At 42.9% G+C, this 288,358-nt stretch overlaps 1 long non-coding RNA gene across 2 annotated transcripts; it reads left to right on the top strand.

Moving 5' to 3' along the window:
* Window positions 1-112,943: 112,943 nt before the first annotated feature.
* On the top strand, window positions 112,944-262,010 carry LOC308608563. 2 transcript variants are annotated; one of them, XR_014014196.1, is made up of 5 exons: window positions 112,944-113,060; window positions 155,225-155,349; window positions 257,576-257,714; window positions 260,851-260,948; window positions 261,291-262,010. It is a non-coding gene; the product is annotated as an uncharacterized lncRNA (long non-coding RNA). The 2 variants fall into 2 exon arrangements; XR_014014197.1 differs by having other exon boundaries at window positions 260,851-262,010.
* Window positions 262,011-288,358: the final 26,348 nt, after the last annotated feature.

Here is a 288,358-nt window from a genome sequence, read left to right as displayed (position 1 = left end):
ACATCTCCTAACCTTTCCTGAGTGGGCTTTAGGGAGGTAAATAATCCCTTCACTGGGTGACATCTTACAGGGCATGGAAACTTATCAACGACTGTACAAGTTAAATGTCTCTGCTTTAACAGTAACAACAAAGCCTACGTTGAATGCCATGTGAAATATGTTGAAAATGTTTCCTCTTGTTTAATTGTATGTTTAAAATTTTTGACACTATATTTAAAGTAAAAAAGCATATATAGTAGGAACAGTGACATATTTTAAATGCCAGTAAACCATCTTCCGACCTTTCATCCTTTGAATTGTTTGCCCTTTTTATTTTCACCCCAATAATGTTTAGTGAATTCTGGTGCCAAGAAAAAAAAATTATATAGTGTTCTTGTTTTCCCATGACAGTGTTTTAAAGGGTGACTTGTGTTAGGGAAATATTTAAAGCCATATTGTGTAATTTCCATCACAGCAAGGCAGTGTTAAAGATTTTCCAGGGCTATAAATGGTTCTGCTCATGTATAGTTGTTTAAATTCAACAGTGATGACAATTAGAAGAGAACGACCAAGCAGAAATGAGACAGTGACTTATGCCTTATAGTGGGAGCAGGGGCTGGAGGCGAGAGGAAGATTAGTGTTCAATATAGAAGCAAGCCTCTATCATCCCCACTTCTGTTTATGGTGCATTTCTCTTAAAAGATGAAAAAGTAGAGGTCGGAGGACTGACGTTGCCGTGGGTCGCAGTGTGGCAATTATCCCATAATAGTCCATCTTCAGTGATTCTAGATAACGCCTGAGAAAGCGCTTGATGAATGCTTCCGTCCAAACAACTGTTTAGCTCCGGGGCAGACAGAAGAGCCAGAATTACAGACCTTCACCTCTCACTGTCTTGTATGTCTAAAACGTGCAGGAATCCAATGTCAGCTCATCACTTACCATGCTTTAAAAATACATATTTCTCTGCACAAGATGGCCTCTTTGATTCTCTGCTCCAAGGAAGTTTTCTAGAAGTACAAGAAATCCCTTATGAAGATGTGGAGATTTATTCTAGGAAATGACAATGCTCTTGAATTATCTTTCGAGGAGATCTGGCCACGAGCAGGGGCCCTAACAGCTAGATGGCATGCTGCCCTTTCTAGAAATTAATGGCCGTGACAAAACGGATTCTGCAGCAGCCCCGGCAAATATGTTAACGCGTACTCAGTGACTGGCCTACATACTGAGCATCGCCCATCCAATTTGAAACATTGAGCAATGGCTTAGAGCAAGCCCTGTCCTCCTCTCTCCTTCTGGTGTTCGTCTAGACTAACCACTTTGGCTGGGCTTCTCCTTTCTCCTCTTTGGTACATAACCACAGAAATTTGCATGCTCTGGACGGAAAAGAATTTGACCGAGTGAATGAATGGGACTCTAAATCACTAATTTTGAGGATTGAATGTCAACATAATTCAATTTCTGTAATGTAAGTGACGCCAGTGCCTGAGAAGGGAGGATGGTGACAAAGGCAGCTGAATTGTAAGGCACCATTATGATTAAACACGATTATTTAATAGAACACATTTAATTCTCCTAGCAAGAGAGGGTTACCCAATTAGAAAGTGTTTTCGTCAGTACCATATTAAGACCCATTCTGGTGTATCTTTCCTACTATTTTCATTGTAGTGTGTAAGGACAAATGCAAACTACAATAGTACCCTAAAGCATTTCCTAGTTGGTCGATAAATATTCCTGAACCATAAAATATGGATTTGCCAATGTAGGGAGTTCATCACATTGCCCTAGAGTTTCTTCCATCTTGGCAGATAAGTACAGAGTCCTTTCCAGCATGGAACTCAGCTCTCTGATTACTGTGTAGTCCATTGTAGTTGCCAATTACTTAGGTGTTAGAAAAGCAAGACTTTTCATCATGGACGTGGACACAGAGCAGACTATGCCTTTTGATTTTTTACATTAAATGTGATATTAGTAAAGATCATTTATTTATAATTCGCATGGGGTTGCATTGTGGTTGTGCTGACAGGAAGATGCTTCAACTCTGCCCTCAGAAGCCTCAGCCCTTGGAAATGAAAGCTTGGAATGCAGTAATGTAATATGTTTCCTGAGAGAGGCACAGATGAAACTTTACATTTTAAAATTCATTCTCATCAGTGTTATTCCAAATGGAAAGACAGGATAGAAAGACTGCATGACCCTTGCTAACCATAATTTGTTTAAAGCACTATATTGTGGAAAACGGCAAATACACACAAAAGTAGAAAGACTGCAGTATTGAACCCTCTGTGACCTCATTCCCATAATTCAAATACCATCACCATCGTGCTCATCTTCAAACACAATTGCAGTCACAATATTCCCTGGTGGTCCAGTGGCTAAGACTCCACACTCCCAATGCAGGGGGCCCAGGTTCGATCCCTGGTCAGGGGACTAGGTCCCACCTGTCGCAACTAGGACTTCGCATGCCGCAACTAAAGATCCCACGTGCCGCAACTAAGACCCGCGCACAGCCAAATAGATAAATATTTTAAACATAAATAAATAAATAAACGTAAAAGTTTGCCTAGTCATTCCTGATCCGAACGTAACCATTTTAATGTTGCAAGATAGACTACGTAAATGGCTACGTTTTTCTCCAGAGTGTCTGTATTTTCATAGGAGTAAAGAGTAAAGATGATGAACAGACAGATGGTATCAGGGTCCTCTGTGTGTCACACCATCTCAAAACTTAGTGGCTTCATACAGTACCCACTTCCTTAGCTCCTGATTTTGTAGGTTGACATTTAGGTGGGGCTCAGTGGGGTGGCTCTTTCCTGTCTAGGATTATCTCCGTGGATCTTGGCTGCAGCATCTGTAACTGGTGGATGAACAGCTGGGGTGACTGGTTTATTGTGGCTTCATCCGTGAAGGTGGGCAACATCCAGGGCCCCTCTCCATGTGGCTCCCTCATTCTCCAGCAGGCTGGTCCAGGCTTGTCCTCAAGGCTGGCATTCCGGTGGTTTCAACATCAGAAGACAAGGGCAAGCCCAGGTGCAGAGAGTTTGCAAGCATCTGCTGTTGTGTGTTTGCCACTTTCCACTGCAAACAGGTTCCGTGGCCAAACCCAGATGCAAAACGTTGATAAGTAGACCTCCGCACTTACAGGGCATAATTGCAAATTCACATTGCAACAGGACGTGCACACAAGGGAGGGGAAATCTGTGGCTAGCGTTATAATCTACTTCATAAAGTTTTATCAATGAAAGCAAAAGGAAATGACATGGACAGCAGTGAAAACAGCAGAGTAAGGACCTCCAAAATTTCCCTGCTCCATAAAATCAGTGAGACAGCTAGAAAAAGTGGTCAGAGTTAACTTTTACAGGAATCTGGAAATTAACCAAAGGCTTGCAGCAATCCGGGCAGCAATTATTCAAGGAAAATGGTTGAATCAGAGTAAAAAAACAGTAAGCTTGGTGGTATTTTAACTTGCCGAGTGCGATGCATCATTCTCCAGCCTTGAAAAACAACATCCCCCGGCTTCCCTAGCAGGCAGCAGAGGGAAGGAACAGCCTGGACTCTAGCAAATCCTCATTCCTAAGGGATGGTTTATTTGTCTGTTTTTGCCCTGACTTGGAGCTTGCCTAGTGCAAAGAGCCTTTACCTGGAGAGAATAAATTGCTGAAACATGCAACATTGAGGATGAACATTGAAAACATGGTGGTAAGAGAAAAAAATCACAGACAAGAAACCATGTATTCTATGATTCTGTTAAGACATTTCAAGAATATGCAAATCCATAGTGACAGAAAGTAGATTAGAGGTTGCCAGGTTCAACAGACTGAATATTTATGACTCCCCAAACTTCTTTTGTTGAAATTCTAACCCCCAGTTGGATGGCATTGGGAGATGGGGCTTTTGGGAGGTGATTAGGTCCTATAAGGGTGGAGCCCTTATGAACGGAAGTAGTGCCCTTCTACAAGAGACCCTGAAGGCTTCTGTCTCCCTCCTGCTACTATGTGAGGACACAGCAAGAAGACACTGTCTGGAGACCAGGAAGAGGGCCCTCACCAGACACCGGATTCTGCCGGCACCTTGATCTTGGACTTCCCAGTCTCCAAAATGGTGAAAAATAAATTTTTATTGAAGCTACTCAGTCTACGGTATTTTTCTTATAACAGCTCAAAAGGATTAAGACAGAGGCTGAGAGTGGCTGGGAAGTGGCCTCTAATGGATGCAGGATTTCTCTGGGTCCTGATGAAAATGTTCTGAAATTAGATAGCAGTGATGGTCACAAAACTTTGTGACTATCCTAAAAGCCACCAAATTGTCAATGTTAAAATGCTAACTGGGACTTCCCTGGCAGCCCATTGGTTAAGACTCTATGCTTCCAGTACAGGGAGCACAGGTTTGATCCCTGCTTGGGGAACTAAGATCCCACAGGCCGCATGGTGTGGCAAAAAAAAAAGTTAAAAAAAATAAAATAAAATGCTAACTATTATGAGATGCAAATTGTATTGTAATAAAAAAAATGAAGTCCATTATTTCAATAACTTAAGAAACAAGAAAGTAAAGTAGCTCTCTTTTAGCCTTCAGTGATTCAAAGTTGACTCTCTACATGTACTTTATTGCAAAATTGTTGAACTTTTACACCGTCTTTAGGATGGAGTCCTGGGCTTTTGATGGCACTTTCTGTTTGTTTGTTTGTTTTTTGTTTGCCTTGATGAACAAACCCCAGCTATGTTCCAGCTACTCTTCATGCCTTGAATGCCCCCTTCTCCACCCACTGACTCACCTCCCCAAATTGAGGAGCCACGATTTATCTTAGAATTCTCAGTTTGGTTATCTCCTCTCTAGGAGACATACTGTTTCCCCATGTTAACACATAACCACTGGTATTGTGTCTTCTGTAAGATGTGGATTCAACGAGATGGGTTTTAGACTTCTAGCCCCTTGAGGGAGGAAACGATTTTTATTCATCTTTACATCTCACGTGAACAGAACGATGCCTGAAACCTTCACAGGGATTTTTCATCTTCTCTGGACACTGGGAAGGTTATACCTGCCACCATCTCTGGAGCATCGAACCCGAGGCCAGTCCACCCTGTCCATTCTCCCACCTCTCTGCACACGTTGCCCAACCAGCTTAAAAACAGAGTGGTCCCAAAGGAGTGGGAAACTTCCATCCACACAAAAGCCTGAACAGAGATGCTTACAGCAGCTGTATTCATAATTGCCAAAACATGGACGCAAGCAAGGTGTCCTTCAGTAGGTGAATAGAGAAATAAACTGTGGTCCATCCAAACAATGTGATATCATTCAGTGCTGAAAAGAAATGAGCTATCAAGGCATGGAAAGACATGGAGGGACCTTAAATGCTTATTATTAACTGAAAGGAGCCAATCTGAGAACACTACATACGGTATGATTACAACGCTGTGACATTCTGGAAAACATAAAACCATGGAGAGAGTAAAAAGATCAGTGGGTGCCAGGGGATGGAAGGGAGGGGTTAATAAGTAGAGCACAGAGGATTTTTTAGGGTGGTGAAACTGTACTCATACAGAATAGATACTATAATGGAAACTGTACTCATACAGAATAGATACTATAATGGAAACTGTACTCATACAGAATAGATACTATAATGGAAACTGTACCCATATGGATTAGATACTATAATGGAAACTGTACCCTTACAGAATAGATACTATAATGGAAACTGTACCCATATGGAATAGATACTATAATGGAAACTGTACCCATATGGAATAGATACTATAATGGAAACTGTACCCATATGGATTAGATACTATAATGGAAACTGTACCCTTTATAGAATAGATACTATAATGGAAACTGTACCCATATGGATTAGATACTATAATGGAAACTGTACTCATACAGAATAGATACTATAATGGAAACTGTACCCTTACAGAATAGATACTATAATGGAAACTGTACCCATACGGATTAGATACTATAATGGAAACTGTACTCATACAGAATAGATGCTATAATGGAAACTGTACCCTTACAGAATAGATACTATAATGGAAACTGTACTCATACAGAATAGATGCTATAATGAAAACTGTACCCATACGGAATAGATACTATAATGGAAACTGTACCCATACGGAATAGATACTATAATGGAAACTGTACCCATACAGAATAGATACTATAATGGAAACTGTACCCTTACAGAATAGATACTATAATGGAAATTGTACCCATACGGATTAGATACTATAATGGAAACTGTACCCTTACAGAATAGATACTATAATGGAAACTGTACCCATACGGAATAGATACTATAATGGAAACTGTACTCATACGGAATAGACACTATAATGGAAACTAGTCATACAGAATAGATACTGTAATGGAAACTGTACCCATATGGATTAGATACTATAATGGAAACTGTACTCATACAGAATAGATGCTATAATGGAAACTGTACCCTTACAGAATAGTGTATAATATACACTATTAGTGTATAATATTATAATAGTGTATAATACTGTAATCATACAGAATAGATACATTTGTCCAAACCCATAGAAGGTACAAGACCAGGAGTGAACCCTAATGTAAACTATGGACTTGGGGTGATGGTGATGTGTCCACATAGGTTTATCAGTTGTAACAAATGTACCATCTGGTGGGGGGGGGCATGTAGATAATAGAGGAGGCTGTGCAGGCGTAAAGGCAGGGGGTGTGTAGGAAATCTCTATACCTTCTGTTCCATTTTGCTTTGAACCTAAAACTTCTCTAAAAAATAAAGTCTTCTGGCTTCCCTGGTGGCGCAGTGGTTGAGAATCTGCCTGCTGATGCAGGGGATGTGGGTTCATGCCCCGGTCCGGGAGGATCCCACATGCTGTGGAGCGGCTGGGCCCGTGAGCCATGGCCGCTGGGCCTACGCGTCCGGAGGCTGTGCTCCGCAGCGGGAGAGGCCACAACAGTGAGAGGCCCGCGTACCACACAAAAAAAATAAAAATAAAAAAAAATAAAGTATTCAACGTACACATGCACACAGAGTGGTGATCATCAGGCTGCAACGTGACCCTTTCAGCTTCTCCTGGATCCCAAGGGACGAAGTGAAGTCTCCTGTCCAGAGTGTGTTTTCTGTTCCTGTCTTGAATCAAGAACCCAGGGAAAGTTCAGAATCTGCTGTTATAGGATATTCAACCCCGAGGAAGAGCCATTCCTACTCCAGGGAGTGTATCTCACTTTGCCTCTGTGAAAAAGACTCCCCTTTGGAGCCCAGCAGAGAGTCCAGTGTGTGCAATGCCCCCAGGAGGTGTGCACTATGGCCATACTCAGCTCCAACCCACTCCTCCAGATCTCTGGGCATCTTTGTCCTACTGTCCAGCTTCTCAGGGGCTCCACCTGACAGCTTCAGGTGCACAGCTTCTGGCCACTCTTCTTGATCTGGCTCTGAATATTTAACCCGGCTCTCAACTTTCACCCTCAGCTTTCCTTCAGTCCTCCAGTTTGGCTCAGTGGACTCACCTCTACTGTGGGATTTTCCCCACTGCACATAGCGATGTTTGTTCCCTTTGAATGAAAATGTGTGGCCCCTCCCCAAGTCATGCTCACTAGCTGCTCTGATTCTCTCTTTGCCACCCCCCCATCCCTACATGAGTCTTTATCAGAACCTCCTTTGTACGACCCAATGATTTCTGCAATCTGAAAAAATTCTTAATAAGTCAAGGTGAAAATATGATCTTTCAAAGAAGGACACATTTTTGGACACTCTCCTCTTGAGAGACCTCTAGCAGCTTAGCTACCATTCAGAGTGGTACAAACTACCCATGTAAAAATGGCTCTCTGAGAAAGAATTGTTCCGTAAGAAGAATCATGCTGATCTAAAGTTATGTATGCAGAGTATGTATTTAATTTATCATTCACCTAAAAATCTCAATGAAATAACTGTGTTGTGTACATTTGTATCCACTTCTTCCTTTAGTGGACAGTTATCTAATTTTTCTTTGTGCTACTTTGAAATAAATCTCGTTGAATATCCAATAATAGCAGATACTGAACTTTCCCTGGGTTCTAGATCCCAAATGATATATTGGTGTCTTTGGAAAGCTAGATTTTTAGCAATAAAAAACCAAAATGCAAACTTAGCTAGCTCTGGAAATAAAAATAGTGGAGCAACAAAGCAAAAAGTGCTTTTTTTTGCAGACAACACAGGCTTAAAATAGCTAAACTCATGTTGGGTTGGAAGATAATAATAGGAACAAGGCCTTGGCCTAATTAAAATCATTCCGAAAGCTACATAACATATATTCAACTTTCAGTTATCTCAGAGATCACAGAATTGGGGGTTTGTGAATGATAATTAAACATTAGCCGTAGAATTAAAGCCTTAAAAACTGGCAAAAAAATTTTATGCGTTTGTTCTATGCCTTCAATCAAATTGATTGTTTACTTCTTCTTGTATTGTGTGAGCTGTTTTTGCATTTAAGGGATAAAAGATGCTGTTTTTGCATTTAAGGGATAAAAGACATGAAACAATGTTTCTAAGGCTTGTTGTTCTGAAGCAGGTGTAGGTTTTCTAAGTAGAACTGGTCTGAGCTAATGTCCTTACTCTGGTGTCCGGAATTGAACGCCTGGCTTTTAATCACTTACTGAACTGCTAGAAATATCACAGAAGGACTCAATTTTATATAGATTGCTAATTCATGAGCTTCAGAAATTTGGTGACTTAGAAAAGTAACATTTCTTAGGCATTTATAATACCGACATACCTTGAGCATGTGGCATTCAGTGGTTCTGGCTCAGGACAGACTTTACTTGAATGGCTTTATTTTCATACTCTTGTCCGTTTCTTGGTTTTGAGGCCATTTGTTGGCAGTCTTTGGTCTTCTGCTGTTTGATGCAAGGGCCTTGTTCTGTTTAATTCCATGTGTCAGAAAACCACAGGATTAGACCTTCAGATAAATACATCAATGCTGGCCCAAGACCTGCAGACTTTGGCTTGGCAATGGCGATGTGTTAGTCAGTTATTTCCATAATATTGCTGCATAACAACCAGCTCTACTCAGTGGCATAAAAACACACATTTGTTCTCCTGCTCATTGGTTTGTGGGTCATCCAGTGTGGTTCTGCTCCATGTGTTGCACACTCAGGATCCAGGCTCAAGGGGCAGAGAACAGAAGCACCCAGAGGGGCAAGAAGAAACACATGCTGCTCTTCAGATCTGTCCCTGTAGCAGTCATTTCTGTTCACATTTTGTTGGCTGAAGCAGGTAGCAAGAAAGTCTACTTCTCCCATAGGTAATTTTCCGTGGCTATGCAGTGAATCACCACCAGCTTAGCAGCCAAAACCAATACCCATGCACCGATTCACAGTTCTGCAACCTAAAGTCCAGCACAGTTCAGCTGGGTTTTCTGCCATACATCTCACAGCGTGGCATCAGTGTATCATCTGGGACTGACTATAGTTCTCACCTGCGGCTTGAGATCGTCTTCCAAGCTTGGTGGTTATTTGCAGAATTAATTTCCTTCTCATATGTCCCACATGGGTTCCTCCAGTTTAAAAAAATAAATTATTAATTTATTTATTTTTGGCTGCATTGGGTCTTTGTTGCTGCACACGGGCTTTTCTCTAGTTTTGGCGAGCGGGGGCTACTCTTCATTGCGGTGCGCGGGCTTCTCATTGCGGTGGCTTCTCGTTGTGAAACGTGGCCTCTAGGCGAGCAGGCTTCAGTAGTTGTGGCTCGCGGGCTTAGTTGCTCCGTGGCATGTGGTATCTTTCCAGACAAGGGATTGAACCCATGTCCGCTGCATTGGCAGGTGGATTCTTAACCACTGCGCCACCAGGGAAGTCCCAGTTCCTCCATTTTTAAACCAGCAATTGCAGGTCAAGTCCTCCTCTGCTTTTTGTTCTATTCAGTCCCTCAGCTGATTGGATGAAGCCCACCCACAGTGGGAGAGCGATCTGCTTCACTCAGAGTACTGATTCAAACGTGAATCTCATCCAGAAACACCTCACAGACACACCCTGAAAATAACGTGTAGCTAATTAGCCCAGCCAAGTTGATATGTAAAATTAACCATCACAGAGCATGTCAAGTTCATGAGCATAGTTGAAACAAGTAGGGGGAAGTGGGGCTGGAGATGGAGGATAGGCAAGGACCACAGTGTGGGGAGTCTCACTGAAGGGCTTGTCCTGTAGTCTAAAGCCATTGGGAAGCCATCAGAGGATTATAATAAGGGCAGAAGTCTGATCCCATTTGAAAGACCATTCTTTTTTTTTTTTTTTTTTTTTTGCGGTACGCAGGCCTCCCACTGTTGTGGCCTCTCCCGCTGTGGAGCACAGGCTCCGGACGCGCAGGCTCAGCGGCCATGGCTCACGGGCCCAGCTGCTCCGCGGCATGTGGGATCTTCCCGGACCGGGGCACGAGCCCGTGTCCCCTGCATCGGCAGGCGGACTCTCAACCACTGCGCCACCAGGGAAGCCCTGAAAGACCATTCTTAGTGCAGTGCAGAGGAGAACAGAGTCTTCGGTGTAGCACTGGAGAATGTGAAAAGTAGACAGATTGAAAACTTCTTTAGGAGATGAAGTGGATAGGACTTGGTGGTTGACCAGATGTAGAAGATGAGGGAAAAGCAAGGATGCTTCATACTGTGGGACCCAGGACAGTTGTAAAGATTTTGCATATACCCTGGGGCACTGCTTCTCAGTTGTTATCTACAGGCTGTCAGGGTGTCTGTGAGTTCTCTATAGAATTTTTTATATTTTGCATTCTCATTTTTTTAATAAGGTTGCTAACAGCTCTATGCTTTTATTTATTTATTTAAAAAATTTTTCTTTGGCTATGCCACACACCTTGCAGGATGTTAGTTCCCTGACCAGGGATCGAACCTGCACTGTCGGCAGTGAAAGCGTGGAGTCCTAACTACTGGACTGGCAAGGAATTCCCACATTCTCATTTTATTGATAGAACAGGGGAAATATTTTTTTAGAAGTGACCTGAACATTCTGGGTGATCTGGCCAATGACCCCATGACTGAATTCTTTCATCTTATTTCAGAGACTCCATTTGAATTTGCATGAACAATTACATTAGTGTCCTCTGGGGACCATGTTACGTCCCAGTGAGCCGTTGGAAGAAAGGTTTGATAGTACATAATTCAATAGAAAACGTTTTGAGAGAAAGGAGTCACCACCAGCTCCGCAGTGATCGCAAATTCAGAAAATCTGTATCTCAGAAATCGGTGTCAGGATCAAGGATTCTTAGGTTGCAATAATACGTACAGAGTCTATATTAAAAGACATTATTTCCCGAAACGTCTCAGAAGGCCACACAATATGGCTTAGAGGCTACATAGCAAGGGTCAGTGCAGCCAGGAAGGATCCGTGTAGCAGATACACCGAATTCTTCTAGAAAAAATGTTGCTGCCCACTGATTGATCTCCACTTCTTGATGTCTACAAGACTAGGGACTGAGCCCTGGAACCAAATCCATCTACTCTTCCCAGCATACACACACTCCTTGTAAGCTGAGGTGCATAAGCGCTTCCAGAGCCCCCTCCGAGTGTGTATGGTTGGTGGAAGCAGGTCATGGTGCACTCTCTTCAGGTTTCTATTCCAGTGTCACCTGCCCTGACTCCACTGATTTTCCTCCTCACCCTGAGTTATTCTTCTTCATAGCACTTAGCACCACCCAGTTGATGGTGGTGTTTCATGGTCCCTCCTGCACCCAGCTGGAATGTAAGTTCTGTGCAAGTCAAGACATCACAGCTGTGTCTCCAGTGCCAAGTGCAGAGACTGGCACCTAGAAAGCAGTCAATGAGGCTGTGGAAGAAATATATTCCTAGTTAACATAAAATCAATCCATGAATTAATAAAACAGAAGAATGAGACCTGGAGTAGGAATGTGCAGGGTGTGTGGCTGGGACCACCACGACCCTCTCCAGGGTCTAAAGGACAGATTCCGTGAGAGAGAGGGGTGTGGGGGGATTGCCTCAGACTAGAACTGAGGTCACAGACACGGACACCAACTCTGCTTCTCCATCCCACCCAGGGATCAGAACCGTCCCTGATGGGGCCTCTCTTCTTTTCTCAGAGATTAGCCCAGAGGAGGTGGCTAACAATGCAGAGAGTGATTGCAGGGGTGCAGATAGAACTCCAGGGAAGGTGACGGTTGAGGACTTCCTGGGTGGAGAGGGAGATGAGGAAGAGAGGTCAAGAAACACCCCAGGGAAAAGGACAAGCTCTCTCTTAGGTTGGCTGATCTTTTGAAGGGCTCAAGCCCTCCGATCCAAATGAAATGTGACTTAACACAATACTGAATGTGGCTGGTTTAGGACTGGCTTTCTGTTAAGACTTTCTCAGGGGTTCAGACTCCTCCCATCCTGTTTTTTGTCATCCTTCAGATGCCGTTTTCCAAGACGATTCACGAGCATGTTTTGGAATTTGGACCGTGTTTCACTTTCATTTCTTTTTTTTTTTAAGATTTTTTGGATGTGGACCATTTTTAAAGTCTTTATTGAATTTGTTACAATATTGCTTCTGTTTTACGTTTTGGTTTTTTGGTCGTGAGGCATATAGAATCTTAGTTCAAACCTGCACCCCCCGGGCTTCCCTGGTGGCGCAGTGGTTGAGAGTCTGCCTGCCGATGCAGGCGACACGGGTTCGTGCCCCAGTCCGGGAAGATCCCACATGCCGTGGAGCGGCTGGGCCCGTGAGCCATGGCCGCTGCGCCTGCGCGTCCGGAGCCTGTGTGCTCCACAACGGGAGAGGCCACAACAGTGAGAGGCCTGCGTACCACAAAAAAAAAAAAAACAAAAACACCTGCACCCCGCTATATGGGGAGGCAAAGTCTTAACCACTGGACCACCAAGGAGGTCCCTTCACTTTCATTTCTCACTGGCTAGAATGTAGTCACATGACCAAACTAAGCCACAAAGTAGTCTGGGAAATGTAGTCTTTATCAGGGTAGCTCTGTGCTCAGATAATAATTCTATAATTATGAAAGGGGTGCAGAATAGATATTGGCGCCCCTGGCAACCTCTGCTACCCTCCCTAATGACCTAGATTCCAGCCTGTCATCAGCCTCATTTCCATTGTCATTTTAGTTTCATACATGAGGGAGTAATTATTGTCTCTATTTACAGGTGAGAAAAAAAGTACTTCACTTGAGGGAGGTAGTTTTCAGCAGGTGGATAAAGCAGTGATGGAATTGTGGGCAGGAGGTTGGAGAGAAGCGTAGCAACTGCAAGCCCTTTAATGTTCTCATGCCTACATGCTGATGTATGTGCGTACCCCTGTGTGTGTGTGTCTGAATTCATGCACGTGTGTGTGTGTGTGTCTGTATGTGTTTAAGGATGCTTTTGTGTGTGTGTTGCTTATGAAGGCTGAAAATTGGAGTCTAAGGAGGCAAACCTTGAAAGGTTTTAAGAAAGGGGCTAAAATGCTTCTCAGAAATTAAACTATAGCCACAACAAACTCTGTTGCACCCCCTTGGTGCTTTCAGAGCGTACGTGGTTCAGTTGAGTGAAACGATGACGGGCAGAAAAGTACAAGGTTTTGTCCTTAAAGTAAGTCCGTCAGTCTGTCACTGTATACACAAATGATGCTCAAACCTATTTTCTTGGAAGGGATAAAAATACCCCCCTCTATACACTGTTCTGTAAGATGCAGAAATGCTTCTCATGTTTCAGAGACTTATACTTTTTTGTGCTTCAGAGAAGAAAAGTAAAGCATGTACTCGGAATCTCCCTTCCAGGATTGAAAGCATCGTTTGTACAAAAGGCTCATTTTCCTCCTGGGAAGCAGGAGGAAATGACCCTTCTCCAAAGGTGGCCGGCTCCCGTGTCTTCCCTGCCCCCCCACCACTGCCCTCTGCGCTCAGCATCTTTGCAAGAGGCTGGAGTATCATGTCACAAGGCAAATTTCAATCACATTAGGATTGTAAATGAATTCAAGCCATAGCAGTTGCAACAAATGGGTTTCTGTCTTGAGATATGACATCTGTGCCAGCCATATATCTTGGAGGAAAGACGGCTGTTCCTTCCTTCTCCTTATTGATGCTGAGGCACCATATATAATGCTCCACGATCAAATAAAGGATGGCACGATGGGGCGTGGAAGTGATTATAAATCCCATGTGTGACAGCGTGTACTAGCTGGATTTCAAGGGAACCGCTCTACCTAGAACTATTTCCTAGAGCGACCCCTGCCCAGAGCCCCTATTCAGAGGCCACACCCATGGCTGCATTGGTAACCACCTTCTTAATTCAGCTTGATGCCCCCTAACTACACATACAAGCAGCTAGGAATAGGAATAGATGAAGGATGTATCTACAGGCTGATGAGAAATGGACCGTCTGTCGGGCTGGGTATGAAGGCAGCAGGGGAGCCAGTCCAGTTTCTCGCCAGGAATTTGAACCTCACAGAACCCGAGATTCTGAGGCATGTGGCTGGAAGAGTTCCAGCTGGGACATCGTGGAGAGTCCTGTCTCGGGCTGACATTGGCAGCCACCCGATGCTGAAGTTAGCAGAGAGAGAGAAGCCGGGTAGATAGAGGGAGGCAGTGAGGAGAGAGGATGGAGGGGAAGTGGAGAAGCAGAAAAGCTGAACAGGAGGCGGAGAGAATGAGAGAGAGGGAAAGATATCTCTTCTGCAAATATACGGCTCCATTTCTAGAACCCCCGGGGGTTGGCTTTCCTTGGTTTCCTTTCTTTGCATTGCATGAAATTTCCATGAACTCTCACAATAACGTGACCTGACTACCCAACCGGAGTTGTCTCAAGAAGATATCTGATAGTTACCAAAAAACACGAGCCCCACTTTCAATCAGAATTAGCTAATGCTTATTGCCTGTTTACTGGGTACCAGGCAACATTCTAAAAGCGTTACGTATATTGACTCCGTTATTTCTCAAAAAGCATTACCAGGCATTTCATCCCATTTCCCAGATGTGGAAATTGAGGGTTGGAAAGGACAGTCCCTTGCCTCTAGCCTCCACGTACATAAGGGTTAGAGCTGCAATCTCCACGTGGCAGTGTCACTCAGATGTCACACCCTTAGCCTCTGTATTAGCTGCCGATCACAGAGACCCATTAGGGTGTATGTCAAGGTGAAGGAAATAAGAGTTTGATACATGGTGTCTTTTTTGTGTTAATTGGTCCATTTATGACATAAGGTTCTCAACAGCCCCAGAATAGCTGTTGGACTTACATTAAGACGTGCACTGATACCAAGCCAGGGGTTTGCGTCGATTCAGTTGCTGACCACCTTTGGATATTGCTGGAGAGAGGGCAGCTCTACAGGAAAAGGAAAGGAAGCTGTACCTATGGGGGAACAGCTACAGCAAAATCAGGAGCAGGAATACGTGTCCAACCAAGGAAAGTTGTTCTCTGGACTGTCCGTTGGCCAAGGCGTGGTTTGGACTGCGTTGGGTGAAGCCAGCAGTCCCCTCTGGACAAAATCCTCACTCATTTTCTCACCCCATACTTCTGCGGTCGTCATCCTTCCCTGGGCAATCTCTCTCTCTCTCTCTTCTCCTTTCTCCCTCGTTGCCTCACACTGTGGCAGAAACAAGGGCTTGCTGGGTACCACACCTGCTTTTAAAGGTCCATGGCTACTAGTTGTGTGCCCCTGTCCCCGGTTGCTCTCCTGCAAGGTGGACGTACATACGGCTGCCACCTTGGAGGGTTGCACACTGATGTGATGAAGACACACACACACACACACACACACACGGGTGTAGCAAAGCGACTGCAGCATCTGGAACGTAAGCCCCACGCTCTTTGGCGTCCACAAATACGCCGCCTCCTTGGCCCGCCCCCTGGGAGACCCTGCATCCCTACTGCAGGGTCTACCCCATCCGCCACGGCAGCTGTTTACACCGCGGCCCCAGTTTTCACGTCTCCAGGCCGTGGTCCCTTTCCCCTCTCTAACTCTTACCGAACTGAGAGCACGGAGCTCTGTTGGATGACTCTCCTTCAGCGTTTGCACGCTTCCCCTCGAGTCTTCTCTGCGCCCTTGCGTCTTCCTTCCGTCTCGGCAGACGCCTTCGAGACGCTCCGCTGTTCTGCTGGGCTCTTCCGCGTTGGAATGCACTCGCTGCCCTCTCTCTAGGATCTCGACCCCCCCGGATGTTTCCTTCGGAAGTCCAGCCCCCTCCTTCGCACACATTTCCCTGTCCTCAAACTTCCCTCCAGTGCTCCTTCCCTGGCCCACGAACGCTCCATCCCATTCCTGGTTGCCTGGTGAAACCTCGCTACGTCATCGTGCAGAAGTGCGCCTGCGTCGGTTTCACTCTCCGTGGACCAGCCTCCGGCGTCGAAACACAGCACCTTCCGCACTCTGCGCTTGGAGCGCCCCTTTCAAAGGGCCCTGACACACTCTGGGTTGCCAACAGGAGTAGCCTCCTCGCGTGTTCTTCCTCGGGGAGTTCTCTAGGCCACGTGCCGCTGCCAAGCAGCTCTTCCTTTTTTTTTTTTTTTTTTTTTTTTGCGGTACGCGGGCCTCTCACTGTTGTGGCCTCTCCCGTTGCGGAGCACAGGCTCCGGACGCGCAGGCTCAGCGGCCATGGCTCACGGGCCCGGCCGCTCTGCGGCATGTGGGATCCTCCCGGACCGGGGCACGAACCCGTGTCCCCTGCGTCGGCAGGCGGACTCTCAACCACTGTGCCACCAGAGGAGCCCCTACTATGTTCTTTTGGTTAGAAGCACATTACCAAGACAGCCTACATGGAAGGGAAGGCTATGATGCAACGGAATGGATGACCAGGAGGCGGGGTCATTGAGGGTGTCTGAGGGTCTGCCTGCCCCATCCATCCTTACAGAGACAGGGGTCCTTAACCACGTGAAGTCATTCAGGTGATTGTAGAGTTCAGTGGGACAGTTTTGAATAAGTTAGATGGAGGGGCTGATATTTTGAGGAAAGTGATTTGGTCAGTGAAGAGAAGATGGATGGGGTCCTTTATTTGTAAAGGCTTTTAATAAGATTATGTAATTGTAACTTATAAAAAGTGTAAATTATATGACTATAAATGAATGTATTTATAAGTCCTTTATTTATAAAGTTAATAGTCTTCACATCAACGATCAAGATATATCATAGCAGTTAACTACCTTCCCTGCCCACTGCTAGGCCTAGGACCCCATAGAGATTTTATACACGTGAATTATATATATTTATATTTACCACATTGGAAGTCATAGTGGAGACACCTAAAAATATTTATACATTCGTATAAAAGTAACCGTAATAGTAAACCTATTTCACAGGAACATAAAAACATGTTTATAAAAAATAGCTATAGTTTCCAAAATAAAATTGTTAAATGCAGCATTACTTTTCGTTAAACATTTTTGCAAATTTTTTTAAGCTCTGTTTTTAATAATAGCTGGATACTCATAGCTGCTGATGCATTCAATCTGTAACGATACATTGTTTTGGTTGGTAGGTATGAAGAAAATCTGGTCTCCCACAGGCATGCTGTTGGAAAAGATAGGATAATTAAATAATGAAATATATTTAAATAATTAAATAGTTGTGGATATATTTTCTTTAGTACTATACCAAAACTCATCATGGATAGATTCTTACAGGTTAATTAAAAATGTGGTCTGGGGCTTCCCTGGTGGTGCAGTGGTTGAGAGTTCGCCTGCCAATGCAGGGGACACGGGTTCGTGCCCCGGTTTGGGAGGATCCCACATGCCACGGAGCGGCTGGGCCCGTGAGCCATGGCCGCTGAGCCTGCGCGTCCGGAGCCTGTGCTTCGCAACGGGAGAGGCCAAAACAGTGAGAGGCCCGCGTACAGCACAAAAAAAAAAAATGTGATCTGAACCTATATCAAGAAACTTTTTTTCCTTTGTGACATCAAAATTCATTTTTAAAAATTGAAGTATAGCTGCTTTACAATGTTGTGTTAGGTCCAGGTGTACAGCAAAGTGATATATATATTTTTTTCCCTGTGCTATACAGTAGGTCCTCATTGGTTGTCTATTTTATAGATAGTAGTAGGCATCTGTTAATCCCAACCTCCTAATTTATCCCTCCCTCCCCCTTCCCCTTTGGTAACCCTAAGTTTGTTTTCTATGTCTGTGGGTCTCTTTCTGTTTTATGTATAAGTTCATTTGTATCATTTCTTTTAGATTCCACATGTAAGAGATATCATATGATATTTGTCTTTCTTTTTCTGGTTACTTCACTTAGTATGATCATCTCTAGGTCCATCCATGTTGCTGCAAATGGCATTATTTCACTCTTTTTATGGCTGAGTAATATTCCATTGTAAATATATACCGCATGTCCTTTATCCATCCATCTGTCGATGGTCATTTAGGTTGTTTCCATGTCTTGACTGTTGTAAATAGTGTGGCTGTGAACACTGGGATGCACGTATCTTTTCAAATTATGGTTTTCTCAGGGTACATGCCCAGGAGTGGGATTGCAGGATCATGTGATAGCTCTATTTTTAGTTTTACAAGGAACCTCCATACTGTTCTCCATAGTGACTGTACCAGTGAAATCCATTTTCTTCATCTAGTACTTTGCATGCATCTTTTACCCACACATGACTTGTAACATTATGCATTAGTCATTTAAAACATATCCGTTCACTAAGTTATGCAGGACTTTCAAATACTCACACATTTCATTATATAAGATCAAAAACTCACATTTATTAACATCCTCACTGATTTTATTGGGAACAAATTTAAGTTTTGGGAGCCCATCCAGTTCATGGTGGCAGATGCAAGATTTCTAAAATTCTAATTTTTTCTTGAAATCTTGAATTTGTCACTGGCAACAAATACTGTCAGTTGTTTTCCATGAAGTGACATGCTCACTTTTGTTCATTTTTGAGAAAATGTCTGCCAAGCACCCAAGTCTGAATGGCCACAGATTGTCTGTCAGTCATTCTATCAAGTAAAAATGGGAGCTCCTATTTTATCACACTTCTCAAACAACAGCACGCTTTTTGTTTTTCTCCTGGAGACAAGCACCAAACTTCATTGTGCAGGAGAAGAGCTTTGTGTACACCTCCCATTTCGTCATGCAGAATGTTAAAAAGACACGTACTCAAGATATTTAAGAAAGTCAGCAGTGTTTACAGCTTCATCAACAACATTCTGAAATGAAACTGGCATTCTTTTATTCCAGAGCTTGGTAGTGATGAATATTAGTACAGTTTGGGACCAGTGCCTTGGTCAGTGCTAAGGTGCCAACAGTTCTCCCTACTTTTGCACCATCAGTACAATTGTGAACAAGGTGAACAAGGTGAAAATGGTAAATGACATTTCCATATGATTATGAAGGTGGACGTGTGCTCAGGGACCCTGTGAAACATCTCCCAGACTACTGGGGTCCAAGGTTCACACTTTGAAAGCCACTGTCCTGGAATATAGCAAGCAGCATCCCTGAGTGATCACAAAAGTTAACATGTACTTGACTTAGAACTCCTGTGCTCTCTCCCATCAACACTGAAGCTAAAACTCAACTCATCATTGCCTTTCTCACCAATCACTTCTATGGACACCAAAACAAAGCAAAACTTCTCAACTTACTGGCTGCTTCCATCTTAGCCAAACCCAGGTGTTCAGAGCCTTCTGAGTTTTGGGTGCTGTTGTTATTGCCATTGTTTTTAATTTACTTGTAGTTTATTCATTTGCTTATAGCTTTTATTCATTTACTTATAATAATATTTATGTGTCAGCAGTGTATGCATTTACTTGTTTTGCAAATATCTGTCTGTTCAACTAGATTCAATACCTCTTTGAGGAGACTGTGCTTTTCCTAGTATATTAAACTAAACTTTGAAATACCAAACACTGTGAAGGTCTTTTTTTTTTTTTAACATCTTTATTGGAGTATAATTGCTTTACAATGGTGTGTTAGTTTCTTCTGTATAACAAAGTGAATCAGCTGTACATATACATACATCCCCATATCTCCTGTCTCTTGCGTCTCCCTCCCACCCTCCCTGTCCCACCCCTCTAGGTGGACACAAAGCACCAAGCTGATCTCCCTGTGCTATGCAGCTGCTTCCCACTAGCTACCTGTTTTACATTTGGTAGTGTATATAAGTCCATGCCACACTCTCACTTCGTCCCAGCTTACCCTTCCCCCTCCCCGTGTCCTCAAGGCCATTCTCTACATCTGCATCTTTATTCCTGTCCTGCCCCAAGGTTCTTCAGAACCTTTTTAATTTTATTTATTTATTTATTTATTTAGATTCCATATATATATGTGTTAGCATACGGTATTTGTTAAATAAAGATCAGGAAATGTGTACCATCTAATGAAACTGTAAAGAAAGTAAAGATACAGTGAAGCATATAAACCCCATGGAGGATGCAGCTGTCCTTGTGTTTGTAATAACAAAAGAGTGAATTGGACAGAGAAACAAATGGAAACAATCTTTTAATTCTGTTCTCCTAAAACACACCTTGAAAAGCTCATAAGGATACATATACCACAGGCAACACTGGCAATGATAAATAAAAGCAGTACTAGAGAGAGAGAAATAGATCTTAAAATGAAAATTGACTGAATAACAACGTACGTCTAAAAGCAAGTGCTTTATAATTGCCCTTTTATCAATCCAGTTTGCATCAGGGAGCGCTCTTAAAACATAGTTGTGTTTCTAAATGTTCAGGGCCCAGCTGTATTCCCATTTTATTTTATTTTTATTTTTAAAAAATAAAGTTATTTATTTATTTATTTTTGGCTGTGTTGGATCTATGTTGCTGTGTGCAGGCTTCCTCTACTTACGGTGAGGGGGGGCTACTCTTTGTTGCGGTGCACGGGCTTCTCATTGCGATGGCTTCTTTTGTTGCAGAGCATGGGCTCTAGGCATGTGGTCTTCAGTAGTTGTGGCACACGGGCTCAGTAGTTGTGGCACACAGGCTCAGTTGCTCCGCGGCATGTGGAATCTTCCCGGACCAGGGCTTGAACCTGGATTCTTAACCATTGTGCCATCAGGGAAGCCCTGCATTCTCATTTTAAAGCTTGTTTTGCATAATGGGGTTTGGAGATTTGTATAAATTCCTGATTATGGACTGTTTTCTATCCTGGGTGTTATCACTCCACGTCTGCCCAAGATCTAATTTGCTGTGTGGTCCCTGGGGTGCTTTTCTGTGATGAAGCACCGACCTGACACCCTGGCAGTGATGGGAGACCTGTGGAGTTCTAGTAACCAGGGTGTGGTGGTGATAATGGGGGTGATAACCCCTGACATCTCTCAGAGCCTCAGTTCCCTCTTCTGCGAAATGGGAATAAAAACATTTACTGCTGGATGATATGGTAGTTCTATTTTTAGTTTTTTAAGGAACCTGCATTATGTTCTCCATAGTGGCTGCACCAATTTACATTCCCACCAACAGCATAGGAGGGTTCCCTTTTCTCCACACCCTCTCCAGCGTTTATCGTTTGCAGATTTTTTGATGATGGCCATTCTGACTCGTGTGAGGCAATACCTCATTGTAGTTTTGATTTGCATTTATCTGATAATTAGTGATGTTGAGCATCTTTTCATGTGCTTTTTGGCCATCTGTATGTCTTCTTTGGAGAAATGTCTATTTAGGTCTTCTGCCCATTTTTTGATTGGGTTGTTTGTTTTTTTGGACCTATAGCTGCATGAGGTGTTGTGTAATCTGATTTTTTAAATGATGTAAATGAACTTATTTACAAAACAGAACCAGACTCACAGAATTCAAAAACAAACTTATGGTTACCAAAGGGGAAACTTGGTGGGGAGGGATAAATTAGAAGTTTGGGATTAACATACACTCTACATAAAATAGATAACCAACAAGGACCTGCTCGTATAGCACAGGGAATTCTACTCAGTATTCCCTGTATGGGAAAAGAATCTGAAAAAGAATGAATATATGTAAAAAAAAATTACTGTTCAGGAGTGTTGTAAATGTTAGAAAAAATTTATGTATGACATTTTACACATACTGAGTTCTCAGTAAGTGTACCTGTTTGTGTGTATGAGGCCCATGTTATATTCTCACATAATGGTTTTCTCCTTTCACTGCTCTCTGATAAATACTTTTTCTTAAAAATTCAATTTGCCCCATAACTTACCTCCTTCCTGCAACATGACATTCTCAAAGAAACTGCATCAATCACTAGCAGCCCTCAATGAGTTCTCATCTCTCCCACCACACAACTTGACCCTGACCTCATCTTGACCTCAACTTGATCCTGACCTCATCTTGACCTCAACTTGACCCTGACCTCATCTGCTCATCCTGGCCTGTGCTTCCATCCACACCTGGGAAGGTCGTGATGGCCATTTCTTCTTAATAAACTCTTCCTGGCAGAAGACCCTACAGGTCCGGTTTCCTTTTGGATAACTCTCCACGGCATGCAGGTCTGGAACCCTCAGAAGAAGGGTTGTAATTCCTTCATTTGCACCACTCACAGGAGATCTCAAGTTCCAAGATAAATGGATAAACAATCGGGCGATTCTGCTGGGAGCCTGCTGTGAATATTCAGGACTAAGGTCTGCTGCAAAAGTCTAGGCCCCTCCCTGCCCTTGCTTTGTGCAGCATTCCAAAAGGAGATGAAAGTGATGTAAAGAAGACTGCTTTAGTTGGTTTCTGTAATTTTTATGCATTATTAATTTTCTTAACCAAAAAAAGAAAAAAAAAAAAAACCCATGTGCACATCAAGATGGATTAGAATCCTTAATGGAGATTTAATTTAAGGGTTGTTGCACCGTAACTTCTACCCAATAGCACTGACTATTGGAAGGAATAATTCACTGTCTACTAGTTACACTAACAGTTACACATGAATATCGTGTCTAATGGTCTCAGACAAGCTGCCTGGTAACCGTGCTTTTACACATCCACTTACACTTGCTTTTCCTAATTGAAATGAATTGGAATAAATATGTCAGATAGTTAGATTCAGTAACCTAATTTTAATGGAATGATGGAGCTCTATTTCATATGCACAAGCCTGGCTGTTTTTTCCTTCTTATACGTTGGTCCTTTGGCCGTGCCTTTTAAAGATAATGTGTTTTTTCACATTCCCGGGTTCTCAGATCCCTCAGAAGTAGGGTAAGGTTCAGGATCTGTCTGCCAATGGGAAAAGAGCATGTCCATTTGATCATGTTGCAAAAGTAGCAGAGGCAAAGAGGAATCAAATCCTTCACGTGAACGGGCAGCTGCTCCATGCTGTAATTATTCCATAGATGCTGAATAAATATGTCTGAAATAAATAAAAGTGGTAGATGAGACTTTTTTAACCTTGGCATTCTGCGCTCCTGTGAACACAGCCATAGAAAACTGACAGGTAGGCTCTGGATGTTCTGAGAACTTACGGCTTATAAAAGACTTATGCATAGGCATGTATTACTGTTATCAGAACAAAACCCAGAACCGGCAATGACCTTGAAAAGAGTGCACATGATTCCTGTATACAAGGTGCTTAGTGCAGTGGCCTGCATCTTCAAAGTACGACATGTTACTCTTATCGTGTGGGATACCCTCCGTGGTCATCCAGACATTGTCCCTGCGGAATTTGGGGTGCGTTTCGTGTGACAGGAGCAGATTCCTGTTCTGTACTATTGTATTCTCACATAAGCCAAACCACTCTATTTTGCCCAAGGTTCCAGCTGTTGATGGCCAAGGATATTGAGGGAAAAGCTATGGACTGAGAAAACCGTCCTGAAAGCAACAGTCTTGCACATCAAGCACTCATGTTGACTGAGTCCAGACATGTCATGTACGTGTCGATAATCATATCTGAATACCATGTATTCTTGTTATCTATGTGCTTATTAACATGTTTCTTGTGTCCTATTGTTGGATGCATGGTTGATACACAGGAAGGGCATTGCTTTTGCAGACCCTCCCGGTGACTGTGGACACACGATGTCGCTAACTGCCAGCTCTGAAAACACAGCCCGATCTCTTGGGAAAGCCGGACTCTAACTGGATACTTCAAGTTTCTTTGTGCCTGGATGTCAGCGGCATATCCATCTTTTTGCAGCTTATGAAGTCATCAAACATATATCTGACTAGACTTGAGGAATTTAGGGCTATGCATTTGTGTACGGTTGGCAGGTGAATCTGCATCAAAATTGGCTTGTGGGAAATTCAGATAAACAATCCAAGCAAAGGAGAGAATCTAGCCCGCCTTGTCCGTTACCTGGGTTGTCTGTCTCTGTTTGGCTTGGGATTCAGCCTGTTGGATGAATCACAGGACAACCCCCAAAAGTTAAAGGAAAGCTTCTTGAAATCGCTGCAGACTCCTGGGCCAAAAACAAAACTTATGTCAAAATATTTCACACTACCTTTCAGGTGTGTGCGGGGGAAAAAAGTACCTTTCGTTATTTTCTGTGTGGCCTCGTCTAATTGTCAAATCTCCCATGTCTAGTGGTGCTGGGGGACGGGGAAGAATCTCAGACTTCAGCTTGCCTTTCAGATCACAGACACTTCTGGTTTTATACTTTGGGTAAATATCCCGTCAACTCAGGATTGAAACACCCCCGCTGCGTTGGAATCCTCCTTCACCCCGACCGAAAGGCTGTTTCCCATCCTCAAAACGGTGTTGGGGTTTGGGGGCAGCCTCTGTAGCTTCTTGGGGGTGGGAAAGAGATGCTTCCGGCCGTGCCCATGTACTTGCAGTTGGCGTAGCCTGGGGTGAGTTCTCTGGATGAGAGCGATGCTTCGTGGTCCCCCCCAGACCCGCCATGGAGCTGCTCATGGAAGCTCCACCTTGGCCAGCTCTCTTGTTCCCTAGATTCTGCCTGTTTCCATTTGTCCCTTGTTTTGGGCGTTCCCTTCTGCGGGCCTCCAGTGTGGAGTAATTTTCTCTCCCCATCCAAAAGACAGGCTGATCAGCCACCATTCAGCTGTCTTCCAGGGAGGAATGATTGAATCTCACCAGAGCAAAGGGTGAGCGCCGAGAGGTTTGGGAGGTTCCTCTGGACCTATTTCTCAGGAGATGTTTCTTTGTGTGGACAAACCAGGCCACCCCCGCCCTCCACTGTGATTTCCTCTGCCTTGGACATCTATCCCACCTTTCAGGAGGCTCTCCCCTTCTCCTCAAGGTCTTAGAGGGCTCAGCACGCCCACGTCTCAGCTCTCTGTCTCTCTCCTTTCCTGCTTGGTTCCTCCTCCTGACACCGACAAGCCTATATTTCACATTCGTGTCTGGTGGTCTGGTTCGGACTTTCCTTACCTTTTAACTTCTGGGTCTCCTCTTTGAGATTGTTTATAGCAAAATGATGGGCCGAGACTTCCAAGTTTTGCTCTTGGTTTCTCAAGCAAACGTTTTGAAGTTAGGAAACCTTCTTCTTTCTTGTCGATGCCTGGTATCCAAAGCTAGAGTATCCCTGAAGATTGAAACACATCCACTTTGCAACCCACATCGAGCTCTGAATTCTTTGTCCTGGGGCCGTGTGTCTTCTGAAGTAGTCAGATCCACTGGATTCCTGGATGCAGCGGGCAGGTCCTCATGAACTACAGGGAAGAGAAAAATAGTTTGCTTTAATATTTCCAATAGACTCTTAGCTTTATATACAAATATATGTGTATCTCCTATCCGATCACTGAATCCCCATCTACAGCTAGTTATTAAAATAAGCCAGTTTGGGGCTTCCCTGGTGGCGCAGTGGTTGAGAGTCTGCCTGCCGATGCAGGGGACATGGGTTCATGCCCCGGTCCGGGAAGATCCCACATGCCGCAGAGCGGCTGGGCCCGTGAGCCATGGCCACTGAGCCTGCGCATCCAGAGCCTGTGCTCCGCAACGGGAGAGGCCACAACAGTGAGAGGCCCGTGTACCGCAAAAAAAATAAAATAATAAAATAAGCCAGTTTTACATATTGGTAGTTAGGATAAGTGGCAACTTCCAAGTCTAATCTTCCAGCAAAGAGAATGATTTGAGAGGGTGAGGAAAACATAAAGACCTGAAGTTGTCGGTCTCTTCCTTGGAGACAGTGGGCACAGTGTCTTTATTTATTTATTTTATTTTTTTGCAGTGTACAACTTATAGAGTTCCTGATATGGCAAAGTCATATCCAAAGAAGTTATGGAAATAACCAGGGCAGTAATGTGTTCATGAGATAACACGGTGAGGGTATTTCAAGACATTATGGTCAATTAGGAGATGTTGTCCTCTAAAATGACTGTACGAAAATACTTAGTATACTGGCAGAGTGTCTTGATAGCTTGTCGTGGACTCAGTCCTCGCCCCAGATTCAGAGCTTTGCTCCATGCGCTTCCAGTTCTTTGCTCTTGGGGTCAGGTTATCTGGCCATCCAGGTTTGTCAGCCTTGAAGGGGTATGAGGCCCACCTCCAACCCGATTCCTCGTGCAGGGAGGGGCAGCCTGGGCCCTCAGGCTCGGGGGACCCTAACCTTCCCTTCTGCTCTGGCCCTGGTGTTTCTGAGATCCCCACTTTTCATCTTCATCCCCGCCTTTCTGCTTGGCTAGAATATCGCTACGTTGCCTCTCTGCCTTCCTGAGAGGATAGGAACTACGGAGCAGGTGATGTGGAGTTTTCGCGGGGGGGGGGCGAGGAGGGGAGGGGCAAAGGTAGGCAGTGTCACACCACGGGGCCTTCCCTCTCTCACTCCCAGCCCCCCCGTCCCCAGCACGGCCATGGGATCTAAGACACGTGTGCATAGCGTCCCTTACACCCGCCCCCCAAATGTTGCATGGATGAGACTGAGCTTCATTCTCAGCCTTTGGTTCATATCCCTGGTTGGTCTTATACCAGCTGTGTGACGCTGGGCGCGTTGCTGCATCTCTTCACATCTTCCCTTCCTCCTCTGCCAAGCCGGAGTCATTTCTACCTGCCAACATCAGGATTTCCACCTGCGTGACACAGCGCCTGGGGCATGGGGCATCCTCAGTCAATGCGCATTACCTTGTCCCTCCGGAGACCCACGACAGTCTCTCCTCAGCTGTCTAGTCCCTCATTTCCAAGTTGACCCTCCGTATCAACACCACGTCTAAGATCTCAGTATCTTTGTGCAGTATATAGGGTCTTAGAGCCAGAAGTTGGCACGCAACATTCTTCCACATGGGAACATGGAGCATTTCACGGTGAGGATTAACCTTCAGAGTCGTGCCTTCCAAGGTCAGTGGAAAATCGTGTTGATTCATATGAGGTGGTTGATTAGAAGGACAGTTTTTTCACTTCATCGCTGGTATCCGCTTAGGGGCGGGAGAAGTCACAAAGGGGAATTGGTGCGAGCAGGCCAAAGGAATGGTGATGAGAGGCATGTGTTGGAAAGTTCTACCTGTGTGGAAAAATCCATCCACAACCCGTCTTTAAGTGCTATGGCAGGTCTGCTTATAACTGTGAACAAGATGCAGTTTCTGTTAGTAGAACTGGTTTTTGGGCTCAGGAAAAAAAATATATGTGTCTGTGTGTCTGTGTCTGTGTGTGTGTCTATGTGTGTGTGTCTGTGTGTACGTGTCTGTGTGTTCCAGTCAAACCCAGGAGTCAGAGTTCAAAGGGTATAATCCCATGGGTGGGTAAAGAGAACAAGTCAGAGAGAATGCTGAGGGGCTGGGGGGAGTAGGAGAGAGAGAAAAACATCGGCAGGAAACAAACGGAGTCAAGTCACGTATGCCCAGCCCTAAGCTTTCCCCTCAGCCCAAGACGCTGACACAAAACCACTGGTTTACCTTGAAAACCATTTTCTAATTTTAATTCTTCATTATTTTGCACACCTGGAAGTTTGCTAATTTCAGCCAGGAGCCATAGAAAGGCTACAGTCACAGCCAGACACTCTGCAGCAAAGTCATTCCTTTGCTACCTTCAGGACATTCAGATCCTTCTGACCCGCCCAGCCTCTCACAGATGTGGGGAGACGTCTCATTTCTCAGCATGCTCTGTTGAAATGTTGCACACGGTGCATGAAAAGTATTCCGTTTGATAGACTTCATCAATCCACCTCCTACAGCAGCCGCGGCGGTACAGGTCAGACGTGGAGTGTGAGGGCATTTGCTAACACCCTCCGTTTTTCTTCACTTGAATCGTCACTCGTCTTAGCCAGGCAGATTTCTGCCAAAGCACAGACACTGTAGTTGAGGATGCTGCACGTCCCTTCCTCTTAGACACGTGCCAGTCCAAACGTGCCTGGGATCTTTTGGATGCTTCACATACCCCCAACCTTTGAGGTCCTCACCAGTTGAGCCAGGATGTGGCTTCAGCAGAAAACTGGGCTGCAGTCTTGGGAATCCACACAAAATCCCATGGATGCCCCGAACCGGGCTGTATGACCTCCCTCAGATGGTATTTCATTCTTCAGGCTGAGCCAGGTCACTGTGAAAATGCAGAGGGCCCTGAAGCCACTCAGAGACCAACGACTAACACTGTGAAACCATTTCTTCGCATGAGCCTCGCTGGTTCTTTAACTCGCAGTGCATCCTTCCGCTTTGTGAGGCTAAGGCTGGGCCTCGGGAAATATATTTGATGGGGCCCAAGTGAAACTGATGATCCTATGGGTCAGAAACAGTGGAATATGGGCAAGTTCACAGGGTCCGAGATAGCACACGGTCTCCTTGACCTCCTGGCTTCCAGTAGGGGGGCTGCCGGAGAGAGATGGCCAGGCAGGAAGAGAGGGCAGAGATGCCTGCCTGCTACTCCAGCCACAGCTCTTGGTTGAACTTGGCTGTTGGCTACCGTCCCATCTTTTTGGACCTCCCACACCAGCATCCCTGTGCCCTCAGACGTTCTGGCACCGGCCAGGCAGAGTCCTCCCTTGGAGGTCTGAGGCCAATTCCTGAGGTCCCCTCTTCCCGTGCTTCTGGGTGTCCTTAACACCGTGTCTCTGTGCCAAGCCTAAGGAAGAAAGCTGTTCCAGCAGCCTTCACCTCTGGTCCTCCTCTCTCATCCCTTTTTGCTTTTTAAGTCCTCCACCACCTTGGCGACTGACTTGCAATATTAAATTCTCTGCGTTGGACCGACGAAAGCAGCTTGTCCTCTCCTGGCCAGATCTGACACACGCGTTGGCAGCTCCGGTTGGAGAAAGCTCCTTCCGAGCCCTGCTGCGTGACAGAGAACAGATTTACAGTGTTCGAAGCCCCCGTATTCCCCCCGCCCTATGCCCACATCCTCTCCCGTGTCACCTTAGAGTGGACCCGTCTGTGTGTCCACGGGACGTGATGCGGGCAGAGGCTTAAGGAAGCCTTTGTGTTCCTCGTCCATTCCCTCTTTCTCCCTGCCAGTACCATGGCGCGGCTGAGCCCACGCCCTGAGGGGTCCCAGGAAGAGGAGGGAGCAGAATTAAGGTGCCGAGTCACCCCAGTTAAGGTCACGTGGCTCCTCCAACTTCCAGCCAAAGCCCACACGGGACAGCAAGCCTGCACCCCAGATGCGTGCACAGCGCCTGCTTACTTTTGAATGGATGGGGGGTTACACAGCCTTCTTGTGCAGAGCAGAGTAGCCCGCAGCCTGGCTCATTCAGCTGCACGAGGGCCTGGAACAGGTGCCCCTGAGTCAGCCCTCCGGACCCTCTGCAGACCTGTCCTGTCCTCAACTTAATACGCACGTGCTTTATGCTGAAGGGAAGCCCACAGCTCCTTCCTAGATTTCCGCACGGCCTTCTTGGCTTGTGTCAAGAGCCTCTTGTGTCAAGCCTTTTGTGTTTTCATGTCCTCTTGTGCACCCTCAGAGAGTTATCTGAACGTCTCTTCACCCGTAGGGGAGGTGAGTGTCCTCCAGAGGTCTCCTCTGCAAGCTCCCTACCTTTCTTCACATTTCCGTAGGACACTCACGGCCGCTCGCCTACCTGGCTCAGAGCCGTTGGCCAGTAAGCTAGGAAAGCTGCCTCTCCTGACACGCAGGCCTCTGATATATTGCCTTGAATGCACCAAGTGTGACATTAAACTTGTATTAATGCTTGTCCCCTAAGGGGAAGGGTATTCGCCACTCACTTCCAGACTTGCACACTGAGCCTCAATCAAGCCTACAGAGTTAATTCTGCTGAGGCCTAGATGTGATCATACCTTCATTCATTCAACAAACACTTTTCAGACATTTATATCTATGTGCCAACAGGTGGCTATTTAGGCACCATCTGTGCTGAAGTGTAGCGTGGCAGGAAAGGTAGGGACCGTAGATGCATGCAGATGGAGATGGGTGTGTCAGAGTTGCTTGATAGAAAGTGGGTGGCTTCTGCCAGGCAAGGGGCACAGAAGTCATCAGGGGAGTCTTTCTTGCAACGTGAGTATGCCTTGAAGGAGGCATATGCATCAGCCAGATCAAGATGTGGAGAGGGTAGTCCAGGCAGGGGCCTGAGCAAGGGACAAAGGCACGAGGTGTCTCCGGGCCTCAGTAGACAAAATGAGGTTGGAGACCCACCACGAGGACAGGGACATTCCAAGGAGTTGTTGCTCCTTGTGAATGAGATGTGTAGTAGGAAGTTCATATTTGGATTTCAAAGAAATCACATCGGTAGCCTTGATAGAATGTATCATCTTCAGAATCTCTAAGAGTGGTTCTTATCAGGGTTATTCTTCCGCCTAAGGGATATTTCCAACATGTGAAGACACAGGGCCGTGTGTGAACCAAGAAGAGGGCCCTCACCAGACACACCAGACCCGCCGGTGACTTGGTCTGGGACTTCCAGCCTGCAGAACAGTGACAAATCAATTTCTGCTGTTAATAAGCTGCTCGGTATGTGGTATTTGTTACAGCAGCAGAAGAGACTAAGTCACATTCACCGAGCCACTGTTTTCTTGGATTCAAGTCTCTCATGAGGATGCTTGGGGAGAGAGAGCCTAGGTTGACCGGCCATCCAGTCGTGCCGGGCTGCATGGGACTTATAGTTCTCATTTCCGATATACATGTTGATGTTCTGTTGTACACGCTGCTCCTTTACACGAGGATTCCCCCCTGAGCTACTCCCTGGCTTGGAGGGAGGTCACCAGTGTGCTGGGGGACAGTGACTCTAGCCTGAGTACCCACAAGAAGCTGGCCTGCTATCATTGCTTTGCTCTAACTACAGAAGCCCCTCTGACCCCTGCAGCCCCCTGTCCCAAGACTAAGTTTCTTCTAAAGGAACGTGATACCCTGCTTACTGTTTCATACCAAGGGGTAATATTCAGGTAATATCAGACCCTTCCAACACAGTGTCTGATGTCCAGTTCATCTGGGACATTCTGGTTCCTATAAATAGGTTTCTTTACTGTGGGACTTCCTAGACCTTTTTATTTTTGAAAATGCGTTGGGAAGATCCCAGCAGGAGATGTATTACGAATTGTTTCTCAATGTACTTCAATAAAGAACATGGTTTTCACGTTCTCTATTAATTGTGTGCTCCTGTGTCTTTTTCCTGCCATCCCCTCTTACTTGTGCCTGGTTTCTTTCTATTCTTGAACAACGCCAACTTGGGTGATCATTTCAGTGTCTTCTCTGACCCCTACTTAAGAAAAATTAATCACACCTGTCCTTGTAAAATCTCTGTTCCAGACCCAAGCATGTTGTATCAATGTCATTTGTCCGTATCTCTGTCTCTTTGACTAGAGATATTTTCTCTTTCACTTTTTGTGTCAGGGAGGACCTTGTTCTCATTCAGCTTTTCATCTTACCTCCCCTCACCTAATTGGGTGCCTGTATCTGGCTCACAGAGTGTTTGGTTTTCTATTGAAGTATAGTTGATTTACAGTATTATATTGTTTCAGGTGTGCAACATAGTGAATCACAATTTTTGAAGGGTATATTCCATTTAGTTACTCTAAAATGTTGGCTGTATTTCCTGTGCTGTATAATATATCCTTGTGGCTTATTTATTTTAGACATAGTAATTTGTACCTCTTAATCTCTTACCCCTGTCTTGCCCCTCCCCCCTTCCCTCACCCCACTGGTAACCACTAGTTTGTTCTCTATATTTGTGAGTCTGTTTCTGTTTTGTTATATGTATTCATTTGTTGTATTTTTTACATTCCACATATGTGATGACATAGAGTATTTGTCTTTCTCTGTGTGACTTATTTCACTTAACATAATGCCCTCTAAGTCCATCCACGTTGTTGCAAATGGCAACATTTCATTCTTTTTCACGGCTGCATAATATTCCATGGTATATATGTACCACATCTTCTTTATCTGTTCGTCTGTTGATGGGCACTTGGGTTATTTCTATGTCTTGGCTGCTGTAAATAGTGCTGCTATGAAAATTGGGGTGCATGTATCTTTTCAAATAAGTGCTTTTATTTTCTTCAGATATATACCCAGGAGTGGAATGACAGTGAGTATTTTTAAAATCAGACTCAGAATAAAATAGCCTTGATTCCTCAGACATTATGAGTCAGGGCTGCTATGAGAATGAGAAGGAGGTGGAAGTGTAGCACCACTTCCCATCCCATCTTTCTGACTTGTCATTCCTGGGCAGTCAAGCCATAGTCAAGCCCAGTTACTTGGGATTTATCCAACGTGTACGTCCTTGTCAAAGTTCAGCTTTCACTCTACTTTCCGAGCAAGGGTGAGTTCACATAGCTTCCAGTGACCCTCTGTCTTCTTTCTCTAAGGCCGTTCCGTCAGACTCCAGCCCTCTCCTGGTACAGCTCCTGGCCCACTGAACTCTTAGACTCGGGTTCCCAGGAAGGAAGGAAATAAATGAAAAGCATCTGGCCAATTTTAGGGTCACTTTAACTTAACTGCAGGGTTTTGCTATCTGCTCTGCATTGTTTTTATTGTTCGTTTGTTTTTGTTTGTTTGTTTCTGCTCTGCATTGTTGTTAGCAGTTTTTTAGCCGATTTAATCCCTGTTCTCATGCTGAAAACTGTGGAGCATTATTTGTATCGTTCGATGTAACCTGGCAGGGATTCGGACACTGGCCTAAGAGCCATCGTTGATTTTAAACATAAAACAAGGTCGAAGAAAAAAGCAGTCTTATGCTGAGCTAGACTTTTCTTGAATGTGACTCCTCAGTGTGACATAGGAAGCTACTTGGGGTCTTTGAGCATCTTCTCCTCTCAGTGGATAGTAATTCAGAGATGGAGGAGGATAGTTCTATGGTGCAGCAAAGAACTCCATCTTTCAGGGGCCTTCATCCCCCTTTTCCTGCTCTTCTTCAGATTCTGTCCAATTTTGGGTAATCCTAAACCTGACCATTGATTTTTAAAGAAAGACATTCATTAAAAAGAAGAAATGTTGACTTCTTTTCACTCCCTTTTTAAGTCATGCAAATAGGAATCTACATTTTCTAGCATCTTCTGAGAGACTGAATTGTTAGAGGAGTGGAACGAAAAAGTGCATTTTGGGGGTGTTAGTCAATTTCAAGCATTTGCCCCTTTGTGTTGGGCATCCAGCAGCCTTTCTGAAATGAAATAAGAAGCATTATACTGAGAAAATTCCTTCAGCATCAGTGAGAGACTGTTGGCTACGTCTAGGAAGAGAGAAATTACTTGTTATGAAGAGGGGTTCTGTCTTTCATTAAGAAGAAATCAAGAGGTAAGAAGAAAAGAAAGAAGAGGGAAAGGAAAGGAATGAAATGGTAGTTGGAAGAATAGATCAAGGAATTCATTATTGTATACTTTATGTATTTCTCATGTAAGATTTATTTGCATTTAATGCTTCTATTATCTGGGGCATGCACAGAGTCAGTGAAATCTATTAGAGATACATATTAAAGGTCTGTGCTGTAATCGATGCAAAATTCATTTTCTCAGTTTAAAATAGAGAGGCAATTTTTTTCCAGGCCCTCTTGTAAGACCCTGGAACAAATCAACACCCTTTACAAATATAATAAGTGTGCTGCAAGCCAGCCGGGGATTTGTTTGCTCACATCTTCCCAAAGGTTTTGGACAGGCAATGCACAGATCAGTACAGTTCTCAATGGAACTTCAATTGACTAAAAGCTTGACAAATGAAATAAATCCAAATGCTAATAAAAGAAAGAAATGTTTCTTATAACAGAGAAGATATATAGATACAGACATAGACACACACATTTCGTCCACGATTTTTGTTAAGGAGGTATGTTAGCATTGCTTTGCCATTTTTCCAAAGTATTACAGAAAGAAATGGATTCTCTCCACATCACATGCTACCAGGTAGCTTACACCTTGCTGGTGAGACAAACAGGCATTGCTCTTGCAAATCTCGTCCTCTGACACAACTCTTATGAAAGTAATAATAAGTGATATCTAATGTCTCTGGAATATTTGTTATGAGCTATGTACAAAGCAATTTAATAGACTATGTAATCTCTTCCTAATGGTAGAAAATATTGCTTTCCTTATTTTTCACATTATGCTATCCATAGAACTAATTTCTTTCAAATAATAAATGCTTCTAGTGAGAGGATTCCGAATTAAGCCAAGAACATTTTATGCTGGCAATCAATTTATATTAGTGTATAAAAAAATCAATTTATGGGCTTCCCTGGTGGCGCAGTGGTTAAGAGTCCGCCTGCCGATGCAGGGGACACAGGTTCGTGCCCCGGTCTGGGAAGATCCCACATGCCGCAGAGCGGCTGGGCCCGTGATCCATGGCCGCTGAGCCTGCACGTCCAGAGCCTGTGCTCCGCAATGGGAGAGGCCACAACAGTGAGAGGCCCGCGTACCGCAAAAAACAAAACAAAACAAAAAACAAAAAAATCAATTTATATTAGCATATAAAGCAATTAATGCATTTATTCACTTGTTGACTCATCAACTTTTTGGAGTGCCTAGAATTGTGCCTGGTAGGCAGTATGTGCTCAATAAATATTTGTTGAGTGAATAAATGTGTGAATGAGTGAGTTAGTCACAGGGCTCGGGGGGAAAAAATTGACCCCAATAGGGATGTTGTCCTCAAGTCTGATATTGGGAATCTACCTTGCACCTAAACGGCAGCAATAGTAGATAGAAATGGCGTATAAAAGGGGAGTTCTTTGAGAAAAATATAGCTTGCAGGTGGGTGACCAGAAAGGACTAGTGGAAGAGAGCATATTTTCATATGACCAGAATGGAGGTCAGGAAGCCAAGATTTGTAAAAGAAAAAGAGAATGCATTTCCACGTGGATTACACATGGCTGGAAATTCACCAAGGGAAGACCTTGTGAAGATCAGGCCACGGTAAGAATTCATTCTATTAGCCATGTAAGGAAGCACCCGCTCAAAATCCATTTGAGGAAATCTTTGAACATTCCCGTTGGAATGAGTATATGATAGGCAGAAAAATGACTTCTCCCTGCACCCCAGCTATGTCCACGTCCTAATCCTCAGAACTGGTGAATGTGTTACCTTGTATGGTGAACAGGACTTTGCAGGTGTGATTGCGTTAAGGAACTTGCGCTGTAGAGGTTATCCTGGATTACACCCACAAGCGTCCTTGTAAGACAGAGGCAGGAGGGTCAGAGGAAGAGAAGATGTGAGGAGAGAAGCAGAGATCAAAATGATGTGACCAGGAATCAAGGAACATGGGTGGCCTCTAGAAGCGGGAAAAGGCAATGAAATGGATTTCAGACCACGGCCTCCAGGGGAGCAAGATATTGCATGTGTGTTAAGTTAAGCCACAAAACGTGTGGCCATTTTGCTACAGCAGCCATGGGGGTCGAGTACAATGAGCTAAGCTTTTAGACAGGCATGCTTTTTCTCTTCTCATGTCCTTTTTTCCCCGCCATGTCCCCTGCTCAGCACGATAAAGCAAACTTGGTAGCTCCGGAGTGTTAAATGCAGTGTCCTCATTCATATGGACATCCAGGAAGAGCTGTGTTTAAGCTTGAGCTGTTTTAAGTTATGGCACGGCAGCCCAACCCTCTGAATTGAATCCTCTTTTGATCATTGGCCTGCGGTTGCTATGGCGCCCAGATAAAATGCTTCAGATCCTTTTTTTTTTTTTCCTGAGGGCAAAACACCATCAGCTCACATATTCCAAGAAAGATGTACCACTTGTCATCTTTATTCCAGGAATACAGATGTGCACATTATTATTATTATTATTATTATTATATATTTTTTACAGAAGTGTGTATGTCAGAAAATCATTTCGATGAGCCTTCAAAATATTTGGAAGGAAACGCAGTCGAAAATGCGCAGCTCTTTACATTGATTCTGTTAACCTTTGGCTTGCTAACCTTTACTTTCCTATTTTCCCGTGGAAACTCATCAATTGTTTCTACAAAAATATAAAAGATATTAGCAAATTGGACAGCACCTATGTTCTTATCTTTCTTCCATGTCCAGGATGAAAAATGACTCTTTTAGATCATCATCAATAACGATGACATTTTCTGAGTTGGACAGAAACCCACCATCAAACTCATAACCTTCAAGGATTCACCAGAAGACATGGATTATGTGCTGCAGTTTTGTTTTTTTTAATGACATATACACGGTTAGGGTCTTTGGCTGAGTGTGGAAAACATCACAGATTCTTTAGACTTCTATGAAACTAGAGAGATCCAGCTGTGTCCCCAATTTAATGAAAAGTTGTCAGGATTTTTTTCAACCCTGTGTGAAGCAGCACAGACACAAAGATGTATTGGAGTTGGTTCTTGATTTGGAACTAGGACTTGTGATAGAACAGACACACAATCACTGCAACACAACCTTCTTGATCCTGAGGCATAAATCAAACCCCCAAATCCAGACAGTCTTATCTTTAACTCACTTTAAAGCTCAACAGAGTTGAGTGAGCTTTGATCTAATGAAATTCCAGGACCACAGAGAAATTTTGTGCATGTGCTTGTGTGACTATGAATAAAGGTGATCATGTCTGGGATCCTGCTTTTCGTAATTGTCCACAAAGACAGTTGAGGGTGGGAAACAGTGCCTAGTTAAAAAACATCACGGGGTTTCCATACGATGAACCTGGTTCACCTGGGTTTCATTTGTTCAGATGTTCTAAGGTGTAGATTTGAAGATTTAAAGACCCCAAACCTGAACTACTGTAGGAACTTTCCAAAATACTGGTCCTAAAAATGTCCTGTATTCTTTGATTATATAATGTCTTAGTTTGTTCAGGCTGCTATAACAGAATATCATAGACTGGGGACTTAAATAACAGACATCTCTTTCTCGTGATTTTGGAGGCTGGAAGTCCGAGGTCAAGGTCCTGGCTGATTTGGTTCCTGGTGACGTCTGTCTTCCTGGTTCATAGATGGTCACCTTCTCAATGTGTCCTCACATGGTGGAAGGGGTGAGGGGGCTCTCTGGGATCTCTTTCATAAGGGCACTAATCCCATTCATGGGGGCTCCACCCTCATGACCTCATCACCTCCCAAAGGGCCCACCTCCTGATACCATTCCTTTGGGGGTTAGGGCTTCAACATTTGGATCTCAGAGGGACATGGACATTCTGCCTATAGCAAATAATGACAAGAGAAGGACAAAGTAGAAGAGTATCAAGTGCACGTCAGACATCCAACCTGAAAGGAAAGGTGTTAGGAAGGCACGCTCCTTCACGGCGTGTTCAAAACCTTCCTAGGTGGTTGATAGGTGTCGTGCACATTGCAATGGTGCAGTCAGGATGGGGTAAGGTTGTCTGTGCTGGATAAGATCTTAGTGTGGGTGCCAAGAACTTCTGGGCAAGATAATGCCCATAAAGTCCACATGATAAGATATCCATTTCTGGGAAAACCCAAGGAAAAATTAAGTCTGAGGGTGACACATTCCACAATAACAGTGTGAAAATGGAACTCGTCTGTCGATAAGAGAAAAGTAAGGAGAACCTAAAGCTATTTTGGGTAAAGCAGCCCAGAGGGCAGGATTCAGTATCTTTCTGCTAATCACAGTGATGTTTTGTGAAGAGAGAGGCAAACAGTGGGATATGGTTTTTTACCCGGTATCCACCCATTTGTGAATAGATGATGTGATTCATCCTGATTTTCATTTTCAATACCCGGTCTTTCTGTAAATGTTGTAGTTTGGGAATTTAAGCAGGGAGTGTCTCCATGGGGGACAAGACACATCAGTATCTATGTGCTCACATCCAGAGGGTTCTGGGTTGGCAACACAGAACCAGGGGACCTGGGCAGGAAAACCAGGGTGAAAGTGGAGAATCAACGCATATGCGGGGCTGGAGGAAGCAGCGTGTCCCCTCGGGCAGGGTCTCCGGGACATTGGAGAGGGTGCCCCACCTATGCCCCAGGCTGCATCTTGGCTGGAGAGGTGTGTCTCCTGCCAGAGAGAAAACGGGAACCCCCTGTACTTTCTCCACTTCTCTCATCGGAAAACAGGGAGGCCCAGCTGGGAGCCAAGTACTGTGTGGCCTCTTACCCTCACCAGCCCACCCTCAAAGTCCAGCAACGGCTGCGATCATGAGCTAGAAAAGAGCGTAGGTGCATCTTCTTCGTGTGGCGGTCTATCTGGGGTTCTCCTGCTGGTCTGGCACTGAAACCGGCTGGCACCTGGGACCCTTTGCTGCAGTGCTGTGATACTTGCACCTGGACACACCTCTCCTCCAGCAACAAAATACAAAGAAACTATGTGGGACTAAAAATCACTCCGTGCATGCACAGGTAGGGCAAATTCCAGACAAAAGATACAAAGAGACCAAAACAGCCAACTGCCACTTTTGAAGAGCCCGGAGCAAAAGCAGGGTACTATGCATGCCCCCTGCACTCAACACCACCAAAGGGGTGGGCAGACCACCTAAGCCTCCCCCGCCGGCCCCACCCCTGGACACACCCCTACCCTCACCCCATAGAAGGAACCAGCTTGCACCCCCTTGGGGAGCGAGCAAGCAAGGGAACCTGTTGTTTGTTCTTGTGCCCCTACTCCCTTCCCCCCTCCCCCGCCCTGCTGCAGCAGGGGCCCGGATAAAGCCTCGCCTGAATTTCTTGTCTGGCCTCTGATCAATTTCTGTTGACTAAGGAAGGCCACGAACCACGGTTGGGAACAGCACTGTGCATCCCAGAAAACTTCCGACTCCCTGTGATGCTGATGCCCGCCTGCTCTGGGGAGTGGCCTATGGTCTCTGGGTTCACACTGCCCACACTTGCATCCCAGTTCTTCTCTTATCACCCCTGCGGTCGGGAAAGGTTTGTGGACTCTTTCCTCAGGTTCACGGCTCTCCACAAAACGTGGCCGGTGAAACAGTACCTCTCGGATGGCATTGCTGGGAGGATGAAAAGGGGGAGGTTCACAGCTGGTGCGCAGGGCCTGCTGTTAGCAGTAGGTGCTCAGCCAGCGCTCCCCATGACGCTAATGCTTACGGTACAGCTGACACTGCTGAATCTCAGGCTCCATGGATGCTGAGGAACAATCTCGTAGCGTAGGCTATCACGTGACTGCTGTCCAGTGTGGACGGGGACGGGGGGGCGTCTCCTCACTCTGCTGGATCGTCCATTTCACTTCCCCTAGATCTTCTCCGTTTTCTTCTTGCTCTGTGCCCTGGGAGGCTGACCGCTGTGGACAGTACCTGTGGATGCTGTGTTTCTGCCTCTAGGATGGTCTGACCCAATCGGTGGGAGGGAGGGAGGAAAATGAGAACGAGGGCGCCTCTCACTCTGGCTTCCTCTCTCTCTCTGTGAGGACATCTGGGGCTGGAAATGGCCCTCAGCAGAAGCTGGCTGTCTTCTCCAGTGGCTGCTGCAGACGCATCTATGTCTCCCCAGAGGTCGGGAACTCAGCCCTCGCCAGGCTGCGGAGATAGCTCCACTGCTGTGCGTTCTGAGCTCCTTGCACGGTTTGCGGTTTCGCTGCACACATTTCTAATGAGACCATTAATGAAAACAACGAGAAGAGGAACACCGTCCTTCCACGGATGATCCCAATTTGAAGACGCTCTCGGTTTGTCTTCAGAGGCTTCTCATTCTCTAACGCTGTCTAGTCAGACACACTTTGGAGGTGATGGATTACTCACAGAACGTGGGTTTGCAGATGCCAGCCTTGCAGGATCAAATGTACTCGTCTGAAAGGCTGTGGCATATGAAACCACTGGTAAACATGAAGGTCTGGCCATAAAATCATTTCCCGGAGCTGTGTGTTGCAAGGTGATGCACTGAAGCACGGTCTGTGGGTATGGGTTTTTGGATTCAAGCATTGTCAGCAACCACTTGGATTAAATGAACCTGCACTAGACGCCTGGTCACAGGCATAATGCCACATGGGTATACATGAGTATTTTGAACATACAGCTTTTTTATTTTCCTAGATTGCTCACACTGAAACTTTACCCTTCATTGTAACGTGTGATGGTCATTTGTAAGTCCAGCCACGTAGATAGAGCAAATACACTACTTTTGTTGTTTAGATGTGTTATTTAGGTTCAGAAACGTCTGGAAATTGTACTTTGAAAATTTTACACGAATGAAATAAGGGAAGAGATTCTTGGATTTCTCCCAGCAACTGTAGGGAATCCTGGTACATTCTTTCCCTGGTTTTCTTTTTCTTTTTTTTTTTTTGAACTTTTGAATTTTATTTATTTGTTTATAGAGCAGGTTCTTACTAGTTATCCATTTTATACATATTAATGTATATATGTCAATCCCAATGTCCCAATTGGGACACCACCCTGGTTTTCAAAGCCCCTTTCTTTTTTTTCTTTTTTTTTTTTTTTTTTGCGGTACGCGGGCCTCTCACCTCTGTGGCCTCTCCCGCTGCAGAGCACAGGCTCCGGACGCACAGGCCCAGCGGCCACGGCTTACGGGCCCAGCCGCTCCGCGGCACGTGGGATCCTGCCGGACCGGGTCACGAACCCGCGCTCCCTGCATCGGCAGGCGGACTCTCAACCACTGCGCCACCAGGGAAGCCCCCTCAAAGCCCCTTTCAACCGCTGTATTTCTGTCCATCTTATAGGACTCTCACTGTTTCTAGCCCTTCTGGTTAAGACAGAAATCCTAAAATTTTCTTCTTATCATTTCCTAATAGCCCACGATGCTGGATTTCCGGTTGAGTGCTGGAATGATTGGCCAGTTATTTTAGGGTGGGGGAAGGGATACTAGAGGGACTGCTTTCTGTATCCGAATTGAAAAGCAATCCAGGGATCGCCTCTGAAATGCCTCAGAATTGCCCTCTTGGCCCAGAAAGAACCTGATAAAACCAGACTTTTAAGGGAACTCAGACATTTCGCTCTAGCTCTTTGACACGGGACTGTGTCTGAGGCAGTGTGTTTCCCAGGGCATGTGTACAGGACAATAGTTTATTCCGAATTTACCCCTACCTAAACCCTTTACCAATTTCTGGCAATAAATGTGTTTCCTTAACATCAGGTGCATTCAGAACCCAGTGGGAGCACTGGGGAAAATGTATCTGACTTCAGAAAATGAATTGACAGGTAGAAACAGGAATCAATAAAACTGCCCCTACACCCCAAGCTTGATGCATCTGGAAGCAGGATATGTAATTTTTTGAGCTGTCAATATTTTTTGAGGTTACACAGGGGGTGAAAAATGCTTTCAAGAAAGCAGTTCTGATATTCTTCCATTGTATTTACAGATAGCGTGTATATTAAGATAAAGGATAGATTCCATATTACAGATTCACCTTAACTTTTATAAGAGATTTATCCGAAAATGTTATATGCAGAAGGCATTGGAGGCATGGAGTCTGTATGCATAATGCACTGCTTGGTTACCTCTTCATGCTGTGTGTGAATAAATCCCACCTAAATTCAGGTTATGGGTGGCTCTTTTCCTATTTCACCCACAGATAATCCGAGCAAAGGCTCGATAATCAAGGTCCTCAGAACTGCAAACTCTCCTTGGTTCTTGGTTGAGGGCCATAGTAAATGCTCTCTAAAATATTTAGATGGGGTGGGATGCGCACATTTTCTATCATCATTAACATAGCATAGAAGTTTTCACGCTTTATGAAGCCATTTTTTTTTTTTTTTTTTTTTTTTTTTTTTTTTTTGTGGTATGCGGGCCCCTCACTGTTGTGGCCTCTCCCGTTGTGGAGCACAGGCTCCGGACGCGCAGGCTCAGCGGCCATGGCTCACGGGCCCAGCCACTCCATGGCATGTGGGATCTTCCCGTACCGGGGCACGAACCCGTGTCCCCTGCATCGGCAGGTGGACTCTCAACCACTGCGCCACCAGGGAAGCCCTATGAAGCCATTTTTCATCCCGGTGCAAATCTTAGCCTTTAGGCTTGGCTATAGGTCAGTGCCTCTTACTAAGACTAATTCAGCTAGGGTTGAGTTTGGGGAGTCTGATTCCTGAGGAAAGAGTCTTTGTGAAGGAGTGGGAATGGACAGTGAATTCGTTATCTACTGCTGCATGACAGATAACCACAAACCTAGCCATTTAAGTGAACACCCATCTGTCATCTCAGAATTTCCGTGGGTCAGGAATCTGGGAACAACTTAAGAGTCTTCCGCTTGGGGTCTCTCAAGGTTGTAATCAAGGTATTGTCCGAGCTGTGTTTTCATCTGGAGGCTCAACTCAGGGAGAATCGGATTCCAAGTCCCCTTAGCAGAAATCATTTCATTGTGATGGTACCCTTGGCAACGTGTCTTGTGAAGCCAGCCACTGGGAAAGGGGGTGGATGGTTTTGCTGCTTGGATATTCTGGGTAGTCCTGGGCTCGCTTTTAAGGATCTCACCAGATTAGGTCAGGCCCACCCAAGCTAATGAACCTTCTGATTAATTCAAGGTCAACTGATGAGATAAGAGTTCAATTATATCTACACACTCACTTTATTTTTGCCACAAAACCTAGCATGGGAGTGATACTGCATCCCCTTTGCCGTGGTTAGAAGATCTAAGGCTCTGCTCATATTTCTGAAGAGAAAATTATGTGAGGGCGTGGAAACCTTGGACAACATCCGAAGGTGTATCCACCAAAGCTAGATACCCAAGCTGCCACTCCTCTCCGCCTTGAGCTGATCATGGGGCACCCTAACAAAGGCCCACTGAACCAGAGCTTGGTGGTCTTTTTTTTTTTTTATTGGAGCATAGTTGATTTACAATGTTCTGTTAGTTTCAGGTGTACAGCAAAGTGAATCAGTTATACATATACATATAGCCACTCTGTTTTAGATTCTTTTCCCATATAAGTCATTATAGAGTAGTGAGTAGTGTTCCCGGTTCTATACAGTAGGTCCTTATTAGTTATCTTTTTTTTTTTTTTTTTTGCAGTATGCGGGCCTCTCACTGTTGTGGCCTCTCCCGTTGCGGAGCACAGGCTCCGGATGCGCAGGCCCAGCGGCCATGGCTCACGGGCCTAGCCGCTCCACAGCATGTGGGATCTTCTGGACCGGGGCACGAACCCGTGCCCCCTGCATCGGCAGGTGGACTCTCAACCACTGCGCCACCAGGGAAGCCCTGTTATTTTATATATAGTAGTGTGTATATGTCAATCCCAGTCTCCCAATCTACCCCTCCTCCCCCTTACCCCCGGTAACCATAAGTTTGTTTTCTGCATCTGTGACTGTATTTCTCTTTTGTAGATAAGTTCATTTGTACCCTTTTTCTTTAGATTCCACATATGAGCAATATCCCATGATATTTGTCTTTCTCTGTCTTACTTCACTTAGTATGATAATCTCTACGTCCATCCATGTTGCTGCAAATGGCATTATTTTGTTCTTTTTTATGGCTGAATAATACTCCATTGTATATATGTGCCACATTTTCTTTATCCATTCCTCTGTTGATGAACACTTAGGTTGCTTCCATGTCCTGGCCATTGTAAGTAGTGCTGCTGTGGACATTGGGGTGCAAGTATGTTTCTGAATTATGGTTTTTCCAGATATATGCCCAGGAAGTGGGTTTGCTGGATCATATACTACTGAGCTCCGAGGTCTTCAAGCGAGGTGTATGGACTGGCTTCATAAAATCCAGGAGGCTCTGGAGGGGTGTACAACATTCTGTACATGTGCCTATTTCTGGGATTTTCCTGGTGAGGTGTAGGTCCATGGTTTATATTTGTTTTTCCCATGAATACTGTCCTAAGACCTCTCCCCAGATACACACAGAGGGAGAATTCTCCCAAAAGCTCTCCTGTCTGGGAAGGAGATGGAGGAAATGGTGGTAGCCTCTTCCATTAATGTTGTGTTAAGTGTGTCCTGACTAAAGAAGAATCCTGTCTAGATACTGGTTCTTGCAATGAGCTTCTCACCATCTTTCTTCCCTCCCAAGGTCAACAAAATAAGAGGTGCTGTTCTAGACAATTCTGGTGTCTTTCGACTGTATGTTAGCCTTTGCCACATTCACCGCCCATGCTATGCCCAGGTTATAGCCACTTCACTTTTCTAGGAGTTCATGACATAGTGACCACCAGACTTCAGATGGAATAATAAGCAAGGAAACAAAAAAAGATCTGGTTTCCAACCAATGAGTTAGTGACTTTCTATCAGAAGGTACTCAGTCATTGCCCCTTCCTCTGCTTCAGCCCATAATCTATAATTACTGCATGGATACTTGCTTTTCCTCTCTCTGTATTCTGAGGTATGGGCCTGGCTGGTCCTGAATCAGCAGGCATGCTCAAGTGTCCTGCAGCCGTCAACTGAGCACTGAGATTCTTATGTTTATGGAGCAGCTTTCATGGACAGTAGGTTATCTCAGCGTCACAGTGATCCTCAGAATTCATCCATTCGTATTCTCATTTGACCGATTCCTCAAAGTCATGTAGTTGATCAAGACAGCTGATGTGGTGTTTTAAACCCAGAGAGGCTTGACCTAAACATTCATGATCTCTCATGAACCAGAGCTATCAAACTGGGGTTTGGGACTCCTGGAAGCCTTTTCATTAAGTCAGAAAAATACTCCATGTGATAACAAATTCTTCCCTCTGAATTTTTTCTTTTTTTAGAAATTTATTTATTTTTGGCTTTGTTGTGGTGTGTGGGCTTCTCGTTGCAGTGGCTTTTCCTGTTGCAGAGCACGGGCTCTAGGTGCGCGGGCTTCAGTAGTTGTGGCATGTGGGCTCAGTAGTTGTGTCTTGTGGTCTTTAGAGCGCAGGCTCAGTAGTTGTGGTGCACGGGCTTAGTTGCTCCATGGCGTGTGGGTCTTCCCGTACCAAGGATAGAACCCATGTCCACTGCATTGGCAGGCGGTTCTTAACCACTGTGCCACCAGGGAAGTCCGTCCCTCTGATTTTATACTCCATCAGTGGTTCTCAGCCAGTGGTGATTTTCCCACCTCCCTTCCCCCGTGCATCCCAGGTGGTGGCAATGTCTGGAGACATTTTTGGTTGTCACACTTCAGGGGCAGGGCTGCTACTGTTCTGGAGTGGGTAGAGACCAGAAACTATGTGAAACATCCCCCAGTGCACAGGACAGCCCCCTACAGCCCAGAATTATCTGGCCTCAAACGTCAGAGAAACCCTGCACTACATTTTGACTTAATGAACTCTGTTTCTCAGACAGTGCTTTTAGAAAAAAACTGCTCCTTTGCTATTTTGCAGTTGTCCCCAGGGCATTAATATTCACCACTGCCAGCCATAGCATTCAGTCTACTTCATTTCTGAGATTCTTGCTTCTTAGTTCTTTCCAACTCTTTGTTTATGATTTTTCCTGCGGGTCAATGTTTTGCTGTTACAAATTTTTGTTGTTCATTATTACTCTGTGTTTTGCTGTTTAACCCACAACTCTGGGATCCTTCTAAGGAGTGCTATGTAAAATAACAATAATGACAATGTTTGCAGTTCTTATCCTCAGCAATTTCAGGAGCATCATGAAAGAAGACACGGGGAAGCAAGTGACAAGGGAGTTTGTTTGCATCTTTCTGTCCTGTCTATAAATAAGCATAGGCCAGCTTTCCTCCGTAGTGAAGTGTTCATAGATTATTTTTTCCACATAAGTATGTGTTTAGTGCTTGAATGTATTTCACCCTTGGATGAATTCAATTTGTCTTTATTTTACAGTTTATTCTGTTAATTAGAAAAGGTTATAAGATTAATAACTAGTCATTGCTAATGCATTTGGTGGACTGCACTATCAGCTTGACGAGGGGTTACCCCCCCACACAAAAGGGACAAAATGATCGGTTCGTATGCATCATATCAAGTGTTTGATGAAGTGCACTGCAGAGAAAGTGCTCAAGACTACAGTGGTCTTTTAATGATTTTCAAAATCATCCAAACATCAAAAATGCAATTATATTCCATGTGCATAACAAATGGACTATCTTGGGAGGGGAAAGCTGTTATTAATTGAGATGATGCAAATCATGAGAATGGATTCTAGTGATGGATTCTAATAATAACAGCAATAGTATTAATACCCATACCAGCAAAACTTTATACTTGTATAAGGTTTTACCATTGCCAAGGGATTTTCACATGGATACACACACACACACACAGACTTTCATAGCTAGGTTATGCGCTTTGTTTTTTCCATAGCAGTTGAAAAACTGATTTAAGGTCATGTATTAGGTAGAGGAATTTTCCTGATGGTCCAGTGGGTAAGATTCCACGCTCCCAATGCAGGGGGGCTGGGTTTGATCCCTGGTCAGGGAACTAGATCCCACATGCATGCCGCAGCTAAGAGTTCGCATGCTGCAACTAAGAAGCCTGCACGCTACAGCTAAATAAATCAAATAAATAAAATAAATAAAAAGACCATGCCGACTTCCCTGGTGTTGCCACAGTGGTTAAGAATCTGCCTGCCAGTGCAGGGGACACGGGTTCGAGCCCTGGTCTGGGAAGATCCCACATGCCGTGGAGCAGCTAAGCCCATGTGCCACAACTACTGAGCCTGTTCTCTAGAGCCTGTGAGCCACAACTACTGTGCCCACATGCCACAACACTGACACCCGTGCGCCTAGAACCTGTACTCCGCAACAAAGACAAGCCACCGCAATGAGAAGCCTGCACACTGCAACAAAGAGTAGCCCCCGCTCGTAGCGACTAGAGAAAGCCCACGCGCAGCAATGAAGACCCAACGCAGCCGAAAAAGAAAAAGAAAAGGAAAAAGAAGCCTTGGGTACCCTGCTTTAAAAAAATGACCATGTATTAGGTGGAAAACTGGAGTTAAACCCTTTCCTACTGACTTTGAGTGCATTCCTCTTTATATTATAAACCACACCAGTTTCTGGGGGCAGAAAACAATATTTGCAAAATTATAGAGTTTGGATGTAGCATATTAAATCAATGAGTAAAGAAAAAATTAATAGTGTATTCAGAGATTTGACGAAAAGAGCTCTGATGAAATAATGACACCCTTCCCCATTCAGCTGAGTTCTGGCACTGCCTGCAAATGCTTGAGAGGAAATGAAACACAGAGGAAGTGAGTCATCATTAATTGATGTCTGGCAGCTTTGCCATAACTAAAAAGAGGTCGGGGAGCCTCTCCCTGACTTGTGATGGCCTTCTCGCTGTATCTTTGCGTTGTGGAGAGAGAGAGAAACTGGGAGAGAGCAAGCTGTCTATTGTCTCTTCTTATAAGGACACTAATCTGATCATGGGGCCCCACCCTCATGACCTCATGTAACCCTAATTACCTCCCAAAGTCCTCCATCTCTTACCAGCACATTGGGGCTTTCAGCTTTACCGTATGAATTTTGGAGGGATACAGTTCAGTCTATGGCAATGTCTCTGCTTATCTATTTGGAGGCAACCACTATATAGTAGGTAATTTCAGAAAATAGATCTGATCAAGGATTATTTCATGTTATATTTAGAGGGGTCTGATTTGCCTTTCAGGGTATCTGCATTCATGGAATCCCCAACCATATTATATTATATATCTCATCCCATAATCATCTCATACCTACTGAGTAAAACATTTTTAAGCACCACACGTTTCAGTTGAAAAGACATAATATTTTGAAAGGTGGAGAAGTGGCTGCCATTAATTTTCTGCTCATTAGTATAATAAAAGAATCATTTTTACAGAGGAAACTGCACAAGGATGTTGGAAATAGTATTTAACATTCTGACATTTTAAAAAATGTTTAAAAGTTTCCACTTAGGGCTTCCCTGGTGGCGCAGTGGTTGAGAGTCTGCCTGCCAATGCAGGGGATGCGGGTTCGTGCCCCGGTCCGGGAGGATCCCACATGCCGCGGAGCGGCTGGGCCCATGAGTCATGGCTGCTGAGCCTGTGCATCCGGAGCCTGTGCTCTGCAACAGGAGAGGCCACAACAGTGAGAAGCCCACATACCGCAAAAAAAAAAAAAAAAAAAAAAAGTTTCCACTTAATAGCTAATAGTACTACCTTAATTGAATGTTACTTTTTTTCTGACAATTTCAGACGTTATATATCAAGGCAAGATTTAGAAAACAGGAATTGCCATATCTTTTCTGTCTCGTAATTGATAAACAGTTGGTTTAGCAAAACCGAAGGAAAAACAATAATAGTTTCCCATGGTCTATATATTGTGGAAAGGAATTCAGCTAGACTTAGTGGTGAGGTCTCCTTGGATGATCAGAAAATACTGCTTAGCTGTTGGCGCTAACATTGGGGAAGACAGATTTTAGTTGAAAAAAATGGCAGAATAATATAAAGCATAGGACTCTGTCATGAAAACATGCCATGCAGAGGAGTTATAAGTAATATTTCTGGATTTGAGTTGAGAATGTTTGAATAAAGACCTCCATTTCTGACCACTCCCCCCAGTCACGTGACTTTGGGGAAATTCTCATAACTTTCATCATTGTTTACATGTTAGTGATGATACACACCAACTACCATAAAGTGTTGATAGAGTATCAAATGAAAAAACAAAAACAAAACACGCCTTTGAGTAGAAAAAACAATGCAAATGAACAAAAATAAGCAGCGAACAGTTATAAAGTAACCCTCAAGCAAATTTCAGTTTTATAATGCATTTTCTCATCTGGAAGGAAAGATGACTGCAAATTACTTTGTTAGGTTTTCACTGAATATTTGGTAATGACTTGGCGTGTTATGATATTAACCTTGTGAATTATCACCGTCGGATGTTATATGAAGGGCTCACACATTTGCAAATCTTGCAGCCTGAAGACAATTTCATTATTTGCTATAAAGGAAGAAGAAAATTAATTTTTCCCCATCCTTAAGGCATATCTGTAAGTTTTGAAGTAGAACAACTTCATCAAAATCATGTTGCAGTTCCGATCTGTGTATTACCCATACTAAATCCTGAACTAAATCCATCTGTTAACCAGGATGTTGGTGCGATAGGTAATGTGATCTTTTTAATTTTTTTAAAAATTTTATTTATTTATTTATTTATTTTTAACATCTTTATTGGAATATAATTGCTTTACAATGGTGTGTTAGTCTCTGCCGTATAACAAAGTGAATCAGCTCTACATATACCTATATCCCCATATCTTCTCCCTATTGCGTCTCCCTCCCACCCTCCCTATCCCACCCCTCTAGGTGGTCACAAAGCACCGAGCTGATCTCCCTGTGCTATGCGGCTGCTTCCCACTAGCTATCTATTTTACAGGGTAATGTGATCTTGACTTTGATCTATAGGTCCTTTTCTGAGACCATGATCTTATTTCTGCTTTCATTTCCAGGAGTTTAAAGATCTGTTGGGATTACAGAGGAAGAAGACCTTGTAGGTTGCTATAAATACACTGGGTTTGGCAGAGTCTAGATTTCCAAGATTGAAAGCCTTAGTGGCTTAAAACGGCACACATTTTTAAAAAATTGGAGTATAGGTGATTTACAGTGTTGTGTTAATTTCTGCTGTACGAAACAGCACACATTTGTCATCTGACCATGTCTGTGAGTCAGGAGTCCCAGTGTGGCTTTGCTGGGCCCTGAAGCTCAGCATGTCTTGCAAAGCTGCAAGCAAGGTGTTGGTTAGGGCTGTGTTCTCAACTCAGGATTTTAATTTTTTTTAATTTATTTTTTTGTGTGTGGTACGCGGGCCTCTCACTGTTGTGGCCTCTCCCGTTGCGGAGCACAGGCTCCGGACGCGCAGGCTCAGCGGCCATGGCTCACGGGCCCAGCCGCTCTGCGGCATGTGGGATCTTCCCGGACCGGGGCACGAACCCGTGTCCCCTGCATCGGCAGGCAGACTCCCAACCACTGCGCCACCAGGGAAGCCCTCAACTCAGGATTTGATTGGGGAGGGATCTGCTGTCAAGCTCTGCAGTGGGTATTGGTGAGATTCCGTTTCTCAGGAGCTGTTGGGCAGCGGGTTTGCTCACTGTTAGCCGGAGGCCACCCACAGCTCCTTGCTGTGCAACAGCCAGCATGGAGTTGAGGGTCTCCAACATGGCACTTGGTGCCAGCAAAGCCAGAAAGAGAGTCTTCTGGCAAGATGGAAGCCACAGTCTTCTGTAACCTAAGCACGGAAGCAACACCCATTGCCTTCGCAATATTCTGTTTGATGGAAGTGAGTCTCTAGGTCCCAGTCCAGACCCCAGGAAAGGGGGTCACGCAGGGACTTGAATAGCAGGAGGCGGGCATCACTGGGGAGCCTTCTCAGAAGTCTGCCTTCCACAGATGTCCGCTCTCACTCATGATTTCCCAAAGTGAAGATAGTGAAGACCAGCGACTTGAGTGAATGGGCCAAGTTTCACCGCAGGTTAGCAAGATGGCATGGACTGAAACGTTTCTCCTTAGTGACGTGTCCAAGATGTACCTACATTCTCCTGCCTTTGGGTCTCCGTGTGTCCCACCAACATAATGATGCTAACTGCTGAGCAGAAATTCAGACTTGGACTCGCCTCCTCCTGGCTTCCAACGTAATGGTGACAACACGTAGAAGAAATCAAGCAGGCTGCCCATCCGTCCGTCCCAGGATTCCATCTCATTTGCTGTGGGTGGGTAGACCCCACCTGCATTCATGACCTTCAAAGCACTGTGGCAGCCAAGAGATGAGAATTTCTTTCAAAACTGTGCTTCTGTGTCAGTTCTACAAACAGACTGTCACTGCCTGGAGTGATAACCTTGAAATTGGAACCACAGATCTGCAAACCTATTCAGCTGCATGGTTTCTGGGGAGTCTGAAATTACAGTGCTTTTAGCTTGTTTCTTTTTTTCCTCCTAACACTAGAAAACTCTTTTATGATTGCTTTCAAGTCAAATAGTTACACTGCCCTGTGTTCTGAGGATGTGCCTCGCTCGTTTTCTTTTAGAGGAACGTCATCCCCCTGCTTTGAAGTTGATTGTTTTCGGGAAAATGACAAGGCCCCAGATGCCGCAGAGACTAAACTTGGAGGTGGCCATGTCCACCGTCCTGCCTGAGGGTCGATTGAAAATTTCTATTTTCTTAGGTAAGAATTTCTGAACAAGGAGAATTTAGCTCCGCTTGGTGGGAAACTAGCCAGTGAAGCTTTGTGTCAACTGTTTATGGGTGCTTTAGTTTCTGAACACAATGGTGGGAAATGCCAAGTAGAAGGACAGCTTTGGTTCGTTTGGGAATTATCCCTAGTTTTACTTTCTACCATATTTGTCTTGAAGGGCGAGATACAAAATGATGGCTGTATGGAATTTCTTTTTTTTTTTTTTTTTTTTTGCGTTATGCGGGCCTCTCACTGCTGTGGCCTATCCCGTGTGGAGCACAGGCTACAGACGCACAGGCTCAGCGGCCATGGCCCTTGGGCCCAGCCAGTCCGCGGCATGTGGGATCTTCCCGGACCGGGGCATGAACTCGTGTCCCCTGCATCGGCAGGCAGACTCTCAACCACTGAGCCACCAGGGAAGCCTGCCATATCACCTCTTCTTCCTTCTTAAGTCTTCCATCGGTCAGTCTTGGTGTGAATACGCCTTAAGAGGTGACCTCCAACTTCTCTGTCCACCCGGGCTTCACCTTCTTTATGGATGTTCCATCTGTCAGTTGCCCCTTAAATATCTGTTTTCTAGGTAGTTATCCCTGAGATTCTCTGTCCCTCAATGGCTCCTATCATATTCAGGATAAAATTCAATCTCCTTAGCTTAGCATACAGGACCTGGCACGACCTGGCCCTCTCCTACTCTTTTTTTTTTTTTAATAAATTTATTTATTTATGGCTGCATTGGGTCTTCGTTGCTGTGCGCGGGCTTTCTCTAGTTGTGGCGAGCGGGGGCTACTCTTTGTTGCGGTGTGCGGGCTTCTCATTGCAGTGGCTTCTTGTTGCGGAGCACAGGCTCTAGGCGTGTGGGCTTCAGTGATTGCAGCATGCGGGCTCAGTAGTTGTGGCGCACAGGCTTCATTGCTCCACGGCATGTGGGATCCTCCCAGACCAGGGCTCGAACCTGTGTCCCCTGCATTGGCAGGCGGATTCTTAGCCACTGCACCACCAGGGAAGTCCCCTCTCCTACTCTTTAATGAATCATGCATTGTTTTTGCCAATCATATAAAAATAACATTAATTCTTGAAACATTTCATAGCAGTTCACAACACTGTCTGCTTTGCCATGAAGAAATGTACACATTTCTTTGCCTAGTCAACTGCGAGTTACCCCGCATAGCAACAAGCTCATAATTCCTATGACTTCTCACTTTGTAGTTTGTCAGTTTCCGTATCAGACTAGCTCAAAGTTCTAAGCTCTTTGAGGGAAAAGGCAGGTCTAATTTGGCTTAGTGTCCCCAGACTTTGGCCCAGACATGGTACTTAGTATACATCAATCATACACACAATGATGTGTCTATTCACCAGAATGTGCTAAGGGGGGCAGGGAAGAAGTGGAGAGTGAAGCTGGGAAGAAAAACAGCAAATACTGTTATAACTGAGTTAAGAAATTCCATACAGGGCTTCCCTGGTGGCGCAGTGGTTGAGAGTCCGCCTGCCGATGCAGGGGACACGGGTTCGTGCCCTGGTCCAGGAGGATCCCACATGCCGCGGAGCGGCTGGGCCCGTGAGCCATGGCCGCTGAGCCTGCGCATCCGGAGCCTGTGCTCCGCAACAGGAGAGGCCACAGCAGTGAGAGACCCCCGTATTGGGGAAAAAAAAAAAAAAGAAAAGAAAACTGAAGAAGAGTGCCCATTGTTTTGGTGCTGTGCAGAGAGAGATTGAACTACCTTTCACATTTCCCCCAAATCTGTGTGATGCACTATTGGTCAACTCAATACAGGTAATCCCAGTACACAACTAATAATATAAGAACACCCCATCAGGAATGTTATCAGAGAAAGACATGGACCTTAACAGTGTTGCTTATTGGAAAATGTAACATGGAACCTATACATCTGCATGTTTTTCTTTTAGAATTCTTGTTTAAGGATAGTGTGAGTATGAGGCAACAATTAACCAGACTTCATTCACCCGTGACCTACTTTCAGCCTTATTTTCCAAGCAGTCACATCCTTCCTAACAAACTGTATCTTTTATTTCATATATTTTTGATTCAAGGAGTCCAATAAAGATATTAATTTCATGTTGAAATGCAAATAAACAGAATACAAACTGAGTCAGTAAGGGAAGGTTTTCAGAATGACACTAGTAAGTTAAACCAGCACTTTGAATCCTGGGATAAAACCACTTGGTTATGATGAGATATCATTTTTTTTTTTTTTTTTAATAAATTTATTATTTATTTATTTATTTATTTATGGCTGTGTTGGGTCTTCGTTTCTGTGCGAGGGCTTTCTCTAGTTGCGGCGAGCGGGGGCCACTCTTCATCGCGGTGCGCAGGCCTCTCACTGTCGCGGCCTCTCCTGTTGCGGAGCGCAGGCTCCAGATGCGCAGGCTCAGTAGTTGTGGCGCACGGGCTTAGTTGCTCCGCGGCATGTGGGATCTTCCCAGACCAGGGCTCGAACCCGTGTCCCCTGCATTGGCAGGCAGATTCTTAACCACCGCGCCACCAGGGAAGCCCGAGATATCATTTTTTAATACACCGGTAGATGTATTTTTCTAAAAGTTTCTTTAAGTTTTTATTTTGTTTGTTTTGTTTTGTTTTTGATCCATTGAGGGAGATTGACCCATAAGTTTTCTTTCCCATGCTGCCTTGTCAGGTATTGGCATGAGATTATGTTAGCCTCATAAAATGATTTATTGAGCATCCCCTTCTCTGTTCTCCATAAGAGTTTGAATAAAATTTCAATTCTTTGTTCCTTGCATGCCTTATAACACTCACTGAGGAACCCATTTGGGACTGGCATTTTCTTTCTGGAAATATTTGACTGGGAATTCAGTTTTCTTAATGCATGTATAACTCTGAGTATTCTTTTTAGTCTCTCAGTTTTTAAGTTACCTCTTTCTAGAGGTTTATGATCTTAACGTTTTTCCTGTTATCTCATTAATGCTGCAAGACCTTACGATATTCCCTTTTTCATTTCTAATATTGGTTATTTCTACCTGCCCTCTCTCCCTGACTATTGATCAGACTTGCTAATCTGCTTACTTATTGGACCTTTTGAAGAACCAACTTCTGGTTCTGTCAGTTGAACCTGTTATATATTTGTTTTCTCCTTAAGTGAATCATGGTCTTATCTCTATATGTCTTTCCTTTTGCCTCCTTCCTGATTACTTACTAATTTTTAACTTTTTAAGATGGCGATGAGTTTATGAGTTTTCAGTCCGTCTTCTTTACTAATACACACTGTTTCCCTCAGCCCTGCTCTAGTTGCATGTAAAATATTTGCTATGTATTCTTCAGATCATACATTTAATAATGTCATCTAGGGAATTCCCTGAGGGCACAGTGGTTGAGGGTCCACCTGCCAGTGCAGGAGATGTGGGTTTCAGCCCTGGTCCAGGAAGATCCCACATGCTGCAGAGCAGCTAAGCCCGTACGCCACAACTACTGAGCCTGCACTCTAGGGCTCACGAGCCACAACTACTGAGCCCATGCGCCACAACTACTGAGCCCTCACACCTAGAGCCCGTGCTCTGCAACAAGAGAAGCCACTGCGATGAGAAGCACATGCACCGTAATGAAGAACAGCCCCCGCTCGCCGCAACTAGAGAAAGCCCGCGTGCAGCAACAAAGACCCAACACAGACAAAATAAATAAATAAATAAATGAACTTTAAAAAAAAGTTTTTAAATTTCCATTATACTTTCCCCATTTAGTTATGGATAATGCAGACTTTTAAAACATTTCCAAATATATGGAGTTTTCAAAGTTAATTTCATAGTGGTCAGAGATCTGTACTGTGTGTTTTCAGTCTTTTGAAATATATTGACTTGGGTTTGGTGTATCCGTTTATTTACTTATTTATTTTATTTATTTTATTTTATTATTTTTTTTTGCGGTATACGGGCCTCTCACTGTTGTGGCCTCTCTCGTTGTGGAGCACAGGCTCCGGACACGCAGGCTCAGCGGCCATGGCTCACGGGCCCAGCCGCTCCGTGTCATGTGGGATCTTCCTGGACCGGGGCACGAACCCGTGTCCCCTGCAGCAGCAGGCGGACTCTCAACCACTGTACCACCAGGGAAGCCCTGGTGCATCAATTTATATGAAAGTTTTCTGTATGATTGCGGAGAGTGTGTAATTTTAATTTTTAGGGCGATAATCTATATATGTCTGTTAAGTCAAATTCACTCATTGAGTCATTCTGGTCTCCTCTATTCTTACTAAAATTTTTATCTGCTGGCTCTTATCAATTACTGGAAAATATATATTAAATTTCTCCATGATAAGTACACGTTTATCTATAACTCCTTTTAGTTCTTTCAATTTTTACTTTGTGTATTTTAAGCCTTTGCTCTGTTTTTCTCACCATATAATTTGTTTATCTAGCAACGAGTCATATGAGATGCATATCTTTTAGTGACTTGGGTTCTTTATTTTCTGTACGGTAACATAGGTTGAAGGTGTTGGAAATAAAAACATTTCTCTTGTATAACCAGAATACACAGATCAATATGAACTAATCCCTCTGGAGAACAGTTTGGCCATTTCTTATAAAGTCAAGTGTACAACTAGCCATCCTAATCCTGAATATTTATCCAAGAGAAATAAAAGCACAGTATATATCCACACAGACTTGTACCTTAAGGTTCATAACAACTTGATTTGTTTTGGAAAATGCAGAGTATCATATATCCACCATTGCAGAATACAAATGTCTGTGTGTATTTTTTTTTTTTTTTTTTGCGGTACACGGGCCTCTCACTGTTGTGGCCTCTCCCACCGCGGAGCACAGGCTCCGGACGCACAGGCTCAGTGGCCATGGCTCACGGGCCCAGCCGCTCCGCGGCATGTGGGATCTTCCCGGACCGGGGCACAAACCCGTGTCCCGTGCATCGGCAGGTGGACTCTCAACCACTGCGCCACCAGGGAAGCCCTGTGTGTATTTTTTTTTGAATTTTATTTAATTTATTTTTTTATACAACAGGTTCTTATTAGTCATCCATTTTATACACATCAGTGTATCCATGTCAGTCCCAATCGCCCAATTCATCACACCATCACCACCACCACCCCGCCGCTTTCACCCTTTGTGTCCATACGTTTGTTCTCTACATCTGTGTCTCTATTTCTGCCCTGCAAACCGGTTCATTTGTACCATTTTTCTAGGTTCCACATATATGCGTTAATATATGATATTTGTTTTTCTCTTTCTGACTTACTTCACTCTGTATGACAGTCTCTAGATCCATCCACGTCTCTACAAATGACCCAATTTCATTCCTTTTTGTGGCTGAGTAATATTCCATTGTGTATATGTACCACATCTTCTTTATCCATTCGTCTGTCAATGGACATTTAGGTTGCTTCCATGACCTGGCTATTATAAATAGTGCTGCAATGAACACTGGGATGCATGTGTCTTTTTGAATTATGGTTTTCTCTGGGTATATGCCCAGTAGTGGGATTGCTGGGTCATATGGTAATTCTATTTTTAGTTGTTTAAGGAACCTCCATACTGTTCTCCATAATGGCTGTATCAGTTTACATTCCCACCATCAGTGCAAGAGGGTTCCCTTTTCTCCCCACCCGCTCCAGCATTTGTTGTTCGTAGATTTTCTGATGAAGCCCATTCTAACTCGTGTGAGGTGGTACCTCATTGCAGTTTTGATTTGCATTTCTCTAATAATTAGTGATGTTGAGCAGCTTTTCATGTGCTTCTTGGCCATCCATATGTCTTCTTTGGAGAAATGTCTATTTAGGTCTTCTGCCCATTTTTGGATTGGGTTGTTTGTTTTTTTAATATTGAGCTGCACGAGCTGTTTATATATTTTGGAGATTAATCCTTTGTCTGTTGATTTGTTTGCAAATATTTTCTCCCATTCTGAGGGTTGTCTTTTCGTCTTATTTATGGTTTCCTTTGCTATGCAAAAGCTTTGAAGTTTCATTAGGTCCCATTTGTTTAATTTTGTTTTTATTTCCATTACTCTAGGAGGTGGATCAAAAAAGATCTTGCTGTGATTTATGTCAAAGAGTGTACTTCCTATGTTTTCCTATAGGAGTGTTATAGTGTCCGGTCTTACATTTAGGTCTCTAATCCATTTTGAGTTTATTTTTGTGTACAGTGTTAGGGAGTGTTCTAATTTCACACTTTTACATGTAGCTGTCCAGTTTTCCCAGCACCACTTATTGAAGAGACTGTCTTTTCTCCATTGTATATCCTTGCCTGCTTTGTCTTAGATTAGTTGACCATAGGTATGTGGGTTTATCTCAGGGCTTTCTATCCTGTTCCATTGATCACAGTATATATCCACACAGACTTGTACATTAATGTTCATAACAACTTGATTTGTTTTGGAAAATGCAGAGTATCATATATCCACCATTGCAGAATATAAATATCTGTTAACAAGGAGACTTGAGAGAAGCGGACTCTAAATTAAGGCAAGTCTGGGAATTAGACTGTAAAGGAAAAACACCTGGATAGAAAATCCCATTATCACAAAATCCCAGTTTTGTTTTCAGTGATTAAGTCAGATTCAAAGAGAAAGATGTCCTTTTTGCAAAACACAACAACATTTTAGATAGAAAATATGTTTCTCTTTAAGAAAGATACAGGAGGTAGAGGAATTTATGATCTAGGGCCAGGGCTGACAATGTTTGTGAAACTGATTTCATGGTAGACTAGGATTAGATTTCTCATGCCTTTAATTTTAGGGGAGTGAGCTCCATTAACTTTGAAGGTTATCCTGTTCCAGTTCTCAACCGATGGCTTGATCGTTGAGAACTGGAAGAAATGTGAAGACTTTTTATTTCTGCAGTGGACAAGAAGCAAGAGTGCTTTGTGTTTAATCTGCATCTTCTGTTTCACATTATTTTAGGAGAGTATATTACCAATTATTTCACCACTTGTTCTATATGTTGTCTCCTAATACTCATATATCTTCTAACATTTAATATTATCTGAAAAATGTAATATGGTCTGAAGTTTTACATTTTAATATATTACGGTGTTACACAATTCAAATTTTCCTTTATGTCTGAAAATTATTTTCTTGATTCCTGAATGATTTTTTCCCCTTTTATGAGTGACATATATGTGTGTGTGTACTTATATTCATATTCATATTTATAACAATGGTTCTCAGTCTCTGTCCCCCATCAGAGGAACATCTGGCAATTTCTGGAGGCATGTTTCATTGTCATGACTGGGAGGGGATTGTTACTGGGAGGGGGTCGTTACTGATGTTTACTGGGTAGAGACTGGGGTGCTTCTCAGCATGCCATAATGCCAGGACAGCCCCACAACAAAGAATCGTGTACCTCCCATAGGTCAGTTGACCCATAGGTCAATTGTGCTGTTGTTGAGAAACCCTGCGTTAGAAATGGCTCTTTCTAACTCTTCCATTGGTCCATTTGACTGGTTGGGAAGTCAGCAGATACTTGAGAGGTCAGGAAGTCTACAGCAACAGCTCTCTCACCTACAGTTCTGAGAAGATTGATTAAGGTATGAAAGAGAGAATAGGATTTAGTCCTTAAGAACCAAATGATACACCAAGACAACATGGAACAACATAAAAGAAGGAGAAGCCGGTGTGGGCAGCATGAAATTTAGCAAAACATTTCACTGGGTAAAGAATGTGTGTTCTGGGACTTCCCTGGTGGCACAGTGGTTAAGAATCCGTCTGCCAATACAGGAGACAGGGGTTCGAGCCCTGGTCCGGGAACATCCCACATGCCGCAGAGCAACTAATCCCGTGCGCCACAACTACTGAAGCCCGCACGCCTAAAGCCTGCACACAGCAACAAAGACCCAACACAGCCAAAAAAAAAAAGAACCTACCGCCCACCAAATAATGCAAGAAAATCATCTACTCGACTTCTAAAATACCAATCAAGATTCCCCCTACTCTCAAAGGACCTTTACAAAATACTATTCTTTACCCATTAATATATTAATAATAATATCTTCCCCAGACTGAAGAGAATCTAAAGCTGTTACATTCCTAATAAGTAATATGTTTTCATTATTTACATACAAATCCTTGAGTTTCGAATTAACAACACTTGAAAGGGACCTTTTCACACAAATGAAATTTGAATTGTAGATCAAGTGACACTTTGGAAGGGCTAGGTCACGTTGTAGCTTTTCAACACCACCGAGATTTAATTTATGTAGTGTCATCGCAAAGAGAGAACTCTAATGGCTTTTTGATTATTCTCAACTGCCAAGAATAAATGAGAGGGAGACCAGTTCCCAGACAAAGAAAGAAAACGTTGGAAGCTGAGTAGGGATAATTATGCAGCAATGCCCTAGGGAAAGGATCTTAGGACATGGGAACGTGCAGTACTTTTCTGCCCATCAAACCTAGACAGGAGAACACAGGCATCGTCCTTCCCTTCCCAGCCGTCATGCCTCATCCTCAGAGTTTGGTGATCACAGGAAGTCATGGAGAATTTGGAAAGCTATTGTTACATTTTTAGGGAAGCTTGTTGGGCTGTGGATGACAAAGAAATAGTAGAAGCAATTTGTCATGTCTGTTTACAGAGGTCAGAGATAGAGTACCTTGGACCCAATGGCTTCAGAAAAATCCTGGAGGGGTGGGATGGGGAGGGTGGGAGGGAGGGAGATGCATGAGGGAAGGGATGTGGGAACAGATGTATATGTATGACTGATTCACTTTGTTATAAAGCAGAAACTAATTAAAAAATTAAAAAAAAAAAAAAAAAGAAAAATCCATGAAAAAAAAACATGGTCCAGAATAAAATGTTGTAAACATTGTGTGATAATAGAACGACCTTTTTTAAATGTATTTTTTATTGAAGTATAGTGGATTTACAATGTTGTGTTAATTTCTGCTGTACAGCAAAGTGACTCAGTTGTACATATATAGACATTCTTTTTTATATTCTTTTCCATTATGGTTTATCCCAGGATATTGAATAGAGTTCCCTGTGCTCTACAGTAGGACCTTGTTGTTTATGCATTCTCTATGTACAATAGTCTGCATCTGCTAACCCCAGACTCACAATCCTTCCCTCCTCAGCCCTCTTCCGCCTTGGTAACCACACGTCTGTTCTCTATGTCTGTGAGTCTGTTTCTGGTTCAGAGATAAGTTCACCATCTGATATGTTAGAGTCCACATATAAGTGATATCAAACCGTATTTGTCTTTCTCTGTCTGACTTCCTTCACTTAGTATGATCATCTCTAGGTCCATCCATGTTGCAGCAAATGGCATTGTTTCATTCTTTTTTTCTGGCTGACTAGAACAGTGTTTTAAGCTTATGTCTCTTCGGGCCTGTTTGGGGGAGAGAATGCTGGCTATACTTCGCTCTGTAAGCACCGACTGCCCTGTACCTTTGCCCTGTAACCCTAAAAGTGGATGTTGAGTAAAATATGAGCTTCAAAGGTAGCTGTACTTCAGACGTGATTCTTCTTCGTTATAGAGTATAAAGCTTGTCTGAGTGCTCATTTCCTTGGAAAACATGTAACCTGTATGTTCACAAAGCAAATGCATACTATCTGTTCATAAAAAGTTACTATTTATTGAATTTTTGTAGTAGTCTAGGGACTAGAAATTTGCTTTGAAAAGGACCAGTCTGAGGGGCCTTAGAGATAGGGAGAGATCCAGTGTTGTTCCAGTGAAAGTAAGGATGAAGAACAGATGGAAGACCAAAGAGCTACGTTCTAGAAGCAAAGAAGAACGCTTCAGAACCAAAATGTTGCTGTTATTCTGACGAATCCAGCACGTGGAGAAAATAATTAGCCTTTCTGCCAACCATACTCACTTCCCAGTAAAAACTTTATAAGGAGAACCATGGGAAAATTCAGGCATGTGCATGTTTTTTGTTAAATAACATGGTTTAAGCCAAGACATAAAGTGTTAGACTAACAGGGGAGAAAGCTAGAGCAGCCAGGCACAGTGTATGAAGTGACTGTTTTTGGAAACTCTTTCTCTTAAATCCTGTGTTTCTACCCAAGTGTAAAAGTTTTCTTCAGCACCAGCCTGGAATGAAGTTACATGCACGTTTGCAGGACCTTCTTAGGAAACGTCTGAAAGTACCAGTTTTCTGACTGAAAGTATTAAGACTTTTATTCCCTGCAAATGTACATTTAATATCAACAATGCAAGGAAAGGCTTACAGTTATGCACTTTTCAAACCCTTGAGTTACAGGCTCAAGGAAACAGTTGCACCCCAAGTGAAAATAACTATTCCTAAGGAAAGGAAAAGAATGTAACATATTTAGTTAGGTATAAGGTCCTTCAAGTACCTAATAATTATTTTATTTAACCCACTTCTAATACTTAAGAGGTGCATGTGTGTGTGTTCATACTTTCTGTCCCAGACTGTAAGCAAAAATTTCTTCTAGTTGAGTCTCTTGTCAAAAGCTTAATGTCGGGCTTCCCTGGTGGCGCAGTGGTTGAGAGTCCGCCTGCCGATGCAGGGGACATGGGTTCGTGCCCTGGTCCGGGAGGATCCCACATGCCATGGAGCGGCTGGGCCCGTGAGCCATGGCCACTGAGCATGCGTGTCCGGAGCTTGTGCTCCGCAACAGGAGAGGCCACAGCAGTGAGGGGCCCGCGTACCGAAAAAAAAAAAAAAAAGCTTAATGTCCCATTTTTTTAAGCCATCGGGCAAGGCTCCTTGGCTTCAAATATGGTGAATAAAACTGCAGGTACTGGAAAATGTTCACATAAATGTGGTCTTAGAAATCGTCTTGAGGAGAGTTCCCTGGTGATCCAGTGGTTAGGACTCCACTCTTTCACTGCCGAGGGCGCATGGGTTCAATCCCTGTTCAGGGAACTAAGATCCCACAAGCCACGCATTGTGCCCCCCCCAAAAAAGAAGAAGTGGTCTTGAAAACCACAATTTTGAAATGCTGTGGACAGAATGCTATTTTTGTTCCCTGTTTGGTGCTTCGTAAAACATTCTGTTACTTGGAATGGTGAGAGTATGTACATGATATATAGAGAATGAGGTTGAAAATATTTATTTGTTCTACAGTGTGTGTTCCTTCCATAGCCTTTGATCTATTTCTACCTAGACACCTTTGCTATCTCCTCTTCTGTGGTCGGAGTTGTCACTTCTGTCACCATCTGTCTCACTTCCTTTCCAAGCAATACACATTTGTGCAAGAGCCTGTGATAAGGCAGCAAGTGATGCAGAATTAGGAAAGATGTCAGTAAGGTGACCCTGTGCTGGAAAATGGCAGAAATATACAAAGATGGACAACCCAACCATCGCTATGCGGATGTCAAGAAAGGCCATAGAAAAAGGCTAAAAGGCAAGAAACATTAGCAACTCTGACTGTTCAAATGTCTCAAGAGGCCATGAAATAAATCGCCTCTAAGCCCAATGGGAAGAAAGTAAGACTGTTGCATACCTCAAGTCTGCACAATCAAATCCCTTCCCATTCCTCTCTAAAGCACATGGCATCCTAGCCACTGCAGGATTCGAAAACAGACCCATGGCATCAGTTTCTGCAGGGATATAAAAAGGAAGAGATTGAAAACGTGATACATTTACATGCTGGTGTTAATTGTGGATTTCCCAGGATCTAAGAGAATGTTGCATTCTTACGGCAACGCTTAAAAACAGAGAGTTCACATCTTTTGCTTGGGACCCAACTTCTGCTATTACTAAATATTCAGAATACAAATTTTCCATGTTTTTTTTTTCAATCGGAATTCCAAGAAACTAAATAATGAAGGAAAGGGGGAAAATTCCATGGGAATTAATGAATATCTTCTCATTAAACTTTATAATGTTCCAGTTTTATGTCTGCAGATTATATATTATGCAGGGTTGATTTGCCATTGATTTATAGGCATTTTATAGTTTAACGGCAAAATTTTTTTATCTTTTTTAAAAATTATTATTTTTTTTTAATTTTTATTTTTTTGGGTGCGTTGGGTCTTCGTTGCTGTGTGCGGGCTTTCTCTAGCTGTGGCGAGCAGGGGCTACTCTTCATTGCGGTGCACGGGTTTCTCATTGCGGTGGCTTCTCTTGTTGCGGAGCACGGACTCTAGGTGCGTGACCTTCAGTAGTTGTGGCACGCGGGCTCAGTAGTTGCAGCATGCAGGCCCTAAAGCACGTGGGCTTCAGTAGTTGCGGCGCATCGGCTCAGTATTTGTGGCTCGCAGGCTCAGTAGTTGTGGCTCACTGGCTTAGTTGCTCCGCGGCATGTGGGATCTTCCCGGACCAGGGCTTGAACCCGTGTCCCCTGCATTGGCAGGAGGATTCTTAACCACTACGCCACCAGAGAAGTCCACAGTACACGTTTCTTACCTGGAAAAATGACATTTCATTAACAGTTGTAAGAAGGTGTACCATTCATGGAGTTTAAGATTTGAAATAGGGAGCTTCACTGGTGGCACAGTGGTTGAGAGTCCGCCTGCCGATGCACGGGACATGGGTTCGTGCCCTGGTCTGGGAGGATCCCACATGCCGTGGAGCCGCTGGGCCCGTGAGCCATGGCCGTTGAGCCTGCACGTCTGGAGCCTGTGCTCCACAACGGGAGAGGCCGCAACAGTGAGAGGCCCGCATACCGCGCAAAAAAAAAAAAAAGAGAAATAATGCTAATAGTTCTAATTGCTGAGACTAGAAAAAACATTAATATTAAAATTAAATATTAATCACTGAAGGACATCAATAGAAAACAATCTGTGTCACAATTCCAGGCATTTGCAATTAAATCCTATTTTTTAAATACACAAGAAAAATGGAATACAGAGGATGGTGACTGTTCAGTGTTATACTATTCATCACCATAAACTACTTAATTCTAAGATTCATGTTCCTGTACAGATGTAACTCACTGATTAAAATTCAGTCCTTCCCTTGCCTCCCCAAAATGAAGAAGAAATCAAACTCAATTGCACCTTGGACATTTAACAACAAATAGCAATAACAAATATTTATGTTAGCAGGCAGTCCTTCATCTGGGAAAATGAGTATGAACACTGATAAAGAACAATATGAATTATGGAAACAAAAGAATACAAGACCCCATAGAAATGTATCATTTAGCATGATTTATGTGTACTTGCTGTTCCTATAAGGTAGACAGCTCTTCAGACCTAACAAAGCATCTCTAGGGAAAGAGCATGCATGAGAAATTCACCAAACATCTGTCATTATCCAGCAAGATTAAGCTCACTGTCAGTGGCGTTCAAAGAACCTTCAGGAAGAATCAACCTTTAGATCGTGTTTGTGACGGACACAAAATCAGTGAGTGAGAATTCGGGAATGGATTGCTTGCGAGGGTCAGGAATGGCAACACCGCATACTCATATCTAAAGGAGATAAAGAGAGAGCATGTCAGAATCCAGAAAAGAGAGATCAGGAATCTGCGTGGGTAGTTATAGTTTCGGCATGAAAACTTCCTTGCAACACGCTGAAGGTGAGGAAGGAGCTTCCCAGACCTCAGGCATCAGGCCTCTTTCTACAGCTCTGTCTTAATATCAGCAGGGGATTATGTTAGATTTGGATTCAGAAGATCAGGGATGGGCCTGAGACTCTGTGTTTCTAATCAGCTCCAAGGTGGTGCTGATGCTGGTCCTCTGTGCATCATCAGAACATTGTCATAAGGAGAGAGGTGATACTGAGATGTTGACCCACTCTACAAAGGGGATTGTAGAGCAGGGCTGGAGCCCTGGGCCACTTCCGGCCAGGAGGAGCCCTGCTTATCGATACTGATGCGGCACAAAGATGTGATCATTTTCTCAATGAGCTGGACAAGAAAACGATGGACAGGCACACGATCACACCATGTTATGGCTCTGATGCTGAGAAATTTACAAGTTGAGGGAGAGGAAAAGTGATGAATAGTGGTGCCATCACAAATATTTTTTGAAAAGGAAAGACATAATTTTGAAAGAGAAGGCATTTGGGGACATGTGGAATTTGAGGACCAACTTAGGTGCACAGGTGGAGGTGGTCTGCGTGTGTGCTAGGCAGAATGGTGGCCCCCATGACCTTCAAGCTTTGGTATTATGCCCATGGTTATATTATGTTATGTGACAAAAAGGGGCTCTGTGGATGTAATTAAGGTTACTCATCAGCCGGCCTTAAGTAGGGTGATTATCCTCCTGGTTTAGCAGCGTGGGTCCCGTGGAATCACAGGAGCCCTTAGAAGCAGAGAATTTGGAAGAGAAAGAGATATGGCAGAAGGGGAAGCCTCAGGGAGTTGAAGCGTGAGAAGGGGACACGGTGCTGTTGCTGGTGTGATGATGGAGCAGACAATGTGATGAAGGTGCAGGCAGCCTCTAAAAACTTAGAGCAACCCCAGAGGACAGCCAGCGAGGAAACTGGGACCTCAGTCCTAGAAGCCGAAGGAGCTGGATTCTGCCAACCACCTCAGGGAACCTGGAAGCCATTCTTTCTTAGAGCCTCTGGGTAAAAGCCCAGGTCAGCCAATACCTTTCTATCGGCCTTGACCGTGGCCATCTGAACCTACCCAGACTTCTGAACTACACAACCATGAGCTAATAAATGCTCCCAGGTCCTAACTTCGGGCCTATCCGTTACAACAGCAATAGACAACGAATGCGACAGGCCCCAGAAGGTACAGGGATCGTGATGAAGTGAGGGTTCTGTACACAGGCAAATAAAATATTGAATAAGGATAAGGAAACACATGACTTCAGTGGAGCAAGTAGATGATGAAAAGAAAGAAAGATCCTTCAGAGGGAAGAAGCAAGCCAGGACTCCAAAGGTGCTGAGCCTGAATCCATGGGAGGAAAAACGGATACAGAAGGCACAGGTGAACAGAAGAAAGGGAGAGTGCTGGGAAGGCCAGCTGGGTGTATGAGTGGGCAGTTCAAGGGTGAGTTTTGAGATATTTTGTCAGAGCTCTAGAGAGAAGGTTCAAGGGCTAGGGGTTAAGCAGGGAGTGGGTGGTGACCATAGTCAGGCATTGAGAGTGTATATGCTCTTCTTCCCATTGGGATGGTATAAGAAGCCAGGTAGGGCTTCCCTGGTGGCGCAGTGGTTGAGAGTCTGCCTGCCGATGCAGGGGACGTGGGTTCGTGCCCCGGTCCGGGAAGATCCCACATGCCACGGAGCGGCTGGGCCCGTGAGCCATGGCCGCTGAGCCTGTGCGTCCGGAGTCTGTGCTCCACAGCGGGAGAGGCCACAGCCGTGAGAGGCCCGTGTACCGCAAAAAAAAAAAAAAAAAAGAAGCCAGATAAAGGTGGGAGAGCACATCTGAGGGAGCACGGTAAAGAGATGTTCTTTTTTCTTCTTTGAGCGATAGAGAAGCTCCCATCTGAATGGAGACTGCAGGAATTGGTGGGGAGAGGCAAGGGAGGGGGTACAGGTGGAATCAAGGCACTTTGCTGTCATTCAGTCTGCACTCATGTGTTCTGTTTCACTCAACCATCCACCCACTTTTTAGGGCCGATTTCAAGTCCATCCTCTTAGTCTTGAACAAACGTCCTTACGCAATCCAGTACCACGTTTCCTTTGCGTTCTGAGCCTCCAGATCAAGCCACAGACCTCCTTTTCAAGATTCCCCTTCTAGACTGCCAGCATCCTGATTTCTGTGTGTGTTCTGCCCAAAGGACCCCACTGTACCTTTTCCTCACCCGTACACCTTCAAGTATGCCAATGGCACTGTTTCCTTTGTGCGGATGGAGAGACATGTTCTTTCTGTGCTTCAGGGCTTCTCTCAAAACTCCCCTTCTGGCAGACACTTTCATCCAGTGTATAAAACGGCAGTATATGTTGGAAATTTATACAAAATGGCCATCCTGCACCCCAGCTCAGCTCTCATCACACCCCTTCTCATCATATCTATATCCATATTGGTATCTGTGTGATTGTCTCTTTCCTGACCAGAATATTAAATATATGAATACATGAGGGAAGGACTTTGTTTGATTTTCCCAGTAGCTAGGACAACCCCTAGCACACAGTAGGCACTCAGAAATATTGATTGTATGTTAGCTGAGCTATGTTGGTTTGTAGAATGGAGTCCTGGTGGTATCGTGAATTCGGGAAGAAAATAACATAAACTTTTCACCCTCCCTGCTCCAAGACTCCATCACAAGACATATATACTCTCCTGCTTTCTAATACTTTCTACACCTTTTCCCTGATGACAAGATTGAGTTCATCCATTTGTGGAAATCATGCAATATTGTGTACCAGTCTTGTGAGGAGTTCCATTCTTACTAACCTGTTTTTCATCATTATTTTTTTAACATCTTTATTGGAGTGTAATTGCTTTACAATGGTGTGTTAGTTTCTGCTGTATAACAAAGTGAATCAGCTGTATGTATACATGTATCCCCATATCCCCTCTCTCTTGCATCTCCCTCCCACCCTCCCTGTCCCACCCCTCTAGGTGGTCACAAAGCACCAAGCTGATCTCCCTGTGCTATGCGGCTGCTTCCCACTAGCTATCTATTTTACATTTGGTAGTGTAGATATCATGATTATTTTTCTAACCCAAATAACTCATCTCACTTGAGTGCTGATAATTATTAGTTGTTAGTTAATATACGTCTTTAATATTGGGCGTATACATGTTATGGGAATACTAGATATTTTCTGTATTTGTTTTCCATCAAAAAAGAGGAGGGAAGTTAGGAAAACTGATTTTTATCCACACCACTGAGTATATTGAGTCATTTCAAGAAACAGGTTGACTTCTTGAAAGCTACTACATTGCAAATAGAGGCAGGAACCTATCCTATGGCCATAGCCCTTGAAAAGCTGTGAGAGGAAATTAAAAACTTCTTAAATTGGGCAATAAAATTGATAAGAACTAAGAAAAGCTAATTGAGTCACTTTAGATTTGCGTAGTCTATCAGGAAGATCATTTTTAGTCTTTTAAAAGAATATTTTATGGTAAAGTCCATCACTGACTGCATATACTCAGAAATACATATAAAGAGAATTTTTTGCAAGAAGGTCAATCAGCAAACATAGACACTCAGAAATGCATGCAGTTAAGAAAACAAATGACTGAAAGACATAAACATATTGACTGAAAAGAGCCTGGGAGTTGGAGAAATATTTCAAAAGTTGCTGTCTTTGAAACAATAATATTTCAAGAAGGCTGCAGTGACAGGTATTTGTTATAAATATTACTCTCCTTGTCTGAGCATGCGCATGCATGGCTTCAGCTTTTGCAAAACAAGAGATGCCAGAAACCCTAAGACAGGAACGCACATGATTATAGAAAAGTCCACTAGCCTGAGTCATTAGGGGACATTGGTCTGGTCACGCAAATGTGATATGGACTCAGTCATTAATTAGAGATTCATTACCTAAAAGGCATTGGAAAACATGCCACATTTATGAGTGCATGTCATTCACCCTTTCAAGTTAGCTGTGTCCTTTATGTTTCCAGCTAGGAATGACATTCAAGGAGTCTGGACTCCTCTTATGAGTTCTTGAGTAAAATGAAGCTCTATATTAATAAATTAGAAATAAACATTTAAATCCACCCATGTGCCAAGTATGAACTTTAGCCTACAAGCTCAGGAAGACCCATTTCTATCTGCCTTTCCTGAACATGGGCAACTAAAATGAATACAGTAGACTTTTTTCTCCTTCTACATATGTTATTTTTGTTTCTTGTTAATATCTCCAGAAGCATCCACTTGGTAACCTTAGCCATATGCCCTTACATATGTGAAAAACCTGCATCATAAGCCCTTGAGTTGATGCTTCTCTGTGGATTTGTGCTACACACTGTCAACTTGGAATAGATCAACCCTGTACGCCACCTTGGACCCTCAGCATCAATAACCACACCAGAAGATGCTGGCCTTTTGGACCAAAGGGTTATAAATACCTGCAGGATTAACTGGACGATCTAATTTGCATCATCTGGTCACAATGTCATGATCCATGCAAAGTGACTGTGTTTTGAATGTGAACATTTTCATCTCAAAATACTAACATTTAGAGTACAGTAAAAGCAAACCTCACCTAACATCTTTTGCTACTTTTTTCTTTTGAGATACATATTTGGTTTCTGTAACAATGTTGAGATACAGTGGTGTAAAAAAAATAACGTGGGCTTCCCTGGTGGCGCAGTGGTTGAGAGTCCACCTGCCAATGCAGGGGACACGGGTTCATGCCCCGATCTGGGAAGATCCCACATGCCGCGGAGCGGCTGGGCCCATGAGCCATGGCCGCTGAGCCTGCATGTCCGGAGCCTGTGCTCCGCAATGGGAGAGGCCACAGCAGTGAGAGGCCTGCGTACCGCAAAAAAAAAAACAAAAAAAACAAAAAAAACCCCACAATTGCTATTATAATTTGAAAAACTTTGGAAAAGTTTCGTGCTGTGGTACTTTTGAAAGAGGATTATCTGACATTGACCGAAATGGTCAACACACAATTTATCCCTTGGAAACAGATCCTGTAATCTGTGTCCAACTGAGCTCCATTTTCCCCTGGAGAGATCTTGTCCGCGTCTGTATCCTGAAAGCATAATTGGTTCAGTCACCACAATAGCCAGTCTCCACATAACTGGGCAGGAAAAACATCCTGTTGGAATGGAACTTCCGCATGAAACAAAGCCGTCTGTATCTGCTCTCCAAGAGGTGAAGGGAGGTGGAGGGAAAGGAGATGCAAGCAAAATTAATGATGGGAAATTGTAAGAGAATTAGATCGCAACGTGCATCTAGATTTTGTTCCACTCTCGTCTCACTTTCCTGGGGTTGGTCACAAAATGTGACTTCCTTAAAGCAAACACGAGTAAGTGTCCCGTTTCTTGAGAAGGGGTTGGAAAATGGGGATGATTACTCTCAACTTTCTCCCAGTGTCTCCCTTGTGAAGTTGCCATTGTCACACTAGTGCTTTCCCAAAATGCAGGATCAGAATCACTTCAATAATGAAGTCGACTTTAGACCTATTTCCACCATTCCCTAAATATCATTATGCTGAATGGTGCGGCATTGCCAAGATTCAGCCCTGGCAATTTTGTACGGTTCAGCGTCTCTCTCTACAAGTGAGTTGAATTAATTCAGAGAAATACGTGCATTGTCTTTTAAAAAATGAACTAGGGGACTTCAGGACACTCGTGGTTTGCTTACCATCATGGTACAGGCATGCACAGTGCTCCTTGCCCCAGGTGGTAAGCATTATACACATTCCAGTATCTCCTTCTCCTCTATTTCTGGGAACATGGAGGGAAAAGGCCATGCCTTTGAAGGTAGACTTGCTCACGTGACTACTTCAGACTTTTCATGATGAAACACAAGCGGAAGTGATGGATGGACATCGTTTCTGGGCTGAAGGCATCACCTTTGCTTGCCTCTTTAGCCATCTGCTACTACAAAGCCTCATGCTGAGATGACCGAGGCCATCACAAGATTGCAAAGCCTCCATCAGTCAGGCCTCTGAGTCACAAGGATGAGCAGACTCTCTCTGCCAACCACACTGGAGAGAGTGTGAAGAAGAAATAAACCTGTGTTTTACACCAAGGAGATTTCAGAGTGGTTAGATACTGTCATATGACCTAGCTTATTGTGCCTAAAGGATCTTTGGGGGACATTATTAGAAAGGCAGTACTCCATAATGCTTTCTGTGGATGACAACTTTGGACTCAGCATTTATCTATACATAATTTGCAGGGCATAAATGGGCCTTCCAAAAATCTCTGGCTGGTCTCAGAGATTAGCAGCCACTAGAAACCCTATTTGGAAACATCTTTTCCTGGGAGGTTATCAAAACTCCTAACATTATGAGTTCTGAAGTAGTTGAACCCTTTTCTTGCTTAATAGATGGCTACAATGCGTTTCGTCAACTCAGAAACCCTTAGAGGGTAGGATGGAGGTCTTTGGAGTGATACACAGTTCCTGGTTATGTCTGAACAATAAGGAACTACAGTTAAAAATGTCTTGAGCATTTATAAACACTCCCAGTATCACTAGCAATTAAAAGTAAACGGCACTCAGAACTGACTTTCCAAAGTCAATACACAGAAAAGTCATCTTTTTGGAGTGAAGCTATTTTGACATGTTAAATTCCAGTATTAAACACAGCTGTCATTTCAGTACACAAGGTTGAGGACTCAGGTAAAATTAGGATCATGACCAAAAGGGGAAAATTAAGACAGGCTTCATGGAAAGAGGGAAGAGTTGATCTCAGTAGAAAATAGAAGAAAATATGAATTTATGCAGAGACTATCCTCCAAGTGATGTCTTTTATTCCCAAATGGAGATAAAAAACTTTCAACTACTATATTTTTAGGTGCAATTATAAATATAATATAATCCTCTTTTCAGTTTTAAGAAATCCAGTAGACAAAAATCTGACAACAAACACAATAGAAATAAGCCCAAGCTGCATAGTTTGGGGCAGATAAAACACTTTTCCACAAAACATCCAGGAGCAAACAACAGAAGCTTTGAACTATTTTTTGCTACTATTTTTAAGCAAGCTGTAGATCTCATAATCACCTTTTTAAAAAATTCCTGCTTTGTGATAATAACGTCTATTGACAGCATTTGTTTTACAGCATGATACTTTACCAATCTCATTTTAAATTAAAATAGTAATTTTAAAAGGATAAAGGGAAAAAAAGAGCATAAAATGAGTTAGAATTTTTTAATCTGGACAAGGGACCTGGCTTTTTTTTTGGAGAAGTCTGATTTTGCATAAAGAGAACTATTTCTTTGAACAGAATTACTGCTTGGAAACACTTGAATTATTTGTGTCAAGTTTAGAAAAAAAGTTTAGCTTATTCAAAACTTTTATTCATGAAAATTAAATGATTGCATCACCTTGGAGAGAGAGGCAATTTGAGGATCCCTTAAAGAATGTCAAAGACACAGACCTACTTGAGAATGGACTTGAGGATATGGGGAGGGGGAAGGGTAAGCTGTGACAAAGCGAAAGAGAGGCATGGACATATATACACTACCAAACGTAAGGTAGATAGATAGTGGGAAGCAGCCGCAGAGCACAGGGAGATCAGCTCGGTGCTTTGTGACCGCCTGGAGGGGTGGGATGGGGAGGGTGGGAGGGAGGGAGATGCATGAGGGAAGGGATGTGGGAACAGATGTATATGTATGACTGATTCACTTTGTTATAAAGCAGAAACTAATTTAAAAAATAAATAAATAAATAAATAAATTAAAAAAAAAAAAAAAAAAAAAAGACTGAGACTTCCCTGGTGGTCCAGTGGTAAAGAATCCGCCTTCCCATGCAGGGGATGCAGGTTCGATCCCTGGTCGGGGAATTAGGGTCCCACATGCTGCGGAGCAACTAAGCCCATGCGCCACAACTCCTGAGCCAGCGCGCCTCAACTAGAGCCCACGCGCCCTGGAACCCGTGCGCCACAACTAGAAAGAAGCCCGCGCGCTTCAATGAAAGATCGTGCATGCCTCAACGATGATCCCACGTGCTGCAACGAAGACCAGACACAGCCAAAAATACATAAATAAATAAATAATAAATAAGTCTTTAAAAAAAAAGAATGTCAAGATTATGACACAGGTAGAATTTGTCTTTTCTGTCATTCCCCTTTATTTCTTGAGCCAGGGTCTGTGCCTTGAGTACTGTCCATAAACAGCTCAGAGGCCCCCAATAGCCATGTTTTCCCGTCGTGGAATCTTTTTCTCTGGTCTCTATCCTTTCCTACGTCCCCTCAGGGTCCTGTTTCCACTTGGCTGATGACCAGGTGAGATTAGAAACTGCTACTCTAATGAATGCTCTGCTGATTCCAGGACAGTAAGGCTTCCCCCTGATGGAATTTGCCAGTCTGCAGAGCTCTGAGGTTTTAACAGGGGCACTGGCTTGTGACAGGGACCTGGTCCCACCTGGACCTCTGGAGAGCGATGCTCTATTTCCCCGTTGCCGAAAGTGCATCTTGGCGGCGGAGGAAGTAGTGAAATGATCAAAAGAGGTCTTTTCCTTGATTTTACTTAAAGGAACTTCTCTGGTGGCTTAGACACTGCTCTGTGTAACCCCAAAGGCAGAGAGGTGAACAAGCTGATGAGGAAATGGAGGAGGACAAGACGTAGGATGTGTAGACAGGGGCCATGACTAAGAATGAAAGGCATATTCATTAGAGCGTTGCTTTGGCATTCCCAGGGAATGTGGGTGGGCGCTGCGTGGGTACAGGCAAAAAAGGAAGAGTGGATGCCTTGCAAACAGGTATGCAGAATACCTGGAAAGAATTACCTTCAGTGCCCGGAAGCTGTCTTGTGTCTCTTCCATGTAAGATTGCCTGAGCTTTGAAGTTATGACAAAGGGCTTGATGGAACTGGTATGGACATAGCATATAAGACTAAGTCATTTCAACGCCAAGTGGATTCCAGTTGCCTGCCTCCTCCAACTTGTTTACTTTACTCAAAATAACACTGTCTTTCACAGGAACCTTTTCCTTCATCTGTTTACTGAGACGGTCTCTCTTTTCAAAGTCCTAACAACATGCTAAGCATCGCATTTTTCACCCCTCCTTGGTTTCTACGAAGGAGAATGCTGCTGCGTTATAGAATCGAGTTCACTGAGCATCTGATAAAGGTCTAACATTATTCTGCACAAAAACGCAGGGACAGAAATCTTAAGACCTGGTTAGTTGTTTGTTTGTTTTTTCTCCAGATTTACGTAAATCGTATGAAACAGGCTTCATTTACCCTTAGTGAAGATTAAGGAATAAAATCAATATGCTCTGATATGATAGACTTGAAAGGCAAGTGGATTTTGAATGTGTCCAAAAACATGAATGTGATGGGTGTCTGAAGTGACTTAAGCGGCTGAAGTTCCCAAAGTATGAGTCTACGTGGAATTATGCCAGTTTGATCCCACTGTGGGAGCAATGGCTCACAGCCCTTGCCTTGTCCCTGGGGAGTCAGCGGCCTCATTCCTAGGAAGGACAGAACTCAACCACCCGTGTGACACAGGAACCTAAGATTCCCATCTGCAATTGTGCAAATCCATCTGTTGTTGACACAAACACCGGCTATTGATTGTTGCCCTTGGACTTTGCAGTTGAATACGCGAGACTGCCTTCCCGTCTCTCGGTATCTCCCTTTGTTCCTGTGCTTTCTCCTAACCCTTTTCAAGCTAATTGCTTTGCTTGTACTGTAATCTGACATCAGAGAATAACTCAAGTATAAATTGCCCCACTTCTCAAGAAACGTGCACGACTCTATAATCGAAACCGTTTCAGGTCTTTTGCCAAAAGCTCTTACGAAGCACGCGGGTTTAGCCTATTTTTATTTATTGCTTGGACACATCTCTGTTGGGGACACATCCCGCGTCCCCAACAGAAAGAGGGTCCTTTTGCAGGAACAAAGAGGGGAGATACCTGCGGTGTGAGTGAGGAAGGAAAAGGGGCTTCTCTTCCTGATGGAAATGGGAGCTCAGCTTCCAAGACAGTTTCACGGGTGCCTGGAATTGGTCAAAAGCTGTCAAAAGTGAGTAATGGGAGATGGACCAATGAGTAGCCCCTCCTCTATGCTACGGGCTGAAGTATGTCTCCCCCAAATTCCAGTGTTGGAATCCTCACCCCCAGGACCTCAGAATAATGTGACTGTATTTGGAGAAGGGGTCTTGAAAGAGGTAATCAAGTTAAAGTGAAGTCATTAGAGTGGGGTCCTAATGCAATCTGACGGATGTCCTTATAAGACACGCGGATATTTGCATGCAGATGTGCACAGAAGTGATAAAAAAAATGTCTGAGAAAATCAGTGTCTGTTGCTGAAGCCCTTCAGTTCCTGGTATTTTGTCAGAGCAAACTAACACACGGATGTGTGTGTGTGTGTGTGTGTGCGTGTGCTCTGAATGGGCTCTGTTTAATCACTTGATCTTTTTTAAGGCAGAGAGGAAAACAGAAGAGTCCATGGGGGAGATGAGGTAATAAATGGGTGTTGCTTTAATACAGCCGCTAAATCTTCAGGAATGTGTTACAGCAGCGATAGAAAATTAATACAGATGTGTCTCTGTAATTTTGGGTCTCTGCCTGCTGACCCCAGTTTTTTAATCTTCCTCCACAAGATATAGTCTGTGGGCCAGCAGCATAAACATCCCCTGGGAGTTTGTTAGGAATGCAGAACCTTGGGCCACATCGAATCAGAATCTGCATTTGGATAAGATGCCCCGGAAATCTGATGTACACGCAGACCCATTCAGAGATCCGACCACGATGAGGAACTGAGTTGTTATCGTACGCTCTTAGCTATTTAATGACGTCATGAGAGGCTTCCAACACTGTCTGGATAAACTAAATCTCTTAGCTACATAGGTTATGTAATATTTCTCCATATTCACCTATCTGAAGCCCTCTTTAAACGTGTGTCATTCTCGTCGTCCCTTTCACTGATGGCAAATCTCCTGTTCATGCCATAGTGACAGGAACGTTCCCGGCATCCAAACTGACTTCAGCCTGAATCTTGGCATTTTCAGTTTCAAACTTTTTTCCCAGCGAAGGCTAATCCAGGCAGAGCTGGCCAGTAGCTGTTCTCCAGGAGTTAGGCCAAGAACAGAAGTTGCAGAGTATTAGACATTTATAAAACCACCTTAATCTTCTGCGTTTCAACATGTAAGCCTCTCCTCGTGTTGAAATCTCTGTCTCTCTCTCTCTCCCTCCTGTCAGTCGCTGAAGTTTATTATCCTCAGACTCCAGACAGCCCTTCTTTTCTCCCTGTTTGCCAACTCCTTGGACCCTGAGTGATCACCCCTCTTGCACAGCTGCTCTGGGGAGTTAGTGGACCTGGTAAATCACCAGCAGTTCTTTTCTCTCCTCCGTGTTACCTCGTCTTTATAAGACTCTCAGAGGTGCTTTCCCACCCAGATCCTCCATGTTACCAGCAGCAGCAGGGAGGCTCAGTCCCTGTTTCTATCCTACATGAGATCACATCAGATTCGATTTCCCCACCCTTCATTTTGGTTTTCTCTGTTCACTACCGCACCAGCTGGGTAGTTTCCCTGTTAAGCAGGCTCTCAGGCATCCTGATTGTGAAAGGTTCAGCTAAAAGGCTGCCTTGATCTAGCATTTCAAGAGGTACCATGTTCCTAATTATACTCTCCTATGGGCAAACCCCTATAGATGTGTGAATAAAAGCAAATTCACGGCTTCCCTGGTGGCGCAGTGGTTGAGGGTCCGCCTGCCGATGCAAGGGACACGGGTTCGTGCCCCGGTCCGGGAGGATCCCACACACCGCGGAGCAGCTGGGCCCGTGAGCCATGGCCGCTGAGCCTGCGCGTCCGGAGCCTGTGCTCCGCGGCGGGAGAGGCCACAACGGTGAGAGGCCCGCGTACCGTAAAAAAAAAAAAAAAAACCAACAAAAAAAAAAGCAAATTGACTGCAGCTCAACAAGTAAATCTGATGAGTAATCCAGGTAAATTTGGGATTCATCTATTGTACAAAAACTACCTCTAGTGCACAGAGAGGATATTAATTTGATATGAAATTATCCTCTGGTTTCAAAAATTTTAAACTACTTGCTGATTTTTTACAGTAAATAACTAGTGTTACGTAAGTGTTCATCTTTATTAAAAATAGAAACCAGGAGTTATTAAGCTCCTACTCTGATGAAGAAGACAGTCCTTTTGGGGTGGAGATCATGTTCTAGGTGTGATGATTTAAGCAAATAGACAAGGCTCAGCTTGATGGAAACTCTAGTGGATGCGTTCGTTAAAGACCGTGGCTGAAATGAGTGCTTTTGGGTATTCACGGATGGGAAGTGGAGCCATCAGGGATGCTGAAATTATACCACAATCAAAAATAAAAATATTTACAACTTCTGTTCATCAAAAGACAACATTAAAGGAGTGAGAAGTGTGTGTGTGTGTGTGTATTTATATACTGAATATATAAAGAATATATAAGTCAATATCAAAAATGTGGAAAACTCAATTGAAAGATGGGGTTGAATAAGCACTTTAAAAAGAGACTGTCTAGGGAATTCCCTGGTGGTGCAGTGGTTAGGACTCAGCACTTTCGCTGCCACAGGCCCAGGTTCAGTCCCTGGTCGGGGAACTAAGATCCCACAAGCTGCATGACTTGGCCAATAATATTTAATAATAATAATAATAATAGATGGTCTAAATAGTCAATAAACCTATTAAAAACTTCCCAAGTTTACTAGTCATCAGGAGAAGGCAAATTGAAACCACTATGTGATACCACTATACAACCTCCAGAATCTGCTAAAATGAAAAAGACAGACAACATCAAGTGCTGGTGAAGATGTGAAGCCACGGGAACTCTCTCAGGGGGTATAAACTGGTCAGGTGGGAAAACTGATTGGAGGTACCCACTAAAGTAGAATATATACCCTAAAGACTCAGCAACTGCATGCTTAGAAATCCACACATTTCATCCACATCCACACGGAAAAGAAAGTTTTGTTTTGTTTTGTTTTGTTTTCAGCACCACTGTTTATGATCCCCTCAAACAAGAAACCACCCAAATGCTCATCCACAGTAAATGGAATAAGCAAACATTCAGGAGGTCTTGACAAAGGAAGAGTCTTCTGGATCTAGGTAGTGATGAGTTGAATTCCATCCCTGGAGTGGTCTGAGTTGACTAGTGCTCCTGTTAGCACCATGCATGTTCCTTTAGTATAACACGCCTTGTATCACCCTAGGCTTGCTTGTTTATCTTTCTGGTTAATCATCAGTATATTTCCCGTGCCAGACCCAGTGCCCAGCACAGAATGGACACCTGTAGAACTGCCTGAGTGCGTGTCTACTGGCAGAAAAGTAGAACAACTTCTCAGACACTGGAAGCATGGCCTGCTGTTTTTCCCTTTGAGCTTTATTCAAAGGGTCCTTTAAACACTTTAAAAGGAGATTGCATTACAAGAGAGAACATCTGCCAGTGAAGTCTCTAACACTTATGTTGGCTAATTGGATTTGGTGACTGACAAAGATAAATGGGTTTTGGAGAATGAGAACTGAAGGTCTCTTGTCCCCATGTTAAGAGGCATTGTTAGCTGGTGGTAGGAGGCATCTTACATAGTGGAGGCCTTGGCTGTTGTCCTTGACCTCTATTTACTTCTTCTGAGAGACAGACTCTTCTGTGGAGGACCCTCATCTCTGAAAACGTCTCAGAGTCTGGAAAGAAAGCCAGCCCTCTTGAAGAGGAGGAGGTGATAATAAGCACTGTTTATTAAATAATAATAGTGTAATCATGAAGAGCTTTGAGCTGTCTCCTCTGGAGATATGGAATTTCACAGCCCTGATACACAAAAGCCACTTATAAAGGAATCCGTACAGAGAATTCTTGTGCTTAATTTGAGCCATAAAAATGCCTTTTAAAAAAAAATTTTTTTTTTTTTAATTTTTTGGCCTCACCATGCTACATGAGGGATCTTAGTTCCGTGACCAGGGATCAAACCCATGCCCCCTGCATTGGAAGTGTGAAGTCTTAACCACTGGACCGCCAGGGAAGGCCCCCCTTTTTTTTTTTGTGGTACGCGGGCCTCTCACTGTTGTGGCCTCTCCTGTTGCGGAGCACAGGCTCTGGACACGCAGGCCCAGTGGCCATGGCTCACGGGCCCAGCCACTCCGTGGCACGTGGGATCTTACCAGACCGGGGCACGAACCCGTGTCCCCTACATCGGCAGGTTGACTCTCAACCACGGCGCCACCAGGGAAGCCCTAAAAACGCCTTAAAAAAAAAAAAAAGAAATCCTGGGACCTCCCTGATGGTCCAGTGGTTAGGCCTCTGTGCTCCCACTGCAGGGAGCACAGGTTCGATCCCTGGTTGGGGAACAAAAGATCCCGCATGCTGCAACGTGTGGCCAAAAAATAAAGTAAATAAATAAATAGATAAATAAATAAATAAAAGGATATCATTTTTAAAAATATTTAAAAAATAGAAATAAAAAAAGAAATCATCGCATAGAATCCTCGTGTTTAATCTGAGGTATCACCACAAAAGCTGGAAATGATGATATATCTCTTGTCATAGGCTGAGTCCTTATTCTCAGATTTCCAGTCTCTCCATCTTCTCTGTTGTGGTCAGGGTTGTATGATTTCTCTTCCATGATCTCCCATCCCTTGAATATGCATTTCAAGATCTCACATGCAGGGGAAGACCCTCTCTTGTTCTCATGATCTGTTCTGAACGGAAAGCTGGCCCCAACTTCAGCTGGGCCCCAGGTAGCCAAGTCTCATCCTGGCTTGTTTCTGCAGATCTTGGTTTGACTTGGGACCCCAGGCACATAGGTGAATGCTTGTGACCCAGTTACTTGACTTGTATAAAGAAGGCGCTCTGCCAAAGAGCTCACTCCATTGTTGACATTGGGTTGCTGGCCACTTTCAAGCCCACCTCTCCCCTGTCCCCTTCTCTCCACACCTGGGCAGGCTGAGGAGGATGCCCAGGTGTACCCTCCTTGCCCAGGTTTAAACTATGCAAACAGTAGTACCGTGTTTAAGAACACTCACCCCAGGATCACAACCTAACCTTATAAAAGCTTTCCCTGCTCCCTCAAGCCTTTTTGTACCGTCTCAGGAGCCTGCCCTGTCCTCCCTAGAAAGCCTCATGATGTGAGTAGCAAACCTTTTCATACATTCTTCATGCACGTGGTGTCATCTGTCTTTTTTTTTTTTTCAATTTATTTTTTTGGCTGTGTGGCATGTAGGATCTCAGTTCCCTGAGCAGGGATCGAACCCGAGCCCCCTGCATCGGAAGCATGGAGTCTTAACCACTGGACCACCAGGGGAGTCCTCCGCGTCATCTGTCTTGACCACTAAACCAACTTGTGGGCGGAAAGGGGTCCAGCCACCCCTGTGGAATGACCCTAACAGATGGTCAATCCCAGCCCCGAGGAATACCACGGACGAGCCCAATATCATTTTGCAAAACAAGCAGAACTTTACTCCTTTGAGCCAAGTGATGCACTCACCCATCGATTTTTGAATAACTTGCTTTCTATGGACTTTCCAATAGTGATTTACTTTATTTACTGACCTTTCCTTAGATGCCCTCTCTGGGGAATCTTCAGCCTGAAGTGATCCTCTTCCATATGAGCTGCCATAGTTTCTTATTCGTCACTCTCTTAAACAGTTGATTACAGTTAAGGTAATAACATCTCAGTGTTTGGGGCATGGCGGTTATCTACCCATCATGCGGCAATGCCTGCCACGATCCACGCTCACTGAGTGTGCAAACGGTTCCATTTTGAGCCCACATAGCAACGATGTGATGGGGCACATGCTGTTCATTGCACACCAAGCATTTTTTGTTAATTAAAAAAAATTCTTTTGCAGCAAGCATTTTTGCGGACACATTTAAGAAGGTGCCTTGCTCTTACGCCCCGTGTATAGGAACACATGCTTTCTTGTTCGCTAATACTGGATAAAAGAGAGAATGGGCCTTGAATATGGCATAGCCAAGGGTGTTATGGAAATACTGGCGATGCTGACCTCTTATTTATAGAACTATTAACGTGTCCTGGCCATTTGGCCAAGCTCATTGCAAGTAGTAATTCAAATGACCGTCACAGCAACAGTATAAAGTATATACCATTTTTATTTTTTTTAAATTGGACTGTAGTTGATTTACAATGTTGTGTTAGTTTCAGATGTACAGCAAAGGTATTCAGTTATGCATACATACATATTTTTTTTCAGATTCTTTTCCCTTATAGGTTATTACAAAATATTGAGTAGAGTTCCCTGTGTTATGCAGTAGGTCCTTGTTGGTTATCTCTTTTATGTATGGTAGTGTGTATCTGTTAATTCCAAACTCCTATTTATACCCCCCCACACACAACCGTTTCCCCTTTGGAAACCGTAAGTTTGTTTTCTATATGTGTGGGAAGTATATACCATTTTAAATCCCATTGTGCAGATCTGTAAACTGAGGATCCATGACAGTAAGGAAAGGTCAAGGTTAGTACGTTGGTAAGCTGGGTTACCAGACATAAGAACCCTGGCGTTCTGACTCTAGACTCCATGCCCACTCTTTTTGTTTTGTTTTGTTTTTTTCAATTTTTATTGGAGTATAGTTGATTTACAATGTTGTGTTAGTTTCAGGTGTACAGCAGAGTGATTCAGTTATATGTATACATATATCCAGTCTCTTTTAGATTCTTTTCCCATATAGATCATTACAGAGTATTGAGTAGACTTCCCTGTGCTACACAGTAGGTCCTTATTAGTTATCTATTTTATATAAGTAATGTGTATATGTCAATCCCAATCTCCCAATTTATCCCTCCCCACCTCACCCCCTGGTAACCATTAGTTTGTTTTCTGCATCTGTGACTCTATTTCTGTCGTGTAGGTAAGTTCATTTGTACCCTTTTTTTAGATTCCACATATAAGTGATATCATATGATATTTGTCTTTCTCTGTCTGACTTACTTCACTCAGTATGACAGTCTCTAGGTCCATCCATGTTGCTGCAAATGGCATTATTTCATTCTTTTTTATGGCTGAGTAATATTCCAGTGTGTATATGTGCCACATCTCTCTGCCCACTCTTAGTGGCTGCACTAGTCTGCTGTTTATTAGACTCTAGGCTGACGCCTGAAGCCCCACTCCTAGAATCTACACCCTTCTCGTGTGTGTAGACAGGCCCTTTGACTTGCTTCGCACCGACAGAATACAGCAGAGGCCGTGTGCTGCTTCTCCTGTGATTATGTTAGATAAGATTGTAAATTCCCCATTGCTCAGAGCCTCTCTCCTTTGCTGGCTCTGAATGAGTACGCTGCCATGTCTCAGGAGCCCCACATGGCAAGGAACTGAGAGCTGTCTTCAGCCAACGGCCAGCAAGAAACCGAGGCCCTCAGTCCTCCGCTTCACAAGGAACTGAACTCCTTGAGTTCCAGCAACCACGTGAGCTTAGAAGTCGGTCCTTCCCCACTTGACCCTCAGATGAGAGCACAGCCTTGATTGCAACATTGGACAGAAGACCCAGCCGAGCTGTGCCCGGATTCCTGATCCACAGGAACCGTGACATAATAAATGTGTGCTGCGGTAAGCCACTAAGCTTATGGTAGTTTGCTGCACAGATATAGATAATTAATGCAGGAAGGTTGGCAATTTAGAGAACAGCGTGATTCTTAAAGCGTCTTCTATCACTGTCAGCTTTGTGGCTGATCCCTTTTCTCTTTTTCTCTTCCCTCTCAATTCATCTTAAAGCATTGCTTCTTCAATGCTCTTGATCCTAAGAATAAACCGAGGGTGCTTGTGACGTGTACAGAATTCTAACTTTTTAGGACTCCATGAATTTGGTTAGGAGTCTGGAATTTCAGCAAGATGCTCGCGGTTTTCATTTGTTCAGGCAAGTTTGCAAAGCACTGTCATAGATTTCAGCAGTTGGTCTTGACCTTGGTTGTAGTTTGGATTCCTATAGCATTTGTTTTGTTTTGTTTTCTTTTTTTAAATTTGTATTGGGGTATAGTTGATTTACAATGTTGTGTTAGTTTCAGGTGTACAGTAAAGTGAATCACTTATACATATACATATATCCACTCTTTTTTAGATTCTTTCCCCATGTAGGTCATTATAGTGTAATAAGTAGAGTTCCCTGTGCTCTACAGTAGGTCCTTATTAGTTATCTATTTTATATATAGTAGTGTGTATGTGTGAATCCCAATCTTCCAATTTATCCCTCCCCCTCCTTGGTAACCGTAAGTTTGTTTTCTACATCTGTGACTCTCTGTTTTGTAAATAAGTTCATTTGTTCACTTTTTTTAGATTCCACATATAAGTGATATCATATGATATTTGTCTTTCACTGTCTAACTTACTTCACTCAATATGACAATCTCTAGGTCCATCCGTGTTGCTGCAAATGGCATTATTTAATTCTTTTTTATGGTTGAGTGGTATTCCGTTGTATATATGGACCACATCTTCTTTACCCATTCATCTGTTAATGGACACTTAGGTTGCTTCCATGTCTTGGCTATTGTAAACAGTACTTCTATGAACATAGGGGTGTATGTATCTTTTCGAATTATGTTTTTTTTCTGGAAAGGGTATCATTTTTGGATGTGGTAATGGCTTTCAAAGCCATCGGTATTCTCCAGGTTTGCCTGGACAACATTTTTCTGTTCCCAAGTGTCTTAGTAGTTTTCCAGGCTTAACACGAGGAAGAATCCACTCATCCCATCCTCATCAAAGTTCAAGTTGTCATGGTTCCATGAATATCTTTTTTTTTTTGGCCATGCCACTTGGCATGTGGGATCTTATTTCCCTGACTAGGGATTGAACTCGCACCCCCTTTACTGGGAGTGGAGTCTTAACCACTGGACCTCCAGGGAAGTCCCTGATGTGTCTCTTTTGGATCCTCTTGAAAGCCTGGAAAAGGGGTAGACACACAAACACCGCTCACCTACTTTACACCCGCCGAGGCCCCTTCCATCTCACCAGGAGTGACCACTTACAGAGCCAGAGAGTGGGCTGGTTTCTTTTAGAACGACATCACATTAGGTGGATGGAATTAAAATACTTTTTCTCCCTTCTCCCGTTAGGTTTTTAAAGGCAGTCTCAGCACTTAGCACAACTGACTTGATTTTGGAAAACGTGAGGGCATTTTGAACAATCACAGAAGAACGCCACGAGAGGAGGTATCAAGCACCCAGGTGGACCCGCCAGGCACGATAAGGGCAAATACCAATGAAAAGTAAAAGACGTAATTCTCCCTTTTAAAAATATGGGATGGTGGGCTTCCCTGGTGGCGCAGTGGTTGGGAGTCTGCCTGCCGATGCAGGGGACACGGGTTCGTGCCCCTGTCCCGGAAGATCCCACATGCCGCGCAGCGGCTGGGCCCGCAAGCCATGGCCGCGGAGCCTGTGTGTCCGGAGCCTGTGCTCCGCAACAGGAGAGGCCACGGCAGTGAGAGGCCCACGTACAGCAAAAAAAAAAAAAAAAAAAAAAAAAATGGGATGAGATGGACGTCCCTGGCGGTCCAGTGGTTAAGACTCCGCACTCCCACTGCAGGGTAAACGGGTTCAATCCCTGGTCAGGGAATTAAGATCCCGCGTGCCACGTGGCCAAAAAATAATAATAGTGATTAACAATAAACAAATAAACGTAAGGGATGAGATGTCCTCCTTCCCTTTTCTTAGAATATTTGCTTTATTTTACTTTAATGGTAAGTTCTTTCTTCTCTCTTTGAAATACATGAACGCCAGACAGCAGCGATGGTAGCTGACTTCTTCACTAGAGGAAAATTTGTCCAAGGACTAAGCAGCCTCAATTTGCCCCTAAGTGTTTCATTTGAAATACCCATTTCATTTCTGTCAGGCATGGGCTGTTCATCCCTCAACTTTCCTGCATCTGACAACAAATCTGTTCTAAGCGTTCACCACGGGGCTGTAAGAAGCAAGCAAGGTTCTTTGCCCTGGTCGTGGTCTTGAGGGACAGAAATGATATTCGCTCAGAGACTGGGCTAAGCATGCACGAATGTGTGTCTGCATGTATTTCTGCATGTGTGGATTTAGGTCTTTAGAAGATCCAACTGTTTCAGTCGCAAAAGCCAGAGGGCGCTGTCACTGAATTGGTCGTATGGACCCCCATTTGGACGCTAGCCCGGCCGAGACCTCCTGCCTTGGCAGGGAAGGTTCTTTTCCCTTTCGTATTCGCACAGCCAATGACGAAACCATGCTGAGACTGAAACAGGACACGCTTTATTCAATAGCCAGAGAGTGGAGGAGTGGGAACTTGGTTCACAGGTCAGCTTTTCTTGCAAGAAGGTGAATAAGGCAAGATTTTAAAACCAAACTTAGCGAGGAAGAGGCATATGTATTGGTTTTCTGAGAAAAGGCAGGGTCCCTCCAGGAACTGGGGTGCCACCTCTTTTCTGCCCTTGTTGGGTCCTTTGGCATCTGGGTCCTTTGGCATCTGGGTCAGAAGCAGGTCGAACCATCATGACACAGTCGGGCAGAGATCTTACTATTGTAACAAGATGCCAGTGAGCTGCAGGGCAACTTTCGTCCCACTATTGGAGCCGACCCAGCTTGCACAGGTTTTCATGTGGTTGGACTCTTTTTCCTGCGATGTAAACACAGCTAGAGGATATGGTTGATTTCTGTTTTCTCCAAGTTTACCCAGAAGGAGGGGGCAGGGGTGTGCTTTTGGGGCCACAGCCTTGGTAACAGTACCTGGAAAACTGACTGTCTGGCCCTGGATAAACAATCAATCACCTTCTCTTTCTTTCTCACCTTCAGAGCCCTGCCAATCCTGAGACTTTTTTTTTTTTTAATGCATCACCACCTGGAACAATGTACCCATTTGGGGTCCTGCCCATGATCTTGGCCCATGCATCCAATGTAACGGACGGTGGACCGTTTCTTCTGAGAGGCTCTGCAGATGCATTTGTGTTCAGCCACAGGTGTCCTTCCCGTAGGAGGCTTTTTGGCAACCTTGGTGGGGAACAGGCCACGGTAATTGCAGGCCCCTGATCTAAAAAAGTGGCACACTCCTATGACAGCATTCATAAGCTGAAGTGGTGTAAAGTGAAGAAGCAATTACCTTAGGGCACTTCTTGCTAACAGAGGCACAAAATAAGTCGAGATACAGCAGAGATGCTCACAGGCGCAGTTCACAGCTCTGGTGGCTAGATGCCGGGACGCTGAGTGTGGGGAGGGCAGCTTGGCAGGGCTGCTCTGTCTGCCAGGGTTGTGCACTGCCGCTGGAATGGCTATCGCCAAACAAGCAAAGGATGATCACTTCCTGCCTTTTCTGATAAAATCGAAAATCTTGTGCGGATTTCTTTCGGTTGTCGAAAACAAGTACGGACAGAGGTCTTCCGTTAAAAGCAAGGTGATATAAAGTGAACTTTGGAAAAGCCAGGAGGGAGGGGGGTATATGGGCATCTAATTAATGCACATCATTTTATTCAAATACTTTGAACCTTTTAACTACTGACTCTAAGCTATTAAGACCTTATCCTCTCTCTAGCATCCAATGCTTATGTAAATTTGAGTAAGAGTAAACTCAGTTTGAGGCTATTATTTGAAAGAACATCTGACAGTCCTGCAAGCTCCATTCACAGATGTAACCCTCTTTTATTGCCTTGTCTTTAAAAACCCAGACCATTGTATCCCATTAGCAAGTGCTTTTGTTATTTTGCACTCCTAATAATTAGATTTAGTTCATTAACATGGATGTCTTAGACCTTTTTTTTTTTAACCATGAATTTTTTTTTTTTTTTTTTTTTTTTTTTTTTTTTTTTGTGGTACGCAGGCCTCTCACCGCTGTGGCCTCTCCCGCTGCGGAGCACAGGCTCTGGACGCGCAGGCTCAGCGGCCATGGCTCACGGGCCCAGCCGCTCCGCGGCATGCGGGATCCTCCCGGACCGGGGCACGAACCCATGTCCCCTGCATCGGCAGGCGGACTCTCAACCACTGCGCCACCAGGGAAGCCCCCTAACCATGAATTTTGCATTTACTGATGCCCAGAAAAGAAAATGCAAACCTGAAACTACTGTCAGGCAGGGCCCTAGATTTAATTTCCTTTCCCGAGTTCATTTTCGGGAAAGAAAAACTTTTCTGCTCCCCTCTTAGTTTCGTTACCTGGGAGTGTATGAATTAAACTAACAAAAGAAAGAGGAACAGAAGAAAAGGCACACAATTTTTATTCACATTTGTGTGCACAGAAAAGTAGTGAAATGCAAAGAAATAGTTAAACTTGGGGGCTTATATACCCTTTAACAAAGGAAAGATGGTTTGGGCTTGAAGGGATGATAAATTGTGGGGACTTTGGAAATGGGTGGGCAAGGAATGCAGGATACAGGCTGTTTTAGTAAAAGGTCTGCTTATGCAAGCTCACCTTGTGATGCAACCCCCCTTGAGTGAGGAGAGATGGTCCTCTCTTCCTGGGGGGAGGAACTGGTGAATTTTCTCAGAGGGAAATGTATGCCTGCTTCCAGGCCGATAAGGGGAGGGCAGATAACTCTCTGCATCTGTTGGTTCCAAGTTGCCTGTAGCTCAAAATGATCCTCAGGCCAAAATGGCATATTTTGTGGGTACTATTTTCTGATCCCCTGCACTTTTTTTTCTCTATATTCAGTTGGTAATTGTACACTCTGTTTTTAGTGTCTTTCAACCTACATATTTAGCTATTAAAGTCTAATATGAATCAAAGGTCCCCCCAGCCCACCATGGGAATCTTCAACTGTTCAGCTCCATTTATTGAAAAGACTGCCTTTCTCCCACCTGAACTGCAGTGACACCTTTGCCCTAAATCAAGTGTGGGTCTCTTTCTGGACTCATCAGTCTGTTCCATTTGTCTGTTCTTGAGCTATGACCCTACCCTCTTCATTCCTGGAACTTTATACTGAGAGATTGACTATCAAATGGACAATGCCCAGCTCACATATGAAAATAGAACTTGAGCCAACCCCAAAGACAAATTGCAACCTCTGCAGAAATTGACCCACAATTGTCATTACCTGGTCAATGGCTGCCAATTTCCCTAAATGTCAACCTTCTTCCAACTTAGAACCAACCAGAGAAAGTCACATATGTCCCCCCAGGCTATCGCCTAAGATGTCCTGCTTCTACTCAGCCTGCCCTTAGATTCTTCATGCCAACAATCTCCCATCAGAGCTCACATTCACTGTAAAGCTTTCCCACTTCCCTGCCTGCCTTTGGCTCTCAGTCAAATGCACATATTCCTGGGGCCATTATAAAGAAATTGTGACTTGGCCACACCGGGCAGTGTAAATTCTGATAACAAACTTAATCCCGAGGCTGAGGCTGTGATTGTTAGGGAATCTTGGCTTTATGCAAGGATTCCAAACAGCACTTTCATTTTTCAGACCAAATCCTTGGACTTCTGCCCTCAGCACAGAGACCCCTTAAATATTTGACTGGCTTGTGGCAGCCAGGGATTGGAAGACATTTTTCAGGGCAAGCGGCCCTCCCCATGCTAACTCACCTCAGTGACTTGTGGTCTTTCATAATACCTAATTCTTAGTCACCAGCTCAGATTTGCTTTAAAAAAAAAAAAAGTTTACATTTCATCTGCCATTTTATCGTTTCTATACTGGGAGGGGTTGTTGCAGCATCCAGTTGGCCGTGGGAATGGAGGCTCTGTACCTGTAAAAATGTTTTTTTTTTTTAATTAATGTTCCTAACTTTCACAAAAAATTAGGTAACACTGCACCATGTAGTTACTGGATTTCTCCCTATAATTTCTTCTTTCTTAAATAGTGGAGCTTTAATGAAACAAACTGACCATACCCCAAGCTAAAAAAGGATATTTATAAAACTGAAGAAAATTTATTGCCAGAATTTTCTTCTCAGAAGACGTTTGCTTGGATTTATATTTACTCATGTATATGTTACAAAAAAAAAATTTTTTTTTTCTCACCTGTGTGAGTAACGGTAATCAGAAAAGGTTTTACAAAGCTATTTTTGTGAAAAGGGCTGTACATCCAAATTAGAATGCATAGAGCCTTCTGACTTTAAAATTACACTGCAAATACATAGAGATACACACACATTGTTGTTTCATGTTTTATAAAAATTTAGCAGCATTATCTTTATGGACAAAGTTTTTTTTTTTTTTTGTCCATGTCGCACGTCGTGTGGAATCTTAGTTCCCCCAACCCGGGATTGAACCCAGGCCCTCGGTGGCGAAAGCAGTGTGGAGTAACTACTGGACCACGAGGGACTTCCTGTTTTTGGGGGTGGGGGACAAAGATATTTTTATAGCCCACCGATTCTCTCTCTGTGTTCCAATAATAGTGCTGATTAATCCGGTAGCTCAGAACATTACCTCTTCAATGAGTCTTATCAGTGTTATAAATCATATTTTCATATTTTTATTTCCCATTCACTAACTTTTCAAATATTTCTGGCTTAGAATATGTCTTTTTCCCCTGTATTTCTTTTGGCTTCTCTGTGAAACGTTCACCGCGGTTTGTAAAACCTGAAAAACGGTGGAGAAGTTGGTTTTGCCTGGGATGGCGTCACTGGCAGTGTGGGCGTAGAAGCCTTTAGGTTATTCTGTTTCCTTCCTCCCTTCTTTCTTTCTTTCTCCTCCCTCCTTCCTCCCTCTCTGCTTTCCCTCCATCATCAGACCCTGAGGTCCATACACTGGGTACCTCTAAGTACGTTGTGGTTTGGGTACCATATTAAGTAGCCTAAGGCCCCCAGCCGGTGCCTTCTGCTCTGTTCCGTGGTGAAAGCTTCCACCTAAATCTTGATTACCTACCACGCTCTCTGTTTCATTGGCCGTAAACTGCTCTTGCTGTATGAGTACACCGTGGGTACAAATGCATCCTTTGTACGCCCTGTGCCAATCGGACCCACATCCTCTGATGGGTGAGAATGCAGAAGTGCACACTCTCTGCAGTTAATGTACACAAATATTTGTGTAATGGGTAGATGTGATGTTGAAGAGCCCAGGATTTCAGGTCTTCATATAAGTACTGCTTTTCTTCCTAAGTGGAGAGAAGGGACACTTCTCTATGCCTGGTGTGTCCTTCCAATGGTTGGTGGACAACCTGCAACTTCTCGTGCCTCTCACTTACTGCCTGCCCCCCTCCCACCCCCGCTGAGTGACTTGCCTGGGTCTTAAGGGACATGCCTTGTCCAGCTCCATCTTTTTTTTTTTTTTTTTTTTTGCTGTACGCGGGCCTCTCACTGTTGTGGCCTCTCCCGTTGTGGAGCACAGGCTCCAGACGCGCAGGCCCAGCGGCCATGGCTCATGGGCCCAGCCGCTCCACGGCATATGGGACCCTCCCGGACCGGGGCACGAACTGGCGTCCCCTGCATCGGCAGGCGGACTCTCAACCACTGCGCCACCAGGGAAGCCCCAGCTCCATCTTTTTCCCTTTCTCCTGGAAGCCAGCAGCCAAGGGGAAGGAGATGTTCTTCTCTGTTGTTAAGTATCATGGGTCTCAAGGGGGCAGTCGTGGAGGGAAACCGAGCTCAGACCAATGTTGGCTGGAACCAAGTGGCTGAGTCTTTCCTAAGGGGTCAGTGCTAAATTGCACCCAGACAAAACCCAGGTGATCTGCCATAGCAATGTCAATAAAGGTGACATTTTGGTCTCCATATACCTCATTAATTTTCTTAATGACTTCAGAACTTGGGTGGGGAAGTGGGGTGCTATTGACTGGTCCCCTTTGACACTCAAAGACAGAGTCTGATGTCATGTGATTTTTCTTAAGAATCTTCTAGTGGGTACCCTATAAGTATAACAAAGTGTACTTTTCATCCACAAAGCAATACATGTGTCTATTACACCACAAAGTTATATGTTTGTGTGTGTGCACACACAGAGGACTGGGTATATGTGTATTTCATTCCTACTATTCTAATGCTCATATTATAAAGTGTATCCACCAAATAGTTATCCATACTGGTGCCAAACATGAAACTCTCATTTGTGTCTTATTTAGAATGGCAGTTCTTTGTTTCTTTTTCCTTCAGTGTAAGATCGTCAACCAAACCATAACTTGCAGTGGCTTTCTTTCTTTTCACTTTGTTTTATTTATTATGCATGAGTTACATCTTTAAGATTCAGTAAGCCTCAGAGTTAAACGTAAATTATACAAACTTTCATGAGTGACAAAAAGCATTGTGGGGCTTGCCTGGTGGCGCAGTGGTTGGGAGTCCGCCTGCCGATGCAGGGGACACAGGTTCGTGCCCCAGACCGGGAAGATCCCACATGCCGCGGAGTGGCTGGGCCCGTGAGCCATGGCAGCTGAGCCTGCGCGTCTGGAGCCTGTGCTCCGCAATGGGAGAGGCCACAGCAGTGGAGGCCCGCGTACCGCAAAAAAAAAAAAAAAAAAAAAAAAGCATTGTGTATGCTGGTCAAAATGTCAGTTACCTAAATAAAACATGACACTCAAAAATTATGTTCACATAGAGGGCCATAGGCCAATAGCTCAGGATGGAAACACAGTTTTGTTTAATAGAATCAACTGTGATTATCAATAAATTTTATAACCTGCAGCTCCTTGATGTTTTGTTTGAAGTAACTTTTTGAAAATGTTTAAAATTAGGTAAGTATGCGTTCAAAAATTTCAAAATGCTGTAACTCTGGAATATTTACTACTAGATGAATAATTCTGTGACTGTTGATGAGATTGCTAGAAGTTAAGGCTTATAGGATTTGATTTCTCTGAGAGTTAATTGACCTTTGTATTAAGATTCCTGAAAATAATTTGCATCTATTTTCTTACAGGGCATAAAGTTAATTGCTTCCTCTCTTTTGAAAATCTCTCTTGTACATATTTCTCTCTACAAATATCCTTCAAGTTTGTATTTCCTTTAATAGAGACACTATAGGGACTTCCTTGGTGGTCCAGAGGTTAAGACTCCATGCTTCCACTGCAGGGGATGCGGGTTCCATCCCTGGTCAGGGAACTAAGATCCCCCATGCCTTTGGCCACAGCATGGCCAAAAAATTAAAAAAAAAAAAATAGAGACACTATAGAACTTAAGTTGTTTGAAATGGATCTTTTTTTTTTTAATAAATTTATTTATTTTATTTATTTATTTTTGGCTGTGTTGGGTCTTCATTGCTGCGTGTGGGCTCTCTCTAGCTGCGATGAGCGGGGGCTACTCTTCATTGCAGTGAGTGGGCTTCTCATTGCAGTGGCTTCTCCTATTGCAGAGCACAGGCTCTAGGCGCGTGAGCTTCAGTAGTTGCGGCACGCAGGCTCAGTAGTTGTGACTCACGGGCTCTAGAGCACAGGCTCAGCAGCTGTGGTGCATGGGCCTAGTTGCTCTGCGGCATGTGGGATCCTCCCGGACCAGGGCTCAAACCCGTGTCCCCTGCACTGGCAGGCAGATTCTCAACCACTGCGCCACCAGGGAAGCCCGAAATGGATCTTGTAAAACAAAAGAGAAAACACAATACTGATATAGCTTGCAATGATAATCTACATGCCCCAAATCACATGCATGAAAATAAATTCTGGAAGCTGAATTCTAAGTAAATCAACTCTCTCAAATCTTTGCTAATGAAGAGATCAAATGCTAACAAGGATTCAGAAGAAAATGGTGGCCTTGGTTTCACTGGAATTTTATTTTTAACTTTGGTATTAAAATGAAGTTCCCAGTTATAGTCAGCCTAAAGTGACATAAAATTAATTTTTCCCTACCAAGAGTGCATTTAATTGGGCAGAAGTGGAGCAAAACCAAGGGGCTGGTGGGCAGTTCATTGGCACTAATCCAGGGCCTGGGTGGTCTTCCATATACATCATTTACCTTGAGAAAATGAAGTGGCTTCATTATTTTCACTGAATATTGTCTGCCATACAGTTAGTTATACATAGTGACTGTCTGACAAATTGTGAATAGCTCTTCTCAGAGAATTATAAGTAAACTAATATCAATTATTTATCTGTTAACCTATCTATATATGTATCTCTCTGTCTATCTCTATCTTTCTATCTATCCATCCATCCATCCATCTCTCCATCTATCATCCATCCATCCATCCATCCATCCATCCATATACCTATGAGTATCTAGCATCTTAAATAACAGAAAGTTACAGACACAGTTGCCATGTTTTTTGTACTATATCCCCATTCATTCCCATCCTGCCTTCCCCCCCGCCCCCGAAAAATATGGATCCTCACTTTGGTATTTATTTTTTGCCTATTTGTCTTTCAAATGGTGCTGTGAATTAGGTATCCAGAAAAATACATAGACTTGTTTTACATGATTCAAAACTTTACATCAATGCTATTATACTGTGCATATACTTCTGGTACTTACCATCCCCGCCCCAATTTTGTTAGAGACTTCTGTACGTTAATCTATCTGTAGTCGACTCTTTTGATCTCCTACACAAATCTTCCATTGCATGAATAAACAACATATGATTTTGTTTTTCTACGGATGGAAACTTGAGTTGTTTCCAGGTTTCTGCTGTTATAGGAAATGTCTCAAGGAACCTTCCTTTTTTTTTTTTTTTGCCGTACGCGGGCCTCTCACTGTTGTGGCCTCTCCCGTTGCGGAGCACAGGCTCCGGACTCGCAGGCTCAGCGGCCATGGCTCACGGGCCCAGCCGCTCCGTGGCATGTGGGATCTTCCCGGACCGGGGCACGAACCCGCGTCCCCTGCATCGGCAGGTGGACTCTCAACCACTGCGCCACCAGGGAAGCCCTCAAGGAACCTTCCTGAACATGTCATTTTGAACACAGATATGAGTTCTTCTTTAACCTGTATAATTGGGAATGAAATTGCCAGGATAGCTCAGAGGGCAGTTATGTCCCTGTAGTGCTCTCCGATGTAGAGTTTGCACAAACTCCTGACAGTTGAGATTGACACACTTTTTAATATTTGCCAATCTTACGGTTATGAAATAATACTTTATTGTTGTTGTTGTTTTAATTTATTTGTTTATGGTTGCGTTGGGTATTCATTGCTGAGCGCGGGCTTTCTCTAGTGGTGGTGAATGGGGGCTACTCCTCATTGCAGTGCGCGGGCTTATTGCAGTGGCTTCTCTTGTTGCACAGCACAGGCTCTAGGCACGCGGGCTTCAGTAGTTGCAGCACAAGGGCTCAGTAGTTGTGGCTCGCGGGCTCTAGAGCGCAGGCTCAGTAGTTCTGGCGCCCGGGCTTAGTTGCTCCGTGGCATGTGGGATCTTCCCAGACCAGGGCTCGAACCCGTGTCCCCTGCACTGGCAGGCGGATTCTTAACCACTGAGCCACCAGGGAAGCCCTATTTTATTGTTGTTTTCATTTACATTTCTCTGACTACTGGTGCAGTCAAATATCTTTTCATATGTTTATTAACCATTTAACTATCCTTTTCTGGGAATTTACCGTTCATATTCTTTGCCCATTTTTCTTCTTCGGTTTTTGTTTTTGTCAAAAGTTGCAGACACATACACACAGGTATATACATATTATTGAAACAAAATATTTTATATAATACATATTTATGCAATATGTGCCCCATATTATATATTTGTATAGTATTTGTCCTAATTATATATTACTGTTACAAAACTTTGATCAGTTTTATACACAGGAATCCAATGTCGACTGTGGTGTATATTTGTCTGTTTTGATTATTGTTGGTTGTTAAAGTTATGACTAAACAGTTTTATGGTAGTTTTGAGGTTGTCAACGTAGGAATCTTTTTCTTCTTGATTTGCATGTTTTGTCCTGGTGAAGAAAACTTTCACTACACAAAGCTGTAACATTTTAATATATGTGCTTCTAGAAGGTTTAAAGTGTTGTTTTTCACATTCGGGTACAAAGGATTACATTTTCTTTCAAAAGAACACTCCTTCAAAACCATCTGGCTTCTGAAGTCTTTAAGAGTCCTCCAGTCAGATAATTAAGATGCAAGAAGCATTATCAGAGTACAGGAATGGAAAATAAAATGTGCATAACATGCTCAGGCTTCATCGCTCATAAAAGTAAAGATAATCACTATCAAGTATCATTAACAACCTGCACAGGAGCAAACAGAGAGGTGGGGCCAAGTGGCCTATGAGGGAAGAATTTTGATATCAGCAACCTGCTGTTATGCAAGCACTTAGCACTGCACAGCAGGGAGCTTGGTGGGTGGGATGTTTCCAGCTAATTCCACATGCAAATCCCTCCCGTTTAAGGGTCTAAGACATTTATGCTGAAGCCTAGCTGGAACCTTTGTTAAATCACTTTCCTCTCATTCCAACAGAAGGGCACCATCTGATAATATATCTCACTTCCCAGGCCCATCATAACTTGCAAAGGTGGGCTGAGCTGAACACAGGCCCCCGTAACTAAACTCGGTTTCTTTCTTTTGGCTGTTGCGTACTCTGACATTTTGTTTCATATATTATTCTGTATCATCATTCTAAATCAATTTACCAGGGTCTGATCGATGCTGGGTAAATAAGATAAAAATTGTATTTTTGAGCCAGTTCAGACAGTATTGATCCAAGAGCAGGGGTAATCATATTAATCAATGGAGGTGCTACCCTTTTGGTCATCTCAATCACTGGTGAGAAGCAGCTGGAAAGATCTTTGTGATTAAGAATGATCAGTGCCACCATACACAAAAGTACACTCAAAATGGATTTAAGACCTAGATGTAAGGCCAGACACTGTAAAACTCTTAGAGGAAAACATAGGCAGAACACTCTCTGGCATAAATCACAGCAAGATCCTTTTTGACCCACCTCCTAGAGAAATGGAAATAAAAACAAGAATAAACAAATGGGACCTAATGAAACTTAAAAGCTTTTGCACAGCAAAGGAAACCATGAACAAGACCAAAAGACAACCCTCAGAATGGGAGAAAATATTTGCAAATGGAGCAGCTGGCAAAGGATTAATCTCCCAAACTTACAAGCAGCTTATGCAGCTCAATATCAGAAAAACAAACAACCCAATCCAAAAATGGGCAGAAGACCTAAATAGACATTTCTCCAAAGACGACATATGGATGGCCAAGAAGCACATGAAAAGCTGCTCAACATCACTAATTATTGGAGAAATGCAAATCAAAACTACAATGAGGTATCACCTCACACCAGTCAGAATGGTCATCATCAAAAAATCTACAAACAATAAATGCTGGAGAGGGTGTGGAGAAAAGGGAATCCTCTTGCCCTGTTGGTGGGAATGTAAATTGATACAGTCACTATGGAGAACAGTATGGAGGTTCCTTAAAAAACATAAAATAGAACTACCATACCATCCAGCAATCCCACTACTGGGCATATACCCTGAGAAAACCATAATTCAAATAGAGTTATTTACTACAATGTTCACTGCAGCTCTATTCACAATAGCCAGGACATGGAAGCAACCTAAGTGTCCATCGGCAGATGAATGGATAAAGAAGATGTGGCACATATATACAATGGAATATCAGCCATAAAAAGAAACTAAATTGAGTTATTTGTAGTGAGGTGGATGGACCTAGAATCTGTCATACAGAGTAAAGTAAGTCAGAAAGAGAAAAACAAGTACCGTATGCTAACACATATATATGGAATCTAAAAAAAAAAATGGTTCTGAAGAACCTAGGGGCAGGACAGGAATAAAGACGCAGACGTAGATAGTGGACTTGAGGACTCGGGGTGGGGCAAGGGTAAGCTGGGATGAAGTGAGAGAGAGGCATGGACATATATACACTACCAAATGTAAAATAGATAGCTAGTGGGAAACAGCCACATAGCACAGGGAGATCAGCTCGGTGCTTTGTGTCCACCGAGAGGGGTGGGATAGGGAGGGTGGGAGGGAGACGCAAGAGGGAGGGCATATGGGGATATATGTATACGTATAGCTGATTCACTTTGTTATACAGCAGCAACTAACACACCATTGTAAAGCAATTATACTCCAGTAAAGATGTTAAAAAAAAAAAAAAAGATCAGTGCCACATAATTCTTATAATGCCTTGTAAGAAACCCACATTCCCCTACGCATGAGGTGGCCTGTAGCCAGTCTGGAAAATCCGAGAAAGTGCAAATGATTACAGTTGTCATTGTTCCATACCTAGCCTTTGGTTCTCTTCCTTGCAGATGTGTGGTGCATTGCATCGAGATGTTTGTGTAAGGTTACAGGGTCCAGCTAGCTCAGCATGGGCCCGTGGTATTTGGAGGTGAAGAAAAGCTCCTGAGACCTGGCCCAGTGCCTACTACAGCACAGGGACTTAGCTCACCTTCCCCACAGGCAAATCCTAGATGGGGAATCATAGGATCCCAGGTAGGGGAAGCCAGCAAGGGAATGAAGCAGGACAGGAAGAAAGAGAGAGACAAAGGAGGGTGCTTTCTGTAAAGTCCCAGCCTCAGCCCCATCTCTGCAGAGTGCTGGGACATCAACGGTATCTTAGAGGACTTTTTTGTTTGCCTGCAGGCCAGGGAGCTGGGCATTTATATTTACCCGCCTTCCATCATCAGCTACAATTCGGGGCTTGTGCAGGGATGATGGGGTGGAGATGCCAAGTGGGAAGGACATTCAGTCTCCTAGCACATCTCTGGGTTCCAGTAGCCCAAAGACAAGAGGTCCCCTGATGAAAGAGGAAAACAGCCAAAAGGTCTGAGAGGTGGGCACACAGCACTGGCCAAAGAGATCTCCTGGGAACATGGCAGAACAGGAAGAACATTGGCTAGAATGTCACTCAGTGTTTGTCAAACTGAAAATGCATTTTCCTATAGGCTCTGCAAAGATGCAGTCGGTGGCTATTTGAAGACTTCAAACATGAAGGGAGGGAGGGAGAGAAAGAAAAGGAAGGAAGGAAGGAAGAAAGAAAGAACAAAAGAAAATAAAGAAGCAAAGGAATGCACCCGAAATCCATTTTCACCTCAAATATCTATGGCAAGGAAACTAATTCCTTGTTGATGGTTTTCTCAGCAATCATCCTTGAAAAAAATTGCCACATCACAGAATGTCCTTTTAAAAATAGGTTCCATCAGCTACGTGTGGCTGATTGAATCTGGAGTTTGTAGGAGGGAAATGGGTTGATCAGAAAACACAGAGGGGAATTCATTTGGCGGGAATTATTGCAGAGATTTATGTTGTGGCAGAAATGATTATAACTTGGAAAGCAGCCAGAAAAAGCTGACTCGGAGGGATTATAATGTAATCAATACTCCAGTGAACAGGTTGTCCCAGAAGAAAACAATATTCTATGAAGCATGGTCCAGAAGTAGTGACAGCGTTTCTGTTTGAAAAGAATTCAGAAGCACAATATTTTCCCTGATAAAAAGTTTTAACCGTTGATTATTGTCACACCCTTGGAAGGAATTTTAGCTTGATGCTCTTTTATTATTCATTATTATTATTATTGCAGAACAGAAACTGTTCTAGCAATTAGATAGAAGTGCTATTTCATTTCTGCAGTTTTATTGCTTGTTCATTTCTTATCAGCATTTGGCACCGCAGGGCAGGAAGTGGAAAATGACAGCTCATGGGCCAAATCCTGTCCACTGCCTGCTTTTGTAAATAAAGTTTTATTGGAACACAGCAGTGCCTGTGTTCTTGATGTATCGTCTGGGCTTGCTTCCGTGCACCAGAGCAGAGGTGTGTAGTTGGGACCAGCACCTTATATGACCAAGTAAGACTAAATTTTTGATTATCTGGCCCTTTATAGATAAAGTTTGCTGACCCCTGCCTTACAGTATGGGGGAGTTCCAAGACCGGCAGCACCCACTTCCTTCCTCAACTGCTTTTTTCAATATCTTGGGAAAGTATAAAAGGTCAGAATTGATTTCTAGAAAGACAACAGGTTCTACTGTCTAATCTTTTCTTTAGAAGTCTCCAAATTTCATAGTGAAAAAAGACCGAAAAGAAACACATCCAACTCTAAATAGCGGTTTACGTCTGGGTAGTAAAGTGACAGATTAATTTTATTTTATTCTTGGCACATGTGTACATTTTCTGCATTTTAATGATAAACTTGCAAGAATACCTTCTATAATAAAAAAAATATATGTTTTTAAAACCTACAAACTTGTAAAAAATCTCAGAGGAGAATTCAGTCTCCCCAGTCAGTAGGTGGTGGGAGGGAGGCTTGGCCATAAATCAAAACTTAATCAGCATCTTCATCGTTAAAGAACAATGTATGTATTATCCCCACAGGCATGTTTTGATATTGTGATTTATAATATGAAATATAGATCTGGTCTTTGCTGCGATTTCTGGCACAGAGCTCCTAAAACCCTTGGAATTTCCTAAGTGATGGGAGCTATCAAGGTGTTTTCATGCTCCTGGGGTGACTTTTGAAATGCACCTAAGGATGGGGCTGGTTGCCAGGGTAACCAACGACGAATAACAGAGGATCCAAACTTTCAGTCCCACCCCCTGACCTCCGGGGAGGGGCGAGGGCGCAGAGAATGAATTAGTCCCCAGTGGTCAGTGATTTCATCAATCATGTGTACGTAATGAAGTCTCCAGAAAAACCCAGAAAAGGAAGGGGTTCGGTGAATTTCCGGATTGGCGAACACGCGGAGATTTGGGAAGAAAGGCAGCCTGGAAAGGGCATGGGAGCTCCGAGCCCTCTCCCCACACCTTGCCCTCTGCACCTCTCCCAGCTGGCTGTTCCTGAGTTTTATCTTTCGTAATGAGCTGCTGATTCTAGTAAGTAAAGGTACCTCTGAGTTCTGTGAGGGGCTCTAGCAAAGTAATCAAACCCAGGGAATGGGTTGTTGGAACCTCTGATATATAGCTGCTAGGTCAGAATGACACCCTGGACTTGTAATTTGGCTTCTAAAGTTTCGGGGGCTGGCAAGGGGACAGTCTAGGAAGACTGAGCCCTTAACCTGTGGATCTGACCCTATCTCCAGCTAGATGCTATCAGAATGGAGTTGCAGGGTAGGACGCCCAGCTTGTGTCCGAGAATTGCTTGGTAGAGTGGGAAAACCCCACACCCATTGGAATTGGTGACCAGAATATTACAATAATTATCTGGGTTAAACAGTACCATTCTTACTTCAGAAGGCTTGTCTAATTTTTCCAACACACCTGTGTTTGCAAGGGACATATTATGGGTTGGATACAAAACTAGCTTTAAAGCTCATGATCTTTTCAATATTTCACCTATAAAAATTATCAAGTCCTAAATGAATTTGATAAATAATTAAATAATACATTGCCAACACAACAAGAGCACAACAATGCGCTCCTGTTGGGGCACTATAAATTACCAGGAAAAAAATATTTCCAGATAAATATACTGGCAAATACTAAGTCATAGGGTAATTGAAGTAATCTTAGAGTGATAATCTCCATTGCAAATGTGTCTATTAGGTGGCCATTCATATTCATAAGTAAATAATTGAAGGTGTTTAAATAGACATTTGATTATGGAGTATATTTTCACAAGTGCCTAAATTGGGCCAGGTGCTTGCCTCATGTACTTAAAATAGGGTTAAGAAGAAGATTTTCTAGAAGAGCGGTTCTCTAATTTTCTTCCGTTCAAGGTTAGCTTTGATACATTGGAAAATGCAGTCGATCTGACTTATTTTCATATCACAGGACTTTTCGGAGCCTTTATCAGATGATTGTTCTTTGTGAATGTTCAGGAGAGGTGCTGATTCACAGTTTTTCTAGGGGCGCTATTTGGCAACGCCTGAAGACATGTTTGGTTTTACAGTTTGGAGGGAGGTGGTTGTATTGTCATTCAGTGGGTAGAGGGCAGGGGTGCTGCTAAACGTCCTACAGTGCCCAGGACAACACACCACACTAAAGAATTATCCAGCCCTCAATTTCAAGGGGCTGGAAAGCGCCATGGTTGCGAAATCCTGGATTGGGAAGGGAGGGATTTGAAGAAGCTACAGCTTTGTCTTACCCTCATAGCTTACTTACGACATGGCCTTGAGGCATTTCACTGAACTCTAGGGCTCTAAAAAGTGCTGCCTGAGGAATTAAACCAATGGGGTGGGACTGTGAACCTGGGAGGTTGAGGAGTATCAGTGTCTGTGTGATGAATCCGTGATTTGGTGAAGCAAGTATGCATGAGACTTGAAGATATCCCTGTGAAATACCATCTGATCACTGCCTGGAAGCAAGCATTTCTGGGGACATCTGGTCAACCAGGGCAGATGGGTCCAAGAGTAATCTGTTGGGTTGGGCTAAAAGGCTCTAGGCTAACCAACACACCCTAAGTAGAGAAGGTGTCTGGAAAAAGCACTCACCCTATTAATGTTGATTGTAGGACAGGGTGATTGAGATCCAGGAGTTGTCTCCAGCCCAGTTCCAGGACAGGAGTGTCCAACTTAGAAGGAGGCAGTATCTGGATGACATTGTCTGGCCCAAGGGAAGATGAAAATGGCTGTGACGTTTAAATAAAGGGATGTTTAAGTTTACTGGGCATGTTGCCTCGTGCTCACTGACTGTGAAATGTAAAAGGAGCCCTTCACTAAAATAGGAAATGCATTGGGGCACAAGCAAAGCAGGGTTGAGATCCTATGACCATGTTTTTTTTGTTTTTTTAAATAATTTTTTAAAAATATTTTATTTATTTATTTATTTGGTTGCACCAGGCCTGAGTTGTGGCAGGCAGCCTCCTTAGTTGTGGCACATGTGCTCCTTAGTTGGCTCTTTAGTTGTGGCAGGACAACTCTTAGTTGCGGCGTGCATGTGGGATCCAGTTCCCTGACCAGGGATTGAACCCAGGCCCCCTGCGTTGGGAGCATGGAGTTTTAACCACTGTGCTACCAGGGAAGTCCCCTATGACCATGTTTTATACAAAGATAGCAAGTGCCTTCTTCCATCTTCCTCCTCCTTTGGACTGCAGTCCACTGCACGGGGTAGGTTCCAGGTGTGCTCTGGACCCATTCGGTGGCTCCTGGCAGTCAGTAGGAGACATCAGGGGTGGCCATGATGCAGAAGTATCACTTGCTGTGTCCAGCATACTTAGGGCAGACCTGCAGCATTGGGCTGGCGGGAGTGATGTGTTGTTGTTGTTTGATTTTTGTTTTTATGGGAGTATAGTTGACTTACAATGTTGTGTTAGTTTCTGCTGCACAGCAAAGTGCATCAGTTATACATATATCCATTCTTTTTTAGATTCTATTCCCATATAGGTCACGACAGAGTATTGAGTAGAGTTCCCTGTGCCATTCAGTAGGTTCTTACTAGTTATCTATTTAGTAGTGTGTATAGGTCAATCCCAATCTCCCAATTCCACCCCCACCCTTCTCCCCTGGTGAGAGTGATTTGTTTTTGAGTTCCCGTGAGATGAACCTCTGGAACTCCTAGCAAAACAGGCTGAATAACTCACATGGAGAGAGCAGACCAGTAAAACCTAGGTCATGGCTATTTAAAAAAAAAGTATAGTTGATTTACAATGTTGTGTTAATTTCTGCTGTGCAGAAAAGTGATTCAGTTATACATACCTTTTTCTTTTCCATTATGGTTTATCGTAGGATATTGAATATGGTTCTCTGTGCTATACAGTATGCCCTCGTCGTGTAGGTCATTGCTGTTTGAGTGGAATCTCATCTTGACTCTTAGGGACATGAAACCAAGGTAATTCAGTTTAGATTTTGATTAAGTATGGACAAACAGAAGAAGAAACTGGAGAGAAACAAAAGCTGGAAAAGTTGTAGAGCTTCAGGAAGTGTCTGAATTACTAAGTGGGCATAACTTCTTATCTGGCAGGATAGGCTCAGATAAAACAAATGTCATTATAATAATTGTATTGATACATGGATTGTTAGTGAAAGAAGATGCATACCACATCCATCCTGTCCCACCCATCTTTCTTCAACCATGTGCATTAATTGAGCACCAACTGTGTTCTGAGTACAGTAAGTCCCCTACATACGAACGAGTACTGTTCCGAGAGTGCGTTCATAAATCCGATTTGTTTGTAAGTCCAACAAAGTTAGCCTGTATCCAGTTAACACAATCGGCTACGTAGTACTATACTGAAATAGGTTTATAATACTTTTCACACAAATAATACGTAAAAAACAAACACAAAAAATAAAACATTTATAATCTTGAAAAGTACAGTAGTCCAGTACAGGGGCTGGCATCGAATGAACAGGTGAGAAGAGTTACTGACTGCCGGAGGGAGAGGAGGTGGGAGATGGTAGAGCTGAGGGATCGTCAGCAGTAGGAGACGGAGGGCGACCTGCAATTTCACTCACTCCTGACGTTCCTGGCACAGGTTCTGGTTCCTTGATGGAACCAGATGCACGTTCGCCTCTTTGAAAGTTCGCAACTTGAAGGTTCCTAGGTAGGGGACTTACCCTACTGTGCTCCAACTTGGGAGCCTAAAAATGAAGCACATTCTGTACCCTCTGAAGGTCACAATACATACTGAAGGACAGATGTGTACAGTGACAGGCACCATAATGATGGCCATTTTGTCAGACTGGCCACTTGTGCTTTAGTGGACAGTGATGCAATGATTTCTGATTATATCGAGGGAGGGAATTGTGACCCAGTTGGACTTTATTGGATGGTGGAGGTTGATAGGAGTATTCTATTCAAAGAGAATAGAGAAGGCCAATCACAGAGTTATAAAGGTCCACTGCATATTTCGTTACCTGCCCGACATGTAGTGGGGCCACTGTGGTTGATCAGGTGTGGCCCGAGGAACCTGGTAGGTGGGGCTGGAAGTGCAAGATGGGGCCATTTTATCAAAGGTCTCCAAAGCTATGCATGGGAGCGTGTGTCTTCAAGATACACAGGTGACACTTTTTCTTTACATCCCATTTTAAGTTCATTTTGGTCAACATAAATTATATTTTTATAAATATATTTTTGAAATATTTAAAAAATAGGGCTTCCCTGGTGGCACAGTGGTTGAGAGTCCGCCTGCCGATGCAGGGGACGCGGGTTCGTGCCCCGGTTTGGGAGGATCCCACGTGCCGCGGAGCGGCTGGGCCCGTGAGCTGTGGCCGCTGAGCCTGCGCGTCTGGAGCCTGTGCTCCGCGACGGGAGAGGCCACAGCGGTGAGAGGCCCGCGTACCGAAAAAAAAAAAAATTAAAAAATATATAAGAACATAATTTTTGGTCAACATAGATTATATTTATTTATATATATCTATTAAATATTTAATATATATTATATCATTTTGTTTTATAATTATATAAAATATAATTTTGTTTTCAATTCAGGTGAAAAAAACCATTTCTTCTTTCCTTGCCGATTTCTTCTTTACATTCCTGTTAATGAACAGAGGAGCCCATTCCCAGGCGAAATAAAGCTGTACACACACAAACACCTAGAAGTCTGTCCTCTGCGTTGTAATTTCCAACGGGGAGCAAGGCAGTCTTTCAGAAGCAACTGAATTGCTGACAGCAGCTGTAACCTTGGACCAGTGTGCCCCCTACTCAGAATGCAAATGCGCTCTCTTCCAAAGGATCCCACAAACAAAAGGATAGGTTTCCTGACCTCTTGGCAGTCACACAACATGCAGATGTTCACATTGCTTGGGTGAGTTATTTCCACCTGTGAGTGGGGTGTGCTCACGTATTCATTACGCCCAGTGCAAAGATGAAGAAACAGACAAGCTGAAATGGCTTTTCAAGGTCAGACAGTCCATGCCATCTGCAGGTAAAGAGCGTAACTAAATCTCAAGATTTCAGGCTTCCCTCTGGAATTCCTGAGGTGTGTCATCACACCTTGCCACACACAGCCCGGCAATTTGCTAATTATTGGTTTCATGCTAAATAGAAAAAGGAGAAGCTGTATTTAATATAAACACAACAGTTTCAGAAAATCCTTAATCTGTTGTGTTGCACTGATAGTAAAGTGATTAAATTTCTCTACCCAGTGTGCTAAGGGGAATGGGATTTATCGATAGGTCTATGTTTAGGTCAGTGTAGACGGGGGAGAAAAAGGCTGAGTTTCTGTCTCTTTTCTGTACCCTCAAGGCACTAGACCAAAGAGGTGCCAGGAATATTGTTCTGGATAGGTTGGGGAGAATAATCCATCCGGAATGGTGCCTATAATCTGGAAAAGAGAGCTTGTGTTCATCAGATTAATCCACTGAACAGTTTGGTGAATACCGTTGTCATCAGATTGACTCATTAGAAATAATATGACAACCAAAGACACTTCTCAGTGTACTTATCCATACTTCCAAGTTCAAGGATACATGGAGGCTGACTGAAACATTTCTTGAGACATCTGATATCCAATGTATTGAACTTTCATGAATGCAAATTCTTTGAATTAAAAAAGATGAAATATTATTTGAGGGGAAAGTTGTTTAAAACTTCTTGGTTCAAAGCTAAACATTGTACGTATTTTCCCAATATTTGGTGGCATTTATAGTTCATTACATGCAAATAATCTTATTTACTTAATAATGTTTTAATTGAAGTAGAGTTGATTTACAATGCTGTGTTAGTTTCAGGTGTACAGCAAAGTGATTCAGTTATGCATATATATCTATTCTTTTTCAGATTCTTTTCCCTTATAGGTTATTACAGAATAGTAAGTAGAGTTCCCTGTTCTGTACAGTAGGTCCTTGTTGGTTATCTCTTTTATATATAGTAGTGTGTTTATGTTAATCCCAAACCCTTAATTTATCCCTCCTGTCCCTTTCCCCTTTGGTAACCATAAGTTTGTTTTCTATGTCTGTGGGTCTATTTCTGTGTTTGTTTGTTTGGCTGCACTAAGTCTTTGTTGCAGTGCGCGGGCTTAGTTGCCCCAAGGCATGTGGGATCTTAGTTCCCCGACCAGGGATTGAACCTGCATCCCCTGCGTTGGAAGGCGGATTCTTAACCACTGGACCACCAGGGAAGTCCCTATCTCTGTTTGGTATATAAGTTCATTCGTATCATTGTTTTTAAGGTCCCACGTGTAAGTGATATCATATGATACTTGTCTCTTTCTGACTGACTTCACTTAGTATGATCATCTCCAGGTCCATCCATGTTGCTGCCTTAATTGTGTTTTCTACTCTCCTAATACACTCTGGGTTGGACCATCGAGTAGGGCCATAGTAATGGTATGGTCTGACCGTCTCCATTGAGGGGTAGACATTTCTGTGCTGTTCTTCCACATTGCTTCCCCTCCACCTGCCCTATTTTTTTTCCCATTTTTATCTTTATTTATTTATTTGTTTATTTTTTGGCCGCACCGTGTGGCATGTGGAACTTCCCCGACCAGGGATTGAACCCGTGTTCCCTGCAGTGGGAGCGCAGAGCCTTAACCACTGGACTACTAGGGAAGTTCTCCACCTGCCCTATTTAATAACAGCCTCCCATGGGAGAGCTGCTTGCCTCTGGGGGAGGGTGGCTGGGTTTTAGGATTTGGGAACCAGTGCCATCTTGTTCGCGTCCTCTCCTTGTGAGCACACAGGCGGGATATTCTCATGCGACGTGGTTTGGTAGGAGGGCCTGGCCATCTTCAAGTCAGGAGGGACTAGTCAGAGCCCCACTGGTCTAATTTAACCTTTACTAGAAAACGAGGATTTTTGTTATAGTTACTGGACCAGCAAGAGTATGTAAACAAAGCTAAAATATTTTTTACAGCATTTTTCGAAGGATTCTGGTGAGCTTGCTCATTTCTTAAAGAGATCAAGACTTATAATCATGCAGTTAATCAATAGGCAGTTAAAATGCGGAATCATATAAAAACATGTAAGCATACTTCAAACAGTATATTTAACTTTATAGAGATAGGATATATTGATTTTGTGCTAAAAAGGAAGAGAAGTAGTACTTAATATAAACACATTTCCAGAAAATCCATAATTTGTTGTGTTGCATCTGTAGGGAAGTGATTAAATTTCTCTTTCCAATGTGCTAAGGGGAATGGGATTTATCAGTAGGTTAGGTCAGTGTGGAGAAGGGAAAAAAAGAATGACTTTCTGTCACTTTTCTTTACCCTTAAGGCACTAGGCCAAGGAGGTACTCGGAATATCGTTCTTGGATACATTGAGGAGAATAATCCATCCTGGAATGGTGTCTATAATCTGGAAAAGGGAGCTTGGGTTCATCAAACTAACTATATATATTATAATTAATTATAAACTAAATATATATTTATATATAACATATAAAACAATATATAAGTATAAAATGAATATATAAATAATAAATATATGTATATGTATGTGTATAATCATATATACAATATATATATTATATATATATATTTACATAGCTTAGAGGCTAGCCTGTTTGCTATCACAAGAGTTTAGCATGTTAGCAGATTAGCCAGAATATTTTACCGAAGGAATGGACTCTGTTGATGAGTGTGACAAGATGATTAAATTGAGGTCATTTTAGAGACTTTTTATTGGGATAATAGAACTAATAATTTCTGATTTGGGTATTTTTGTTGCTTCTACTTCCTCTAAATTAGGAATCCTGGAAGAGAGGAAAGGATTTTAAGGATGAGACAACCTCCACCTTTAAAAATATATATTTTTATTAGATCCTGGGCAGTTATTATTTAATTCATAATAAGTTGGCTGGAGGTGTGAATTGCAGAATATGAGATGCCCGGTTTTGTTCTGTTGTCATATATCTGGTTTGACTCCAAAATTGTCTGATCAAGTTTCCCAGGCAGCAAGTTTCACAAATGTTGAACAAACACAATTTGACATTTTAGGAGAAAATTCATGTTCCTATCCATCTGTTCACTGAAAGAAAAGAGAGGGAAAAAAATCCCTCTAAAGAGAATTTTTTTTTAAAATATTTATTTATTTATTTATTTATCTTTGGCTGTGGTGGGTCTTCGTTTCTGTGCGAGGGCTTTCTCTAGTTGTGGCAAGTGGGGGCCACTCCTCATCGCGGTGCGCGGGCCTCTCACTATCGCGGCCTCTCTTGTTGCGGAGCACAGGCTCCAGACGCGCAGGCTCAGCAATTGTGGCTCACGGGGCTAGTTGCTCCGTGGCATGTGGGATCTTCCCAGACCAGGGCTCAAACCCGTGTCCCCTGCATTGGCAGGCAGATTCTCAACCACTGCGCCACCAGGGAAGCCCTAAAGAGAATTTTGAGTAAGATATTTCCAACACGTCGTGTAGGCAGATGACCCATGTTTGTAACTTCTACGTCTTGTGTAGCATCCCATGACTCCCAGTCCTGATAAAATACAAATACAGAGCTACATTCACAAATACGCGTTACAAGAGATGACAGTGATTTCCCTGACGGTGTTCTCCTTAGGCTTGTTGCTTGGGTTAGATTGAACACAAATGCACTGAGCTGGATCCAAGCCAGGCATGGAGAGAAAAGGGGATGATGCACCTTGATGCACCTTCTCACGCATCAACCTCAGATCTACCTGTTAATTAAATGGAGACCCTGTCATCATCAGATGATGAATCAGATGCAGATGATTCCAAGGGCCAATAGGAATCTTGCTTCCCCTGAATTTCTCAGGAATGATAGATTCTTTGTAGCTCTGAATGCTGATGACAATTATTAGTGTAGAAATCAGCTGATCCTGGTATTCACAATGCAACTTGTGGTTTTTGCCATGATCATAGGCAGCTCTAATAAATATAAAACGTGAACTTGCTTTTCCTCTCCTGCAAGAAGAGATCAAGGATGATTAGATCACTGACAATTCCTCCTTCCTCCCAACCTCCCTCCCTTCCTTCCTTTTTCTTTGTGTCTTTCCATCCGTCTATCCATCCTGTCTCTTAACCATTTTAAGTAGATCACTAGTATTTCATTGAATAAAATGTACTATACTTTATTTAGCCAAACCTATTGATGAATATTTAGAGTGTTTCCAAACTTTCTTTTCTGTTTTAAACAAAAATGTGATGAGGATGTTTGCACATCTGTTTGAACCTTTGTCTGATTGTGTTCCTGGGATACATTTCTAAGGTGGATTTGTTGAATAGATGGGCATGCACATTTAAGATCGTTTATACGTATTTCCAGCATTCTACTATACATCTATTGACATTTTATACTGATATTAGGTAGTGTCAGTTTTTTTCATCTTTGTCAATCTAGTTGTGGACAGAAAGACATTTTTTGATCCATATTCATAAGGAAACACTTTTTAAAAAGTCAACTCTTTCCTTGCAAGAAAAAGTTTTAAAGACTTTTTCTCTTTGTCATAGATGGACTTTTTTCTTTTCCTTAGTATTCTGATGATTCCTGGTGAGCTTGTAGTTTGTCTTGATCATACTGAAACTAAGATTTTGTTAAATTTTATTTGAAAAAAAGGGCTCATAACTAGGGAAACGTAAAAGTTTCCAGGGCCATACTATTCTTTATTAGTCAAGAAGCTTCCAGCTCTGAGTCTAGAAAACTGAACAAATTTTTTAATGTAGCTCAAAAGTGGAGACCTTTGTGTTCAACATTCTCTATTGAGCTCCTTATTATTATGGAAATATATAAAAAATTAGGGTGGGGCTTCCCTGGTGGCGCAGTGGTTGAGAGTCCACCTGCCGATGCAGGGGACACGGGTTCGTGTCCCGGTCCGGGAGGATCCCACATGCCGCGGAGCGGCTGGGCCCGTGAGCCATGGCCACTGAGCCTGCGTGTCCGGAGGCTGTGCTCCGCAACAGGAGAGGCCACAGCAGTGAGAGTCCCGCGTACCGCAAAAAAAAAAAAAAAAAAAAAAAAAGAGGGTGACTTAAGCATTTATAACTTTCTTAACAAGAGACCATTTCATCTATTTTAGTCATTCATTTTCATCTAGCCTGTGTATGAGAAAAGAATAAAGGTAGCTAAATCATTCTCTGAAAGCCTATGAATTATTAGTAAGAAATAAGAAATTAAGAGCACTATAAAGCAAAATGAAATGAACAGATGCTTAAAATTTGAAAAAATGTTAAAAGGGTAGCGTTCTCCAGGCACTCGGGTGAGAAATGACATTTTACCTGGGACTTTTGTAGAAGTCTTTTTCCATGGTGTGGTCAAAATGTTTGTGTGTTTTGTTTTGTTTTGTTTTTTTATATATATATAACACCGATGAGTTTGATAGGAAGATTGAGTCTGAATGACAGTTTCTGAACTATAACCTCAGGGGAGTTTGTTGGGGCCCATACATCCGCAAAGCAAGGTAGTATCTCAGGAACTGTGACAAAGTTCCTCTGTAGACTCAGAGTCACTCCAGGTGAAATAAAGACAAAAGAATGTCAACTGTAGCCTGAAGGGGAATAGCAGATATCCTTGGGCAGCCCAGGCTGTAGGAGGTAAGCAGGGAGGGAGCAAGAGTCTTCCTGCAGGCCAGACTCTGGGGCTGGGGGTCAAGGCAGGGTTGGACACTGATGTCTTTGGGGGCCAGGTAGAGAACCCTCAAGGATGGGATTGTCTGGGTGGGAACTCCAGGTGGTGTGGGACAGGTGTGCACTCAGCGTCAGTCTACGGTTGCTGAGTAGAAATGCTGGTCGTGTGTTTCTAGACCTTCTGCTGTTAAGAAAAGATTCCTTTGTAATGATGACGATGCTATGACCCTGACCACCTGTTCCAAGTACGGTCATCTAAGACCATTGCTTCTTTCCATTATTTATTTTATTGTATGTTTTTCTGGACCACACACCAGCATCGAGGTACTCGGGAACTACGTGGACCTATGTGACTGTCTATCCAGGGTGCCCTAGGTCTTTAACCAAAACAATTTTGGAAAAGGAAGGAAATCAGAGGTTCAGAGTCTCATCAGCAAGGTTTACCTCCTTTTCCCCCTGATGACATGAATGTTATCAAAGGCGCTTTTGTTTGCAAACAATAGAAATCCTGTTACACGTGCTCAACAAAATGAACAGAATTTATTACAGGGATGCACAGCATCCTTCAGAAACTGGTAGGGGGATATAGAGCAGGGCCTCCTGAGGAATGAAACGATGCACAGCAAAGATATTAGAAAACAGGCCTTAGCTCTCCCTCCCTTTTTCCACGTGATCTTGGAGAGAAAAAAAATGCACTTTAGTGAAAAACTGTGCATCAGCTCTCCTGCACTCCTCCAGGATGCTGGCTGTCATCCTGTTCATTGTCTCTGAGCTATTGTGCACCCCTTTGTAAATTGGAGGTAACTGATAGATTTACAAACTGTCCTGCTCAGCAGTTTTAAGTGACCACCTCCCCGCCAAAAGGAGTTGCCTCCAATTACAGTTCAGTTTCCTTGCTCCATACAATTCATTTTTGCCCCTCTCATTCCCCACTTTGAACCAGTGATAACATCTGTCTGGGTGTCTCGTTGACAGAGTGAAATAAAATCCTCAACATGTGTTTATTTTTTATCTGTGGTGAGAGTCATGCTTTTACATTTTTCTGAAAATCATCTTTCCCTACCCTGCTTTTACCAATTCTGCATGCTCACGGGATGAGGCTGTTTCATCCCTCTAGTATGCTGACTTTGCTGGACCTGGGTTCAGAGGATTAGTGCCTCTAAATCTCCAACATCAGGAAGTTCCAACTTCCTGCTGGAGAAGAATATGTTTGTATGTGTCTCCTGGCCTCATTCCTCTCTGGGTATAATTAGGATTGCCCAGAGGGTGAGACCTCCCAGTGCCAGCGTGTTTAATGGACTCATCTTAGTATGTTGGGATACTGGGGGAGAACTTCTCAAGAGAATGTGTGTGTGTTTGTGTGTGTGGTGTGCACATGTGTGTGCCCCTGGTTCTGGGAATAGTTCTTGCCCAGAGCAGATAATGCAAACAAGCGTCGACTGCCGCAGATGTGAAGGCTGTAAAAATAACGTGTACATGCCTTACAGAATTGGGATATCCATTAGAGGGAGAGAGGACTTCCAACAGGAATGAGCAATGTTCATTCATTCATCTCACAAAACTTCATTAAACTGTGTCTATTTTGCTTGAGACTCTGGTATAGACCAAAGGAATGCAAATGCAGACATGTGTCACTGTAATTCAAATTAGAGCGTGATAAGTACTGCAGAGAATTACAGATGTGTGTCTGGGAGTGTGGAAGAGGTGAAAAGGCCCTCCTTGTCGAGGGAATGAAATAAGGCTTTATGGTATAAATAGCATTCGGTGTGGACCCTGAATGAGAGATCAGATTAAAACTTGTGGCATTAGGGGAGTCGGGGAGGAAGACATTTCCCTCTACTGTTCCAGGTTCTTCTGGCAGGTGTAAGAATTAAATGGACAGGAGACAGGTGAACAGGAGAAAAATCACATAACATTTTAATACCATGTGTACATGAGAGAGATTCAGGAAAACTGAGTCCATTTCCAAAATGACTGAACCCCGCACCTTAAACACCATCCTCAGCTAAAGACAAAAGAGGATGTTAGGGGAGTGATTTGGGATTCAAAGAGAAGGAACGCAATTCACAGGGGATGGAAAAGGAAATTTTATAAACTCGTGTTTGCAGGACCAATGCAGACAGTGGGACACGGAGTGGACTCCGATCTCCAGGACCTGCTGAGTTTCCCCACCCCACATGGCCCGTATTCTTTGCACACATGTCTGGTGATGCTCCATTCCAGGAACAACAAGCCCTCTATCTAAATTCTTTAGGCAGCCAATGGGAGGTAAAAAGAAAGACTTCCTGAGTTTTCTGTTACTTAAAATTAATCAGCCTAAATTAATCCTCTTCCCAAAGAAACACATCGGAGGGGGATGAGAGAGGGCAAATTTTGCTCCACTACAGAGGTGGAGGTGGGGGGGTGTTTGAGGGTGGAAGGGTACCAGTTGTACTTCCATAGAAATCTCTGCATTTCCGGTAGCACACCCTTCTGGGCTGTCTTGATTTCTAGTGCTTGTTTCATCGCCTTTTAGATATTTTGTATCTCTTTTGAAATTGTAGCTAGCTGACTGTGGAGTTAGACTCTCCTCCTCCCAGTGAAAGAAAAATACTTGCTTCGTTTGAAATTCGGCTCCTTTACTCCATATGCATTGTTGATTTTTCCTTGACACAGATGGTAACATCTTCCTGCCTCTTTCCTATAGGAGTGAAATGAAATCTTTAACGCCTATTCATTTTATAACTGCATGAGAGTCACAATTCTTACCTTTTCCTGAAAACTTTACATTTTAACACATGGCCACGTGCTACATTCTTATTTTGTTGTGGTTTGTCTTTCTCCACTTAGCTGCCACGTAACTGTCTCCGGTTTCAGGAAACCATTTCATGTTGGATGGGATACTTTTAGATCCAAAGTCCTGTCCCCAGAAGGAGGACTCTGATTGGCCCCGTGTGAGGGAGGAAGTTTTAAGACAAAAGGTGATCATCTGTTTGTGTTGTGTTCTTACATTGGAGTCACTTCAGCCTAGTAAGCTCTCAATTAATCACTGTGTGTCTGGAAATTCGGATTTTTGGTGGTCTGATTTATTGCTTTGATGTAGATGGTCCCCTATATAATACAAACACAAAATAAGGCAAGATAAGACTCAATTTACAAAAATCTAGGAATCCTTTTAATTTATGATATCATATTTTTTTCCCCCAAGGAAGCTTCGAACCTGTGAATCTAATAAGCTTCCAACCTGTGAATCTATGGTATCTAATAAGATACCACAAAGTAGACCGAAGTAAATTTTCGTAGAGACATATCTGGGACTCGCTACGTCTCCAGAGCCACATTCTTTAAACTGCAGGAGTTCTTCTGCTTCAAGTTTGGTGGGATAAGAATTATTTCCCATTTCTGCTGGCTGTTTTATCCTCTTGGCACTGCAAAACCATTTATTGTTTATTTATTCCTTTGCAATTCTTGAATCGAGGTAGCCGTGTAAGAACCTTTTCCATCCAACCTGGGAGACAATTTGATTGCTCTCTTCCTACAGAGGCACCTTCACATTAAATCTGGATCCTGAGGGCACGGAAGATTGAAAGGCGCCCTGACCGAGGAAAATCTTCTAGCAACATTTCAGTTATTCATTGGAAAGTCAGGACACAGCAAATGTAACGCTCAGGTAAACGCAGCATCATCACTAAAGTTTCACAAGGTAAACTAGCAAAAGCACAAAAGACAGTGGATTTGAATTTAAATAATTCTCGAATCCACAGCCACATGGTGTAGGGGTAAGTGATGGATAAGATGGCTCAGGAGGACGAACGAGACATGACAAGAAAATGTTTTTAGTTCAAGTGCTATCAGTGGTTGTAAAACATAATGTGGTCTCCAAATCTCTTTGCATTGGATGATATGAGTGCGGAAACTGCAAGAGTTTGTGAGAACTGAGAAACCGTAATTCAGATTTTTGGATTTCACAAAATCAGTGCTGTAGCCCATCCTTTTGTTCCCTTTTTTATGTAAGCACATGCCCACGTCAAATACATAGTTTTTGAAGTGAAAGGAAATCTTTAAGGGTCAATGTCCGTCTAAAAGAAGGAGACAATGAAGCAAGCAAATCAAAGAAGAAATTTGGGGTTTTGTTCTTTTCTTTTGGAAGGTGAAGCCATGAAGCAGATTGTGCCAGGGTCTTAAACAACGGTAAACATACTACAAATGCATTTTCTATGTTGAATTCATTGAAAATACATTGGGTACTGAATCTCATAAAACTGGCAACTGGAGATTAAAACAAACACAATGGAAATAAATTCATGCTTATTGCAAATCTTGTAACCTCATATTTATTGGTTTGCATAGTCTATTTAATATTTATGTATTCATCTTTTTTTTTTTTTTGCGGTACACGGGCCTCTCACTGCTGTGGCCTCTCCCGTTGTGGAGCACAGGCTCCGGACGTGCAGGCTCAGCGGCCATGGCTCACGGGCCCAGCCGCTCCGCAGCATATGGGATCTTCCCGGACCGGGGCACGAACCCGTGTCCCCTGCATCGGCAGGCGGACTCTTAACCACTGTGCCACCAGGGAAGTCCCTGTATTCATCATTTGATTCATGGCTAATATCTTCCTTCAAAGATGACGGCTGAACTCTTCACATGTTCAGGGTGTACGCTCATTACCGGATTTTATATCCTATCAAGAGTCACCCTTCTAGGGCCTCCCTGGTGGCGCAGTGGTTGAGAGTCCGCCTGCCGATGCAGGGGATACGGGTTTGTGCCCCAGTCCGGGAAGATCCCATATGCCGCGGAGCGGCTGGGCCCGTGAGCCATGGCTGCTGAGCCTGCGCGTCCGGAGCCTGTGCTCCGCAACGGGAGAGGCCACAACAGTGAGAGGCTCGCGTACCGCCAAAAAAAAAAAAAAAAAAGTCACCCTTTTACAAGCTGGAACAAGCTTATACATACCAACATTTATTATTTTGGAAAATTTTTATTCTAACATTATTTTAAACACAGAAAAGTTGCAAACATAGTATACAGAACTGTATACATTTTATATAGATTCACCAATTGTTTACATTTGGCTTCATTTACATTTCTCTCTCTCTCTCTCTCTCTCTCTCATCTCCAGATCATTTGAGAGTAATTTCATGCTCTTTTATCCCTAAATATTTCAGTGTGTTTTTTAAGAAGAACAAAGACGTCCTTCTAGATAACTAGCATACATGGTCAAAAATCAAGAGATTTGACCACGTACAATATTTTATTATCTAATCCACATTTTGTATTCAAATTTCGTCAATTTCCCCAATATTATATATATATATATTTCCCAGCCCCAGATCTAATCCAGGATTACACATTGCATTTAGGTCGACTTTAACCTGGAAATTCCTTAGCCAGTTGTTTTTAGGCTAGCCCCCTATGGCATTTGGTGACCAACACTTAATTGAGATATTCAGTTGATTCCTTACTGAGCTAGAGGCATGGGTGATGTGGAATATCTCGTTATAGGTCCACCTTGAAGAAAACAAATAAAAATTCAATAGTCTGGGTCCTCAGAGGGGGCCTTGAGATTGGAAATATATTGATAAGAGTTACCCTGTTCCCCACGGCTCTTTCACCAGGAGCTCAGAAACTAGATTTTGTTACTGCACCCAGAGCTCACATATTTAACAGACAAAAAGAGTAAAATTAACCCCTGGGGAACTAGGTAAGTGGAGGCTAGTTATGGAGCTTCTAGTTGGCCCACAACTTACCTTGTTCTAATGATTTACAGATTACAAATGAGCATCCGAGGCTTTATTTAATTTGATTAGGTTACCTGTATGATAGGTACTATGATAAATAGTGCCTAAATACTAAATATTATGAAAATGCAAGTCAGGAACATACTTCAGAGGCAGAAACAATTCTTGTTCAGGTTTCATGAGATATTAAACTGTGATGCCAGTTTAATTGACAGTAATTTGCATCATCATCATCCAGGTACCACCCCACCTTAGCCCAAGACAAGAAACTCATGTGATGAGGGTCTCTGGATCAAGAGCAGGGCTGAGACCAAGTCCCAGGAATACCTGTGTTAAGACCAAACCCTGGTTAGAAGGGATTGATAGTTTTCTTGAGGTATGCCTGTATATTTGCTATTAAAGTTGCAATGCAAAACTAGTGCATACTGTATATTTCATGGGTTGACCTCTTCTCCATGTATCTTTTTTCTTTCTTTTTTTTTTTCAGAAACCCCCTCGTTAAGATTTTTTTTAATTAAATCGATTAATTTTATTTTATTTTTTATTGAAGTATGGTTGATTTGCAACATTATGTTAGTTTCTGGTGTACAGCAGAGTGATTCAGTTATGTATGTTTATTCTTTTTCATAGTCTTTCCCATTATGGTTTATTACAAGATACTGAGTACATTTCCCTGTGTTGTACAGTAGGACCTTGTTGTTTATCTATTTTTTATATATAGTAGTGTGTGTCTTTAAGATTCTGTAAGTAAACTGAGATAAGTCAGTAGCCTTACTAACACTCCCCTAGTGCCTAAATATCATATGCCAGGTGACAAGGGCTCATAGAATTGGTGGCCCAAAGAGTAGCGATTCCCTTCTTGACCAAGTTCTGAAAATACAAGAATGTCTTAAGACCAGGAGAGCTCCTGGGTGGGGTGAGGAATTCCAGTGTAGCCCCTCCTAGGGAAGCAAATCAATCCAACGAACAGTTACTGGGTGCTGCTGTAGTTGTCGGGTGAGCAGGAAAGGCAGTCCTCTTTCCAGAATGCAGTGGGTGAAGGGAACGTGGCCGGAATCATGTGGATCATCATCAGTGATGTGTAGTGGGTACCCGTTTATGAGGGTCCATGGGGGTAGTGGGAAGGAACTTGCACTTTTTCTAAGACAGGTGAGAATCCACTGTAGAAATCAGACACACACCTTTATCCATAGCTCTACTGTTCCTCTGTATTTATCTAAAATATTTCTACTGGGTTCACAAATGTGTAGAAGACACAGAAGGGCAGAATGAATAGAGAGAGATCTTCAGGCAAGGACATTACTAGGTTGTGATTCACCTGGAAGACCAGCATAAAAATGCATAGCAGAGTCTATCAGTTTTGGTAATACCAAGGACAAAGGCGAAGGAGTCAGGGTGATGGAGTGTGAGGTGTTCCTCTTGCCCTTGATGCAGGGAAGTGAGATAGCCATTGAACTCAGAAATGTCCGTGACTTCTTCCCCCTGCAAACATGTTACCCGAGGGGTTGGGCTTAGGACAGAAAGTTGGAGAACGGAGGGGCTTGGTGGTGAGGCCTGGGATTCCTCAGGGAAGATGAAGAGATAAGAGCTGGGTACCAAGAGCCCCGTGAGTTGAATGTTTGTCTCAGTATCAAGGTGTGGGTCAGAGAAGCATCACTGTTGACAGCAACCATGCTGCTTCTGCTTTGCTTACATTCTGTGGTCCATTTCTGTCGCTGCCGTCCCATAACAGGTTACCACCCATTTAGCAGCTTCAAACCACATCCGTTTATGATCTCATAGTTGTAAAGGCCAGAAGTCCTGGTGGGCGTGGCTGGATTCTCTGCTCAGGGTCTCACACACCTGAGGCCAAGGTGTTCGCTGGGCTGGGCTCTTACCTGCAGGCTCTGGGGGGAGATTCAGCTGCTCGTCTCATGCAGGTGATTGACAGAATTCATTTCCATGTGAGAGCAGGACTGAGGTCCCTGGTTCCTTGCTGGCTTTCTCTCAGGGGTCATTGTCAGCTTCTGGAGGCTACCTACATGCCTTGGTTCATGCCCCCTTCGTCTGCAAAGCCAGCAATGCCATACCAGATCCTTCTGGTACTTTGAATTTCTCTCATGTCCTCTTCTGTCTCTGCTTTGAAGGACTTAGGTGATTGCGTGAACCTACCTGGATACCACCTTGGTAGTCTCCCTATGTTAGTTAGGGTCAACTCATTAGTACTCATAATTATACCTTTTTAAAAAATATTTATTTACTTATTTGGCTGCCCCAGGTCTTTGTTGCCGTGTGCGGGATGTTTCTTAGTTTCGGCATGTGGACCCTTAGTTGCGGCATGCATTGTGGAATCTAGTTAAACCTGACCAGGGTTTGAACCCGGGCCCCCTGCCTTGGGAGCACGGAGTCTTAGCCACTGGACCCACCAGGGAAGTCCCCATAATTATATCTTTAAAGACCGTTTTGCCTTCAGGGATTAAGGCATGGGAACTTCTTGGTACGTTCAGTTCTCTGGAGCACAGATTTCAACCCTCATGTTTCCCTTGCCTAGATGCATGGTTTGGGGCAGGTCTGCCTTCCTGCTTTTTAGAGTCCTCAAATGTGAAACGAGGAAATGGTGGCACCTCCACCCTGGGATGTTTGAAGGATGAAACGAGTTAATAGTGGTAGATCAGTTAGAATCGTGCTTGACCTGTGGTCAGTGCCCACTGAGTATTTCGTTAGTTTAAAGAGAATGCAGCCAGAGTCAGAATCTAGAGATGCATTGCTCATCAGAAAAGAATGGGAATCAAAAGCTGAGGTCCCTCGTCGGACAGAGGGTCAGACTAGGTAACGGAAACAAAAACAAATTCCTCCTGCAGGGGAGTTGAGTTGAGATGATATGTGAGCAAACAAGCAAATAGGATGATTTCGGGTAAAGTTGAGTGTCCATGAAAAAGCTACAACAGGGGTGATCCAGGGAGAATCCCCTACTTAAATGGCCGCTACTCTTATGATTCCCTCCTTGGAAAAAGCTAAACCAGGTCTGATTGGGGGTGGGGATGGGGGTGATGGAGACACAGTTGCTTCCTCATCTTATTGAGGGACCATATTTAGGCTGCAGACTTTACCTGGAGTGAATTGTGAGTGTGAGAAAACCATCTGACAGCCACATCTTGGCTCTGGGCTTTCCGTGGAAACGTATTCTCTAGGTATTTCTCATTTTACAAAGGACCACCCATAAATCTCACCAATGAAGAGTTTCAGAGGTCGACTGTGAACCTAGAAGGGTAGAGGGAGAAAGATTTTTCCTCCCCTACTTGCTCAAGAGACCTTAGACATTCGTGCATTAATCCAGACTGTTCCTTCACTCTGACTGAATTTTAACAGATATTTACATAATTGTAGGATTTTGGTGGTTTGCGTTTCTTCTCTCCTCTCTTAAAAAATATCTGCTTCATTTTGTCTTGGGAAGGTCTGCCTCAAGGATATATGAATTTTTCAAACGTATCTAGAGATTCATTGAATGTCCTTAGAGCAAGGAGGGTGAATAAATTGTCTGGGGTTTTTTTTTGGTGTAAAGTATCAACTCTGCTTGTTCAGGACCCAAAAGGAAGACACTGGGGAAATGAGGTCAGTGGAGCCCAAACCTTTCTTAAGCTTCAGGAGGATTTAAAGTTCACTATACGATAGAACTTCTAAAAATAAAATAAAAAGAAGACATTTTTATTAGATTTTCCTCTTCATTTCTGTGACTTCCATTAGCTAAAGTGCTGAGAAAAAGATACTGGTTCTATGTTCAGAGAAAAACGGAGGGTAATTCAGCTACATGTGAAAATTGTCAAACTTAAGAACCTCTTGGGGGAGGTACTGAGAAATATACATATATATTAAAATCTAATAAATTGAAATAGAGAGTATATAATAATATATTATGCTATATGTTGACATGTTACAGTATATGATATATTAATATAATGTTCTGTATAATATAGATTTATAATGTTATAAATTATTATAATGTTAGATATAATATATATTATTATTATATAACAATGCATATATAACAGTATGGTGCTTTTGAATGTAATGTGATGTCATATACGGTATGTAGTGCTTTATATGCATACATGTGCATATATGTAGATATGATTTAGGTATGTATAGTATGATGAACAGCAATGTCTTTTCCAATTTTTGTCAACTATTTGAGATAATCCAGGGTCTAAATGGATCATCTTTAGAACCATTTCTATGCCATTTATGTAAATGTTGTAAGTAACTTTCCAAGAAATGGGCCATTGAATACATTAATTTTTCTTTGTTTTGGGGGCTCTATCTTTAAATTCTGAGTTGATAGGAAAGATAAGAGTTACTGGAATCTTCCTTGAAGATAAACCAAGCATTAGACCTTGTATGTCTACAGGCAGTATCTTTTTATGTTTTCCACACAGAATGCACACGTACCTAGAAAAGAGCCTTAAAATGGCCAGCTTCTTTCTCTCTCCAAACTGCATCCTTGCAATCATTTATCGATTAGTTGTTTTCAGGCCCAGCTCCCAGGCAAAGAGCCTAGAGTTGCAGTGGGCAGCCTGGGGTGCTCAGGCAGAGGAGGAGGGCGTTGCCTGGGTTCCTGGCTCTCAGCATCCCGTGGAGAGTTGTGCGTGGGCTGACAGCAGGTGCACTGTGATCTGTCATCTGGGCCAGGGGCACGGGGTACCCCAGGGAGGGTGTGAAGTCGCAGTATTATTTGTGGTGACTCTGTTTGTGGAGAACACCCCCCTGCAGAACCCTGGAGGTGCCAGCCTCCAGAGGAAGCTGAGCGTCAGTGCTGGTCACTGCAAGCCTCCTTGTCTTGTGGGTGGGAAGTTACACGTACGCCAGGCCCTCTTGGGCAGAAAGAGGGAGGCACTGTCCCCCCGAGGTCATTGCCAAGGAAAGAGGACACCTCTGGCTCTGTCGCCCCATAGACAGTCCATCTGTTTCTCCACTTTAACTTTCGTAATATAAGGACATAAGGCGAGTATTTGCTATTAGTTCCTTTAAAAATATTCCTCCTTCACAGCAGTAATTATCCCCCAAGTTAACTGCAAAAGAGGTTAATGCCTACTCTGGCTTTCCCACGTATGCGAACATGGTAATTCCTAGTAAGATGCACTGACCTGAAAGAGTTCTATTCATTTCATTTATGTGGAAATTCAATATATCCGTGATCCTGAAGAGGATAATCTTGATGCAAGAAATATACACTTTATGCATCTGATTATAAATACTAAATTCACCTCCTAATCCAGATTTGAATGCGGGCTTGTGTGGGAGAGAATCCGAGGGAAAGAGAGAGAGGAACAGTCGTTCTTTATTTCATCTAAGTATTCTCTTCAGGCTGCATGGGATATGATGCCTTGTTTTCCCCTAATATGCAAGACACTATCTTTTTCTTTCTTTACATCATTTTGAGCTGACATGAAAACTCTGCCAACTAAAAAAAAAAAAAGCGCAATGTGAGAGTTGTGAGTTAAGTTTTATTTGGGGCAAATTGAGGACTGTACCCTGGGAGATAGCACCTCAGATGTCAGAGAGCTCTGAGAAACTGCTCCCAAGAGGTAGGTCAGTAGAGATGTGATTTTGGTGAAGGAGGAGTACACGCAATCAAGCACATTTATTTATTTTTTTTTGTGGTATGCGGGGCTCTCACTGTTGTGGCCTTTCCCGTTGCGGAGCACAGGCTCCGGACGCACAGGCTCAGCGGCCATGGCTCACGGGCCCAGCCGCTCCGTAGCATGTGGGATCTTCCCGGACCGGGGCACGAACCCGTGTCCCCTGCATCGGCAGGCGGACTCTCAACCACTGCGCCACCAGGGAAGCCCAAGCACATATTTTTTTGCAGAGGTTTCTGCTACTCTCGTGCAGGTTACCGTTAGTCCCGAGGAGCAGACATGAAGGATTTTAGTGCTTTTCTAGATAGGAGGAGATGCAAGAACTGGGCTCATAAAATAGGCTCCTGAAAAGATCGAACTCTCTGAAGACCCGTTCTGCCAGTTTTTCCCAGAGCCCCGAGTGTGTCATTTCTGCTCTCCTCCCTGAGCTCCTTTCAGGGGCTGTTGAAAGTCAGCAGCTGCAGCAGGTGATGCTTTAATCCTTGCAGAGGTAGCCGGCACGTGCCAGTTTGTAGTTGACAGCTCTGTCCTCTCTCGTTTCCTTTTGTGGCTCCTCTGAGCCAGGGAAGTCAGAACTTGCTCCACCTGAAGTCTGATTTCTTGTCCCTGCTGCTTCCCCATCTCCCTCCCCTCCCCTCCCCCCTCCTCTCTTCTTCTTCTTCTTCTCCTTCCTCCTCTTCCTCTCCTTGTCCTTTTCTTGCTAGGGTTTACTTCTCACTCTTTTCTCCCCCAGTCTAACTCCATTCTCCCTGAAAGCACTAGTCAAAGACACTGTGTTCGGTAGGTGACAGTCTGTCCTTGCATGCTGGGTGCAGCCACCTCGTCCTGGTCTTGTAAGGTTTCATCAAGGTGACTTCATGGAGGTCAGGGAGGAACTTTATCTCCTTGGGTAGGTAAGTGTCTCTCGGGGTGGTTAAGAACTGCCTCTGGAAGAAGCTCTCTTCCTGGCTTATGGACATCTTTGCAAATGGGACACATTCCTTTATACACATTTCCTTTACAAAAGGGGAAATGTATGTACTCTATGTGTAGGCAGTTTGGGAAAGGTAAAGAGCTTTTCCTGCGTCTGCTGGTTCTCAATTCCCTTTAGCTCAAAAGAACTTGTATGGCAAAGGGGCATAATTCTAGAACCCTTGAACTCAGACTACTGGGGCTTGGAGGAGAATTTAGGAATTGCCTGAGGGGAAATGCAGAATCTGTTGAGAATCATATTTGCTTCATTTCATCAACACATACTTATTGAGCACCTACTATGTGAATATACCTCTCTTGGTGGGAGGGACCATACAGCATTGCAGAGAGAGACACAATTTCAGGCCCTGCCAGAGCTGATGTCACTGTATGTGTATTGGTGAGGGAAAGGGGGGATGATCTTATTCACAGATGTATAGATTTTAATCACAAGTGGCAATTTTTGTGTGTGTAGCTACATGCAGCTGTGCATCGGCCTGAGGTGTGTAAGCTTGCTTGTACAACAAAGCGGCTTTCATGTTCTCATTTATTTTCTTGGGAGCTTGCTGCTGCTTGAAAATCTATTTTGAATCTTCATTATCCACTCAGCTTTCTTTTTCCTCTAAGGTTTTCTTGGTTCCAAATTTCTGTATCTCCCTGGGATTAGTAAATACCTTAAAATAGATTGTGTGTAAAAAAGAAATGCAACTTCGTTGTTTGAAAATGGGATTAAAAAGCATCTACTCAAAACTACCTCAGATGTACCTATCAAGGTGCATAGCAGTATGATTTATTCTATTTATATTAAAGGAGCCTTTGGTGGCAAGGGATAGATACCTAGCATAAGCCAGATTAATCAGAAAAGGAAATATAAATTTCCCTCTACCCTTCTGAGTTCTTGGCTAAGCCTCATTGCAATAAAAGACAGATCCACAAGAGAACCACAAACAGTTTATTAATATGTCTACCTCATGTCGATGTGGGACATATCCAGCGAAAATGATTAACTCTGTGATAGAGACTAAGCCACCAGCTTACATGCCATCTTCAGCTAAAGATAAAGAGAGAGAAGTAAGAGAGAGAGAGAGAGAGTGTGTGTGTGTGGTGGGGGGGCACGGAGCAGTCATGGTGGGGTTACCATGGAAATTACAGTAAACAAGGGTAAGGTTTGTTACGCAGATTTAACTTGTTGCCTTTTTCACTGATAAGACTCTGTTGTGATGTAGCATCATCCTCTTCCTGGGACAAAGTGGGTGGCACCCTTACACATGAAGATTTCCTTTATAAATATAAACTTCCCTTTCAAAAGAGTCACTTCTGCTCTGTTTCCAGAGCTTCTCTCCTGTCTGCCGTTTCTCAAAATAATCGGCTCGAAAAAATCCTTACGCCAAAGAAGCATATTTGGGGTGGTCTGTTCTGCTACTATACACAGAACTTCTCTGAAGGACACTTATTAGACCTGCTTCGATGATGTCACACCTCTGGGGCAGGAGAACATATCAGAGGAATGAGTCATTGTGATTAGCCTGGTCCAGCTCTCAGGAGCATCCTTGTGGATGGGAGATGGACGGACACCTGTACTTGAGAGTCCTAACAGGGCTCATGGATGTTGATGACATACAAGTGGGCGCCTACACCTGGTGGTCCCACCACGGCCATTTAGGTGAGAGGGAGGGCCATTCCTCAATGGGAAGGTGGGGACCTGTACACATGCCACACGCCTCTCACTCAGCGTCGGTACATCATTACAGTTCATAGCCGTCAGCTCCAGAGACAGAACGCCCATGTCTGTCTAAGTATTCCCACCCCATCAGCCACAGTTTGCCCATATTAAGATGTGCATACAACGTGCCCTATCTCACTGTGCTTCCGTGAGGGGTAAGAGGGACAAGAGTTGTAGAGTGACTGGCACAGGGTCCGTTCAGCTAGAGTAACTCATCAATCAGGGCACCGTTGACTATATGACATTCTTGATGCTATTGTGATCGCTCCTATGGGCTGTCTACTCCCCAGATACTCACTCCACTTTCTGACGGGTTTCTAATGACTCGTGAGAAGATGGAGGTCAGGGCAGTTACCTCTCCTAGGGCCCAATGGGCTCACCTCCCATTCCCCTCTCTTGTTTAGCAGTCGTGGTCCAGTGGCTCCTTCCATGCTGGTGAGTGGTCTGAAAAAAAGATTTGGTACCTTCAATCCAAAAAGCTCATCCCTTTGTTTTTCCTAAACATGCATATTTCAGATTTCAAGGAGATTTTCCACGGCCCTAGTAGGCCAGGGTAATGTCCAGACGACTTTACCGTCTTATGCTGTTAGCTAAACCATTGGGATGTTGCCCACTAGCCTTTGCTATCCCAGAGTGGACTTTAAACCTATAGACGGGTGATGAGAAAACCCTGACGTGCGTTCGCCATCTCCTTCACGCCGGGATGGTTCATTTTCTCACTGCAAAGCATACAGCATGAGCTCTGACAAGTGCGTGGAGATTTTATGGAACCTAAGAGGCAGTCATTTTCTTCTTTTTTAAATTGAAGTATAGTTGATTTACAATGTTGTGTTAATTTCTACTGTAGAGCAAGGTGATTCAGTTATACATATATTTTTATATACATTCTTTTCCATGATTTTTTTTTTTTTTTAAAGAAGATGTTGGGGGTAGGAGCTTATTAATTAATGTATTTATTTTTGCTGTGTTGGGTCTGCATTTCTATGCAAGGGCTTTCTCTAGTTGTGGCAACCGGGGGCCACTCTTCATCGCGTGGTGCGGGCCTCTCACTATCGTGGCCTCTCTTGTTGCGGAGCACAGGCTCCAGACGCGCAGACTCAGTAGTTGTGGCTCACGGGCCTAGTTGCTCCGTGGCATGTGGGATCCTCCCAGACCAGGGCTCGAACCCATGTTCCCTGCATTAGCAGGCAGATTCTTAACCACTGTGCCACCAGGGAAGCCCTCCATGATGGTTTATCACAGGCTATTGAATATAACTCCCTGTGCTCTACAGTAGGACCTTGTTGTTTCTCCATTCTAGGTATAATAGTTTCCCTCTGCTAATCCCCACCTCCCAGCCCGTCCCTCCCCTAACCCCCCCTTCCAGTCATTTTCCTTCTATTTGAGGAGAGTTTTTCTTGTAGCAGAACACACACAACAGTGCACAGTAAGTGTCCAGCTTGATGAGTTTTCACAAAATGAACAGATTTCAGTCCCCACCACCAAGATAAGGTAGCAAATGACTCTCTTCCAGAAAGCTCCATTCATGGCTACTCTGAACCATGGCACACTCACTCCCACCCCGAGGTAACACTGTGCTGACTGGTGTCACAACACATTACTTCTGCCTGTTGCGTAACTTGACATCAGTGGCCTCATAGAGTAGGAACTCTTTGTGTGTCCCTGTGTGTGTACTTGCCTCGCTGCTTTCACTCAACATGGTATTTGTAAAAGTCATCCACGGTGTGTCCAGCTATCAATCGTCCATTTATACCGCTGTAAAATAGTACTTCACTGAATATCCATTGTATTGTTCTTTGAATGTTTTATCTCTCCCTATACTTAAGTTTTTTTGCTAGAACATATACCAGAGGATTTGTTTTTATGAGAAAAAGTGTATGTGCGCTAAAGATTATGAGCCCTTGATTGTTGGGGAAAGTTCTGATACTGTTTAATAGTTAGGCTGTAAAACTCTGGTGTGGACACATTTTCCTTCTGAACTTTGCAGCCATAGCTTTCTGTTTTCGAGTCCCCAGGGAAGTGATGAGATGTGTTTTTTTTTTTTTTTTTTTTTTTTTTTTTTTGCGGTACGCAGGCCTCTCACTGTCGTGGCCTCTCCCGTTGCAGAGCACAGGCTCCGGACGTGCAGGCTCAGCAGCCATGGCTCACGGGCCCAGCCGCTCCGCGGCATGTGGGATCTTCCCGGACCGGGGCACGAACCTGTGTCCCCTGCATTGGCAGGTGGACTCCCAACCACTGCGCCACCAGGGAAGCCCGATGAGATGTGTTTTTTTTTTTTTTTTACTTTTTCGTTACGCGGGCCTCTCACTGTTGCGGCCTCTCCCGTTGCGGGGCACAGGCTCCGGACGCGCAGGCTCAGCAGCCATGGCTCACGGGCCCAGCCGCTCCACGGCATGTGGGATCTTCCCGGACTGGGGCACGAACCCGTGTCCCCTGCATCAGCAGGCGGACCCTCAACCACTGCGCCACCAGGGAAGCCCAGATGTGTTTTTAAGAAATATCATCTTCTCCTTCTCTCTGTCAAAGCTTTTAGCCTTTTAATCTTCATCCTTGTGGTTCTGGGTTTTCATTCATCAGAATGTGTTGTGGTGTGGCTGTTTATTCATTTCGGTGCCTTCTTCTCATTCATTCCAAAGTCACAATCCTTTCTTCCACAAATGATCAAATTATTCTATGATTTGATGTATTGCCTCTCTCTAGTTTCTTGATTCCCTCCTCTGGCAAACTCTCCTCAAATAGAAGTAAGGAAAATGACTGCCAAGAGTGGGTGGGTGGTTAGGAAAGGGATGGGCTGGGAGGTGGGGCTTAGCAGAGGCAAACTATTATACCTAGAATGGATAAACAATACGTTGCTACTGTATAGCACAGGGAACTATATTCAGTAGCCTGTGATGTGTTACTTTCTTGAGCTTTGCTATGCCTCCAATTTACTTTCTATTTCTTTGTCATTTTTGCTCTATGTTCTGGAATTTTTTTTTTTAATTTATTTTATTGAAGTATAGTTGATTTACAATGTTGTGTTAATTGCTACTGTACAGCAAAGGGATTCAATTATACATGTATATGCATTCTTTTTCATGTCCTGGAATATTTACTCCTTGTTATCCTATGGGATCGTAGATCTGTTCTTTAGCTGTCTTCCTTCTGTTATGAGACTTTGGGTGAACTATCTAGTAACTATCATTCACTGTTCCATTGTTTTTTTTTTTTTGAAGATGTTGGGGGTAGGAGTTTAGTAATTTGTTTATTTATTTTTGCTGTGTTGGGTCTTCGTTTCTGTGCGAGGTCTGTCTCTAGTTGTGGCGAGCAGGGGCCACTCTTCATCGTGGTATGCAGGCCTCTCACTATCGCGGCCTCTCTTGTTGCGGAGCACAGGCTCCAGACGCGCAGGCTCAGTAGTAGTGGCTCACGGGCCTAGTTGCTCCGCGGCATGTGGGATCCTCCCAGACCAGGGCTTGAACTCGCGTCCCCTGCATTAGCAGGCAGATTCTCAACCCCTGCGCCACCAGGGAAGCCCTGTTCCTTTTTTTTTTTTTGTACGCGGGCCTCTCACTGTTGTGGCCTCTCCCGTTGCAGAGCACAGGCTCCGGACACGCAGGCTCAGCGGCCATGGCTCACGGGCCCAGCCGCTCCGCGGCACGTGGGATCTTCCTGGACCGGGGCACGAACCCATGTCCCCTGCATCCGCAGGCGGACTCTCAACCACTGCGCCACTAGGGAAGCCCCTGTTCCATTTTTAAAAAATAACATTATGTCACTTTTCTATGGAACATCCTTGCGAGTGTCCCTGAAGATACTAATTAGGTTTTTAGAGGATTTTCTTTATTTCTTCTGTTATACGTGACTTGCATGGTTTTAGTTGTTCTTTGGCATCTTTAAAAAAATTTTTTTTTTAAATTTACTTTATTATTTATTTTTGGCTGTACTGGCTCTTAGTTGCATCATGCAGGATCTTTAGTTGTGGCGTGCTTGCGGGATCTAGTTCCCTGACCAGGGATTGAACCTGGGCCCACTGCATTGGGAGCTTGGAGTCTTACCCACTGGACCACCAGGGAAGTTCCTGTTCTTTGGCATCTTGAGAATGACTTGGGCGTATTTTTATTCTGTTTGTTTCTTTTCCTACCAGCTGGTCTTTGTTTGACTACTTCTGTTACTGAATAAGAGCCTGGGTTCGTGTAGGTGGCTGTAGTGACTGCATTCCCACTGTGTGGCTCTGTTTCTTACGGGCTTCTGTCAAAAATGTGGGGATGCCAGGTCCTGTCCACGGGCAGATTTTTCTGAGGGGGCCCATGGAGGTCACACAGGCTCTCTTAGGATCCCAACAAAAGCAAAGGGAAGGATGAGTTCACAGAAGTGAGGACCCTGTGTATTTCACCTCGTGGTAAACCTTCCTTCAATTAATTTGTTTCCTGTGTCCAGAGAGTGATCTCAGATCACCTTGGTTTTTGCTCTTCCTCTCTTCTTGCATCCTCAGCTGCCTTAAGAGCTCCTCTGTGAAAATCTCACAATATTTAGAAGGCAGGTCTGGGGACTTTGGCTCAGGACAGGTGCTGCAGCTGCTCCATAACCATAATGGGGTGAGTGGCTATCTGGTAGACCTCCATGTACCACCCCACCCCACCCCCGCCATGATTCTAGCTACATAGTATCTCTGGGTCCCACACACAGCACTTTCTAAGGTTCATTTATCATTTATCTACCCATGGAGTCTCATTTCCATTTAGAAATGTTCTGGGAATATGGTAGTACCCTTTCATCTTTTGACCCTACCATGGTGTCGACATTTATTTTATCTTCTATAACATAACTGTTACTTCAGTAGGGTACCAGGAGGGAGGTAGGCAAATGTGTGGCTGCACTCACCACATTGAACCAGAAATTCCATCCACAAGTTACAATGAGACTTCCAGACTGGCCACATAGATGGCATATAGCTTCCTAAAATTCCCCTTACAAAATATTTATCCTCAACTAGAGGATCAGAACTTATTTTATATCCCAGATTGACAGTGATTGTTTTGTGATTTTAAAATATTTAGTCAAAAATATTTGTATTTCTTGGTCCCAAAACAAAATTGACCACGTTGGAAAATGGCCTTCTTTCTCAATGCTAGGTCTTTAGAAGTTTGACCTACATCCTATTTTATTTTGACTTATATTTTAGAATCAATTCTTTGACCTATTGACCCTGAGATTATATATCCAAGTATTTCACTAATCTTTCTTTCATTGGCTTATTCTGTTTTTTGTGGGGTATTTTGCTTTTCTATTTCACCAGCCCAACTGTGCACACAGGGTATGAGTAATTATTGTTTAGCAGCAGAAGATTGACCTTGTCTTTATCAGGAAGCTTAAGTGTTACGTGCAGGCAGATTCTGTTTCCACTAAGGAGGATACAGTAAGCATCACCTCATTTGCAAGTTCTTACCTTTCCTCACACTTAACGAATAACATGACTTTGTCATATTGAGCTATTTCTCACTGCTGGATTCCATGGTTTTGTTACGAAACTTTGAAATAGACAAAAGGGCAAAAAATTTCAGTATATGGTCGTTTTCCTGTTGCACTGATGAAGTTGTAATCCCTGAAGCAAATTAATCTTTATAAAAATGCTTTAAAACCACCTTCCATTTTATATAATATGGCCCCTTAGTAAGAGCATTTCACCAAAAATAGCAAACTTGAGACTCCATTGAAACAACGGTAGTTTCTTACAAGTGGGACTCTTTCAGTAAGAGAAGCCCTCTTAACTATTCCATCATTGGTAAATATTCTAAATCAATTTGACCTAGGATCTCAATCCTTGAAGATTTACTCACCAGTGGCTTTTCAACATTTAAAAGTAGCTTTGGCCAACTAATAGTGCTGGCAGAAAAAGTAATTCAGTCAGATTATGACTTCCTTGAATTACCTCAATATATCTCATCTAGCGGAGAAGAGAACTAATCTATTTGGAACTGAAAAGAGAGTGTAATTTGGATCAGAAACTAATGGGTTAGGAACCTGCCTGATTCTAAATTTAGCTGTGAGGAGAGGAGAGTTGGTGGTCAAACCCACTGAACAGGAATGAAATGTTTTATGCTATAGGGTGGGGGGCAAAGAAACCCATCCAAGCTCAGGGTACAAGAAGGTTCCAAACTTGATCCTCATGTCTGGTACGATTATGACGGCACCCTTTTTGCTCCTAAGAGCTCATTAAAAGATACACAAGTCGTAAATGCACCTAGATTCTCGTATAACTTGGATTCTCCTCTAAAGGTCTTCCTTCCTCATTAGAACCTCATTCAAGATAATTTCCTGATCCTGTTTCCTTATCGTGGCCTTTTAAATTCCAAGTGATGTTTTTACCTCCCTTAAACTCTGAACTGAGGAAAATTTGCCTAATATAAACATGTGTTGAACCTGACCAGGTTCGATCCCTGGTCAGGGAACTAGATCCCGCAAGCACGCCACAACTAAAGATCCTGCATGCTGCAACTAAGACCCGGTACAGCCAAAAATAAATAATAAAGTAAATAAATAAAATTTTTTTTTTTTAAAGATGCCAAAGAACAAGTAAGACTCCCCTGTCACATTTAGGACCTGCTTGAGAGTGAACCTGATGGCGCATATAAGGAATTGTTGTCCCTGTTTTATGTGGTGCCATAAATCATTTGTTAAAAATCATGCTTTATCCTTTTTGGAATCGATAATTTCATATTGTTCCAGTATACATAGGCCAGTTCTTGATCAATGGTATTATTGAACCTTTGAAATTTTACACGGAATAACTTCTTTAAACCTTAGTGTTTAAAGGAGATTTCGGAAAGCCTACTGTTGTCAATCAAGTTGCTGGGTGACCTGGAATTTCTTGCTCATTCTTCAACTGATATTTTGTGTCTTAGTACATCCTTCCTTGGAACATGGAAACAAATGTTGAGACTAGTAAAGGGCATTACACTTTTCAGAAACCACAGTTGCATGGAAAAAAATAATTACACACAGCCCCCAGACTTTTCTGTTAATAAGCATGCACGTTGTCAATATAACAATGCAACCAATAGTCCAGTGTATTAAATGAGGAAACTATACGTTTCTTACATTAGAAACCTGGTTCATGCACATTCTCAGGAGTAATTCAAAATGTTTTCGCTTTACATTTGGATAAGGGAAAAAACACAAAGACTTCAAAGAAAAGTGCACTTTAAATCAACCATGCAGTTATTCAAGCAAAGAAGATATAACATATTCTTAGAGGACATGTCAAGATTCATAAAATCACCTGGGCTGGCTGAGGGGGAATTTATTCAGGTGTGTTTAATGGTGACAGCCACTTTTAGTCGGCAAACCTACTGTATTTTAAGGGACTTGATTGAAATTGTCCTTCATCCTTAAGGCTACCCTGCAGGTGGATCTTACTGTGCACATTTTAGAAATGAGAAAATGGATGTTCATGATATAAAAGTTATTTGCTGGAGGTCTGGTATGTGGCAGCTTCTCATCCAAGACTCTCCTGTCAGTGTCATCCGTGGGGTTTGTATTAAGTACCCTTTGTCAGGAAAATATGATTAGGGGAATGGAAGTTGTGAATATGTACCACACAGGCCCCTGAAAGGTTACGGAAGGATTTTTAAATTTTGCTAAAATGTGCCAACATACGTGACCAATGCACATACCCCTTCCCTCTTACCCCAAAGGATTCTGGAAAGGAACTCATTCAACTGCCTGTATTCATCTTTTTTTTTTTTTTTTCAGTTTTCATTGTAGCCATTCATTAAGGCATGCATTCTTTCATTCATTCAACAAATGTAATTAAGTGTCTACCGGGAGTTAAGAGTGTCCTACCCTTCTACTTTCTACATTGCAGCTGAAACAAGGATTTGCTTTAAAATGGTAGGCTTGGGCTTCCCTGGTGGCGCAGTGGTTGAGAGTCTGCCTGCTGATGCAGGGGACTCTGGTTCATGCCCCGGTCCGGGCAGATCCCACATGCCGCGGAGCGGCTGGGCCCGTGAGCCATGGCCGCTGAGCCTGTGCGTCCAGAGCCTGTGCTCCGCAACGGGAGAGGCCACAGCAGTGAGAGGCCCGTGTACCGCAAAAAAAAAAAAAAAAAAAAAAAAATGGTACGCGTTTTTAAAAAATGGTAAACAACCCAACCCATTCCCTACTACAGTGGTGTTACTTTACCACATTTAGTTAATATTGGTGTCTGAGTTCTTAAATCACATGCCACATTGTTTAGGCTATTCTATTGGGTCAGTTTGTTCCTCTTAAGTGTGAAATATACCTTTTCGTTTTTCCTATACCTCAGAAAGCAATACGCTGCCACTTCCATCTTATCTTGTAATTATTTTGAAATTATTTCCTTGAAACACTGTCTTGAGTGTTCTGAGAATTCTGATTTCAGACAGCAAGTATGAATTTTGAAAGCTAACACATGTGACGGTGGTTTGGAAAAGGTATAACGGGGGGGAGTTAGAAATCAAATGACGGTACGTGAGGTTTTTCTCACCCCATCACAGACCCTATTTGTGAGTTCTATGCCCTTTTGTGTCTTGTAGCCATCGAGAGATCCTGGCTTGCGATTTCATCAAGGGAGGAGTTTATGGAGATTTATTTAAAGTGAGGTGCGGTCACTGGTAATTTGGGCTGTAGGAAGAGGCATAATGCCAGAGGAGAGGACCCGGGATAAGAGGTAGGACAGTCTCTGGTCTGGAAGCCATGGCTCCGAATCCTTGTAATTGTAGATGAAATAATAATTATCTGAGATCATTTGCTAATCAGCAAAACCTTGGAAGTGGCTGCCGACAAGCATTAGCCAGCGAGGTATTAAGGTGAAGCACTGAATTTGCATGCATTTACACTTCGATCATTGTTTGCAAGATTCCCTCTCTAGAAATAGACTTCTCTCCTTTCCATATGCCCAGGAAGTCAAAGGAGGGGAAATGAGTAACTGCAGCGCAACAATAATGCTTAAAACAAAAAAACACAGGATCTCCCTCACATAGACAATTATCTAATGATGCTCTTGTCATTAATTACATGACAGGCTCACCTTATGTGTTTAGGTTATTAACCGTAACTAATTAAGAGTTGCTTTTTGCCATCTTCGATAAATATTGAAGTTGGGAACTTTGCAAACACATTCGATATGCCTGTCAGGATGTGGTGTTGTCTATCATATAATAAGTCAGAGTCTGTGTACGTTTGTTGAACGGCTTGTTCTAACACGCAGAATTGGACATTACCCTTTTACAGTGGGAGTCAAATAGTTTACCTTTTTTTTTTTTTTTTTGTCTGTGCCATGCAGCTCATGGGATCTTAGTTCCCTGACCCAGGGATTGAACCTGTGCCCTTGGACGTGAAAGCGTGGAGTCCTACTCACTGGACTGCCAGGGAATTCCTAAATAGTTTATATTAAGCAAACAAACAGAATGCCAAGTACAAGTTTCACGTATGGCTACAACTCTAGTTCTACCTAACTTAACGTGTGGATTTCAGATTTAAAGTAAAGCTTCACTGAAGAGGGGACCCCCGGAGAATACTCCCCATGAAATATTTTAGAGAGAGCATCTTGATTTGTACACACTAAGCATGGAACACCTCAACAGACCATGCCTTTCATCAGTTGTATGTCCTTGGGCAAATCAGTTTGCCATTCTGTTCTTCATTTTAGAAATGAGGACATCCTGTTCCTCATTATATAGAAAGTTAAAGAATCAGCCCCAAATACCACCAAGATCTCTTCCAGTGTTTACAGCCTCTAGGAGTTACGATAGTAACTTACATTTATGATCATTCTCAAAGGCTATTGGTTTGGCTAACAGATGATCTGCAGTTTATCATTTCTTTAAAATCTATTTTGTTCTTGTATATACATACATTACTAACCTTAACTCGTCATCGTTTTTAAGTGGTGTGGCTTTGGAAATGAACTTGAGAGACTTGAAAACACAGACAATGGACAGACCATATATGGCAATAGAACTCAGACCTGTCACAGACTCAAGCAAGCAGCGCTACACAGCTTCTCCAACAGAATGGGTCTCTGGTGTTTTGGCCTCTCTGCCAATCCAGGACCCACCAGAGAAGGGGAAGGATGCTCCCCAAACTGACACATGAGGTACCCCCCTTCTAGTTATCTGCCTCCAGGCCCTCAAGCTAATAACCTCCAATCAGTGCACAACTAAATCCATCCCTTTTCTCTCTATACTGTTTTCTACTCTGCCTGCTTTAGAGAATATTACAGATTTAGGTGATGGTGGCTGACTCTCTTTCTATAGCAGGCTCTGAAAACTGGCCTCTGTTTGCTTTCATGGGGCAGGGGGAGTGTCTTTGTGTATTTCCCCAAACTTGAGATGGTTCCTAATACAGACAGATGCAGGTAGGGCCGACTTCACGCGTTCCCAGGATTGTAGTTAACATGAGTTAATTTCCATTTTGCACCATAGTTGTTTCCATCTGAGGGAAACGGGGAATAAGCCACATGAACTTCCTCTCAAAGAGTAAAAAAGTAATGTTTTTTATTTGTTTTTTTTTATTAATAATTGAGAATCACTTTCTCGGGAAGCATTGTTAGTTTTTGTTCTTTTTTTATGGCCCCCTCTGGTATATCTGAAAAGCTGAGCAGGAACGTCAGTCAGCAAGGCAGAGACATGGGTGCAGGATTCTGGGGGTTGGGAAAGCAGAGGTCCGTGGCCAGCCCATTTCAGAGTTGACTCTGTATAGAAACAAGCTCTGAGGGTGATCTCTAATACCATCCCAGAGGAGATTTTAGCAATCGGAGGGCAGTTTATCAGATGGTTTTGGAGAAAGGACAAGATTCAGGGCAAGTCTGTACAGCTGAATAGCTTTGCACTGTAATTTGCTCTGTCTAAGCGGACCCAACTGGGCATCAGCGTAGTTAACTCCAGGGGTTCTTTGTGTGGGGCTGTTCTGTCTGGGTTTTCAATCCTGCTGCCCCAGGTGATCCTCGGCACAGACCTCTGAAGCCTCTCTCCCTTATAATATGGTCTTCTTACCTATGGGCATCTGTAAGGAAAGGAACAGAAGACGAAGCAGTCTGGTTAGACACGTGTGATGTTGCTTTGTCATCCACGTTTCTCGGAGAAACTGTGAAGGTCCTTTGGTGTCGTCTGTTCTAAAAGACACCCCTTGGTCTCTCCAGGAATTTCAATGCAGTGGGAGGTGGATGCTTTGAAGAAGCAAGGCTTTGCAGAGTTTAATTCTAAGGCCATTTAAGCAAAGAGAGACTCGAGCACAAGTTGGGAATTTGATCCCTCAGAAAGGAAAAGACAGACAATGTCTCTGAAAATAGACGCTTTTGAACATAAAACAGGGAAATTGCACGAAAGCAGTCTTCTGTGTTTGAAGGCCATTTCCGTTTCTGTTTCAACTGCTTCTTCAGATAAAATTACAGTGGAGCTGGCTTTTCTATTTAACTGTTTCTGGATAGTCACCCCAAATCTTCGGCTGTTGACTTTTGAAACATTGCTTACAGAAAAGATATTCTAAAGCATACTTCTCTTGTATTTCTTTATAAAAAGAAAGGCCAGTAGGACATTAATTTTGTATCCGTCTAGCCAACCATACTACCAGTTAATATTAAAAGTGGATCAGAGAGAGAGGTCATGGTTGAACCTCTTACAAAAGGCCACTGAGACATTTTTGGTAAAATCTTTCGGTAAGCAAGGATATAAACATGGGGGCAACTTACCTGCTGATTCCCACATGCTCTTAGTTTGAGGGTGGTCCCCAGGGTGTTGAGTTGTGGCCGTGACCTGTGGTCTTAAAATAGGGGTGGGGGGGAACCTTGGAGCTGGCTAGAAATTATCCAAGGTGGGTCATGGAGCGCTCCGCTACCACAGTGCCAAAATCAGAGGGGAAGACAGGAATTCAGTGTTCGGTGCGCGTGAGTGACAAGGCTCATTTGGTTACATTCTGTTGATGAGATAAACATATCCTGTGTTTGAGAAAGTCTTAAAGGAGGCCATTAAGGCACAGTACACGCATAAGGGAATTTGTTATCTGGTTTGTCAGTTGAGATGCATGAAAGTAAAAACAGAGACCTAAGGTTGGAAAAGTGAGCCTGTCATGAGCCTGGATTTCACAGTTATAAAGTCTGGACTTTGTAGGTGAGGGAGGCTTAAGGTCAGGGAATTCTGTGTTGTGAGAGAATGAGCATTATATTCTAACCATTAAAATTGGGAAGTAGCTTCACCTGTGCCGCTCTGGTGGCATTCCAAGCAAGAGAAAGAGTAGAGACAGACAGCGGCTGGAGAAAGGTGGATTCTAGTTCGGTGGTGGTTCATATTAGGGCAGAATCCGATTAAGGAGAGTCAGAACAGCCTTAATGAGAAATTTGAAATTAATCACTCTTAAAGGTCTCAGGTGAAGTGAATTTGTTTTGGCCGAGTTAGATGATTTCGTAAGTGACTTTGTGAAAAGAAAGTGCGGGTTTTTAGTTATTCACCAATAACAAAATGTATGAAGCCTGCTCATTTCCTGGATCAAAAGCATCTTCTACTAAGTCAGCCCAGTCTTTTCCAGAGCGACGGTAGAGACAACCACTAGCCAGCATGCTTGTCCAGCTCTTTCTGTACCACAAGCGTTTTGATGTTCTGTTGACTGGAGTGCCTGTGCCCTTAAAATTGCCATTCACAAGTGTATAGGGTGAGACATACTAGTTAGCTATACGCTAGGTACAAAATCATTTGTCATTGCCTATCCAGTGAGATTAGACACTGACCAAGGTATGTCATCCTGAAGCCACCTCCACCAAAAATAGGAGCAACACATTGAAACCCACATCGTTCGAATAGCTCAGAAGGAACACCAGCTTTTGAGATGACACTCAGTGCCGTGGAACACAATGCTTACATCCTCTCCTAGTGTAGTGCTTTGAAAGATTCGGCTGTCAGTTTCCTTTAGCTTCATTTGCCTTTTAAATGAAATCACCGTGTTACTTACTTTGTAAATATGTTAGGTTCTATCTTTGTGGCTCTCTGTACTCATTTTGTTAATATTTCTCCAATTTCTTTTTATTGTTTTACTGACATATCCTGCTCCGGAAATTGAACAAAGCATTCAGTAAGCAAGTCCACCTCTGTTTCCCCGGAACATGCCACACGTTAATTAGTCGTACTTCTCTGAGGGTCAGTGAAGTCTTATACCCCAATCAACTGTCGATAGTGTCTTGTGTATTGATTTCCACTTGATGTGGTGCTTCCTGCAGTGCAGGAAGGCAGCTTGGCTCTTCAGCTGAACTCCTTTCTCATCCAGTTCTCATTGACCGGGTGTCAGGAGGGTGCTTGGTGCTTCAACAGAGCTGATCCCAGCTCCTTCAGTGTTTTCACGACTCCTGTCTTGCAGTGTCATGACATGGTGTTATGGTGACGCGTGTCTGCAGCTCTCGGCCGCCTAGCCTGGGAACTCTGTAGGAGGATAACCATATGGTATTTATTCTTGCATTTTTCTCCTCCCATTCATCTTTCCCTGAGCCCCCATACACAAGTCCACATGCATACCATATGCTGCATTTCTGGACTAGCACAAGATATTCAGTAAACACTTGTCCAGTGAATTGAATAAGGGCACCAAATACAAAGTATACCTGTTTCTCGGGCTGTTTATAATCTGATATAAGCATAGTGGACAATAGCAGGTCCAGTTAGGTATATAAGTATGCTCTTCCTCTTGGTGAGTGTGCACAGGCTATGGAAAAGATGTCAGAGAAAAGGGACTATCTGTGAGAGAATTCCTTAGCTGGAAAATGCATTCATTGCCATTCTGTTTACAGGATATATCTTCTTGTGTTTTTCTTTTTTTTTTTAGACATATCTTTATTTTATTTTATTTTATTTTGGCTGCATTCGGTCTTTGTTGCTGCACGCGGGCTTTCTCTAGTTGCGGTGAGCGGGGGCTACTCTTCGTTGCGATGTGCGGGCTCCTCATTGCGGTGGCTTCTCTTGTTGCGGAGCATGGGCTCTAGGCGCGAGGGCTTCAGTAGTTGCAGCAGGCGGGCTCAGTAGTTGTGGCATGTGGGCACTAGAGTGCACGGACTTCAGTAGTTGCGGCACTTAGGCTCAGTAGTTGCAGCGCAAGGGCTCTAGGGTGCATGGGCTTCAGTAGTTGTGGTTCGCGGGCTCTAGAGTGCAGGCTCAGTAGTTGTGATGCATGGTCTTCGTTTCTCTGTGGCATGTGGGATCTTCCTGGACCGGGGATTGAACTCAAGTCCCCTGCATTGGTAGGCAGACACTTAACCACCACCACGCCACCAGGGAAGTCCCTCTTCTTGTGTTTTTCATGTTGAGTTTCCTGCAACCCTCATCAGAATGCTGCTTGCTTTGGAAAAAAAAAAAAGGTCAAACATCTTTGATCCATCAAGCTAATACTCTGTAGATCCCAGATCATGTGTCCATGGAGATTTCAAGGAATGGGACCCAACTTCCCCTCGAAGAACCAGACCTAGAAATGAGGCAGTAACCTCACTCTGCCTTGAGCCATTTAGCTTAGACCCAATTTCTGCAAGGGAGTGACGCACCTTACTTAAGTCCCCTGTCCCCGAACCCGATAGCACCTCTGACTGATATTCTGCAATTCAGCACTTGATTACATCTAGTCTTTTCCTTGTCACTCATCCCTCCTACTATGAGTCTTTTGGTTTTTTTTTTCACACACACACACGGTATTTTATTTTTACAAGAGATAAATCAACTGACACCAAGCATTGTAAAGGGATGACCACAACAAAAGCAACAATGATTGCAATTACCAAACACGAAACACACTCATATACTATGCGTCTTGAATCTTCATTCTTATTGTGTGTTTCTTGATAAGGTGTGCCTTGCCGTGGATTGGGAGGGCCTGGCAGAGCCCTGCCTACATGGCAGTGTTTCAATAAACAGTTGTCGACGGATATCATGTAGGGCATGAATTATGAGGTCTAGCAAATGGCAAGGTTTCATTTGCATAATTATAAGCTGAAGACTGACAGGAGAAATGAGGTGAAGAGCTAGTTCAGGACTGCTTTGGCTGCTACCTTTTGTGCTTAAAGTACCAGCCAGGGCTTCCCTGGTGGCGCAGTGGTTGAGAGTCCGCCTGCCGATGCAGGGGACGCGGGTTCGTGCCCTGATCCGGGAAGATCCCACGTGCCGCGGAGCGGCTGGGCCCGTGAGCCATGGCCGTTGGGCCTGCGCGTCCGGAGCCTGTGCTCCGCAACGGGTGAGGCCACAGCAGTGAGAGGCCCGCATACTGCAAAAAATAAAAATAAAAAAAAATAAGTACCATCCATGTGAACTAAATTTAAGTGTCCCCACATTGACATTTTCAGAAAATAACTCCTAAGTATTGTGTCAGGAGTTAATAATAACATCCTCACACTCACGTGGTACTGGGATCTCCCAACATGTTCAATTAAAGGTGCTAGGAGAATGTTCTAACTTTGGGATAAACATCAGCCTGATACCCTTAATCTAGGGGTTCTTAATTCAGCATCATGCATAAACTTCAGAGGGTCTAAGAATCACCTGATAGTGGATAAAATTATGTGTGTGCACGTGTGCATTTAAAGGAGCCACATACTTCCTCAAATTTCTCAAAAGTGTTTCTTTTAAGCATATGCCTAAGAAAGCACCCATGGTGGTTCCCAAGAGAGCTGTTTCTTCTCCGGTCTGATTTTAGAGGTAAAGAGAATGTCACAGTTTGGTCAGGACAAAGGACCACCTAGAGCAGATCTGATCTCCAGGGTTTTTGGAAATCCAGCTTCTCTCTTCAATGGTTCACCTAAGCTTTAACGTGTATTACGACGCTCAAGGTTGGGAGGGTTCCTTGGTGTCTATATGCTCCAAGGTCAAGAGAGGGGGAAAGTGAAGGGTATAGGAAACGGTCTTTTCAGCATTCACTGCCACTAGCAAACATCTCCGTGTTATCCGAGTTGTCAGTTGGCTGTGCTGGTCAACACATAAAAGGGAGGTCATAGAAGCTATTAGAGCTTTGCCTTTTCTCTTTCTGAACCACTTCGGCCTTTCCCCTGGAATCCATCCTTAGCACTCAGTTCTAGGAGTTCTCCTGGAACCGCTAGCCTCTTTGAAGATGTCTAGGGATGGATTGGCATGAACACTTCCCGTTCATTCTGCTCTTTCCCGAGCCAACTTCATTCAATTTCTCCAGGCAAGCAATCCTTCTACCTAGCACTGCCTCCAAATCCATCACTGTGCAATATATCTTGAGTATATATATTCCTGTGTAGTTACTAGGAGTGTAACTCTGTTCATGCTGGAGATCGCACGATGACGATGCATGACAACGATCTTGCATTCACTGGGCTGCTTTCCCAAGATGCTTTCCTGACCCGAAGAGATTGCAGCCGACTTTGCAGATGCAAGTGCTCCGTGTGTAGTAGGAGACCAGGCATGCATCAAGACAATTTTCTTAACATCAGACATGGGCCTTTAAAAATCTATGCAATGCAAGAGCAATTAGGAGGTAATAATTTCCACGGGGGAAAAAAATACACCTTATGTAGTGAAAAATATTTGTGGGAACTGGGCTCTCCCAAGATATTAAGTTGGGGGTTCTTATCAACTGTCTCTCATGGACCCCTGGGAGTCTTCACACTTTCTTAGGGGTTAAGTCAAAACTGTTTTGCAAATAATGCTAAAGTAATATTTGCCTTTTTTCACTGGGTTGGTTTTGTACTGATAGTGCAAAAGCTGTGCAATGCAAAACTGAAGGTACCTTAGCACAAATGAATTCAGTGATACTAAAACTGTGTATTGTTTTACTCTTTCTGCTTCTTTTTTTTTTTTTTTAAATTATTTATTTATTTGGCAGTGCCGGGTCTTAGTTGCAGCATGTGGGATCTTCACTGCGGCATGGAGGATCTTTAGTTGTGGCATGGGGGATCTTTAGTTGCGGCATGTGTGTGGGATCTAGTTCCCTGACCAGGGATCAAAACCAGGCCCCCTGCATTGGGAGCACGGAGTCTTTGCCACTGGACCACCAGGGAACCCCTCTTTCTGCTTATGTAGGTAGCTTGCAACAAGTCTGTTTCACTTCAGAATGTCCTCAATGGAGTATGAAAGAATCTTGATCCTCAGTTCTGGGGTATATGCCTTCTCAATAGTGTCTATGACATGGTATAAGAATATCATGGTTTTAGGGCTTCCCTGGTGGCGCAGTGGTTCAGAGTCCGCCTGCCAATGCAGGGGACACGGGTTCGTGCCCCGGTCCAGGAAGATCCCACATGCCACGGAGCGGCTGGGCCTGTGAGCCATGGCCGCTGAGCCTGCGCATCCGGAGCCTGTGCTCCGCAACGGGAGAAGCCACAACAGTGAGAGGCCCACGTATCACAAAAAAAAAAAAAAAAAGAATATCATGGTTTTGGTGAGAGGGGGCACTCGTGCCATTATTTGAGTTGTGTGGTGAACTAGACACCTTTTTTATCATGGAATATCATTTTCCCTTGACTGCTAGAGAAACTTCAGGCTTGAGGATTTGGAAGACATGTTTTTGGAAGTAAACAAAATGAGCTGGTCACCCTCAAGGATAACAGCTGACAACAGTGATTCCCTATGGTAATGTTCAACAGCTTCCCAATACTCACAGACTGTTCTGAGGAGATTCGTGGTGATTTTAACAAATGAGATGTTTCATGCTACATGGTACCATGTGTGAATATTTAGAATATCTGCATAATGTTCAGAAGCAGTATTCTGAAAATGAATCACGCATCCTGTTATAAAATCATGCCTGGCTCAGAGATCCACTGAAGGGCTTCCCTGGTGGTGCAGTGGTTGAGAATCCGCCTGCCGATTCAGGGGACACAGGTTCGTGCCCTGGTCCGGGAAGATCTCACATGCCGCGGAGCGGCTGGGCCCGTGGGCCATGCCCGCTGAGCCTGTGCATCCGGAGCCTGTGCTCCGCAACGGGAGAGGCCACAACAGTGAGAGGCCCGCGTACCGCAAAAAAAAAAAAAAAAAGATGCACTGAAAATGCAAGACAGACCTATGCTTTTTAAGAAAACAGGATACGAAAAGGTCCTTTTCAAGTAATCTTTAAGAAACAACTCATTTTCAGAGTTTGGATGAAGTATCAAAGAAGAATGTCCACAGCACTCTGAAAAAAAGCATTTCCAACTCCATGTCTGTACAAGAGTGGATTTTATTCACAGCCCTCCAACCATGACAACAGATTGAGGGCAGGGATGCACGTTAGAATCCAGGCGTCTGCTAGGAAGCCAGGTATTAAAGAGGCTGCCAAGAGCACAAAACAGTCACTCTTCTCGTGTCTTCATTTTGTTCTGCAAAATCTGTTTATTTTCCACAAATACATTATTTATGTCTTGACAATAGCATTGCTAAATAAGTATTATAGGACTGTCTCAGCTTTCATTTCCACTGGGCTCAACCACTCAAGATATAATCTCCCAAGCTGCCTCTAAGGATGTCACAGGATCCTGAGATGATAGAGTTTGAGAACTTGTGGTGCAATAGTGTTCGATAACAGAGATGATCCTGAACCTCAGCTGGGGAGCTTTACGTGGATGGAATCCTTGGCTACCTCTGAAAATTCTAATTCTGGGGCATGGTTTGGGCCAAATGCCCTCACCCCAGCTGTAGTCAGTAGAGTCACGAGAGGCGTGACTTTGCAAATAAAATTGAGATTACAGATTGTACCATGCTTTTTTTTTTTTTTTTGCCATATGCGGGCCTCTCACTGTTGTGGCCTCTCCCGTTGCGGAGCACAGGCTCCGGACGCGCAGGCTTAGCGGCCATGGCTCACGGGCCCAGCCACTCCGTGGCATGTGGGATCCTCCCGGACTGGGGCACGAACCCGTGTCCTCTGCATCGGCAGGCGGACTCTCAACCACTGCGCCACCAGGGAAGCCCTGTACCATGCATTTTTTAAAAATCTCAAAGCAAATGCCAGTATATGGTTTCTACACCTCCTGATTTTTAGATGTATTAATGTAAGTGGGCATGGTCGTTATTTTGGAAAGCTGTGAGTGACCTTTCATTGTTCTTTCATGGGTCTTGGTTGCCAAGTTATCTTTTCAAGTGGGGAAATTGATCTCTTGTGGTAAGGCCATGTGTTCTGTGGGCTTGGAAGCATGTTGGTTGGATCTAATACTCTGAATATAAAATACTTTTTAAAAAAAATCTCCACTTAGTTTTTTCAGTCAGGTGTAAAACTCAACTGTTCTTATTTACCAAACTAGCTATGAGTAAACAAGAACAGCTTGTTAACAACTATCATTTCAATTACAGAAAACACAGAGTACTGTTTAAAAGACATCGTTTCTTTGCGATTCCTATGCTGTTCATTTTTTTATGTGAAACTGTAGAAACTGAGAAATGGACATGCCCGATTTCTTTCATCATCTAGAAAAAGAGTAAAATTACAGTGAACGGTGGTAGGGAGAGGGCTTGATAATGTGATGCAGGGAGTATTTCCAGAGGAAAAGATTTATAATGAGGATATTGGAGAAACAGAAATACATCCTGAAAAAAAAAAATCCACCAAGATTCAGTATGATTCAAAACACGCTGACACCTACAATGTGTTCTACCCCACGACTATGACAGAGAGATACACAGAATAGAGTTGCTTTCTTTTTTTTTTTAAAGAATGTTACGTCTAAAGCAAGAATTGGACTTCCCTGGCCTGGTGGTCCAGTGGTTGGGACTCCCCGCTCTCGCTGCTGAGGGTCCCGGTTTGATCTCTGGTCGGGGAACTAGGATCCCAGAGGCCACACAATGCAGCCAAAAAGGAAAAGAAAAAGAAAAAAAAAAAAAAAAAAGCAAGGATTGGAAAGCCACAGAGACTCACACACACTTTGAAATATCCTAGAAGAAGTTTTTCCAAAAGTTGACGATAAAGTGGCATTGTACTGTAGAAATAAGGATAAAGGATGCTACACAGGAAACACTTATTAACAGCAACAAATTAAGAGGTAAAAATGTGGGAGTCGTGCAAACAGTATAGGGCAAATTTGATAAGACAAGAAAACTGAGAGGGAAGAGCAAGACCATCTCAGCAGATTTAGGGGATTTTAGTTCTGAAAGGAAGAGGGAAAGTGGGTGGAGTTGGCATTGGATTTTTAGGAGAGACCACGATGAGTGTTGAACCAAAAAAGTCGTCTTTGAGATATTGCTGTGGAAACAGAAACAGAAGCAGAGATACTTGGGTCTTGGAGTCGATTTTGAAAGAAGACTACTGTTCTTTAAAGCTGCGAGGCAGGAATTCTCAAACATTTCCAGAACCCACCTTTGTATTTCATGCCGTTCGGTTCCATCTCCAACTATAAGCAAACAAAGCAATTCCTGGCTGGTGCATTTCACAAACTGAGCAGGAAATGCAATTCCAGGTGATAACCGGGCAGAGGTGAAGAGTCATGAATGACTCCCAAAGTCTTTTTATTTTCTTTTTTTTTAACTTTTTGTCCATGTGGCGTGGCATGCTGGATCTTAGTTCCCCGACCAGGGATTGAACCTGCACCCGCTGCAGGGGAAGCGTGGAGTCTTAACCACTGGACCGCCAGGGAAGTCTCCCAAAGTCTGTATTTTTATGGTGAGCCCTTGAAGTTCCTCCAGGTGACCTTGGGGCCTTGTATTACAGAGAAGTACTTCACTGAACACCCACAGAGTGTGAAATGTTGATAAGATTCACAAAAACACTTTGCACCCACCTGTAACCTGGAAGAATTTAATGGGATACTGTGAATTACGATGAGTCCAGAAAATTCATCCATTGTTGGACCAGGCTAACTGGTCCATTTCAGAATCAGAGCAAGAGTTTCTGAGCACCATAGTTTTAGAGGAACATCATAGTAAATGCTCTTCAAGTTTTTAGGGAAGTGGTTTCTGCCAATGGAGATGATTTCATGGCTCATGACGTTGAGGATTTCATAGTGTCCTATCGTTGTATCTAGACATGGGATGGCACACTGGACCCTAGGACTAGATAACTTAAGGCATTGTTGTCTAATTTACGGTATGCTGGGTTTTGCAAATCTGCTTTTTGTAGCTTGTCATGCTTGGGACAGAAAACATGCCTTGTGATAATAATTGATCACCTTTCACTGATTAGCTGTGAGGAACTGTCTACTCTTAGATTTGGGATATATCCAAGTAATAATAATTCTATAATAATAAATGATTTAATTCTTTGGGAAATATAGCCTTTGTCATTGCAAAATGCAAAACAAAACAAAATATGCACCCGTTCAATTCTGAACTGTCTAGAGTCTCACGGACCTCCCAAAACATTTAGAAATGCAGGCTAATGTAGAGAACGCCTTAATTTAAGAAACTGTTTAAAGTTTAATGGAAGAATAATAAAGAAAATATTAAGTTCAACTTACTTGATAATGCAGGGGAAATAGATGAATTTCTAGGAAAGCATAACCTTCCAAAATTGACCTGCACAATGTATAATAGAAAACTTTCATAAACTCTAAAAAAATCTGTTATTAAAAATTGTGGTAGCTGGTTTTATGGCTGACTGATATCTATCCTTATTTAATTAATAATTCTGATGTAATTTATACCAGTGTCTCTAAAAGTGGTGGTGTACCAGCATCATAGCATCACCTGGGAACTTGTTAGAAAAGAAAATCCTTGTGAATCACATCAGTATCCCTGAAAGGAAACTTAGGACAGTGCTGCAGGGGTGAGGAAGGGATAAATCTATAATCTAACAGGCTTTCCTGGTGATCCTTATGCATGCTAACGTTTGAGAGGTCTGCTTTATTTTATTTTATTTTTTTTCCACTTAAATATTGACTTTTATTTTGTGGGTTTTTTAAAATTAATTTTTATGGGAGTATAGTTGATTTCCAGTATTGTGTTAGTTTCAGGTGTACAGCAAAGTGATTCAGTTATACATATACATATATCCGCTCTTTATTTAGGTCCTTTCCCATATAGGTCATTACAGAGTGTTGAGTAGAGTTCCCTGTGCTCTACAGTAGGTCCTTGTTAGTTATCTGTCTTACATAAGTAATGTATATATGTCAATCCCAATCTCCCAATTTATCCCTCCCCCCTTACCCTGTTGGTAACAATAAGTTTGTTTTCTACAGCTGTGACTGTGTTTCTGTTTTGTAAATAAGTTCATTTGTACCCTTTTTTTTAGCTTCTCTATATAAGTGATATCATATGATATTTGTCTTTCTCTGTCTGATTTACTTCACTTAGTATGATCATCTCGAGGTCCATCCACATTGCTGCAAGTGGCATTATTTCATTCTTTTTCATAGCTGCATAGTATTCCATTTTAGGTATGTACCACATCTTCTTTATCCATCCCTCTGTGGATATGCATTTCGGTTCCTTCCATGTTTTGGATATTGAGAGCTCTGCTTTAAAATATTCTAGACAATAGTGTAAGGGAGGAAAAATAATGTTCCCTTCTGAGTTCTTGGCTGGGAACCCTGTAATACAAGACAGATGAACAAAATGACAACATGAGTTTCTTCACATGTCTACCTCTTGTATACAAGGAAGATGCCCAGGGGAAATGTGTAACTCCTCCAGGTGGCTTAGAAGTGCAGCTTGTAGAGCATCTTCAGAAAAGAACAATGAATTTGTGGAGACATGGCAGGAAGACGGAAAGCAGTATTAGGCTTCTAAGGGTGGAGGTCAAGGCTAGTGAGTAGCATTTGTTACATAGATTCTTCTGGTGCCTTCTCTGGGCTGATGGAGTCTATAGTTGCCTCTGGGATTAATCTTGTCCTCCCTCATAAAGCTGGAAATCTATGTCTTGCTTTCAAACAAATAGTAGAGGGCAGAGAGTTTGTCTTGTATCTGCTGCTTCTCAGTTGCCTTCAGCTCAAATCAGGCCTTACGCCAAAGTGGCATGATTTGGGGGTGACATGATCTGCTCCCTTTCAGTAGAAAATATGCAAGTGTTCCAACTTCATTTTATTCATGTAGGGCAGTAATTTAAACACTGGAGGGTATCATTTAAAACTACAAAATAGAATAATGTTCTTTATGAACATAGATGAAACATTCTAAATAAAATGGTGGCAGACATCACCTAGGTCTAGCCCCAAAGAATACTATAATCAAGTAAAATTTATTTCATGAATGAAAAAGTTTCAACTTCAGAAATTATATCCATACAATTCTTGATAATAAAAATTGAACGAGGGGCTTCCCTGGTGGCCCAGTGGTTGAGAGTCCGCCTGCCAATGCAGGGGACACGGGTTTGTGCCCCGGTCCGGGAAGATCCCACATGCCGCGGAGCGGCTAGGCCCGTGAGCTGTGGCCGCTAAGCCTACACGCCGGAGCCTGTGCTCCGCAACGGGAGAGGCCACAACAGTGAGAGGCCTGCGTACCTCAAAACAACAACAACAAAAAAAAAAACTAGAATTAAGCCAATCCTATCAGGGTAAATTAACATCAATACAAGTTAAATATACAAATCAATAGATTTTTTTTTCTGCAGTTGTTAATAATCTCTTAGGAAAACAATGAAAAAATTACCAACTCATAATAATGCTGAAAATGGTTTGCTCACAGAGCTAAATTTAAAAATAGGGCTTTAGAATTTATATGTATTTTGTTAAGGACAGAATAAATGCTGAATATATGTAGACATAGTCCATTGTCCTGGATTTGAATATCTAATTTTATAAAAACACAAATATGCAAATTGAATGCATACCAGTAAAATCCCAATGCATGGGGAGGACAGGAGGAAAAGCATTAAATATTCTTCACGTCCCAGTAATAGCCAAGGATATTGTGAAAACAGAATAGCATTTGTGCAATGATGGCTGTGTGTTTGTGTGTGGGTGCTGATGTAATTTATCAGAAATTAAAATTTACCATTAAGTCTCTGTTAATTAAGATAGCTGTATTAGTGAAGAAATGGATAAATACATTAATTAAATATAAGTGATTACTCTGTATGAATATACACATACACACACATACACAGATATTCAGTACAGAACAATTAATGCAGATTAAGTACGTATGTAATCAAGGCAACAGTTTAATTCATAGCAACAGACTAATTTCTTTGATAAATGTCTCTGTCATCATTGGCTATCTAAATGGAATAAAAACAAACAAACAAAAACTACATTCCTACATCCAGCCACATTTATCAGCAAATTCCAGATGAGTTTTTTTTTTTTTTTTTTTTTTTTTTTTTTTTTTTTTTGCGGTGCGCGGGCCTCTCACTGTTGTGGCCTCTCCCGTTGCGGAGCACAGGCTCTGGACACACAGGCTCAGCGGCCATGGCTCACGGGCCCAGCCGCTCCGTGGCATGTGGGATCTTCCCGGACCGGGGCACGAACCTGCGTCCCCTGCATCGGCAGGCGGACTCTCAACCACTGCACCACCAGGGAAGCCCCCAGATGAGTTTTATAATGAAAAATATATACTATTAGAAGAAAATTGAACAGACTAACTTATTGATTCTGGAGTCACCTTATTACCAGCTTTTTGTTATGCAGCGAATACTTTTTTCCTATTTTTTAGTCACTTTGTTTTGGGTCTTCCAGTGTTAATTGAAAGCATCTTTATTGCTACATTGGACGAGAAGAAGCATCTTCTGAGCCTAAGTTTTGTAGTCAACAAGCTATAGATTATATTTTAAGAAACTATAAATATAAGTTATTCACAGAAAATTGAATTCATATTCATTTAAGGACAAAAAGGAGAGACAATACTTCAAGTCATTTGATACTCAAAAACCTCAGTAAAAAGACAAATTTTCCTGTCCTCTTAAGAGGTCTTGGCCATGTGATTTGTGCCGTTAGCATGAAATAGTACAAAATAGAGAACTGATAGGTGAAGGATGCTAATAAAAGGATTTGTGAGTCAGTGCAGAGAGGGGAAAAAAAACCAGGAAATGACCATTTACAACTTTACATAATGCAGAAAAGAGTTTTGAGTAACCAAAGAAAATGCAGCAGACCACAGATTTATTGGCAGGGGAAGGGAATGTGGGTAAAAGGACTTTTTGTTTGTTTGTTTGTTTTTTAACCAAACTGGATTAGTGACAAGTAAATTAATGGCCTTGAAATTGCTCTCAGTAGTTCAACAGTATTTCCTGAATATCCAGAGAGTGCCGGGCTGTGAGTTGAACTTTGCAATGACACAGAAGACAAGTGAACAGTCACCAGTTACATAGATGCTTGTTTATTGCATATTGGGGAAGATGGATGTCACATTCTTGAAGAAGAGCATATCCTAATGGTCGAAAACTAGTAGGTTTTAGCACAGATGATTCACATTTGTATCAGAAAGAGAAACCTAATGAAGGAATTATGGAAACTTCTGCTTCTGCTTATGAAGGATTAAGTGCTAAGGAAATTGCCTTCTCAGTGTAATCAGTTAGAGAGCTGAAAAGATACAAACAATGGTGTTCAGACTTTGGACACCGGGCAACAGGACTTTGATCCTTGAGATAAGGGACCTAACAAAGTAAGCAGTCAGTTGGCCCCAGCTTCCTGTCCAAGCCAGTTTCTAGACCTTGGTTCAAGAGAGGAGGAAGCTAAACATGTATTTGTGCTGAATTGAGGTCACAGAGACCTGGGATCAAAGTGTGAGGAGGCTGAGATTGCCAGGATTTACAAGGCGCCGTCATGGGAGGAGGGACCAGCACACAGACGGAGCTCCGAGAGCCGCAGTGAGGTCTCTGGGTCAAGACTCTGCTTCTGTGTCTACACTGAGAGTAGAGACCCAGCAGAACTCACCCAAGTTTGGGAGTCATTCACATCTACACCAGCCAGAGAGGAGACACCTCAGAGTACACAGGGCTCATCAACAGTGTCAAGGACAAAGCCAACAGACAAGACAGAGACTGGGAGAAAACATTCATAAAACAAGTATCTGACAAAGGACTGAAATTCACAGTCTATGAAGAAGACGTACACCTTGATGATAAAGACGCACAGTACAGTGTTTTAAAAGACAAAAGACTTGGGACTTCCCTGGTGGTGCAGTGGTTGAGAACCCACCTGCCAAGGCAGGGGACACGGGTTTGAGCCCTGGTCCAGGAAGATCCCACACGCTGCGGAGCAACTAAGCTGGTGGGCCACAACTACTTAGAACCCGCGAGCCACAACTACTGAAGCCTCCGTGCCTGGAGCCCATACTCCGCAACAAGAGAAGCCACCGCAATGAGAAGCCCATGCACCACAACAAAGAGTAGCCCCTGCTCGCCACAACTAAAGAAAGCCCACGTGCAGCAATGAAGACCCAACACAGAAGAAAGGAAGGAAGGAAAGAAAGAAAAGGAAGAAAGAAAGAAAAAAGAACAGAAAATTCTATGGAAAATGTGGGGTGGAATGAAAGGAGTTTGGCCAAAATGACTATCCACTGTAGGGTTCCATCCTTGTGAGGTTCTGGAAAAGGCAAGACAAATGTTTGTTGGAGAAAGTGTGAGCTCAGCATAGGTTTGGTTGTGGTGGGCATAGAGCTGGACTGAAACTTGACAGAAGGGGACAGTCTGGGAGGCCTGTGCTCTAGATCCGGATGGGGTTTGGTCCATACAACTGTGTGCTCTTTTGTCCTCATCAATGGCATCCTTAATACTGACCTATCTCGGTGGTACCTGGTTTCCCTGGACTAAGGCAATCACTACCTGCCATCCAGGCAACAGTTTTCTCTGCAGTGACTCAGCCATCGACTGTTTTTTCCCTGGGGTGAGGAATCCACTGTCATGTGGTCATGATTGTGTCCCCTGGACCAACGCTATCTTGACTATGGTCCCTCAACTGATTCAGTCATTGATTATTTATCCCTGGGCTGACTCGGTTATCAACTCTTTTTCCTTGCCTGACTGGGTCATGGACTATGTTCCCTGCAGTGATTGCTTTGTCAGTTGTCTTCCCTGGACTGAGAGAAATACTGTCATTTCCTCAACTGTTTTCTATCCTTTTTTAGTTTGTTTTTTTGGAATGACGCTATCATTTATTGTTATCCTGTATAGGGGGAATTTTTATTTTGTCGTCAAGTGTCCCTGGGTTGAGTTGGTCATTGACTGTTTTCTCTGGATTGATTTAGTCATCAGCTGTTTCTCCCTGAGTTAACTTGGTCATCAACTATTTACTCCTGGACTGACTTGGTCATTGGCTTTTTTCCCTGGACTTACTCGGTCATCGACTATTTCTCCCTGGGCTGACTCGGTCATAGACTTTTTCACTGGACTGACTCGGTCCTTGACTACTTACCCCTGGACTGACTCGGTTATCGACTCTTTTCCCTGACTGTCTCGGTCATTGACTATTTTTCCCTGGACTGACAGCAGTCATTGACCACTTACCCCTGGACTGACTCGGTTATTGACTCTTTTCCCTGGACTGACTCAGTCATCGACTATTTTCTCCTGGACTGACTCGGTCATTGACTACTCACCCTTGGACTGACTTAAGTTAACTGTTTCTCCTGGACTGACTCTTCATTCACTCTTTTCTCTGGACTGTTCCCTGCAGTGCTTCCGTTGTCAGTTGTCTTCCCTGGACTGAGAGAAACATTGTCATTTCCTCATCTGTTGTTTGGTTCTTGTTTTAGTTGGTTTTTGGCAATGACACCATCATTTATTGTTATCCTGTATGGGGAGAATTTTTATTTTGTCATAAATACCGTCCATGAATTGATTTTATAATTTATTGTTTCTCCTGGACTGAGTTGGTGATTGACTCTTTGCCCCTGGGTTAGCTCTGGTCATTGACTGTTTACACCTGGACTAAGTTAACAGCTCTTTCCCCTGGACTGATTCTTCATCTACTCTTTTGCCTGGAATGACTCAGTCATCGACTATTTTTCCCTGGGCCGACTCGTTCATCAACTATGTACCCCTGGACGGACTCGGTTATCGACTCTTTTCCTTGGAAGGGTGTCATTAACTGTTTTCCTTGCAGTGACTGGGTCATCATCTGTTTCCCACAGACTCAGGGGAGCCCTCATTTCCTGCTGTCTCATTATCAACTATTTACCTTGCAGTGATTTGTTCATAGTCTGTTTTCCCTCCTCTGAGGATATTTCAGTCAGTCTCCATCATCAGCTATTTGCCAGGGACTGACTCGGTCATCCACTGTGTGCCCTGGATTGACTCTGTTATCAACTGCTTATCTTGGACTGAGGCTGATGCCGCTCCACCATCTTGGTTCCAGTTTTTTTTTTTTTTTTTTTGTGGTACGCGGGCCTCTCACTGTTGTGGCCTCTCCCGTTGCGGAGCACAGGCTCCGGACGCGCAGGCTCAGCGGCCATGGCTCACGGGCCCAGCTGCTTCGCGGCATGTGGGATCCTCCCGGACTGGGGTACGAACCCGTGTCCCCTGCATCGGCAGGCGGACTCTCAACCACTGCGCCACCAGGGAAGCCTGGTTCCAGTTCTTAAAAGTAAGGGTTCCTGGGAAAGAAAGAAAGAGAGAAGGAGAGAGGGAGAGAGAGAGAGGGAGAGGGAGAGAGAGAGGGAGAGAAAGAGAAAGAAAGAAAAGAAAGAAAGAAATATTCTTATATTCACATTTATGAAAGCACACATATACACACACATATGCCTGATTTTCCCCCCAGAAGAGTTGTCTCAGTTTGCATCCCAACCAAGACTATACAGGGGTCTCTCAAAGCCTGTGTGTTCCCACACTTTAAGGTTTTCCCCCCAATATGATAGGTGAGGAATGGTGTCTAAGTGTATTTCATGTTTTGCTCATTTGTACAATCAGTTTATTTGGACTTGTTCTCCATGAATTGTTTTTAACTTTGTTTTCATTGATTTTCACAGTTCTTTTAAGTATTAAGAATATTTGCCCTATATTTATTATGTTGCAAATATTTATCCTCAGTTTGCCTGATTTCTTATGACTTAATGGCATTTTGTGTGTGTCTGTCCTGCAAATGTATTTCTAAAATTATATAGTCAAATGTATCAACCTTTGGTTGTATTTGGATTTTGAGTGATGTTTAGAAAATGTTACCCCACACCAAGTTTATGGGAGAATTAGTTCACTTCTCCTCCAGAACTTGTGTGTTTGTATGGATGTAGGTGTGAATGCACTTAGGCACCTGTAGAGATGCAGGTATGCTGAGATACCTGATTCATTTGAAGTTTATCCGTGTGTAGGAAGGAGATGGATCCAAATGTCCCGTTTTCCAAATGGTTACCCAGTTGTCCCATCACCTTTTATTAAAAATAGTTCATCTTTGCCCAGTGGTTTGTGATGCCCCTTTTATCAGGCACTGAACTTCCTTATGTTTGTGTGTCTTGTTCTAGATGTTTATTTCTGTTGCTCTAGTCCTGTTGTCTGTTCATGTGCCTATGACAGATTTCACTATAGATCCTTTATCACATTTTTTACACCTCACCAAGGGTTTTTCTGGATGTCCTCACATGCTGGTTATTCCACATAAATTTCCTTGTCAGCTGATCTAACTCCCTAAGACAGTTTATGAGGTTTTTTTTTACCGTGATAACTTTAATTTTATAAATTAACTAGAATTGACATCTGTCGTCCTATTCAAGGATTTTTCCCATGTGTTCAAACCACTTTTTTTTTTCTTTCAGGAGGCTTTTGCAATTTTCTATTATAGATTCCTTTTGGTACATTTCTTTTTAAGTTGATTCCTAGACATTAACTTCTTAGGTGTTTTTGTACACAGAGTTTTCTCTAATATTAACTACTTTGGGCATGTAAGAATGACTTTTTAATGTTAATTTTTATAGCTAATTTATTCAATTATTTTATTGTTTGGATTAGTTATATCATTGATTTTCTAAAATTTCCAGGTATCATCTGCAAAACAATTGGGATTTATTTGTTTTTCTAATCCTTATGCCTCTAGGTTTTTTTTTATTTTGTCTCTTTGCATTAGCAAACATCTCCAGCATAATTTTGAATAGCCGTGGAAATATTTTGGGTCCTTGCTTGCATTCTTTGAATGAATCCCACTTGGTCGTGGCATCTTTTCAATGTTGTGTTAGATTCTTTTTGATAATATTTTGTTTAGTATTTAAGCGTCAATATTGACAGCTGATATTAGTCTGCAATATTATTTCATTCTTCAGCATGATACTTTTTAATTAGAATTTAAAGTCCTTCATTATGAATTTAAATATTTGAAAATAATATAGTTTTCAGTTGTGTATACATCTGACACATTAAAACTCTTACATTGCTCTTATAAATGTATCCAATTTTATCTTTGTATCATGGTGATTTGACAACTACAGTTGACCCTTGAACGACATGGATTTGAACTGCCAGCGTTCACTTATACATGGATTATTTTCAATAAATACATGCTACAGTTTTACAGAATCCATTGTTGGTTGAATCCATGGATGTGAAACCACAGATATGGACTGTTATATATGAGATATATATATATGGATTTTTATACATTTTCAACCGTTTGGGGATGGGCCCCCCTAACCCTCATATTGTTCAAGAATCAACTGTATTTTCCACTTAAAAGTATATGACCAAACTCTGCTATAACAGTAGGATGTTTTACATTATTATTCTTAACTGCTTAAATTAGTATTTATATTTCATCCTTGCCAGAGAATTTTAACCTCAACGTGATAGATATTTTTGAAAATGTATTAGTTATATCAGTCCTCTTCTATCTTCACATATGTATCTAAACTGAAAATTACCTTTTCCTAATTCCTAAAACGATAGTGACTCATGTGTTAACACTTCTGATTGAGCTTTCATTGCATTTTTATTAAGGATAATTTATCAAAACATAAATACATAACATTTTTAGGACATAAGTTTTTATGGAGAATATTTGGGGATGGTAATATAACAGGAAATTATGCATAGGTTCTAATATTCTCCTGGCCCGAATCATACCAAACTGAACTTATCACATAAGCATCAATCAATTCCATCATTCCTGGAATCAATTATTGACCCAGCCAATCACTAGACCCAGAACTTCCACTACTGTTATTTAATCTGGAGTGGTTACCACTACCCGGTGAGGGAAAACCACAGTCAGCAGTGAGATAGTTGTTGACCCTTTTCTGAAGCCTGGATTACAGGCTACTCACACTTGTCTGAAACATATTTAAGCCCTGAGTAACATGCTCATCCCACACCCAATTCATTTAATTAAAAAAAAAAAACTCTATGAAAGTGGAGTTTTATTGACTGTTGTGACTATATTAATAAATAAGCCGCCCTATCTAATACAAAAGTATAGATTATTCTAATGGAATTTAAAATGTACATACATGCTTTGTGTGTGTGTGTGCATGAGATATATATCTGAAAAATTAGAATATAAAGCTGAAATGATGGAAAATGATACTTTAGATGATCATTATTACTCTCAGAAAAGAGATTTTGAGGGGAGGAAGAGGGATGGATTGGGAGCTAGGGATTAGCAGATGCAAACTATTAGATATAGAATGGATAAACAATAAGGTCCTACTGTAGAGCACAGAGTGCTATATCTAGTCTCTTGGGATAAACCATAATGTAAAAGAATATAAAAAAGAATGTATATATATGTATAACTGAATCAGTTTGCTGTACGGCAGAAATTAGCACAACATTGTAAATCAACTATACTTCAGTTAAAAGAAATTGAAAAGGGATCTTAAGGCAAATATTAATAGAGGCAAAGAAGAATAATGCATAACACACACACACACACACACAGTTTATCCACCAGGAAAAGATTAAAAATTCTGAACTTGTATGCAACTAACAGTATTGCTCAAAACAAGAAAATAAAAACCACAAGGAGATATTGGGAAAAAATAAGGAAATACAAAAAGAAACAAGGACAGTGGGATTGGAATCTTTCCTGTGTTCTCTATGGGAATGTGTTTTCTATTGTTTGTCCTTGTAGGAACTTATGGGGACAGAAGACAGGGGCCCTAGACCCTAAGGACAAAGTGTGTGTCTTTCATCTGTGCACTGAGAATCATCCATCCCTCCCTGGCTGAGTCCAAAACAGATTGGAAAGCAGAAAAGGTAGGAAGCTTCTGTTTTTCTACCAGATTGTCCTTATTTTCCACCCGAGACTATAGGTCCCTAGAAGCTCAGTCCAGGCAGTAGGGCACTTGCTGGGAAGGACAGCATTAGCTTGGAAATAGCTGAGGACACCTAGATACCAAGGGGCCATTCTCAGTGACCTATGAGACTCAATGAGTCCTCGTAAAGGTATATACGTTTAGGTAATGTCATCATCGGGGAAGCTGTTGCCTGGAGTACCCCCATGAAGTGTGTTCTGCTGATAAACCTGCCCCGTGCTGTGGGCTGTTAGCCGTTACCCTCACATGGCATGTGTGTTAAGCCCTAAAGACTGTAAACATTGTAAGATGTAGAGAAAGAGTTAATGTGAACTGTAGTCATGACCATATGAATAAGAAGGGGCGACGTTTAGTAATGTCAGAAGCCATGGGATGGGATTGAACAAGATTAGTTATCACCAACCACCATACTCCTAGCCCAGACAAACTATCAAATGGGCGCAAAACCATTAAAATGGTTTTTAATTTAACATTCTGTGTTTCTCAATTTAAAAGTAAATAGCAACGTTTAAAGACCGTATAGTAAGATTACAGTAAACACTTTAACACTTTATTTTAAAGCCAGGATAAGTTGGCTCTATAAGCACTTAAACCTTATAATGGTCATTATTTGCAGTGTGGTTTGTCATGGATCCAGAGATGTGTAAATAAATGCATGCAGGGTAGGTCCTAGTGCACAAAGAGCTGACCATGGGGCAAAGAGTTATACACTAGAATAAAGCAAGACAGAGGCTTAGCAAGGAGAAAGCCTGACCAACAAGCGCCCACTAAGAAGCAAATCAGATAACTTCTCTGGTACTAATTTCAATGCAAGCATGAATGTGTATTTCTAAATATGCACAGAATATCTATCATTGCACGGAAGTGTAAGATGCAACCAAACAGGGCTCTACAGCCCAGACGTAAAACTCTAGCCTGGAGCTACTCTTCCGAGTCAGCTCAGAATATTCATCCTATTTAAGCAAATAAAACATGGGGAGATACCTTATTAAAACACATAGAAGTTATGGGATATTCCACATAAAGGGTTTACTGGGCTAGGAGAAGAAAAGAGGTTGATGAACATCAAATGTACAACTTTCGCTTACTATATATTTTCCAGAGATGAAGTCTCAATACTTTAGCATTTGAATATTACACATGACTCATGAGATTTGGCTTTTCTTTTTCCTTCTCATCTACAATATGTGACTCTGTTTTTTCTCATCCTGAGAATCATGGCCAGAAAGTCAGTCTGTTGTTTTATATTCCTTTCAACTGCCAAGAAGGAAACAAAATTCACTTTTACCTTCTGTTAAAAATCTGTGAAATTCTCACACAGAGTGGATTTTTAAAATCCAGTTCAATTCCTAAGAGAATGATTTGTGCATTGACCGGGCTGAGAGAGGACAGAAGTATTGTAATTCATGGTTTTTAATTCTGCATTCTGGTTTCTCAATTTAAAAATAAACAGCAACATTTAAAGATCATATACTAATATTACAGCAAACACTTAAACACTTTATTTTATTTATTTATTTATTTTTTGGGGGTACGCGGGCCTCCCACTGCTGTGGCCTCTCCCACCGCGGAGCACAGGCTCGGGACGCGCAGGCTCAGCGGCCATGGCTCACGGATCCAGCCGCTCCGCGGCACGTGGGATCCCCCTGGACCGGGGCACGAACCCGCGTCCCCCTCACCGGCAGGCGGACCCCCAACCACTGCGCCACCAGGGAAGCCCAACACTTTATTTTAAAACGGGGATAAATTGGCTGTTTAAGCACTTAATCCTTTTAATTCACAAAGTGCTTGAAAACTGGAGCATCAGAGCACACCCATATGAAACAGTAATTATGCCCTAAAGAGGGTAAACATTGTAAGATTTAGAAAGGAGTTAATAAGCATGACCATGTTCATAAGAGGAGCTGGTTTTTAGTGACATCAGGAGAGATCCATTTATACGTATATGGAAGCAAAGAAAACATGAAATCAAGGACACATTAGAAGCTGTTCAGCAATGTTCGTCTTGGTCAGCTTTCGGTTAGACAGTTTGCAAAATCTCAACATTTTCAATGTTAAGAAAAACCGGTGCAACCTGAGATTGCTGGTAAGCTGTGGTTGCCCTACATTTGAAGATTATCAAGCATTAAAATAGGTAACCAGAAGACAGAATTCTGCTCCTTCACGTGCATTACTCTCAGATGAGAATTTCTCCCATCTAGGTGTCTAAACCACTTCCTCAGCAGACCTCGGGCATAAAGCCTGCTTTTCTGAGTTCTACTGTAATCGGTTATTCAAAGCAGATCCTTGTAAAAATACTTACTCAGACTTCTTTTTTGGTAGGATTATAACCTTTTTTTTTTTTAACATCTTCATGGAGTGTGATTGCTTTACAATGGTGTGTTAGGTTCTGCTGTATAACAAAGTGAATCAGCTACATGTATACATATATCCACATATCCCCTCCCTCTTGCACAGATTTTAATTTAGTTAATTTTGATTTAAACTCCAGAATTCTTTGGGGGAAAAATACATCATTGACAAACACTGTGATATATGTTTCATGTTTACAGTATTTTCTTTAAAAACAAAAGGAGTATTTTCTTGGTATGTTGAATTTCTTTCTAAATGTGCTGGAAAATTTTAGAGGGATTGCTAGAGCTTGTGACAGGCTGTTTATTGGGTGGGTTGGGAACAGGGCTGGGTTAGGGTGAAGTAAAGGACATAAGTGCTTATTTATAGAGCATTTGTGTCTTATGCAAAAAAAATTTTTTTAATAGGTCTTTATTGGAGTATAATTGCTTCACAGTACCATGTTAGTTTCGTTGCACAACAAAACGAATCAGCCATATGCATACACATGTCCCCATATCCCCTCCCTCTTGCGTCTCCCTCCCATCCTCCCTATCCCATCCCTGCACCGAGCTGATCTCCCTGTGCTATGCGGCTGCTTCCCACTAGCTATCGGTTTTACATTTGGTAGTGTATATATGTCCATGCCACTCTCTCACTTTGTCCCAGCTTACCCTTCCCCCTCCCCTTGTCCTCAAGTCCATTCTCTACACCTACATCTTTATTCCTGTCCTGCCCCTAGGTTCATCAGAACCTTTGTTTTTTTGTTTTTTTTTTAGATTCCATATATATGTGTTAGCATATGGTATTTGTTTTTCTATTTCTGACTTACTTCCCTCTGTATGACAGACTCTAGGTCCATACACCTCACTACAAATAACTCAATTTTGTTTCTTTTTATGGCTGAGTAATATTCCATTGTATATATGTGCCACATCTTCTTCATCCATTCATCTGTCGATGGACACAGGTTGTTTCCATGTCCTGGCTATTGTAAATAGAGCTACAATGAACATTGGGGTGCATGTCTCCTTTTGAATTATGGTTTTCTCAGGGTATATGCCCAGTAGTGGGATTGCTGGGTCGTATGGTAATTCTATTTTTAGTTTTTTAAGGAACCTCCATACTGTTCTCCATAGTGGCTGTATAAATTTACATTCCCACCAACAGTGCAGGAGGGTTCCCTTTTCTCCACACCCGCTGCAGCATTTATTGTTTCTTGGCTTTTTTAATAATGGCCATTCTGACTGGCATGAGGTGATACCTCATTGTAGTTTTTATTTGCATTTCTCTAATAATCAGTGATGTTGAGTAGCTTTTCATGTGTCCCTTGGCAATCTGTATGTCTTCTTTGGTGAAATGTCTATTTAGGTCTTCTGCCCATTTTTGGGTTGCTTTGTGTTTTTGATATTGAGCTGCATGAGCTGTTTGTAAATTTTGGAGATTAATCCTTTGTTGCTTCATTTGCAAATATTTTTTCCCATTCTGAGGGTTGTCTTTTCATCTTGTTTATGGTTTCCTTTGCTGAGCAAAAGCTTTTACATTTAATTAAGTCCCATTTGTTTATTTTTGTTTTTATTTCCATTACTCTAGGACGTGGGTCAAAAAAGATCTTGTTGTGATTTATGTCCTAGAGTGTTCTGCCTGTGTTTTCCTCTAAGAGTTTTATAGTGTCTGGCCTTACATTTAGGTCTTTAATCCATTTTGAGTTTAATTTTGTGTATGGTATTAAGGAGTGTTCTATTTTCATTCTTTTACATGTAGCTGTCCAGTTTTCCCAGCACCACTTATTGAAGAGGCTCTCTTTTCTCCATTGCATGTTCTTGCCTCCTTTATCAAAGTTAAGGCAACCATACATGTGTGGGTTTATCTCTGGGCTCTCTATCCTGTTCTGTTGATCTATGCATCTGTTTTTGTGCCAGTACCATACTGTTTTGATGACTGTAGCTTTGTAGTATAGTCTGAAGTCAGGGAGTCTGATTCCTCCGCCTCCGTTTTTCTTTCTCAAGATTGCTTTGGCTATTCGGGGTCTTCTGTGTCTCTGTACAAATTGTAAGAGTTTTTGTTCTAATTCTGTGAAGAATGCCATTGGTAGTTTGATAGGGATTGCACTGAATCTTTAGATTGTTTTGGGTAGTATAGTCATTTTCACAATATGGATTCTTCCAGTCCAAGAACATGGTATATTTCTCCATCTGTGTATGTCATCTTTGATTTCTTTCATCAGTGTTTTATAGTTTTCTGAGTACAAATCTTTCACCTCCTTAGGCAGGTTATTCCTAGGTATTTTATTCTTTTTGTTGCAGTGGTAAATGGGAGTGTTTCCTTAATTTCTCTTTCTGATTTTTCACTGTTGGTGTGTAGGAATGCCAGAGATTTCTGTGCATTAATTTTGTATCCTGCAACCTTACCAAATTCATTGATGAGCGTTAGTAGTTTTCTGGTGGCATCTTTAGGGTTTTCTATGTAGAGTATATCATGTCATTGGCAAATAGTGACAGTTTTACTTCTTCTTTTCCAACTTGTATTGATCTCCGCGGCCTCCCTCCTATGCCCCCAGGACCAATGCGGCAGGGGGGAGAGGGGTCCTTGGAGGACAGGGGACCGGCCTGGGGCTCAGCAGGCTCCCAGTGCCCGAGTAGGTGGGGCAAACGCCCTCTGCTCCTCTCCTGCTCCTTCTGGAGGGCCCTTCCCGCCTGCCTCTCTTGATCTCCCCAGCCTCCCTCCTATGGCCCCAGGAACCAGGCGGCCTGGATGGGGCTTTGGATGGGGAGAAGCGGCCTGGGAGCTCAGCAGCCTCCCTGGCCCGAGTGGGCCAGGGGATCACCCTCCCCGCCTCTCCTGCTCTCCCTGGAGAGTCCCTCCCACCTGCCTTTCCTGATCTCCCCGGCCTCAGGGGTGCTGATCCTATCTGGCCTACACTTCTCCTTCCCACTCAGTCCCCCTACGTTCTACCGGTTCACTTTAGGGTTCCTCCCGTCTCCTTGGGGGTCAGAGTCCCCCACCAGCAGCTGCCAGATGCCCCAGTTGTGGGGAGACGCTACACCATCTTGACTCCACCCCTCTCATGCACAATTTAACTTTATAATCGAGGCAAATATTTAACGCATTTTAAAAATGAAAATTGATGTAAAACATCCATAAAGAATCAAACGTCAAAACTGTAAATAAAGACAGGATGGGTCACGTGCAGTGCCTAGCCATGGAGCTTAAGTCAAAAGGAAAAGCAGTAGTACTGATACTGTCTTTATTTCAGATTTCAGTATTCTATTCAGCATGGATGTTTTGCATTAATTCTTATTTTTAAAAAATACTGAATTAAAATATTTATCTCAATGACTGTTTTACGTGCTCCTTAAATTGTATGCCCAAGGCATGTGTGTGCCTCACTTTCCTCACCCTCTTCCTGGCCCTTGTTCAGGGGATGGTGGCATCCCCTCTTTTTGTCCCTTTTGGATGCTACTTCTGTACTGAATGTGACACACAGGGTGATAAGCATGATTGGTGCCACACCCAGGTGACCCATTTTGGCAAGGAAATCTTTCACATTGTTTACATGTCTACTAGAAGATTTGGAATTGCAGTTCTGAAATATTCAATTTGCCCTTGCAAGATGTCTTACGATTAGTAGGACCAAAGGGGGCAAAAGATAACAGGGCCTACTTGACTGTGGAATGATAGATAAGAGAGGCCATTCAGGGTCTTAGAGGACCCCCGATCAAACTCATCCAATAACAATCTTCCAAGCATTTACTCTGATAATAAAAATAATTCTATTAGTCACAGCTACTCTTTTTTCATTCCACCTACGTATATTAAACACTATGTGCCAGACACTGTTCTTGGTGATAAACATGATAGGAAAAGTATATATACTCTGAGTCACCATCAGTATGTGTGTGCATGCTTGAGCAGGTACACGTTTGCACGCACCTGTGTACATGTATGTGCATGTACCTCGGGCCAGGTCCCATGGCCAAGATTACAAAGGTGAGAAAAGAACAGAGTGCTTGCTGCCCTCTGGAAACTTTTAGTCTATTTGGGAGGGGATGGTTGGACAGTCCTTCCAGGCAGAGAGAGCTTCATGTGCAAAGACCCTGGGGCAGCACCTGAGGGGGTGGGGTGGAAACAGAAGTGTTACAGATTCCTATCTTTATCCTAGAGGAAATGAGAAGTTACTAAAAGCTCTTCAGTGGGAGAGGGACACAACTATATCAGTGTTTTTAATTGTGGGCATGACAGGGGTGGATTTGGGGAGAGGGGTCAAAGAACAGAGAACTTGGTCCATAAAGCAAGGAGGTGTAGACCATGGCTGTGAACTCAGCTCCTCTGGGATGCCAGCCAGAATCCTTTAATGCACTTAGTGAGGTCTTTTCTGGTCAGGGGAACTTGACTTTGGTTGGGATTGAACCACCAGTAAGCAAGGGCAACTATGGAAATGGTTGTGCATTGAACTGAGGCTCTTAAGAGTCTACTTCTGGACCTCTCTTCAGATCACTTGTACTGTTCTTATGCCCCTTTTTGAAGATAACTGGTTCTTTCCGTGCCTCCAAACTAGCCCAAGTGCTCCCTCACCCACGATAATATAGTACCTCCAACTCGCTCAGTACTGGAGAGATACAGAAAGAAGTATGAAGTGTAGGCAGTGCCCACCAGCTGCTGTAACTCTCTCTGGAACCAGAACGCATACTCATGCCCAATAAATAGGAGCAACAATTACGGGCTGAGTTGTATGGTGCTGGCAATTACAGACTGATGTGCATAAATAAAACCAATACTGTCGTGTACGTATTCAGAACTCTGAACTCTACACATTTACACACAAATAGTTGTCTGAAAGCACAAACTTTTTTCTTTTTTTAAGAATTACCTTAATTAGGGAAAACATTACATTCCATCTCTGAGAGACATTTTCTTGGACGTTGCAAGGTGAGTGGATGGGGGGCTGATAGAAATCAGGACCCCGATTTGCAAGTGGAATTTGATTCTTTTCACAAGTATTTTATGGGATGTGCCCTGCATTTTTAGTGTAGGGTTCTGGGTTTTTGCTTGTTTCAGGACTTAAAGGTTTTCTGAAATATTGTCTATATTTTATTTTTTATTGCACTCTGTTGGCTGACAATATATGGACAGACATAAATGACGTGGGGTGCGTAGGTTGACGTGTTAAATTTTCATTATTGTCACTGGTTTGTGGCCAAATACCTGGTTAACTCCAGGACCTAAAACAGCAGGCCAGTGCCTAAGTAGCAGGACCATAAATTGCTGTGCATGTTCTGATTTAATAATTTATGGAAGGAGTGAATGTAGACACACAGGCCTGTGTCAGGCCCTGGTCTGTCACTCACAAGCTGAGTGATTTATTTCACATCTTGGTCCGTTCAGTTTTGTCATCTGTAAACTGGTGAGAATAGTAATACCTACACTAGAGAATTATTCTCAGGATGAGATAACTGACCAATGTAAAGAACCTAGCCCATCGTAAATATGCCCTACATGTTAGAACTTATCATTGACTTCTATGCAACTATAGACATGACATGAATAGCAATAATTATCTTATATGAACATAGTCTTCCAATATGATGCCTTTTAAAAAAGCATTCATATGGTTACCCAAAGTTACAACCTCAAATTCATTGGAGACACTATTTTTTTAAAAAATATTTATTTATTTATTTGGCTGGGCCGGGTCTTAGTTACAGCATGGGATCTTTGTTGCCACATACAGGATCTTTAGTTGCAGCATGTGGGCTCTAGTTCCCTGACGAGGGATTGAACCCGGGCCCCCTGCATTGGGAGCACAGAGTCTTAACCGATGGACCACCAGGGAAGTCCCTGTAGATGCTATTTTTGAGTGATCTGACCTTAAGATAGTTTTCACCAACTTCTTAAATACTGAGACAAAGAGATACCCTTGGATCTCTGTTTTACAGCAAAGTGGATCAATTGTAGGTACTAGATTCAAGAGAAGAACTGACCCTGCTTTTCAAGGCAGGAACTCTATCTAGTGGTATTCCAAACTCCTGGCACAGCATCTGGCTTATAGGGGGGACCTATAAATGCTCCCTCATTTACCCTTGCCCTTCCCTTCTCTTCTTCCACCACCTCCAATTGCAACATTCACCCCATAGGATAGGCAGAGTGTCTACAAAGACCCTGGCTTACCTTGGGCCTTTCCATCTCCTAATGGCAATTTCCATCCAAGACCAAGGCATTCTCTTAAGAAACCAGGTTGATAAACCATGACCACTGACGTCTGAAAAGCAACACACCAGTAGATAAACAGAAGCCACCTATTGATATAAATGTGCGGAAGGAACGAAAATGACGGAACCCCTTCTTGAGACTGAAGTAGGTCCACAGAAATAGCCTGTGGTTTACATTCTGGAATATGGGTTTTTACTCCATGTAGTTAGGACATCAGCCCTAGAATTCCTGGTGAATGTCGTGGTGCCTTCCTCAGGGTAGGTGATGATAAATGTGAGCGAATGATTCACATTAGAAAAGAATGCTCTGACGAGAGGGTCTAGGGTGTACTTGCAGGGTGAGAGAATCCAGGTAGGAAAAGAGCCCATTAGTCTAGGGCACTCTGTTCTCTTGGCTACTAGCACGTATTTATCTGTCTTTATCCAATTCGTGTTTGGCAACCACTGGCAACAATTTCTGTAGCCACCTAGGCACTTTTTGGCAGCTGGAGGAATGTGCCCTGGGCCATCTAGGCTTCTCTGTCGTAAGGATGGAAGAGCGTCTGGGAAGGGAGAGAGCTGAGAGCAGAAACAGTGGCTCGGAATAGGTTCCATAGTAGAATCGTCCAGAGCAGGGGAGACCATGGAGAGGTATGACAGCCTAAGAGCCAGGCTCACCACTTCCGATGCGATGTCGCCTGTGGCTTTAGATAGGACGTCTTCCAGCTTCCCAATAAAATGTGTGAGGTGGAGAAACATAGCATTGACACGGTCGGCTTCTAGCTCTGTGGAGCCAGGTCTGTGTCTGTCTGATTTGCTCTGGATCTTGCATAGAATCTCACATCCGTTCCATGCTCAGTAGACACCTGTGAATCAACGGGCAAATCCAGCCACGGACATCAAGTTAAGTGAACGATGCGTGGGGTGTACAGGGATGACAGGGTGGTGTCCATGGGTACGAACTGAGTGTGTGAGTCTTGTGCGTAAGGTGTCTGTACTTCTAACGCTGCTTCCACCACTTAGGGACATTAGTACGTACGGCAAGTATTTGCAACTCACTGTGTCTCCGTGTCTTAATTTCCTTCTTTGGAAGAACTCAGGTTTCTTCCTCATAGGGATGCTGTGGGCATTGCCTGAGTTACCCACGTGAGGGGGCCAGAATGATACCTGATGGTCAGTAATCACTGCTAAGTGTTGGATGGTGGAAGGATCGCACCGTATCTGGGGTGGGGGAGGCGTCGCGTGGAACAGGCAACCCAGGAAGGGACCTGGCGGCCATTTCCACGCACCCATCTGTGTGGAAGGTCGGAAAGCATGATGGTGAGGTCGACAAGTCCCGCAGAACGGATGTAGATGAAAACCTACCAGATATGGAGGACCAAGCTGGGAACTCCACGTACCAGCAGCTGTCCCATCCCCGTAACTCTGCGAAGACAGTTTTGCTACCAGTACCTTCCCAAAGATAGTACGTCCAAGGGAAAACTCACCTTCACTCTTGGAAAGCACTACGTATGTGTTTTTTTTTTCTTTTTGTTTTTTTGAAATCTTAGTTTTAGAATGAATAAATACAAGAAATACAAATAAACCAACCATGAGTCCTATTACAATAATTTGGGACCAGATGTGGGAACCGTGGGCGATTTATGTTCTTCTTCAGTATGACATCTAAGCCCTAGATTTGGATGTGAATAGTTACGTTCCCATGGGATAGAGGCGGTGGACCTTGGGAGAAAGTATATCAAGGGTGGATGATAAGGTCGTTATCTGGAAGGTCTTTATCTGCGAAGGAGGAAAGCTCCCACTGGAAACTAAACCCTGACAGACTTGATATTGGACCTTCCAGCCTCCAGAATTGTAAGAAAATAAATTTCTGTTGTTTAAGTCAAAGAAAAAAAAAAAAAGAAAAGAAAAGAGAAAATTCCAGAAGATCTTCCAGTCCAAGCTTGAGAAAAATCTAGTTTTAACGTAATCATACTTGATTTGGTGTGTAATCCATAATTCCTGCCATGAAAGGCTATTACAATTTTTTCATTTAGGGATTTTTCTGGTCCTTCCCAATCATATGTATTGTTTTGGTAGCTGCTACATTATTCAACAAAGGAAATGGAAGGAAATCCTTCAAAGTATGACAGCTCTGGAATTTAGTAAGAATTTCAAAATACAGTTACGTCTGGCTTTGATGATCACCTTTGCCATTCCTTGAGCAAAGGCAAACTATGGAGTATGTGGCAAAACCAAGCTGAAGTTTGACCAGTAGGAGAAACCAACTGTCTGTTTACACAACGTCTGATTAGACACATCAGGAGGATCAGAGCCAACAATTGCCAAGACTCCTAGGAGTGTGGGCTTTGAACAGACACCAGCAAGGCTTAGGAATAATCAAGAAAACTATTGCCCCCTTGCCAGTGGGCCGTGTTTGTTTCTTATTAGCAATGCAGGAAATTGATCTGCCCTGCCGCCCACTGCCAATCCTTCAGATGAAATAGATACTTCCCATGGTCTACATCATGGTGACTGACAACTGTAAGCCACTCTTTAAAAAATGATTTCAAAGGACAGACACTTGGCTTCCAGACAGCTTGCAAATGGCCTCCTAATACAGGAAAGAAATTAATTACTTGCCCATGGAATCCCCAGGGTGTCCTATATTGTGTGGAGTAATTCTTTTAGTAGAGCTATGAATGACGTCTTCAGAAAAGAAAACAGAAGCTTCCCTGATAAATTCTGCACAGTCCCCCTTGCCCTCCAAATGCCACGCACACACAAAACGTTGTATTATTTTCAAAAGCTGGTTTGCTCATGCCCACCTGAATCTGGTTTTTTTTTCCCTACGATCTTCAATTGCAGCCAGGAAAGGAAAACATACCTGCACAAGATCAAAGGCACCTAGCATTGGCACAACTGTTGATTTTATTTAAAATGTAAATGCATTAGTGATTTATGGTTCATAACACACAGTATGGCATGTTGCTCTTACTAACTGTGTGCTTGTTAAAGATATGTGCAATTTGGTTCCCTGACGAGAAATCTGGCACAGCCATTTGAAAAAAAAAAAAAAAAGTATGTAATCCTGTATTGTGGCTGTGTCTGCTGACTTTTTAAAGAGTTCAACCTTTCTAAAAAAAAATCATAAAAATGAAATTAGTCGTTTGTTGAATGTGGGAGAAATTTGTCACAGAAGGAAACTGTGTGAGTTAGATGCAAGCAGATGGTCACGTTCTATGGCTGCTTGCCTGGTCTGCGGCTGTGAGGGAATCTGTGGCCCTGTGAACAAACCAGTGAAAACAGGAATGGCCTCAGTCTCCTTCAGCCAGAGAAGCCAATTGATTAATCTGATTCTTTCTTCATCAGTTGGAAGGAAAGGCCTTGGAGGGATAACTTTATATTTTGTAATGATTTTAACACAAGAAGGAAAAAAACCCCTAATCATTCTTTTCTGTTTTCATATATAACAGAGTAATCCTAAGATGAAGGAGTTTTTTTCTTTGACTTCACATCTAGAGAAGAGATTCTTAAATGCAGGAGGGCAGTTTTGCCCCCTGGGGACATTTGGCCATACACAGAGACATTTTTGGTTGTTACACCTTGTTGGGGGAGGACCTGGAGGCTACTGACATCTAGTGGATGGAGGCCAGGGATGCTGCTACCCATGGTACCGGGCACAGGATACTCCCCACCCTCCAAGCACCGCAAAGAAATACAGCCCAAAATATACTCTGCTTTGAAAAAGAGAGAGATAGAAGTCTTGGAACATTTAAGGATCACAAACTCAGGTGCCTCCAGTTTTCAGGCATGTTATATACATGAATGCAGAGGGCTATGGAGTGCTGGAGACTAATCAGTATTGCCGAGGCTGAGAAACCCTGATCAGAACAAAAGTTTCATCCACTGTATAGCCACAGTACCCTAGGGCAGATGGGGAAGGTTTCAGGGTTTCTTAACCTGATTAGCCCATAGAAGATCTTCTTTGACTTCTACTAAATGCATCCTTTATATGTATATGAAAGTAAGGGATTTGCCTGCATGAAATTGGGGGAAAAATACATTATATAATCAATATTAACTGAAGAAGAACTACAATCCTGCAGCCTGTGGAACATAAACCACATTCACAGAAAGACAGACAAGATGAAAAGACAGAGGGCTATGTACCAGATGAAGGAACAAGATAAAGCCCCAGAAAAACAACTAAATGAAGTGGAGATAGGCAACCTTCCAGAAAAAGAATTCAGAATAATGATAGCGAAGATGATCCAGGACCTCAGAAAAACGATGGAGGCAAAGATTGAGAAGATGCAAGAAATGTTTAACAAAGACCTAGAAGAATTAAAGAACAAACAAACAGAGATGAACAATACAATAACTGAAATGAAAACTACACTAGAGGGAATCAATAGCAGAATAACTGAGGCAGAAGAACGGATAAGTGACCTGGAAGACAGAATGGTGGAATTCACTGCCACAGAACAGAATAAAGAAAAAAGAAGGAAAAGCAATGAAGACAGCCTAAGAGACCTCTGGGACCACATTAAACACAACAACATTTGCATTATAGGGGTCCCAGAAGGAGAAGAGAGAGAGAAAGGACCAGAGAAAATATTTGAAGAGATTATAGTTGAAAACTTTCCTAACATGGAAAAGGAAATAGCCACCCAAGTCCAAGAAGTGCAGAGAGTCCCATACAGGATAAACCCAAGGAGAAGCATGCCGAGACACATAGTAATCAAATAGGCAAAATTAAAGACAAAGAAAAATTATTGAAAGCAGCAAGGGAAAAACGACAAATAACATACAAGGGAGCTCCCATAAGGTTAACAGCTGATTTCTCAGCAGAAACTCTACAAGCCAGAAGGGAGTGGCATGATACACTTAAAGTGATGAAAGGGAAGAACTTACAACCAAGATTACTCTACCCGGCAAGGATCTCATTCAGATTCGATGGAGAAATCAAAAGCTTTACACAAAAGCAAAAGCTAAGAGAATTCAGCACCACCAAACCAGCTCTACAACAAATGCTAAAGGAACTTCTCTAAGTGGGAAACAGAAATTTGCAATTGTAATATGGTTATAAAAAGGTGATACACAGCACAAAAACAGAATTATACATCAGTGGTACAGGATAGAAAGCCCAGAGGTAAACCCACGCACCTATGGTCACCTAATCTATGACAAAGGAGACAAGAATATACAATGGAGAAAAGATAGCCTTTTCAATAAGTGGTGCTGGGAAAACTGGACAGCTACATGTAAAAGAATGAAATTAGAACACTCCCTAACTCCATACACAAAAATAAAGTCAAAATGGATTAGAGACCTACATGTAAGACCGGACACTATAAAACTCTTATAGGAAAACATAGGAAGAATACTCTTTGACATAAATCCAGCAAGATCTTTTTTGATCCACCTCCTAGAGTAATGGAAATAAAAACACAAATAAACAAATGGGACCTAATGAAACTTCAAGGCTTTTACAGCAAAGGAAACCATAAACAAGACGGAAAGACAACTCTCAGTATGGGAGAAAATATTTGCAAGCGAATCAACGGACAAAGGATTAATCTCCAAAATGTATAAACAGCTCATGCAGCTCAATATTAAAAAAAAACAAACTACCCTATCCAAAAATGGGCAGAAGACCTAAATAGACATTTCTCCAAAGAAGACATACAGATGGCCAAGAAGCACATGAAAAGCTGCTCAATATCACTAATTATTAGAGGAACGCAAATCAAAACTGCAATGAGGTATCACCTCACACAAGTTAGAATGGGCATCATCAGAAAATCTACAAACAACAAATGCTGGAGAGGGTGTGGAGAAAAGGGAACCCTCTTGCACTGTTGGTGGGAATGTAAATTGATACAGCCACTATGGAGAACAGTATGGAGGTTCCTTAAAAAACTAAAAATAGAACTACCATATGACCCAGCAATCCCACTACTGGGCATCTACCCTGAGAAAACCATAATGCAAAAAGACACATGCACCCCCATGTTCACTGCAGCACTATTTACAATAGCCAGGTCGTGGAAGCAACCTAAATGCCCATCGACAGACGAATGGATAAAGAAGATGTGGTACATGTGTACAATGGAATATTACTCAGCCATAAAAAGGAACGAAATTGGGTCATTTTTAGAGATGTGGACGGATCTAGAGACTGTCATACAGAGTGAAGCAAGTCAGAAAGAGAAAAACAAATATCGTATATTAACGCATGCATGTGGAACCTAGAAAAATGGTACAGATGAACCAGTTTGCAGGGCAGAAATTGAGACACAGATGTAGAGAAGAAACGTATGGACACCGGGGGAAAGCGGCCGGGGGGTGGGGATGGTGGTGTGATCAATTGGGCGATTGGGATTGATATGGATACACTGATGTCTATAAAATGGATGACTAATAAGAACCTGCTGTATAAAAAAATAAATAAAATTCAAAAATTAAAAAATCAATGTTAACTGTTTTCTTTTAAACATTCACCTCTATATTTTCCCTAAATACAAAAACTGCTTCTTCCCGTTCCTCCACTTCCTCCTTTTTCTTCTCATCTCTTGTCTGTCTTTGCAATAGGAGAGCTTTGGTCACCCCTATTAAGTTTATTTATGCTCATAATGCAAACAGCTTAAATTCTTAAATTCTGTCTTGGAAAGGCCTTTAAATTTCAGGGGATAGGTTAATTGCCTGAGCAGCAATTAAGATTTTAGCTATCAATCTAGAGGTTTTCTCTCAAGGGCACATACCAAAAGCCAAGTCCACAGACTTCCCTGGGATATGTAATTTATCCAAGAAACAGGTAAATAAGAAACATTGTTCATGATCATGCCAGTCATTTCTCTTCGAAAGTTCCCAAAGGAAAAATACACCCATTGTTCATCTTTCAGTCTACAACCTTCAAGTTAATGGCCACGAGTGATGAATTGTTAGCAATATTAATACCTACATGTCTTAAAATCTTTGAAGCATCATCTCTTCAGTTTATATATCCTCTCGTAAATTCTGACTTTGCACCACAGATTATAACAAGCAAACAATACAAGGAAAACCCACGTCTAGCCTCTCCTGTGGTTCAGGTGCAAACATGGTTTTCTGTTGACTACAGTGGCCGCACGGTTCATGAGGATGGCTTTTGGCAATCGCTTAGTGATAGAACCATATAGCTGCTCCTTTATCAAGACAGTTCTTCACTGTGGTTCTAGGAGATTCTCTTGGAAATATATCTTTGGGTCTACTTTTGCATCCCTTCCAAAGACTATGAGCTATCTGTATGCCCCCATAGATCCTTCTCTGCTTAAATTCTCTACAACAGATAGCGTTGTCTGCAACCAATTGTCTAGAACAGCTAAAGCTACCATGACATGAACAGTAGCAATGATAGCAGAACTAAGGTCTGTTGAATGCTTTATCGAGAAGTGCATGCCCAGGTCTTCCCTCTTATGTACCTTACACTTGCTATTTGGGCATATATGAAGTCCATTATATGAATCAAAAATGTCTTGATAGGAGATGTCTTGCAGGTTTGACACTGATGGTGTGAAATTCCCAGTGCAGCACAAGCTCCATCACCTCCTGTTGCCTTGCCTCTTGCCCTCAGAACACTCACTTATACCCCCTGTCTGAACACTGTAGGCAGGCTGAAGAATTTGCCACTCTCAAATATTCTGGTGCAGGACCTCTTTTTATTTTCAGATGAGGAAGAAAATCCCAAAGGGGGCAAACATGTTGCTTAAAGCCTCACAGTTTGCAAGTAACACAGATGAATATACATCCCACTGCATCATTCTGTCTTTCCATTATCTACTGGCAGAATGCATAGTCTAAAGATAGTTATGTGTCGTGTGTGTGTGTGTAGCAAAGACACATTTTTTTTTTTTTTACCCCAGATGTATTCATAATGGAGCAGTTTACTGAAGCAGTTGAGTATGACCTGTTTTCTTTTTAAACATTGCACATTGGGGTGTGAGGGGAGGGATGGACTGGGAGTTTGGGATTAGTGGATGCAAACTATTATATATAAAATGGATAAAAAAACAAGGTCCTACTGTATAGTACAGGCAACTATATTCAGTATCCTGTGATAAACCATAATGGACAAGAATGTGAAAAAGAATATATATATAGATAGATACAGATATATATATATAAAACTTAATCACTTTGCTGTACAGCAGAAATTAACACAACATTGTAAATCAACTATAATTGAATAAAATTTTAAAAAACCTGACAAATTAATGTCCAGATTTCTAAGAAGATATTTTCCAAAATCTGTATGTCTACAGGAACGTTTATTTTTGACATTGACATTGTCTATATGTTTTATTATCCCCTCCTTTCTGTATTTGCCTCGCTGACCCACACAGTAAGAGTTTAGTCAATATGTCTTTCCCTGGCCCACATGCCACTTGTTGACATTTTATGGAAGCACCAACCAAGTGCCGGGATTTGGTTTCCTAAGATGCAGAGGAAATAAGATTCCAAAAAGCCAAGCAGATTGTCTGTTGCAAAGGTGTAAAGGAGGAAAATGAAGGAATAAGGCTTAGGAGCTTTATTCTTGTTTCCTTTAGAGGAATAAGAATAAGCCAAAAGGCCAACGAGGAACAAGGTACTGAGGTTTACAAGTCAGGTTTGCATCCGTCTCAGGTATATTTGAAGCCTATTCAGCTTTGTACTGCTTCCCAGCACTGACAGCTTCTCTCAATTTGGAAAGATTTTTGGTTTCTGTTTTATCTTAATGAGGATATGAAATTGGCTTCTGGGAGCAATGTTCCCATTTGGTAAATTCCTTAGAGCTTCAGCACGTTTTTCCACCTCCTCTGCTCACAGGACAAGCCCAGCAACATACTGAATATACAATAAACGACAAGGATGTTTGTTAAGAGTGTGATTTGAATGGTCCAAACTAGAAAATAGCCTAACCGCCTTACTATAGAGGAATGTTTGAAAATCATATGATGGGATATGATGATCTTTAAAAGGCATCAGGCAGAAGAAACTAAACGACATGACAAAACATTCACATTTATTATCAAGGGAAAAAGTGGTTCAGAATACTATGTGTAATTCCACACATATACACACGCTCACATACACAAAAGAACATACCAGCACCCACAGCCACAGCTAGGAGGAGCTAAATATGAGCTTATCTCACTCATAGGCATTTCTGCATTTATCTTATTTTGTTTTGTTTTATTTTTTAATTTTTGGCTGCGCTGGGGCTTCGTTCCTGTGCATGGGCTTTCTCTAGTTGCGGCGAGTGGGGGGCTACTCTTGGTTGTGGTGCGTGGGCTTCTCACTGCGGTGGCTTCTCTTGTCGCGGAGCACGGGCTCTAGGCACGCGGGCTTCAGTGGTTGTGGCGCGCAGGCTCAGTAGTTGTGGCGCATGGGCTCAGTTGCTCTGTGGCATGTGTGACCTTCCCGGACCAGGGCTCGAACCCGTGTCCCCTGCATTGGCAGGCGGGTTCTTAACCACTGCACCATCAGGGAAGCCCCCTACATTTATCTTTTTAAGTTTGTCTCCCTACTGACGCTTGAAATACCTGCAATAAAGTGCAAACATTTTAGTTGTACTGTTCAATGAATTTTGTTTTATGAAAACCCTGTGTAACATCCACCCAGATGAAGAAATGGAGGGTTTCCAGCACCCTGGGGGTCTTGCCTGTCTTCCCTTCTTGACAAAATCTCCAGGTAGCCCCGACTCCAACTTCTCTCCCATAGTTTAAGTTCGAGGTGTACCTTATTTTACTTTCCATATTGTTGTCACTGTTGCCTTTTAATATTTTCAAAGGTTCTGGATTGCATAGGTACCTTATAGGAGTTCTGTAATTGCAGTGTTATTAGAATGAGAAAAGGAGAGGAGGGAGGGAGGGGAGGGGGAAGGAGGGAGGAAGGAAGGGATTTATACATCAGCCACTGCATTCAAATCTATGTCTTAGCCATCGCCTTTGAAGGATCTTTGGGAGGATAAACTAGTTTGATTTCCTTTAAAGTATTACTTGGTATAAATTTAAGATGTGGTATCATGTCTTCAAAGAGAGTAATTGGGCTTCCCTTGTGGTGCAGTGGTTAAGAATCTGCCTGCCAATGCAGGGGACACGGGTTCGAGCCCTGGTCTGGGAAGATCCCACATGCCGCGGATCAACTAAGCCCGTGTGCCACAACTACTGAGCCTGAGCTCTAGAGCCCGCAAGCCACAACTACTGAGCACTTGTGCCACAACTACTGAAGCCCGCCTGCCTGGAGCCTGTGCTCTGCAACGAGAAGCCACCTCAATGAGAAGCCCACACGCCGCAACTAGAGAAAACCCGTGCGCAGCAACGAAGACCCAACGCAGCCAAAACTAAATAACTAACTAAATAAATAAATAGAAAAAAAAAAAAAAAAGAAGAATTCTTGTACACCTATTTCCGCCCCCTAAAACCAGGTCCTGGGCATGCCTGATATATCTATTTCTGGGCTCTGCCCAGACAAGAACATTACATGTTTTTCTCCTTTGTTAGGTTATTTTCTGAGAACATCTTTGCGACTGGCTCCCTGCTGTATCTGTTTAAATTCTTCAGGCACACCCAAACACTGGTAAATGTAAACAGTTTGTGATCGCTTGAGTGCACACGTGGTGGTCTTGCCGTCATATGCCTGGAAGGAGCTTCTGAGATGGAAGCAGTTTGGGGAAGAGAATATCTTTTCTGTTAGTTTGAAGTGTAAACTTACTGTTGTGACATAGCTACTAAAAGAAAAAGGGTGGGGTCCAGTGGTTAAGACCTGGCCTTCCAATGCAGGGGGTGTGGGTACGATCCCTGGTTGGGGAGCTAAGATCCCACATGCCTCACGGCCAAAACAACCAAAGCATAAAACAAGCAATATTGTAACGAATTCAATAAAGACTTTAAAAATGGTCCACGTCAAAAAATCTTTTTTAAAAAAAGGGTGTGATGCTGAAGCTTAAGCATGTGCCTGGTGTATTGGCATGAATTTGAATTGCCTGCATTTAAGTGGATATCCCAAGTTCAAACATTTCCATTAAATTAAAATGTGGTCATGCTAAATTAACTTAAATTATGCATGGCCTTATAAACATACCCAGTTGGGTTCCTTTCACCCAGTCCTGCAGATAACCCTCTCTGTCTGGAGTATTTGCGTGGATTTGCATTTCCCAAGACTCGGTGTATCTTGTTCAACATTGTCTGACTGCCATGCTAAGCCCTCTCTTGGATCTTTGTCTCCTTTGCAAGGATCCTGGCTTTGCATTTGGCTTTCCGAGTCTGGTTTAACAGGCCCAGTGATCAGAGGAAGGCATGGGTCTAGAGCTCCATCAAGAGCCAGTTATCTCCGATGCTGAAACTGTGCTTTTTAGATTCCTGGAAATAAAAACCAAATGGTCACCTGACCCCGGCGCCCTTTTGGTCAGGTTCTCATCTTTCTGATTAAGCAGCAGAGCTGTGCCAGAGAAGACTAAGTATACCATCATTTTCTTTAGATAGTCCTTTCCATGGCATTTCATGTTTTCTCCCCCAAAGGGCTTCCGTAGGACTTTATTATATAATCAGTTTGTTTGCAAATGCTGTCAGTGAAGTTCACGCATGCTCTTAGATTCCACTTTACTTACCGAGTCTCAGGCTGCTGCTTTGCCTGCGTTGTGGGGCAGGAATTCCCTGGGAATCCCTGCACCTTCAGGGGCAGCCTTTATCCAGTGACTGACAGTGTGCAAATAGAAATATCTCCGCTCCCCTAACCCTGGTGATGTCACCTCCTGTTTTCAAAGTTCTTCTGTAGGAGTGAGTCCACACACAAAAAAAATCACTTTTTCATCTCGAGGACTTCTTCTGGGGAACCCAGTCTACAACAGCATCCCAGCTGACCTCTTATCTATTTAGTTAGAAGAATTGGAGGATTTTCACTGGAACTTGACTGCCAGTTATCTCCGAGGAGAGACTAAACATGTTGACATTTTCTTAAAACAATCAGTTTTGCATAAGTAGAGGATTTTTCTGAACCGGATACTTCTTAGAACTGTGTCTTTTGTTCTTCCTCCCCCTGATAGGACATACTTCAAGTCAATGGAATAAGGATAGCACTTGTATATTTTAAGGGTCCTTTTGGTGGGGACCTGAAATTACAGAGTCAGGGAACTAGCCTTAAAGTCCTACTTACTGTTGAAATTGATCTGAATTGACGTTTGTGCAGAAGAGACAAGAGGAGACTCGTGTTGGTTAATGGCATGGGGTCCAGTGGGGACATTTCATTTCAGATTAGGAAGGACTGGGGTCTGGAAGATTTTCATCGTCTCAGAATGTTCTCTGGGGCAGAGTTCATAGAGTGTTTCAACAGTTGAAATCCTAGGAGTACTTCTCTGTTCCAAATGGCTTCCAAGCCGAGGATCCAGAAATTCAATTTGCTTCTCTGCTCTCTTTTTAAATGTTTTAATTTAATATTTTTTTAAAATGTGAAATAGTTCGAAATGCAGAAAAATCCTTTAAAGCTGCAAAATCTCCCTCTATCTCTTTGGCTCCCCCTATAGCCTGGCCTCCAGCAGAATGCAGAATGGATTTGCCTCAAACACACTTTTTCTACATAAAGTGCTATGTTTTAAAGGTTTTTCTATTTGAGACTAAAGGGCAAACAAATGGAAGGGTAATTTAAAAAAATAACAAACATAAATAAATTAGAGAAGTTTGCTTATGTCTTAACTACATCCGTCTTGAGTGTAGAACCTGCCGCTTCTCCCTGCTGTGTCTTCCTCCATAGCATGTATCACGTTCTAGAACACTGTGCAATCTACTTAAGTATGATGTGTATTAAGAGTCTTCCCTGACAGAAGCCAGCTCCACGAGTGTGAGGATTTTGGCTTTTTTGTTCATTGCTGTACAAAGACTAGGCGAATCTCTGGTACATAGAGGGACTCAATGAATATTTGCTGAATGAAGGAATGGAATACCACTGGTGTGTCCTGGCTGCTGTTTGGCTTAAACATTTTGATTTGCTTGGCTGCTTTCCTTTTAACCTCTACCATTCTGCCCTCCTTTTATTTCTAAGGGTGGAGCTCATTATGTGCTCTTAGGTCTTGGGCTACAGCTAGTCAATGTGAAGAGGGAGGGAATTCCCTGGCGGTCCAGTGGCCAGGACTCTGTGGCGCTTCCATTGTAGGGGGCACGGGTTTGATCCCTGGCTGGGGAAGCAAGATTCCACAAGCCACGTGTCATGGTCAACAAAATATATTTACATGAAGAGGGAGAAGAGGTGTGTGTGTGTGTGTGTGTGTGTGTGTGTGTGTGTACAGTGGGGTGGAGAGATGGAGAAACCATTGAATGCAGGATATGTAGGATGAGGGTGGGGTCCTATGGATATATGTAGTTTTAAGAAGCATATTCAATAAAGTGATAGATATTTAGTCTGAAAGATGCTTATTTTTCCATAATGCAGACCACTAGAAGCAAGAAGTAAAGCTGGCCAAAGTCTAACCTGAGTGAAATTCCTAGAAGATGGAGCATTTCTCCTAAAGAAGGAGCTTCTAAGTATCTTATTATTGATTGAAATGCCTGGTAAGAGCTTTCCATGAGGATCAAAGGGAGGAAAAGAGGTATTAACGCTGGGGACACCCCACATGGGTCCTGATTGTGGTTTGTAACTTTTCTCAGCTGATGAAGAGGTTGAAATTCACAGCGTTCTTTGCAGGACTTATGGGATGTTGATATTTTAATCCCATGAAAGTAGTTAAGAGAAGTTCTACCCTCTGAACATCTGCACTTGTTCTCTATGCAGAGTCAGATTTCAGCCAACGGGCACACTTACCTATAATAGACTGAGTCTGAGTTTTTCCTGAGGCTATTTATTTGCTTCTGTTAGAGTGATTTGTCTTTTATGAGCAGACTTGCAGTAGCAGAGTCCTGTGACTTGAGAAAAGGTTTTGGGAGAAACTCTTAGAAGGCACATTAAAAAAAAAATTAAGTGTAGTTGATTTACAATATTGTGTATCAGGTGTACAGCAGAGTGATTCAGTTATATATATATATATATATATATATATATATATATATATATATATATATATTTATATATATACACACACACACACACACACACACACACACATATATGTCCAGATTATTTCCATTATAAGTTATCACAACGTATTGAATATAGTTCCCTGTGCTATACGGTAAATCTTGTTGCTTATCTGTTTTATGTATGGTAGTGTGTATCTGTTAATCCCATACCCCTAATTTATCCTTTACCTCCTTCCCCTGTGGTAACTAGAAGTTGATTTTCTATGTCTGTGAGTCTGTTTTTGTTTTGTATATAGATTCATTTGTATTATTTTTTAGATTCCACATATAAGTGATATCATATAACATTTGTCTTTCTCTGTCTGACTTCACTTACTATGATCATCTCAAGGTCCATGCTCGTTGCTGCAAATGGTATTATTTCATTCTTTTTTACGGCCGAGTAATATTCCATCATGTATAGGTACCACATCTTCTTAAGCCAGTCGTCTGTTGTTGGGCACTTGGGTTGTTTTAGAATGGACAAATTTGGACTTCCCTGGTGGCGCAGTGGTTGAGAGTCCGCCTGCCGATGCAGAGGACACGGGTTTGTGCCTCGCTCCGGGAAGATCCCACATGCCACGGAGAGGCTGGGCCCGTGAGCCATGGCCGCTGAGCCTGCGTGTCTGGAGCCTGTACTCCGCAATGGGAGAGGCCACAACAGTGAGAGGCCCGCGTACTGCAAAAAAAAAAAAAAAAAAAAAAGAATGGACAAATTTAACCCTAGATGAATGCTTCCTTTCCTCCTGCGAACCAGAGAAGGACATCATTTTCCATGGTAGCTGCACATCCTGTGACTTCAGTTTACAGACTAGGTTCTGGAGATGCAATTAGAACAGAATGCCGGACTTCCCTGGTGGTGCAGTGGTTAAGAATCCGCCTGCCAATGCAGGGGGACACGGTTTTGAACCCTGGTCCGGGAAGATCCCACATGTCGGGGAGCAGCTAAGCCCATGCGCCACAACTACTGAGCCTACAGTCTAGAGCCCACGAGCCACAACTACTGAGCCCGCGTGCCACAACTACTGAAGCCCGTGTGCCTAGATCCTGTGCTCCGCAACAAAGAGAAGCACCGCAGTGAGAGGCCCGCGCACCGCAAGGAAAAGCAGCCCCTGCTTGCTGCAACTAGAGAAAAGCCCACGCGCAGTAACGAAGACCCAACGCAGCCAAAAATAAATAAATAAAAAATTTTAAAAAGGGTAGAATGCCACCTGTTAAACAGCGTCTGTCTTTGTATCTAATGGTGCCACGTGGATATTTTTGAATTCAGTCCCGATTACTAAGTACCTGTTTTTTTGGACTTCCTTGATGTGTAAGCAGTGTGCTCATACTCGGGGTACAAGAAAGAGAAGGCCCAGCACGGTCAGAGTCTAATCGGAAAGAATAATTAATGAAAACATAAATGAAACAGATACATAAATAGATACATACATACATAAACAAACATTGGAAGAATAAATAGGATAAACAAACAAACAAATAGTGAAAGAATACATTGGAGTCTCATAGGAAAGCATAAACAGTGAGCAAGCAAAGAAATCAAACATCGTGGTGGGCTCCCTGTCTGCTCCAGGCATGGTCTCCTTGGAGATGGTCTCAGTTAAAAATGGAGGAGCGGAGTTTGAGTATCACGGCATCTAGCGCAAATGACTAAGTCTCTCCAATCTCCAGCGATGCTTCAATATCGTGTTGAACATTCTCCACTTCGGATTCCCTCCCAGCCGTCTCCTGCCCTCCTCTGGGCTCCAGATGGCTGACCCATAGTGGGCTGCATGCACAGATCCCTTTGTCCTTTGCTTTGCATCAGTTGGGCTGTTGGGGAACTGTTGGGTTATCCACAGGGCATCCAAAGGAGTTTCAGGAGGGCGGTCAGGCTATGATCCTCCCTGCTCTTTCCCTGTGAGACCACACTAGCTGGTGTAGGGGGCTCCCCGTTTCTAGATTCTGGTGTCTGGTCCCTCAGACCCAGGATAGGAATGGCTCCCTCTGTATCTAAACTCACAGGACTTCCACACCCCACCCTGTGTACTCCCTTACCCCTCCTGAGCCAGTTTCTCACACAATTGTCAGTAATTCTTCACTAAATCTTAATGACTTGTATCCGAGGATGCCGTCTTTTGCTGGATGCAATCTTGACTTTATAAATACCAGGCACACACGCACACAAGATACACGATGCACAGAGTGGAAAATTCTAACAGGATACCCCGTACAGTCTCCCCATCGCCTTGCGCATATGTCCTTCCTCTCTCTTTTATTCTTTCCTTCCTTCCTTCCTTTCTTCCTTCCTTTGCTCTGTGTCTTTAGAATAAAGTAGCCAAAAGGTGACAGTGTGTAGTATTTCAGTTCCTTCAATACACAAGTGGCACATCCACATGCAAAGGATTTATCAGAGACAGTGTTCTCTTAGTTAACCATTTTTATTTCAGCCTCCCCGAGTACATGATAATCAAATTGTTGCAGTCATTGGCACATTGAAAAACAAATAAGATATAGTAGGTTTAATCCATCTAGACTGAAAAATGTTTTCCTTTGTTTCAACTCAAATACTTACTGGGGAGAATAAGGAAGCCTGCAGTCCAATGATTAAATAAATGGAAAAACCGTAGGAATGCAACTTCTCCCCGACTGCTCTGTGAAGTAGTGTATTTTAAGTCTTGTTTCCCACCGACTTGTGAATTGTGTATTATTAGTCCCATGCTTAAACTCACTACATCAAGCTTAAATTAAAAATAGTTCCAGTTCTCCAGCTCTTGATGGAGTTTGAACTTACAACTTGACTTCTGCTTCCTTTTACTAACAAAAACTTTAGTGCCTCTGTCGTCATTTTATTTCATAGGGTTGTTAGTCCAGCAAATGCTGTTTGTGACATCTTAGGATTGTGTGAATACGGGCTTTCATACCAGGCAGGTTTAGCCAGCCTAGTCCAGGCATAAGAGCCATGGAACCAAGAAGAGGGCTGACAGTGCAGGGATTTATGTTTGTGGGCCAACACGAGGGGAGAGGCTCTCTTTCATTTAACGGTGTCTATTAAATGACGCTTCTTGTGTACCCCTGCCTGACTGCATTTTCCTTCTCTCTTCCCCTAGATATGTGTCCCATCTTGAACTGTAGTTTGCCATCCTTATTCACATCTTCATACTTTTGTAACAGGGTCGTGCATTCCAAAACGCTGTTTGTTTTACATAGTTTAAGTGTTTATAAACATAGAGTGATACTATATATCTTTCTGCAACTTGGGCTTGGAATTTTATCCTTAAAGAAATGGAGACTCCCTGTAGAGATTTCAGCTGGAAAAGGGACCTTGAGGCTGAGTTTCCTAAGAACTCTGTGATATAGTTTAGCCTAATATAAAGACAAGATGATGGAGATTAAGAGAGCTTGAGGGGGGGCTTCCCTGGTGGCACAGTAGTTGAGAACCTGCCTGCCAGTGCAGGGGACACGGGTTCGAGCCCTGGTCTGGGAAGATCCCACATGCCATGGAGCAACTACGCCCATGTGCCACAACTACTGAGTCTGCGCTGTAGAGCCCACGAGCCACAACTACTGAGCCCGCATGTCACAACTACTGAAGCACACGTGCCTAGAGCCTGTGCTTCACAGCAAGAGAAGCCACCGCTATGAGAAGCCCACGCACCACAACAAAGAGTAACCCCCACTCGCCGCAACTAGAGAAAGCCCACGTGCAGCAATGAAGACCCAACGCAGCCAAAAATAAATAAATTAATAAATTTATTAAAAAAAAAAAAAGAGAGCGAGAGCTTGAGGAATTTCCTCGAAGCCATGCTTTCGCAGAATGACAGGACATGAACCAAGCTCCAAAGCTCTTGCAGGGTCTTAAGGGAAGGCCAGGCTTGAGAAGAAAAGCAGATGGGAAGAGACGTCTGAGACTCCGTGACCTGGAGGTCTTCAGGTGCACTGCTGGCTTGGTTCTGGGTTAGAGTGAGGGAGTCCCATTCCTCTGTGTGTGTCTGAGTTACCTGGTGAGATCTGTCCCGGGTGACGGGATGGTGGACAGGACGTTCTCCATCCTTGAAGCCACGTACTTGAGTAACAGGTCCTGGAAGTTGGAGGTTTTGCCCTTTTCTGTCTAGAACCTTCTGTTATTGGAGCCGGTCTGTGCAGGTGCATCTACTAGATGGGCTGGGGTCATCCATGAGGCATCCCTGTTTCCTGTAGAGTTCAGCAGAGCCACCCTCTCGCTGTCTGTGGATTTCATCTCTGGCTTTGGTCGGTCCGCTGTGAAGGAGCTGATGATGTGGAGGGTTCCTGTTTCAGAGTTCAAGATTGCCAACACCCAACAAGGTCAACCTGACTGTACTTCTCACTTCAGAACTTCCTTGGTTATGATCCCCTGCTCGGAAATTCTAAAAGGAACTTGATGGTGTTGCAATTCTGACACCGCCATCAAAAAAGATGACTCTGACAAATATGAGGATGGAAGGATCTTTAAAAATGCATGTAGTTATATAAAGCAGGGTACCTCCTGGCAGTGGAATACAGTGTGGTTGCAAAAAGCATGACAAAGTGCTTTATGCACCGCTATATAAAATCTCCAGAAAGCTGTTAAGTAAATAAAAGTGAGGAACAGGAGAGTTTATATAATATGCTACTTTTTGTTTAAGAAAGGGGAGTGATAAAATAATTCATACGTGCATACAGAAACATTAGAAGGATACAGAAGGCATGGCCAGAAATGGAGGAGAGGGATAAGTAGGTAAGACTATGATACATGCCTTTCAATATAACTGTTGTTTTGAAGCATATAAGTTTTTATTTATTAAAATACATTGCAACAAGTAAGATCTAATTCAGTTGCTATTTAATTGACATTAATTTCCCATAGTTGATCGTTATGCTCTGCTTATGTAAAATGATAACATTAGGGGCTATGGGGTGAGGGCAAAAAGGAAACTATTATTTTTTCAACTTTTCAGTAAGTTTAACATTCAACTAAATAGTTCAAAAAAAATTTTTTTAAGATGTTACACAAACAGCTGTTAAGCACATGAAAAGGAATTCAGCATCATTGGCTCTGTGAGAAATGCAAATTAAAACCACAGTGAGACACTATTTATATAGCAAACAGAAAGGCTAAAATTTTTTTTAAATGACAACAAACATCTTACGGGAGAAACTGGCTCTCTTATGTCCAACCACACTGGAATAAGGTTTGACAACTTCGTACAAAATTAAATATGCATCTGTCTTTTGACCCAGAAATTCTACTTTTGGGTGTTTCCCCATGAAAACTGATTATGCAAGAACGGTAATAACAGCTTTAGTTACAATTGTCCCAAAGTGGAAACAACCAAAATGTGCAAGAGGAGAAGGGGTGAACTGTTTATCATATTCACACGATGCATGTGTTTATTGTATATTGTTCAAAGGAACAAACTGCTGGTACATCCAACAACATGGATAAAGCACAGACATAACGGTGAATAAAAGAAACCTGATGCTGAAGAATTCATACCGCACTTATATGAGCAGGCAAAACTAACCTAAGGGGAAAAGAAACACAACTGTGGGTGCCCTTGTTGGAGGAGTAACTGGGAAGAGACAAGAAAGCTTTCTCTTTTTTTAAAAATTTATTATTTTTTAAATTAATTAATTTTATTTTTGGCTGTGTTGGGTCTTTGTTGCTGCGCGCTGGCTTTCGCTAGTTGCGGCGAGCGGGGGCTACTCTTGGTTGCGGTGCGCGGGCTTCTCATTGTGGTGGCTTCTCTTGTCGCAGAGCATGGGCTGTAGGTGCGCGGGCTCAGTAGTTGTGGCTCGCGGGCTCTAGAGCACAGGCTCAGTAGTTGTGGTGCACGGGCTTAGTTGCTCCGCGGCATGTGGGATGTTCCCAGACCAGGGCTCGAACCCGTGTCCCCTGCATTGGCAGGCGGGTTCTTAACCACTGTGCCACCAGGGAAGTCCTACATTTTTTAAAATATAAATAAATTTATTTATTTATTTTTGGCTGCATTGGGTCTTTGTTGCTGTGTGCGGGCTTTCTCTAGTTGTGGCGAACGGGGGCTGCTCTTTGCTGAGGAGGTGCCCGGGCTTCTCATTGTGGTGGCTTCCCCTGTTGTGGAGCATGGGCTCTAGGCACGTGGGCTTCAGTAGTTGTGGCACGTGGGTTCAGTAGTTGTGGCTCGTGGTCTCTAGAGCACAGGCTCAGTAGTTGTGGCATGCAGGCTTAGTTGCTCCGCGGCATGTGGGATCTTCTTGGTCCAGGGCTCGAACCCGTGTCCCCTGCATTGGCAGGTGGATTCTTAACCAGTGTGCCAACGGGGAAGCCCAGGAGAGCTTTCTGAAGAGATGGAAACATTCTGTATGGCACTAGAGTTCTGGATTATGGAGCTATATCCATTTGTCAAAACTGTGCAGTTAATTTTTGTGTATTTCAAGTGTACTACTTGTGTATGCATATTTTATTTCAGAAAAAGGACTGCAAAAATGATAAGTATATGGGAGGTGGGAGTGGACAGAGATAGATGACAGATTAGCAAAATATTGGTAATTATTGAAGTGGAGAGAGAGATTCTTGGGATTTCATTACATCATTGTCTTTACTTTTTAGATAGTTGGTATTTCCCTCAGTGAAAGTTCAAAATAATTTTAAAAAGCAAAGGAAATACCAGTTTTTCTTTAAAGGGAAGCAGTAGCTTTTTTTTTTTTTTCTTATTAAGATGGGAGTTTTATGGTGTGTTTTACGCTGACAGGAGTAATAGGGTCCTGGGAGTTGAGGAGAGCATTTGGTAACACGGGATGATAGCACAAGTTGCCAGATGACATTGACAATTAAAAGAACATCTTAAAATGTGCAGCGATAAGATTGTAATAAACGAACGTCAGGAGCATTGAATCCCAGGCTTATGGAAAATGCTCAGGAAATCTAAACAGTATTTTCGAATTAGCTTTGGGCTAAGAAGACCAAGCAGACCCAAGCCCATTACTGAGAGCAGATGGTAAGTTAACAGACATAAAGGGAGACCCAGGACTGCTTCAAAGCCAGGTTTTCCTTGGCCTTTTCTACACAAGAAAATGGTATTCACGTTTTAAAGGTGAAAGCAAATAGAGTTGGGAGGAATTTAAGCCTTCCATAAGTGAGGAAACAATGAGAGGACACGACTTTATAAAGTAAATTCAAACTCAGGGACAAAGGCTGTTAGCTAGTTCAGCCCATTGAGTAATCATGGTCCACAGGAGAGTATGGAGGGGTAAGAGATGACTAATGTTGACGCAGTTTTTTCTTTTGCTTTTTGTTTTTTAAGGCAAGGATAACATTCTGGAAATTACAGACAGGTCAATTAGACAGATGATAATCCTTAACGTTCTAGAAGAGATCCTCTAACAGATGTCTTGAGGGCCCATAATAAATGAAATAGTGATTTCTAGGAGCTCCACTGGTTTGTTTGCTAAGAGCCATTCCCTGCTCTCCTGGTTTTATGAGAATCCATGGGTATGACTTGTCTGGTCATCAACATGTGATGTGACCGTTTTCCTCTTACTCTTCTGGAGAAGAAGACGCAGGTATAAATGAACGTGGGTAAAGCCGGAGATTTCTGCAACTGTTTATTTACAGGCGGTTGAACAAGGCTGGTGATAATTTTGCCACCCACTGCAAGGCTGCGTGTTTGGATCTCACACGTGGAAAGGGTCCGGAGGCTAGTGCGTGCAAATGACGTATTTCTGTCTGCAACTATGCCTACGTTTACCTATTCATCCATATCTCTGAGGCTCCATCTACCTACCTACACATCATAAAATTAAACCACCTTCTTCATTATTTACACATTAAAAATTAGCCACTTGCTCTGCTCAGGGAATGGAGTGGCCCCATTGTTTGAATGTTCTGTTTAAGGTTATGGAAACACTTTCTTTCTACTCTTGTTCTTGCAAATAATCCAAGATTGTATCAGCAACGCCTTCCAGTATTTCTTTTCTTTTTTGGCCACACCATATGGCATGGCATGCGGGATCTTAGTTCCCCAACCAGGGATCGAATCCTTGCCCCCTGCAGTGGAAGCATGAAGTCTTAACCACTGGACCGCCAGGAAGGTCTCCTTCCAGTCTTGTTAAATAGAACACACAGAACAAAAGTTATCACATGCTTGGTGATTCCTCATCTTGCAAATCATCAAGGATGTTTGAACTTAGGTTATTTTGGAGGAGAGACAGAGGAGGAAGAGAGGGCTGGGCACAGGGCAGAATAAATAGTGACAACTTGGGGTCGTTACTAGAATTAGATTCTAATTACTATCTTGTACTTTTCATTCTTTTCTGTCCTAAAAGTGAAATTCTAAAGTCATGACTAAAAGCTTCTGGATATTTGTCTTAAGGGCCACCTGTCTTTTACTAAAAGTATTTGTGATGGTTTATTAAAAAATCAGTTAATGAAGATGCTATTCTAAAGCACTACCTTACGATGTGGAGAAAAAATGCTCTACACTGTTCACGTACTGTCATACATCAAATTTGTATTACTATGTGCACATAGCCCCTTAGCTAATAACCACCGATGAATTAGAAAAGCAGGGATTTACGATGGCACATCCAACTCTCAGCAGTGTTATTGAGCATTCCCAATGATTCTGCAAAGATAAGGTTGAAGCAAATTGCTCAGAAAATACTGACGTGCTCACAGCCTTCTCATAGTTTTTTTCATTAACATTGTGCTACAATTTTAAGAACCGTCTCTCTTTAGTTATCAGCCATTTAGTGAGGGAAATCAATTCTGGTTTTAAGACACCTTCTAACTTCCTGCCCTGCTACCTTCTGACTTGCACTGATTATTTTTGGGTTTGTGATACTGTTGGCAGCCTTCAAAAAGATGATAACTGGGCTTCCCTGGTGGTGCAGTGGTTGAGAGTCCACCTGCTGATGCAGGGGACACAGGTTCGTGCCCTGGTCCGGGAGGATCGCACATGCCGCGGAGCGGCTGGGCCCGTGAGCCATGGCCGCTGAGCCTGCACGTCCGGAGCCTGTGCTCCACAACGGGAGAGGCCACAACAGTGAGAGGCCCGCGTACTGCAAAAAAAAAAAAAAAGATGATAACTTAGCACATAATTATGTGATGTTTGGAGTTCTCTAACGTATTCCTCAGTAGTCCAAACTGTAGTCTATTGGAGAAAAGGAATGGTATTTTGAACTTGTTTGATAATCTCAGTCTGAAATATGATTGAAATAACTCTAATAGATAGTTTATAATAACAGTCTCAGTTGTGGATATGATGATGGAGAGGATGTGAGATTCAGCGTCACAAGATCTGGGCATTTACCAGCTCTGTGACCTTGGGCAAGTCACCCCCTTCTTCCAGCTTCAGGTTTTTTCCTCTACAAAGGTGGGAGAATGGTAATCACTTTGCAGGATTGGTGCAAGAGTTGTCCAAGACAATGCACGGGACAGCTGTATGGAGTAATTCATAAGAACGTCTTAGCTTCCCTTCATGTTTCATCACCTCCTTTTCCTCCCATTTCCTTCCTTTCCTTTATGGTTTTTTTTTTTTTTAGCGGTACGCGGGCCTCTCACTGTTGTGGCCTCTCCCATTGTGAAGCACAGGCTCCGGACGCGCAGGCTTAGTGGCCATGGCTCACGGGCCCAGCCGCTCCGCGGCATGTGGGATCTTCCCGGACCGGGGCACGAACCTGTGTCCCCTGCATCGGCAGGCGGACTCTCAACCACTGCGCCACCAGGGAAGCCCTCCTTTATGTTTTAAATACCTTGCAGGACCTTTGATGCTGTCCAAAACATCCATAGGATGTTTGGTCCATAAGACATTTGGACCACACCAAAAGGTCCTTGATATTAGGTCATGTTTGCTCCTGTCCAAAACATCCATGGCGTCATTTGGTCCACACCAAAAGGTCCTTGATATGTGGTCATATTTGGTCCTGTCTAAAACGTCCTTGGAGACAATTGGTCCACACCAAAAGGTCCATGATATTTAGTGCCATCCAGAACCATTTGGCATGGACCAAATATGGTCTTGGATGTTTCGGACAAGGCCAAATATCAAGGATCGTTTGGCAAGAAACAAATGTCTTGTGAATGTTTTGGACAGGACCAGATATCAAGGATCTTTTGGGCTGGACCAAATGTCTTATGGATGTAGTGGACAGTACCAAATGCCTGCTTACCAAAATAAGCTTCTCTTCTCTTGCTGCTCTGAGAACAAAAATTTCCTTAGTTTGTTTTGTGGGCAGTCTTTCAGAATTCACATCTTGACTGCATAATTCGTAAACCTATGCTCCTTTTGACTTACCGTGTATAATCTGGTGTTCAAAAGTATCAGAAAAGCAAGTTAAAGCCAGATACTTCAAAGACATGGAACGTATGAGTTTAATTTTGATTTGCTGAGTCCGGTGTAGGTGGAAAGTCTCAGGAAGCAGAAATAATGAGGAGAGTTAGAATAGTCAAAAAATAATAACAAAGAATTAATATCAAAATGTAAATATAGGAATGTTAGCAAAGAAAACACATAAAAATGGCAAAAGTATGTTAGAAGTAACAATGCCACAGACTCTTTTCTTAAGATCTCTGGGCATCCTGCAATCAATATCTTCTAAAATTTCACGTTCACACCTTTATTAGCAGATTTATGACCTGAATAAAATGTAGATTGAAATTTTTCTTAACCTTAGGCAAAGGATGAAATACTTTCAAAAAGTGGGATAGGCTTATTTGTTTTGTGGGTTTAACCAATAACAGAAATAATGATTTCTGGGCCTTGGTGTTTATTTCTAACACACACTAGCAGGCTTGAGACCATGAGTGACTTTATATGTATTAAGCTAGGACACCACTGTGGCTTCTGGTCAAGCCTATTGGAGTTGCTGATTAGAAATACTGAATGTCTAAATTTAGAAATAATCTGTTGCACAACTTTTGTACCCTTGGATACTGAAAGTATGAATCATTAGTCAGTCAGTGTTCCTGTGATGGTTAATATTATGTGTCGACTCGAGTGGACCATGAGGTGACTAGATACTTGGTCAAACACTATTCTGGGTGTTTCCCTGAGGGTGTCCCAGATGAGATGAACATTTAAATCAATAGATTGACTAAAGCAGATTGCCCTCCATATTGTGGTGGGCCTCACCTAATCAGTTGAAGGCCTGACTAGCACAAAGGGCCGACCTTCCCTGGAATAAGAGAGAATTTTGTGTTTGGTGGTGTTCAGACTGGGACATCGGCTCCTCCTGGTTCTATAGCAGCTCCTGGCCTTTGCATCTGAACTAGGAAATCAGCTCTGCAGATTTTGGATTTGCCTGTCTCCTTAATAATGTCAGCCAATTCCCAATAACAGTATATATATTATAGATGTTCTGTTTCTCTAGAGAACCCTGTTTCGTTTCTCTGGAACTACCCTCTCAACTTATACGGACATCATAAAAATGGGTTAAAGTCTTTTCCCAAAACCCCCAGGTCATAGGTCAGTACAACAGCATTCCATTAGTATAAATGATTCTTCAGGACCTCGTTTGGAATGCAATGGCAGGATTCAGACTTTCTGCTTAGGAACAAAGATCATTTCATTGATTATCTTCATTTTGTGCTCATTTACCCTCATTTAAATCAACAAATCTAAGCTTAAACCCAACATGCATGAGAGACAGATTATTATCAGATAAGGTTCTTGCATAATTGCACTGACTTGTGTGAAGAACTCTTTGGGGGACCTGGGGAGGGGGTCTGACCTGGAAATATACAGGGGTCAAGGTCAGGCACATATCATCTTTTGAGAAGCTGCTGAGAACTGAAGTCACCCTTTCATAATGAGAAGAAACAGAGCCTTTCTGTTCATTTTTCTCCTTGCAGCCAGAGCCGCCTCAGTGCCATGAGAGACACAGTGGGACAGACCCCAGGAGAGACACAAGAGCTTCTTGTTAGGGGTTGGAGAACATTTTCTGCAAAGGGACAGATAGGAAACATTTTAGGCTTTGCTGGGCAGTGTTGGTCACAAAGAACTCAACTCTACCATTTTAGTGCAGATGTCACCGTGGCCGTTTCATACACAATGAACATGGCTGTGATTCGATAAATCTATATTTATGGACCCTAAAATTTGAATTTCATATACTTGTCACATGCTACATCACTGTATTTTGATTTGGGGAGAAAACTATTTAAAAAAATAAGAACCATTCCTAGTGTACAGTCTGCATAGCATCAGGCAGCAAGCTGGATCTGACCCATCGGGTGCAGTGTGCAAGCCCTGTTCTATAGAATCAGCTTCACTGGAGCTTTCGATGTGCAGGTATTCACCAAGGAGAGGAATAGTCCCTTTCCCCTCCCCGGGCTGAATATTACAGAAAGCGCTGAATTTAATGAACACCCCTACTAATAGTTCATCCACATCTATATTTATCTAATTAATTTGGTGTAACAATAATAAAAAGAATGGTGGAAGGAACCTTATTACATATATGTATACATTATATATATGTATATACTATGTATATGTATATGTTATATATGTATATACTATATATATGTATAGAGATTTGTTTATAGTATCAGTATTTCGTTCTTACTCCCCTCTGAAAGGTACCAATCAAAGCCAGTTATAAGACACTGAAGTTTTAGCCAGATCTCATTATGAGAAACATTATAAAGATGATCATGGATTTTTTTTTTTTGAGGGGGTCGTCCACCTGGTCTAGGGTGGGTCCCTGAATTGATGTGGGTCTCAGGCTTTTCATCACTAGAAGAGGAGATCGGTCTGACTCAAGTGTAGGCAAACTTCTTCCTACAAGGCCAGACAGTAGATATTTCAGGGGCCATCCCACTCCTGTTGGAACTATACAAGTCTGCTGTTAGAATGCTCAAAAGAAGCTATCACAATAGGGTCAGCATGTAATCGAAAGGCAGAGGCTGGGTTCCATTATAAAACATTATTTACAAAAGTAGGCAGGAACCCAGGTTTGGGTCCTAGTTTCATGACCTCTAGTTAAGATGTTCTTAAAATACCATCACGGACCTGGAAATCAGATGAATGTCGCGTCACCAAAGTGGACCACCAGAGGAGGCCTGGCAAATCTTTCTCCCTTTAGCTTTCCAAGAAGTCATTTTCATCTGCATTTTTTTTTTTTTTTTTTGCTGTACGCGGGCCTCTCACTGCTGTGGCCTCTCCCGTTGCGGAGCACAGGCTCCGGATGCGCAGGCTCAGCGGCCATGGCTCATGGGCCCAGCCGCTCCGCGGCATGTGGGATCTTCCCAGACCGGGGCACAAACCCGTGTCCCCTGCCTCGGCAGGCGGACTCTCAACCACTGCACCACCAGGGAAGCCCCTTCATCTGCATTTTATAAATAGAAAAACAGGTGCAAAAGGAGTCCTAGTTGCATGTGGTAAATATGTCTTTCCTTAACTCATTTCTTCCATAAGACGAATCAGGAGCTCAAAGAAACTGATATGTTTTCAAAAAAGAGCAGTGATTCATGTGGAGGTGAGTTACAGAGAAGCATTCACTACAATGATTTCATCTCTTATTTGTTGGATATGGAGACTTGTGCATTTTAAATACTGTCAGCAACAAACTTCATTTGCAGCATTTTCTGTCTCCTTTTGTTTACAAGGTAAGCAATGGGTTAAATTTCAATTCCCACTGGGTCATTTGTAGAGCTGTGGATGGATCTTCAGAAAGAGAAAAACAAATATCGTGTATTAACACATATATGTCGAATCCAGAAAAATGCTACAGATGGGGCTTCCCTGGTGGCGCAGTGGTTGGGATTCCGCCTGCCGAGGCAGGGGATACGGGTTCGTGCCCCAGTCCAGGAGGATCCTGCATGCCGCAGAGCAGCTGGGCCCGTGAGCCATGGCCACTGAGCCTGTGCGTCCGGAGCCTGTGCTCCGCAACGGGAGAGGCCACAACAGTAAGAGGCCCACGTACCGCAAAAAAAAAAATAAGGAAAATGCTACAGATGAACCAGTTTGCAAGGCAGAAATAGAGACACAGATGTAGAGAACAAATGTATGGATACCAAGGGGGGAAGGAGGGTGGGATGAACTGGGAGATTGGGATTGACATATATACACTAATATGTGTAAAACAGATCATGAGAACCTGATGTATAGCACAGGGAGCTCTATTTCACTTAGCTGTACAGTAGAACCTAACACAACATTGTAAAACAACTCTACCCCACTAAAAAAAAATTTTTTTAATTTCAATTACCATCCTAACAAACTAGAGTCTTCCTCATGTGGAACTCCAGTTTCTTATTTCATTATTTCTCACATGTACTATTCTAGGGAAAACAGCTTAGAGGTCTATAACTTCAGGCTACATGAAGCAAAATGTCTAATCATGAAAATCCCAGGAAATGTATTTGAAGTCTCCCCAGAAGGGGCTTGCATTCCTTGAAAGTGCTAAGGGCCATGCCTGAGCCCATCCACCTTTAGTGAGGGATTCTGAGAGCCCTCTCCCATATAACAAGACAGTCTCCATGGGAAGACTTGGAGCCTCTGTGAACACAGGTGTGGGTGTTGTGTAAATGGTTTGCTGGATGGAATGGTATGTGTGTGACTTCCATGGGTCGTGGCTTCCAAGGAAATACACTGTGAGGGGTGAGATGCTCTTGTAAGGAACACACACACAGCACAGTGGCTCCTGGAAGCTGCTGAATTAGCAAAAATTAAACCAACGAAGAAGAAAACCTTGTACGTGAATGGGCTGTGGTGATGACGATGCTCCATCAGCTTAGCATAGTGCGATGCAGAAAATTTCATGGATGCATTTTCTTTATGAAAGAGCTCAGTGAGAATATCTGTAGGTGTTTTAGGCAGATGGTATTGGGAAATCTTTTCTCAAGTTGCCTCTGCAAGAAAGTGGAGCTTGGGACTTCCCTGGGGGTCCAGTGGTTAGCACTTCCACTGCAGGGGGCATGGGTTTGATCCCTGGTCGGGAAACTATGATCCCGCATGCAGCAGGGCATGGCCAAAAATTAAGGAAAAAGAAAGAAAGAAAGAAAGTGGAGCTTGTAAGAGTTGCAGCAAACCAATCTGGATATTAAGTTGACTGTTAGTGTCGATTTTTCTTCCAGATGTGTCACACTTTGGTTGATAGGAGACTCAGTGCTGATCTTTGAAATTCCTGATTTGGGATGAAGTTTTCTAATGATCCATTGAAATGTTTAATGTAAAGTCTTAAAATCAGTGTGTGGTTTGAGTGATGCTTTAATGATCTCAGATTTCTGGTGTATCAGCAAGTGGCCTGAAGGTATAATTAACTGATGGTTGTTAAATATTTATCTGGTGACTTGATTTAATTTCAGTTTCTTCCACTAGATCAACATTAATTGAAGACTGAGACTTTGTTACCCCAGCACATAGTAGTAGGTACTCAATGAATATTTGTGAAATGAATTAAAAAATGAATGAATGTTATATTTGAATATGACATTAAGTTTTCCCTTATGTGTGTAAGATTATCCGTACATATTTATTTTAGGGATTTAAATAGAAACTCCTTGAGGTCCCATTCTTTTATTTCTAAAGTGCTACTCAGAGGAATTACCTGAAAAAAGTCTAAGATCCTTTTAGATACACTAACATTTGCATATATAAGTCAAATTTACATCGGCTCAGTGTTTCCTGTTTGGTTCAGGGTCTATAACCATGCCAAAGGAATTTAAAACAGCTGGGTTCTTTTGTGTACTACTTCATGAGACCTGAGGTTTGTCTAGAGAGTTCTTTGTCTCCTGGTGATTTTTCTTTTCTTTTTTTTTTTTTTTAACACCAGCATAATGGGTGAGGTCATTTAGGGAGAGCATGTAGAACAAAAACCGAAAGGAACCAAGTGCAGAAAGTGTATGTATACATTAAAAATTTAAACATGCCAATAAATAAATATTTGTCAAGTTCCCAAAGGTCTGGGAATAAAATGAGATAAAAATGAGGCAGGCTTAGTAAGGCTAAAGAGTGGTGATGGTGTGGAGCATTGGATAGACATTGCAGCCAGGTCCTAATCATACTAAATCCAAGGAAAGCAACATAAACCTTGAACATTCTATTCTTTGTCATTTTTAAAGATTAATATAAGAGATAGTCTCTCTTATCTGTAATGTCAAGCACAGAGAGTTAATTCATATTTTACAATACTTCTTCAATTTGAAAATATGGAAATAAGTCAATACTGTAACACACCTTAAACAAATAGGCATCAAATGTTATGATATTTTAACCTACCAGATTAAAGTTAAAGAGAAAGAAAATGTCAAGTATTGGTGAAAATAGAAGCAACTTTCATACATACTTGGTAAATTATTACAAAAAATCATTGGGTGGTATCAATTTAAGTTGAAAATACACCTACTCGATGAGACAGGAATTCTACTCCTAGATATGTATCCCTGAGAAATGAGTGCATATTCCCATCAAAAGATACAGATAATACTGTTTACAGGAACTGTGTTCATCATAGCCCCAAACTGTACAGACCCCAAATGTCCATCATTAAGATGATGGAATTGTTCTCTATTCTTAACATAAGGGAATGACTGATTCATGTAACAGTATGAGTTGAATATCACACATATAATATTGAGCAAAATAAGCAACACACAGAAGAGTTCTTGTATGTTTCCACGGCTAGGAATTTCCAAAACATACAGAATGTATGATGGGAACAAAAACAGTGGTTAACTCTGGGGGGATGTTGATTGAAAAGAGAGAAAAGGGAGCCTTTAGGTGGTGAGGGAGAAGTTTTATATATTAATCTTGGACTTGTTTGCAGGGACATATTTGTGTAGAAAAAATGATCAAGCTCTGTTCATGTGTGTTTTAATATAAGCTCTAGTATAAGTAATACGCACTGTATTTTAGAATCCGTTATTTAAAGTTGAGTGTTTTCATAAAAATATACTCTTCCCTTCTTAATTTCCAAATTGGGAATTTCACCATCCCAACTTTATGCATTTCAGCCATATCTCATGAGGAAGAGTTAGAATTAAAATATGTAGATTTTATAAGAAAGAAAAAAAAATCTCCCAGGTATCCCACTGCCCCCTTCGGTTTGCCTTGATAGGAAGTCATTATTTCTGTATGATTGAAAGTAGGGCCGTGTGTTGGCCAAGCTCCAGTTATGTTTCCTGCAAGCCAGTTAAGAGCTGAGGAATAATGCAATTACTTCTCAGGGTTTGTGAAAGGGCACTTCATATCCATTACTGCTGGACTGTGAAGTCCTTCCTTGTATGGGTTTTTGCTGGTGGAAAGCTAACATAATTGTGCAGGGTCGGGGCAGTTATAGGATTTCCTTTGAGTTTCCTTTTCCTAATGCTCCTTCATTGTCATGGATTGACCTTTGAACACTAATGTAAATCTTATGACTGATTGTTTTATTAATTGCTAGAACCTTGCTCGCTGGGGTTTGTTAAGTCACCCTAAGCAAGGGCCACCTGCAATTAATCTTTTTCTAATTCTTGACACGATGGTTTACAATTATTGATTTCTTTGTTTAAAACCGGTTCGATATTTTAGTCTTTTACAAACTGACACAAAACTGCGGGTCCCTGAAATGACTGGAGTGTCAACAGAAAAGAGCCCTTAGCCAGCCATCGAAGTTTTGGTCTCTAAAGCTGAAATTCATTTACATGCAAAAGTAGCTTTAAGCTGAGAGCATCCTTTGCAAGGATCCACCTATTTGGCTCACAGAGCTATGTTTGATCTGTCCCATGTCTTGGGTTGGTGACTGACAATGACAAATTCAGACCTGCCTTGTACCTTATAAATCAGAGCCAACAGGTATAGATTTAGCCCTGAGTACCTCTGTTACTGAGTGTTTAGGACCAGCAACAGGACAGAAAGTACCCAGGCATCTTTATACGATAGCTGTTTATCTTCTGGACCATTCTCTGAAACAAAATAGTAGGTGTTCAAGGTCCAAGCCAATGGAAGTATGATAATGTGTCTCATGATTGTGGGATGCATCCATTTCATGTTTTCCTTTTCTCAAGTCACTTTGCTCCTGGGAAATGGACCCTTTAAAAAAAAAAAAAAAGGAACCTCAAGTAGGGCAGGAAATGACAATCCTGCCCGAGAGGAACACAGGGGCATCAACTTCGTGTTCTCAAGATTCATACTGTACTGTCTCTTGAACTCTCAGCCTCTTGGGCTCTCTCTGCTTCGTTTCTGCCGACCCTTTGATTCATCTCTCGGACCTCCTGTTGCTCCTGACCGGTTTACCGCTCTAGCTCTCTGCCCTGTGGCTTGGTATCCTGCTGCATTTCTTGCCTTCTTTTGCCTGCATTGGCACTTCTGGGTACATCAAACTTCTTGTCACTGAAGTCTTCTGCTAGGCTGCCAAAGCCTCTCCCACTGAAATATCCTAATAGGACGATCTATCAGTTGTTCCCTCATATGGGTCCTGCTGGGAAAACACTTGCTCCACAGTACTGGCAGATAAATATTTTGCTTTTGAATATGTCTTTTCTGTTACCTGGAGATTTAGGGGGAATATATCCTGCAGGAAAATACCTTTAGCCTTACAACCTTTTTCTCTAAGATTAAAAATATGTTCCAGTTACCTTAATATGCCCGTTAATATTTCTTCATCTGTACTAGAACACATGGCATCCACATATACTGGACCTTTGAACAACACACGGGGTGGAGGTGCTCACCCCCGGCAGAGTCAAAAATCAGTGTATAACTGTTTTTTTGGGGGGGGGCTGCGTTCGGTCTTTGTTGCTCTGTGTGGGCTTTCTCTAGTTGCAGTGAGCGGGGGCTATGCTTCCTTGCGGTGCGCGGGCTTCTCATTGCGGTGGCTTCTCTTGAACAGAGCACGGGTAGGCACGTGGGCTTCAGTAGTTGCAGCATGCGAGCTCAGTAGTTGAAGCACAAGAGCCCTGGAGCACACAGGCTTCAGTAGTTGTGGCACACGGGATCAGTAGTTTTGCCTTGTGGGCTCTAGAGCGCAGGCTCACTAGTTGTCATGCACAGGCTCAGTAGTTTTGGCTTGTGGGCTGTAGAGCACAGGCTCAGTAGTTGTGGCTCGGGATTAGTTGCTCCGTCGCATGTGGGATCCTCCCAGACCAGGGCTCAAACCCGTGTCCCCTGCTTTGGCGGGCGGATTCTTAACCACTGCGCCACCAGGGAAGTCCCAAAAATCATTGTATAACTTTTGACTCCCTAAAAATGTAACTGCTAATAGCCAACTGTGGACCAGAAGCCTTACTGATAACATGAAGTTGATTAACACTTATTTTGTATGTTATATGTCTATCTACATATATTTTCTGCATTCATGATATACCTAAATTTTTCTTAATTGAAAACAAAAGTATTTCTAGGGTGTGTGGTTCATCTGAGACTTTTTCAAATTGCTGCAAATCTCCAAACAATTTTTCCAATATTTTTACTGAAGAAAATCTGTCTACAGGTGGACCTGCCCAGTTCAAACCCTAGCTGTTCAAGGGTCAACTGTAATGAAAATATAAAGCATCTGCGTTTCTATGATTCATTTACTTATTTTTAAAATTTATTTTATTGAAGTATAGTTGATTTACAATGTTGTGTTAATTTCTGCTATACAGCAAAGTGATTCAGTTATACATATATGTTCTTTTTTATATTCTTGTCCATGACGGTTTATCACAGGAGATTGAATAGAGTTCCCTGTGCTCTACAGCAGGACCTTGGTGTTCATCTATCCTATATACATAATAGTTTGTATCTGCTAATCCCAACTCCCAATCCATCCCTCTCCCACCAGTCCCCGCCTTGGCAACCACAAGTCTGTTCTCTGTGTCTGTGAGTTTCTTTCTGTTTCGTAGATAAGTTCATTTGTGTCATATTTTAAATTCCACATATAATTTATTTTCAGATGCCTGTTTACTCTTGTAATGCCTTCTACAATGCTAGAACTTTTGCCACTGTTGACAAAAGTTGCCTTGTCAAGATTGCCAATGATCTTTCTATTAAATCTAGTGGACAGTCCTTATGCCTCATTTTATCTGATCTATTAACACTGTTTGACACAATTGAATACTCTCTCCTACTTGATAAAACCTTTTTTTTTTTTTTTTTTTTTTGCGGTACGCGGGCCTTTCACTGCTGTGGCCTCTCCCGTTGCGGAGCACAGGCTCCGGACGCGCAGGCCCAGTGGCCATGGCTCATGGGCCCAGCCGCTCTGCGGCACGTGGGATCCTCCCGGACCAGGGCACGAACCCGTGTCCCCTGCATCGGCAGGCGGACTGTCAACCACTAGCGCCACTGGGGAAGCCCCCTTCTTTACTCAGATTCCAAGAAAACATACTTTGCTGATTTTCCTCTGTCTGCTGTGGTCAATTGCTATCAATCTCCTTAACTGTTTCCTCCTCTCTCCCAATTCTGAAAGTTGGAGTGTGGCCCCCATGTTCCTGCCTTGGACAGTTTCTTTTCCATCTGCATTCACTGCCTTATGATTGAGCCTAATATCAAGTGTAACTGTTAACTCCATGGTGTTGACTCCCACTTTATACCCCCGGACCTGAAATCCAGACTCACAAATCCAACTTTCATCTCAACATTTCCACTGGAATGTCATACAGGTGTCACTCAGGTTCCGTGTTAAACTCTCGACCGCTCTCTTGAAACCTGTTGGTGGTCTTCACCAGAGGAAATGACGATTCTTTCCTGCCAGTTACTCAGACCATTGGTTCATTGGTTCTGAGTGACTCTCCTCCAGTTTCATGTGCTTCTGTGCAAACAGTCCCACTGGCAATCTTCTTTTCAAGAATGGTCTTCCTAGGACCATAGTCAGGCTACTGGAAGCACATTGCCCACAATTTTCTAGTCCTAGGAGACGTGCTCTTATTTTCAAGATGGTTTGGAGGGTCTAAGTCATTTGCATTTTCATGTAAATTTTAGAATCTGCTTGCTCATTCTTACAAAGAAGCTTCTTGTGGTTTATATTTGGATAACGTTTTGAATCCAAGGGTCATTTTGGAGGGAATTGACATCTCTAAAGTAAGGAGTCTTAACAAGCCATAAAAGTGGTAAATATCCCCATGAATTTATGACTTTGTGAATTTCTCTCAGCAGTGTTTTGTAATTCTCAGTGTAAAGATCTTAGACGACTTGTATTAAATTTACACCTAAGTATTTTTGGTTGAGATGACAGTGAGCATGATGATAGTTTTTTAACTGTCCTTTTCGAGTTGCTTGCTATCAGCATATGCAGAAATACAAATGGGGCTTCCCTGGTGGCGCAGGGGTTGAGAGTCCGCCTGCCGACGCAGGGGACACGGGTTCGTGCCCCGGTCCGGGAGGATCCCACGTGCCGCGGAGCGGCTGGGCCCGTGAGCCATGGCCGCTGAGCCTGTGCGTCCGGAGCCTGTGCTCCGCAACGAGAGAGGCCACAACAGTGAGAGGCCCGCGTACCGCAAAAAAAAAAAAAACAAACCAAAAAAAAAAAAAGAAATACAAATGATTTTTGTATATCGACTTTATGTCCAAGGATCTTGGTAAATGACATGTTTCTTTGATGGATTATTTAGTATATTTCATCGAAAAATACATCATCTTTAAATATAGTTTGACTTCCTTCTTTCTACTCTTATGCATTTTATTTCTTTTTCTTGCCTTAGAACTTCTGATACAATGTTGATTAGCAGCGGTTAGAGTGTAGACAGTCTTCTTTTGTTCCCAACCTTCGAGATAAATTATAATATTTAACAGTTAAGTACAATTTTAGCCATAGATTTTCATAGAGGTTCTTTATCTGATTGAGAAGTTCTCTTTCCTGGCTACTTTGTTCATCAGTCACTTTCATGTGTATCTGGTCCTTAGGGGCCATTTCTGGAGACCTGGCTTAAGACAGGTGGGTAGGGTTTCCCTGGTGGCGCAGTGGTTGAGAGTCCGCCTGCCGATGCAGGGGACACGGGTTCGTGCCCCGGTCCGGGAAGATCCCACATGCCGCGGAGCGGCTAGGCCCGTGAGCCATGGCCGCTGAGCCTGCGCGTCCGGAGGCTGTGTTCCGCAACGGGAGAGGCCACAGCAGTGAGAGGCCCGCGTACCACACACACACACACAAAAGACAGGTGGGTGTTAGGAAATTGTTGTAAGTCTGATGTGTCCGACAAGGTTATGTAAAAATAATAACACTTTTTAGAATAGAGATTTGTCCTTTTATCTGACATGCTCTTGAGACATGTACAATACATGTAGCTACTCTAATCTCATAAGGCCAAAGTGCTGAAGCATTTTTGACTGTCCTACTTCCGTGTGCTTTTGCAGACTAAACTGTTTATTATTTAATAAATGACCAACAATAACAAGCAATAGTTCAAAATACATTTTCTGTTGTTAGAGAGACGGGAAAACATCCAATCCATGCCATAAGTGGTTTGCAGTCCATAAGTCAGGGAAACTAGAAAATAGGCTTTTTCTCACCCATAAAGGCAAGATGAGTAGGTTACAGACTGGGGAGAAATGTGGTCCTTCAAGGATGCTTGCTGCTTCATCTTGCTTAGGTGTCTACAAATAGTCTCCACTCAGAATGCGATGAGCTGGAAGAGAACTTCTCTCTTGTTCTGCTAATTCATTTGGATTATGAGTCATTTTCTATCTTTCCTGACCAACAGGCAATCTAAAACACTCCAGCTAAAGAAAAAAAAAAGTATTCAAGGGAAGTGTGAACAATTAGAAAGCTACTAATCCTGTGAGATAAATTCTCATTGTTTCACATTCCCAGGGAAATGCCACTGTTTCATGGTGAGATGACCGTGATACACGTAACAAGAAGGACAGCTTGTTTTTAGTGCACACGCGGCTCTGTTACTTACGCTAATCGTGAACAACAGGAATACCGGTAAATGAAATCTCCAGATGATCATGAACGTAATTTTATTCAATAGTCAAACCTTTCCATCTCAATACTTGCATAAACATGGTTACCAAGTAACTAAATTCACTAGGTTCAGTGTTGGCTGCTTTAATTTCCATTTCTCTCTGGCCAGTAGTAGCATTACTCACAGTTAATGAAATGGCCCTGAAGGGGGCAGATATAAAGATGATAGCTTAGATTATATACTAACAGGTGACAAAAATGGAAGGTACATGGATTTTCAACGTGGCTAAGACACAAGTAGGAGCAAGCTGTGACCTAAGGAACAGGTATGTCAGGCTTGAATGAGAAGCTGAAGGAATTTGGAAACACTAGGTAATTATTTTTCACTTGCGTCACTTGAGTGAGAGGGCTTAACTGAGATAGTCCCTTAGCATACAAATCGTAACCATTTTCTGATAGGGTTGCCAAACTCCCAGTAGTTTCCAGTGTTTCTGAGTCTGTCCCCCATATTTCCATCTTTTGACCCGAAGCCACAGTCCAAGGGTTCATCCTTTTACACCTGGATATTTGCATAGTCAAGACAGGGCTCCATTCAGCCAGAATAATCTGGATCACACAGCAGATATCATTTGCCATTTCAGAAACCCTCAGTGTCTCCATGTTGTTTTTCAGAATGTAGATCTATCAGGGTAAAAATCGAAGCCCCCGTGACAAAGGAAATACTGGAATTTCAAACGTGGCTGCTCCCGTGTTATATGGCAAGTCCTCTTATTGTTCCCGGCTTATAACACACCCACACACCCCACTGTCATGCCGTTTCTTGTGTGATCTCCTCTTGTGAAATACATTTTGCCACGTCAGGACAGTTGCTCATCCAGGTCTCCTGCAGCTGGTTCCAATGTCACCTCTCACTCTCCGTGAGAAGACAATTTTGTCTAGCTGCCCCCAGCACTTACAAACCACATTTGGTGTTCCCGTAAAGCTTTCATTTATGGTTCCCATCCCTGCCATAGTTGGAAATTCATTCTCGGGTTCAAACATTTTGAGTCGTCAGTGATAGTGGAACATATTATGAATATTCACATTAAGTGAGAAATTTGGGACTGGAGTTCAGTGGAGTAGTTAGGGAGGAAGAGACTTAAATTCATACAGTTTGATGGCCTCTCTGCTTCAGTTTTCAGTGTCTGATCATCAATTTCTTCTGTAAACTACCCTATTGCAGTGCTGGGCAAACATAATGAAAATAACAAGTACACAATAAACCATGATTTAAAAATTTTGAGGTATATGTATATCAACTAAAAAGGTAGCAAAAATGTTCATTCCTAAGCCTTGGCAAGACTTGGGTAGTGTCAGGGAATCTGATTTTATAAAATAACCTCAGGTAATTATGATATAGGTTGTTAAAATACACACTTCTAGAATCACTGAAATAAAAATAGGCTAATTTGAAATTGGCCCAACAATAGGGGGATGATTATGTAAATAATGGTATCTATTAAATGCAGTGTTGTTCAGTCATAAATGTATGTAATTATTAAAAATACAGCAACTGTTAATATGCTTGCAGAGATAGAAAACACAACGTGATTTGTTTACTTTCTGTATCACCAAGTGTTAGTACAAACATACTTGAAGAGACAAGTGGTGGTTTAATTGTCACTTTATATTTTAAGCACATTTTTACTCTTGAGCCAGAGTGTCTAAGAGTAGCTCTAATAGTGATCTGGGAACCTTGGACAGCTCCCCGCCAGTTGCCTGTGCAAAGGAAAGAGGGCGTCCAGAGTTGGGATCAAGGGTTTGGTCTTTGCATTAAAAAGGGGTGAGTGGATCACACTCATTTATATCTTCTCCCTCCACTCAATGACAGTAAGGGAATCGAAATGACCAAGAGAATAGGAGAGTATATATTTGAATAAAAATCAAGAATTCTGAACGTAGCCAACATGTGAAGGAGGAATGGTAGCTGGTGTGGAAAATAGGAGAACCTCTTTTTGTAGATGCTTGTTGAGGGTTCTTGGGGCAAAGAGTTAATGGTTCAACCCTGAGAGGCTTGTGAATCGATGAAACAAGGCCCATGATGGTTATAAGTGAAACATGGGGTGAAAAAATTATATGCATGTTAAATTATTGAATCACCTCCTCTTTTCCTGCTCCACTGCACAGAATGCTAATTCAGTGCTTGGGACAGAAATGCAGAGATTTCTTCCCTAAAGAAAGTAAATGTGACTACCTCAAAATTGCAGCCAGCTGCATTCAAAGGACATGATAAATGTATCAATTAACAACATATATATATATATATATACACAATATATTTATATATATAACTGCAACAGATACAAGTGACTAAAGATTTATATCAAAAATCTATAAAGAATTGCTACAAGTCCATGTAAAAGACAGGGCACCCGATCTAAAAGTGGTGAGAGGGTGCAGATAGATTTGTGGAAGAGAATGAGCTCCCATACGTTCTCCTCCAAGCGTTACCAAACACGAGTTCTTGTGTCCAATGCACAGTGAGGCCAAACAAACTTAAACATTGGGGTTTGGAGTGGAGAAAGTTTTACTGCAGGGCCTTGCAAGGAGAATGGGCGGCTCATGCCCAAAAAACTCTGAACTCCCAGAAACACTTTTTTTTTTTTTTTTTTTAAGAAGATGTTGGGGGTAGGAGTTTATTAATTAATTAATTAATTTTTGCTGTGTTGTGTCTTCGTTTCTGTGCGAGGGCTTTCTCTAGTTGTGGCGAGCGGGGGCCACTCTTCATCTCAGTGCGCGGGCCTCTCACTATCGCAGCCTCTCTTGTTGCGGAGCACAGGCTCCAGATGCGCAGGCTCAGTAGTTGTGGCTCACGGGCCTAGTTGCTCCACGGCACGTGGGATCCTCCCAGACCAGGGCTCGAACCCGTGTCCCCTGCATTAGCAGGCAGATTCTCAACCACTGCGCCACCAGGGAAGCCTCAGAAACACTTGTAAAGGCAAGATGAGGGGTGGGGGTGTGGTTGGTTGTTGCAGACTTCTTGGTGTCTGGAATCCTGTGCTCTTGCAGGTGGCAACATGGTCCATCAGTGTTGCTGTAAACCTCCAAAAGACAAATGTGATTCTCTGTTCTGCAACTTTTTATCACTATATGAATGGACTCTTAAAGGTCAGAGCCTTGAGAGAGGGCGATCCTGTATATTTCAGGCTATAGATAACATTCTTTTACAAAAGGTGCAGGGCCAGCATGACTAAGCACAGGCAACAGAGCACAAAGGTTAAAATAAAAGGAACAGATCTAATATGGAGCCAGATTTGTTCTTCCCTACTACATAGGAAGATGCTAGAGGTAGTTAATAGAAGAAGAAAAATGGGACTTCCCTGGCAGTCCAGCGGTTAAGACGCCATGCTTCCGCTGCAGGGGGCACGGGTTCGATCGGCCAGTTGGGGAATTAAGATCCCACGTGCTACGCAGCACAGCCAAAAATAAAAAATAATTTTAAAAAAAGAAGAAGGAAAAGAGACCAAAGTGGGTGCCAGTGCCAGCTGTATCTTTCGCATTAAGAAATAAAGGGAGAGGAGGGAGAAATAGGAGGAGGAGGAGGAGAAAGGAGACCGTAAAGAAATCAGGAAGAACTTCTCGGGTAATTATAAAGATGCCCTTACAGTATATACTACTTTGTCTTCTTCTTCTTCTTACATTAAAAAAAAACACTTTGCAGAATAAAGCCATATGTTTATTAAGGTTATTTCCTATAGAACGTGCCAGTCGGTACGTTCAACAGATACCCTGTGATTTGAACCTACCTTTAAAGGATAATTTTCTGTAAACATAGAGACAGCCATGGAAATGCCTGTCTTCAAGCCTAGTTGAATATTTCCATAAAAGCTAACATTACCTGTGTATTGACAGAAAAATTCTGTGGTTTCCCAGGGGGTTTTTCTTTGCTCCTGAAGCTCTGTAACACAGCCGTGCAAATCTCATCACGCAAAAATGTTTAAAGCAGGCCAGGAAACATTCCGTCACAGAACTGGCCACAGTTCTTCTCGGAAGTGGGGTGTTTGGACAAACTGTTTCATCTTCCGTGGGCAAGGAAAAACTTCCAGTGATCTGAAGTGTGTTTATCCACCATATAGGTAGAGAGATACCTGCCTCACCTTGATTCTTTCTGGTGTCCAGTCTAATAATCTGTGGACCAAAAAGCACTGCAAAGCTCACCGCAATGATCTCGAAGCCCAGTGAGGAATTTAGAGTGTCTGGGCATTGTGATTCCTATGGAAATGGGAGAAAATACAGGCAGGCGCACTGTAAAAAATGGCCTCAGTGAATAACTTTGAAAGTCGCTACCTTTGTTAATAGAAACGTACTTGAGGAGATGAAAACCCAAAGATGATGCCCCAAGTTAAACATTCTGTTTTTAAACGTCCAAGGATACTGTGGCATCTCTTTTGTAGGCACTGTTTTTAATTATTATCCACTTGGGGAACCAAAACCAATTTTCCTACATGAGAAAAGAAATCCTATTGTTTTAAGAAAAGCTGTTTCATCTCTCTTGGTAGGAAAGTGAGATGAAGGAAATTACCTTGCCTCCCTCCCCCCCAGTTACTTCACGTTTTATTAGGCTTCCCAGAGGCGTCCTGCACGTATGGTCTGTTAACGCTCTACAATAAAGCTCTTGTTCTAGAGCACTGCCCTGCTGTCTGGCCACATTTTGGTGACTGCTTATGTTTATCTATGAGTCTTGCTTGGAAAAAGATGTGTGACGTCTGGCTGAGAGTCCTCAGATGTATACTGACTCTTCTTCCGGGTTGGATGTAACCCGGAGTGGCCAGAGTATAGTGAGCCTCCAGAACGAATTTACGGCAGGATGTGCCGTTGATAACCCAGCAGAATGCTCCCTCAATGTTTACTATTCAGTGGCAGTGATGGGAAGAGGGGCACTGGGGAGTTTCCAGTTCTGCTGAATCCGCTGCACTCAAGCAACCTTGAGAAGCAAGTCTTGGCACACTTCTTGCAAAGTAGGGGTAATTCTGGGGGAGGAAGGCAGTGTCACCTCTCCCCTGGAGAGGGAATGATGACACAAGGCAATGCTATTATTTTCTCTGCCGCTGAGGTTTCTGCTTCCTGAACCTTGTTTTCTTGCTTAGGTAAAGAACTGTATCAATTAGGCTTCTTCAAAACAATAGGATATAGATATATATAGAGAGAGACACACACACATATATATTACTTTAAATATACATATATAGGACTTCCCTGGTGGCGCACGGGTTAAGAATCCGCTTGCCAATGCAGGGGACACGGGTTTGCGCCCTGGCCCAGGAAGATACCTCATGCCGTGGAGCAACTAAGCCCGTGCGCCACAACTACTGAGCCTGCACTCTAGAACCCGGGAGCCACGACTACTGAGCCCGCATGCCTAGAGCCCGTGCTCCGCAACAAGAGAAGCCACCGCAGTGAGAAGCCTGCACACAGCAACGAAGAGTAGCCCCCGCTCGCTGCAACTAGAGAAAGCCCATGCACAGTAACGAAGACCCAGCGTGGCCAAAAATTAATTAATTAATTAATTTAAAAATATACATATATACACACAAAGATATATCATATATGGATTCATATATAGATAGATAGATAGATATGAGATTTGAGGAATTGGTTCATGCAATTTTAGGGCCTGGCAGGTCCAAATTCCGTAGGGTAGGATATGCAGGCTGGAAACTCTGGCAAGAGTTGACATTGTAATCTTGAGTCTTCTTGAGTCTGAATTGTGCCTTTTTAGGGCAGGCTTTCAGGCTGGAAACTCAGACAGGGAATTGACATTGTGGTCTTGAGTCTGAAATCTGTAGGGCAGGCTGGCAGGCTGGAAACTGAGGCAGAATTTCTTCTTCTCCAGGAAACCTCAGTGTTTGAGCAGGTAGAGCCCTCAACTAATTGGATAAGATTCACCCATAGTAAAGAGGATAATCTCTTTTGCTTAAAGTCAGCAGATGGTAGATGTTCACACATCTACAAAGTACCTTCTTAGCAACATGTAGACTAATGTTGGACCAAACCACTAGGCACCATAGTCTAGCCAAGCTGGCACAAAATCTAACCATCACAAGAATCCATGCCATCTTAAAAACAAGCTAGGCACTTCTGTCTTCAGTCAGCAAAGCAATTATTAAGTTCCTCCGGGGCTGTGGAGCCTATCATGCCCACTCAGGAAGGAATCTAAAGGAATTCAAGAAGGTTTCTGGGCTGGTGTTTAAGCATATATGTCTTAGTTCCAAATCCATCATCTTTATTCTCCATTGGGATGCTGGAGCTGCTGCTTCTTTATCAGCTGGCTCCCTATTTAGTGGTACCCATGGGGGGCCCCAGAAGCTCTTGGAAGGCAGGAAGAGGGAAGAGAGGATTTACTCTTGCCTGTTGGCTTGCTGGTTTTGTCTCCGTCACCTCAGCAATGGCTCTTGACCTGGTGCATTCTAGTTTCCATGTATTTCACCTACACATTGAGTGACCAGTTTTCCAGCCCCAGGCTCTTTGCTCTACCCTGTAATGGGGGCCCCATGACCACCCCTGCAGGCTCTTCCTGAGCCCGTATCCTAGAAAAGGTATACTGGGTTAGGTAGCATTGTGTTTGTATTTTGTGCTGTGACATTTATGCATCATGACATAACCACCTAGAGTTTTTCATTATTCCCTGGGAGTCATCTTGTATCTGCTTGGGGACAATGAACAGGACATGTTTTAGCTACCCGGCATTCCTGAAAGTGCCGGATCGGTATTTGCTGAGAACATGAAATAATCTGTTATTTTAGGAAGTCTCTTTGTAAATGTTAGCTTTCAGAAACTGGAATATGCATTCAAACCTCAGATGGATAGAAATCCCTCCTTCCACACCTCTCCCCATCCATTTCGATCATCAATTGAAACAGCTTAGGAAACATACAAGTTTAACGCTGGTTTTAATGGAAAGCTTGTTGGCTGATCACTGCAGTTTACAATCAGTACATTGGTGTTCAAAAGCAGGACTGATACAGGGGGCTTCAGACAGGTCACATCGACTGCCAACATTTCTTTCTGGTTCGGAAACATTTTATAAAAATAGAGTGGCTTCTTGAACGATCCAGTTATTTTGTTTGAAGAAAATTGTCCAATTTACATTTTTAGGTAGACACACAAGACATTCTACCTGCGATTTAGGAGTTTTTGATTGAAAGCAAACAAAAAAGTACAAAGCTCTTGATGTTAAGAAGCCATTCTTGAATTAACATTTTTTAAAATTGTGATAAAACATTAAATTTGCCATCTTAACCACTTTAAAATCTACAGCTCAGTAGCATTAAGAATATTCACACAGTTGTGCAACCAATCTCCAGAACTTGTTTTCATTTTGCAGAACTGAAATTCTAAATAAAAACTCTCCACATGCCTCTCCCCCCAGCCCCTGGCGACCACCATTCTATTCTGTCTCAATGAATTTGATTACTCTAAATAGCTCATATAAGTGGAATTATACAGTATTTTTTTTATGACTGGCTTATTTCACTTAGTATAATGTCCTCAGGGTTCATGCGTGTTGTAGCATGTGTCAGAATTTTCTTCCTTTTTAAGGCTTATAATATTCCATTGTATGATGGACCACATTTTGTGTATCCATTCATCTGCCGATATACACTTGGGTTGCTTCCACCTCTTGGCTACTGTGAAAACTGTGGCTGTGAACATGTATATACAAATACCTCTTCAAGACCCTGCTTTCATTTCTCTTAGGCATATACCCAGAAGTGGAATTGCTGGATCACATGGTAGTGCTACTTTTTAACTTTTTGGGGGAATCCCCATAATGTGTTTCATAGTGCCTGCACTGTTTTACATTATCCTGCCAACAGTGCACAAGGGTTCCAATTTCTCCACCTCCTGGCCAACACTTGTTTTCTGTTTTTTGATAGTAGCCATCCTAATAGGTATGAGGTGGTATCTCATTGTGGCTTTAATTTGCATTTTCTGAATGATTAGTGTTGCTGAGAATCTTTTAATATGCTTGTTGGCCAGCTGTATATCATTGGATAAATGTGTATTCAAATCCTTTGTTCATATTTTAATTGGATTATTTGGGGTTTTTTCATTGTTGAGTTGTAGGAGTTCTTTATGTATGTTGGATATTAACCCCTTATCAGATATATGATTTGCCATTATTTTCTCCCATTTCGTAGGTTGCCTTTCACCCTGTTGATTATGCCCAAAGTTGCTCAGAAATCTTTAATTTTGTTGTAATCCAATGTATCTATGTTTAATTGTATTGCCTGTGAGAAACTGTTTTTAGGAAATCAGAAAATACTTCAAAATGTAGTCATCAGTCTAAGTCGAATGATAATAATAAGTCAAATCACTGATTTGAGTGCATGGCACGTTATAGCCTCCCTCCTATTGGGTGGGCATTGTAACCACTGATGGTACAATGTTTTCAAACTAGATTCAGAAGATACCCAATAAATTCAGTTCTCCTATTCTCTCATCTCAAGCAAACACTACATTTTTGTGGCTGGTTCAGCTCAGGCAAAGTTACACAGTCAAATTTGTTTTCACACCTGTGTATGTGTATAGAAAACAAAACCGTAAGCCTCTGTGCTTTAAACGTTTGCTCTGTGATCCACAGTTTCCGTTTAAAAATAAAACTCATTTTACCCTGAGTAAAGTTCTTACAATAAGCAAGAAAACGAAATCAGCCATCCCTCACACTAAATCAAAGTAGCCGAGATGATTAACGTAATGACTTTTAAAGTGAATATCACTCTATCATAGTGTATAACCATGCCAGAAGATCCATTTGGAAGTGGCCCAGATGAAATATGCAATAAAGCCAGAAATTATAATTCAAAAGATCTAAATGAAAACCCTCCAGTGTCATTTAGGGAAGTGGCTTTGGATGCACAGTTGGAATACAAATGTCTGTTTGTGCCACTGAGCCTTAAGCCTAGGTTTTGTCTCTAATGGCTCTGGTGTCACCTCTGGAAAAGTCTGTTGGTACATAAGCTCCCATTGGGTCCCTTGGGCTTGCTTATAAAAGGATGCTGGCTGATATGTTTATTCTCCTCTCTGGGTACCGGGCATAATGAGCTGTCAGTATGATAAGATCCTAGGCTCCACTTAAACTTCCTCAGCTGCCCCATCACATCTCCCTCCACGGGAGGCCTCTGAATTACATGCTGTAATGGCAAGAGCCTATGAACTTGGCAGGGCTGCCTTAGCTTCTCACACCTCTCCTGCACTTCTGGAATCTAATGCTTGTTGGTAGCTTGCACATTTCTTTCTCCATGCAGTTCAGAAGCATGCATGGTGAGTGGCTGATTTTTCAAGGTGACCCGACACCAAATGCTGAATGTCCTATGAATGGGGGTACTGTATTTTGAATTGCTCTTTCTATCTGGAATCTATGTAACTTTATTAAAAATCTAGGTTTTAGCTACTGGATAAAATTATTTCTAGACTGTCTATTCCGAACGAATTCCCCAGCCCTTTCTAATTTTTCTTAGGGAATAAGAATTAGCCCATTCTTTCATTGAGAAGGACCATGAACTTCGTGTAGTAGTCTCTTCATGTGTTTTGAGCTCAGGATACTTCTTCTTTCTTCTGTCAGTTTTTTGGGATCTATGTCTGTTCTGTCCCTTGTGGTCCTGGTTAGACACTCAGTCCAATAGGCAATTGATCATTTGTGTGATTGTGCTTCAATAATGCTTTATTTACTAAAGCAGGTGGTGACAGGATTTGTCCTCTGGATCATCGCACATGCATTCCTCGTCTAAAATTATCAATGCATTGCTCTATTTCTATTGATAGTGAAACATTTTAAAAGAATTAAAATTCAAGTTTTATGAACTATCTCTTGATGAGGAGGGTCAATGAGTACTACTCAGAGATGCATCCATGTCTCATTTCTCTAGTGGAATTTTAAGCTGCCTAAGGGTACAAATGACATTTTCATGTTCTTTGTACCCTTTTCAGTGTCAGCACAATTCAGTAGAGAAGGTTAGGGTGGTGAAGCTGTGCCATCCTGCCCAGAGACCCCATCAGGATCAAGGCATCTCATCTCCCATCTTCTGTGTGTTGTATTCACAGATCTTGGTTGGATCTCTCTTCCAGGATAGACCTCATTTGAAGAGAGTTGCCTCACCCAAGGTAGAGTTCCCACTTCACAGGCAGCCTGCATTTAATACCTGGTCTTAGCAGGGGTATAAAAGCTGGTCCTCCCCCTCACTTCAAGAATGTATCACACTGAGGGGCTATCCCAGTCCTAGAGATCTCCATCAAATCAGCTGAGCCCATTGATGAAGACCGTTTCCGTCAACTTCTTTCTCTGCCTGGTCCTATATCCTTCATCTCAAGGATGCTCCTTAACTGGAAGATTTGAGTATGAATTTTGGTGAGACAGGTAGTTGATGGGAGGGGACAGGAAGTGACATAAAGGAGAGGGGTCAGGAAGTATCATAGAAGGAGAGGGCGGTGCCACAAATTGACATAGGAGTGGGGGGACAGGATGTGACATAGAAGTAGGGAGAGGGGACAGGAAGTGACATAGAAGCAGGGGGAGGGGACAGGAAGTGACATAGGAGTAGGGAGAGGTCATAGGAAGTGATATAAGAGTAGGGGGAGGGGACAGGAAGTGACAAGCGGGAGGGGAGGGGAGAGGAAGTGATATAGGAGTAGGGGGAGGGGACAGGAAGTGACATAGGAGTAGGGAGAGGTCATAGGAAGTGATATAAGAGTAGGGGGAGGGGACAGGAAGTGACAAGCGGGAGGGGAGGGGAGAGGAAGTGATATAGGAGTAGGGGGAGGGGACAGGAAGTGACATAGGAGTAGGGAGAGGTCATAGGAAGTGATATAAGAGTAGGGGGAGGGGACAGGAAGTGACAAGCGGGAGGGGAGGGGAGAGGAAGTGATATAGGAGTAGGGGGAGGGGACAGGAAGTGACATAGGAGTAGGGAGAGGTCATAGGAAGTGATATAAGAGTAGGGGGAGGGGACAGGAAGTGACAAGCAGGGGGAGGGGAGGGGACAGGAAGTGATATAGGAGTAGGGGGAGGGGACAGGAAGTGACAGACGTAGAGAGAGGGGGCCATGGAGGGAGGGGTGGGATCAAGGAGGGAAGTTAGGGTTAGATTTAGGGATAAACAAATGACAGTGGTTCTGAAATGTTACCGTTCGAATGATTACAAAACATTTTACTGGAAAGGTCTGTATTTATACCTCCAGAATTAAAAAAAAAATGTTTGGCCATGAGAGTTAATGTCCCTTGATCATAATTATTAAAAGATACAAGTGAATCCAGCAGGGATTTGGCAAAATTTTAACAGTAAATCATGAGCAGTACTTAATTACATCCTTGTATTAAAAAAAATGCCCATTGGTGTAAGAAGGTAGCAATTTTCTGCCATAGCACCATACTCACTCATGATATTTGTGCCATGAATTTGGAATACCATATAGAAATGCATCAGAAACTAACTAAATTCCCAGCTGGGCAGCACTGGCCTTCTTTTTTTTAAATTCTGCAGTGAAAAGTAAACAAATGAGACCTAATCAAACTTACGGGCTTTTGCACAAAAAAGGAAACCATAAACAAAAGGGAATGGGAGAAAATATTTGCAAACGATGCGACCAGCAAGGGCTTAATTTCCAGAACATACAAACAGCTCATACAGGTCAATATCAAAAAAATAAAGAACCCAATCAAAAAATGGGCAGAAGACTTAAATGGACATTTCTCCAAAGAAGACATACAGGTGGCCAACAGGCACCTGAAAAGATACTCAACATTGCTAATTATTAGATAAATGCAAATCAAAACTACAGGATATCCAGTCAGAACAGCCATCATCAAAAAGTCTACAAATAATAAATGCTAGAGAGGGTGTGGAGAAAAGGGAACCCTCTTGTGCTGTGGGTGGGAATGTGAGTCGGTACAGCCACCATGGAGCACAGTATGGAGGTTCCTTAATAAAGTAAACACAGAGCTACCATATGATCCAGCAATCCCACTCTTGGGCATGTATCCAGAGAAAACTCTAATTCGAAAAGATCCATGCGCCCCAATGTTCATAGCAGCAGTATTTACAATAGCCAAGACATGGAAGCACCCTAAATGTCCATTGACATATAATGGATAAAGAAGTTGTGGTACATAGATAGAGGGACTACCACTCAGCCATGAAAAAGAATGAAATAATGCCATTTGCAGCAACATGAGTGGACCTAGAGATGATCATACTAAGTGAAGTAAGTCAAACAAGGAAAGACAAATACCATATGATATCACTTATATGTGGAATCTAAAATATGATACAAATGAACTTATTTACAAAACAAAAACAGACTCACAGACACAGAAAACAAACTTACAGTTACCAAAGGGGAAAGGTGAGGGAGAGGGATAAATTGGGAGATTGGGATTCACATATGTACATATTTAAAATCAATAACTAATAAGGACCTACTGTTTAGCACAGGGAACTATATTCAATATCTTGTAATAACCTATAATGGAAAAGAATCTGATAAAGGATATATATGTGTGTGTGTCTAACTGAATTACTTTGCTGTATCCCAGAAAGTATCACAACATTGTAAATCAACTATACTTCAATTTAGAAAAGAAAAATTGAGAGTGTTCGTTGGTCTTGTAATAACCAGAAGCCATGTTACTTGCTTTAGACGGCAATCATGTAGAAAGCAACAATTTTGTGGAACTTGATTTTTAAAAGTGACTATATTTAATCTGCAAGCATCCAGGGATTGAATCAATGACTCTTCTGATTTATATTCCTGTTCTGGTAGCAGAATGTCTCCTGATCTCTCAAAACTGCCCACACTACATATTATACTAGTGGGTGTGTTTCATGCCAGGAGGAGATTTGAAAAGTGAGGTCATTTAAGAATTTCAGTGTAAGGCTCAATCTTATCTAAATTTAGTAGTTTACCAGAGCTTCTTCAGGTTGCTCAGAATCCATAACAGGCTTCTCTCCATGGGCAATTCCATAAAAACAGCACATTGGCTGATACAAAATAAAGCCAACAGCAAAAATATTTTGCAACTAACCAGAAGAGGCGATATTGGCAGGGGCAGTTTGCAAAGCAGCACAGCTAGCTGGTGAGGATGTGTGTGCAATGCCATCGTTACAAAGATTCAGAATCTAGAGATATTTCTCATTGTAAGCCATTCACTTTTGGTCAGTTTTAAGCCTCTTTAACTTTTTAGGCATCATTCTAGCTCCCTTAATAGAACTGTGATGTGTGAATTTTTCTAGTATTTATTTGAAGTTTTTTATATTTGCAGTCAGCCTCTGGTCTTCTGGGTTATAATTTCTGCACATCAGCCCCTTGCTACCTGCTCGGTTTTGCTAACTTATCCTTTCTCTGTTTATCCTAATTTACTTCTTTCTAGATGTGAGGAAAAGAGTGTCGATATGGTAAACTGGGATTGGGTGGACAAGTCTGTGTTCATCCCAGTTCTGCCTTTTTTTGTTGTTTTTTTTTCGGTACGTGGGCCTCTCCCTGTTGTGGCCTCTCCCGTTGCGAAGCACAGGCTCCGGACGCGCAGGCTCAGCGGCTGTGGCTCACGGGCCCATCCGCTCTGCGGCATGTGGGATCTTCCCGGACCGGGGCACGAACCTGTGTCCCCTGCATCAGCAGGCGGACTCTCAACCACTGCGCCACCCCTCAGTTCTTCCTTTTATGAGTTTATAGACTTCAGCCATATCCCCTGGCAGCTCTGGTCTTTGCAGGTGGAATCCCACTAATCCTTAAAGGTTCTCTGAATGGAGCAGCAGCTCTGGATCTTTAATCATTCTGTCTTGCCTTCTCTGGACGTTTTCCTGCTCTGTTATGACTTTATTGAGAAGCTGAGATCTAAGCAGGTACGATATTCTTACTACAGTCTGTTTTTTTTTTTTTTTAACACTTAAAAAAAATTGATGATGTCCAAGGTTTTCCTGGGCGAGGGGTGGGAACATCTCCATCCCAGGCAGCAGAAAGGGAGAAAAAGATGAAGGAAATTCATGGAAGGCTTTTATGAGCCAGCCTCAGAGTGTTACACATCACTTCTGCTTATAAATGACTGGCTAGAACGTTGTCAGACATCACCACCTACACACTGAGTTATGTTTCCCATAAAGTCTGTGGGGAACTTTCCCAGAATATTTAATATTTCACCAGTGTTTTACTAAGTTCCAATATGTGTGAATACTCGAGTGGTGGGAGGGATGACCCCCTCAAACACAATTCGTGTCCTAACATGAATTTATATGGAACAGGGAGTGGCAGGGGACGGCGGGGAAAAATCTGAGGCTTTATACGAGCGTAGACATAGCCTTCGCAAGCAGTGGATTTGAAATTCCACCCGTGTGATTTTGGAGTCAGCTGGAGTGATATAAAATACATTCAGCAGAAGAGAGGAAAGCTTGTGGATGTGGATGGCTCTCCCAGGTAGCAGATATTTCTGGATTCTTCCCATTGGGCCAGGACCATTCTATTCTGATAGCTAGAATTGCTGAATGTTTGAGTATGCTGAACTAATTACTGGGGTTTTTTGTTGTTTGGTGGTGGTTTTGAGAACACTTAACGTGAGATCTATCCTCTTAACCAGCTCTTAAGTGCACAGCCTGTATTGTTAACCACAGACACTATGTTGTATAGCAGACCTCCAGAGTTTGTACATCTTGCATAACTGAAATTTATGCCCATTGAACTACACCTCCCCATTTCCGCCCCCCCCCCCTCGGTTCCTGGTAACAATCACTCTCTTCTCTGATTCTGTGAGTTTGACTATTTTCGATATCACATGTAAGTGGAATCATGCAGTCTTAGTCCTTCAGAGTCTGGCTCACTTCATTTAGCATAATGTCCTCCAGGTTCATCCATGGTGTTCCAGATGGAAGGACTTCCTTTTTTAAAAAAGAGCGAGGGACTTCCCTGGTGGCACAGTGGTTAGGAATCTGCCTGCCAATGCAGGGGACGCGGGTTCGAGCCCTGGTCCGAAAGATCCCATGTGCTACGGAGCAACTAAGCCCGTGCAGCACAACTACTGAGCCTGTGCTCTAGAGCCCGCGAGCCACAACTACTGAAGCCCACACTCCTAGAGCCCGTGCTCTGCAACAAGAGAAGCCACCGCAAAGAGGAGCCCCCGCACCAGAGTGAAGAGTAGCCCCTGCCTGCAAGAGGTAGAGAAAGCCGGCACGCAGCGACGAAGACCCAACGCAGCCAAAAATAAATAAATGTTATAAAATAAAATTTAAAAGAGCGAGTAATATTCCACTGTATGCATATACCACGTAACCCTGGATTTGAAACTAACAGTTGCATTAGCCTGTGTTATTATTGAGGCTCTTTGAGTCTCTCAGGCAGGTTTGTCTAGGGAAAATGTTCAAGAACCACAGGTCTAAAGTATTTGTACAAGTAACTTAAGTCTACACTAAGTAAACATAAGTAAAATGCCATTAGTACGTGATATTTGGTTCTCTGCCATTTAAAAAATTCTGAGTTTTTATTCTTGTTATTTTCTCAGTTATTTCCTGCCTTTTACTTAATTGCTCACATTTTTTTCTCTTTTTTCCCCTGGGTATTTGAAAATTCTACCAAAGAGAAAATATTTAGATATTTAGTTCTAAAATAACATCACCTGCCCCCTGCCCCTTAGTCATGGTTTAGCACCATTTTGAACACCAGTTAACTTCCTTCTGCATAGATTTTGGTTAAAATGAATTGTTTTTTTAGATCAAGATTATTGCAACTATATTAGTTACAATATAGTATGTTATATACATGAATGTTATATATTGTAACATGTAGTATATATGGTTACATTATTTTTCTTTTCTTATAAGATTTAGTTCTGACTGTTGAATTAAGCTTAATCGCCATGATAACTTTATAAATTAGCCAGGAGTTTCAGTGTTTCATTGCCTATTGACATTTTGATTATACATAGCACTTTTCTTTGTCTGTGTATTAATTTGGTTCATTTATCAGCTTATTAGTGTTCTTGAAGATTTGGGGTATTTTTCCCCTTTTTTAAAGAAGTGCATGCATTTGATATACTTTTGAAGTCCTTGCGTGACTAAATATTTTTCCTTGGCTGGTTTTAGAATTTGTGTGTTGTAGTCTTTTTGTTGTTGTTTTGGTTTTGTGTGTGTGTGTGTTTGTTTTTTTCTGTTATCTTTTTGTGTTTTTTGTTTTGTTCTATTTGTGTTTTGCTGTTGTTGTTTTGTGGTGGTTTTTGTTGTTGTTGTTATAGTCTCAGAAGCCCAAATGTCCATTTTAATTAATTCTGAGTACCCTCTGACATGAAGGTGAACTTTTTTTTAACAATATGGCATTGCAGTTTAGCCGAATTAATTGATATATCCAGCTTCCTTCCTCTTTACCTCTGTACCAAAAGCTATGAAAGCAATTTGATCTGCCAAACTTCTCTGCAGCTAACAGTGTCCATGTGACGTGAGGGTGGTCAGTGAAACTTGGTATCATCTATCACCGGCACTGTTTTTTTTCTTTCCCTTTCCTTTCTACTTGGAGATTTGACACAATGTCTGAGGTTTCAGCTGCTGTTTGCTGACCAGGCACAGAAAGGCCACATCACACCAAAAGTAGGAGGATCCTGGGTCATGGGTGCATTTCTTGAGTTGTTCCTACAATCCCTGCAGTATTTCCAGAGATAAATCCGATCTTACCTATGTAAGTTATCCTAGCAGAGTCTTCACAGCCAGAGGAAATCCCGACACACAATTGTCCATCCATGTTTGGATCAGGATAAAATGCTAGTTCTCATCTACTGTTACATTTAGGAACGCAGTTATGGTGGAATTCAGCTCTTCCCATTTAAAGACACGGTTCAAATATCCTGATATTTGAAAAAATATCAGCTGTACTTTTTACGAACCCATCCATAAAGATATTTTGTAACACATCTGATAAACCCTAGGCCATTCACTTTTTAGAGTTTTGTATTTAGGATGATGAAAACTTTTTCAGAGACATAGATTGCTTCACTTTATAAAAGCATTCATGGGTTTTTAGGTGGATGCCTTGGTACTTTGTTTTTCCTCTATGTAAAGACTCATGTGAATGTGTGCAATTACTAGCATGGCTTCCGTTCCAGGCCATTCAGGAAGAAAATGCAAGTTCCTGAGGAGGTGCAGTTCAGTACAAAAACACATTATAGAGACCGTATTTAAATGGTTTGGTATTGGCCTAATAATTGAGAGATGAATGCAGTTAACTTAGTAGAATGTCAGAAAAATGCCCTGTCAGACATAGGAATTTAGTCTATGATAAAGTGATATTTTAGAAAAGTGGATAATTTTTCTTTTTTTTTTTTTACGTGGTAGTGAGGCAACTTGAAAAGCCATATGGTGACATAGCAGAGCTGGATTCCTTCCTTACCATTTGCACAAAAATAAGTTATATACAACTTAAACACTTAACTATTTAAAAAACATGAAAATATGAAACAGAAAGTTGGAAATGCTCGGTGTTGCTGAAGGGGCGGGTAAAGGTTGGATTGGGCCAGGACATCTGCCTTTGTCTTTCTGGCCAGGTGGCACGTGGGATCTCATTTCCCCGACCAGGGCTCGCTGCAGTGGAGCGAGAAGTCTTAACCACTGGACCACTAGGGAAGGAAGTCCCTGTCTCTGCTTTTTTTTTTTTTTTTGCGGTACGCGGGCCTCTCACTGCTGTGGCCTCTCCCATTGCGGAGCACAGGCTCCGGACGCACAGGCTCAGCGGCCATGGCTCACGGGCCCAGCCGCTCCGCGGCATGTGGGATCCTCCCGGACTGGGGCACAAACCCGTGTCCCCTGCATCGGCAGGCGGACTCTCAACGACTGCGCCACCAGGGAATCCCTGTCTCTGCGTTTTGAGCCTGCCCTGGAGACCATCCTCTGCGCATGCTTCAGGTCATGCAGGGCCTTAGGCAAGATCTGACTTCCTTAGACACCTTGTAATCCATTAAGAAGTGGAGTACTTTTCGCTCATTATCAACAAAGCTGCTTATGGTCTCACACAGTGCATGCTTACATGATCATTATTAAAACCCAGGAATGGAAACGGATTTGTTTTTCAAGTTGTTGAAAAAAATAGCCGCTAGCAAGGTGTTAAAAAGAGTGTAGGGCACAACAGCTGTTCAACTCATTTTTAAAAATGAGTTTTGTATACAAAGCACCTCCTTTTAGCAATCAAGAAAATCCTGTCGAAGGGAAACGTTTAAAAACTGGCTGACAGATGGCCGCTCCTCATTTCCCGAAGCGTTTGGTAATGGAAGTTTCACTGAGAGAACACTAATAATAATGCTCTTAATATAATGCCTTTTTCCCTAGGAGCTTCACACACTTAACAAACATTACATAATTAATGCTTAAATATTATACAAACATCCACAGGAAGCGGGAAAGCAGAGAGGATTGTCAGCCTCCTTGTTGGTTGCAAACCACATACACATGTGCCTACAGGTTCCCTCAGAAAAGAAGGGAACTGGTAAAGGAGTGGTTTCCCCTGGTTCCCGAACTTCAGCACCGTGTCGGGGCAAGGAGTGGGGACATAAGGCAGCAGCAAGGTAAGGAAGAGGAAGAAAGTACAGGAAGAATCAGGAGGAAGAGAAAGTAGGAGTGGAGAAGGGCAGGAGAGACTGGATGGAGAATTCAGAACGCAGGCAGAGAGAAAGAGCCAACGGCATTGGCGTCTCCCCCTGCAAATACCCTGCACACCTTGGTTCATTCCTGTTGGTCGGGGGATGCGAGTCTTCTTCGTAACCACCTCCCAGGGAACTCTAATGTGCAGGATTTGTCAATCCTTACGCTTCAGGGCTCCACCATAACCTGTAAAGCCCATGCCAGAACCAAAAACCCACCTGTGGCATTCTCTCTTAAACATCTCCGCGAGTGCGCATGGCCCGTCTTCAGACAGGGAACGGTTTGGGGTGCAAGATTTCCAAACCGTGAAATCAGGAGCTGTGATGACCTTCAGGTGGGACAAGCCTTACCCGTTTTGTGTTTTCTATGGATGGTTGCAGCTAAAGCATTGCCTTGGAGGACTAATTACCTCCTTGGCCAAAGGCAGGATCCAGGAATGAACAGAATCAGAAAAAATCTGGGTTGTACAAGAAATGTGGTTCCCCACAGTGGGTACCTTTCTTTGAGAACTCTGAATGGTCTTATGAGCATCTCTCTGTATAAGGATTAAGAGATAAATAAGTTGATTAAATGGAAAAGTACTTTTTGTCTGGTAAACCATAAATGGCTCTCATGAGTGTTGGAGTCTGGAAGGAAGCTCCAGGAAGCTGAAATTTCTCCAATAAATCAATATCTAACTGATGCTGCCATGACTGCAGGAAATTAATGAATGCAACAGCTTGGAGCAGCTTTATTTCTAAGTCCTTCAGTGTGAAGCACTATCGAGCCACTGAAGCACTGTCGAGCCACTTCATTCAATCAGTGATCAGGCCCATGAAATTTAGCCTGAACACCAAAACATCCATAGCTGAGCAGTTTCTAAACAAAAGTCCCTAAGAAGAGTTTAATTACTATGTCATAGCAGAAGGAAACTTGGAAATGAAGCTCCTTGGTCGGTTTCATGTTTGTAGCAGCAATTTTAAAAATCTGACATTTATTTCATCCTGGGGACATTTTTCTGAAGGTTAGTTTGAATGGCTCCATTTTCAGTATATTATTTTGCACTAGAAACACTGATGAATATTTTTTAATTGAAGTGTAGATGATTTACAGTGTTGTGTTAATTACTGCTGTACAGCAAAGTGACTCATATAACCGCAAAGTTATACATATATACACAGTCTTTTTCATATTCTTTTCCAGCATGGTTTATCACAGGATATTGAATACAGTACCTCATGCTCTACAGTAGGACCTTGTTGTTTATCCATTCTACATATACTAGTTTGCATGTACCAACCCCAAACTCCCAATCCATCCCTCTCCCACTTGGCAACCACCAGTCTATTCTCTGTGTCTGTGATTCTGTTTCTGTTTCATAGACAGGTTCATTTGTGTCATATTTTAAATTTATTTATTTTATTTATTTATTTTTGGCTGTGTTGGGTCTTCGTTGTTGCACGCCGGCTTTCTCTAGTTGCGGGGTGTGCGGGGGCTACTCTTCGTTGCAGTGCGCGGGCTTCTCATTGCGGTGGCTTCACTTGTTGCGGAGCACGGGCTCTAGGCGTGTGTCTTCAGTAGTTGTGGCTCGCGGGCTCTACAGTGCAGGCTCAGTAGTTGTGGCGCATAGGCTTCGTTGCTCTGTGGCATGTGGGATCTTCCTGGACCAGGGCTCGAACCCGTGTCCCCTGCATTGGCAGGCAGATTCTTAACCACTGCGCCACCAGGGAAGCCCCATTTGTGTCATCTTTTAAAAGGATCACAGTATCTGCAATTCAAGTTCAAGTGTGAATCTCCCTATCCTGCGATAGTATTGTACTTTGGTAGCCCACTTACTGTATAAAAGTTAATCTTTTCCTTCAAGGGGAGTTGAAATGATGCTCCTGTTTGCTGATTTGGGAGTTTGTCTGTAGAATTCCAGTAATCCTCAGTATCAAGTGATACTAAGAAAATATATAATCCAGATCATTTTTACTGGTTTAGTGAAACTCTTATGGTTATTATTTAGCAGCACCTGAAGTTCGTTGTGGCCTCACTATAAACCAGGTGTTCCCAATCTGGGCATGATTAACACTGGGGCTGGATATCTCTTGGTTGTGCGGGGCTGCCTTGTGCTTTGTGAGATGATTAAAATAGTCCCTGGCCTCTGCCCACTGGTTGCTAGTAGCACCCTTCTCCCCGAGTAGTGAAAACAAAAAATGTCTTCATACATTGCCAGCTGTCCCCACAAGGTGTGTGTGTGTGTGAGTGCAAAATTGCCCCATTTGAGAACGACTGATAAAAATAACACATTTTCTGTGATGCTTTCAGTTGAAACACTTACTATGCCACTACTGATATCCTTGAAATTAAATATAGTCTTATGAGTTCTTCTCAAAAATATGGCCCCCTTGTCACTCTCCTCTGCTAAATTTCTTTAAAACACACTCTAGCATTGTTTAAAGGTGTTGACAAAAATGTGTTACTTGGGGGCTTCCCTGGTGGCGCAGTGGTTGAGAGTCCGCCTGCTGATGCAGGGGACACGGGTTCGTGCCCCAGTCCGGGAAGATCCCACATGCCGCAGAGCGGCCGGGCCTGTGAGCCATGGCCGCTGAGCCTGCGCGTCCGGAACCTGTGCTCCGCAACGGGAGAGGCCACAACAGTGAGAGGCCCATATATCGCAAAAAAAAAAAAAGAAAGAAAGAAATAATGCAGAGAGAGTCCGAAGTCATCTCCATGCATTTCCACAGTTCTGGCAATTATCTGTGCATGCTGTTGTGGAAAAGTAACAGAAATGTTGACTGTACTTTTTTGCATTGTACTGCAGGGTTTTTCCTCCATTCAGTGGGCTGTTTTGTCTGTGAGCTGCCCCAAATCTGGAAACTGAGTAAGGGGTTGATTATTCTAAAGAAGCAGCTGATGGCAGCTTTCTGCTTGACTAGAAGTTCTAGTTTCTTTTTTAGTAAAGAAACTGAGAAACACCCCAAAGCCTCACCATGATCTATGAGCTACAGATTCCCCGGGGCATGAGTCACGATGCCTGTTACTCTGGGGTCATGCCAATTACGGTAATTAGGTTCACCTTGCTTCTGAAGGCTACGTGCTGGCCCCTTCCCTCTGCTGTTCCAGAATCCAATCAATAGCGTCACTATTTGTGAGTTTAGGTGTGTGGATACACCATCCGCTCTCCACCCTGGCCTGCAGGTAACAGCCGCTGAGTAGCTTCTGAATTATGCTGACAGCCCCTCCGCTGTGTATCCCTTAGTGCTGTCCTGAAGGGGGTCCTCTGAATCCTCCCAGGGAGAAAAGTGGAGGATATCTGGTTTTCCAGGAGCAATTCATCCTAGCACCCCAGCTTCTCTTATGCTTCTCACCCCAGTCTCAGTTCTACACCGAGATCTGGCGACTCCACTTTATTTACTGAAGGCCGCTTCTGTGTCCACGATTCCAGGTGACATCCAGGTCACATCAGACTCTTAGGATCAGCTCTGAATATCCCTCAGAAACTGGAATCCCAAGGCATGAGTGAATGCCGCTGTACCACTGCATCCTCTGATTTCGTATCTAGAGTTTCTTCTACTCTGTTCCTCCCATCCCAGTCCTGTCTTGAGATCCATCTCCCCTCACGTGCCCACACCTGGTCTGGGCAAGCTGCTCCTCTGGGACACAGGCTGTCCGCTTCCTCAGAGAAGGCCTGGTGCAACCCACTCATCTGGGGTGGAGCCTGGGGATAGGCCCAAAGTGGTGGTTCCTGCAAGTGTGGCCCCTCAACCAGCAGGAGCGACATCGCCTGGGGAAGCTGGAGAAGCACGCGTTCTCGGGACCCGCCCCAGCCTGGCTGAGTCAGAAGCTGGGAGCGTGGAGTGCAGCCATCTGGGCTTCAAACTCGGCTTCTAAGTGATGCTCTGTGTGCTGAAGTTTGCAAACCACAGTTCTAAGGAACTCAGAGAAAGAACGGGGTGCGTCTTGAGGAGTATAAGCTTTGTTTTCAGAGGTACCTCCTCCAGGTGAGGCCATGGCAAAGGGAGGATTGGGGGTCACCGTGTCCCCTAGCGGTGTTCCGGGGATGTGGGTGTGTTGGCATCCCCAGGCTAGTCCACGGACACAGGTGCAGCTCTTTCCCCATCACGCCAGGCCCATCAGCCTCCAGTCGTCTTTGCGGATCTGTTCCTTATTACCCGCCCTGGTCGTGATTTCCAGCAAAAAGTGCCCGACAGCTGCAGAAGATGAATCTTCCTTAGAGCTTTGCACGCCGGCGCAGGGCTTTCAGGGCCTGCTGTAGATTGCCGATTAGCCGCCCTGAGCGTATTCCCTTTCTGCAAGGCTCCTGACGTGGTTGAAATCGACCTACCGACCGATCCTTAACGATGATTGGTCCGCCTGCAGCTGTGCGCTCTCCCAAAGCCGTGTCTTCCCCCCACCCCACAAGCCATTGCGGTTTCCCACACGTGAGAGCGTTTCTCACCGGGCGGCCCCTGCTTGAGCAGCGCAGTCTCCACCCGCTTACCGCCGGCCATACGGTCGCTACTCCTGCAGAGAGGTGCGCCGCCTCCATCCCGAATCTTCTCTGGCCCAAGAATCCGCCGCCCGCCTGCGCTTGGGTTCCCCAGAAAGCAGAGCCTGGGGCTGAGCTTGTGGGAAGATAAAGCTCAAGGAAACTGAGTAAAAGTCACAGCAAGACTAGGAAACCCAGCGGGCTGCTCAGGTAGACGGGGTATGATTGAAAAGGAAGCATGAGATCCTCCGGAGAAGCCCACAGCGGGAGAAACGAGAGAACATTTTTCGCGCCCCATGAGAGCTCGCCTACAGGCTGTTCCCAGTCTTGAGCCAACAACTGCCGTGGTGGTAAGTCCCTTTTACTGCGCTGCGTGTTTTCTTTTCTTTTCGGTGCTATTGGAAATATACCAGGAGGTTTATCATAAGGGTTGCCTTATGGAAGCTGCTTCTGTAATGGGCCAGGGTGGGTGCAGCATCGCTCAGTGGGCCGTGCAGGGTGCCAGGCTGTTGGGATTACAGTTCTTGTGGGAGGCTGTGTGATGACTCGGGGAGAAATCTCCTCTAACAGGGTCGCCTGTGTTCTCAGACCTGAGTTCTCTCTTCCCTCCTTCTCGTGGGGAACGGGCAAAGGTGGACAATCCAAGTGGTTTTATTGCCTTCCTGCTGGGACCCAGAAATGTAAAGCTGCTGTTTCAGCAGCTAGAGTTGGATTTTGTCAGATATGCCAAAAGGCGGATTTCAGCTAAGGGGAGATGATTGTCGCCCTTGTCTGGGTGAGGTTGTGTTCCAGGGCCCTGGGAAAAAGCAACACCATGGGCAGCAGGGTCCAGTGTCTCTGCACCAAGGACTTTATAACAGTGGCGGTTAGCTTCATAACTTGTCAGGGAAGAGATCATTCCCACCTGATTTGAGCTTTTTTTTTTTTTGACTTAACCTAAAAGGTGTTTGATTGTTTCAAACTGGCCTACTTCTGACCTCCATGAAATCAATGCTTTAAAAAAAGAAAAATAGCAATTATGTAGACAGGAAGACTACAGGCTGTTCACTCAGAAAATGCCATGGACCTTTACTTTATAAATTATCATCATGTAAGTCTTGGGAGTTAAGAGGTAGGCTGTCCTTCCGCCACGGCTTGGTTGATTTGATTTGATCATTATGTTTTCTGAGGCTTCACTGTAATATTACCTAGCTACGGAAACGTGTGTGAATCATTCTGAATTTGTTCATTCATGTTGTGTGTATGTCAGACACAGTTCTGGATGTGAGGGATACAGGAGTGAACCTGAAAGAGAAAAGACTTCTTTCTTGGATTTTATTTATCTTCATTTTGACTTCAGCTTCCTTTCAAACAATTCATCTGAGAATCTAACTGTATTATAATTTCTTTGTAACCTAAATAAATTTTCCTTCAGTTGGCTCCCCATATATAGACCCGACGTAACGGGTTATTTCTCAGAGTCTCCCGAAATAGTGGTCTTGAAAGCCATCTCTAAGTGAGGACTTAGGTTCTAAAGGAGATTGCTTTGGATTACCCGTCACTGCTTTTCCATTGATCTACTGTTCTCTGCTCTCTACTTATATTAATTATTTTGCTTTGATTACAGAATCATATGAAAACTTCTTTGGTGTCTTTAAAATAAAACGGCAGTTAAGAGCCACGGTCCCCTCCCTCAGCCCCCGATAAAGAATATTTTCTGTTGTAGTTTAAGAACTTTTTTTTTTTTTTTTTTTTGCGTTACGCGGGCCCCTCACTGTTGTGGCCTCTCCCGTTGCGGAGCACAGGCTCTGGACGCGCAGGCTCAGCGGCCATGGCTCACGGGCCCAGCTGCTCCGCGGCATGTGGGATCCTCCCGGACCGGGGCACGAACCCGTGTCCCGTGCATCAGCAGGCGGACTGTCAACCACTGTGCCACCAGGGAAGCCCTAAGAACATTTTTACGAAGTAATTCACTGAGTTGCCGAACTACAGAGGCATCCCTGAATTAATTTCACCTTTGCTGGTCTGGACTTTACCACTGGATTTATTTCCCCACCTGTTCTCCAGACGTGACACTCTCTTGGTAAAGAGGTGTTGAAATAAGCTGCCCAGCAATCATTTTGTGGTCCTCTTTATTTCATTTCCTAAGATTCTCTGCCATTTTCATCCTCTTGTTCTGGCCAAGGACCAAAAATAAAAAAATTGTTTCAATTTTATTTTGGGTCTCATTAGAAAAAAAAGTCAGTATAGAGCATTTACCAATATAACCGGTCATAGGCAAAAGTCTATTCCCAGGGAGTTTCAGATGGAATTATGCAAGATACCTAATTTTGTACGTAAATTGGAAATATTAGGAAGAGAATGCTGGCCGATTTCATGCCCCTTTCTAAAATTCTCTCCGTGGTATCCTCCACTTATAGTCAAAATATCATCCTCTTTCAAATAATGTTTTGCACCTAAATTAAAGGCATTTTTAAAGATATGCATATCTGTGTGTGTAAACCACCCAGTCTCCCCACCACCCTTTATCTATATAGAGAGTTACACAAAGACATTAGTTACGGGCATGTACATTTTGGAAACATACAGCTATGAAAAAATGAACGTTTATAGTAATCTGGCTTTAAAACCCTTCCAAGGTAGAGATTTTTAATAAACTTTAAAGATAATGGCATGAACATTTTCCATGAGAGCACACTCTGACCATCTCGTAGGCATTTTCTGCTGATGAAGTTCGTGTTTTAAAAACAACTTTTAGACTCTACATGGCTTACCCAATCCTTAACGAAATATTTCATTCTTGAACGTAAATTTGAATACTTGTTTCACTTAAAGGTTGCTTTGTAATTAAAATTTCAGTATATATATATATATAATGTATATATAGTCTATATATAATATATATAATAACCAATGTATATCAGTATATAATATGTATTATAACTATATCTATACATTATATGGGCTGCATATATTATATATAATGGTGTATATGATAGCTAATATATATCAGTAGATAATACATATTATAATGAATGTTATCCAGATAACTACATATATATCTATATAAAATCTTCCAATCTTACCTTTTCTACAAAATCTTAAGGTGAATTGCCAGTGATGAGCACAGCAGCTGTTAATCAGAAGTCAGCTGAAATAGCTGTTCTTCAACAGCCTAGAACAGAACTAGTCTCCAGTTGTCATATACAGAAAAGATTTGCATAATCAAAGAAAGCAGGAAACCCTTGGACAAAGCCAGACATCGGTTAAACTTCCAGCACTTGACAGATTACAAAAGGAAACTTACTCCGGCTCCTAGAGTTATTAGAAGATCTAAGAGATCATGCTGGCAAAATTTGAGCAGCACTCTTAAGAGAAGAGACAGGGAGTATAATTAAAAGGATCATTTCCAAAGAGGTCCAGGCTTCTGAAGCACCTCGTTTAATTAAAAGGTGAAACTGCTGTTGATTCAGATGTACAAAAGTTAACACGTTGGGTAGAAGCCCTGTTCTTGTTAACCGTGGAGAACATGACGGGGTTATTCTTTTGAAAATCTTGGCAGGGAAGGAGATTTTTAAATTTTGAGAAATCAAGTGCAATTTGTAGTGATGGATGTTGACTTACTGTGGTCATCCTTTCCTCAGTTATACAAGTAGCAAATCATTACGTTGTGCACCTGAAACTAATATAACGTTATATGTCAATTAGGTCTCACATTTAAAACAATTAAGTGAGATTTCATTTGTAGAGGTGTTGATAAAAGAATGTTGACCGAAGAGTCCATTTCCAAATGCATTTCAGGAGAATGAGTCAGTGAAATACAGTGCATTTTAAAACACTGTTGAGTAAAATAGTCTTGCAAACATGTGACCTTTCGTTTTCTCTGATTATCATTTAAATACGTTTGATCATTTTTAAAGGATGGCTTGGGAATTCCTTGTCTGGTGCTAGGGAAGGATGCTATCTTTTATATTACCGTATGGGAACTGGAAGTTTTGTCATCTCTGTCTCCCTAGCTTTTTCCTTCCTTCTTTCCTTCCTTTTCTCCAATAATATTTATTTAATAAACTACCGTGTATCCTAATATATTCTAAAATTTGAAAGGAGAAACTTGTTTAAGCCACAGATACATCTTTATGAAATATTTTGCTTTCCCCCTCCCACTCTAGGACAGAGCTTTACTTAATTTTATTTAGCCAACTCTTTTAAACAAAGCTGGATTTCTAGCTTAAGAGCAAACTTGGGGTCAGGTAAAACAGATGGGCAAGGGAACACACAGGCCTATCAACATAAAATGGGAGGAAGGCTGTTCTTAAAGATACCTGGGGTATGAAAAGTAGTTGAAATTACGTTTTGTGCACTCTGTTGAAAGGGTCAGAACTTACATTTTCAGAATGGTTCTTCATGACTCTGGTTGAACACTTTTTCCCTAGAGAGGGCAGATGGAGCTGTGCGAAGCTCACTTCTACCCACTGATTTGTTGAACCGGGATGGGGATGGGTGGCAGCTTTTGTTCCTTTGACTTTCTTCCTGGGAGATGTGGCCTGATAAGTGTTTTATGAACCTTCCCCTGGGGCAGGATTTGGGGTGCTAAGCGTGGAAAGGCCGTGGAGGGCCCCACTCTGTTTTCTGACTCAGGCCAACTCCTCCAGAGTAAGGTAGGGGCACATTCCTATCCATCCTGCCAGCCCATTGGATGTTGAAGCCTTAGCTGGTTCCCCCCTTCCCCAGCGGCGTCCCTCCAGCTGTGTGGTCAACCCCATCCTTTCCATTCTTCTGTCTGGTCTCAGCAGGTACCTCGAAGTTAGGTTCTTGGTGTTCACAGTTCTTTTTTTTTTTTTAATCGAAGTATAGTTGATTAATTATTCATTTAATCATAATTAACCATATTAGTTTCAAGTGTGCAGCATAGTGATTCAGTATTTCTAGATTATACTCCATTAAAAATTATTACAAAATAATGGCTGTAATGCCTTGTGCTGTACAGTGTATCTTTGTTGCTTATCTATTTTATACATAGTAGTTTGTATTTCTTAATCCCCAGCCCTATTTTGCCCTTCTCCTGTTTCCCTCTCCCCACTGGTAAATACTAGCTTGTTTTCTATATCTGTGAGTCTGCTTCTGTTTCGTTATATACATTGGTTTTATTTTTTGGATTCCATATATGTGATATCATATAGTCTTTTTCTGACTTATTTCACTAAGCATAATATTCTCTAGGTCCATTCATGTTATTGCAGATTTTAGAATTTTGTTCTTTTTTAAAAAATTTTTATTGGAGTATAATTGATTTCAGAATTTTGTTCTTTTTTATGGCTGAGTAATATGCCATTATATATATATGTGTGTGTGTGTGTATGTATGTATACATACATAAACCACATCATCTTTATCCATTCGTCTGTTGATGGATACTTGAGTTGCTTCCATATACTGGCTATTGTAAACAGTGCTGCTATGAACGTTGCTATGAACATTGGGATGCATGTATATTTTCCAGCTAGTGTTTTTATTTTTTTTCTGGATACATACTCGGGAATGGAATTGCTGGATCATATATGGTAGTTCTATTGATGATGTAGTTTGGAATTAAATTCAGTTTTACTTAAGTGACGTGGAGACATGACCCACTCCCTAAAACCAAACCTCTCATGTATATGTTTCCCTTTGTTCAAAAGACAGCAACTCTGTTAAAACTGTTTTTATCACGTAACTCCTGGCATCAGAAAGTTCTCCCAAGTAGAAAGAAAGCAGTTCTTGGCAGGACCAGGGAGGATTAACTCCAGCTTTGTTTCTGCTTCTCCCTGAATTTTAAAGTTGAATAGATGACATCATCGTCTTCACACCCTCATAGCAGACATGATGTAGCACTTACTGTATGACTAGCACTGTTGTAGTCAAACCCTCACTGTGAGCCCATGAAATGCAGAAAACTCAGTGACCTAGAGGGACGATGTACATTTCTCAAGCTACACAGTCATCAACTGGCAAAGCCACAATCAGACTTAAGATCCTTTGATTCCACTCTCCATGGTCCTAACTACTAAACTAATTTTATTTTCATAATCTCTCACTAGGGAGTAGATAAATGCGTTCTCGTCATTAAATAAATAAATGTTGAGAACACAGCATCAGTGAAATTGTAGATAGCAGAGCTCTAGCCACCAGAGAACTTTAGGAAAGGAAACGCTGCATTGAGTTTAGACCAAACATGATCACTCATTAGTGAGGTAATAGGCACAAATGCAGAGAAGAATGTCTCACTGAAGTGGAAACAAAAGCCTTCAGCTCCTCCTCTCAGTAAGGAAGCCAGGAGCAGTTTAAATGGATTTAAACTGCTCACCAATGCATGACTCATACAATGCTTGAGGCAGTCATCCTTACGTTGAGGTATTTTCCAAGAAAAAGGTGCAATTCACGCAGGTATGTGGGGAAGTTGGAGGGGAGGTTGATGTTTTATTTTAGAATATTAAAACAAAATAGATATTATATTATGACTGCCACAGTCATTTAATTCAAGGAGGAGAATCATCCTTCAATGATTTGATGAGGGGTGTTCATGGGTGTGGACAAAAGACCCTGCATTTTTCCAGCCACCTTGAACATGGAAACAAGAATCCTTTTCCTAGCCACGTTCTATTCCCCGTGTGTTTTGGGGCAGTGGTGGGTGGGGAAGGGTGGGGAATACATGAAAACATTTGTAGAGATATTCTGTGATCAACGACATCTTTAGATTTGAACTAATAAAACAAAACAAAACTACGGGAAGCTATTTTGGTTCAGAAAGAACAGACCGTGACCCAGTTCTTTAACCCAGGCGAGGAAACCCAAGTGTCCTGGAGTCCAGACTTGCCAAAGGACACGCTTTCTCCCTACTGATGCCGAAAGCCGGACCTCTGTGCGCCGCTGTCGAATTGAATCTCAGAGACAGGGTTTTGGTGAAGTAGAAAAGAATAGCTTTATTGCCTTGCCAGGCAAAGGGGGACACAGCGGGCTCCTGCCCTGGAAAACTATGTGTCCCAACCCAGGGGAGATTGGTGAGGAGTGTGGCAAGGGTTCAAGGGTGGGGTGTGTGCAGGGCCTTTAGTCCTCTAATCTGGTCACGGGTAATCTTCTTGATGACCACCTGTGGTTCCTTTAATGTAGCCTCAGGTGGTCTTTCTCTGGTATGAGGAATGCTGACCTCTTAAAAGGGTTTAAAGACATTGTTTTGTGTATCCCTTGAGGGGGAACCAGGACCCTGCCCCAAGGCTGCACTATTGTTTGTTGACTGCTCCTGTTTGCACCCCCTCCCTTCCTGGACTAACAACTGTTTGAACCTGCCCTTTGAAACTCAGGGAAGGTCATAGAGTCTGGAGTCAAGAAACGGGGGTGGGCAGAAAGGATACCATGCCCGGGAGCCCCACGGGGTCCTTCTCGGTTTCACTACTGTTACCCGAAGACTGGGTTCACGTCTTGGTGAGTGTGGGGCCCAAAGACACAACCAGGCCAAATTTCAGGAGAAGGAAGGATTTATTCCTTGCAGCAAGTAAGGAGAGCACCGGGGACCTTTCCCCAAAGCCTGTCTCACCAAACAGCAAAGCTGGAGACGCATTAAGCTAAAGGTACCTGCATGTTCATGAAGGGGCTTGAGCAGAGGGGAATTCAGCCTGGAACTGGGACAAAGGTTGACTGTCCAAGCTTTAGTTGATTGAAGTCACCTGGGTCAGAAAAGTTCACCATCACCATCCCTCAGGTTCTGAGCAGTCTTCGGTCTCAGTGTGAAGTTAACCATCCTCCACCTGGGCGGAGACCTTTGTTCCTGCAGAACTCAGAGATGGATATCGGATTGTGATGTGTATCCCTTGAGGAGCTAGGACTGTTAGATCGCTGAACTATCGTTTGACTGCTTTTCCTTTGTTTCTGCATTCTTTTGTCCTCTTAAGCTCATTGATTACTGAGACCTGTTCATGGACGAGCATTGTGGCCAGGCTTAGATCACAAAATGGCTTAGGCCAAATATGGCTTCTCTTATGTCAAGAAAGCCATGCCTGGTTCTCTTTCTCCAAGGACCCCCTGCCTTACCTGCTTACACTACCACCAAAGCCCAAGGTAGACATTCAGAATCGATCGCCTGCAAGTCTGCTGCAAGTGTGGGATCTTTCCTCATAGTGAGAATGTAGGTGATGTTTTCAGGTGCCACATTCTGCGTAGTGTATTAGTCTTAGTAGAAAGAGCCCGAGTTGTACCCTGAGAAATTCCCCCTGGGGAATTCAGTTCCTCCATTCCTTGCTCCTGTGTTTCTCCAACACCAGCAGGATCTAAGGAATATCCTAGTCTGTTGCTGCCATTTATTTTTAGGAGACAAATAGAACATCTAGAAGGGAGAGCGTGATGACTTGTGTCAACTGAAAAAGAAAAGTGCACAGCCTGAAAAATTGAGAGTTATGTTTTATTTGGGGACCTTAATGGGGACTATCGCCTGGGAGACGGTGTTTCTCAGATAGCTCTGAGAAGCTGTTCCAGAGAGGTAAGGGAAAAGCCAGGATATATAGGAGTGTTTGCTGGGGAAAAAAACCAAAACAAATTAAAACAACAACAAAAAACACATGTAGTTGAACATCAAAAGATTACTGCTGGGCTTCCCTGATGGCGCAGTGGTTCAGAGTCTGCCTGCCGATGCAGGGGACACGGGTTCGTGCCCCGGTCCGGGAAGATCCCACATGCCGCGGAGCGGCTGGGCCCGTGAGCCATGGCCGCTGAGCCTGCGCGTCCGGAGCCTGTGCTCCGCAACGGGAGAGGCCACAACAGTGAGAGGCCCGCGGACTGCAAAAAAAAAAAAAAAAAAAAAAGATTACTGCTAATAATTGCAAAAAACCAGACCTGTCAGGTTAATGATTTTAGTCCTTTTCCATGTATGGGAAGAGTCTAGGCCGGTTGAAATCATTCCTTTGATATGCATCTTAACTATCTAGGGTCAGTAGTATCCTGTTTTTCTCCCACCGGGATTCCCCTCAGGGTACTGTAGCTGATGACCTGATGGCCACAACATCCTTTGTTTACTGAAATGGCAGACAACGTTTTTTGTCCACATTTGAATAAGGTGAAACTGGATTCACTGCGCCTGATGATCTGAGAGGCTTTCCAATCTTACACATTACCCATCTCCTCCTCGGGTGGGAATCCTGCTCACCTTTCCTTGCACTCGGCTCTCTCATAGCAGGTGACATTTCTCTGTCATTAAAACGCACAGAAGAAAGACAAAAAGCATGTTACGTGGACTTCACTTTTTGTTTTTCCTGGAATCTGTCCAGATTTTCAGCAAACGCCATGGGAAAGGAGCCCTGAGCTTATGCTTAGAACCAGCCAATTTCACCAGTAAAACAACCGCGGTGCTTCCTTCACTGTTTCCTTGACTTTCTGACTGCTTTTGATTTTGAGGTTTGATTTTGTTTTTATGTAGACTTATGTTTTAGAAGAATTAAGCAGAAAGTACAGAGAGTTCCCATTAGAACCCCCTAGGTTTGATTTTAATGATGATGGAATCTTTTATTTTCCTGTAGAAAAAAATAGAAAAGAAAGACTAATCCTATTTTCCACCAGGGTGGAAGAGGCAGTTGGCATAGCTATCAGATGTTTGGCACCTGGAGTGGACATTTATCCCTTCAGGTAGGAACTTTGTCCCCCAGGGGGTCTTTTCCTTGTCCCAATTTACCGCTAGGTTGGACATTTCTATTATTATGGTTTCCCAAGAGTGTCTTTTCCTCCCTCTTAGCCACCATTGTATCAGGTTTCATGTCTACAGACCTTTTATGACCTGATGGCAATTTCTCAGTAATTGACAGAACCACCTGTAATATCAAGTTATTGTCATTAAAAACACTCTGTTTCCATGGCAGGAATTATTACATTTTGCACAGAGGTGCTTCCCAGACACATAAGTCGTTGGAGGCCAAACAAAAGAGCAAATAAACCACTTGGCATGGGGTTTTGGGGGCAGTGGGTGGAGGGTAGGGAGAAGACAGAAGCAGCATTAGACAGGGGAACCTTTTCAAAATCAGGCCACAAGCTTCAAACTCCAGGCTGGGGAGAGTCATTATGCCCTGACCGATCCCAGCCTGCTTTTTCTTTTTTTTTTTTTTTCTCTTTGGTACGCGGGCCTCTCACTGCTGTGGCCTCTCCCGTTGTGGCGCACAGGCTCTGGACGCGCAGGCCCAGCGGCCATGGCTCACGGGCCCAGCCGCTCCGCGGCACGTGGGATCCTCCCGGACCAGGGCACAAACCCGTGTCCCCTGCATCGGCAGGCAGACTCTCAACCACCTGCGCCACCAGGAAAGCCCTAAGCACGCTCTTTTGAGTGGCTGTATTGGTCTTGAAGACTTGCCAAGCCTGGCATGATTAGCAAGACATGACTGTCCTGTTATAAAGGGAGCTGCAGACCCAGAATGACGGTGCACATTTGCAGCTTTGAGGCAGCATGGGGAACGTTCTCCTTTAAAACCAGGCCTGCGGGCTCAGGGTTGTCAGCCACACAAGGAGAAAAATGTGGACCCTGGTCTCCACTTGGGAAAGAAAAATTATAGCACCTGCAAAAGTAGTTTACAATGCACATTGCCATCTTCCAGGGTCAGGAGTATCAAAGATGCTTTCACCAGTGGCTTGCATCCTAAACTGCTTTGTCAGTCCCTGTCCGTACCTTTTACTTCGTGCATTTGAGTTTTTCCTAAAGCCAGGGACGAGCCATGGTGGAAGAAGCAATTTTATGACGGAAACCTTGTCCTAGCAGAAATCCCAATCCCTGGGAATTCTACCAGAGTGGTTATAAAGTGAAAGCTCCATGGTGAAATGAAATGAAATCATGGAGACTTATAATTACGTAGCCAATGAAACAGGAGATGATTCTAGGGAAAATAAACATGTTCCCATTTTGGTCTTTTTTTTCCTTTTAAAAATGGCATGATTGACTCAGCTGGGGAATGTATTGTGAAGCCAGTGCTGTTTCCTCACTTATGTCTTTTGTAATTACATTTTTTTGTGGTTATTTCAGCCCATGACTCATAAATCATCATTTACAGTTAACCAGTTCTTCATCACAGAGCACTTCCAGTGGACAGAGACATTGTGTTTGTTGTCATACATAAAGTACTGTCCTCTGCCAATATATACATATGAGGAAAACCTTGAACTTAGAATAAAAATGTTGCCTCCAGGCCTCATCAAGATTCAAGTCCAAACTTCTTCTGTAAAGGACCAGATTGTAAATTTCTTAGGGTTTGCTAGTCCAGGAGCCTCATGCTATGTATCTGTAGGTGAAAGCAGCCCAGACAGTGCAGAAATGAATGAGGTGTGGCTGCATTCCGGGGAGCTCAGGAAAGGTGCCGGCCGGGTGTGGCCCCCCGGGCTGTAGTTTGCCAATCCAACCCCTGTTGTAGCCCCAATATAGAAACTAAATGTCCCTTCAGGGGCCACCTCTGAACTTCTGCAATGACTGGCTTAGAAAGACTCTCAGAAGTTGAACTCTTTGGGGTCATGTACTGGGGTGGAATGGCAACAAGTCCAGCTAATGGTTACTAATTACTTCATAAGCAGTAGCCTGGGTCCTGAGACTTAGATCTCCCCCCAGAAATACAGAGCACGTCTTACAATTATTGAGCCCATTGTACAGACTGAGAAGCTGAGGCAAAGCAACACTGAGCAGTTCTTTCGAAATCACACAGGTGAGAGGTGGCTGTCTGTGTATGGAGATAGGAGAGCGTGAGGGGTGGGGGGAGTAGGATTTCATCCACGACATTCGATGCCCAGCGAACACGATGGACAGAGAGACCACAAGCTGTGGGTTAGTTCCGCCACACTAGCATGTCCTTTGGAATTGTTTTTCTAGCTAAGTTGGTAATGTTTATCATTATGATCATCTCTATGCATATATACACGTATGTATGCATATATGTATATACGCATACATATTGTATATGTCTCTTTTGAAAACTTATTTATTTATTTATTTCTGGCTGCGTTGGGTCTCTGTTGCTGCACGCAGGCTTTCTCTAGTTGCGGCGAGCAGGGGCTACTCTTTGTTGTGGTAAACGGGCTTCTCGTTGCGGTGGCTTGTCTTGTTTCAGAGCATGGGCTCTAGGTGCGCAGGCTTCGGTAGTTGTGACATGAGGGCTCAGTAGTTGTGGCGCACGGGCTTAGTTGCTCTGTGGCATGTGGGAACTTCCGGGACCAGGGGTCGAACCCATGTCCGCTGCATTGGCAGGTGGATTCTTAACCACTGCATCACCAGGGAAGCCCCTATATGTCTCTTTGTGTGTGTGTGTATATGTGGGTGTATATATATTGTATTTACAAGAAGTATTCTATAGTTATTCCCATGTGGCCTAATTGCTAAATTTTATTTATTGAGCATCATTGTGACTAAAAGAGCCTTGAGTGTTATACAGCATGTGACATATATATATAAGTAGATATGTGCACGCACATATATGTGCTTATATGTCTCTACGTGTGTATATGTGTGTGCATGTGTGTATATGACATCTATTTACAAGTACTATTCTATTTATTGTCATTCCCATGTGGCCTGAATTTACTCATCATTGAGACTACAATAGCCTTGAATATTTAAACAGCATGTGAGTCTGGAAGTGGGAAAAATGGTATCAAGTATTTGACCTTAATATTCCCTGAGAATTATTAGTCTGAACAATTTGAGGAGAAAATCCTGGTGGGCAGGCACACATGCACAGATATGCATATACAGCCACCTAAATTTCCTACTGGGGGGAAAGGCATGAATTGTAACTCAAGTGATCAAGATGAATTGATGCTTCCAGGTTCCGTGAACTCTTTAGTAAAATGATTCTTGAGGAAAATTCCTCCATACGTCACTAAATAGCTATGATTTTGGTATCTCTCCTACAGCTTTTCCTTTTTTCTGTTTCTTTTTAATTATGTTTATGCCTCTGAGTATGTATTTATCCATGTCTTTTAATCGTGTATCTATCCATTGTCTAATTATAATAAAATGGTATAAACATAATGCATACATTCATAGTATACTGTTTTCCCTCTGAATATTTCATCACAAATATTGTCCCATGTAACTGAAAATTCCTCATAAATCATGATTTTTGGGGTGTGTGGGGAGGCGCACCAGGTGGCACGTGGGATCTCAGTTCCCTGACCAGGGATGGAACCCCTGCCCCCTCCAGTAGAAGTGTGGAGTCTTCACCACTGGACCAACAGGGAAGTCCCCATAAATCATGATTTTCAATTTTCACAGTTTTGTCCATAACTTGTTGGCCACAAATTATTTGGTCATTTAGAAAAATTATGTGATATTAAGGGTAACTTCTTTTTGCTATCATCATCAAAGCCATAATTGTTTATTTCATATCAGGCTCAAAAAACACTGATTATTGTACTGTTTGCATTATGTTGAAGGAGAAAGAAACAGATGGTGGAATTTAAAAACAATAGGGTAGGTTAAGGAAATTTCTCCACATTTCTAACTAAGAGTGTTTTGCTTTTGTGTTGTGCTTTAAAAGGTTATACACGTGTTTATTTGCTTTTACCTCTCCAGCTACGTTTTGCCATCTTTGGGATCATCCTCTGTTTGTGCACCGCGATTGAAATTGAAGTATATTTGTTCAGAACACAATGACATTCGTTTGTCAGTTGCTGAGGGCATCATGGCTTGAAAAAGGAATGAAGTAAATAGAACAGAGGAAAGGAGTTGTGTGTTCCAGGAGTGGCTTAGCACATTATGGCCTTGGAGGGTAGTATGTATTCAGCAGATTTAAAAATTCCCGATCAATGAAGAGAAAGCTTTTTTTTCAGTTGTGGGTGGCTTATCCACATCACTCAGTCTGACATGGCCTCAGTGCTCATTTGAGTGCTAATGTAAAACCAAATGAAAACACACCAGGTCAAGAGGGTCCCTGAGGGTTTGAGTTCAGAAAAAGTGCACGTGGAAGTTAGTATATTTACTTCTGTTATGCACTCATTACATATGTGTATACACATATGCATGGCAATATATTATCTATATATTATCCCTATATCTGTCTATATGAAGTGCCTGATGAGCACCTTTGATGGTGTGTGGCGAGGTTCTGCACCCAAGCTCATCTCAACTGTTTACGATGATCTTAATGAAATTGCACTATGAGAAACATGGCCTTGCAGTTGTTGGTTATTCTGGCTGGTCTCAGAATTAAAGGGACATGAGACAGATTAACGGGAGAAACTGAAGCGAAAGCTGAATAACATGCCTACATAGGTGAGACCCAGGGAAACCAAAAGGGCCCTAACCCTCCCTTTAAGTGCCATCTTCAGCTAAAGACAAAAGAGCATATTGGGGGGCTTCCCTGGTGGCGCAGTGGTTGAGAGTCCGCCTGCCGATGCAGGGGATGCGGGTTCGTGCCCCGGTCCGGGAGGATCCCACATGCCGCGGAGCGGCAGGGCCCGTGAGCCATGGCCGCTGAGCCTGCGCGTCCGGAGCCTGTGCTCCGCAACGGGAGAGGCCACAACAGTGAGAGGCCCGCGTACCGCAAAAAAAAAAAAAAAAAAAAAAAAAAAAAAAAAAGAGCATATTGGGGAGAGTGGTTTGGGACCTCAAAGGGGAGGAAGGCGGTTCCCATGGAGACAGAGAAGCCAACGTTTGTAAACAAGTGTTTGCTGGGCCTGCAGAGACAGGGGGACACGGAGTGGACTCTGATCTCCAGGCCCTGCTGGGTTTCCCTCACCCCACCTGGTCCATAGTCTTTGCAGACATATTTGGAGATGCTCTATTCCAGAAAGAGCCCCTTTCTCTAAATTATTTTAGGCAGCTAAGGGGGTGGTCAACGTTTCTTCCTTAGTCTTTTGGGCCTTGATTGTATTGAGCTCAAAATAATCCACATGCTGAAGAGACATAGTGTGGGGATGGCAAGTTTTGCTGTCCCCACACAGTCTTGGCAGTTGTTCCCTTATATAGTAAATGGATATAAAGAGTCTGGGGACTTCTGTGGTGGTCCAGTGGTTAAGACTTTGCCTTTCAGTGCAGAGGGTGCAGGTTTGGTCCCCGGTCAGGGAGTAAGATCCCAGATGCCTCGTGGCCAAAAACCCAAAACATAAAACAGAAGCAGTATTGTAACAAATTCAATAAAGTCTTAAAAAATGGTCTACATCAAAAAAAAAAAAAAAAAAAAAAAGCCAGTCTGAAAATCTTGGCCAAAAATCTGGGGGAAATCCGGGGGAAGTAATGCCTTTCGCGAAAACTATGTGAAACAGGGAAATAAATCTTTCCTATCAGACCCAAGTTTTTATTATTTTTCCTATTCCACAATCAGTTGGGCTCTCATACCCTGTCAAGCCCCCCGATAAGCAGCAGTCAGGACATTGAGCTGGAAATAAAAAAGGGAGATCATCCTGAGGCTTTGATTTTCCTGCAGAAAAAGGTTTTAAACTCTGAGAAAGGAAGTAGAATGCAAAAATAGATGTGACATTTACGTAATGAAACGGAAGACTGAGAAGAGTTGTGGATAGTTCATTGTTTTAGCACATTTTTCTCCTCCGCCCCACCCCTCAATTTAGTCCCCTTGGGGTGACAGCCCACAGTGCTTAAGCCTGAATCCTGCCTGCTTGGGTAATGCTGTTTCCTCAACACTCAAATGCTGGGAGGATTAAATAAATTAACACAGATCAAGTGCCTCGAAGCCCGCGTGGACAGGGACGTGGTAAGCATTGGACAGATGTCATCCATCACTATGATACGAAACCCACAGACATGCATCTTGGGTCACGGAGCCTCTGCTAGTGCTGGATGTTTGTCTTCAGTCTCCCAGCACGTAAGGTCTGGAGGAAAAGACAGCCTCTGAGCAAATGAGCACGAGGACAGCTACTTTAAATTTGAAAGGGTTAGGAATTTTCTGGGTGATTGCTGTGTACATAACGGGGGAAGCTAAGCTGACCTCTGGTGCCTGAAACGTTCAAGAGCTGGAGGTCGTTAGTCACACCCACAAAATGCCAAACGAAGGTATTTTGGGCTGAAGAGGAGGGTGTTTCTTACCGGAGAATAGTAAGGAAAAAAGAGTTGATCCTATTCAGCTTCTGACATTGCCAACGAAGGGGATGAGAATATGCCACCCCCAAACATGCCACAGTGGCATAAGGATTATTGGGAGCTGAAGGCAGTTAAGAACAGTAGACACAGGATGTCCCTGGCAGTCCTGTGGTCCTTGGGCAGGGAGCTAAGATCCCACATGCCGCGCTCCAGGCCAAAAACATAAAATAAAATAAAATAAACACCCGAGGAGCTCTGCCCTCTTGCTTTCTGCTGAAAAGCAGGCCATACATGATCTTTATAAGGGTAACACATTTTCCTTTGTAAAACTCTTCTTCCAGATGAAGAGAACAACTCGTAATCCTGGGAGAGGACTCATTCCTGCAGAGGGTACCAGCTTGATTCTGTATAACAAACCTTACTGAACAACCCTTAAGTTTCACTCAGATATTTACCTTCCCATGTATTACCACCCCCAGAAGTTAAAACTCTTCTTTCAATATCTAGTCACTTATCCACAGTTTATCGCCCTTGGTTAAAATTAGATAGATAGATAGATAGATAGATATGGACTTCCCTGGTGGTCTAGTGGTTAGGACTCCATGCTTCCACTGCAGGGGGCACAGGTTCGATCCCTGGTTGGGGAACTAAGATCCCGCATGCCACGCAGTGCGGCCAAAACAAACAAACAAGATATATATATTATATATATATAAAAGCTCCTGGGTCTAACTCACTCTTTGGGGTTTTCATTTCTTTTCTGTGAAGCTCCGTATACAGGTAAAATTATTAACATCAATAAAATCTGTATACATTTTCTTTTGTTAATTTGGGTTTTGTTGGTTTAATTTGCACGTGCCAGCTACTGAACCTAAAAGGGTAGCAGAAATGTTTTCTTCCTCTCTCACAGGAGGAAGAGAGCTGGACTAATTATCTTTGGGCTGTCGTGGGTGTCCCTGTGGTGAGGACTGTGATCACTCCCACCCCCAACACACTTGCAAAGACTGGGCTAGCCTTCCTGGCGAAGGGGCCAGTGGGAGGACAGGGTCCGTGGTACCAGGAAGGGTAAATTCAGGCCAAGCCAGCTGGCGAGGACTACCAGATGCTGACTGGGGCTGGAGTGACCAGCTCTCCACGTTTCCATGGAGAATGCCAGCAGGGCAGTAGTGACCTGGCAGATACTCAGAAGTCACTGCCCAGGAGACCATGGGAGCCAGAAGAGGCTGTTTCCAGGCACCTTGACTATTCCTGTCCATCCTGAGCTAGGATAAATTCTCTCTCTCTCTCTCACACGCACACGCACACATGCACACACACACTCCTAGATACTCATACAGTGGTGGTGTTCAGAGAATAGACCATCGGGAGGGAGGGAAGAGACCCCCCCAACACATTCCAAACCAGATTGGATTAAAGGATAATTTTCCTCTGCAGCCACGTGGGTACGTGTGCATATATACATTATGATAGAATAGAGCATAATATAATACAATATAAGAGAATAAAAAGGATATACTTTTTTGCTGAGTCTCCTAGTCCGTTAAAGAGTGCAAGAACTTTTGAGGAAAACCTCATTGATTTTCTTTTTTTTTTTCCTAGTCTAGTAGAGGCCGTCCTTGAACCAGAAGGACTGTGACCTCTTCCTCTTAGTATCTCATGTGCCTGGGACAGGGTTGTCCGCAGACCAGAAATGTGTACATCACCCAGGAGGCTGTCAGATGTGCAGAATCTCATGCCCTGCCCCAGACCTCCTGAATCAGACCTGCATTCTAATGAGATCCTTGGGTGACTTGTATGCTCATCAAAGTTTGAGAAGCGCTGCTCTACCTGGTGATCAATAATCGTTTGCAGAAAGAGTGAATAAATGTATACATGCATACATAATTGAATAATGGGAGCAATTAAGAACTAGCGAATTGTATGTCTTTTTTTATATAAATTTATTTATTTTTATTTATTTATTTTGGGCTGTGTTGGGTCTTCGTTGGTGCACGCAGGCTTTCTCTATCTGTGGCGAGCAGGGGCTACTCTTTGTTGCAGTGTGCGGGCTTCTCATTGCAGTGGCTTCTCCCGTTGTGGAGCACGGGCTCTAAGCATGTGGGCTTCAGTAGTTGCGGCACGTGGGCTCAGTAGTTGTGGCTCGCAGGCTCTAGAGCACAGGCTCAGTAGTTGTGGCGCACGGGCTTAGTTGCTCTGTGGCATGTGGGATCTTCACGGACCAGGGATCGAACGTGTGTCCCCTGCATTGGCAGGCGGATTCTCAGCCGCTGAACCACCAGGAAAGCCCCTATGTCTTTCTTTACTCTTGTTTAGAATGCTTAAATTCGCAGGCTGCGTTGCTGGCTTTTGCATCAGGCTTCTCTTAAAGAAAGGGCTTCCTATTCCCCACCAGGCTTCTTTCCCAACTGGACCACTTGGGCGGTGGTGATGGAGCTGGGTGCCTTCTCTGAGCCTTGTCGTCCGACACGCAGATGAAGGCTCACTCAGCTCACTCTATGAATTTTAACTGCTGGTTCTTACAGAATCTAGTCCTTAGAATTTGAGCATTGATGACCCTGTGACATGCTTTAAAGTCCCTTCTCATAGCTGCCTAGACTTAGAATCGCCTGCCTTGGACTCCTTGCTGTAATAGCTTATGTCTTGTGTTTTATTTGGTGATTGCATAATAAGAGGGCCCATATACTTGTTTGCTGACACGTAGCAGGGTTTTTTTAATGCTGTGGATTGTTTTGATTTACATACAGCTTCCGAGTGTCAATTGCTCTGTTCTTACGAGCTTTCCATAATTGTTAAGCGTGTGAGATATTTTATCAGCTGCACACATGGGAAAAAACATGAGTCTCAAACTTAAAAAAAAAAGCTGCTTTTTTATTGATATATAATTGATCTATAACATTATATTCGTTTCAGGTGTAGAACATAATGATTCAGTATTTGTATATATTGTGAAAGGTCACCATAATAAATAGAGTTGGGGCTTCCCTGGTGGCGCAGCGGTTGAGGGTCCGCCTGCCGATGCAGGGGACACGGGTTCGTGCCCCGGTCCAGGAAGATCCCACATGCCGCGGAGCGGCTGGGCCCGTGAGCCATGGCCGCTGAACCTGTGCGTCCGGAGCCTGTGCTCCGCGACGGGAGAGGCCACAACAGTGAGAGGCCCGCGTACCACAAAAACAAAACAAAGAATAAAAAAAAATAAAGAGTTAACATCTGTCACCACACCTATTGTCACAAGTGGGAGTATTTCTTCTTTCTCATGGCTGCGTAATATTCCTCTCTCTGTGTGTGTGTGTGTGTGTGTGTGTATATACCACATTTTCTTTATCCATTCACCCATCAATATACACTTAGATTATTTCCATCCATAATAGTCAGTCTTGACCTGTTATTGCGATGTCTTTAGCAAACGCCTCTAAGATGTCCTGAGTTTATGCACAGGCTCCCGTGCTTCCTAGTTGGGCGGTCCAGGTTGAATGACCCTCTTTATTGGTGATAGGGCTTAGAACCCTGACAAGTCTATGGTAACACTGTGATCTCTGCTCTCATCCTTATGTTCGGTCACCTCGGATTTCATGAGGTTTGTTGAGCAACTAGTAAGAGCTGGATATGAAGGATGTACAAGTGAGGAAGGTCCTGCCACTGTCACTGTGTTTCTCACGTTTGTGGGGAAGATGCTCTTCTGAATGACCAGTACTGAAGTGTCACACCTGACAGCGGTGGGTGTGGAGTGCCCCGGGAGTGTAATGGCAAGGGCTCTGAACCACCCCCTACAGACGCGAGGGAGCGTCGTTGCAGAAAAGGGGTCGTTTAGGATGGACTTGAAACGATCAGCCTGGATTCTCCTTAATCCTCTCCCTGGATTCAGCCTGCACAGGAAATCTTCATCACTTTTCCGTCAGACCAACAGCTCAAGTGACTTACAGTCCACAGAGCCATTTGAAGTGGGACTCATGTTTAGGTCGTTTCACTGTCCTTGTCCCCAAGTGAAGAAAGGCTGATTTAAAAAAAAAAAAAAAAAAGACAAAGACTTCCTGGGTCCCGATGATCATGTTAGGAAAACAGCCTTGTCCAGTTCCTTTATCGATAAGTGCATTGTGTATGTATTACTTAGTCACTTTGCTGTACAACAGAAACTAAGACAACATTGGAAAGCACCTATACTCCAATAAAAATTAATTTTAAAAATATAAAAATATAAAGTGACAGTCTTACTCAAAAAAAAAATAAAAAGTGCATTCTGTACCCTTTATGCCTATCAATTCTTCCTGAATACACTGTCCCCTCAATCCTTACCCTTTTTTTTTTTTTTGCGGTACGCGGGCCTCTCACTGCTGTGGCCTCTCCCATTGTGGAGCACAGGCTCCGGACGCGCAGGCCCAGCAGCCATGGCTCACGGGCCCGGCCGCTCCGCGGCATGTGGGATCCTCCCGGACCGGGGCACCAACCCGTGTCGCCTGCATCGGCAGGTGGACTCTCAACCACTGCGCCACCAGGGAAGCCCAATCCTTACCTTTTCTGTATCACTTGAAGTGCCTTTTTCTTGTATCTTCCCAGACAAGGGGAATTGTTCTCTGTAGTAGAAATGGTGCCTTCTTTGGTCAGTACTCTGAACCTCGTCCATACTTACTTTTTTACAGGACCAAGCAGTAAAGCTATACATTAGTAGTAGTAGTAGTAGCAGAAAGCAAACTTCAAACAGAACAACACATAAAATGGCACAACAAGAAAAGTGTCACTCAGCTCTGTGGCAGTGGATGCAGATACCTTCACAATGATGTATAGATGCATTTTCAATTTTTTTAAAAAACCTTTTTTTAAAGTTATTTTATTTATTTTTGGCTGCGTTGGGTCTTCGCTGCTGCACACGAGCTTTCTCTAGTTGTGGCGAGCGGGGACTACTCTTCGTTGTGGCGCGCGGGCTTCTCATCGTGGTGCGTGGGCTTCTCATTGCGGTGGCATCTCTTGTTGCCGAGCACGGGCTCTAGGCGCACGGGCTTCAGTAGTTCTGGCACGCTGGCTCAGTAGTGGCTTGCAGGCTCAGTAAAATGCGTGCAGATTGCAAACAGCTGAGTCTGGGTCCAGGGGCGGAGTGTGTGTTCTGAGTGGTCTCTGGTCTGTGTCGAAGCTGCCCCAAACTCGCTCCTTTAGCTTTCTTGTTGCCGGACACCTACGTCTCTGTAAATGTTTGTTTTTCCCACTGAGGAAAGAAATTTGGTGTTGAGATATAGTGGCTTCCGGAGAGTAGTCCAATGAGTCAGCTAGAGCTGATCGGAGACAGAGGTTGGGAAGGAGACAGAGGCTGGGAAATCATTCAAGAGATTTGGAAGAGAACAGTCCTGTCGCTGGGGAGTGGGAAGATAAATGTCTGAGGTCCACACCTCCATCGTTTTGAAGTCTTAAAGAAACAGGCCCTTGACTTTTTTAAGTATAGCTAACCCATCAATCAACCAAACAAACCAACACACAGACTCCAAACTGACACTGTTCTGTCTTGTGTCAGGAGGAGACCATTAAGAATGTTTACATTCACCCCTTAAAGATCTATTGTTTCCTCTAGAGCTATATAAACTCACATTCCTGGGTATTAATTATAGAATATTCACCCTGGAAGGCGTTTTAGAAAACTTGTTACTCGGGCCTGCCAGTTTACAGAAAGTTAAATGTAGTTAAGTGTTAGAATGAATGTAATTTGTAGAGATACACTGGCTGTGTCAGAAGATATGAATATCTCTTAAGGTGTGTGGTAGGTGGGGCCACTTTGCTCTCTAGGAGATGATACCCATATTTCCATAAGCCATCATAGAATGTTGCCATCTGGCATTTCTATAGGGGTTTTCTCTGATTCATTGTCTTGGGGTCAGTGGTCTATGAATAGAACAGTGACGTTTAATTAGGTCCCATTTGTTTATTTTTGTTTTTATTTTCATTACTCTAGGAGGTGGGTCAAAAAAGATCTTCTGTGGTTTATGTCAAAGAGTGTTTTCCTATGTTTTCCTCTAGGAGTTTTATAGTGTCTGGTCTTACATTTAGGTCTTATGGAGTTTATTTTTGTGTACGGTGTTAGGGAGTGTTCTAATTTCATTCTTTTACATGTAGCTGTCCAGTTTTCCCAGCACCACTTACTGAAGGGGCTGTCTTTTCTCCATTGTATATCCTTGCCTCCTTTATCAAAGATAGGGTGACCATATGTGCATGGGTTTATCTCTGGGCTTTCTATCGTGTACCATTGATCTGTATTTCTGTTTTTGTGCCAGTACCATACTGTCTTCATTACTGTAGCTTTGTAGTATAGTTTGACACCTAACACAGTATTGTGAAGCAATTATACTCCAGTAAAGATCTATTAAAAAAAAAAGAGAGCATTGAAGTCATAGGAGTTAGGAAGTAACAGAATGGATTTCATTCCACTTTGAAATACCTGATGTGTGCTAGTAAAATGGATAGCTGAGTTTTCAGGGATACGGTGATTGCTTCTTTCTCAAGCACTGGTGTCCTGCTACCTGTGCCCACTTGATATTGGTGAGTTTTCCATACGTAGACGTAGGGCATGGTTTTTTTTACCCGTGGCACTGTCGACATTTGGGGCTGGATCATTCTTGGTTGTTGAGGGACTGTTATGTGCTCTGTGGGGTGTTTCATAGCAACCCTGGTCTCTACTTACTAGATGCCAGTAATACCCCTTTCCCATCAAGTTATGTGTCCAGGAATTGCCAGGTGTCCCAGGGGGAAGGAGGCACAATCATCCCCAGTTAAGGACCACTGGTTTCAAGCCCCGCCACCAGCCCTCATTTATCTTGTTGGAGAACTGACATATGAAAGCAAACAAACAGCAATGAAAACTTGTGAAAGTTTGGAGATCTTTTCCTAACCTAAATTGCGCACCATGTTTGCTCTGCAGAGTGTAGACTCTGCCTGTACTCTGTGTATGTGTGTTGGGGGGTGGTGGGTGGAATAGTCTCTTTTCTTAGGTAACATGTGGAGGAATCAGAGCTATAATATGTGAATTATTCCAGCAATTTAAGTCCGAAAAGGAGCACTTGACAGGAAGTGTTGGATGAAACTGGACAGACATGACCAGGGTGCCCCAAGCTAGGACTAGGTAGGTCAGTACCAGGGTGTGGGTCATTCCTCTGGCAGACATGGCCAACAGCATCAGGTGGGCTGACTTGAGAGGGAGAAGTAGATATTCCTGACCCCAGCCTCACATTCCAGAACAACCAGTTCTACCACCAGGAAAAATTATAGTGGGGGCTTATGTGTTTGCCATCTTTTCTTTCTGCATTCAGCTTCTGTCAAATGAGCACCTTTTTTTTCTTTCAGGGGAAGAATAATAGTTGGATAATCTCATCCACAGTGAGCTCTTGTGATAAAGCATTACTTCTTCCGGGACAGAGTTTGGAAACAGTAGTTCAGGGCGATACTTACCAAAGGTTAGGTGAACTGAAGAAAATATTTATCGAGTCCTGTCGGGGAGGAAGCACATTTTACCCTTCTTCGTTCTTCTGACCGGTCTAAGAATTAAATGGACATGAGACAGATGGACAGGGGAAAGTCAAATTTAATTGTGTATGCACTCCCACTCACATGAGATTCAGAGATCCCACATTCCGGAGAGTCTCAGAGACAGAAGGGTCAGAGGAGGTCTGTGCACCGCCCTGGGTGAAGGAACGGGATGGGGCCTACGCTTCCAAGGACAGGAGGGTCATTCGCAGGATGAGAAGAAGAAGAGTGGATGTTGGGTAATTAGATGTTTGCCCTGCCAGGTAGCTGGGGTTGCTTAGCTAACCTTTATCTCTGGGAATAACTCTTTGGGGGAAAAAAATAAACCACTTAAATTATTCTAAGTAGTTAGGGAGGGGTAGTAGTTCCCCTTGAACCTGCAGGGCCTTGATTGCCTCTGGCACAAAATAATCCCCACGCAGAAGTGGCACATTTCGGGGAGGCTCCTGTAGTCCCTTCCCACGTACGTGAAAGGCAGAGATGACTAAAGGGTGGGAATCTGAACAGCAGTGGCATACAGTGGGGGTGGGGTGGATTGCGTAGGAGCTGGAAGCATCTTAGGTTAGCGCTGGGTCCACCTACACCTGAGGATGAACGTAAAAGAGAAAGGTGGGCAAGCGGGGTGGGGAGGGAATCTGAACCAATTGGATGATCTCAGTGAAGAGTCAGTGTTTTAAGCTCTAAACTCATCTTCTCTGCAGTTGCCCACTAAGACCTACAGCCAGTACGTGGCTCCTGTTTCTGTTCAGATTACTTTGTAAAGAACTGTTGTGTATCTTGTCCCAATTACTTGTACATTGGCTCCTCTTCTGCTGCAGTATAACAAGAGTTGTTTCCCAGTTGAAAAGGCTTAGGTCTGTTTTGGATGTGAGTTCCATTCCCTAACTGTGTAATGGAGACGTATCTGCCTGTTGTTTTCAGAAAGGGAAGCAGACAGGGTAAAAGCATGGTCAGTTGGGGGTCATGTGTTTCTGTATAGAAGTAGTTCACTAACCCACTGACGCCTAAATCCGTTCTCGTGGTGAAAGAACACATGTTATGCTTGGACGTGTCCGTGATGGATTTTGTCCAGCAGCGTCTCTCCTGCTGAGGAGGTGAGTGGGAAGGTGGGAACTACATGGTTAATACAGAAGTGCTGGCTCAGCCAACGGGGCCAAATAGGTCCACGAAGCAGGTGGTTCCTTCCCAATAAAGACCTTTGTCATCACAGACAGGATCTAAGCACAGAGCAGGAGAACTTCTGAGTAATACAGAGAGCCTGGGGACAACAGTGAAGCATGCACACATGCACGCACACGCACACACATACACGTGCATATACACATACACGTACAGTCCTTTTTCTCTCTCCTCTTAAAGGATGCTTTTTTTGAACATGTAGGGGAGGACAGGTCTATTTTCTTTCTACCCTAGTTTCAATGGCTGTGAATCAAACTGATAAAGACAGATTAACAAGAGGGAAGAAACCCCAGTTTTAATGCACTGGTGTTTCACAAAGAGAAACGCGGGTTGAGTAAGCGGCAAGATGATTGAGGACTTTACACCATTTTAGGCTAAACTAAGAAAAAGGGGTTTGATCCTCTGGTAGGCAGGCTCTGGGCAGGGGAGGGGAGGACACGTATGATAAACAAGGTCGGGTCTCCTATGGAGATTGGAACCTCTCAGGGGCAAGAAACGTCTCTAGGATCACCTCTCTTCCTGGTCAGAAACGTCTTTACAGGTGGGAATTTTCTTTATCAATGTAAACCTCCTATCCAAAGGGGGGAACTTATATACTCTATTTGGAGGTGCTTAGAGGGATGGAAGGAGCTTTTCCCGTGTCGGCTGGTTCTCGGTTGCCTGTAGCTCACAATAATAGCTATGCCAAAGAGGCTAACTCTGGTGTGGTGTGTCCTGGCAACCTTCAAACAGCATAAGGGAAAAGGCACTTCCAGGACCTTCACAGGATATCCCAGGGCAGAAGGCACACGCAGCATGATGCTCAGGCTTCATGCCCTGAGCAAAGGGCAGACGTGGGCACTGTAGACCCTGCTGCATAGCGGGGGGGTAGGGTGAGGGGCTGCACCCCTGGTGAGGGGTCCACGTTGTCTCTTGACTCAGGAGGCTTTGCCTCAGAGGAGACACTTTCTCTAATTAGCTCAGAGTCCCTGCACAGGCTAGTGCTGAACTCAGATGCACAAGGAAGCCTCCTGGCTATCCATCAAATGGGAAATTCCCAAGACGACGTGAAACTGGTCTCCATAAAGATCCTCCCAGGTCGTGTTGTTACTGGTATAGCTCATACTCTGCGCCCACAAAAAGTCTCACTGTGGCTCAAAGGAGCGCTCGGGGGAACGTCTTAGGTGAAGTGGTAGGTTCTTTCTCTTCCTTCTGTCCATGGTGACTTCCACCGACTCGGCAAAAACCTTCCTTTCTCTGAGATCGTGTAGCTGGAGGTTAAAATGTCAGCAGCTCAAGCAAAATATTTTGATTTGATGGAGCTCAGGTTTTAAGTTGTATCAGGAAGAGGCTCAGAAGTTCCACCGTCCTTCCATTCCCTAGTTCATGTCTCTATAGCGATGTTCTCACCCTGACCCTGGTCCAGGGATCACATCGCACCTTGGAAAATGAAACCCACTAAATCATCGGGGCAGGGAAGGCCACGTGTCTACCGTCTTCCGTCCGAGGGACACATTTCACACAAGAAAAGGGTGGGTCCCCCGCACGTACCTTCCAGTTGGCCCTCTTTGTCACAAAGCAGTTCCTCAAACAAGGGATTCGGGGACTCAAAGCAAGACGGTAACTCACACAAAGACATGATTGGATACTCTCCCCTCTGGCTGTAGGGGATTGATGGACAGGTACACCACGCAGTGGTCACTTAAAGTGACTGGTGAGGGCTTTCCTAGGGCCCCTGTGTGTTCCTGTCCTGACTCACTGTCACACTCTGGGGACAGCCACTCTCTAGTCAGTGGAGATTTTGTTTTCTTTTTGTAGCATGAGGTATAAGGACTCTTGATCAAGTGCAGTTATGGTTTTGAGTCTGACAAGCGACCATACTCCTACCCTGTTTTATTAGCGTGCCTCTCTTGATGTTAAGCTCTAGATAAACATTTAAAAGTTCATGGGAAAAGGCCAGGTACAGTATTACTGATCCACAGATCTACTAGAATCTTTGCCCACACACGGATTTTTTTTTTTTTTTCTGGGAAAAATCTTTTACTCACAAAGGGTGACTGTCCAGATTATGTTGCTATAGTGATACAAATACTGCAACAGAAAGTGAAATAAAACATACAGAAAAGGTTTAACACTCTGCTGATTCTCCTTTTTGAAGTATTAATTACCGTAAAATCGTTCACAGTCATATTACCTGAATATTATTTCTGATACGATAAATTTTAAAGACAGGCAGTTTTAAGGGCATCAACATCATGAGCCCTCTGGTTCCAACCCGTCTGAGGTCTGCGTGCTGGTGGGCAGCATGCAGTTAACTTCTTCCGCCTGGTGGAGCTTTCAGTATCTGCAAAACAGCTCCAAGGACGTGGCTCGGAATATGATCTATAGCCCTTGAGGAGGAAGCAAAGGTCCTTGACTTTGTTGAATGGCTAAACTGGTATTACTTTCTCTTGCTGACTTTTCCTTTGCTTCTGCATTTTCTCACTTCTCTGATTAAATTTATTCTTTGGAACTTGGGGAAGGTCTAGGAGGTAAACTTTTTCTGTACACTAGAGGCAGGCGGAGGGCACGGTCTGTGTGTGTGTGTGTGTCCGTGTCTGGGGGGGATTGTCTGTCCTCTGAAGGCCATATAGCATACTGCTCAGTTAGAGAAGGTCCATCCTGAAGGTACTGCAGTGATTTTCCTCCTTATATTTTCATTTCAAGAAACTGGATGCAGCAGCCCAAGGTCATTCCATACTTGGTATGAGATCCCCTGGAAGCTGAAGGCACATAATTATCTTCTTGCCTCTGTTCTGTTGTGCGTTAAGTGTTGAAAGATAATGAAGAAGTACTTGGCGTAAGACAGAGCATTCCTACTTTTTCTCTCTCTCATGGGGAAACAAAACCCAAAACCCGATAGTAGTTATTTAACATTCTCCTATATATGGCACCCCATATTTTCTCTGGTAAAAGGGAAAAAAACAAAGATGATTAGGATGCAGTTTGTGAGTTTTTGACAAACAACCTCATATACCACATACTTTGCCAGGTCTGTCAAAGTGAAATATTTTTGGAAATAGAAGTGGCCATATTTTATGTGTGCTTAGTTTAAAAATGGAGTGAGTTTCCTTGAAATATGATTTCCAAGTTTTGAAGTCATTATGCGTGAATGCACTCCATTCTAAGGCAAGTGACCTTCTAAGGGAGAGACGGTTGGCCCAAAGACTGGAGACACTCGTGTGTCCATCCTATTTTGTCCGTATTTAGTAAGCGCCAAAGAGATCTCTTTTTGTCAATATAAATGTCCTTTTTTAAGATTACTCTTTATAGAATTGTTTCTCTTCATAACACCCTTTTCCTCTGTGAAGTGGTTTTAAGAAACCATTATTCTCCTCTCTTAAAAAAAATTTTTTTTTGTAATTATAAGATTCCTGGCATTAAATATTAAAATTTCTTTTTTTTCACTTTGACCAGTTCCTTTTTTTTTAATAATTTTTAAAAAATTAACTAATTTATTTATTTTTGGCTGTGTTGGGTCTTTGTTGCTGTGCGTGGGCTTTCTTTTTCTACTTGCAGCGAGCGGGGGCTACTCTTCTTTGCGGTGCGCAGGCCTCTCATTGCGGTGGCTTCTCTTGTTGTGCAGCACGGTCTCTAGGCACGCAGGCTTCATTAGTTGTGGCACGTGGGCTCAGTAGGTGGCTCACGGGCTCTAGAGCGCGGGCTCAGTTGCTCTGCGGCATGTGGGATCTTCCCGGACCAGGGCTCAAACCTGTGTCCCCTGCACTGGCAGGTGGATTCTTAACCACTGCGCCATCAGGGAAGCCCCTGACCAGTTTCTTAAGGTATTACGATGATTACAAGGTAAACTATGGAGTTAGACTGCCTGGTTAGTAATGTTAGTTCTGCCATTACTAAATGTATGATCTCAGGCAGGTGACTTATCTTCTAGGTTATTTTCTTTTGCTGTAAAATGGGGATACAACAAGGAACTCTTTTATGGCTGCAGTGAGAATTTCAGGAATATATATGACGTGTATCAAACATCACATGGGATGCTGTGAGCACTGCAGAAAGAGTTTCCTGTTATTGTTATTTCATAATGCACCTTTCTGACCTTTGCTTTGCAAATGTAGGAAATCTTGACAAAGATTCTCTTCTTGGCCAAACTCTAGTCAGATCCCTCTGAGTCAGAGTGGGCTCCATCCTTGGGCAGGTCCTCCAGGAGCACAGTTTTAGCAAAAATTCTGTCAAGTTGGTTTAGCTAGAATCTCCCACCCTTGATCTGATCACTCCCCTCAACTCCCAACCCCCGCCAACCCACAGGTGCTATCTAATCACCCTTGCCTGCCTTCAGCATGATACCCATTAGGTCTGTTTACAAAGGATTCCTCTACCCTCTTGGTGATTTTCCACCCACCCCTGACCCCACCCCTGCCACCCCCAAACAAACACTCTGCTTCTCGGCTTTCCTTGTTGTGTTTGGAGTTGAGGCCAATCTCTCTCCCCTGCTACAAGACCCCATTGCAGTGGTCCCTCTATATTCAAGACAGTCCTTAAAGTCTGCCTTGCCATTTTAACAAATGTCACGAATAATTGTTTTTCTTTAACCATCTTTATCTTAATCCCTCCTTCCTTGCATTTTCTTAACCTATCAAAAATTTGGAAGAGAATTACCATATGATCCAGCAATCCCACTTCTGGGTCTGTATCTAAAGGAAACAAATCATATCTCTAAGAGACACCTGCACCCCCATGTTCATTGCAGTATTATTCACAATAGCCATGGTATGGAAGCAACCTACAGGTCCATTAACAGGTGAAAGGATCAAAAAATATGGTGTATATATATATATATATATATATACACACACACACACACACACACCATAGTCCATGGAATATTATCCAGCCTTTAAATAAAAGGAAATCCTATCATTTGCGGCAACATGGTTGGACCTGGAGGATATTATGGTAAGTGAAATAAGCCAGAAAGAGAAAGACAAATACTGTAGGCTCTCACTTATATGTGGAATCTAAAAACCAAAAAAGTTAAACTCGCAGAAACAGAGAATAGAATGGTGGTTGCCCAGAGCCAGGGGGTGTGGGAAGTAGGGAAGGGTTGGTTAACGGGTACAAACTTTACAGCTGTGAGATGAATAAGGTTTGTGGATTCAACGTATAACATGGTGACTGTAGTTGACACCATGTACTGTATAACTGAAATTTGACAGAAGAGTAGAACTTGAATGTTGTCAACAAAATAGTTAAAAAGGTAAATAGTTTGGGTGATGGACGTGGGGAAATCCTTTCTCAAGGTATACGTGTGTCAGATCTTCACATTGTGCTCCTTCATAAATATTTTACAATTTTATTTGTCAATGATACCTTGGTAACGCCGAGAAAAATAGAATAAATAAGTACATTTGGGGTAGTGTTGACCAGTGTACTTCTTTTTTTTTTTTTAACAGCATTATATTTTTATGTTTTTATTTGTTTGGTTTGATTTTTTTTTTCAGTGTACTTCTTGAACGTTTGATTTGTGTTTCTTCCTCACTATAAACAGTGATTTTGTTTGTTTGTTTGAGTCAACGTAGAGGAGTGACTTGAATTCAGCATTGATTTTTTCAAGTTGAAAAAGAGAGCAAAATTACAGCCTGACTTCAGGGAAAATCAAAGATAAAGAGAGGCAAAACACTTGCCGATGACACACACTCTCTTTACCAACCCATTTATTTCAAAAGTGCTGGTGTAGCAGAGGCCGCCTCTGAGGGCTAGGGGTTGAGGAGCCTTTTATTAAATGCATTTACTTCCCCGTTTCCTTGAGGACAGCACAGAGTATGATTCGTCTTTGTAGACTCAGTTTCCAGCACTTAATAACAATAAATGATTCGTTTTTTAACTCAACACTTTAAGAGCTGTTCTCTTCAGCATCTTCTGGCTGAAGTGCTTGCGAGGAGTTCAGCATCTACCGACTGGGTTGGGAGGCCCTTGAAATCAGGCATTAAGGAGTGAGACACCCAAGGGACTCTGTGCATGTCATGCCAACGAATAAGAGGCTGATTGGAAAGAGCAAGATCAGAGGCAGGGAGAGAAGAGCTGGACGTTAGCACAGGGACCCCGGAGAGAAGGATGGGATCCGAACCCAGGCAGCAGAATACATGCAGAGAGCAGGCAGCAGGTTCCAGGGCTCATCCAAAGAGGAGAAAGTAGAATCAATCCTGGCTGTTCATTCGTCAAAAAGTGTGGAGGGAGGTGGAGGGAAAGATGTCAAAGGGCAAAGTCTGCGTTTCCCAATGGGATGCTTTCTGCCCATCCAGAGGACACTGCAGGGAGGTGAAGTTTCCAGCACACAGGACAGATATTGGCGAGACGTCCACAGATGCATCATAGGTGAGCCCGTAGGTCAGGTGACACATCTGGGGAGATGGGTAAGTCACCCACCTGTAGGCTGAAGAAACCAGTGAACAGGAGAGTAGGGCCAGAAAAGAGTCAGCACAGAATGCCGCAGAACTGTGTCATTTCGGAGGATTTGGACAGCTTGATGGGAGCGGGTGTATGGAAGAGAGACATCTGTGAGAGAACGGAATGGAGCCATCAGGGCAGAAGGGAGAAAATGAGGACACCCAGACCACAGAGAAAGGAAAAGCAGTGTCGTAGGCAGCCGTCGCTTCAAATACACGGACCGAGGAACAAAATAGACCCGTGTGATTCATTTATTTTATTATGGTGTAATTTGCATACAGTAAAAGCCCATCGAAGTGTTTGGTTTTGTGATATTGACAAATACATACCGTTGTACAACAGCACTCCATCCTCCTCCCCCAGATGACACAGGGCCACCGGTGACCTGTTCACTGCCCGTACAGCTTTGTCTTGGCAAGACTGTCACGTAAATGCAGTTACGGAGGATTTAGTCTTTGAATGTGGCTTCTCCCACTCAGCATCGTGCATATGAGATGGGTCCATGCTGTTGCATACATCACTTTCTCCTTCTGCTTTATTTCTGCCATAGTGGGAATGTGCCACAGTCTGTGTATCCACCCCCCACCCCAGTCCAGGGGCATGTAGACTGCGTCTGGTTTTCTGTCTGTTAAATTTAATTACGAAAACCTTACTGGTAACCAGCGCAGAAGATGTTTTAGTGCAGTGGAGGATGTGGAAGCCAGCCGTGGGAGTTGTGAGGACACTGTGGCAATTAGAGAGGAATATTTCATGAGATTTGGCTGTGAAGTGAGGGATAGCCAGAGATCTGTAGTTCCAGTGAGAAACAGGGTGAAATGAAGATGTTCGTTAGTTTTGTTACAGGAAGATACGGGGTATTTGAGCTGGTGGATGATCTAAGGGTGAATACAAGGTTTTTGTTTTTTGAGTTTTGTTTTTGTTTTACTATTACATGATATAGACACACCTGAAAAATAAATTCAGTAATCAACCAAACTGTCATTTAAAAATAACGGGGCGTGGGGAAAGGAGTTGGGAGCATGTTTCTCAAAACCTTTTGAACTGTGCAACCTGAATAATGACAAATAAATACAATTATATCAAACCCACCAGCAAATGAAAAAGACATTTACAGTGTTCATTTTAAAAGGATTGCCGGGGCTTCCCTGGTGGCGCAGTGGTTGACAGTCCGCCTGCCGATGCAGGGGACACGGGTTCGTGCCCCGGTCCAGGAAGATCCCACATGCCGCGGAGCGGCTGGGCCCGTGAGCCATGGCCACTGAGTCTGCGCGTCCGGAGCCTGTGCTCCGCAATGGGAGAGGCCACAACAGTGAGAGGCCTGCATACCACAAAAAAAAAAGGATGCCGGGGTGATATTATAGAATATTATCTTAGAGAATGGTAGCTTGCTAGGTCAAGCTACCATTGCTTGCTAGGTCGTGGGGGGATGTATAGAAAGTTTTGGAAGACAAAGAAAAATGTACAGAAGTCAGGGAGAAACAGATAATCAGCATGCCCCAGGTGAGTGAATGGCTGGCTCCATGGGCCAGAGAAAGAATACAGAGTGAATGGAGCTTGTGTACATTTCTCTTTTTTCCTGTGGTTGATGATTTCAACTATGTTCGCTTACTTTGTATTCCATGGCTGTGACTCGCTGGTATGAGACATTAACCTCTGAAATAAAATTTATATGAAGCAATACACCTTCCACATTCTACTGACATCATTCCTCTGGTGGTCAATGGCATATGAGCTAATTCATGATACAGAAATAGGTGTGTATCAGTAGAAAGAATGATCTAAAAGTTACAGAAGAGAAAAGTTTGATGCAGTGAGGTCCCAAATAATGTAGCATCAGATAGAGCCCATACCGGTAGTTGTGATTAATTCCTGACACCTGAACTCTTCTTACTAGGAGGCATCGAGTTCTACTCCACAATTTTACAAAGGGACCATATTCAGTAACTTACATGTTCTCAACTTTAGTTCCCATGGTTACTTGGCAACATTTTCAATTGTTGAAATCATTAGCAATCATTTTCCTACATTTTCAGTCCATAGCTCACAAAGCCATGGATGCACTGTAGGTATGGGAAAATCATAATGGGAAGAGTATAAAAACTAACAGTAGATGATTTCATGATGATCCCTTCTAAGTGAGATTTTCTATCTGTTCTATTGTTTGTGACATACCTTGTTCAAGAATAAATGTAATTATCATCTCCAGCTTGTCAGGCAGAATCAGATAGCTTCCTTCAAAGAACAGTTACCCTAATTGCAAAAAGATGGCCCCATATGGCAATGGCCACAGAATGAGAGGGTTTGGGACTGGGTTTGGGGCTTATCACAGATGAGATGGTATGATGTCAGTTTCAGTCTATGACCCAGTAATTTCTCTGTTCATCTTCAGGGATACATCTAGGATGCTGATTCATGGTGATCTGTCTATGCATTGATATCCCCCATTAAACATGAACTTAAAGAGAAAAGGATTATGTTTCCTTCACTTTGAATTCAAACTCTAGTCCCCTCCCTGTGTGACAGCTAGAAGGTGATGTTGTAAGAGCCCATGAGATGAATATATGAAAAGGGAAAGAGGGATGACGTTACTTTCCAACTGGCGCTCGTGCGTTTAGACTGACCACCTCACTCTGTGTTTCCCCAGACCTGCTGCACTGTGGGTAAGAAGGAAGGTAGAGGTGAAGTACGAGAGCCCAAGACCATACAAAGTAGAGCGTGGCTGACTGCATGGCACAGACATGCGTGGAAAGCTGGCGTGATGAGAGAGGAAGGCTGCAGCCTGGGTGAGAAGCAGACTCAGCTCCCAGTTCTTTTTTTTTCTTTGTGGTACACGGGCCTCTCACTGTTGTGGCCTCTCCCGTTGCGGAGCACAGGCTCCGGACGCACAGGCTCAGTGGCCATGGCTCACGGGCCCAGCCGCTCCGCGGCGTGTGGGATCTTCCCAGACCGGAGCACGAACCCGTGTCCCCTGCATCGGCAGGTGGACTCCCAACCACTGCACCACCAGGGAAGCCCTCGGCTCCCAATTCTGACTCTGCCATTTTCTAGCCACGGGAGTTGGGTCAGTTTCAGCAAAGTGTAGTTTCTATGGACCAGCAGGCTTCGCATCACCTGGGAGAGAGCTTGTCAGAAATGCAGACGGTCAGGCTCCACCCCAGACCTCCTGAAACAGAATCTAAATTGCACCTACACACCCGAGTGATGTGTATGCACATGGTATTTGGAGAGACACTGGCCTAGGCCCTCTGAACTTTAGCTTCCTTAATCGTTAAAAAAAATAAAAGGGAAAATGGTCTACCTGTGGAGATAGGAGGGCTACAAAAAGGCATGTGAAATGCTTAGCACATAGTGGAGATGCAAAAATGGAAGTTATTAATAATAAGAATAAAAAGATAATGCAGCAATAAGTGCATTAGATGTTGGAGAGGAAGAGAACTAACTGTAGGAAGGAACAGTCTCTCTCTCTCTCTCTCTCTCTCTCTCTCTCTCTCTCTCTCTCTCTCTCTCTCTCTCTCTCTCTCTCTCGATTTTTCTCTCTGTCTCTTTGCCAAGCTGTAGCAGTGGAGTTTCTAGATTGTGTTTAACTCCAATTCTTGCAGTGTTCGTCAACGAGGGCTTTTCACCCAGGGGACATGTTTCAATGTCTGGAGACATTGTTGGCTGCCATGACCATGACCTCTGGGAGAGGAATGTCACTGGCATCTAGTGGATAGAGGCCAGGGATGCTGCTAAACCTCCTACAATGCACAGGATATTTCCCTACAACAAAGCATTATCAGCCCCAAATATTAATAGTACCAAAGCTGAGAAATCCTGAATTACGGTAATCTAGAGACATCTCTTTCTAGAAAGGACATATTTTGCAAGTGCGGGTCTTCCAACAGGAACATACGTGAATAATCTGTAGATATGCTCAAAACATAGACTCTGAATTAGGATCATGCATATTACTCAGCGAAAGGAATCAGGAATGAATCAGAAACTTTCTTAAATGATTTTGTCCTCATCTCTAAGTAGCTGTTGTATTAGTTGTTTTAATAATAAGTTGGTACAGTTCTTGTCTGCAAGGGGATTATAGGAAAAATTGGGGTTTGAGTATTTAGGCATTTGATGAAGCAGATGCAATACACAGATGCAATGATGGAACCTGCAAGAGATAGTAAATCAAACACTGAATTAATATTTCAAACAAGGGCTTATCACCTTTAGGCACAGAATCCTGTCAGCGATGTTAATACTCAACTTTATTTCATGCACACTGGTTGAATATCAACTGGAGAAGTATTTCATTTACAACGAAAGGTCAGGGTTCTGGGCCATAAAACACAGTCTGGGTCATAAAAACACGTCAAAGGATAAATGTGGCTTAATTTATTACCTCAATTTTGTGCCCCAATTTCCCTTGCTATTGTTCTTTTTATGAATTTTATGTTTTTTACGGTTTATAAGCAGAATGCTGTCCCCAAATGGAAGAACCTGTTTACTAGTAAATCAGTAAACTGTAAACACTGCTATAAAATAAAGAATGCAGTTGTGATAAATCAAACATGAAGAATTCTGGGTAACCCAAAAGAGGGTTTTTGGTAGTTTACATCAGCTTACTCAAATCCTGCACCCATGAATCAGTACTGTTTGCCTGTTTATGAGCCTTGCAAAACACAAATATCCTTTTTCCTGCTCAGCACATCTCTCTAGTAATAAACAGGTAATTGGTTTTGTCCTGTTATACTTTTTTTATATCACTCTTTGCAATAATCACATATAAATCCATAGGCTTATGGTTTCCTTTATTATAAATTTTTCATTAGTTTAACTCCTTATCTTTCCTTTCTTTGTCATAGAGCATAGCCAAAATAATCACAACAAACTTAGCAAAGATATTTTTGCTTCTTGTATATAGTATAAGTCCTTTGTTATATTTATTACCATTAATTATTTCTTTAATCCTATAAGTGTACTTACCATTTAAGATTCATCATTTTATAAATACTGGACAGGGTATGGAGAAGAAGGAACCCTCCTATACTGTTGGGAGGAATGTAAATTGGTGCAGCCACTATGGAGAACAGTATGCAGGTTCCTCAAAAAATTAAAATTAGAGTTACCATTTGATCCTAAAATGCCACTCCTGGGCATATATCCAGAGAAAACTCTAACTGAAAAAAATATGCACACCCCAATGTTGATTGCAGCAATATTTACAATATCTAAGATATGGAAGCAACCTAACTGTCCATCGACAGACGATCAGATAAAGAAGATGTGGTACAGGGACTTCCCTGGGGGTCCAGTGGTTAAGACTCTGTGCTTCCACTGCAGGGGGTACGGGTTTGATCCCTGGTTGGGGACCTAAGATCCTACATGCCCCATGGCATGGCCAAAAGAAAAAAGATGTGGTACATATACACAATGGAATACTACTCAGCCATAAAAAGAATGAAATTATGCCATTTGCAGTAACATGGATGGACCTAGAGATTCTCATATCAAGTAAGCCAGACAAAGACAAATATCATGATACCACTTATATGTGGAATGTAAAAAAATGATACAAATGAACTTATTTACAAAGCAGAAATAGACTCACAGGCATAGGAAATAAACTTATGGTTACCAAAGGGGAAAGGGGGGGATTAATTAGGGGTTTGGGATTAACATATACACACTAATATATATATAAAGAAGGTAAACAACAAGGACCTACTGTATAGCACAGGGAAATATATTCAATATCTTATAATAACCTATAATGGAAAAGAATCTGAAAAAGAACACAGACACACACACACGTATATAAAACTGAATCATTTTGCTGTACACCAGAAACTAAGACAACATTTATAGTAATTTAACTATACTCCAATGTAAAAAATGGTTAATAAAATAAAAAATAAAGATACATTATTTTTCCTTCCACAGAGGACTCTAGGAAATTCCCAGTACAGAGGAACAACTCCACTTCAAAGTGTCACGTGAAACACTGCATCACTGTCATCGGAGAATCTTCCTTAAAAAAGGTGAGAAAGTGTCTTGGAGAAAGCATGCACAGAATTTTTATACAAAGAAAAGTAAAGTTTCTACCATATAGTACACACAACACTCAATAAAATGTAAAACGAAATGAAATATACGTTAAAATTAAGGTGAGAAGGAATTGCAAGATTTTAGGTAAGAACGCGTAACATTTTGCAAATGCTCAAACTATTTCTAACCAGATATTTTCCCTACCTTGATAATCATCAAACTAGTGTATGCTTTTCTTTATCAGCCTCTTTCTCTCTCTCTCACTTTCACTCTTTTTCTCTCTGCTCATGAGACTCTCTAAGGACCCATTCAGAAAATAACTGTTTTTCCTCCAGTTGGCTCTGAGCTTGTCTGAAGCAGACATTGAACTCCGGACGCAGTGATGAACTGCCTCTCCCACTAGACTCACTTTTAGCAGACATCGTGAAGGTAAGGTTTCCATGTCTGCCTACTGGGGTTGGGGCTACTGTGTCTCTGTTTTGGGTGTTTGGAGTGTTGTATGGGGTCACTGTCTTGGACGCTTACGGTGACATGTGAAGAGGGACTTGAATAGGTAGGAAAAGATGCAGGCGAAAGATACCATGTGGGCCTGTAGGTTACATTCCTATTTCCTGTCTTGCTCTGTCTTATACAGTTGTGTGTGTTTTTTTTTAATTTTTAAAATTTATTTTATTTATTTATTTTTGGCTGCCTTGGGTCTTCGTTGCTGTGTGTGGGCTTCTCATCGTGATGGCTTCTCTTGTTGCGGAGCACGGGCTCTAGGTGCACCGGTTTCAGTAGTTGTGGCTCACGGGCTCAGTAGTTGTGGCTCGTGGGCTCCAGAGCGCAGGCTCAGTAGTTGGGGCGCACGGGCCCAGCCACTCTGTGGCACATGGGATCTTCCCAGACCAGGGCTCGAACCTGTGTCCCCTGCATTGGCAGGCGGACTCTTAACCACTGCGCTACCAGGGAAGTCCCCAGTTGTGTGTTTTAATTAGATACATGCTCTGCCTTATACAGTTGCCTGTTTTAATTAAATACATTACATGCAGTTGCATGTTTTAATTAAATGCGTTAAATGGTAGAGTATGTTGGCCGTGGTGGTTACTGTCAAACGTACCACCTATGTAGTTGAACATCACTGTGGGATCTAGATAAAGCCGGAGAGCACAGCGACATCTCAGGACGCTTGGCCAGGTGGCGAGGCTGTGATGTCTCTTTTCCGGAGCAGTTCTTATTGTACATGACTACTACATGTTAGGCGGTGGACAATTCTGAAAGTGTGTCTCTGAAGACGTGGGTTTTCTGGATGGTCGAGAGGCAAGGAATTGTATGCGAGTTTTTGTTTTGATCACCTGTCATCCATTCACTTGGTGCTCTCTCAGTGATAGCATCCTGGCTTCTTTTTTGCGGGGGATGAGCTAAGACAACCCCCTTAACCTTCATGGGATCATGAGAGGGTGAACAAGTAACTTAAATTAGGGTGGTTGGAGTCTCTCTTGAGGGACTTTGGATAGTAAACAGAGCCCAGAAAGGGCTGCAGTGGATTCATCCCAGGAGCTGTACCCAAAGGAAGCAGTCAGCCAGTCCCTGCTGCCAGCATGTTTGAGATGCCTTCAATACTTGTTGAGCATTGGCTCTAATTCTCTTTGACCTTACTTTACTTTATTTTTATTTACTTACGTTATTTATTTTTAATTTTTTACTGGAGTATAGTTGATTTACTATATGTTGTGTTAGTTTCAGGTGTACAACAAAGTGAATCAGTTATACGTATAGTCACTCTTTATAAGAGTCTTTTCCCATATAGGTCATTATAGAGTATTGAGTAGACTTCCCTGTGCTCTACATTAGGTCCTCATTAGTTATCTGTTTTATATATAGTAGCGTGTATGTGTCAATCCCAATCTCTCAATTTATCCCTCCCTCCCCTTAGCCCCAGGTAACCATAAGTATGTTTTCTCCATCTGTGACTCTACTTCTGTTTTGTAAATAAGTTCATTTGTAACTTTTTTATTAGATTCCACGTATAAGTAATATCATATGTTATTTGTCTTTCTCTTTCTGACTTACTTCACTCAGGATGATGATCTCTAGGTCCATCCATGTTGCTTCAAATGGCATTATTTTGTTCTTTTCTATGGCTCAGTAATATTCCATTGTGTGTGTGTGTGTGTGTGTGTGTCTATATATATATAGACACACACACACACACACACACACACACACACACACCCCACATCTTCTTTATCCATTCCTCTGTAGTTGGACATTTAGTTTGCTTCCATGTCCTGGCTATTGTAAATAGTGCTGCAGTGAACATTGGGGTGCATGTATCTTTGCGAATTATGGTGTTCTCCAGATATATGTCCAGGAGTGGGATTGCTGGATCATATGGATCATTATTTTTCTTTTTTATCCTCATAAGTTAGCTAGCATTGGTTTCCATCACTGGGACTAATCCATAAATCTGAATTTACAGTCCTCATCACTGATTTCAACATATCACGGTTAGTTAGGTGAATATGAATTACTTTACATCAATTTTCAGTCTGGTTGAAAACATTGGATCGTCCATTTCCTTCTTGTATTTTTTTCCATCGAGAGGGAGCCAATGTAGAGTATGGTTATTCTTATAAAACTTTTGTTTATTATAGGAATTGCATTAGTAACTGTAAAGGTTTAAAATGGAAATCAGAACACTTAGTCATACCTGTTTTTCCAACAAATGACTCAGTAGAAGCCATGGGGATTTATTTAACACTGTAGGGGGAAACAGCTGTGGTGATGGACAGCATTTAGTATTCTTGTCTCCAAGTCACCCCCATGGAGTGAGGTAGCTTGGCATTAAGTCAGAGGCAGAACAACCATCATTCTGGTAACAGGAGGGACAGGAATGATTGCAGGGCAAACTCACTGCGATGTATCATCAATGAAGCCATAGTGATCTAGACCCAAACTGGTGGGGCCATCATCACCACTGGTGAAAATTGAATCAGAAAACCCCCGTGTGGGCATACATCACCACATTGTCATGAATTAAGGAAAGCTATGGATGACTGGTTAAGTTTGTCAATAGCGCGTGACAGCTGATTTCTATGCAAATCAATTTAATGACTGTTACGTGAGTGGACTTGATGGGTTACGTATGACTGCTTTATCTTGGGAGATTTCACAGGATGTCATTATTTTTTTGGTGTTATTTAAAAAATTTTATTGGAGTATAGTTGATTTACAATGTTGTGTTACTTTCTACTGTACAGCAAAGTGAATCAGTTATATATATATCCACTCTTTTTTAGACTCTTACTATCTTTTACAAACATTTTTCCTCCCCAGTATTTTGAAGGTTTGGCCTTTTGGAGTTGCTCACCTAATGTAGAAACAGAAAACATAGGTATTGGTGAATAATAAGCCTGGTGATAATTTTTGGAGGTCATCCCTTATAATCTGGGCTAAATACCAACCTTGTTTAGGGAATGTGTTAACAGTTATAGCAGGAAAAGTTGCAGTCCTCATCTTGTCAGCTCTTCCTCTGTGATTAATGACCAGAGAAGAAATTCCTGGGCCACCATCAGAAGAAACAGGGGTTTAAATCTAAGAAAAACAGAATGTTAAACGTTTAAATTGCGCTCCTCATGAATCTTTGGGTCATCTGTAAGAAATCATTGTCCAGTGGTAATGAAATGACTGGCCGAAGTGTCAAAGGGAAAAGCCTAATAGACTGCTTATTGGGATAAATGGATATTGACTGATAGGTCTTATTGATCCATGGCCCATGGAAGTGCTTTTTGTTGAGGCTCACAACCTTAGAACATACATTCTCCTGTAAATTCTGCCGTCACACAGATGAAGTTGTTTATATGGCTCTGTTGGTTAATTATTCACATCTTTACCACAAGGAACAGTTTAGGTCAATTGAAAAAAAAGAAAAACACAAAAACACCCAACTGTGATTAAGCTAGTGTCCACTTTAGAAAACTCATCTAGGCTTATATTTATTCTCTTTTTCCATTTTGTATTGGACAATATAAGTTGTTCAGGGTTAAATCTAAAATTTTCTCAGATTTTTTGCCCCATGAAAACTAACATCTCATCATTTACTATTTATTTTTTAACTAAAATACGTATGACTCCTATGAGTTATGAATCACTTTGTTTGCATTGCCTCAAATGGACATCCCTTTCTTGATAAATGTGTAGCATATCCATTCTCTTTAGGGTGGACTTGTCAAATGTTAATGTTGGCGTGAGTCACCTGAGGATCTCCTTAAATCACAGATTCTAAATCAGTTCTGGGGCCTGGCCTGAGATTCACTATTTCACACAAGTTCCCAGGTGATGTTGCTTCAGTTCATTGGAGTAGCAAGGCTTAGGTCTTTGTCTGCAAAGCATCAGATATTAAACATTTCAGGCTTTATGGACCCAAAGCAGCCAGAGACAAGGCAGAAACAAATATGGCTGTATTTCAGTCTGCGTTTATCTATGGACACTAAAATTTGAATTTCACAGAATTTTCACATGTCACAAAATGTTATTCTTTTTGATTTTCCCCAAACATTTGAAAATGCAAAAAAAAAAAAAAAAAAATCCTCAGCTCATGCACTGTATAGAAGCAGGCAGCGCGCCAGATTTGGCCTGGGGCCATAGTCCGATGATGTCTGTTTTGTCAGTATTGGGTGTTAGCTTGAGTTGTCAGCAAGAACTGCAGCAGGCCCGGGTAAGGAGCATTGCTTTCTGTGCCATCTCCAGATGGGATTTGCTTCGAAGAGTTCTCTGAAGGAGTAAAAGATTTCTTGTACATTAAAAAAAAAGTTATCCTGATTATCTGTCCTGGGAGAGTAGAGAATAAGGCCACATTTGTATTTCCACATATTTATCTTAACTCCTAAAAGTTATGTTTAGAGCAGATATCAACCATCGGTCGGAGTGTTGTTTATTTAATATTATGGTACGACTTATAAAACATATAATATACTCATAGAAAGATTTATAGAAATGAGTCATTGTCTAATTACAGTGTGTGATTGGAGCTTTGTGTGATGACTGTGATTTCTCCTTACTCAGTATTTCCATGTGTGCACACTGCTACTGCTGGGACAAAATTATAACTTTCTGTAAATCATTATATTAAAATTTTGAGTCTCAGAGTATACTTAGCTTGGGGAAATCAGAAGGTCCTATTGTCCTGTGATGTCCTGACAGTCTCCCACCCTGAGGATGTAGCAGTGGGACCAGACCAAGCCAGATTTCATTCCTTTGACCTTGACTGTGTAGCATCCTAGCTTTCTGGGGTAATGTAGCTAGGAGGACACAGTGATGTGTGGCTTAATCCTGTAGGAACAGAGACTATGGCCATTACAGTCTTGGAATCCAGCAGACAGCATGCCACTTCATCAAATCTAAGACTGCAGATTGAGAGTTGTAGCTTTATTTAAAATACCGCTAAGAAAAAAATTTTAAATATCACTTTGACTATGCCCATCAATGGTTAAGACACATTCTAATTTTATATATGGTGCTTAGAATCAATGAACTATAGTATTTAAACCTCAGGTGCACACTTAGGTGAGAATTATCTAATTTTTACATTCATGTGTGATGAAGCTTATGATGATATTCTGGCTTAAGAAACATCTTTTTTTCCTTGCTCTATTTCCTCCTAATAAAGTTATTTTCTGATGAGTAAACAGAATCTCCGACACGTGGGATATACTATCTGAGGGTACTCAGGTACTGCATTAGTTAGGGAATTCTAGCTACTAAAGCACATCCAAACACGTGTAATGACTCCAATGCGTGATGGAACTTCATTTCTCATTCCTGTAAAGACCACAGCGGGTGTGCTTGATGGGCAGGCAGCTCCTGCCCAAGCAGGCATTTGGGACCCACAGACCTTGCATCTTAGGAAACCACTGGTCGGCCATGTGTAGCTTCCAAGTTCTCAGTGCTGTGGCTTCAAGTGGGTGTCATTGAAAGGGTATGGGGTGGGGACGGGGGGGCGGTTAGTCATCTGGAAGGTTTTCTTGGTGTCGCCCAGCAAGTCTGCTTACACTCAGCTGGAACTCAGTCACATGGCCCCCACCTGGAGGAGGGGTCCTGGAGTGGGTCTTGCCTGTTACCAACAAGAGAAAGGTTACTTACTACTCAAGCTAGCATCCTTTAGGTTTCCTTTCTCTCCTCCTTGACTGTACCCTTTTCTAATTTTTAATATCTATACTCACCAAGTTCTACCCCAAAGGAAAAGATCACCAAGATCAAGGATTTAGGTGATAATACTCTTTTTCTGCCTTTCTACCCTCCGTTATCCCTCTTTTAATTTCAGTGCCAGGAGATGGGCAATTCTGAATTTCATTTCCTGCCAGTTGATGATAGCGCTCTTTAAATTATTCAGGGTAATATTTCTTCCCACGCTGGGAGTATGATCTTTGTTTTAATCTCCCAGCCAATTTTGTATCAGCTAGCAGAACTTGTAATATTTTTAGCCCCTTGGGAATTTTAGTGTCATGGTTCCGATGCCAGTTTAAATTTGCCTGAGGGGAGGAGCTGCTTTCGGAAGATCTACAGCCAAGTTCAGGCATTCCATCCATGCCGCAGGTTAAAAGCCCATGACTGCAAGAAAAAAAGCCTAGCTGTACGTAGCCAGCACTAGAAGAAAATTGGCTTATTTGAACAAGTGACTTGGAGAATAGATGAGACTGCCAAAGATGCTAGAGTGTTTTTGCCTTCCCTTTTCCCCATGGCGCTCTCTGAATACATTTTCTGTTTCTGATCCTGGGATGTGAATAAAAGCCCATCATTGCCAGCTGGTGGGGAATCAGCCAGGCAGGCAGGCAGGCAGAAGCCCTTCTCCCAGCTCTGGATCGTTATACAAAGGTCTCAGTGAAGGGCTCTGAAGCCTCAGCCATCCAACTCTTTGGGTGTGTGCTAATCTCATTCAGCCTGTTGCTGTGATTTTTTAAAGTAATGAATCAATTATGCATGTGCCTTTGTAGGGCTGTGTACTACAGAAACAGTGTCTCTTCACGGACCGCAAGGACAAGTGTGGTAACACAAACATGCAGGATAAAAAGTGCAAATGTTGCTCTTATACATAGAAAACATTCAAGGTTCGTCATAGAAACTATGAGAACAAATACATGAATTCAGCAAAGTTGCAGGATATAAAATCAACGTGGAAAAATCAGATGCTTTCTATATGTTAACAGTGAACACTCTGAAATGGAAATTAAGAAAACAACCTCATTTAAAATCGCATCCAAAAGAATAAAATACTTTGAGAATAAACTTAAGGAAGTGGAAAACTTTGTGTACTGAAAAGTACAAAGCATTGATGAAAGAAGTTAAAGAAGACACACAAAAATGGAAAGATCTCCCATGCTCAAGAATTGGAAGGCTTAATATTGTTAAAATGTTCATACAACACAAAGCAGTCTACGGTCTACAGATTCAGTGCAACTCCTATCAGAATTCCAATTGTGTTTTTTTGTAGAAGTAGGAAAAAAAATTCTAAAATTCACATCATATGGGATCACAAGGGACCTTGAGTAGCAACAACAATCTTGAGAAAGAAAAAAATTTTTAAAATTAGTTTCTGCTTTATAACAAAGTGAATCAGTTATACATATACATCTGTTCCCATATCCCTTCCCTCTTGTATCTCCCTCCTCCCCACCCTCCCCATCTCACCCCTCCAGGCGGTCACAAAGCACTGATCCAATCTCCCTGTGCCATGCGGCTGCTTCCTACCAGCTATCTACCTTACGTTTGGTAGTGTATATATGTCCATGCCTCTCTCTCGCTTTGTCACAGCTTACCGAAAAAGAACAAATCTTGAAAAAAGATTTCAACCTTGAAAAAGAAAAACAAAATTTGAGGTCTCATGCTTCCTGATTTCAAAACATATTACAAAGGTACAGTCATCAAAACATTGTAGTACTGATATAAATACACATGATATGAGGAAGGGACAGTCTCTTCAACACATTGTGCTGTGAAAACTGGATATCCCCTTGCAGAAGAAAGAACTTGACCCCTTATCTTATACCATATACAAAAATTAACTCCAGCTGCATTAAAAATCAAAACCTAACACTTAAAGCTATAAAATTCCTAGAGGAAGATATAAAGGAAAAGCTTCGTGACACTGGAGATGGCAATGAATTTTTAGCTATGAAAAAAACATAAATAATACAAATAGCTCCTCTGGGCATCGAATTAAAGACTGCAGGGCAATTTTAGACACTTTACTCTTGTTCTTTCTGGAGAACTGGCTTGTTTTTTTCTATCTTAAAATTCACAATTCTGAGGACTATACCACTTACGTCTCTTTAAAGGCTACCAACAATGCAAACCTGTTGCAATTTTATTACAAGTACAAAAAAATAGAAGTTTTTGAAAGTTTCTCCTTTTTTTTTCTTTTCCATTATAGTTTTTTACAACATACTGAGTATAGTTCCCTGTGCTATACATATACAGTAGTACCTTGTTGTTTGTCTCTTTTATATATAGTAGTTTGAACCTGCTAATGTCAAACTCCCAATTTATCCACCCCCCTCTTTGGTAACCATAAGTTTGTTTTCTATGTCTGTGAGTCTGTTTCTGTTTTGTAAATAAGTTCATTTGTATCATTTTTTTAGATTCCCCATATAAGTGATATCATGTGATATTTGTATTTCTCTTTCTGACTTACCTCACTCAGTATGACAGTCTCTAGATCCATCCATGTTGCTGCAAATGGCAAAATTTCATTCTTTTTATGGCTGAGTAATATTCCATTGTATATATGTACCACATCTTCTTTATCCATTCATAAAAAAGACATTTTGGTTGCTTCCATGGACATTTTGGTTGCTTCCATGTCTCGGCTCTTTTAAATAGTTCTGCTGTGACCATTGGGTGCATGTATCTTTTCCAATTAGAGTTTCCCTCTCTTCTGGATATATGCCCAGGAGTGGGATTGCAGGATAATATGGTAGAGTTTCTACTTTAGACTGTTTTTTTAGTTGTTTGTTTGTTTTGTTTTTTTCAGGATCAATTGGGTCATAAATGAGGCTCACATATAACTTTCATGTTGTTTAGTCTTTTATTGGGTATAAAGCAACACAATTTCTCTAAATTTCTTTGAGTGTAGGATGACAGTACAAAATGCTAAATAATAAGACTGAGGCTGTGACACTTCTATATTGTAAAACAACTATTGAGTCTAACCTATGCATCTTGGCTGGCCTTTTTTTGTGGCAGTTTGATGTCATTTCTGAAATGGTATGCAGGACACTCTTTTTTTGGATGTGTTCTAGTTTTTCCTCATCCATCTTTAACTGAGAGACCAACACAACCAAAAGATCATGACAAGCAGAATAAGAAGATCTGACTCTACAACCTGCTAAATTTGCTCTGTTGGGAAAGAAACTCCATGTCATGACTCTCAGAAGTGTGAAATAAAAACAGTAAAAACCTAGCATGCAGGGATATTGTTAGGGTAAACAATAATTAGGTATTTGAAGGTACAGGCCGTATATGTCAAAGAGCCTCAGGCCCAGACTTTGAGGCCAAATGCTCCAGATATAATCCTATGATTTCAAAGTAGACCCTCTCATCTTGTCATCCATGTTTTGTACCTGCCGTGAAGACAAGGAAAAATAAACAGACAGACACACAAGTGTCTTAGCCCTGGTTCTCTAAAAACAAACCTTAGGCACAGTTCTGGCTGATGCTTTGTTGGAAGCAGCAATCACAGCCCCTGAGGGAGGAGCTATAGGGAACGGACGCAGCAGAGAACAGGAAGCAGAGGTAGCTGGGTTTTCTCACCACTGCTTCTCTACGTGCCCAAGAGATGAAGCTGCGGGACAACGATGGCTCAGGATGGTTCAGGGTGGACAGTGTGGCCGGAGTGTGCTTTGGAACAGGAGGAGAGAGAACTTTGTGTGCTGTCTTCCATTTCCCACTGGCCCAAGTTGCCCTGTAGGGTGTTGACATCCGCATCTCTATGTTACTACCCTGGCCTCTTTTAGGAGCTGCTGGGGCCTGATGGTTCTACCAGGTCTTCAAATGCTGGGAGGGGCCTGAGATTGGGCGTGCGGTTGTCAGTCTCAGGTGGTGGGACCGTGCGGGTCTACCACATGAGCAGAAAGTTATGGGAGATTGGGAAGGGCGAGAGAGTCTGGGAGAGCTCATGGCATTGACCTGTGTATCCAGTGACTGTTCATTTCTGCCTTAGTCATTGGACTGTAGCTTGCAGCTTATTTGTCAGAGGTTTCTGAGGGTCTTCTGGCTTGGCTTAAAAGTGCTGTGTGGACCAGCCCTCTGTTAGGTTTTCTTTGCACTAATATATGTGTAGTTGACACGTAAACACAATATATGGGGTTATGTACAGGATTATGAGAAGAAGCATGCCAATTATGTAAAACAATGAAAAGTACCATTTGCTTTAATTTTTAGTGTAAAGAATATATAAAACACCAAAGAAATCTTTCAGAACACAACATAAAATTATTACCGCGTATAATACTGTTTTCAGTTAAATATTTTCATTGTAACCTATTAATTTTTACTCATTCAAGTATTGTAGTAAAGTTGAAATTTGCACCTTTTCTCAAGCATTACAGGTTTTTTTTGCTGTTTTTTTTGAATGTTCTAAAAATACTCTCAACTTGCTTGGGAATTTGTCCTCCTGAAGGCAACGTTAAGCGCTTAAACATTCCAATCAAAGCTTTTGTGCCGATTAAAACAGTTTTTTCAGGTTAATTCAAGTCTGTCAGAATATATCCCCACTCTCCCTCTTTTCCTAGATAAGAAAATATCTAAAATTAGAGGGAACTTAAACTGATCTGACACCAGGACTATTTTATTAAACAGTACTCGACATCGGTCACTTGTCTTGATCTCAGTTGTTTGTTTGTTTGTGTTTTTACCATAATCAATAATCCTTCCTTGAATATCTTCATTTAATCATTATGTATGGAGGCATTACATTGCTTCCTTCTAATGAATCATCTGTGTTAGGGAAATCATCTAAAATGTGGGTTTGCTTGTTAAATTATATTTTCCTGATGAACACATAGCATTTTTATTTTAAGACATTAAGTGGATGATCAAGGATGGTGTTGTCTGGCATATCTTACCGCTATAGGTGGAATTTGAGAGGGAGGACTAGGGTCACCATTAACACACTGAAAGCATCTCCCTGTCTGTCAGTTAGAAGAGTGGTATTGCTGACCAATCAGAAGAGCTTTGTCATCGAATTTTTTCGTGATCACCTCCTAGGTGGTAGGTGACGAGCCCTGCACCTTCCATGTATGCATCTAAACACATACATAAATCAGGGTTGTAGCGTAAAGCCAAGTATGTCTATTTGTTTTGCCCAGTTTCCGTTTGCCATTCAAATAGGTATTTGGGAGACTGTTCACAACATACTTTTTGCCGTCCAGGGAAATCAAGAGACTGTGAATTCACCTAAACATATTTGCCATATTCATACTGTCCCATGGGACTGCTCTCCTATCCCAAGTGCACCTCTTCCAGCGGGCCCAGAGCCCATTATGGTCTACTTCACAGAATCAGCAGAGCTCGTGGCTGTGTGTCTGACAGCAAAAACTCTAACACCCATGATACTTCACAGTTTACCGAGGGTTTTACCATGCATTTGGTAAGCGTGTATTTCCATTTCTCTCTAAAAATCCTGTGTTCAAATATCTAGCCCACGGTCAGATTCTGTGATAGGGTGTGTCACCTGTTTTGGGGTGAGAGAAGGTTTCGCATCAGTGAATCCTCACACAGACCCTGTGAGATTGTGTCTGAGATAGGGAAGCTCTTCACTGAATCCTAAAGGAACCCCGTGAGTAGGAATCTTTGATGAAGACTCTAAGTTCCACAGAAAATAAGTAACTTGTCCAAGTCTGGCTTGCTTATACATGCTCACCCTGGGAGTTAAACTTGGCTCTCTCTCCCCGCCCTGCCCCCCCCCATTTGGCCATTTCTACTCTACAAATCCACACCAGGGAAATATGGTTTCAAAAAAGCATCCTACCCATTAGAATTGAATTGTATCACCAAACCAGAACACCTCTCTGATGATACGTTAAGAGGGAAGTGCGTTTTTTTTTTTTTTTTTTTTTTGTGGTACGCAGGCCTCTCGCTGTTGTGGCCTCTCCCGTTGCGGAGCACAGGCTCCGGACGCGCAGGCTCAGCGGCCATGGCTCACGGCCCCAGCTGCTCCGCGGCATGTGGGATCTTCCTGGACCGGGGCATGAACCCGTGTCCCCTGCATCAGCAGGTGGACTCTCAACCACTGCGCCACCAGGGAAGCCCCTACGTTATTATTTTTTTGAACTCGAATACTCTTGTTTGTTTTATTGAGATATAGTTGATGTAAAATATTATGTAAGTTTCAGGTATACAAGATAGTGATTCACAATTCTAAAGGTTATATTCCATTTATGGTTATTATAAAATATTAGCTGTATTCCTCGTCTTGCACCATATATCCTTGTAGCTTATTTATTTCACTCATAGTAGTTTCTTCCTCTTACTCCCCTCCCCCTGCGTCTGGGACGCCTGAAAGTAAGCCCGACTGGCCTTTAAAGTCCAACTGTCTGGTAGCTCCTCTTCCCAGTGCAGGACCCCCAGGCTGTGGACCCCTACATGGGGCTCAGACCTCTCACTCCTTTGGGAGAACCTGTACAATTGCAGTTATTCTCCTTTATCTGGGTCACCCACCCAGAGGTATCGGACTTGACAATGTTGCAGCTCCACCCCTCTTACCCATCTGGTTGTAGTTCCTCCTTTATATCTTTAGCTGTAGAAGATCTTTTCTGGTAGGCTCCTGCCTTTTTTGTGGATGGCTGTTCTGCACATAGTTGTGATTTTGGTGTACCTGTGAGCGGAAGAGAGCTCAGGGTCTTTCTACTCCACCATCTTGTTTGATGCCCGAATAGTCTCTGGAAGATGGATGCTGAATGCGGAATATTCTCTGAATTGATGATAGAGGAGGGGTGACTAGCTGATATGAGGTTGTCCATAAGGATGGAAGTGTTCATTTCTGAACCTGCTGTCAACATAGCATCTATCCAGTCCAGAGGATAGTTCAACCCAAGTTTGAATTTAACCTAAAGAGATGTAAGGGTGAAGTGAAAATGTTTCGTTGGATGCACCATGAAACGTGCATCTGGTGTTCATACTGGTGCTTGAAGGCTAGATGCTGGGTGCTAACAGTTCTCAGGAACTGACATGTCCCAACTGTGTGAGCAAGTCCGTGCATTGAGACAATCCAAAGACAGGCTGATTTTTCGGTATCTAACAGCATGGCAAAGCTGTGCTACTGCTGGGGCACCATATCAGCATAATATAACAGTCAGATGGCGAGTGTAGGTGTATCTGATGTCTGGGAGTCACGGTCCAAAGAGGAGCTAGACCTTGTTGGAAAGGGCTGTAATCATGAATCACAAGGCTATACCCTCACACACATCTGCTAGAATAAGCCATCTCTTGCCACGCTTGGAGCTTTTCAGCGACTCTCATATGCAGGGATAGCGACCGACCGCAGGGGCGGTATGCCACTTTCATCATTTCGCCTGAAACGTACTTCTAGTCAAATGAGGTGTTCTCATTTGACCGCCAGAGGCAATGCAAATATAGTCTCCAAAGGCTAATAATTGTAAACTTGACTCACCTAGAAATTCACTTCATGGAGTGCCCAAGTCAGATACGGGACACAGGAAGTAGCACCTGGAGATCTCTCCCTTAATTTCATGCTCAACACCAAGAGACCTCCCATTTTGCAGAAATGGCAATATTTATGGAAAGGGTCGAGTGGAGATGAAATAATTGTGTTGTCCAGCTGTGCAGCAGGCGCATAAGAAAGAGAAGCAAGAATTTATTGCGGGAAGAGAGTGATCTAGCGAAATGACAGAGTTTGACCTCCGTGTTTGAAGGCAGGGATGTTAAGATGATGGTTTCTCAGGGGGTTTCCTGGCCCTTTGGTCTGTGATTAAGGAGGATGACAAAGCAGGAGGTCATGAAAAGCAGAGACTTGGGAGTTGGCTACGCCTAGAGTTGAATGCCTGTCTCCATCCTGGTTTAGATGAGGCAGTTCTTGGGAGCAGGGGCATATGCTGCTGGGTCGTGAGTATCTGCACCTTCCGAGTTCTTGGTGGTGCCACATCAATGTCCAAAGTGGTTGTACACTCTCCCCGGTGGTTGGCGTGTTTCCACCAGGGGGCTTGGGAGTCTTAATTCCCTCCTGTCCTTGAGACTAGTGTCCTCCTTGGTGTCATGAGGATAATTGTGCGTCACAGGGCGGCTGCTGACAGATGGCAAGGCCACGCTGTAGTGTCGTCCCCTTCCTTAGTCTTTCACATGCTTTCATAGCACACGGAACACCTCTTTGCTAGAACACGTACTTCGATCTATTGAGATTCCATTATGGACACATGAAATTATGGATTTCTGGATACCGAAGGCTCATTTACTATTTGTTATATGCCTAGAACTCAGCACACGGCATTTAATGGCGATCCTTTGAAAGAAAAGGTTAATGGTATGAGGTTATATGAGTACCCTTGAATATCTCAGGATATTAAGGCATGGAAAAGTTGTCTGGTAATAAATGCTTCTTCATAAGAGAAGTTACTTTGATTTAAAACAAACCTTATCATGGACTGTTATATATATAACACATGTATGGAATATACGGTTAGGGTCAGGGCTAGGGGTTAGGGTTAGGGTTAGGGTTAGGGTCTCCTTAGATGGATTGCCACTTTTCTCAGTAGGCTCCCTGGGTTTCAAGTGTGATTTTTGAAGTACCTGCTGTGGTAGATTCAGGCAAGGTGGAAAATGAGGGTCATTTTCGGCAACATTCGTAGGCTGGACAGTTTCCCCACAGGTGAAAGTCTTCTGTCTGTGGGGTGGATTAGAGTATGATTTTCTTTTCTTCTAAATTATTTTTAATCAATTTTTAATTGAAGTATAGTTGATTTACAGTGTTGTGTTGATTTCTGCTGTACAGCAAAGTGATGCAGTTTTACATATAGACGCATTCTTTTTTTATATATTCTTTTCCATTATGGTTTATTATAGGATATTGACTATAGTTCTCTGTGTTGGACTATTGAAAATAGTCCTACTGTGATATACAGTAGAACCTTGTTGTCTATCCATTCTGCTTATAAAAGCTTACATCCTACAGCATGATTTTCATCCTTTAATGTACATGCAAGTCACCTAAGGATCTTGTTAACATGCAGATTCTGATTCGTTTGGTCAGGAGTGGACCCTGAGATTCTGTATTTCTCGCAAGCTCACAGTGATTCTGATGCTCCTGGACCAGGAACCACATTTTGCATAGCACGGGGTTAGGAGATAAGGATGCAGTGTGAAGGAAGAGGACTGTGAGGGGAAGGCAGCGTTCCAAGCTGACGGGATGGGGGTCAGAACTGATCTCCATCTGTCAGCAGGATAAGCAGTGTAACACAGTGACACGGGTAAAGACTGTGAAGTCAAACAAGCCTGGACTGAGTAGATATTACAACTATATCCCCAGAGACGTGCTTCCTTTATACCCTGTGAAAGGAGTAAAGGCCCCTCCCTTATGCCCTCCAGGTTATGCAGAGCCCTGTGACTTGTTTTGGCCAATATAATGCTGACCAGATGTCTGTCTTTCCATATATAATCATTTTCTTGCCAGGGTACCACTTACTGCTTGGAATGTGGTCCCCAGACCCCTAACATCACAAGGGGGAGTGATGGATATTCAGATCTGAGACCCCCACCCCCAAAAGTCTTATATCTGAAGCTTCACTTGAATAAGCTCCCAGGTGATTTGTATGTGTGCTCAAGTTTGAGAAGTTCTTCTCTAGACCCCTCTTATTGTAGGGAAAATGGGAGAAGATGTTGGTGCAGAAGTGACATAAGTCCCACGCAGACTGGAGTGGACAGCTACACAGAGGGCAACTGACCTGGAGCCTTTCCTGGACTTTCCTTAAGGAAGAAATAGATTTTCGTTGGTTTGCACTGCTGAGAGTTGGGGATTGCTTATTACTGTGACATAGTCCAACCCATCCTGACTAAAACGGCGAAAACCGCAAAATCCAAATCTTCGTTTGGAAGGTTTGGAGATATTGACCACATTAGTTAACTAAGCTTAGTTCTTGTTTTGTAAAATGGAGGTAACTATCTTATTGGGCTGTTATGGAGATGAATACGTTTGCACAAGATGCATAGATATATAGTAGATAGATATACAATAAGATTTAAAAGATAGCAATTATTTTTGTTAGTATTGTTGTTGGAGTGGTCAGAACTCAATATATTAGTGAGGAAGGCAGAATTCTAGTCCATAGGTCAGTAAACTACAACCCCTGGGCCAACTCTGGCCTCTTGCCTGTTTATGTAAATAATGTTTTAATGAAATATAGCCTAATTCATGCCTTTATCTATCTTTATGGCTGTTTTCACAGAGATTCTGTGGCCCACTACGCCCCAAATACTTACTTCCTACCCTTTTACAGAATATCTTGGGTGACTCCTGTTCTGTGTCCTAGTCTAATATGGGATGAAAAAGGGAATATCCGTGATTTTACTTGCCACGTGGGCCTGTGGGCTCCTTTATGGTTGCAGGGATGGGGAACATGTGACATTTGTCAGAAGGATAATCAGATGCAAAACTGAGCGTCCAGGACACCAGAATTTAATAACCCCCAGGTCACATGTTGGGTCAGATCGGATATGAGATTTATGTAAAATGGGATCTATACACGGTGTCCTCATATATGTGAAATATGATATATGGATTTATTACAGGAGGAAAACAAATTCCTCTTTAGTTAGATGGTCCTTCCCGTAGAAACAAAAATCAAGAAATGACAACCATATGCCCCCAGATGGCAGATTTCTTTATAGCAGTTACGATAAAATCGGCCGTTCTATTGTTTTCATCCTCTAAAAGACACTGGCTCTTTAAAACAGCCACTCGCAGGCTGTAACAGCAAAGATTTCTTGAAAGAGCTGTAACTAAAATATGGCACCACTTCAACATTGTGGACGCAAAGAGCAATAGTCGAAAACTAGAAAATTAATGGCAGGGGACATGCCTCTGAGCACCTGTCCCGCCTGGACCACCTGCTGACTCAGCTGAGTCCTTGCTGCTCTCGTAGCCTGTGGCCAAAGAAGTAATGGTATGTAATGCCCAACCTAATGGAGGATAAAATACAGAGGCAAGAGGGGAAATGGCACAGGGGGTAAATCCTTCCCAGCTTCAGAGACGGGGATCTGTGTCCACAGTGGGAATCATGGTGATCAGCCAGCTGATGGAGCAAGGCAAGTCGACTTAGAGAGCCACGATGTTCTTTGCTTTCCTTTTTTGTCACCAACTCTCCATTTCTCTTTCTTAGTGAAGCATCACTGTAACTTTCTTCTGGAGAATCACATCTGCTAGACCGTGTGCGGTTCTGGTGGGGCTGTGAATACAAACGACCTTTCTGACCCTTGTCAGGGAATGAGCATCGACCAAGACTAGGCCAGTTGAATGTTCCCCTGGGACACCAAATCCTGTCTAGACTAAAGGAAGAGAGTTGATTCTCCTTTGTCCCAGCAGTGGTATGGATGTATGAGGGAAATTATTATCTCCTGCTACATAGAGGCCCTGGAGCGGCCCTATGCCTTTTCATTTCTGCCCTGAATTTTTCGTGATTCCTTGAATTTCATGCACTACACCCATTCCTGTTCAATCATTTTCCGTTTTCTCTCAAGTTTGGAATAGTTCTGTTGAGTACAACCAAGGATCCTTAACTGACACACAGAAATACTGAAGTGTTCTCTTTTGCTCTTTTCTTTTTAAAATATAAATTTATTTATTTAGTTAGTTTTGGTTGCATTGGGTCTTCATTGCTGCATGTGGGCTTTCTCTAGTTGTGGCAAGCGTGGGCTACTCTTGGCTGCAGTGCGCGGGCTTCTCATTGCAGTGGCTTCTCTTGTTGTGGAGCACGGGCTCTGGGCATGCGGGCTTCAGTAGTTGTGGCATGCAGGCTCAGTAGTTGTGGCTCGCAGGCTCAGTAGTTGTGGCACACAGGCTTCGTTGCTTCGCGGCATGTGGGATCTTCCCGGACCAGGGCTCGAACCGGTGTCCCCTGCATTGTCCCCTCTTTTTTTCTTGATTCAACAATTCTGTGGTTTCTAGGGCAAAAGTTTAAGGACGCATAGTATGTGTTATAGTCTGAATCGTGTCCTTGCCTCCCCCAGATTCATATATTAAATGCCTCACTCCAGTTAGGTACAGCACACCTCAGAGCACACCTCAGAGTGTGCTGTATTTGGAAACAGGGTCTTTTAAGAGGTGATTAAGGTTAAAATGAGGTCGTTAGGGTGGCTCCTAATCCAATAGGACGAGTATCCTTATAAGAAGAGGAGATTAGGACAGAGACACATAGAGAAGGATGACCCTGTGAGGACACAGGGAGAAGACGGCCATCTGCACTCCAAGGAGAGAGGTCTCAGGAGGAGCCAGCCCTGACAACACCTTCATCTGAGACTTCTAGACTCCAGAGCCATAAGAAAATTAATTTGGTTGTGTAAGCCATTCAGTCAGTGATGCTTTCTTACGGTAGCCCTAGAAAACCAGTACAGTAATCATCACCTTTATCGGATAAAGAAGCAGCATTATTAGCATGTACGTACAGGAACTGCACTATGGGACATGTTTCAAAGGATCATGTTGCTTTCATGGTTCTAACCCTGTGATTACTGATGATCCAGTGTAGTTCAGGCCAACATTGGCAACGAGTGAACATATGGATAACATAGTGTGCAGGGCAGTAGGGTTCAAGGCTATTGGAAATTCTCTGCTGAAATGAAAATAATTCTCAGTGAGAATTCTCAATGAATTCCTTGTTCCTTTTTCTGAAGGATTTAATAATTTTTAAAATGCATATTCTCCGGAAAATGGTGTGTCTTATTCTGTCTTCACTGGAAAACAGAGCCAGAGGAAAGGATTATGTTTAAATATTTTATTCTGAAGGTGCAGAAAGGGTGAGGGAAAAAAGAAGTGAGGATGAGCTGGTTGCAAGAGGCTCTTTTACTGTGCAGGGTTTGACTCCACAACAAATCGTGTAGATGTACAGATAACATCTTGTATCTTGTATAGATAACAACTTGGATAAATAGTTGTACTTACTCAGCCTGGTGGGTCGTCTGCAGGCAGAACAGAGACGCTATTGGAAAGTTACACTGTAAATTTTGTTTTGGTTTTTTTTTTGACCGTGCTGTGTGGCTTGTGCGATCATAGTTCCCTGACCAGGGTTGGAACCCGGGCCCTCGGCAGTGAAAGCGCAGAGTCCTAACCACTGGACCACCCGGGAATTCCCTGGAAGATTGGAAGGGATTCATCTGTTGAGTCCCCTTCTGTCTTCTGTCTCCCAGTGGTGGAAATTTACTCCACAGAATGGAATTCTCTTTATCGTTTAGCCAGGAGGAGGCACAGAATCCAGGAGACATCTCCTTGGTCCCATTCGCACATAGAATTGTTCGACCATTGCCGTGGCTGAACTAGAACAAGAAGTGGATGGTCCAGGAGGTCACAGGAACCTGGAGAAACACACACGTTCTGAGAGCTGAATTCCACGTTTTACCCATCACTTCTATTTGAGTTGGGAATGGGTTTATTTAAAGGATTATGCAGTAAAATGTTAGGAGCCAGGCTTAGAAATGCTGCCCATCACTTCTGACTACATTCCACTGTCCAGAACTAGGCCAGGACTATATTCCATTGTCCATTGGCCCCATGTAATTATAGGAGTCAGGTGGTAGCTTTGTGTCTGGATGCAAAGGCCACCAGGGTTTGGAAGACATACAGTTATCCTTCTGCAAGGCCAAAGTCACACTGAGAATAGCAGTGCTTTGAACCTCTGCTTTGTACTGTACATAATGCAAGTTGTGGAATAAAGCCTTTACAATTATTGGGTGAAAATGCGGTTGCATCCCTGGGTAATATTCCTTCCTATTGAGAGAATTCTTTCCAGTGTGTGTGACCTTATATAAAAGAACATAAATGGCATTAGAGAGGGCTTAGGGAAGCCTATTACAGAAGATTAAAGGGATAAACTACATGCAGGCAGATTAAAGGAACTAGAGTTGATTAGCCCAGATTAAGTAATGACTGAACAAGAGAGATTTTCAGCTCAAGATAACCTGAGGACCTCAATTTAACTTCCTCATTTCCAAATTCAATGAAAATGACCAAAGCATATGTAACCAAAGAATAATCTACTTCTGGAAAGTGGCAATTGGTGCGTCTCCTATGGAAAATATAGATAAGGAAGGACAGTTCCATCCAAGGGCAGTTGACAGGTGAAGGAATGCTTCACCCTAGACATACCCTTTATAACACAAGAGAAGAGGGCTGGAATCCAGATGCGGCTTTGGCCACCAAGAAAAGTGAAGTTGCAGAAAATCTGATTTGTCCTTTTTTGCCTGTTTCTTATGAAAACTGGATTGAAGTTGGGAGCCAACTAAGGTGTGTCAGTGCCCAACTCACCAAACAGAGGAAAGAGAAAATGAAACATAAACCACCTTCCACAGTGATAAGCAATCAAAATAGTGACTGTGCAGACATTTAAATATCCATAAGAAATCTTCTCAAGGGTATTACAGGGTTTGAGGGATTATGGAACAAGAGAGCAGTCATGGGAAGAGAGCAACCATAGGTCAAGAATGGGGGAGATTAGATGGAAACGGTGTCTGAATATTTAAAATTACAATTAGAGCAGGGAGGTGTATGTGCGGTACTTAAAAAGGCGAATTGGAAAATGAAATCTAGAAATGATCCTATGATTCAGATTCTTTACAATTAAGAGATGAAATTGGGGAGGGGAGAGATGTGTTACAGAGTTAATCCAGAAACTCAACATGATGTTAATAGGAAAAAGGAAAGTAACCTTAGGAATAATAGAGCCAAAAGCCCCTGAGAAAGGAACTTTCAGATTTTATAGCAAGCCCGACAAAGTAAAAGACATCCATGTATCCTGGTGATTTTCTTTCTTCATATCAACTTTAAAGAAAAAGATCCTATAAGCTTTCTGACAGGGTAAAAATATTAATGGAAGATAGTACACAGAGGAAAAATAACCAGACTTCTCCCTTTGACAGTCAATTCCAGAACACAATATAGCAAGAGATAGGATTAGGAGAATAAATGATTATGACATGAGATTTCCATATTCATTTAAGATATTCATTTATAAGGCTAATAAAAACATGTTCATAAAGAGGATGGTACTTATAAAGTTTAACAGCCACGTATTTTGTCCTGAAATCTACTTCAAGAAATTCTGTAACTTCTGGATATTCATGATAGATCCAACTGCTCACTCATCAAGGGACTCCAGTACTAAGATTAGAGAGATAAAGAAGATATATATCCGTAGGGATTACAACAGAAAAATAATGACTAACCGATGAAGAGTTAAATATTTTGGGGGCTTAAAGCATGTGGATAGGGCTTCCCTGGTGGTGCAGTGGTTGGGGGTACACCTGCCGATGCAGGGGACACGGGTTCATGCCCCGGTCCGGGAAGATCCCACATGCCGCGGAGTGGCTGGGCCCGTGAGCCATGGCCGCTGAGCCTGTGCATCCGGAGCCTGTGCTCCGCAACGGGAGAGGCCACAGCAGTGAGAGGCCCGCGTACCACAAAAAAAAAAATCTACAAACAAATGCTGGAGAGGGTGTGGAGAAAAGGGAACCCTCTTGCACTGTTGGTGGGAATGTAAATTGGTACAGCCACTATGGAGAACAGTGTGGAGGTTCCTCAAACAACTAAAAATAAAACTACCATATGACCCAGCAATCCCACTACTGGACATACACCCCGAGAAAACCATAACTGAAGAAGAGTCATGTACCAAAATGGCACTATTTACAATAGCCAGGAAATGGAAGCAACCTAAGTGTCCATTGACAGATGAATGGATAAAGAAGATGTGGCACATATATACAATGGAATATTACTCGGCCATAAAAAGAAACGAAATGGAGTTATTTCTCGTGAGGTGGATGGACCTAGGGTCTGTCATACAGAGTGAAGTAAGTCAGAAAGAGAAAAGCAAATACCATATGCTAACACATATATATGGAATCTAAAAAAAAAAAAAAAAAAACAAAGCTTCTGATGAACCTAGGGGCAGGACAGGAATAAAGATGTAGGTGTAGAGAATGGACTTGAGGACAAGGGGAGGGGGAAGGGTAAGCTGGGACAAAGTGAGAGAGTGGCACGGACATATATACACTCCCAAATGTAAAATAGATAGCTAGTGGGAAGCAGCCGCATAGCACAGGGAGATCAGCTCGGTGCTTTGTGACCACCTAGAGGGGTGGGATAGGGAGGGAGGGAGGGAGATGCAAGAAGGAGGAGATATGGGAACATATGTATATGTATACCTGATTCACTTTGCTATAAAGCAGAAACTAACACACCATTGGAAAGCAATTATACTCCAATAAAGATGTTTAAAAAAATTTAATTATTGGGACTTCCCTTTTGGTCCAGTGGTTAAGACTGTGTGCTTCCACTGCAGGGGGTGCAGTTTCCATCTCTGGTTGGGGAACTAAGATCCCACATGCCACATGGTGCAGCAAATACATGAATAAATAAATGAAATGAAATAAAATTTAATTATCTACATGATTATTTATTTGAGATGGAACTAACAATATTTTACTTATACATGAAATACTGACTCCTTTCATTCATTTGCAACTCTCTGCTCTGGTATGAGTGAATATCTCTGGCACTTGACATGTCCCAAGCTTTAGTTTATTCACAGAACAGCATCATTAAAATGAAAAACCATACAGGTAACTAAAATAATTTCCACTCAGGGCAGTGATCTCTAAAACTATATTTATTTTGATCTTGAAATTAAAGGACATCTAAATATCACAATTGGGCATGAGTAAAATCTATAAGGCTGGATGATGTATCTTTAAATTACCAGAAGAATATTATAAATATTACATATCTTTTATATTCTCTAAAGAGAAAAGTGCATTGAAAAACTCTTGCCTCTCTCCATCCCTCCCTCCTTCCTTGTCCCACACTCTCCCTCTCCCCCTCTCCCTCCCTCCCTCCCTGTCTCTCTCTCTCTCTGTCTCTCCCCTCCCCTCTCTCCCCCTCCCTGTCTCTCTCTCCCCACCTCCCATGCCTCTCCTTGGCAATTTGGCAATGACCAATACAGTTTATTTGGATAAACTCAAGGAACGTGTTCTTCCTAAACAATGTTTGTACACAGGAAAGACATTATTCTAGTGTCATTTTATTCATTCTTGTGTCTCATCTGAGTTGTACAGTGTTTTCCTGGTCTGGGATCCTTCAGTAATTGTGTACGGGGTTTACATGGAAGAGGGTATGAGGGCATGCCTTTTCATGTCCCAGAAACATCTCCCCCCACTTTTATTCATTCACCACCCTGAGAGAGACACCACGTTCTTGTGACCTCTCATGGTCTTATTCCTATTCTTATTTCTTGAAGTCGTCTATTAAGCCTTCCAATCTCCAGCCACCCTTTCCTTTTCAATCTCCACGTCCTTGATCATTTTCTCCCAACCGCATACTTTATTCTCCTAGCCCTTCTCTTGTAACACTGACAGTTTTGATCCATAACCTATCACGCATGCCCTTGTCTTTTCCTTGAGCTTACCGTGCATTTTCTTTTTCACCCGTGTTACCCATTTCTCAGCTCTGAGTTGTTTATTTCTCGCTAGGGAACACAGCCGTCGAGTCCCGTGTAATTTAGGCTTGCATACTTCTCTCACTCCCATTCTTTACCACGATTTTCTTTTCATGTTTCATGGTTTTTCCTTAAAACTAAAGTATGCCCCCAAGCCTCCTGATCACCACCCTCACATCTGCCTCTCCCAATAATCCCACCGCATCTGCCTCTCTGGCACTATGTTATCCATTCATCCATTTAAGGGATTCTTCCACGGTCCTATTTCCAATCCTAATTAAGACTGAGTTCCTGTTTTCTCCTGTTCAGTCTTCTCTCCAGAGACCAACTTTCAGTTCCGGGTGCTCCACGTGGAGCTATACAACTGCAATTCGGTGGGAGAAATGTAAAAAGTACTGTATGGAGCCTTGAAAACCTGGGTGTCAAAATCCAAGACATGTTTCTAGGTAAAGTAAAGCAGTCTTCCCTCTGCTCCAACACTTTCTTTGTAAATGCTCCAGTGTTCGGAATAGAGATTCCATTTTCTTTCCCTTACTACCTCTGTGAAGCGATGATAAAAATAGGTTTCACTACATGCAGAAGGTAAGCTGTTAATTCTACTGGATGCTTTCCCATGATTTTCTCTCAATTGCCTCCAATTTCATTCCAATTTATGCTCACCCTCAGTACCTCATCTTTATCTCTTTATACACTATCTTCAGTCTGTAGTCAGCTCCATACAGACTCAAATGTTAAATGTGAATGGTGAACCAAACACACTTCTTCAAAACTTTTCCTCTGGTACCCACTATTTTTAAATAGTTTTGAAAAGCATACTTCCCCACCTATTTTAATGTTGCCACCTAAAATGTTCATATGCTGGGCCCTGGCAAATCATTTCATTATCAGCATATTATATATGTATGTATACAGATATCAGATCTATGTCTGCAGAAGTACTGGGCCAGCTGATTCAGATGTATTGAGGAAAAATGTGCAGTATATAATGAAACTTGTAAAAACCAATCCCTAATCCTTATGGTTTGATCCAAAAGCCAAATTGGACCTATTGTCTACCAAAAAATGGGATTCCACTTTTCAGTTCAAATAAAGGTGTTGATATTTTGAGGAAGCAGTGCCATTCTAAATTCTGAGAGTTGTTTGATCAATGAGGTGTTTTATCCTTGGATGAAATAAGGGTGAAGCAAAATGAAGATAATGAGTTGCTTGGAGAATGATGACCAGGTGTTGATGCCCTTTCCGTAGTCTGCATGGCACTTGGGAGGTGACTAGAGTGAGTATCTGTCACAGATCTTTCCCCTGAAAGAGAACCTCCATTGCCACTGATTCCATCTGGATGTCCCGTTGGCCCTTCAACCTACATCGTCCCCTGGGCATTCCTACCATCCTCTGGCCACCCTGACATCAACAAGAATAGCCCAGGCATTACCTTGACCAGATAGTCAAGGTCAAGTACAAGATCAAGGTCATTGCCAGCGATAAGTCAGGTTGCTGTTCTGTCCCCCATGGTATGAAGTGAGCAGAAAGACCCTTCACCTCTGTGGTCTTCAACCCGAAGCCCTTAACCCCTATCTAATCATGGGAAAAACTGCAGGAAAACTCAAAATGAAAAACGTTCTACAGGATACCTGCCCATTACTTCTCAAGGCTGTCAAAGGTTTGAAAAACAAGGAAAGTTAGAGAAATGGTCACAGAGCAGAGGAGACTAAGGACAGAAATACGGAATTAGTGAAATCCTGATAATGTACGGAATTTGTTTAGCACGAATATACCATGTTGGCTTTTTAGTTGTGACAAATGCACCATAGCTATGTAAGGTGCTGACATTAGAGAAATGGGTGAGAGGTACACACTGTACTATCTTTGTAACTTTCCCATAAATCTAAATGTATTCCAAAATTAAAAGTTCATTAAAAAAAAAAACCCAAGGGGTTTCCCTGGTGGCGTGGTCGTTGGGAGTCCACCTGCTGATGCAGGGGGCGCGGGTTTGTGCCCCAGTCCGGGAGGGTCCCACGTGCCACGGGGCGGCTGGGCCCATAAGCCGTGGCCGCTGAGCCTGTGCTCCGCAACGGGAGAGGCCACAGCAGTGAGAGGCCCGTGCAAAAAAAAAAAAAAGAACCCCCCCCCCCGCCCCCCGCAAAAAAAACAGAATAGGAAACCTTGACTCTGAGGCTTTTGCATCAGTTTTGCAGCTGTAGCATTGCTTCTGTTTGGGAGGTGTTTCTCTGGCCAGGTCATCAAACCCCCAGTTGAATTCCCACCCATCCCTTAGGGTATTTGTTCACAAGCTTTATTGCCACTCTAAGCTCCATGAATGCAAGGATAACTGGGATTTTGTTTTTTAATTTTGTATGTGCATCCAAGGATATGCTCGTTTTTAAAAAATTATCACCCAAAGTGCATAGTTTACGTTGGGTTCACCTTGCTATTATACCTTCTGTTATACCTAGGACAAATGTATAATGACATGTATCCACCATTACAGTATCATATAGAGTAATTTCACTGCCCTAAAAATTCTCTGTGTTCCACCCGTTCATCCCTCTTTCCCCCCAACCCCCTGGCAACCACTGAGCTCTTCACTGCCTCCATAGTTTTGCCTTTTCCAGAATGTCATCTAGTTGGACTCATACAGTGTGTATCCTTTACAGATGGGTTTCTTCACTTAGGAATATGCATTAAGGTTCCTCCATGTCTTTTCCTGGCTTGATAGCTCATTTCTTTTCAGTGCTGAGTAATATTCCATTGTCTGGAGGCTTTATAGTTTATCCATTCAGTTCCTGAGGGACATCTTAGTTGCTTTAAGGTCTTGGCAATTATGAATAAAGCTGCTGCAAGCATCCACATGGATGTAAGTTTTCATCTCCTTTGGGTAAATATTAAGGAAAAAGATTGCTGGATCGTCTGGTAAGAGTATGTTTAGTTTTGTGAGAAACCACCAAACTGTCTTCCAAAGTGTCTGTACCTCTTTGCTGTTTTATACACTTTTATCTTTAGGATCTTGAATGGCATCTGGTGCACAGAGGATACTAAAAAATATTTGTTCAGTACTGAATGATAAGAAGCACCTGGGCTGTGTATTTAAAATGTGCATTTTCCAGCCAAATCCCTAGAGACTCTGATTCAGTAGGTCTGGAGTGGGTCCCAGGAATCTGCCTGTGTATCAGTGCCGGAGGATGCTAGTGTGCCTGGTCTGAAAACCACGCTTTGAGTAGCACTGCTTTCTGAGCTCGCTCTGGCGAACTTCCTTCTGCTGCCTAGTCGAAGAGGAAGCTTTTGCCCAGTTCTGAAATAGGTTCGTTCCTGGTTTATGCCATTCAGACGTCACTGTGTTCTGAAGTTGCTGCTAGGGTGTCTTGAAAATAAACCAGGCTGCTACGATGGGAGATGGAACAGTGCTTCAGTACCAAAAAATATTTAGTTGAATGAGAATCGTTGCACATAAATGTGAATTCAGAATGGAGAACTTTGGGAAAGCACGGGAGACTGCAAGGTTGGAAGGGATACATTTTTCAGACATAATGTAGACAGTTCAACAATGTTTTCCTGCAACACGTTCAAAACTTGTGCAGATAAGAGCCTTAGGAATAGTCCACTAAAACGAGGCCTTGTGTGACGTAACCACAGTGCAATGATCAAAATCGGGAACCTACCATGGATCTAATACAGTTGTCTCTCTGGAGACTTATTCACATCCTGCCAGTTGTAAGAAT

This window comes from Mesoplodon bidens (genome assembly GCF_964165515.1).
Source record: "Mesoplodon bidens genome assembly, chromosome: X".
NCBI lineage: Eukaryota > Metazoa > Chordata > Mammalia > Artiodactyla > Ziphiidae > Mesoplodon > Mesoplodon bidens.
The sequence above is the reverse complement of the archived record's forward strand: the minus strand, read 5'-3'. Positions and strand labels throughout refer to the sequence as shown.